Source organism: Pelodiscus sinensis, chromosome 18 (assembly GCF_052426305.1).
Source record: "Pelodiscus sinensis isolate ZL-2025 chromosome 18, ASM5242630v1, whole genome shotgun sequence".
Classification (NCBI taxonomy): Eukaryota; Metazoa; Chordata; order Testudines; family Trionychidae; genus Pelodiscus; species Pelodiscus sinensis.
Window position 1 is genome coordinate 17,262,138 of NC_143069.1, and position 286,163 is coordinate 17,548,300.

At 52.7% G+C, this 286,163-nt stretch overlaps 1 long non-coding RNA gene across 1 annotated transcript; it reads left to right on the forward strand.

Annotated features, from left to right (window-relative positions):
• Nucleotides 1-12,072: 12,072 nt before the first annotated feature.
• On the forward strand, nt 12,073-240,377 carry LOC149523263 (uncharacterized). Its single transcript, XR_016347257.1, has 3 exons — nt 12,073-12,136; nt 238,167-238,284; nt 239,650-240,377. It is a non-coding gene; the product is annotated as an uncharacterized LOC149523263 (long non-coding RNA).
• The last annotated feature ends 45,786 nt before the right edge of the window (nt 240,378-286,163 follow it).

Genomic DNA, 286,163 nt, shown 5'->3' on the forward strand with positions numbered 1-286,163 from the left:
AAGCGGACTTACGCTGGCCCTGCAACCCGAGCGACTCTGTCAGTGGGTGCTTATCACTCCATCACCTCGAGCTGTTTAACCAGCTTGTTTAACCAAGGAGGGAGGGAAAGGGAAACCTTTGGCCATTTGAGGGTTGCGTGCCAATGGAGGAAAAGGGGATGGATAAAAAGGGGCTGAGCACACGGTGCTGCCTCTTTTTAAACCCAGGCCCAAAGATGTCCTGGAATTCTGGGCCACTGGCCTGAAGGAGATGGTCAAACTGCCTGGCAGCTGGACTTTTGGAGTCTTGTTATTCCTGGGCTCCTGGTAGCGATGGCTCCCATTCCAGGGGATTCCTGCCAGGTAGTTTACCTCAGACAGCAGCTTTTATTCCCCCGTGTCACTTCTCCCAGTATCTGAGACTTTGGTCATGGGGATCAAGCATTTAACATGATTCCAAGAGGAACCGGATGGTTCATCTAGCGAGCCAGGCTCACCGATATTTGAGTAGTTAATAAAAATCCCTAGTTGCTGTGTGTAGGTCTAAAAAGGGAAGGTTAGTATCATTAGTCTTATTTTACAGACAGGGAATAACCTCTCCAACCTGTGGGAGAGGCAGGAATAGAACCCAGGTTTCCTGATACCACAGTCAGGGCTTTGTTACCAGGCTACATCCTGTACTAGAAAGGATGGGCCTGAAGCATGGGCCTGGTGTAAGGCCTGAGGCCTGAACCAAAGTAAGCAAGAGTTAGCTGAAGAGAAACAGGCAGGTCATGTCAAAAGCAGACGGTTGCCTGAAAGTCTTGGGACTTAACCCTAACTGTCTTGCCTGGAAAGGTTGAAACCATAGACAAAAGGTCCTAGAAAGTCTCCAGGAATGCTAGAGAAGCAGGAAGCGAGTTGACAGGAGGCCAGGAAAGAAAATGGAAACAGAATTTGGGGTTTTGAATTGGAAGCAGTGATGTGCCTGTTCTGTGATCATGCCTGGAAGATGTGAATTAAGCCAGGAACCTGGGCAAGCAGAATCCAGCGACTTTCTTGGCTAGGGAAAGACTAAATCTTGGAACCAGAGAGATGTGAGTAGAACAGGGAATTTTTAGTCAGACGCTACTAGGTTATTTTCTTTATTTTTTTAGTTTGTTGGACTTCTTTTTGCTAAGCACATGTAACTATCCCCCTTTACCCTGGAACTCTTCAAACTGAATCCCAGGGAAGCGATTTTCTGTGTTTTAATCTTTCTTTTTTCAGTTTCTTTGTAACACCTAGCAACCAAGTAGATACGCTGGAGGGCAGTAGATATGCTGGAGGGCAGGGATAGGGTCCAGAGTGACCTAGACAGATTAGAGGATTGGGCCAAAAGAAATCTGATGAGGTTCAACAAGGACAAGTGCAGAGTCCTGCACTTGGGATGGAAGAATCCCGAGCATTGTTACAGGCTGGGGACCGACTGGCTAAGTAGCAGTTCAGCAGAAAAGGACCTGGGGATTACAGTGGATGAGAAGCTGGATATGAGTCAACAGTGTGCCCTTGTAGCCAAGAAACCTAATGGCATATTAGGGTGCATTAGGAGGAGCATTGCCAGCAGATCCAGAGAAGTGATTATTCCCCTTCATTCGGCTCTGGTGAGGCCACATCTGGCGTATTGTGTCCAGTTCTGGGGCCCCCACTATAGAAAGGATGTGGACGCATTGGAGAGGGTCCAGCGGAGGGCGACCAAAATGATTAGGGGGCTGGAGCGCATGACCTATGAGGAGAGGCTGAGGGATTTGGGTTTGTTTAGTCTGCAGAAGAGAAGAGCGAGGGGGGTTTGATAGCAGCCTTCAACTTCCTGAAGGGAGGTTCCAAAGAGGATGGAGAGAGGCTGTTCACAGTAGTGACGGATGGCAGAACAAGGAGAAATGGTCTCAAGTTACAATGGGGAAGGTCTAGGTTGGATATTAGGAAAAACTATTTCACTAGGAGGGTAGGGAAACACTGAGATGGGTTCCCTAGGGAGGTGGTGGAATCTGCATCCCTAGAGGTTTTTAAGTCTTGGCTTGACAAAGCCCTGGATGGGTTGATTTAGTTGGGATAGGTCCTGCCTTGGGCAGGGCTGGACTTGATGACTCCTGAGGTCTCTTCCAGCTCTATGGTTCTATGATTCTAAGTAATGTTTCACCAAGTGTATTTGTTTTGTTAATAGACGTCACATTTTTAAAACCATGATCTGATTCCTGTATCCTAGAGGGCGGAAGGTTCTGTATGCACGTGCCTAAGACAGCAAGCCATACTTCTAGGAGAAATTACAGGTTTTCAAGCTCTCTCTGGAGGGAGTGTCAAGGACAAGGAAGGTACCCCACAGGAGGGAATTCTGAAATGCTCCTGTCTGGTTCTCAAAGGGGTTTGTGCATTTGGATGATGGCAGCAACACCAACACAAGCCTCCAGTGGCAGGGTATTTTAAAGTCTCTTGTGGGCCCCCACCTTCTGCACTTGGAGTGCCAGAGTGGGAAACAGCCTTGACATGACCCCTCTCCAATTTATCAACATCCATCTGGAATTCTGGTCACCAGAGCTGGGCACAGAACTCCAGCAGCAGAAGTTCAAGTGCCGAATAAAGAGGCTAAGTCGGTTCCCCACTCTGGCACTTGGAGTGCAGAAGGTGTGGGCCCAAAAGAGACCTTAAAATACCGTGTCTCTATGGGCTTCTGCTTCAAAACTCCCCAAGGTCACAGATTCCCTGAGCTTAGGAGGGTTGCTGCCTCTACCCAAGTGGAAAAAAACTTTTTCTTCTTGAACGCAGGAAGAAGTCACTTGGGAACGTATTCCAGAAGGGTACCCCAAACTCTTTTACACAAGAGCCAAAAGAAATCTGATGAGGTTCAACAAGGACAAGTGCGGAGTCCTGCACTTGGGACAGAAGAATCCCAAGCATTGTTACAGGCCTGGGACCAACCAGCTAAGTAGTAGTTCTGCAGAAAAGGACCTGGGGGTTACAGTGGATGAGAAGCTGGATATGAGTCAACAGTGTGACCTTGTAGCCAAGAAGGCCAATGGCATATTAGGTTGCATTAGGAGGAGCATTGCCAGCAGATCCAGAGATGTGATTATTCCCCTTTATTTAGCACTTGGAAAGAAAAAAAGAAAAATGAAAACAAACTGTAATTTCTGATAGCTGTCCTCTTAGTCTTAGGCAGGTATACACAGACCTCCTATTACTTTCCAGGATACAAAATCAGATCATAGCCTTAAAATAGGTGATTATATTAAGAAAACAAAAAGGTATTCATTTGTAAAGCTGACTTGGCTGCTAGGAGTTATAGCGCAACTGAGAAAAGAACAGATTAAAACACAGACAATTGCATCCCTGGGATTCAGTTTAAAGTTATAGTGGGGAGAGGAGGGGATATGGATTTAGCACAGAGGAGTTTAACCAAACAACAAAACAAAAAAATAACCTGATCGCATCTAAATAAACATTCTCTATCTACTCAAGTATCCACACTTCCAAGGTCCAGTCCAATTCTAGGCCCAGGTATTCTTTTTTTTAGGCATGATGTCCCTGCCCAGTTCAATTCATCCCCCCCCCCCCCCCTCATCCCCTTCCACAGCTCCAGGATTAAACTCACAAAGAAAAACAGCAGACAGATTCCCTTTTAATGCAGATCTGAACTCCCTGCCAACACTTTCTAGCTAGCTAGGTTTACCCCTTTAGTCACTGAATACTGGGATGTTCAGAAAAGAACAGTGGGCCTCCCATCCATCACAGAAGCGAGACAGCCTCTTTACTCCTGCTCAAGCGTTTCCTGTTTATACATCCCAGAATTACAATAGCTTTTTAAGCCCCAACACCACAATGGGAGCTCCTGTTCTGCTGATTACCCACCATGACCTCTACATCTCTTTTCCCCGCCCTGCAAGTCTGGCCCACAGAACCATGGGAAGTGGCATAGGCTAGCCTGGGCCAGGGCAAAGGAACACGTGGGCCTTTCTCTTCTCCATCTCTCCCTCTGCATCGCACAGCAGGGCGCAGGAGTGCCAGGGGGCTCTGTGGACGGTGTTTGGCTTAATGCCAGCGAAAGCAGGGTCTACAGGAGTACTTACGGGCTCCTAGTGTTAAGAGCTGTGATGTGGTTGCCTCAGCAGCGTGGCTCAGTGCTTCTGTTCTTGGAGCTCCGGTGTTATCAGTGGTCAGTGCAGGTAACGCAGCCTGCTCCTGCTGCAGATCTCGCTGTTATGCACAAAGACCGACCACAGGCACCGTCTGGTGACAGAGGCACTTGGCCAGGTTTATAGCCGTGTAGTCACAGATCTAGTGCCCTGGATTTGCGGTTACGCGTGCACCAACTCAAGTGCTCCAGGATGAGGAGCAAGTCAGTCAGTAAGTCTCTGTTGTCCCTTCGGCCATGCAAAGGGGGTAAGGCCAGGCACTCCAATATTTATAGCCTAAAATAAACTTGTCTGGTTTCGGACATTTGTTTGCTCCCTCCCCTTGTACCTAGTACCTTGAACCGAAAAATATTAGCAGAGACACTGTTGAGCATCCACTGCGGATGCGCTCGGTGAGGCTAATCTTCGTGTTTTACCTCATCCCCGTTGCAGGGTTCCAGACCAAGGAGGATATCTGCGTCGACGGAGGCATGTAGTCTAGACACACCCCTAATGAAGCACAAGAAGTTGCTAACGAGTGCTTCATTAGCATACTCTCTGCCTGCAAAAGCCCGCAGTGTAGATATAGCCTTAGGTCGAGAGGCCCAACTCCACCCCCGTCAGGCTGACTGCATGCTTCTCTCCAGCCTACAAGCAGGGTCAGGAAACCTTCCCTCTTCATTTCAACACACCCCTCCAGTGGTCCCTGCATTGCTAGCTTTTGCCTGCAGAGAGCATGCTATTTCCCCTGCCGTGCCAACTTGCTCAGCGGTGCCCCTAACAGAATCCAAGCACACGGCAGTGGGGTGTGCCGGGTACCATACCTGGCCCCGCAGCCGGCCGGCCCGCCTTGTTTGCTAGAATCTGAGCAAGCCCAGACAGGTTCCTCTCGGGAGCTCTAGCGGACCCTTCCTAGAAACGTGTTTGGCGACATGTTCAGTAGATGCACGGCACTAACGGGTGCTCCCACTTCTCTTCCAGATGGACACAATCGGCTTGAAGGAGGAAAACGTCCCGCTGTACAAACAGAGGCTCAGGGACCATAATCTCAACGGGCGCGCGCTGGTCTACAGTGACAACACTGAAATCAAAGAGGCCCTGCACATGAGTCTTGGCGAATGGACAATCTTTAGCATCCATTTCCTTGGAGTGTTTCCCCCGGTGAATTTGGCCTCTTCTGTGGTGTCCCCCGTCCCGTTCCACGTCAGGCCAGAGGCTCGGAAGAACATGGTTGCCTTAAGAGAGACTGTGGCGAGAGGGAGCAAGCTCTCTCTGAACAGCTCCAGGGAAGATCTTTGTGAAAAGAGATAACTCTGAATCCTGAACACAGAGGTGAAAGTGCCCTGGTGCGCAGCTCCAGCAAGAACTGCAGAGACCTGGGCTGCAATAGGACAGTACCTGTGAGAAACTGTAAAGTTACTTTCACGGCCGCCTGTACAAAACCAGAAGCAAGATCGGGGCTTTCGCCCACAATGTACCTCCCTGCGTCTCCAGTGACATCGCACGGATGAATCATAGAATCCTAGAGTTGGAAAAGACCTCAGGAGTCATCAAGTCCAGCCCCATGCCCAAGGCAGGACCAACCCCAACTCAATCATCCCAGCCAGGGCTTTGTCAAACCGAGACTTAAACACCTCTAGGGATGGAGACTCCACCACCTCCCTAGGGAACCCAGCCCAGTGCTTCCCCACCCTCCTAGGGAAATAGTTTTTCCTAATGTCCAACCTAGACCTCCCCCGCTGTAACCTGAGACCACTGTTCCGTGTTCTGCCATCCCTCACTACTGAGATCAGCCTCTCTCCATCCTCTTTGGAACCTCCCTTCAGGAAGTTGAAGGCTGCTATCAAATCCCCCCTCACTCTTTGCTTCTGCAGGCTAAACAAACCCAAATCCCCCAGTTTCTCCTCATAGGTCATGTGCTCCATACCCCGAATCATTTTGGTCAAGCTCCCCTGGACCCCCTCCAATGCGTCCCCATCCTTCCTGTAGTTGGGGGCCCAGAACTGGACGCAATACTCCAGATGTGGCCTCACCAGAGCCGAATAAAGGGGAATAATCACTTCTCTGGATCTGCAGGCAATGCTCCTCCTAATGCCCCCTAATATGCCATTAGCCTTCTTGGCTACAAGGGCACCCTGTTGACTCATCTCCGGCTTCTCATCCACTGTAACCCCCAGGTCCTTTTCTGCTGCTTAGCCAGTCGGTCCCCAGCCTGTAACAATGCTTGAAGCAATCAGATGACAAGAGAAGAATTAAGGATCCGGGGGGGGGGGGAGGAGGGGGGGACTGTACTGGGTCTGAGGGATTTGGGGCACATTCATGTCAACGGGGCTGGTGTCACGTTGTCGGGCCCTGGGTAATGTATGGGGGGGGGGGTCGGCTCTAGACCCCCTCAAAGGGGCAAAGCTAAAGGTAGGAGGGACAAGGCGAGGGCCAATCAGGCCTTAGCGCCACCCACCCTGCACCAGACAGAGCTCTAGGATTGATTTCATTTGCCCGGGTCTCTGGCAGTGGCAGCTGCCATAATAGTCGATACAGTGACCCAGAGGCCTGGACCCTTTTAAATCATCAGCTCCCGGGACAACTGCCCCCTTTGCCTCTCCCCCTCCCCGTCCGTGGCCCCTGTCTGTGGGGCTTCAGACCCTGGCGGTCAAAGTATTTTGGTCTGGTTAGTACAGCAGGGGACAGGGAGTTGGGACATACGGGTCCTATTCCTAGCGCTGCCACTGGCTTGCTGTGTTTTTGAACAAGCTGCTCCTCCTTTTTGGGACTCAGTTGCCTCTGTAGTAAGTTGCGGGTTGGTAACATAAAATCAGCAGGCCCGAATAAAGGCCGGTAACATAAAAACAGCAACAGGCCTGAAATCTAGGAAGCAAGACTTTGGCTCAGTGGAACCGCAGGCAGGAAAGAGAAATAGTATAAGCCAGATCAAGCATAAAGGTCCAGGCACAGGTACCAAGCACATTTATAGAATCCTAGGGCTGGAAGAGACCTCAGGAGTCAACAAAAAATCCTCATTAAAAAAAAAATTGTTTGGTGTTCCTCGGTCTTAAAAAGTTTAAGAAACACTCGTCTAGACAGTACTGGGTCCTGCCATGAGGGCAGGGGACTGGACTCGACCTCTCGAGGTCCCTTCCTGCCAGCTACATGTGGCAATGAAACGGTAACTCCAACTAAGTCCTTAGTTCGAATTAACTGTTACATCTCATTCTATAGCCGCGCGGCAGTTACTTCGGGCTAGTGGAATTTCAAAATGGCGACCGGACGGGAACATGCAAATAAAGCCTGGGCTATTTAAATCCCGGGCTTCATTTACAACTCCGGTTGCCTGCTTTGCCTACCTAGCTCAAATTAACGAGCTAATGTAGACATACCCTTATTGACTAATTGAGTAGTCGATGGAAATTCCACCAACTACTGGATTAGCTGATTAAGCGCAATTTAACATCCCTCGGTTGAGCTACCACATATGTTTTAGAAAGACATCCAATCTTTATGGCTTGTGTGTAGTTCAACGCATTAAATTCCAAGCAGGTTGCTGAAGTTTCTTTTTTTCATCATGATTGGCAATTTGACCAGCCTTATACAGTAATGGATCTTTACCATTCCTCTGATTTCTTTTTTTCCTGATATATTTAAACATTTCCTAATTAACCTTTATGTTACTGGTTATAGATTTTTTTTTTCAATTTTAGCTTCTCCTATCAACTGTTTGCTTTTTCATAACTCGCGTCCTCCCTTTTTTCCCATTTGCTTTATATTTTTTTCTTGTGGTGTTTATGACAAAAACTAAAACATAGGACATAAACTTTGAGTCCTATTTATAGTACTTCAGGTTGGTTTAATGGAAAAATGGGTTGATACAGAGTAAATTGGAGTTCAAAATAACCCTTTCTCGGGCAATTTTTCTCTCGAAAGCCTCACCTTTTTCAGCCTCCTTCCACTAACTTCTGATTTTAAATGTTTGGATTGTTAGACATGTGCTCAGGAAACCTTACCTGTCACTAAACGTAGATTTTGTTTGTGTTAATTATAGATATGAATGGAGCTAGTTAATCCCTGTTGTAAGATTCCAGTGGAGCCAAAGAAAGTAAACAAGTAACTAATTTGGGTCAATCTTTCTACTTGACAGTCCCTAGGAATCTACCGTTTCAACATTTCCCGGGAACAGAAACACAAGTTAGAACAGTGATAGAAATGTAGCCGTGTTAGTCTGGTGTAGCTGAAACGAAATACAGGACTATGTAGCACTTTAAAGACTAACAAGATGGTTTATTAGATGATGAGCTTTCGTGGGCCAGACCCACTTCCTCAGATCAAATAGTGGATCTGAGGAAGTGGGTCTGGCCCACGAAAGCTCATCATCTAATAAATCATCTTGTTAGTCTTTAAAGTGCTACACAGTCCTGTATTTTGTTACAAGTTAAAACACTCATTAATTTTGGCTTCATTCAGCTTTCCCTTGGAACAAATTAAAAACATAGTTGATAAGTGGCAAAGTTGGTGCATGGGAGTGAAGGACACGTTAGCTCATTATGCCTACACAGGGGGATGTCACACTGGTCTGACCAGTTCCAAGGACAGTTGGGCTGCCATAGAATGGGATGCAGAGCTGCTCTTCAGGAGCTCCATGGATTGGACCTATACTGCTGTTGAAGGAATTGGGGCTCTCAAATAAAAGAAGTCCCTTGCCTTAGAACCATAGAATCCCAGGGCTGGAAGAGACCTCAGGAGTCATCGAGTGCAGCCCCCTGCCCAAAAGCAGGACCAATCCCAACTCAATCATCCCAACCAGGTCTGTGTCAAACCAGGACTTAAAAACCTCTAGGGATGGAGATTCCACCATCTCCCTAGTTAGCCCATCCCAGTGCTTCACCATTCTCTTAGGGAAAGAGTTTTTCCTAATATCCAACCTACACCTCCCCCACTGCACCTTGAGACCATCACTCCTCGTTCTGCCATCGTCACCACTGTGAACAGCCTCTCTCCATCCTCTTTGGAACCTCCCTTCAGATAGTTAAAGGCTGCTATCAAATCCCCCGTCATTCTTCTGCAGACTAAACAAGCCCAACTCCCTCAGCCTCTCCTAAGTCATGTGCTCCAGCCTCCTAATAATTTTTGTTGCCCTCCACTGGACCCTCTCCAATGCGTCCACATCCTTCCTGTAGTGGGGGGCCCAGAACTGGACACAATACTCCAGACGTGGCCTCACCACATCCCAATAAAGGGGAATAATCACTTCCCTAGATCTGCTGGCAATGTTCCTCCTAATGCACCCTAATATGCCATTAGCCTTCTTGGCTACAAGGGCACACTGTTGACTCATATCCAGCTTCTCATCCACTGTAACCCCCAGGTCCTTTTCTGCAGAACTGCTACTTAGCCAGTCGGTCCCAGCCTATAACAATTCTTGGGATTCTTCCATTCAAGTGCAGGACTCTGCACTTGTCCTTGTTGAACCTCATCAGATTTCTTTTGGCCCAATCCTCCAATATGTCTTGGACACTCTGCACCATATACCCTACCGTCCAATGTATCTACCTTTCCCCCTAGCTTAGTGACATAGGCAAACTTGCTGAGGGTGCAATCCATCCCCTCATCCAGTCATTAATAAAGATGTTGAACAAAACCGACCGTAGAACCGGTCTTTGAGGTACTCTGCTTGAAACTGACCGCCAGTCCGACATCGAGCTGTTGATCACTACCCATTGAGCCCAACAGTCTAGCCCGATTTCTATCCATCTTACAGTCCATTAATCCAATCCATACTTCCTTAACTTGCTGGCAAGAATAAGTCCAGGTATATCACATCCACTGAATTCCCCATGTCCACAGAGCCAGTTACCTCGTCATAGAAAGCAATCAGGTTCATCAAGCATGACTTGCCCTTGGTGAATCCATGCTGACTGCTCCTGATCCCTTTCCTTATTCTAAGTGCTTCAAAATGGATTCCTTGAGGATCCCCTCCATGATTTTTCCGGGGAGTGAGGTGAGGCTGACCGGTCTGTAGTTCTGTGGATTGTCCTAAGGAACATCTTGGTACCATTTACCTCCCACAAATAAAGTACATACCGACCTATGTTCAGGACCAGGTCAAAGTTGACAGCATAACAGATAGTAAGTTGACAGTATGAAGACTAGGAAGTAAGCCCCCTTCTGCAAGGTAAGGGACGGTAACCAGGTAACAGGGGGTAGCAACCTGATACATCAGGAATGTATAAAAGTTCACCTCAAATGGTGTTCACCAGCTGACTGTGTGGGGGCACTGGATGGTGCTCAGTGGGTGTTAGGACATTGCCGCGGCTTCCATAAAGTGTAGCGGCGCAGCGCTGAGTCTGTTCGCTGGCAACTATTATTGCATGTTGTTACGCAAAAAATCTGCTTGGGCGATTTCGAATCTTATCTGGTTTGTGGTCTCTGGGGACTCTGGGCACGGAGACCACATCCAGCGATAGTGACTCGGCTCTGCAACTTTAGCGAAGAGCCAGGTGGCTTGTACCTCATGCAGTAGAGAAGGCTCCAGACTTACAAACCAGGTAACAGAACTTTTGCGTTCTCCTCCAGCAGCAGGCGCTCCGACACAGCTGGACTGAGTACAACACCTGCAAATAACCCAGTTAGTTAATGCAAGCATAAAGAGAGGCAGCCTGGCCAGATGCAACCATTCATTAACTTCCAGGCCAGAGAGGGCCATTGTGATCTTCAGTCTAGCCTGGCATCCTATGAGGTGCACACAGGCCCTTCTCTTCCACTTGTTTAAACAGAGGCACCCTGGGGCACCTTAAAGACTAACACGTGTATTTGGGCATCCGCTTCCAGGGGTAAAAAACACTTGGACCTGCTTTTCCTCCGCAACAGCTGATGCCCAAATAAATCTTCAAGGTGCCACAGGACTCCTTGTTAGTAATGACTGTTGGGGTTGCCCCTCTAAGGCTATGTCTACACTGCAGGCTTTTTGCACAAGAACAGCTGTTCTTGCGCAAAAACTTGCAGAGTGTCTACACTGCGTGCGTGTTTTTGCACAAGTATTACAGTACAGCATCAGAAAACAGGGCTTCTTCTGGAAGAGTTATTCCTCTCCCCACGAGGAATAAGCCCTCTTGCACAAGAGCTCTTCCAGAAGGCGGCAGTGTAGACAGGCAACATGAATTTCTTGCGCAAAAAACCCCTACGGCTAAAATGGCCATCAGAGCTTTCTTGTGCAAGAGAGTGTCGACACTGCCATGGATGCTCTTGTGCAAAAGCACATCTCTTCTGCAAAAGCACATGGCAGTGTGGACGCGCTCGTATGGAAGACCTTTTGCACAAGAACTCTTCTGCAAAACAGTTCTTGTGCAAGAAGCCTGCAGTGTAGACAGAGCTCACGAGTTTCAGAGGGGTAGCTGAGTGAGTCTGTAACAGGAAAAACTTAAAAAACAACATATAGTCACCTTAAAGATTAACAAACCGTGTCAATGGGATCATGAGCTTTCCTGGGCATAGCCCACTTCTTCAGACGACTGGAGTGTTGTATGTCCAGAACCAAAATGAACAGGGGAGGAAAAAATGGGAGGGGCGAAAAAAGGAGGCAGTGGGAATGTAAATATCACAGGGAAAACCCAGCTGGTATGTAACAGGCACCACTGATAAGAGTTGTTTGGAATTTCCCAGGAACCGATCGGGGTTTCTTAGGAACAAGTTTAAAAAGGGGTGAGAATCGGGGTGAACTGGGTGGATGCCTGGGTGAGGGTTGGGTCGAACAACGCAGGGAGGGAAAAGCAGGAGCGTGGGGCGTGAGGGCAGGTGAGCGCTGCGGTGAAAGCCACGTGCGCAGGCCGGGCCGGGCCCCTCTCTCCTCCAGCTGACTTGCAACTTCCACTGCCGGCCCACGTGGCCCTCGAAGGGCGGAGCTTCCCCTTCCCTGCGCCCGCCCCTGGGGCCCTCCAGCCAATGGGAAGCGAGGGCTAATGTTGCTGGTGTTTCAACATTCGGAGCCGGCTGGCACAGCTGCTGCCGCGGGCCCGGGGGCTGCGAGCAGGCAGGAGGCGGAGGTGAGGGGCGGGGGGCGGTGACTCCTGGCCCCCCAGCGCAGGGGGGTCCAGGTCCGGGTCCGTCCGGGGTTACCAGGCCGCGCACTCCCCTCGCTCTTGGAGGCGACGCTGGTGCCAGTGTCTGCTTCAATGCGACCCTACAATAACAAGCCCCAATCGGCCGAGTCGCTGCTTGTTTCACCTCGTGTCCCCCTGCGCTGCAGAAATCCTGCCTGTGCTGGGCCAGCCCCGAGACACGGGGTTGCCCCTGGATTGTAAGCAAGCTGCCCCCTTCTCCCCCATGCTCCCGTTCCCTGAGTATCAGTCCTGCCCCCGCAGCCTGCACAAATCTTCATCCTTTAGGACCAAATAGGAAGGGAGGGGGCGAGGGATTATTTTCTTTATTCCCACCCCCCCTAACGGAAGGAGCTGTTCTCTGTGTCTGTGTTTACAAACCAATGAACGTGTTTCTCCTTGCTTTGGGTTGGGGTTTTTTTTGCCTGTTTCTTGACAAGATTGATTGAAATGTTGGTCTGACTAGAGTAGTCCCCAAGTTTAGCGCCCTGCCCTGAAGCAGGACGAAGTCAACCAAGACCTACGGGTTTGTCTAACCCTGTCTAATTCTTTCTTCCCACCCATGCTTCCCCAGAAGGGATCAGACAGGCTGTACACAGCGGGTGTTTAAGTCTCAGCTTGACAAAGCCCTGGCCGGGTTGATTTAGTTGGGATTGGTCCTGCCTAGAGCAGGGGGCTGGATTTGATGACCTTCTGAGGTCTCTTCCAGCTCTATGATTCTATGATTCCCTCCCCTTTCCTTCACCATCATTAATATCCTTTTGCAGTGAGTTCCAGAGGTTGATTATACACTTCAAAATACGTCCGTTTTAACTAGAGCTGGAAGGAAGTTTTCTGAGGGGGTGTTTTTCCATTGGAAAACGCTGATTTTAGTGACCTTTTGTTTGGAAGGGGAAAACTCCACCATTTCAGAACATTAAAATGTAGTTTTCCATTCCTGAAATGACTCTTTGTTTGGTCTCTTTAAAGTTTATCTTCCGTAATCCACCGTACTGGTGCCAGGGATGTAAAATCTCATTTAATTAGCTAACCAGTTAAACAATATGTTGAACCAGTTAACCGATTAAATGGGACACGTAGGACGTGTTAAAGACGGGCTTGGAGCAGCCCACACACCTACCCCCGTGGCACACTGCTGTGACTGCTGAGCAACCCTACCCGTGGCGTGCCAGAGTGCCCTCTGCCTATGGCTGGTGGAGGGCTGCTCCAGCCCCCTCTGGTTAACCATAACCGGCTTACTGGTTAACCATTCACTTCCAAACTTGGTGTCCCCACTGCTAACATTAGGACAGTGGTCCCCAACACGGTGCCCGCATTTGTACGCGCCCGCCAAGTGCTCAGGGCTGGCCTGGCCCCGGGCACGTGGCGCATGTGCGGTGCCGGAGCTGGCCCCGGGCGCATGGTGCACGGTGAGCGCCGGCCCCGGGGGCGCCGCAGATTGGCTGCCCGCGCTATGGCCACGTGGCGCATGGGGGGAGCGCAGGCTCCGGGCGTGCGGCACTTGCAGGGTGCGCCAGCCCTGGGCGCACAGCGCTTGGAGAGCGCCGGCCCCGGGCACGCGGTGCTTGGGGGGAGAGCGCCGGTCCCGGGCGCGCGGCGCTTGGTGGGAGGCCCGGCCCTGGGCATGCGGTACTTGGGGGGGGGGGCGGCCCTGGGAATGTGTCTATGGGGGGGCCCCGCCCCTGGGTGCGCAATGGGGGGCTCCGCTCCAGGGCGCCCTGCGGGCAAACAGCCACACCCCTTGGCGCCCGGCATCCTCAAATGGTTGGGGACCACTGCATTAGGAGAAGCCATTGGCTGCCTCCCCTGCCCCGCCCCATTCCTTCTTTGACATTCCCCTGCTCCCATGGGGGTCACGCTGCCCCCCTTTGAGAGCTGATGCTGAAAAGTGCTGGGAAAGCTCGGGGCGATTATCTGCCTGACCCCGGTGAATAGGAGCTGCCAAAGGCCCTGAAGTGTGACAGACCCTGGAGCTGTGACCGGCCCTTTCACCCAGCAGGATGTGCCGAATGCCCCAGAGGACCAAGGGATGGTGGGCGTGGCACTTCAAGCACACCTTGATTTTCTTCTGTCAGGGCTGGGGCATCGGACCGTCCAGGCTGGGTTCCTGTGATTTCCCGCGCGTGCTGGGCGGATGGTTTCCTGTCCAGTGCAGATCGCTGCTGGTGCGGGACCTCTGCATATAAATGCTGGGTAAGTCCTGGTGGGTTTTTAATGGGCACTGCCATGTGGGTTGGTAACTCAGGGTGCCCCTGTATAAAACTATGGGACACCAACATCTTGAATACTGTGTACAGCTGTGGTCTCCTCACCTCAAAACAGATATTTTGGCCTTGGAAAGGGTTCAGAAAAGGGCAACTAACATGATTAGGGGTTTGAAACGGGTCCCATATGAAGAGAGGTTAAAGCGATGGGACTTTTCAGTTTAGAAAAGAGGAGATTGAGGGGGGATATGATAGAGGTCTATAAAAACATGAGTGGTGTGGAGAGGGTGAATCAAGAAAAGTGATTTATTAGTTCCCATAATAGAAGAACTAGAGGACACCAAATGAAGTTAATGGGTAGCAGGTTTAAAACTAATAAAAGAAAGTTCTTCTTCACACAGCGTGTAGTCAACCTGTGGAACTCCTTGCCAGAGGAGACTGTGAAGGCTAGGACTATAACAGGATTTAAAGAGAAGCTAGATAATTTCACGGAGGTTAGGTCCATAAAAGGCCATTAGCCAGGAGATAGAAATAGTGTCCCTGGCCTCTGTTTGTGGAAGGCTGGAGAAGGATGGCAGGAGACAAATCGCTTGATCATTGTCTTTGGTCAACCCTCTTTGGGGCACCTGGTGCTGTCCACTGTCAGCAGACAGGCTACCCAGTACTGCCGTTCTTATGTCAGGGTTCTTGGGTGGGGCACAGGGCAGAGCCCATCGGTTCAGAGCTGCTAAGAGCAGAGTTATTTGCACTTACATCCCAGCCAGACTCCCTCGTATCCCCTAACACAGGGCTGGGGGGATCCTTTTTTGGGTCGGGGGCCACAGAGAAATCCGTTGGGCCTTGTAGGAGTTGGGCGGCAGGAGTGGAGCTTAGTGCCTACGGGGCCAAGGGAAACAGAGAGGGCACCATGTCCACAGGGCCGGGGTGCCATTTTCCCTAGGGCCTCCGGGGGGGTGGGGGAGGGGGAGTGTGTCTATGGTCTAGGAGCCAGGGCCCACCAAAGATGAATCCGACCCAGGCTCTGGTACATCTCTGCAGCGCTGCCGGCCGGTTCCCCCACCTCTTGGTCCTCAACCCAACTAGACCCGCTTCCCGACGGCTGGTTGCCCCCGGCCAGCCCCGCTCCCTCCAGCCCCCTCCCAGCCAGCCCTGCTTCCCGGCGGCCGGTTCCCCCCACCCCCTCTCTTCCAGCCAGTCCCGCCCCCCCCCCCCCGGCCCCTGCTGTTCGGTATTTTTTTTAAACCATCTGGTAACCCTAGCAGGTGGGGGTGAAAAGTGCATGGAAATGCCTGCACAGGCGCGTCTGGGAATGAGATGCTGCTCTAACATCTCCACCTCTGTTCACTTCCAGCCCCTGCCTCGTGGCGCTGGCCCCCCCGTGGCCTGGGAGGGCTCCCCAGGCGCACCATGGCCCGGCATAGCAAGCTGCAGAAGCACGTCCTGAGCCTATACAGGCAGTTCCTACGCGCCGGCCGGGAGAAGCCGGGATTCCTGCCTCGCATCCAGGCTGAGTTCCGGAAGAACGCCAGCATCCCCCGGGCCGACGTGATGCACATCGAGTATCTGCTCCGCCGTGGCCAGAGGCAGCTGGCGCAGCTCCGAGACGCCAACACCAAACAGATGGGCACCTTTGTCCAAGCCAAACCGGAGGAGCAGTGACCCCTGCTGGTTGGCGCAGGCGTCTGTCTTGTACTGGGACGGTTGGGGGTGAATGCACAGATCAGCCTTCCTGGTTCTCACATCCCTGTGCACCCCTCGTGTCCGACCACAGGTGCCTGGCTTGGCATTTGCTGAGCTAAGGTGTCTTTATTGGCAGCCAAGCTTTTAAACAGTTCAGGTGTGGATGGGTGATCTGGAGGAGATGCTCTTGTTTCCAGGACCTGGTACACAATTCATTCTACCCCTGCTGGCTCCTCTCTTCGGGTATGTCTACACTACAGCGCTAGTTCGAACTAAGCTAATTCGAACTAACGCGTCTAGAACTAAAAACTAGTTTTGCTAATTCGAACTAGCAAGTCCACATTGAGTGGACTCTGAACAGGGCTTAAGGATGGCCGGAAGCAGTGCCGGCAGGGCATCAGAGGAGGACTTAGAGCGTGGAGATGCAGTCTCAGGCTAGCCGAGGGCTGCGCTTAAAGGGTCCCGACCCCCACCCCGGACAGACAGTTCTAAGGGGTGTCCCGCTTGAAAACCAGTCCTGGCTTGGATTGCCCGGAGTACCCACACTGGGCACATCACACCACTCGGCCATCAGCCCGGCTGCACTTGCCGCAGGCTGCCATCTGGGGAGAGGGGGCAATCGGGGAGCTGCAGGAGAGCTTCCACCCCCAGAAGCCTGCAGAGCCAGCCCAGTCCTCCCCATGGGGGGCTTGTACCCCATTCCTCCCTCACCTCCTTCCACTTACCCTTCCCTAGCCCCCCTTCTTATTGATGTACAAAATAAAGATAACGTTTCTTCCAACATTGACTCTGTCTTTATTGAACAAAACTGGGGGAGACTGGGAAAAGGAGGTGGGAGAGGGGAAGATTAAGGCTGGGAGAGGGGAGGGCAACTAACATGATCAGGGGTTGGGAACAGGTCCCAGATGAAGAGAGGCTACAGAGACTGGGACTGTTCAGCTTAGAAAAGAGGAGACGGAGGGGGGACAGGCTAGAGGTCTCTAAAAGCAGGGGTTGGGTGGAGAGGGTGCATTGAGAAAAGTTCTTCATGAGTTCCCATAAAGAAGGACTAGAGGACACCAAAGGAAAGGACTGGGTAGCAGGCTTGAAACTAGTAAGAGAAAGTTGTTGTTCTTGACAAAGCAAATAGTTAACCGGTGGAACTCCTTGCTGCAGGAGGCTGTGAAGGCTACAACTAGAACAGAGTTGAAAGGGAAGTGAGATCAAGTCATGGAGGTTGGGTCCATGGAGTAGTCTTAGCCAGGGGGTAGGAGTGGTGTCCCTGCCCAAAGTTTGTGCAAGGCTGGAGAGGGATGGCACGAGACAAATGGCTTGGTCACTGTCTTTGGTCCATCCCCTCCACGGTCCCTAGGGTTGGCCGCTGTCGGCAGACAGGCTACTGGGCTAGATGGACCTTTGGTCTGACCCAGGACGGCCATTGTAAGCTCAGGGCTCAGGGTCGGGGGTCTCAGTGGACCCCCTTGATTTTCATGCAAACCTGCTCCTGGGTGGCCAGGCTGGCAGCTCTCCTGCCCTAGACGGCCACTTTCCTGTGCCTAGTGCGGAGATCATGGACGAGGTCCACGATGTCCGCACTAGCCCAGGAATGTACCCGCCTCTTGCGGTCCCGGGCAAGCTTCCGGGAGCCGCCAGCCTGGTCCCGGGAAGAGGTGGTGGGCTGGGGGACATCGGGTGGGTGGCTCTGTGCCGTGCCAGGTGCAGGGTCTGCTGGCTGGGTGCTAGCAGGCTTGCACCTGGCACGGGCACCGTAGCCAGCCCGTGCCCCTTTAAGGGGTCCGGGGCCGGGAGGGGGGCATAGAGTTTCCCTGGTGTTGGCCAGAGTGGCCACCAGGGAAACTTGGGGAGGGCTAGCCTCCCACTAGTTCGAATTAAGGGGTACACAGCCCTTAATTCGAACTAGTAAGTTCGAACTAGGCTTAAGCCTCGTAAAATGAGGTTTTCCTAGTTCGAACTAAGCGCTCCGGTAGTTCGATTCAAATTCGAACTAGCGGAGCGCTAGTGTAGCGGCTATGAATGTTAGTTCGAACTAACGTCCGTTAGTTCGAACTAACATTGTAGTGTAGACATACCCTTCCATCCTTAGCCAAAGAGGAACAAGCCAGTTAGCCCAGGGAAATAAAAGAAAGGGAGAGCGGTGATGGAAAACCCTGTGTCTGTCATTTTTTCAAATGATCTATCTTGCCTAAAAGCCTGTCAGGGATTGGGCTCTGTTGCAGGAGGTGCTGGCGAAACACTCCGTGGATTTGGGTGCTACAATTCCTGAGTGTCATCCGCCTTCCTGCCCCCTCCCCCCACCGAAGCGCTTTAGAAGGCTCACAAAGGACAGAGACCTGCCTTTTGAAAATCTGCCTCCCCACCGGTGTCTCAAGACAGGCGGCTCTCTCTCGCCAAAAACGGAGGCAGCAGCGTGGGATGACAGGCAGCCAGGTCGCAAGGGGAGGTGCTTTTTAGACCAGTTCCCTCCTGGCACTCCGTACTGCTGCCTCTGTATCAGAGGCAGCAGCACAAGCTGGCAGCAGCCCTTGCCTGGGGGCTGGGTCTGAGCTTCTGGACCTGGTGCAAACTGGAACTGAGCGAGGCTGCCTGCCGGCCTGGCTCCTAACACACTGTAAATGCAGAGCCGCAGAGGGGGTAGGTCCCGGACCCAGCGCGAGCCAGGACTGAGACAGCTGGCCCCTGGGGACTATCGAAAAGTCAAGTAACCGATAAGAAATCATGAGGTTAATTGACTACTCAGTGAATATCTAACGTCCCTAATCCCTTTTCATAGTTCCCCTCTGGACTCTCTCTCCTAAAGCATGGCCCTGAGATCTGGACACAGTGCTCCAGCTGAGGCCTCCTCCGTGCCAAATAGCTAGGAGAGTGACTTCCCATGTCTGCCGTACGTCTCCTACCACGCCCCAGGGCTATGCCCTCTTACTGAAGGGCTTTGTGTCTGAAATCGCTTCTCTCCTAGGCTACGTCTACACAACGAGTTTTTTTGGCAACAAATATGCTAACGAGGGACTCTATGACACGCAATGTCATTTGCATATTTTCTGCCGATCCGTTTTTGTGCTCGGGGTTTGTGCGCAAAACCAAGCCATGTGGATGTTTACTTTTTGTGCAAAAAACCCCCTTTTCCCACAAGATCCCTATTTCTGCAAAAAGGCCGACCGATCTTGTGCAAAAAGGGGCTTTTGCCTAAAAAGAAAACATCCACATGGCTTGTTTTTGTGTGTTCTTGCGAAAAAACTTGTTGCGCGTCTACACTCTACGTGTGTTCTTGCAGAAGTAAATTTGCAGTAAAGCATCAGAGAACAGGGCTCCTTGCACAGGAGTTATTCCTCTCCCGACGATGACTAAGCCCCCTTTGTGCAAGAGCCGTTGTGCAAGAAGGCAGCGTGGACGGGCACCAGGGGCTTCTTGAGCAAGACACTTTTATGGCTAAAATGACCATCAGAGCTTTCTTGCACAAGAGAGCGTTCACACTGCCATGGACGCTCTTGTGCAAAAGCCCATGGCAGGGTGGAGGCACTCTTGCACGAGACCTTTTGCGCAAGAACTCCGGCGTGAAACAGCTCTCGTGCAAGAAGCCTGCAGTGTAGGGCAGGGAGCAGCCTATGAGGGAGGGGGAGGGACCCCTAGTAATGGCTCAAACTTCCCAGGGGGGTGGCCAGAGGCAGGACATTTGCCTGGCAGGGTGGGGGGGGGGGGCGGTGACCTCACAGGGGCTTTGGGCAGCCCTCAGCATATAAGGCAAAGGGCAGGTGGGGAGGTGGTGACCTCACAGAGGGACCCACATCTCAGGCTGATAAAAGCGGGGGGCGGGCCCAGGGGACTTTGGAGACCCCCGGTTGCTTTAGCTCTGGTGCGTCTCCTCCTCACGGTTCCTTCGCGTTCTGTGAGTTCCACATCCCGACACCTTTGTGACGAAGGTAAGAGCCCCCAGGGGTTGGATCCCGCCCGGGGCCGGCTGGGTTCCAGGCAGGCCCAGCCCTCGGTCAAGGGCCAGAAGGTGATTCCTCACCTGGGCTGCGTCCTTAGCGCCACTGGGGCTTTCTCCTGGTTGGTTTCCCTTTTCCTCCATCCCCCCACATTTCTGCTCTGTTCTTGCCTCCTCTGTGACCTTCCCTTGCTGCCTCCCCCAGCTTGGGACCCAACAGACTAGCTGAAGGACGGGGGGTGGTTTGCAGGAGCCGTGGGGTGGGGGATGCAGCCCCCATTGTGGGGACTGGGGAGGTGGGGCTGGAACAAGTCTATGCCGGTGTCTTTGGGGAGAACGCTCCACCCCCCACACCTTAGATTCTCCCCTGATTGGCCAAGAAGGGGCTGTTGATGGGCAGGAGACTCGTGGAATGAGGAGTAACGGTAGTTTGAACTAGGAAGCCTAGTTCGAACTACCTAGTTCGTGCCCCGTGTAGCCGCGCTGCACGGGGTTCGAACGAGCGGGGTTTTAAAAATGGCGGCTCCCCGCTTATGCAAATGAAGCCCGGGAAATTCAAATCCCGGGCTTCATTTGCAAGTGCGGTATGCCTACATTACCCTCCTAGTTCGAACTAGCGGGGTAGTGTAGACATACCCTCAGGTCCTTGCAGTGCCTGTGCAAGACCGAACCGATAAGCAAGGGGCCATTTGGGGGCTGGGGGCAGTCGCTCTGGGGAGCTGGAACCCCTGGATTTCGTTCATCAGGCTGCGCCCCAAGCTCCCCTTTGCTCCCCTCATTTCCAGCATGGCCAAACGTTTTCGGCTGTGGTTCAAGAAAGCCCTGAAGATGGCCCCAGGGCCGGTGGGGAGCAGCTTCTCCGTCCCCGCGGGCGGGGAAGCTGGATCCCACCAGCTCGGGGCGACTCGCCCACCGGCCAGGCCCCCCCGGACCTGGCTCCAGAGGCGGCTGGGCAGGCGGGACCCAGCCCAGCGGGGGAGCCGGGTAGGGTGGCTCCGGGGCCTCCTCTGTGGAGAGAAACACCTGCCCCGGGAGCCCAGCCCCCATTACCACCAGGGGGCATCGCCCTGCCCGGCCCCCGGGGACCTGCCAGTCTCCGGGAGCCCCCAGCCCGTCGCTCCCCGCACCAGCCCCTGCAGCTGTGGGTCCAGGTCCGTCAGCAGCAGCGCCTGGGCCTCCAGCTGCAGCCGGGCCACCTCCTGCAGCCGCTCAGACCCAGGTGAGGGGCCGTGAACACGCTGGGCCCAGGGGCTCACCCAGTACCCGGGGGGGGAGGGGCAGCACCAGTGTCTGCCCCGCACCCTGGGCAATGGATGGGGGCGGGGGCTGCTTGGCTCTCTTGTTCCTGGTGGGGGCTCTGCTGAGGGCGTTGGCAGATGTGAGGGTGGAAGGGGGATGGGTCCCTGCGAGGGGCGTGTGGGGCCCAACCTGCCCTGGGTCCCTGACATGGGGGCGCGTGACCCCTGCTGGCCGCTGGAGTCACCCTGGTCCCTTCCCTCCCGCACAGAGCCCCCCTGCGCCTCGGCGGAGCTCTGCCAGGAGCGGGTGGACTCCCGGGTGGAGGAAGGGGCCATCTACGACATCGAAGAGCAGCTCCACACCCGGGACACGGTAGGAACCTTCTCCACACGGGGGGGACCCGAGATTGTCCGGCCCCTTCCCAGCACGTCCCCCCCTCCGGGAGGGGCTTGTCCTTGGGGATCCCCCTGGGGCCCCTTCTCCTGCATGACCTGGACCCCCCAAGCTGGGGGCTCTTGTCATGCACCAGCTGGGCCCCCACAAGCCTGAGGCAGCAGTTGGAGGGGGAGTGTGGGTGCTTGGACAACCGGCAGCTCCCACCTCCACTCCTGGGAGACCTGAGCCCTGCAGCTGTCCGTGGGGGGCAGGCAGGCCCCAGGCTCACAGACTCTCTCTGGGGTGCAGAGCCCAGCCGCCCTGCAGCGGTTCCTCTTGGCCATCCCCCTCGCCTGCCTCGCCGCCCTCCAAAGGGGCGAGGACACCCTGGCGCCGCGCTGCTGCAAGGACACCATGATGGCCAGGATCGTTGTAAGCGAGTCGCGGCAGCCGGGAGGAGGGGAGGGGATACGTGGGGTGGACGCGGGTCTGCCTGGGCCATGGCGGCGGGTGGGGGTGCTGGAAACGGGATGGGTGGAGCCAGGAGGGCTGGAGGTGGACATGGGGAGGGTGGGTGGGGATGCTGGAGGAGGGAGGGACACAGAAATGGGGCAGGTCTGGGGTGCCGGACAGGAAGGGGGATTCGGGACAGGGAGGGGTCTCCCCGGGCCATGGGGGGCTGGAAGGCAGCCGAGCGGGCTGCTGGGGATGCGCCTGGGGAGCAGGGATGAGGAGGTTCAGAGGCTGGTCACCAGGGCAGGGAGGGGCAGGAGACGGCCTGGGGACAAGGACTGAGCTGGTCCCGATTTGGGAGGGGGGTGCTGGGAGGGGCCCTGTGTCGGGCAGGGGGGCTACAGGGCAGCGGGAGGCAGTGGGGTTGGATCCTGCTGGGTGGGGGCGCTGGCCACGTGAGCGTCTCTTGGGGGCCCCAGCCTCACATGCCCCTTTGTCCCCTTGGGTCTCCCAGGAGATCATGGAGGACTCGCCCCCCCCGCTGGTCTTGGCCGACTGCCTCAACGCCGCCTGCAGCCTCAGGTACCGACCCCCCCGCCGACTCCCCCCCAGAGCAGATCCCCTGGCCAGGGAGTGGGAAAGTCTCTGTCTCCTGCTGCTGAATTAACAGCCTCTGCCCCTCTCTCCTGCCAGCACCTTGCAGCCTCCCCTGCGGGCCCAGCTCCTGAGCCCCCTGCTGACGGCGGCCGTGGGACAGACTGTGTCTGGGGACTGGCAGCAGGAGCCCATCCACACTCAGGTACGTCCCTCCGGGCCCTGCTCCCGGGCTGGGCTGGAGCTCCAGAGAGGAGGGGGGTGGCAGAGGGAGGGAAGAAGCTGCAGGTTTGGATCCTTCCCTCCAGGTTTCCCGTTGCTCTCCCGGGGGGCCCGTCCCTTCCATGCCCAGCCTGGGCTCCTCCCTGCTCTGCGAGGCGGCTCAGACCCTGCTCAAGGCTGGACCCCGGAGCCAGCGGGTGGCCTGGATCCCCCAACCCCCCTCTGACCCAGGGCTCCTCCTTGTCTTGCAGCAGTTCATCCGGGCCCTTCCCTACGACCTCCAGGCCCTACTGGCGAGCCTCCTCGCCGAGTCCCCAGACACCGCCCGGCTGCAGCTCATAATGGAGGTGAGCCCCGTGGGGGGGACGGGGCCATTGGCCCTGCTTCCTCGGGGGGGGGGGGCCGAGAGAGGAGCAGTGTCAGTGGCTGGGGGGGGCACAGTCCGAGAGGAGCCCCAGGCTCTGCCCAGAACCGGCACCTCCCTACGGGTCCTGACCTGTCTCTTTCCCCCCCAGCACCTGAGCCCGTGGCTGGAGTCCCGCCTGCCCCAGGAGCGAGCCAGGGCCCTTGGCAGCACCACGGCCCTGCTGGGAGTCGCCACCACCCTCCCGGGGTTTGACGTAAGTGACCTCGGAGCCGGGGGGTCTGGGGCTGCAGGGCGCGGGGCTGGGAGCGTCCCCGGGAGGCAGAGGCAGGGCCGGGAATGGGCCGGGAATGGGCCGCGTTCTCCTTTCCCCGGGGAGGGGCGACCCTGGGCCCTTCAGGGGGGCTCTTGAGGGACTGGGCCTGGGGACTGGGGAGTGGCCGTCAGTGGATCCCCTTGTTCCACCCCCGGAGTGACCCTTCAGTCGGGGCCATTGCTCAGGGTTGTCTCCTCGCAAGGCCGGCCCCGCCCCGGGAGGTGTCTCTGTCCGTCCCCCGAGCTCAGACCCGCCTCGGCGGCCGTTTGCATGGGACGTGCAGCCCCAGGATGCTGAGGGACCCCCCCTCTTCTCTCCCCTCAGAACTCCGCCGACTGGCCGAGGATGGGTCACCACGTGGCCCAGCTGGGCCTTTTTATTTCGGACCCATCCGAAGACGTCAGCCGGCTGGCCCGGGAGGGGGTGCACAGCCTGTATCAACTCCTCCTGCACCACAGGGGTAAGGAACCCAGCCGGGACCTGGGCCCCAGGGACACCCTGAGGGTGCCGGCGGCGGGGGGAGGGGACCCAGCCCTTTTCCCCCAGACTGGCCCAAGGGGGGATGCGTCCCTCTGTGTTCCCCTCCTTCTGCCCCCTGTGCCCCTCCATTTGCCCAGGGATGCCTGCAGGGACCCGTGCGAGGGGAAGGGCTCAGACCTGCCAGCAGAATGACCCTGTTGTGTCTCTTGCAGGCCTCAACATCCACCAGGCAGAGGACCTGTGGTGCAGACACTACTACAAAGAAAGATGGGTCCTGGCTCACAGCAACAGCGTGAGGGTGGGAGAGGTAAGGACGCGCTGCCAGGGCAGGGCAGGGCTCGGGGGTGGGGCTGGCTGGGGCCCTCGTGGGGGTAGGAGGGTCTTGGGGGCAGGAGGAAGCTGTGACCTGGGGCAGGGGTTGGGGTGCCGGGTGAGGAGAGCGTCTGGGTGCAGGGTCTGGAAGGGAGTTTGGGGGAGGAGGAAGCTGTTTTAGCCCCAGGAGTTGGGGCCGGGCTCTGGGCCGTCAGCTGAAACCTCCTGTGCTCTTGATTTCAGGTCTTTGGGCAGCTCTTTACACCAGAGCAGGAGAACTGCTTTTTGGACAAGGCTCTGCTCGCTGCCCGCTCCCCCCTGCGGCGCCCCAGCCAGGCCGGGCTGGTCCTGGCCCACGCCCTGCATGGGCAGGCCCATCAGCTCCTGGAATACATGGTGAGCAGCCGGAGCAGATCAGGAGAGTGGGGCAGGGCCAGGGTCTCCTTCCCATCCCCTCAGGGAGTCCCCCGCCCCTTTCCTCAGGCTGCCCCCACCCCACGTCCCTGCTGGCAGAATCCCTCCTGCCCCTGCGAGCGTCCCTGGGGGTGGGGAGGCTCTGAACACAGAAACTGTCCTAGGAGGCGGGAGGGGGCCGAGGTGTCAGGAGCTCTGGGGGGGGGGTCAGGAGCTCACCCTGCGGGCCTGACGGGGGTGACCAGAGAGCAGGGGGAGGAGGGTGGAAATGCTGGGGGGGCCAGTTCCCCTGAGTCCCCAGGGATGAATGTGACGGATTCTGCTTCCCTTGCAGCAGGAAGACACCCAGTGAGAGCAGCAAGAGCTGAGGAGCCAGCAGCTGCGTCCCCCTCCCCGCAACCCTACCAATTGTATTGAATTGTATTTACATTCTCATTAAACAATGTTTCAAAAACCATTTGGATCAGGCTTGGTCAATAATTTGTAATGGGGGGGGGGCCATTTTGGCAACTGATCAAGGGCCACATTTCTACCGAGGGCTTTGGGGTCTGGGACGGGGCGGTTGGGTGCAGAAGGGAGCTTAGGGGTGGAGCCTGGGTGCAGGGGGGGGGTATGATCTGGGGCGGTGGATAGGGGTGCAGGGTCCAGGAGGGGGTATGGGCGCAGGAGAGGACTCTGGCCTGGGGGAGGGGCTCTAGAGGGCTGCAGGGTCAGGGAGGGAGCTGTGACCTGGGTGAAGGGGGAGCAGAAGGTTTGGGGGAGGGGGTGCGGGTGCCAGAGAGGAGTCTGGCCTGGGGGAGGGGTGTCGGGGGGTGCAGGGTCAGGGAGGGAGCTGTGACCTGGGTGAAGGGGGAGCAGAGGGTTTGGGGGAGGGGGTGCGGGTGCCAGAGAGGAGTCTGGCCTGGGGGAGGGGTGTCGGGGGGTGCAGGGTCAGGGAGGGAGCTGTGATCTGAGGGAATGGGGGACGCAGGTTCAGGTGGTCGCCTGGGACAGGCAGTCGGGGAGGGGACGTGGGCGCCAGGGGCAGGCTCTGGCTGCGGAGGTGCCTACCTAGGCAGCTGCGTATGGGGGAGCCCGACTGTCACCTGAGGGGATGGGGGAGCTCAATTTTCAACTGTGGGGAATGGAGGAAATACTGTGGAGTGGAGGGAGCGAGATGGGGGGGGCTGAATTGTTCCCGGAGGGGAGATCTCCCTGGCTTGGGGGGGGGGGGGCGTTTCCAGCAAAGCCCTCACATAAGAGGGGGACAGACGGGGGGAGGGAGAGGACGGGGATGGGCAGGGCAGGGCAGGTGGAAATGGGGAGGAGCAGGAGAAGGGAAGGGGGAGGAGATGGAGGAGAGCAGGGGATAGGAGTGGGGGCGGGGATGAGGAGCAGGACAGAGGCAGGGCAGTGGTGGTGATGGCTGGCGGCTTTGCCAGAATAGCTGTGCCGGGGGGGGGGGGGGGCTTTTGCCACACACCCAAGCCAAGCCAGCTGTGGCGGCAAAGCCTTGTGATGTAACCTAAGCCCTTGGCAAGGTCGGGATCAACCTGCTCTGACAATTTCTCGGACCGGCGGGTTGAGAAACAAGGATCGTGCAGGGAGATGGGGATGACTAGGAAGCGAATCCAGGTGTGGGGGGAATATCCTGCGTTGGAGGGTCAGTCGATACCCCCGCCTGCCACTGTCTGCCGGGGCTCTGCCCGCAAGATGGAACCAACAGCTGAGTTTGCTTTTCTGCCCCGTCGTGGGCACAAAAGGCCCAGAGCAGCCTCCTGCTATCTTGGAGGAAAGGGGCCAAAGTTCAGGAAGCAGGTGCCAGGCTGGGCTGGAATCCGCGAGCGCCGCTTTTGCTTTGCCCTTCCTGGAAGCTGGGCTGCAGGTGAGTGGCGGTGTGTGTAATCTGCAGGAAATAGTCGTCGATTAAAGATGGAAGATGAGACTGCGGCTTCCTAGATCTCGCTCAGATGCACATTAGCCCAGGACACAGAGTACTTTGATGGTGACCAGTTTCCCCCTCCCCAAAACAAACAGGCCAGCTGCGAGCTACGTGACACTTGGCTGCAGGGTTTCCTGATTTGTGCAGGGACCTTTGCTGCTAACTGTGACCGCACTAGATTTCACCTGAAGATCAGAGACAAGGTGTGACGGACGCAGGAAGTGACAAGACATCGACATCTTCCTGTAGCTGCAGCTAGCATCTGAGCTCCTTATATGGGACTGGGTAGAACTGGGCACCGGGGCGTTGGTGGTGGTGCTAAGGGGCCCCTCACAGCCCCATCATGGCATCTGCTATCACCGTCCTCTTCCTCGGTGAGTATCGGAGACAGCTGGTGCACGTGCCTATGGCAGGTGTGTGTGTGGGAGATCCGAGACCAGGGTGTGGGATCCAATCGCTCTGAGTTCTGGTCCCTAATGAGCTGTCTCCTCTCCAGGATGCTGGCTGGCGGAGCAATTCAGGGTGTTGGGACATGAGTATCTCTGTTTGGGACAGGTGGGGACAGAGAAGAGCTGTTGATACCTGAATGTTCACCCCAAAGCTGAGTTCCACCTCCTTGTTTTGACACTGGGGGGCTTAGATCAGAATCCGGACGGGTCCTCAGGGCAGTTGGGGGGTGACTGCGGATCGACACTGGGGGCCTTAGATCTGAACCAGACCCTACTCCCAGGGCAGTCGGGGGATGTCTGTGCAGGGGAACCAGTGAGGAGCTGAGACCAGAGGACCAAACAACCACAGAGCAACCTTCTCACCTTTCCCAGAGGGGGCATCATGTGGACAATAAACTTGGGCAGCCAGCGTGCTGTGTGTTCTCCAGCAGAGTCCTGCACGGATGGAAGCTGCAACTGTCTGGGGTGAAGGGCTTTTAAAAAAAGGAAATAACTGAACTCAAAAATCCTCTTGCAGTGCATGACAAGGCCGTTTTATTCATTCTAGTACACTCTTGAGCTATGCTACATATTCCTGAGAGCCATTGGTTGGTGTATTACCTATTTCCTAGAGCTGGCTGGAATTTTTCCAGCGCAATGCTTTTCCACTGGAAAATGCAGTTTCATCAAAATTGAAACACCTCAAAGAAACTTGTCAATTTTGACAAAAATCTGGGTAATGAAAAAAAAAAGGTAAATGAGTTGTTGCCATCAGATTGAAAGGGAACCTCTCGATTTTCCTTTTTAAAGTGACTTTCCGTCTAATGTTTTAATGTTGCATTCCAGAATATAAAACTGCTGTCCACTGTTGGCTGCGTATGGAGAGACTGAAGGATTAACAATGATTGACCAAGCCTGCTCCAAAAGTTCTTTCAAATGTTGTTTAATCATAATTAAAATACAATTATATACAATTTGCAGGGTTGGAAGTGGGGACGCAGCTGCTGCCTCCTCAGCTCCTGGTGCGCTCACTGGCTGTCTTCCTGCTGCAAGGGAAGCAGAATCTGTCAGACAAAGATCCATCCCCAGGAAGTCAGGGGTACTGGGCCCCCCCCAGCATTTCCACCCTCCTGCCCCCAGTGCTGAGACTTGTTCTGCTCCCTGCTCACCCCCCCGTCAGGCCAGCAGCCCGTAGGGTGAGCTCCTGACCCCCCTCCCAGGGCTCTTGACACCTCTCCCCCCTCCCATCTCCCAGGACACGGCTTGTGTGTGCAGAGCCTCCCCCAACCCCAAGGACGCTCTCAGGGGCAGGAGGGATTCTGTCAGCCTGAGGAAAGGGGCGGGGGACTCCCTGAGGGGATGGGAAGGAGACCCTGACCCTCCCCACTCTCCTGCATCCGCTCTGGCTGCTCACCATGTAGCCGAGGACGTGCTGGGCCTGCCCCTGCAGGGCGTGGGACAGGACCAGCCCGGCCTGGCTGGGGCGCTGCAGAGGGGAGCGGGCAGCGAGCAGAGCCGTCTCCAAAAAGGAGTTTTCCTGCTCCTGGGAGAAGAGCTGCCCAAAGACCTGAAATCAAGAGGACACGAGGCTTCAGTTAATGGCCCAGAGCCCGGCCCCAACTCCTGAGGCTAAAACAGCTTCCTCCTTCCCCAATCTCCCTTCCAGACCCTGCACCTGGATGCTCTCCTGACCCTGCACTCCAACCCCTGCCCCAGGTCACACCTTCCTCCTGCCCCCAAGATCCTCGCAGACCTCACCCCCCTCCGCAGAACAGAGCAGCCCTAGACCACTGGCCAACATCAGAAAGTGTTACCTCCCCCCCCCCCCACCCTGTCTCCCCTTCTACGGGAGATCCAGGGCTCCGTGCGTCACTGCCCCTAGGAAGAGCCGCCCCCTTGAAACGCCGGGACAGCGTCACAAAGGGGCAGCCCACCCCTGAGCCCTGCCCTGCCCTGGCAGCGCGTCCTTACCTCTCCCACCCTGACTGTGTTGCTGTGAGCCAGGACCCACCTCTCCTTATACCAGTGCCTGCACCACAGGTCCTCTGCCTGGTGGATGTTGAGGCCTGGAAGAGACACAACAGGGTCATTCTGCTGGCAGGTCTGAGCCCTTCCCCTCGCACGGGTCCCTGCAGGCATCCCTGGGCAAATGGAGGGGCACAGGGGGCAGAAGGACGGGAACACAGAGGGACGCATCCCCCCTTGGGCCAGTCTGGGGGAAAAGGCCTGGGACCCCTACCCCCGCCGCTGGCACCCTCAGGGTGTCCCTGGGGCCCAGGTCCCGGCTGGGTTCCTTACCCCTGTGATGCAGGAGGAGTTGGCAGAGGCAGTGCACCCCCTCCCGGGCCAGCCGGCTGACGTCCTCGGAAGGGTCCAAAATGAAAAGGCCCAGCTGGGCCACGTGGTGCCCCATCCTCGGCCAGTCGGCTGAGTTCTGAGGGGAGAGAAGAGGGAGGGGGTGGTCCCTGAGCATCCTGGGGCTGCACGTCCCATGCAAACGGCTGCCGAGGCGGTTTTAAGCTAAGTGGATGGACAGAGAGAGCTCCTGGGGCGGGGGGCGGGGGTGGGGGCGGGGGCGGGGCCGGTCTTGTGAGGAGACAACCCTGAGCAATGGCCCCGACTGAAGGGTCACTCCGGAGGATGGAACAAGGGGATCCATTAACGGCCACTCCCCAGTCTGGGGCCCAGGTGCAGTCACACAAGAGCCCCCCTGAAAGGCCCAGGGTCACCCCTCCCCGGGGAAAGGAGAATGCGGATCAGTCCCGGCCCATTCCCGGCCTGCCTCTGCCTCCTATCAAAGAAAGCTATCAGATTGATTTGACATGATTTGTTCTTTACAAATCCATGCTGGCTGTTCCCTATCACCTTGCCACCTTCCAAGTGTCTACAGATGATTTCCTTAATTACTTGCTCCACTATCTTCCATGGCACAGAAGTTAAGCTAACTGGTCTGTAGTTTCCTGGGTTGTTCTTATTTCCCTTTTTATAAATGGACACTATATTTGCCCGTTTCCAGTCTTCTGCCTATATTCATCGTTTGTAATTTGTCCTACTTTCCATTTTTATATGACTCCTTTTTTATTTTTAGATCATGCAAGATCTCGTGGTTAAGCCAAGGCGGTCTCATTCTACAGGGAATAACACCTTTTGTCAACAGAGTTCTGTCAATAGAAGGCATTATTGCAGCCTGCTTTGTCAACAGAACTGTAAGTAGTCTGGACGCTCTTTGTTGACAGAAGCTTTGTCCACAGTATCTGTTGGCAAAACTTCTGTCGACAAAAGCCTGTAGTCTAGACATACCCCCAGTGTCCTGTAGTTACTCTTGATCCACTCAGTGTCACACCTCTCAGTATCATTTGTGCCCACATGGATGAGTAGCATGGGGTAGTAGTCAGAGGGCCGGATAATCCTCGACAATGCCTCCGTAAAATCTTGGATACGGCCCCCGGCAGACAGCATACCTCCTGGGATGAAATGTCAGGGCGACAGATGGGCACCTCCGTCCCCCTTAGAAGAGAGTCTCCGACCACCGCTACCCTTCATTTACATGCAGCCCAGCTGAGGAGCACAGTGCCCATAGCCGGGAATAGGTGTTGCCACTAGTGATGCATATCCACACATACCTCAGTGCACATAACAACATTTATGGCGCACACAAATGAAAATAATTAGAGGGAACATTGCTTAGAGGTGTAAAAAATCACCCCGTGCGCTCAGTGTTTTAATGCTGAATGTATAGACAAAGACTTGACTTCTATTCTTGGCTCTGTCCTGCTGGGTGACTTCAGGACACTCCCATTCCCACCTTCCCGTGCCTCAGTTTCCCCACCTGTTTCCCTGATACAGCACTTTGAGCTCTATGTATGAGTTCAGTGTAGTTCATGTTAAACCTTCCAGCGAGGCCAGGACTACATCTAACATGGTAGCTTTCGCTGAGTCCTGTAACTACACGTGTTTGATTCTCAGGCTTCCGGCGCTAAATAAAGATGTGGGTGGTGGTGGGGTATGTAGAGGACAGGAAATGAAGAACAGTGACGATCAGACACGAGGAGAGGATGGGGCAGAGCAGAAGGGTCGCGGCATCTCTGCTCCCTCACCGTACGCCCTGACGAGGATCAGAGCAGCGACAGCATCTGGGTTCCCAGCCCAGCCCTGAGGGGCTGGCAGAGACTCTGCACGGGGAGGGGGGCTTTCTGCTGTGAGCCCAGAGGGGCAGCGGGGGGCAGGTCGGAGCAGACAGCGACTGCAGATTGTCCCTTCCTGGTCTCGTCAGAAGCCGACGTCGTTTGGCCATTTCCACCCTCTCGGTTCCTGCCGCAGCCCTGATGCTCCTGTCTCTGTTCCTCTTGCTGCTCGGTGAGTGTGTGAGAGCCTGGGGTGTGAGGGGGTGGGAGAAAATGGAGCCAAGGAAGCCCAGGAAGTCGGCAAATCCCCTCTAGCAGCAGAGGGCCCTGCCCTGCCCCCGCTGCACTTTGCCAGCAGCCTTTGAAATGGGGCCAGAGCCGGGCGCATGATCCAGGATCGGCCTCCCCAAGGCCTCAGGCTGGGGAAATCCCCCCCCCCCCCCGGTGCCTGCTCCCTGCCCCCTCGTTACACAGCCCAGGGGCCCATCGGCCCAGCTGCCCCGCGGTGCCCTGGGAGCTCATGGCCAGTTACTGTCCCCGGGGCCTAAATCCTTCCCCGGGTCCCTGCTTCCCCACCCAGACCCAGGCTGCAGGGCGGCGGCGTTCCCTGTGGGGAGCTGGGACCTGGCACTCAGCTGGATCCCACCCCTGGGGTGTCACTGGGCCCAGCTCCCCACGCCACGCCCATGGGGTCAGGCCGGGCGGGGCTCAGATGCTCCTGGGGTGTCAGCGCAGCCTGGAGGCAGAGAGCAGGGAGGCTGTTGCCACTGGAGGGGGAGGGTGGTCAACTCTGTTCCCCACTCTGGCATTCAGAGTGCAGAAGGTACAGACCTGCCAGAGACCTTAAAGACCTTGCCTTAACAGCATTCTGCTTAAAAATAAAAACCAGCTTCCTTGAGGTCACAGATCCCTTCACCTTGGGAGGTAGCTGCCTCTGCCAAGTGAATAAAAAACCCACCTTTCTTCTTAGGCTTTGAGTTCTTCCAAGGGGGTATCCCCAAACTCTTTTCCGCCAAGAGAGCTTGGAAAAGAAAAACAGAAAACAAATTGTAATCTCTGCTAGATGACCTCTCAGTCTAGGCTTGCGTACACAGACCTCCTGCTGCTTTCTAGGATACAAGAATCATAGCGTCGCCTCAAAAAAGTTGTTTTTATTAACAAAACTAAAAGAGGGTATGTCTACACTACAATGTTAGTTTGAACTAACGGACGTTAGTTCGAACTAACATTCATAGCCACTACACTAGCACTCCGCTAGTTCGAATTTGAATCGACCTAGCGGAGCGCTTAGTTCGAACTAGGAAAACCTCATTTTACAAGGATTAAGCCTAGTTCGAACTTACTAGTTCGAATTAAGGGCTGTGTAGCCCCTTAATTCGAACGAGTGGGAGGCTAGCCCTCCCCAAGTTTCCCTGGTGGCCACTCTGGCCAACACCAGGGAAACTCTATGCCCCCCTCCCGGCCCCGGACCCCTTAAAGGGGCACGGGCTGGCTACGGTGCCCGTGCCAGGTGCAAGCCTGCCAGCACCCAGCCAGCAGACCCTGCACCTGGCACGGCACAGAGCCACCCACCCGATGTCCCCCAGCCCACCCCCTCTTCCCGGGACCAGGCTGGCGGCTCCCGGAAGCTTGCCCGGGACCGCAAGAGGCGGGTACATTCCTGGGCTAGTGCGGACATCGTGGACCTCGTCCACGATCTCCGCACTAGGCACAGGAAAGTGGCCATCTAGGGCAGGAGAGCTGCCAGCCTGGCCACCCAGGAGCAGGTTTGCATGAAAATCAAGGGGGTCCACTGAGACCCACGACCCTGAGCCCTGAGCTTACAATGGCCGTCCTGGGTCAGACCAAAGGTCCATCTAGCCCAGTAGCCTGTCTGCCGACAGCGGCCAACCCTAGGGACCATGGAGGGGATGGACCAAAGACAGTGACCAAGCCATTTGTCTCATGCCATCCCTCTCCAGCCTTGCACAAACTTTGGGCAGGGACACCACTCCTACCCCCTGGCTAAGACTACTCCATGGACCCAACCTCCATGACTTGATCTCCCTTCCCTTTAAACTCTGTTCTAGTTGTAGCCTTCACAGCCTCCTGCAGCAAGGAGTTCCACCGGTTAACTATTTGCTTTGTCAAGAAGAACAACTTTCTCTTACTAGTTTCAAGCCTGTTACCCAGTCCTTTCCTTTGGTGTCCTCTAGTCCTTCTTTATGGGAACTCATGAAGAACTTTTCTGAATGCACCCTCTCCACCCAAACCCCTGCTTTTAGAGACCTCTATCCTGTCCCCCCTCCGTCTCCTCTTTTCTAAGCTGAACAGTCCCAGTCTCTGTAGCCTCTCTTCATCTGGGACCTGTTCCCAACCCCTTATCATGTTAGTTGCCCTCCCCTCTCCCAGCCTTAATCTTCCCCTCTCCCACCTCCTTTTCCCAGTCTCCCCCAGTTTTGTTCAATAAAGATAGAGTCAATGTTGGAAGAAACATTATCTTTATTTTGTACATCAATAAGAAGGGGGGCTAGGGAAGGGTAAGTGGAAGGAGGTGAGAGAGGAATGGGGTACAAGCCCCCGATGGGGAGGACTGGGCTGGCTCTGCAGGCTTCTGGGGGTGGAAGCTCTCCTGCAGCCCCCCGATTACCCCCTCTCCCCAGATGGCAGCCTGTGGCAAGTGCAGCCGGGCTGATGGCTGAGTAGTGTGATGTGCCCAGTGTGGGTACTCCGGGCACTCCAAGCCAGGACTGGTTTTCAAGCGGGGCACCCCTTAGAACTGTCTGTCCGGGGTGGGGGTCGGGACCCTTTAAGCGCAGCCCTCGGCTAGCCTGAGACTGCATCTCCACGCTCTAAGTCCTCCTCTGATGCCCTGCTGGCACTGCTTCCGGCCATCCTTAAGCCCTGTTCAGAGTCCACTCAATGTGGACTTGCTAGTTCGAATTAGCAAAACTAGTTTTTAGTTCTAGACGCGTTAGTTCGAATTAGCTTAGTTCGAACTAGCGCTGTAGTGTAGACATACCCGAAGAGAGGAGCCAGCAGGGGTAGAATGAATTGTGTACCAGGTCCTGGAAACAAGAGCATCTCCTCCAGATCACCCATCCACACCTGAACTGTTTAAAAGCTTGGCTGCCAATAAAGACACCTTAGCTCAGCAAATGCCAAGCCAGGCACCTGTGTTTGGACACGAGGGGGCCCTGTGAGGAAAGGCTGCAGGGCAGAGCTGTGCACAGAGTTGTTAGGGTCTGATGCAGGAAAGCCTTAGTGACCTGCGTGTTGATAGTCCATCCACCTGGCTGAGTCGTAGTTTGTGACCATCTATGGGGCAGAGACTCTCCCCTTCATTGCTGATCTGTGCAACTCTGGATACAGGGGGTCCTGATTCCAGACTGGGGCTCCCGGGCACGACAGTAACGTACCTAATAAATATTGTACAGCACCTAGCACAGTGGGTCTCTCACCCCTGATTGGGGCTCCAGGGTGCTACTGCAACACAAATTACTAATCACAAGGACAATCTCTTTCATCGTCTCTTTGATCTGTGCATCCACCCAGCCTCCCCAAACCAAAGATCATTTCACTGGGTCTATCTCATCTCTCTCCCCCCATCCCAGGCACACTGGGGACAGGGGATCTCAGGGGTGTCTCTGCCATGTCTGACTGTACATTTGCTAACACGGCTCGGCCTCACTCTCATACCCACCTTTCTTCCTCAGCAAACAAAGCGCCACAGCCAGCACCAGGACAGCAGGGACTGCAATTCCCAACAGGAGCTTTAGATCCAGCCCTAGGAAAGAACCTCGCTGTGAATGGCCCCTCCAAGCAGCCACCAGCCAGTTCCCACCGGCTGGACCTGGCTGAGTCCTGTGGTAAGTGACCCCTGACGTTTCCATGAGTATACCTGGAAGCTCACCTCACGGTTACCTGCAGGTCAACATTATCTGCTGTTCTTTGGGAGTAAAAGTTCACTGAAGATTTTCAACCAATTTTTCTTCCCAAAGTTTGTTTTTATCCAAACATCGATTACAGGAAAACAAAATTTTCCCCCAAGCAATTCATGTGCTAGGACCTTCTTAGTCTTTCCTACAATAATTTGGATATGGAAGACACCGTTTTGCTTGGTTTAGAACCAACAGGCTTGTTCCATTTTAGATTTCCAAATGCAGAAACAGAAGACAAACGTCGCTTGGAAAGGAAACAAAGCCAAACCCTCTGTGTATCCAGCTGACATTTTAGGTCATGTTCTGAACAAGGAAACTGCTAAGTCAAAGTAAGACCAAAGGAAAACGTTTGTTCAGTTTCATGATTTTTTTCCCCCATCAAAACAGTGACATTATCCATGGCACGTTTTGTTCATAATTTTTTCTAGAAATAAATCTGGTTCTACCATCCCGCCAGGGCAAGTTCCTCAAGCAGGAAACATTCCTGTGGGAACTGCCCTGCTTCCAGGAAGCATCACAATTCAGCGCAGCACAAATAACTTTCCACAGGTGCTTAAAATGAAGCACATACCTAGGGCTATGTCTAGACTGCAGGCTTCTTTCGAAAGAGGCTCTTTCGAAAGCATCTTTCGAAAGAGCCTCTTTCGAAAGATCGCGTCTAGACTGCAGGCGGATCTTTCGAAAGAGCAATCCGCTTTTTCGAAAGAGAGCACCCAGCGAGTCTGGATGCTCTCTTTCAAGGAAGCCCTATTTACATTGAAGAACGCCATCTTTCGAAAGAGGAACTTTTGAAAGAAGGCGTTCTTCCTCGTGAAATGAGGTTTACCGCCATCGAAAGAAAAGCCGCGTTCTTTCGAAATAATTTCGAAAGAACGCGGCTTGAGTCTGGACGCAGGGGAAGTTTTTTCGGGAAAAGGCTACTTTTCCCGAAAAAACCCTTAAGTCTGGACACAGCCTAAGTGCTGTCCTGGATAGGGCTGGACTTGAGCTCATACTTGAGAGCTTCCTGGGCATCCAGCAGACACATGTGTGGGGCTGATCTACCTGAAAGCCACCTACTGGGTGTGGGTCCCTATCCCATATAGTGGCACTTAGACACTTACAGAGATACCATGAGTCTGCTCCACAACTGACTTTTAGCTCAAGCTGTAGAGCTGGGGTGGGGAACCTCAGACCCGGGGGCCGCATCCAGCTACTGGTTTGATTGAATCTGGCCCCAAGGCTCAGGCTCCACACTGACCCACCCCACAGCCCCTACTAGGAGCACACAAAATCTACTAGGCTGCTCCTCCCCCCAGACTCTGGAGTATGAAGAGTAAATGGGCAGTGTCTGTCTCCTCATTTGGGGGCCAGGAACTTTTGTCTGGGTGTCTGGCTGGTGAGTCTTGCCCACATGCTCCGGGTTCAGCTGATCGCCATATTTGGGGTCAGGAAGGAATTTTCCTCCAGGGTAGATTGGCAGAGGCCCTGGAGGTTTTTTGCCCTCCTCTGTAGCATGGGGCATGGATCACTTGCTGGAGGATTCTCTTCATTTTGGGGTCTTTGAACCATCGTTTCAAGGACTTCAATATCTGAGATATAGGTGAGAGGATTATTCTAGCAGTGGGTGGGTGAGAGTCTGTGGCCTGCACTGTGCAGGGGTCAGACTAGATGATCAAAATGGTCCCTTCTGATCTTAAATTCTATGAATCTATGAGGAATGTTTTTTTTTTTTTGCTTGCCACTTGTGTGTGGCCCCCAACTGATTTTCCTGCGGGTCAGTGGCTGCAACCCAAAAAAGGTTCCCCCACCCTGCTGTAGAGTCTCATGCACTAAGCTCCAGCGCTCTCAGGTTTGGTTCCACCTGTCGGCGCTACATACCCAGCGGAGCAGTTTTCTGTGGAAAACGCTGTTTCTTCAAAATAAAAACTTTTCAACGAGGTCACTTCAGTGTTGCTAAATTTCTGTTCCATGGAAAAATCTGAATGTTTGACTATTTCCCCTGATTCAGGATGAAAATACAATCGAGGAAGGTCAGAATTTGTTTGCTGATGTGGACACTTTGCAGGGAGTTGGGGCAAACAGCCAGGTTTGGGCTCTGATCAGTTCAGTTCCTGGGGCTCGGTTGCTCCCTGGGAACCAGACACTGGTGCTGGGCTGAGGTTCCTGGCAGAGGGGTTTGCCCACACGCCGGGTGTGACACTCTGGGCCAGGCATGGAGCACAGAGCATAACTAGCTAATGACACAGAGACAGAACCTGGGAGCCCAGGTGGGATGATGCGTCTGGTGCCTCCTGCCAGAGCAACCCCCCACCCAGTGAATGCAGAGAGGGGCAATAACTCACTGGCTCCTGGGTTAGCAGAGGGGGCAGGGAACTCCAGAGGAAACTTGCCCATCCCATGAATTTAGATTCCCCCTCTAGAAGAGCCATTTTCCTTCCCTGTGAAGATGTTGCCTGGCTCAGCCATGCTGGATAAAGTCTAGGAAAGGGGCAGGGAGAATGTTCTGTGTTGGAAGATCCCGTCACCCTGTTACATGTGGCGTATTTCCTACATCCATCGTCATGGTGATCACACTAAGACTCGGGCTGCCCAGGCCAGGACCTACTTTGCCCTAAATAAAGACCCCACAACACAGAAACACTTCAGAAGCATTTACCTGGGGGGAATGAACCAACGTCACTGCCTCTGCTGGAGCCATCACCTGGGCAATAAACACACAAGAGCCATTGTCATGGCAATTACACTCAGACTGGGGGGTTATCAGCTGAGGACCCACCTTTCCCTACATAAGGACCCAGAAGGAAAAATGCTCCAGAAGCATTTACCAGAGGTGGGAGGGGGAGAGAAGATCTCCCAGCATCCCCACCGCTGGGTCCATCCCCTCTAGGCAATAAACACAGCCGAGATCAGAGCAGGCCCAGTCCAGGCCTCTACGCTGCTCTAGCACAGCTAGCCACTGGCAGCCACTGGCTGGGGGTAGGGCTGCTGGGCTCAGGGTGAGTCACAAATTGGATCTGAGTCAGCAATGGGAGTGTGTGTAAGACAGGGGAGGTGTCAGCTGACAGCCCAGTGCAGCATCAGAAGCAGCCCATGGTGTGGGGGCCGCTCCAAGCCAGCCATGGAGAGAAAGGGGAGGGAGGTGCTGCAGCCCGGCCTTCTTTAACTGGTTAAACTTAATGTTTCAGCAGTTAACTAATTAAACAGGATTTTACATCCTTAGCAGGTTTAGTCTTGAGAGAAGAAGCCGGGGAACATGGTAACAGTCTCTAAATCTGCTCAGGGCTGTTACACAGGGGCCGGGATCAGTGGTTCTAAGGGCCCACGGAGGGCAGGGCTAGAGGCGATGGGGCTAATCTGCAGCAAGGGAGGGTTCGGTTCAGTAGCAGGGAGGAGAAGCTCTGGAACCGGCCTCCAGGGCAGGGTCTGGAGTCCCTGTTGTCAGAGCTTAGTAACAGGCTGCACAAGCCCCGTGTCAGGGCTGGACTAGGTTCACTCTGTCCTGCAGGCCTTGGCGGCATCTCAAGGTCCCTTCCAGCCTGACATTTCTATGATGATCCCGTCACCCTGGTGCCAGGGCTGGGCCAGCCGAGCTGAGCTGTGTGAAACATGGGACGGGGTGAAACACACAGCAGGGGTGAGGGTGAAATACGGGACAGGGTGAAACACACAGGAAGGGGTGAGGGTGAAACACGGGATGGGGTGAAACACACAGGAAGGGGGGGGGGGTTGCCTGGGACACACTTTGCACAAAGACGTTTTATGAGATATTTTGTTTCAGATTTTGGAAATTGATGAATGTCAGTTTGGATGGGGAGGGGGGTGTCATTTAATTGCTGTTCTCACACTGTCATTAACCCCATTCCCAGGATGCTGAGTTTCTGCTGGGCAGGGCTACACTAGGATATGTCACCCACAGACACGCACGGACGCACAGCTCACACCTTACCAATTACACTGATGTGTTGTGTGTGGCTGAGCTGGGATCTCGTCACCTGATTGTCGCTGTCCTTGATCTCGTACCCGCAGGAGAAATTCCCAGAACTGCCCCCGGACACCACATGCTCATAGTCGTAGGTGGCCTTCTCCTTTGAGCCCGTCTGGACTGAAACCTCCTCCCCATCCTTGCAGAAGACGATGCGGGTGGCCAGGTGCCAGGAGGACATGAAGCACCTGACCTGCACGGAGTCCCCTGGCCGGGCCAATGTCTGGTTCAGGTAGAGGGTGGGGGCAGGGAGAGCACCTGGGGAGGGGAAGGGGGCAGAGCTGTCAGTGGGGTGTTGCTGGTGCCTGGTGCTGTTAGTGGGGCAGGAGGTAAGTAGAAGAGGGTCTGGGCCGTGTCTCAGATGGAGGCTCTGACCTGACCGGAGGCTTTATCCCAGGGGCTAATGGGCTGTGTACAGGCCTCAGGGCTCGGTCGGGCTGGGTGCCAATGCCTGGTGCTGTGCACTGTGCTAGAGCAGGCCCTGCTGAGGTCACTGACGGATGCAGCTGGGGCAGGACGGCCGGGAGTGAGGCCAAGGGCTGGGAGCTGGTGCTGAGGGAAGGTAAATCCTTGGGTCAGAGCTGGGAGGCAGCAGGGCAGGAAGAGGTCAGTTGGGAGGCATCTGCACCCTGCTCAGGCCCTCACCCAGGCCTGCCCCTCTTCCCAACCCATTGCTGTTGGCACCGCATTCAGCAGCGAGCAGCCAAAGGGGTGGTGGCTGGAGTGCCCGGTGGGGGAGAGGTAAAGGCCCTGGGTGCATTGAGGACAGACAGACTGGACTCACCGGGAGCTGAGCAGATCTCCTGGCTGCTGCGGCTCAGTGCTGGGAACAGAAAGGCGACGTGGGGTCAGTGCCAGTCTGGAATCTCCCCTGCGGTGAGATACCAGGGACAGCTTCTGGGGCCTCTGTTCCCCACACTGATTACAGGCTCCATTTTATGCCCTGCCTGTCCCACCAGGAGCACCCCTGCCTGTTCCATGAGGCTGTGCCAGGCACCGTGCAGAGCCCTGACCCCCAGGTTCCCTCCTGAAAAGAGCTGAAGTGACTTGGGCCCAGCCCTATAATGAGTCTGACCCCAAGACCCAGAACCCCTGAATTCTGGGTGAACTCATAACTGGAGCCCAGCCTCGAACCCATCTCAGTGTCTCTGGCCTGTCAGTAACAGGGAACTCTGGAGCCAGATGCTGATAACCCCCTGTGGTGAATAGGAGGAGTTCTGGCCAGCATTTGGTGACTAAAGGGTGAAAGTCAGATAGCTATGGGGGTGTTGGCAGGGAGCCAGAAGAGCCAACAACAGAGGGTGTTGAAATTTGAATTGAATAGATCTACCTGCCTGCTGATCTCTTTGTGTGAGTTTAAGGCTGCGTCCACACTACACCCTAAACTAGAAATAAGAAATGCATTTCTTATTTCAATGTTATTTTGAAATAGCTTATTTTGAAATTTGGCGCACCTACATGGTGCCAAATTTTTTTAAATGAAGTGCTATTTTGAGCCATCCCTGATCCCTCGTGCAATGAGGTTTACCAAGATGGCAAAATAGCGCTCCCGTTATTTAAAAAAATATTTTGAAATGACTGGCAGCTTGTGTAGACACAGGGTAGCTGTTTTGGGCTCTCTCCAGTATCCCAAAATAGCCTTGCAGTGTAGACATACCCTAAGGTAGGAGCTGGGGGAAGCAAGATGAATTGAACCTACAAAGAGTACTGGGCATGGAAATGGACTGGGCTTCAAAGTATGGATCACCACAGATCATGAGTAGATTGAAAAATGTATATTCAGTTGCGATTAGGTTATTTTTCTTTGTTTTGTTGTTTGGTTAAACTCTGTGCTAAGCCCATGTGCCTCCCTCCTCCCCCTCCCCCTGACACACACACACACACACACACACACACACACACACGCTATATCTAAGCTGCACCCAGAGATATTATTATTCTCTATGTTATATTTTGTTTTTCTCAGTTGCTCTGTAACATCTAGCAATCAAGTAGTCTTTATTAGTATATCTGGGTATGTCTACACTACAACGCTAGTTCGAACTAACTTAGTTCGAATTAGTTAATTCGAACTAAGCTAATTCGAACTAACGCGTCTAGAACTAAAAACTAGTTCGAATTAGCGTTTTGCTAATTCGAACTAGCAAGTCCACATTGAGTGGACTCTGAACAGGGCTTAAGGATGGCCGGAAGCAGTGCCGGCAGGGCATCAGAAGAGGACTTAGAGCGTAGAGATGCTGTCTCAGGCTAGCCGAGGGCTGCGCTTAAAGGGTCCCGACCCCCACCCCGGACAGACAGTTCTAAGGGGTGCCCTGCTTGAAAACCAGTCCTGGCTTGAATTGCCCGGAGTACCCACACTGGGCACATCACACCACTCGGCCATCAGCCCGGCTGCACTTGCCGCAGGCTGCCATCTGGAGAGAGGGGGCAATCGGGGGGCTGCAGGAGAGCTTCCGCCCCCAGAAGCCCGCAGAGCCAGCCCAGTCCTCCCCCTCGGGGGCTCGTACCCCATTCCTCCCTCACCTTCTTCCCTAGCCCCCCTTCTTATTGATGTACAAAATAAAGATAACGTTTCTTCCAACATTGACTCTGTCTTTATTGAACAAAAGTGGGGGAGACTGGGAAAAGGAGGTGGGAGAGGGGAAGAGAAAGGCTGGGAGAGGGGAGGGCAACTAACATGATCAGGGGTTGGGAACAGGTCCCAGATGAAGAGAGGCTACAGAGACTGGGACTGTTCAGCTTAGACAAGAGGAGACGTAGGGGGGACAGGGTAGAGGTCTCTAAAAGCAGGGGTTGGGTGGAGAGGGTGCATTCAGAAAAGTTCTTCATGAGTTCCCATAAAGAAGGACTAGAGGACACCAAAGGAAAGGAATGGGTAGCAGGCTTGAAACTAGTAAGAGAAAGTTGTTGTTGTTGTTGTTGTTGTTGCCAAAGCAAAGAGTTAACCTGTGGAACTCCTTGCTGCAGGAGGCTGTGAAGGCTACAACTAGAACAGAGTTTAAAGGGAAGGGAGATCAAGTCATGGAGGTTGGGTCCATGGAGTAGTCTTAGCCAGGGGGTAGGAGTGGTGTCCCTGCCCAAAGTTTGTGGAAGGCTGGAGAGGGATGGCACGAGACAAATGGCTTGGTCACTGGCTTCGGTCCATCCCCTCCAGGGTCCCTAGTGTTGGCCGCTGTCGGCAGACATGCTACTGGGCTAGATGGACCTTTGGTCTGACCCAGGACGGCCATTGTAAGCTCAGGGCTCAGGGTCGGGGGGTCTCAGTGGACCCCCTTGATTTTCATGCACACCTGCTCCTGGGTGGCCAGGCTGGCAGCTCTCCTGCCCTAGACGGCCACTTTCCGGTGCCTAGTGCGGAGATCGTGGACGAGGTCCACGATGTCCGCACTAGCCCAGGAAGGTGCCCGCCTCTTGCGGTCCTGGGCAAGCTCCCGGGAGCCGCCAGCCTGGTCCCGGGAAGAGGGGGTGGGCTGGGGGGCATCGGGTGGGTGGGGTCCGGGGCCGGGAGGGGGGCATAGAGTTTCCCTGGTGTTGGCTAGAGTGGCCACCAGGGAAACCTGGGGAGAGCTAGCCTCCCACTAGTTCGAATTAAGGGGCTACACACCCCTTAATTAGAACTAGTAAGTTCGAACTAGGCTTAATCCTCGTAAAATGAGGTTTTCCTAGTTCGAACTATTCGCTCCGCTAGTTCGATTCAAATTCGAACTAGCGGAGCGCTAGTGTAGTGGCTATGAATGTTAGTTCAAACTAACGTCCGTTAGTTCAAACTAACATTGTAGTGTAGACATACCCTCTTTTAGTTTTGTTAATAAAAACAACTTTTTTAAGGCGACGCTATGATTCTTGTATCCTAGAAAGCAGCAGGAGGTCTGTGTACGCAAGCCTAGACTGAGAGGTCATCTAGCAGAGATTACAATTTGTTTTCTGTTTTTCTTTTCCAAGCTCTCTTGGCGGAAAAGAGTTTGGGGATACCCCTTGGAAGAACTCAAAGCCTAAGAAGAAAGGTGGGTTTTTATTCACTTGGCAGAGGCAGCTACCTCCCAAGGTGAAGGGATCTGTGACCTCAAGGAAGCTGGTTTTTATTTTTAAGCAGAATGCTGTTAAGGCAAGGTCTTTAAGGTCTCTGGCAGGTCTGTACCTTCTGCACACAGAATGCCAGAGTGGGGAACAGAGTTGACCACCCTCCCCCTCCAGTGGCAACAGCCTCCCTGCTCTCTGCCTCCAGGCTGCGCTGACACCCCAGAAGCATCTGAGCCCCGCCCGGCCTGACCCCATGGGCCTGGCGTGGGGAGCTGGGCCCAGTGACACCCCAGGGGTGGGATCCAGCTGAGTGCCAGGTCCCAGCTCCCCAGGGAACGCCGCCGCCCTGCAGCCTGGGTCTGGGTGGGGAAGCAGGGACCCGGGGAAGGATTTAGGCCCCGGGGACAGTAACTGGCCATGAGCTCCCAGGGCACCGCGGGGCAGCTGGGCCGATGGACCCCTGGGCTGTGTAACGAGGGGCAGGGAGCAGGCACCGGGGGGGGGGGGGGATTTCCCCAGCCTGAGGCCTTGGGGAGGCCGATCCTGGATCATGCGCCCGGCTCTGGCCCCATTTCAAAGGCTGCTGGCAAAGTGCAGCGGGGGCAGGGCAGGACCCTCTGCTGCTAGAGGGGATTTGCCGACTCCTTGGCTTCCTTGGCTCCATTTTCTCCCACCCCCTGCGAGTTAGCCCAGGCTCTCACACACTCACCGAGCAGCAAGAGGAACAGAGACAGGAGCATCGGGGCTGCGGCAGGAACCGAGAGGGTGGAAATGGCCAAACGACGTCGGCTTCTGACGAGACCAGGAAGGGACAATCTGCAGTCGCTGTCTGCTCCGACCTGCCCCCCGCTGCCCCTCTGGGCTCACAGCAGAAAGCCCCCCTCCCCGTGCAGAGTCTCTGCCAGCCCCTCAGGGCTGGGCTGGGAACCCAGATGCTGTCGCTGCTCTGATCCTCGTCAGGGCGTACGGTGAGGGAGCAGAGATGCCGCGGCCCTTCTGCTCTGCCCCATCCTCTCCTCGTGTCTGATCGTCACTGTTCTTCATTTCCTGTCCTCTACATACCCCCCCACCACCAACATCTTTATTTAGCGCCGGAAGCCTGAGAATCAAACACGTGTAGTTACAGGACTCAGCGAAACCTACCATGTTAGATGTAGTCCTGGCCTCGCTGGAAGGTTTAACATGAACTACACTGAACTCATACATAGAGCTCAAAGTGCTGTATCAGGGAAACAGGTGGGGAAACTGAGGCACGGGAAGGTGGGAATGGGAGTGTCCTGAAGTCACCCAGCAGGACAGAGCCAAGAATAGAAGTCAAGTCTTTGTCTATACATTCAGCATTAAAACACTGAGCGCACCGGGTGATTTTTTACACCTCTAAGCAATGTTCCCTCTAATTATTTTCATTTGTGTGCGCCATAAATGTTGTTATGTGCACTGAGGTATGTGTGGATATGCATCACTAGTGGCAACACCTATTCCCGGCTATGGGCACTGTGCTCCTCAGCTGGGCTGCATGTAAATGAAGGGTAGCGGTGGTCGGAGACTCTCTTCTAAGGGGGACGGAGGTGCCCATCTGTCGCCCTGACATTTCATCCCAGGAGGTATGCTGTCTGCCGGGGGCCGTATCCAAGATGTTACGGAAGCATTGTCGAGGATTATCCGGCCCTCTGACTACTACCCCATGCTACTCATCCATGTGGGCACAAATGATACTGAGAGGTGTGACACTGAGCGGATCAAGAGTAACTACAGGACACTGGGGGTATGTCTAGACTACAGGCTTTTGTCGACAGAAGTTTTGCCAACAGATACTGTGGACAAAGCTTCTGTCAACAAAGAGCATCCAGACTACTTACAGTTCTGTTGTCAAAGCAGGCTGCAATAACGCCTTCTATTGACAGAACTCTGTTGACAAAAGGTGTTATTCCCTGTAGAATGAGACCACCTTGGCTTAACCATGAGATCTTGCATGATCTAAAAATAAAAAAGGAGTCATATAAAAATGGAAAGTAGGACAAATTACAAAGGATGAATATAGGCAAACAACACAGGAATGCAAGGGCAAGATTAGAAAGGCAAAGGCACAAAATGAGGTCAAACTAGCTACGGGAATAAAGGGAAACAAGATGACTTTTTATAAATACATTAGGATGAAGAGGAAGCCTAAGGACAGGGTAGGCCCACTGGTCAGTGAGGAGAAACATAACAGGAATGGCAGAGATGCTTAATGACTGCTTTGTTTCGGTCTTCACTGAGAAGTCTGAAGGAATGCCTAACATAGTGAATGCTAGTGGGAAGGTATTTAGAAGATAAAATAAAAAAAGAACAAGTTAAAAATCACCTAGAAAAGGTAGTTGACTGCAAGTCACCAGGGCCTGATGAAATGCATCCTAGAATACTCAAGGAGCTGATAGAGCTGAGCCTCTAGCTATCATCTTTGGAAAATCATGGGAGACAGGAGAGATTCCAGAAGACTGGAAACGGGCAAATATAGTGTCCATTTATAAAAAGGGAAATAAGAACAACCCAGGAAACTACAGACCAGTTAGCTTAACTTCTGTGCCATGGAAGATAGTGGAGCAAGTAATTAAGGAAATCATCTGTAGACACTTGGAAGGTGGCAAGGTGATAGGGAACAGCCAGCATGGATTTGTAAAGAACAAATCATGTCAAATCAATCTGATAGCTTTCTTTGATAGGAGGCAGAGGCAGGCCGGGAATGGGCCGGGACTGATCCGCGTTCTCCTTTCCCCGGGGAGGGGTGACCCTGGGCCTTTCAGGGGGGCTCTTGTGTGACTGCACCTGGGCCCCAGACTGGGGAGTGGCCGTTAGTGGATCCCCTTGTTCCATCCTCCGGAGTGACCCTTCAGTCGGGGCCATTGCTCAGGGTTGTCTCCTCACAAGACCGGCCCCGCCCCCGCCACCGCCCCCGCCCCCGCCCCAGGAGCTCTCTCTGTCCATCCACTTAGCTTAAAACCGCCTCGGCAGCCGTTTGCATGGGACGTGCAGCCCCAGGATGCTCAGGGACCACCCCCTCCCTCTTCTCTCCCCTCAGAACTCAGCCGACTGTCCGAGGATGGGTCACCACGTGGCCCAGCTGGGCCTTTTCATTTTGGACCCTTCCGAGGACGTCAGCCGGCTGGCCCGGGAGGGGGTGCACCGCCTCTGCCAACTCCTCCTGCATCACAGGGGTAAGGAACCCAGCCGGGACCTGGGCCCCAGGGACACCCTGAGGGTGCCAGCGGCGGGGGTAGGGGTCCCAGGCCTTTTCCCCCAGACTGGCCCAAGGGGGGATGCGTCCCTCTGTGTTCCCCTCCTTCTTCCCCCTGTGCCCCTCCATTTGCCCAGGGATGCCTGCAGGGACCCGTGCGAGGGGAAGGGCTCAGACCTGCCAGCAGAATGACCCTGTTTTGTCTCTTGCAGGCCTCAACATCCACCAGGCAGAGGACCTGTGGTGCAGGCACTGGTATAAGGAGAGGTGGGTCCTGGCTCACAGCAACACAGTCAGGGTGGGAGAGGTAAGGACGCACTGCCAGGGCAGGGCAGGGCTCAGGGGTGGGCTGCCCCTTTGTGATGCTGTCCCGGCGTTTCAAGGGGGCGGCTCTTCCTAGGGGCAGTGACGCACGGAGCCCTGGATCTCCCGTAGAAGGGGAGACAGGGTGGGGGGGAGGTAACGCTTTCTGATGTTGGCCAGTGGTCTAGGGCTGCTCTGTTCTGCGGAGGGGGGTGAGGTCTGGGAGGATCCTGGGGGCAGGAGGAAGGTGTGACCTGGGGCAGGGGTTGGGGTGCAGGGTCAGGAGAGCGTCCAGGTGCAGGGTCTGGAAGGGAGTTTGGGGAAGGAGGAAGCTGTTTTAGCCTCAGGAGTTGGGGCCGGGCTCTGGGCCATTAACTGAAGCCTCGTGTCCTCTTGATTTCAGGTCTTTGGGCAGCTCTTCTCCCAGGAGCAGGAAAACTCCTTTTTGGAGACGGCTCTGCTCGCTGCCCACTCCCCCCTGCGGCGCCCCAGCAAGGCCGGGCTGGTCCTGGCCCACGCCCTGCAGGGGCAGGCCCAGCACGTCCTCGGCTACATGGTGAGCAGCCAGAGCGGATGCAGGAGAGTGGGGAGGGGCAGGGTCTCCTTCCCATCCCCTCAGGGAGTCCACCCCGCCCCTTTCCTCAGGCTGACAGAATCCCTCCTGCCCCTGCGAGCGTCCTTGGGGTTGGGGGAGGCTCTGCACACACAAGCCGTGTCCTGGGAGATGGGAGGGGGGAGAGGTGTCAAGAGCCCTGGGAGGGGGGTCAGGAGCTCACCCTACGGGCTGCTGGCCTGACAGGGGGGTGAGCAGGGAGCAGAACAAGTCTCAGCACTGGGGGCAGGAGGGTGGAAATGCTGGGGGGGGGGCCAGTACCCCTGACTCCCTGGGGATGGATCTTTGTCTGACAGATTCTGCTTCCCTTGCAGCAGGAAGACAGCCAGTGAGCGCACCAGGAGCTGAGGAGGCAGCAGCTGCGTCCCCACTTCCAACCCTGCAAATTGTATATAATTGTATTTTAATTATGATTAAACAACATTTGAAAGAACTTTTGGAGCAGGCTTGGTCAATCATTGTTAATCCCTCAGTCTCTCCATACGCAGCCAACAGTGGACAGCAGTTTTATATTCTGGAATGCAACATTAAAACATTAGACGGAAAGTCACTTTAAAAAGGAAAATCGAGAGGTTCCCTTTCAATCTGATGGCAACAACTCATTTACCTTTTTTTTTTCATTACCCAGATTTTTGTGAAAATTGACAAGTTTCTTTGAGGTGTTTCAATTTTGATGAAACTGCATTTTCCAGTGGAAAAGCATTGCGCTGGAAAAATTCCAGCCAGCTCTAGGAAATAGGTAATACACCAACCAATGGCTCTCAGGAATATGTAGCATAGCTCAAGAGTGTACTAGAACGAATAAAACGGCCTTGTCATGCACTGCAAGAGGCTTTTTGTGTTCAGTTATTTCCTTTTTTTAAAAGCCCTTCACCCCAGACAGTTGAAGCTTCCATCCGTGCAGGACTCTGCTGGAGAACACACAGCACGCTGGCTGCCCAAGTTTATCGTCCACATGATGCCCCCTCTGGGAAAGGTGAGAAGGTTGCTCTGTGGTTGTTTGGTCCTCTGGTCTCAGCTCCTCACTGGTTCCCCTGCACAGACATCCCTCTCTGAAGAGCTACACAGCACTTGAGTTGCAACCTTTTCTGTCACTTCACATAGCACCATGATCTGATATATGTTGATTTTCGTCTGGCTTTTGGCATTGTCCCTCATGGCATTCACACCGGAAGACTGGGGAAATGTGGTCTAGATGAAATTAGTATAAAGTGAGTGAACAACGGCTTCTACATTTTGTAGATGACTCCAAACTGGGATGGGTTGCAAACACATTGTAGAATGGGATTACAATTCAAACAGATCTTGAGAAACTGGAGAATTGGGCTGGTATCCCGGATTCTGACTGCACCTTTATACAGCCACAGCCTCCTGCCCCGGCACCAACCTTGACAGCGGATGGTGATGGCTTCCCCCATGGCAACCACCCCGCCGGGGCTGATGGAGATGGAGGGTCCGGGCGCAGGGAGCTCTGCATTTACACACAGACAGGAGTGAGCTGGGGAGGCACAAACTCCTCCCCGTGTGTAAGCACCCACCCCCAGGGACAGCGCCGGGGCTCACAGACACCTCTCTGCACCCACAGGGGCCCTGCGGGCTGGGGACTGATTTCTGCCCCCCTTAGAACAATCTGGAGTCTCCCCCGACTGCCCTGGGAGTAGGGCCTGGTTCGGATCTAAGGCCCCCAGTGTCGATCTGCAGTCACCCCCCAACTGCCCTGAGGACCCGTCCGGATTCTGATCTAAGCCCCCCAGTGTCAAAACAAGGAGGTGGAACTCAGCTTTGGGGTGAACATTCAGGTATCAACAGCTCTTCTCTGTCCCCACCTGTCCCAAAGAGAGATACTCATGTCCCAACACCCTGAATTGCTCCGCCAGCCAGCATCCTGGAGAGGAGACAGCTCATTAGAGACCAGAACTCAGAGCGATTGGATCCCACACCCTGGTCTCGGATCTCCCACACACACACCTGCCATAGGCACGTGCACCAGCTGTCTCTGATACTCACCGAGGAAGAGGACGGTGATAGCAGATGCCATGATGGGGCTGTGAGGGGCCCCTTAGCACCACCACCAACGCCCCGGTGCCCAGTTCTACCCAGTCCCATATAAGGAGCTCAGATGCTAGCTGCAGCTACAGGAAGATGTCGATGTCTTGTCACTTCCTGCGTCCGTCACACCTTGTCTCTGATCTTCAGGTGAAATCTAGTGCGGTCACAGTTAGCAGCAAAGGTCCCTGCACAAATCAGGAAACCCTGCAGCCAAGTGTCACGTAGCTCGCAGCTGGCCTGTTTGTTTTGGGGAGGGGGAAACTGGTCACCATCAAAGTACTCTGTGTCCTGGGCTAATGTGCATCTGAGCGAGATCTAGGAAGCAGCAGTCTCATCTTCCATCTTTAATCGACGACTATTTCCTGCAGATTACACACACCCCTTTTTTTACAAATGATCCAAAGGATGGCATCACAAGCCACGTGACTGAGGGGGCAGAGTTAAGGGCATTTGGGGGACAGTCACTGTGTCATTTCCAGTTGCTGGAAAGTTTGATTCTGCAGCCTCCCCTCCTAGCCTGCAAACCTGCCGCCATGTGACATGGGCCCTGGTGCCATGCATGGAGAGGACGCAATGGGGGGCACCTGGGTTTGCTGCCTCTTATGCCATAGTTCAGCGGTGATGATGGCTTAATGCCTGGAGCTAAGCGTGTTTTCTCTGTGTGTGAATTAAATCAACCAAGTTCAAAAGGAAACGGAAACAAGTTAAATTCAATCCTGTGCCCCCAGTAGTTTACCAATGAGGAGAGACCCAGGGACTTACTCATGCCCCACAGATACCCTGCCCCCAAGTGGCCAGTGGGTGAGTGGCCAGGTCCCTAGCAAGGGATGGGACACGGGCTGTGTTTGTGCTGCCGCTGGCTAGAGAGCAGGAGAAAGCTGGGGGCCAGGAAGGTTTGATTCTGATCCTGGCTCTGGGAGGCGAGTGGGGACTAGTGGTTAGAGTCGAGGGCCTGGCAGGCAGGACTCCTGAGTGTTGCCAGCAGAGGTCGCCGTAGGGCAGAAGAGGGGGTTGAGAGAAATGGGACGGGAGCTGCAGGGCAATAAGGGTTGGGAGGGAGATGAGCCGAGGATAGTGCTGAGAGATGGGGGAAGGGGTTTGAGAGCAGACAGGATGGGGCAGAAAGGACGGAGATTTGAGGGGACATGGGAAGGGGCAGCAGGGCGGAGGTTTGGGGGGAGATGGAGGAAGGTCCAGCGGGGGCCCCAGACATTGTTGGAAGGGGGTGGCGAGAGGGGGGATGGGAACGGTTCCCCCCTCACCGAGTCAGGGTCAGCGGATGGGGTGTGGGGATTTGTTTTCCCTCCAAAACTCCGGCTGAGCTGGGGCAACTCTGTCCGGTGGGGAGGGGGGAACAAGGGGCAGGCGACACCCCCCATGGGCATGGGGCAGATACACACTGACACACTCATGAATGGGGAACGCTGGTGGCTCCGGTGCTTTTCACTCTCTGTGTGGACAGCAAGGGCTGTGGCTGACCCTGCTCCCAGTGTAAGCGGGGGAAAGGCCCTCGTAACCCCAGCAAGGCTGGGCCAGGATCCCTGGAGGCGCGACCCCCCAGTCTTGTCCTGGGCACTTAGCACAGGGGCAGGAAGTCCCCAGCTTGGGGTGGTCTCTGTGCTCCGGATGCTTCCCGACCACAGCTCGTTACATAGAGCTCAGGGCAAACACAATTTATTAAACAGCAATTAATTAAAAAATAGAGGAAAGGGGGGGGGTGAAAGGAAACAAGTGACCGCCCTGTGGGTACAGGGACACCACAAAGAGCCATCTCGGCAAGGGAAAGGAAGTTCACAATCTGTTTCTCACACGTGCCAGGCCCTGGCCGTGCTGCGCTGACACCCCACGGTGACCATCGTACCTCAGAGCAGCCCCCGGCAGCCCGTGTTCCCCACAGTGACAGAGCCGGGCTGGGTACAAAGTGTTGTGCTAGCAGGGCCAGCTCGACCATACAGGCGAATTAGACGTTGCCTTGGGAGCCAGGCTTCCTGGGGCACCAAATTAAACAGAAGAGATTTTGTCTGTGTTTAAAATATCTACACGTGTGTGATCTCCTCTGAACAAAGTGTCAAACATTGTACCTGTCAAACAGCGCCACGTGGCCATGTCAGAAGCTGAGTTGCTTGAAGCACCTAGAGGAGCACAGTGGGGTACGTCAATCCAGTTAAAACGTGGCCGGGCACAGTTTGAAAAGAGCCACGCCGAGGTCTGCTGACTGGCAGCTCAGTTGGTTTCAGTAGCCCAGTGCTGGCCAGTCACACAGCTCGGTCCGTGTTGCTCGCTCCTTAGCGAAGGCCGGTCAGCCACCCGCAGCAGCTGTTTGCCGTGTGACGAGCCGTGATGCCGAAGGCGCTGTGCCCATGAGAATCGTGTCTTGTGCTGGACTTGAAACGTCTGGGAAGAGGTTTTATCCAGATTGTAAAAGGAGCATCACACGTACTTGGAACATTTCTTGTCGACTACTGCAGTTAAAGTAGCAGTAAGGCCGGTTTCCTTTCTCTCTACGGCAATGGTCCATAACAGACAATCTGCCTTTTGTTTAATTGTTAAATAGTTTAAAAACAGTTCTCAATGAATGCTGCTATGATAAAAGAAATGAGAACTTACCAGCTGTATGGCACTGAGGTGGCATCGCATGCACGGTAACATGCCCAGAAAGATGTCAGTAAAATAGAGAGCTACACGCTCAATTGTAAAGTCGTCACTTTTCTCTTGCCTTGTGTTATTTATTTCCTCCATATTCCATCATTCTTACTAATCCTTTTGTTGATAGCCCTGCCCAGAAACACTGGGTGCAACTCAAAATGGTTAGAACGCAAAGGTTTATGTTGAGCCAGGTGGTTTGGGGCCAAAAAGCTTGAGAGCCGCTGCTCTGGGATGTGCCCTGCAGCCTCCTGGGGGAGGGGAGGTCACCTCCTCTGAAGCTGGGTTGGGGGGAGAGGGAAGAGGTTTCTGCTGTAGGGCTCCCTAAAGCTGGCCCTGGCCTCTGTCACGTGGTGGGGGAGGGTGTCTCTGTGTTTCTGATGTGACTTGAGTTATCGCCCCTTCCTGACAGCACGTCCCTGCCCCCAAAAGTGGGAGCTGGAAAAAAAAAACTGTAAAGAGTCTCTGAGGAGCAGGGTTATGTGCGTGTGGGGGAGACCCCCAGACACCTGGGCACAGAAAGGGCAGCTCCCCTGGGCCCTGACTGGGCTCTCATCGCCCAGCCATCCTCACCACTGCCCTACTTCTGTCCTGCTCCTCACCCCCATCCCCGCTGTTCCCATCCCCTGTTCTCCTCCATCTCCTCCCCCTTCCCTTCTCCTTCCCCTCCCCATTTCTACCTGCCCAGCTCTCTGCCCATCCCCATCCTCTCCCTCCTCCCCATCTGTCCCCCTCTTATGTGAGGGCTTTGCTGGAAATGTCCCTTCCCCCCCTAGCCAGGGAGATCTCCCCTCCGGGAACAATTCACCCCCCCATCTCGCTCCCTCCCCTCCACATTGTTTCCTCCATTCCCCACAGTTGAAAATTGAGTTCCCCCGTCCTCTCAGGTGACAGTCGGGCTCCTCCATCCCCTCAGGTGACAGTTGGGCTCCCCCATATGCAGCTGCCTAGGTAAGCGCCCCCCAGCCAGAGCCTGCCCCGGCACCCACATCCCTTCCCCCACTGCCTGTCCCAGGCGACCACCTGAACCTGCGTCCCCCTTTCCCCAGGTCACAGCTCCCTCCCTGACCCTGCACCCCCCCGACACCCCTCCCCCAGGCCAGACTCCTCTCTGGCACCCTGTGACGGCGCGTTGGGGTCCCCCGCCTCCTGCACCCCCGTAATGGCACGAACAGACTCCACCAGCCGGTAGAATAGAGGTGGTTTATTGCTTCTTCAGGATACAGCACAGCACAGATGTCATCAGGCTACAGGGCAGGTCTAGGATGCCTCAGCCCCCCTTGATATAGGGAAGGGGGTCTCGGCTTCTAAACCCCCCAGCCTGTAGCTGAGGCTGCTTCCTCCATGCTCCCAGACAGAAACTAACTAACTCTCCTCCAGCCCTGCCCCCCAGCCAGGGCAGACTTCCACCCCGTCCCTGCACCCAGGCTCCTACCCTAAACTCCCTTCTGCACCCAACCACCCCGTCCCAGACCCCAAACCCCTCGGTAGAAATGTGGCCCTTGATCAGTTACCAAAATGCCCCCCCCCCATTACAAATTATTGACCAAGCCTGATACAAATGTTTTTTCAAATGTTGTTTAATCAGAGTTTAAATCCAGTTCTATACAATTAGGAGGGTTGGGGAGAGGGGGACGCAGGTGCTGGCTCCTCAGCTCCCTCACTGGCTGTCTTCCTGCTGCAAGGGAAGCAGAATCCGTCAGCGGTTCATCCCCCAAGGACTCAGGGGTACTGGGCCCCCCGGGATTTCCACCCCCCTCCCCACTGCGCTGAGACTTGTTCTGCTCTCTGGTCACGCCTGTCAGGCCTGCAGCCCGTAGGGTGAGCTCCTGACCCCCCCAGGGCTCCTGACACCTCTGCCCCCTCCCGCCTCCTAGGACACGGTTTCTCCCCCAACCATGCGGGTAGGACATGGGGTGGGGGCAGCCTGAGGAAAGGGGTGGGGGGGACTCACTGAGGGGAAGAGAAGGAGACCCTGCCCCTGCCCCATTCTCCTGCATTTGCTCCTGCTGCTCACCATGTATTCCAGGAGCTGATGGGCCTTCCCCTGCAGGGCGTGGGCCAGGACCAGCCCGGCCTTGCTGTGGCGCCGCAGGGGGGAGCGGGCAGCGTGCAGAGCCGTCTCCAGAAAGGCATTCTCCTGCTCTGGTGTGAAGAGCTGCCCAAAGACCTGAAATCAAGAGCACAGGAGGTTTCAGCTGACGGCCCAGAGCCCGGCCCCAACTCCTGGGGCTAAAACAGCTTCCTCCTCCCCCAAACTCCCTTCCAGACCCTGCACCCAGACGCTCTCCTCACCCGGCACCCCAACCCCTGCCCCAGGTCACCCCTTCCTCCTGCCCCCAAGGCCCTCCCAGACCTCACCCCCCTCCGCAGAACAGAGCAGCCATAGGCCACTGGCCAACATCTTGGAGCGACCTCCATAGAAAAGTGTTGCCCCCCATCCCGCCCTGGTTCCCCTCCTACGGGAGATCCGGGCTACGTGCGTCACTGCCCCTAGGAAGCGCCGCCCCTTTGAAACGCCGGGACAGCGTCACAAAGGGGCAGCGCCGCCCTGTCCACGGCTCGAATAGTCGAGGGAAAATGCATCGACTATTCGATCAGCGACTCACTCCCCGCTTCCCCCCCGCGTCCTACCCGCACGAGGGCCCCAGCCAGTCCCACCCCCGAGCCCTGCCCTGCCCTGGCAGCGCGTCCTTACCTCTCCCACCCTGACGGTGTTGCTGTGAGCCAGGACCCACCTCTCCTTGTACCAGTGCCTGCACCACAGGTCCTCTGCCTGGTGGATGTTGAGGCCTGCAAGAGACACAACAGGGTCATTCTGCTGGCAGGTCTGAGCCCTTCCCCTCCCACGGGCCCCTGCAGGCATCCCTGGGCAAATGGAGGAGCACAGGGGGCAGAAGGACGGGAACACAGAGGGACGCATCCCCCCTTGTACCAGTCTGGGGAAAAGGGCTGGGTCCCCTCCCCCTGCCACCGGCACCCTCAAGGTGTCCCTGGGGCCCACTTCCCAGCTGGGTTCCTTACCCCTGTGGTGCAGGACTAGTTGGAAGAGGCGGTGCACCCCCTCCCGGGCCAGCCGGCTGACGTCCTCGGAAGGGTCCGAAATGAAAAGGCCCAGCTGGGCCACGTGGTGACCCATCCTCGGCCAGTCGGCGGAGTTCTGAGGGGAGAGAGAAGAGGGGGGGTCCCTCAGCATCCTGTCCCACGCAAACGGCCGCTCCCTGAAAGGCCCAGGGTCGCCCCTCCCCAGGGAAAGGGGAACGCGGATCACTCCCGGCCCATTCCCGGCCCTGCCTCTGCCTCCCGGGGATGCTCCCAGCCCCGCGCCCTGCAGCCCCAGACCCCCCGGCTCCGAGGTCACTTACGTCAAACCCCGGGAGGGTGGTGGCGACTCGCAGCAGGGCCGTGGTGCTGCCAAGGGCCCTGGCTCGCTCCTGGGGCAGGCGGGACTCCAGCCACGGGCTCAGGTGCTGGGGGGGAAAGAGGCAGGTCAGGACCCGTAGGGAGGCGCCGGTTCTGGGCAGAGCCTGGGGCTCCTCTCAGACTGTGCCCCCCCCCAGCCACTGACACAGCTCCTCTCTCGACCCCCCGGGGAAGCAGGGCCAATGGCCCCGTCCCCCCCACGGGGCTCACCTCCAGAATCAGCTGGAGCCGGGCGATGTCTGGGGACTCGGCGAGGAGATTGCCCAATAGGACATCGAGGATGTCAGCAAGGCCCCGGCTGAACTCCTGCAAGACAAGGGGGAGCCCTGGGTCAGAGGGGGGGCTGGGGTTGGGGGATCCAGGCCGCCGGAGGCTGCTCCTGCTCCTGGCTGGGGGGGGGGGGTGAGGGAGGGGACGTACCTGATTGTGGGTGGGCTCCTGCTGCCAGTCCCCAGACACTGTCTGTCCCACGGCCGCCCTCAGCAGGGGGCTCAGGAGCTGGGCCGGCAGGGGAGGCTTCAGGGTGCTGGCAGGAGAGAGGGGCAGAGACTGTTAAGTCAGCAGCAGGAGACTTTCCCACTCCCTGGTCAGGGGATCTGCTCTTGGGGGGGAGTCGGCGGGGGGGGGGGGTCGGTACCTGAGGCTGCAGGCGGCGCTGAGGCAATTGGCCAAGACCAGAGGTGGGGGGAGGCCTCCATGATCTCCTGGGAGACCCAAGGAGACAAAGGGGCGTGTGAGACTGGGGCCCCCAAGAGACGCTCACGCGGCCAGCGCCCCCCACCCAGCAGGATCCAACCCCACTGCCTCCCGCTGCCCTGTAGCCCCCCTGCCCGGCACAGGGCCCCTCCCAGCACCCCCCTCCCAAACCGGGACCAGCTCAGTCCTTGTCCCCAGGCCGTCTCCTGCCCCTCACTGCCCTGGTGACCAGCCTCTGAACCTCCTCATCCCTGCTCCCCAGGCGCATCCCCAGCAGCCCGCTCTGCTGCCTTCCAGCCCCCCGCCCCCATGGCCCGGGGAGACCCCTCCCTGTCCCGAATCCCCCTTCCTGTCCAGCGCCCCAGACCTGCCCCATTTCTCTGTCCCTCCCTCCTCCACCAACCCCACCCACCCACCCCCTCCAGCTCTCCTGGCCCCACCCATCCCATTTCCAGGTCCCCCACCCACACCCATTGCCCAGGCAGACCCCTGTCCACCCCTCGTATCCCATCCCCTCCTCCCGGCCACTGCGACTCGCTCACCACAATCCTGGCCACCACGGTGTCCCTGCTGCAGCGTGTCGCCAGGGTGCCCTCGCCCCTTTGGAGGGCGGCGAGGCAGGCGGTGGAGATGGCCAAGAGGAACCGCTGCAGGGCGGCTGGGCTCTGCACCCCAGAGAGAGTCTGTGAGCCTGGGGCCTGCCCCCCCCCCCCCCCCCCCGGGCAGCGGCAGGGCTCAGGTCTCCCAGGAGTGGAGGTGGGAGCTTCTGGTTGTCCAAGCACCCACACTCCCCCCCCAACTGCTGCCCCAGGCTTGTGGGGGCCCAGCTGGTGCATGACAAGAGCCCCCAGCTTGGGGGGCCCATGTCATGCAGGAGAAGGAGCCTCAGGGGGATCCCCAGGGACAAGCCCCTCCCGGAGGGGGGGGGGACGTGCTGGGAAGGGGCCGGACAATCTCGGGTCCCCCCCGTGTGGAGAAGGTTCCTACCGTGTCCCGGGTGTGGAGCTGCTCTTCGATGTCGTAAATGGACACGTCCTCCACCCAGGAGTCCACCCGCTCCCGGCAGCGCTCCGGTGAGGCGCAGGGGGACTCTGTGCGGGAGGGAAGGGAACAGGGTGACTCCAGTGGCCAGCAGGGGTCACGCGCCCCCATGTCAGGGACCCAGGGCAGGTTGGGCCCCACACGCCCCTCGCAGGGACCCATCCCCCTTCCACCCTCACATCTGCCAACGCCCTCAGCAGAGCCCCCACCAGGAACAAGAGAGCCAAGCAGCAGCCCCCGCCCCCATCCATTGCCCTGGCTGCAGGGCAGACACTGGGGCTGCCCCTCCCCACCCCCCCCCGGGTACTGGGTGAGCCCCTGGGCCCAGCGTGTTCACGGCCCCTCACCTGGGTCTGAGCGGCTGCGGGAGGTGGCCCGGCTGCAGCTGGAGGCCCAGGCGCTGCTGCTGATGGACCTGGACCCACAGCTACAGGGGCTGGTGCGGGGAGCGACGGGCTGGGGGCTCCCGGAGACTGGCAGGTCCCCGGGGGCTGGGCAGGGCGATGCCCCCTGGTGGTAATGGGGGCTGGGCTCCCGGGGCAGATGTTTCTCTCCACAGAGGAGGAGGCCCCAGAGCCACTCTACCCGGCTGCCCCGCTGGGCTGGGTCCCGCCTTCCCAGCCGCCCCTGGAGCCAGGTCCGGGTGGGCCTGGCCGGTGGGCGAGTCGCCCCGAGCTGGTGGGATTCAGCTTCCCCGCCCGCGGGGACGGAGGAGCTGCTCCCCACCGGCCCTGGGGCCATCTTCAGGGTGTTCTTAAAGAATTGTCTGAAGCGTTTGGCCATTCTGCAAATGAGAGGAGCAAAGGGGAGCTTGGGGCGCAGCCTGAAGAGCGAAATCCAGGGGTTCCAACTCCCCAGAGCTACTGCCCCCAACCCCCAAATGGCCCCTTGATTATCGCCTCGGTCTTGCACAGGCACTGCAAGGACCTGAGGGTATGTCTACACTACAATGTTAGTTCGAACTCACGGACGTTAGTTCGAACTAACATTCCTAGGCGCTACACTAGCACTCCGCTAGTTCGAATTTAAATCGAACTAGCGGAGCACTTAGTTCGAACTAGGAAAACCTCATTTTACGAGGATTAAGCCTAGTTCGAACTTACTAGTTCGAATTAAGGGCTGTGTAGCCCCTTAATTCGAACTAGTGGGAGGCTAGCCCTCCCCAGCTTTCCCTGGTGGCCACTCTGGCCAACACCAGAGAAACTCTATTGCCCCCCCTCCAGGCCCCAGATCCCTTAAAGGGGCACGGGCTGGCTACGGTGCCGGTGCCAGGTGCAAGCCTGCCAGCACCCAGCTAGCAGACCCTGCACCTGGCACGGCACAGAGCCACCCACCCGATGTCCCCCAGCCCACCCCCTCTTCCCGGGACCAGACTGGCAGCTCCCGGGAGCTTGCCCGGGACCGCAAGAGGCGGGCACCCAGCTGGGCTAGTGCAGATATCGTGGACCTCGTCCACGACCTCCGCACTAGGTCACAGGAAAGTGGACGGCTAGGGCAGGAGAGCTGCCAGCCTGGCCACCCAGGAGCAGGTGTGCATGAAAATCAAGGGGGTCCACTGAGACCCCCGACCCTGAGACCTGAGCTTACAATGGCCGTCCTGGGTCAGACCAAAGGTCCATCTAGCCCAGTAGCCTGTCTGCCGACAGCGGCCAACCCTAGGGACCCTGGAGGGGATGGACCGAAGACAGTGACCAAGCCATTTGTCTCGTGCCATCCCTCTCCAGCCTTCCACAAACCTTGGGCAGGGACACCACTCCTACCCCCTGGCTAATAGCACTCCATGGACAAAACCTCCATGACTTGATCTCATTTCCCTTTAAACTGTGTTCCAGTTGTACCCTTCACAGCCTCCTGCAGCAAGGAGTTCCACAGGTTAACTATTTGCCTTGGGAGATAGGCCGGCCCTTGCCCACACACAACCCGCCAACCTGAAGCAGATTCTCACCAGCAACTACACAACGCACCATAATCACTCCAACTCAGGAACCAATCCTTGCAACAAACCTCGCTGCCAACTCTGCCCACATATATACACCAGCAACACCATCACAGGACCTAACCAGATCAGCCATACTCTCACTGGTACATTCTCCTGCACATCCACCAACGTAATATAGGCCATCATGTGCCAACAATGACCCACTGCTATATACATCGGCCAAACAGGACAGTCCCTACGGAAAAGAATCAATGGACACAAATCTGATATTAGGAATGGCAACATACAAAAACCTGTAGGGGAACACTTCAATCTTCCTGGACACACAATTGCAGATCTAAAAGTAGCCATCCTGCAGCAAAAAAACTTCAGGACCAGACTTCAAAGAGAAACTGCGGAGCTACAGTTCATCTTTAAGTTTGACACAATCAACTCTGGATTAAACAAAGATTGTCAATGGCTTGCTAACTACAAAAACAGCTTCTGCTCTCTTGGAATTCACACCTCCAGATCAGCTGCTAGAAGTGGGCCTCATCCTCCTTGATTGGATCCACCTCCTCATCTCCAGCCTGATCCTGGCCTGCATATTTATTCCTGCCTCTGGAAATTTACACTACATGCATCTGACGAAGTGGGTCTTTGCCCACGAAAGCTTATGCTCCTACACTTCAGTTAATCTATAAGATGCCACAGGACTCCTCGTTGCTTTTGCAGATTCAGACTAACACGGCTACCCCTCTGATACTTAACTTTCTCTTACTAGTTTGAAGCCTGCTACCCATTCCTTTCCTCTGGTGTCCTCTAGTCCTTCTTTATGGGAACTCATGAAGAACTTTTCTGAATGCACCCTCTCCATCCAACCCCTGCTTTTAGAGACCTCTATCCTGTCCCTGCTCCATCTCCTCTTTTCTAAGCTGAACAGTCCCAGTCTCTGTAGCCTCTCTTCATCTGGGACCTGTTCCCAACCCCTGATCATGTTAGTTGCCCTCCCCTCTCCCAGCCTTTCTCTTCCCCTCTCCCACCTCCTTTTCCCAGTCTCCCCCAGTTTTGTTCAATAAAGACAGAGTCAATGTTGGAAGAAACGTTATCTTTATTTTGTACATCAGGAAGGGGGGCTAGGGAAGGGTAAGTGGAAGGAGGTGAGGGAGGAATGGGGTACGAGCCCCCGATGGGGAGGACTGGGCTGGCTCTGCGGGCTTCTGGGGGTGGAAGCTCTCCTGCAGCCCCCCAATTGCCCCCTCTCCCCAGATGGCAGCCTGCGGCAAGTGCAGCCGGGCTCATGGCCGAGTGCTGTGATGTGCCCAGTGTGGGCACTCCGGGCACTCCAAGCCAGGAGTGCTTTGCAAGCGGGGCACTCTTGAGAACTATCTGTCCGGGGTGGGGCTCGGGACCCTTTAAGCGCAGCCCTCGGCTAGCCTGAGACAGCATCTCCACGCTCTAAGTCCTCCTCTGATGCCCTGCCGGCACTGCTTCCGGCCATCCTTAAGCCCTGTTCAGGGTCCACTAAATGTGGACATGCTAGTTCGAATTAGCAAAACGCTCATTCGAACTAGTTTTTAGTTCTAGACGCGTTAGTTCGAATTCGCTTAGTTCGAATTAACTAATTCGAACTAAGTTAGTTCGAACTAACTCTGTAGTGTAGACATACCCTGAGTCTCCTACCCATCAACAGCCCCTGCTCAGCCAATCAGGGGCGAGTCTAAGCTGTGGGGGGTGGAGCTTTCTTCTGAAAGACACCAGCATAGACCTGTTCCAGCCCCACCTCCCCAGTCCCCACAACGGGGGCTGCATCCCCCGCTCCACGGGCTCCTGCAAATCTCACCCCATCCCTCAGCTTGTCTGTTGTGTCACAAGCTGGGGGGGTGGGCAGCAGGGGAAGGGCACAGAAGAGGTAAGAACAGAGCAGAAATGCGGGCGGGATGGAGGAACCCAGCCGGCCCCGGGCGGGATCCAAACCCCTGGGGGCTCTTACCTTTTGCACAAAGGTGTCGGGATGTGGAACTCACAGAGCACAAAGGAACCGTGAGGAGGAGACGCACCAGAGCTAAAGCAACCGGGGGTCTCCAAAGTCCCCTGGGCCCGCCCGCCCCTTTATCAGCCTGAGATGTGGGTCCCTCTGTGAGGTCACCACCTCCCCACCTGCCCTTTGCCTCATATGCTGAGGGCTGCCCAAAGCCACTGTGAGGTCACTGCCCCCCCCTCACCCTGCCAGGCAAATGTCCTGCCTCTAGCCACCCCTCTGGGAAGTTTGAGCCATTACTAGGGGTCCCTCCCCCTCCCTCATAGGCTGCTGCCTGCCCTACACTGCAGGCTTCTTGCACGAGAACTGTTTCACGCAGGAGTTCTTGCGCAAAAGGTCTCGTGCAAGAGCGCCTCCACCCTGCCATGTGCTTTTGTACAAGAGTGTCCATCGCAGTTGAATGCTCTCTTGTGCAAGAAAGCTCTGATGGCCATATTAGCCATAAAAGTGTCTTGCTCAAGAAGCCCCTGGAGCCTGTCCACGCTGCCTTCTTGCACAACAGCTCTTGCACAAAAGGGGCTGATTCCTCGTGGGGAGAGGAATAACTCTTGTGCAAGAAGCCCTCTTTTCTGATGCTTCACTGCAAATTTACTTGCGCAAAAATTCATGTGCAGTGTAGACGTGCCACAAGTTTTTGCACAAGAACAGTTGTTCTTGAGCAAAATGCCCGCACTGCAGCCGCAATGTGTACGTTAGGCATGTCCACTGGGAGCAGAGGAGAGGGTAGAGGAGCGGGGTCCTGGGATGGGCATGTTAATGTGGGGTGCACCCTTGGCTCACTCTGCACCTTTTGGGTGACCCTGCCTTCTTCTGTGCCTCAGTTTCCCCCCACTGCACCATGGGACCAGGGACTCTGCCCCACCTCGGTGTGCTTGGATGCAGTCAGGCCAGTCTGTGACAATTATAAAATTGTCAGACATATGGATGAACATAATTTGTTGGGGAAAGTCAACATGGTGTCTGTAAAGGGAAATCATGCCTTACTAATAGCCAGAGTTCTTTGAGGGAGTCAACTATCATGTGGTCAAGGGGGATCCAGTGGAGATAGTGCATTTAGATTTCCAGAAAGCCTCTGACAAGGTCCCTCACCCAAGGTTCTTAAGTAAAGCAAGTTGTCATGGGAGAATAGGCTCGGCTTATGGTCTCCCCATAACCCTCCTGCAGCTGGTTCTGCCGCATCCAGCCGCTCAGACCCATACCCTCCCCATTGGACACATGCCTCAGTTTCCCTCCAATGGGCACATGCCCTGGTCTCAGATCTCCCCACAGGCGCATGCCCCTGGCTCTCTGCAATACTCACCGAGGAAAAGGATGGTGAGAGCAGATCCCATAATAGGGCAGTGAAGGGTACCACCGATCCCCTAATGCGCAGCTCCACCCCTCCTCAAATAAGGTACTCAGCTGGTGGTTGCAGCTACAGGAAGTCAATAATATTTCATCTCTTCTGGTATCCCTTGCCTCTTATCGGCAGGCGACATCTCGTGCAATCACAGTTAATTAGAGGTCTTTGCAAAACCGAGGAAATGATCAGCCTGGCTCAGTGTCCTGCAGCTCCAGCTTGTCCGTATCTCTGTGGGGAGAAAGGGAAGTCTCCTCTGTCTGTGGGGAGCCAGGAGACCACAGGTTCTGAAATTCAATCATTGACTGACCATTATTTCCATGACGATTCCCCTCCCCCTTTCTTTGTTTCTAGATCCAAGTGGTTGGTGACTCATGTAAATAAAATCAGGAAGTGATCATGCAATTAAAGGAAGCTGTTGTGAGGCCTGTTAGTGAAGGGACAGAGTTAAGGGTGTTTAGGGAACAGTAAGTGGCATTTCCTGGCTTTGGAGGCTTTGATTCTTTAAAGCCTCCTGCTCAGCTTGCAAACCTGCCCACGTGCAACACAAGCCCTGGCACCATGCGAGGAATGGGCATGAAGGGGAACACCTGGGTTCACTGCCCCTTGCACCATAGCTGAGCGGTGTTGGTGGCTTTACGCTGTAACGCTTGGTTCTAAGGGTCTTTAGTCAGCCTGTGAATTAAATCAGCCAGGTTCAAAAGAAAATGGGAGCAAGAGAAATTCCATTCAACCCAATGGGTCACCAACCAGGAGAGACTCAGGGACTTTCCCATGTGCCACATAAACCTTGCCCACTGAGCTGCCAGTGGGTGTGTGGCTAGGCCCCTAGAGAGGGACATAAGCTGTGTTTGTGCAGCTGCTGGCTACCTGGCAGGAGTAAGCTAGTAGTCAGGCACATTTGGCCCTGGTCCCAGCTCTGGGAGGGGAGTGGGGACTAAGGGTTAGAGGAGGAGGTTGGGAACTAGGACTGCCATGTAACAGCTAAGAACCAAGCCCTTTCTGTTTGCAGATCCTGGTTGGGCCTGGGCAGCCCTTAGACCTGCTGTGGGAAGCCAGGCTCATAAGCCTCCCCCAGCAACACACAGACAGCCCCTTCCCTCCCCCTCTCCCCTCCCCCGCCCGCCAGCTGCAGAACGATACAGATGCTGAGAGCATCTCTGGGCAGGCTCAGCTGAAGGGACTTGCCCCAGGCCAGGTGTTCCCCTCCCTTGGAGACCAACATCATTCCCCTTCTCATGGGCCCACAGGTCACATCCACACTTGGCCCGTTGGCCCTGGGGGAACCCGCTTCAGGGCGACAGCCCCTTCTCGTATGGTCCTTGGGGCCACACACTCCTGGGGGGGCACTAGAGCCCTTTATTTCCAACCTTCTACTGTGCTGCTTTCCATGGGAACCTCCCAACCAGCACACACAGGGACAAGGGCTGGCAATTCCTCCTGTGGCCGCTAGGTGGCGCTGCAGCCTTGCACTGCCCCGTTCCCCAGAGAATCTGGATTTGTGCTGATCTGATCTGGCCCCTCTGCATTTGATGGGATAAATGAGGCCCTGTTGCACTCGCGGCTGGCTGAGTCAGGCTATGTCTGCACTCGCGGCTTCTGGCCTGAGAAATATGCAAATGAGGCTAAGCGTGGAATATCGCCTAATGAGCCACCATTTTTGCAGAAGAGGCTCTTGCGCCAGAAGGAGCTGTCTTCACTGCCCCTTTCTGTGCAAGAAAAACCCTCTTGCGCGATGCTGTTACGCCGATTATTTACAGGAATAACGGCATTGCGCAAGAGTGTAAAGCTGCAAAGTTGCCATCCCCACTCAGCTATGCAGTAAAGAGCAGCAAACCCATCACACCTGCTTTTCTCCCCATCACACCTGTTCTTCTCATGGTGCCAGGGCTCATGTTGCACATGGGCAGGATTGCAGGCTAAGCAGTAGGCTTTGAATAGTCAAACTCTCCGGAACCAAGAAATGCCACTTACTGTTTCCCAAACACCCTTAACTCTGCCCCCTCACGCACATGCCTTATGACACCTTCCTTTAAATGGTCAGTCAAAGACTGAATTTCAGATCCTGTACACATCTGTGTCAAGGCTGTCCCCAACTCTGGCATGATGAATGCAGAAGTGGGTCCCTCAAAAGCACTCCAAAATCTTGCCTCTGCAGGCTCTGGTACAACTCCTCCCCCTAAAAAAATCCTAATACCCAGATTTTGGGGAATCTGCTGCCACCACCTAAGTAAATCCAAGAAAACCAGGGAAGAGATCACTTGGGAAACCTCCTACCTAAGGTAATACTCTCCCCGTGCCCCAAGCTCTGTTTTACTTGGAGTTGGGAAAACAGGAGATTCACAGACAACAATGAACTCTGCCCTTGTAAGTAGGCACTGAGTCCTAAGGACACAACAATCAACCAATCCCGGTTAATTACAAGATACAACAATTCTTTATTATCAAAATAAAACTACAGTAGCAAGCACATTAAAGTGGTTAGATGGAAAGAGCCACCAAATTGATAAAGATACTCAGGGAAACCCCATGGGCTAAAACTTGGTTACAAAGAAAAAAGAAAAACACAATTAACAGCTTAGACATTATTTCCAAATCCCCAAACAAGGAAAACAACAAATCCTGACGGACTAGCTAAACTTTTCCCTACTTACACATTCTAAGAAATCCGTTCTTGGAGAGAGAATCATAGAATCATAGAATACTAGGACTGGAAGGGACCCTGAGAGGTCATCGAGTCCTGTCCCCTGCCCCCTTGGCAGGACCAAATACTGTCTAGACCATCCCTGATAGACATTTATCTAACCTACTCTTAAATATCTCCAGAGATGGGGATTCCACAACCTCCCTGGGCAATTTATTCCAGTGTTTGACAACCCTGACAGTTAGGAACTTTTTCCTAATGTCCAACCTAAACCTACCTTGCTGCAGTTTAAGCCCATTGCTTCTTGTAAAAGCGACGAGGAGTCCTGTGGCACCTTATAGACTAAATGAGGTGTAGGAGCATAAGCTTTCGTGGGCAAAGACCCACTTCGTCAGATGCATGAAGTGGGTCTTTGCCCACGAAAGCTTATGCTCCTACACCTCAGTTAGTCTATAAGGTGCCACAGGACTCCTCGTCGCTTTTGCAGATTCAGACTAACACGGCTACCCCTCTGATACTTGCTTCTTGTACTATCCCCAGAGGCCAAGATGAACAAGTTTTCTCCCTCCCCCTTATGACACACTTTTAGATACCTGAAAACGACTATCATGTCTCCTCTCAATCTTCTCTTTTCTAAACTAAACAAACCCAATTCTTTCAGCCTTCCTTCATAGGTCCTGTTCTCTAGACCTTGAATGAGTCTTGTTGCTCTTCTCTGGACCCTCTCCAATTTCTTCACATCTTTCTTGAAATGCGGTGTCCAGAACAGGACACAATACTCCAACTGAGGCCTAACCAGCGCAGAGTAGAGCAGAAGAATGATTTGTCATGTCTTGCTCACAACATACCTGTTAATGCATCTCAGAATCATGTTTGCTTTCTTTGCAACAGCATCACGCTGCTGACTCATATTCAGCTTGTGGTCCACTATAACCCCTAGATCCCTTTCTGCCGTACTCCTTCCTAGACAGTCGCTTCCCATTCTCCCATTTCCCTCAGTCTTGGAAGAGACTACTCTACCTCTCAAACACAGAAGAGAGAGAGAAAACCCCTGTTTTTCAGTTTGAATTTTCTACCTGCATTGTTATTGACTTACCACCTGATACTTGGCTAGCTACAGGGTTAACCCCTTAGTCACCAGACACTGGTCAGCACTCCTGATTATGACAACCCGGCTCCCAGCCTAGTGTACCCTCCCCAAAGAAGACGACCTCCCTCCCTCCCTCCCCACAGAGACATGGACAAGCTGGTGCTGCTGGACATTTGGCTAGGCTGATGATTTCAGGGTTTCCTCGGTTTTGCAGAGACCTCTGGTAACTGTGACCACATGAGATTTTGCCTGCAGATGAGAAACAAGGGGTGGTGGATGCAGTGGAACTCCTTATTTGAGGCTGGGTGGAGCTGGGAAAAGGGGTGTGGCTGGTGCCCCTCACTGGCCCATTATGGCATCTGCTCTCACCATCGTTTTCCTCAGTGAGTATTGCAGACAGACAGGAGTGGACAGGATGGATCTGAGACGAGGGGGTGGGCCCATTGGGGTGGGTCTGAGACCAGGGGGTGGGCCCATGGGGGTGGTCTGAGACCAGGGTGTGTGCCCACAGGGAGAGGGGAGGGAATCTGAGACCAGGGCATGTACCCATGGGACTGAGGGTGAGGCATGTGACTGGGTGGGGCAGTACCAGGTGCGGGCGGGGGAAGGGATTCAGGAGAGACCATAAGCTGAGCCTGTTCTCTGGGGGGGGGGGGTCACTGCATCACTCTCTGGGGACCATCCTCCCTGCCCCATTGATCTAGTGACTTCCTCTATGGGGGCAGAGGACAGGTGCTGACTGCGGCATACAGGATGGGTTTGGGGACAGGGCCCCCCGCTTAGTCTGCAGCGCTGGGGGGTCCAGTTCGGCATAGGTGAGTCCCTCAGTGCTGGGGTTGGGCTCCTGGGGTAGGGAGGGAAGAGAGTCACTATGTGTATGAGTCAAAACCAGCACACAAACACACACAGCCACACACCAGACAGTCCTGATCCCAGACAGCAGGGGGTATTCATATGCAGTGAGGGGGTGCATGGTGCATTGGTGTGGGGTGAGGCAAGGCACAGAGCTGGGGAGTTTTGGGGGGCACTTACAAAGACATCTTGCAGTTTCCCTTGGCCCACGAGGGCATCTGTGGAACAAAGACACTCAGGGGCAGGGAGGGTGTGAGAAAGCCGGAATCTGTGGCTAGTTATACAGGGAGTCTATACACCATGGGCTGAGCCAATTCCCTGGAGTGAGGATGGGACACAGGGACTGGGGCTGGATCAGTGTCCCTGGGATCGCAGGATGGGTCCCAGTGAGACCCTCAGCAAGATACGGCCCCTGCCTGGCTCCATGGAAACCACAATCCCTAATGACTCGTGCTAATCACCAGGAGCCCTGTCCTGGGTGTGAAAGTAGAAAGAATTATACTGTAAGAAAAAGATGAATTGTGCTGTAATAATTGAATAAGTTGAAGGAATTCTGTTTGTCTTTTTAAGAGGAAGAAGAAAAGTATGTTAATGTTGATTGTAGGTATGCAGATCAAGGTGCTAGCCAATTTGGGCCTGAGTTTAACAGGAAAAGAAACATTAGGTGTTAGACAGGAAACAATTCCAGATAATCAGGGAGATATAGCCAGGAGATTGCTGTGTGCTTAATATTGAAATGAAGAGTACTTGAGTAGCCTCACACTAATTATGTGAAGTTTTGCCCCCCTTTTAATCCTGTTAATTTTGGCTTTCTTTTGACTGTATAAATCAAGAGGTTTGAACCTTGTATGGTACTCACATTTTCTGAATGCATTTTAGCAAAGCTTTGCTGAAATAAACAGAGCAGTCTGCCAAATCTGTGAGTCCTGTCTGACTTTGACAATTTGGAGGTTCCACCGAGATGGCAACCGTCTTCGCTGAGGCTGTGTGATCCCTGACTGTCTGGCAGGATGACCGTGGTAGCCGGCACCTGGGCATTTGGCCTGAGCGGTCCTCCGCCAGAACGGAAAGGTGCACAACCACAGCGAAGTCTACGCCATCGAACCTGTTGGTTCCTGCTCTGTTCTGGTAGGGATCCCGGGATCTAACATCAGGACTCTGGTCAGGTAATTATTTTGTCCGGACTGAGGACTGTCTTGTCTCTGTGTCTATCCGTCTTCCCTGTGGTGTGAGTGAGTCTGGGAGCCATCCCTGTCCAGGGACTGGCCGACCAAGGGGCTCCTGTCCCCGCGGTCTGTGTGACTGGAATCTGCACAATCGCAGCCGCACCGCACCTTGGATAAAATCCTTGGAGTGAATGCAAGGGCGATTGAGGCAGTAGCCTGTGGGCTTCTTTTGTGTGTTGCACTGGGCACCGCTCTGACGAACCCGAATTTCCTCCTTGTGTAATTGGTGTATGAAGTCCTCCTGTATGGGTAACTAGACGTCTAAGCAGGGATAGTTCCCTAAAGGGACCCTGGCTCAGTTTATATATTTTAGAAAGGGTCCGGACTCCTGTAAATTTCTGGAAAAATGATCTAGATTAACTCTGGGGGGATCCCAAAACTCAGTGGCCACTGTTAGGATCTTGGAACAAAGACCAAGTGGACGTCTTAAAAGACAAACTTGGCCTTCCCAAAACTAAATTGGCTAGAGGAGAGGTAGATTGCTTCATGCAGTGGTGGGACGAGGCAAATCTTAAATGAACTGAATCGAAGCTCGCCTCCCTTAAAAATTCTAATTATAAGAAAAAGCTTTATTGGAAACCTCCTCTCCCACCACCAGACCGAGCGCTTCCCTTTACCCCGTCCTCCAAGAAGACTCAGACCGGTCCTACTTGAAGCTATAAACCCTGGACCCACACGGAGCTCCACTCGATTTTAAAAGGTTTTCCAAAGCCCCAGGAAAACCCTACCAAATTTGCAGAGGAATTTTGCTAGTGTGCAATGCCTATGAACCCTCTGAAGCAGACCTCCTGCAACTGTGTAAACTACTTATAACCCCGTAAACAGCAACAAAGAAAAAAACCCGGGCAACTATCACACAGACTGACTGATGGTTTTTTTGTTTGGTTGGTTGAGTTTTTTTGGGTTTTTTGGGATACAGCAACCAGGTAAAAATGGACAGGGCACCCTGGCGCATGCGTTTGTTAATAGCCTCTTATCTGCTATTAGCAGTATGTTAAAGCAAATAAGTGTTGGATGGGAGGCCAAGACCATGGACAAATTGCAAGCAGTGGCAGAGCATTGCCACTGCACTCTAAAAAGAAAGAGAAGCAGTCCTCACAAAAGTTGATAGCTCTGCAAACACAGCATTATTCAGGGCAGGGCAGACAGTACTGGGAATGGGGAGGGTACCAAGAATGGGGATAAGGTCAGAGAAGGGGTCGTGGCACCGGGTTTTTGGGATTTAAAGGTTTCAGCTCCGGTCATATCCACCCTGTGGGAACAAGGCATTATTGTCCCCTGTTCCAGCCCCTGTAACACCCCTATCCTCCTCCCAGTTCGAAAAGCTGATGGTAAATCATGGCGGTTTGTTCAGGATCTTCAAGCTATTAACTGCATTGTTGTACCCACCTTTCCTGTAATCCCTAACCCAGCAACTAATCTGGCTTCTATCCTGCCAGATGCAACTCATTTTACTGATGTTGATCTGTGTTCTGCTTTCTTTTCTGTCCCGGTTCACCCTAAGTCCCAGTATCTTTTTGCCTTTTCTTACAAGGAGCAGCAGTATGCTTCCCAAGGGGTACACAGAAAGCCCGTCTTACTTTTCCCAAGCATTAGCCAAAGACCTTGTTAACCTGGTCTTCCCCTCTGGGTCCACATTGGTCCAATGTGTAAATGATCTACTCCTCTGTTCCCCTTCATTATCTGCCTCAGAAACTGACTCTTTAGTGCTTCTCACTGCCCTCCCAGCCACCTTAGTGTTACCTGACTACTGTAAGCCTTTACCCTTTTCTGCCACGAGCAATCTGGTTGTGCACTTGGGGTTCTTACTCAGGAGCATGGTGGCAAAAATCATCCAGTAGCTTATTTCTCTGCCACCTTGGATCCTGTTGCCCAAGGTCTACCCCCCTGTCTGCGTGCTGTGGCTGCCGCGGCACGCCTAATTGAAATGTCTGAGTCCCTTGTCCTCCGCTCTCCTGTTTCTCTCATGGTCCCTCACTCTATAGATACTCTCCTGCTACAATGTAATACAGCTCACCTTTCCTCCGCCCGCCTCACTTTTACTGCTTTCGGCTTCGCATATCACCATAAAGTGCTGTTCTCAGTTGAACCCTGCCACTCTCCTTCCTCTGGCTAATGACGGTGAACCCCACGACTGCCTTGCAAGTGTCTCTGCTGTCACCGTCTCATGCCCCGACCTTTCTGATGTCCCTCTCTCTAACTCCGACCTTGTGTTATTCACTGACGGTTCCTGCTTTAGAGATAGCCAAGGTCGTCTCCTCGCAGGATACGCTGTGGTATCACTCTCTGAAACCCTAGAAGCTGCGCCTTTCCCTTCTGTGACCTCAGCACAAGTCGCTGAACTAGTTGCCCTAACCCGCGCTTGCTTTCTGGCTGAGGGACGCTCCGCCACCATTTACACTGATTCTCGATATGCTTTTGGGGTTGTACATGACTTTGGCACCCTCTGGCAAGCTCGGGGTTTCCTTACCTCTGCTGGTACCCCTATCAAGAATGGCCCCTACATTGCTGCTCTCCTGTATGCACTCCCATCTGCATTAGCTATTGTTAAGTGCCCTGGTCACTCCACAGCAGATACTGATGTTGCTAAGGGTAATGCTGCCATAGAACCTTCCCCAGGTGCGTTTCTCGGTTCCCTTTCTGTTTCTGTACCACCGCAGTCCCTTTCTAAAGTCACCCTGCTCCAAGACTCTGCCTCAGAAACAGAAAAAGACTCCTGGGTCGCCCGGGGTTGCTCTCTACACCCTGATTCCCTTTGGCGCCCCCTTATTGGTGCCTTTGTGGCCCCCTTTTCGCTCTACCCAGCTCTGGCCGCCCTGCTACACGGCGTTTCGCATGTCGGAAAGGAGGGGATGGTCTCTGCTGTAACTAAGGCAGAATGGTGGGCCCCCCATTTCAGCTCTTTTGCAGCTCACCACTGTGCCGCCTGTACCACTTGCCAAAGCTACAATGTTGGCAAACCTGTAAAGGTAGCTCAAGGGTTCTGGGGCCTGCCCCAAGCACTGTTCTTGCATTGGCAGCTTGATTTTGTACAAATGCCTGTGTGTCAACTATATGAATTTATTTGGGTTATGGTATGCTTATTTTCGGGTTGGATTGAAGTCTTTCCTTGTCGCAAAGCTGATTCGCTGTCTGTTGCCAAATGTTTGTTAAATCATATTATGCCTGCCAAAGAAACTCCTGCCACTCTGTCCAGTGACCGGGGTACACGTTTTACTGAACAACTTGTTCAGCACCTGGATCGTGTGTTACATGTCACACACCTGCTGCACTGTCCCTACCATCCCAAAGACATAAACTAAGTCCTTTTGAAATTGTTTATGTGAACAATGGCTACCATTACTCCAGTCTCAGACTTGAACTTGACTCACAGTACACTCCTTCAGTACTGCAAGGGACTAATGCAAGCTGTAAGTCACTTCCATTCACAGGTTCGAGCCGCCTGGCCGACGGAACCCACCTCGGATGCCTGCCACACTCTCGAGACAGGTGATTGGGTCTACGTACGACACCACCAACGAAAACACGCCATGGAACCCCGGTGGAAGGGCCTGCATCAGGTGCTGCTCACTGCCCAGACGGCTGTTAAGTTATCCGGCATCGCAGCATGGATACAGGCTTCGCAGTGTAAGAAGGCACCATCCCCAGCGGACCAATCATCACCTCAGGACCATGCAGAGTCAATTTTGACTCCAGAAGAAGACGTAGAGGAACAGCCTGCAATACCTTACAACCTACGTTCGCGTAAGGATTGCCTGAAGCAGATGAGGACCAAAAGCAAGGCCCAAGAAGAAGCAGTAGTGAGCCTAGCGCCTGCTGCCTGGTGGACATAAAACCGTAACTGCGGGTCCCTCAGTGGAGGTTGTCAGAACCAAAAGGGTCTTGCCTCCAACATGTGCCTCTGGTGGGGCCTGTTCCTCGGCCACTGGTGTCTTAAGATCTGGGGAATCCACAATGACAATGACAATTCTTTTATCCACCAGCAAGTATGGATCGCTCAGACCCTTAATATCTCTAATTGCTGGGTCTGCAGCCACATTCCATCCCACTCACAAGCTGGTTCCTGTCTTGGCAATCCCACTTAATTCCCCAGGCCTCACCCGTTTAACAAGACATGGAACAGTAATGACACTTGGGAAGCAGTGGGAATAATTGTGGGAATAAATGTATCTAAACGGATAAGTGTGGAGGAGAAAAAAGGTCACTGGTGTTTGGTGTGTAATGGGACGGGGCTGAATCTGGGGAGGAGCAGTTGTCTCCAGCATATTGTAACATCAGTACAATCTTTAATGCCATGCAAATAACACCACTCCCCGTAAGGAGAATCACCGTGTGCCCTTCGGGGGATATTACTCCTCCTTTGTAGACACCTATATGGCAAAGGGGTGCAACCGACCCTTCCCGGCTTTGATAGGGCATCATTGGGTCTGTGGAACAAAGGCCTATACCACATTACCAGTTAACTGGTCAGGTATCTGTTATCCCGCCCAACTCTTCCCACAATTCCGAGTGTTAGAGTCCTTCCCATGAGAACGCCTCCGTAATTTTAGGCGAAAAAGAAGGGACTTGTCGGATGCCCAATGGTATGTGAATCACATAAGCCCTTTAACTTGGGAAGAGGCTATTGGTGGTTCCTTTGACCCACTTGGGGGAGTAATACATCATGCAAAAAGGCTTCTGAGGTTACAAACAGTAGTTAAAATCATGGAAAATGAAACTGGAAAAAGTTTAAGGGCCCTGGCCAAAGAAACAGGAGCGATCAGACAAGTGGTCCTCCAAAACCGTCAGGCATTGGATATAGTGCTGGCAGCAAAAGGAGGGACCTGTGCTCTCATTGGCAAAGAATGTTGTGTATATATACCAGACAACACCAATGATAGAATAGATCGCGCTAGCTACTTAAAAAAGATTGCATACCTTTCCAACGAAGAGCCAAGTTCCCTGTGAAAATGGCTAAGTAACTTGTCCAATTTCTCTGGCATAGGAAACTGGTTGTTTCAGGAAGCCCTGACTATCCTATTTGGAATCTTAATAATTTTTGTATGTTTTCAGTTAATCTCCTGTTGTATCCAAAACTGTGCAAGACATGTCACAGACATGTCCCCTCACCAGAGTGCTAATCTGATGCTTTTAAATATCACTAATGAACAAAAAGACAAAGAACGGTTAATGCAAGGAACCCAGTAATTGTTGGTCATAGGCGAGGCTTGACCAAAAGGAGGGATTGTGAAAGTAGAAAGAATTATACTGTAGGAGAAAGATGAATTGTACTGTAATAATTGAATAAGTTGAAGGAATTCTGTTTGTCTTTTAAGAGGAAGAAGAAAAGTATGTTAATGTTGATTGTAGGTATGCAGATCAAGGTGCTAGCCAATTTGGGCCTGAGTTTAACAGGAAGAGAAACATTAGGTGTTAGACAGAAAGCAATTCTAGATAATCAGGGAGATATAGCCAGGAGATTGCTGTGTGCTTGATATTGAAATGAAGATACTTAACCACACTAATAATGTGAAGTTTTGCCACACCCTTTGATCTTGTTAACTTGGCCTTTTGACTGTATAAAATCAAGGGGTTTGAACCTTGTATGGTACTCACATTTTCTGAATGCATTTTAGCAAAGCTTTGCTGAAATAAACAGAGCAGTCTGCCAAATCTGTGAGTCCTGTCTGACTTTGACACTTCCCAGGGTGCCCTGGTGGCCACTCCAGCCTCAACCAAGATCACTCCTCTCCTTCCTCCCTCCCCGGAGCCTTTAGGGGTTGACTCTGGCCACAGTGTCTGTGCCAGTTCCAAGCCTGCCAGGCCAGAGCCAGCAGTCACTACCCCTGATCCAGTGGCCCCCAAACATGAGCCAGCAAAGACTGGCAGCCAGCCCTCCACCACTCGCCAGGAGCAGTCTGCCAGCTCCCAGGAGCCTGACAGGGGCTGGAGAAGGCGGGCACCTTCCTGGTCCAGGGTGGAGATCATGGACCTTATTCAGGTTTGGGGGGATTGCCCCCAATGTCCATGATCTCTGCACTAGAGAGAGGAATGCGGCCGTCAATGGCAGGATAGCTGCCAGCGTGGCACTAAAGGCCACATGTGAACCCAGGAGCAAGTTTGCATGAAAATCAAGTTGGTCTGGAGAGCCCCCCAACCCTGAGCCTTGACCTTCCCCTCCCCTTTCTTCCCCTTGCTTCCTCCCCCCAAGTTTTCCCCCTTCCCTCTCCCCCCCCTCTCTTCTCCTCTCTCCCGCCTCCTTTCCCCAGTCTCACCAGAGTTTCATTCTCCCCCCTCTCCCCCGGGGTTTTGTTAAATAAAGATAGTTTGTGTTCATGAAAATACGTGTATTTTATTTGACATCAGGAAGGGGGCTTAGGGAGAGGTAAGTGGAAGGACGTGAGGGAGGAATGAGGCACAAGCCCCCAGTGGGGCAGACCAGAGAGGCTCTGAGGGCTCCTCAGGATGGAAGCTCTCCCGCAGAGCCTCCTGGATACTGACAGCCCCCTGATGGACCTCTCAGATGGCAGCCTGCAGAAAGTTCAGACAGGTCCGCAGCAACGCGTCCACGAAAAGCACCAGAGTGCCCAGGGGCAGCTCTGGCTTCACGTTGCAGAGTGCTGTGATGTCCCGAGTGAAGGCAACCAGAGCACACAGAGACAAAATGGTTTCCTGTCCCTCATGGAGGTAGGCAAGCAAGCAGGGAAACCTGAGAACTGGCTGTCCAAGGGGGTGCCTTTAAGCACAGGCCTCAGACAGCCTCAGGCAGCAGCCACACAAAGTAACTCCTGACCTGATGCCCTGCCGGACCTGATTCTGTCCGGCCTTAAATGCGATTCACCGTCCACTCAGTGTGGACGCGCTATTTCGAAATAGCAAAACGCTATTTCAAAATGCATTTTGTGTGTAGACGCGCTATTTCGAAATAAGATATTTTGAAATAATGCTGTAGTGTAGACATACTCTGAAAGAAGAAATCAGGCCCCTGAGTAATTGAAACAGATACTTCAAAGAGTTTAATTGGAAACATGTGCACAGTAAATACAAACACTATATTATTTACAGGGGAGGGTTATTTACAGGTGACTGTTTGTGAGACACAGCATGGCCAGCACCTGAGAAATAAACTTAAAGAGTCATCAGCATTTGTACAATGCCCCTTAATAAATATAATAATATGGGTTGGGATTAAGCTGCTGGATATGGAATGGAAAACAATCTCCAAAACAGGAAACACCACAAGATTAGGGGAACTCCTATTACCTAATATAGTGAATGATCAGAAAGTGTCAATTCAACAGGGGGTCTCCACTGATCCCCTTCCCATATTCAGCCATCACAGGAAGATTCTCTCCCCATTGAGAACCACAGACAATGATATCCCAGACCCCCTCAGCCTTTTACCCTCCTTTGCTAACTGTTGTCTGGTGACTCCTCATAGGCCCAGAACCCAGGAGGGCAAGAGTAAAGTGCTGAGAGAGACTAGAAACCTAACTATTCAGGAAACTTTTTCTATGAGGTGGAGGATCATAGCCTCTAAATTTGGAGGACGAATGATATCTGCTGAGTACCTTCTTTGAAGGGCAGAGTGTTCTGAACTCCCAATATCATCAGAGGGAGTTTGAGGACACTCAGCAACTTATGAGACTGGACAATACAAGCACAGTTAAAGGCCCTGGATATCTAAAGGAAATCACCAAAATCCACAGTTAGATGCTTAAATGCCAATTAAAGCCACCCTTAGTGAATTCCCCCGGCATGTGGAATCCCCTAAGTAGTATAAGGGCCCTACCATCAATCAAACGTTAGCCCTGCCCCCTGATCCCGGAAGTCCCGCCCCCTGACCGCCAGAATTCCCTTCTCCCCTGTCACCAGAAGTCCGGCCACTGGATGGTAGTACATCCGGGTCAAGAGGGACAGCTGACCGGGTGTCATGTGACCCCCGTTAGGCCCGTCCCCTGTCACCGGAAGTCCTGCCTTTGGGGGTAATACATCCGGGGTCAAGAGGGGCAGGTGACCGGAAGTAAGGAGTGTCATGTGACCCCTCTAAGGACTCGCCCCGCCTCCCTCAACCAATCAGGAAGGGTTTTTCCCCTGTAGGACCGCCCCGCGAACCGCTTTAACCAAGCGGGGGGGCAGTTCTGGGACCGGATGACCCGCCCCGCAGTGGGTTGTGTGACCCCTCTAAGAACTTGCCCCGCCTCCCTCCACCAATCAGGAGGGGGTTTTTCCCTGTAGGACCGCCCCGCGAACCCCTTTGACCAATCGGGGGGTAGTTTTGGGACCGGATGACCCACCCAGCAGTGGGTTGTGTGACCCCTCTAAGAACTCGCCCTGCCTCCCTCTACCAATCAGGAGGGGTTTTTTCCCTGTAGGACCGCCCCACAAATCGCTTTGACCAATCCGGGGAGTGCAGTTCCGGGACCCGTTGACCAGACCGGAGACGGGTCGTGTGACCCCTCTAAGAGCTTCCCGTGACACCCTTTGCCAATCAGAGCATAGCACTTCCCCGTAAGTTCTAGCGCCACACAAAAGAGGCCATCTTGTTCCAAGAGCGCGTGTTTCAGAGAGCGTGCAAACGCTGAGCGGAAACATGGCTTCTTTCACCAACTTTGTTTTGGTGCCGAGAAGAAAGCGCTACATCAGCGACAGTTCCGAGGAGGAAGGAGAAGTTGAAGGGAGCCCTTTGACCCACCCGCTGATGGATACACCAATATCTGACACCGAAACCCAACCGCTCACGATGCAGCCAGACAAGCTAGATAGCCTGGAGGAAGAAGGTGCCCATGGCTCCCAGGAGTCGGACAAGACGCATGGAAAAGAAGCCAAATAGGTAAATGAAAGATCGAAGTTGGGGCATCATGGGGTTAGGAATCCGGGATTTTGTAAACTTTAAAAAAAAAATGACCAGAGCGTCTTACATTATTTCTTTCTGGCAATCTTTTGACAGCTTGACGATGCCTTTCTAGCTGACCGTCAGACCCAGGACAGCATTGCATCGGACGAGGAAGACGAACCGGGCCCACCTTGTTTTTGCTCAACACCGATACAAAGCATTGAAGAGAACGCCTAGGATGACGGCCATGAAGAATTCAGGAGGTGGCTGTGCATTGACCTAGTTGAGCCAGTGCCACATCATAAGCGTAAAAAAGTTATGCGCTCTATTGTACGCATTAGTGTTTATACCGTCCTTAGTCACTGTCTTAGGGAAAAGCTTTTTGAGGACTGTGAGGGTTGTGTCATAAATGCGCCAGCCCAGCGGTACCATGACTGTTTGACTTGGACTCCAGAGGGTATAAACTGCAAGCTCCAGGGCCTATGTGCTGAACTGTGTTTGGAAATCTTATTAAATACTGTTATTGCCGTAGGTCCGTGGTCCCCAACACGGTGCCCACGGGCGCTATGGCGCCCGCAGGGGCATTTGCATGCACCCGCCAGGTGCTCGGGGCTGACCTGGCCCTGGGCACATAGCGCGTGGCGCTTGCACGGGGGGGCGCGCCGGCCCCGGGCGCGCGGCGCTTGGCAGGGGGAGTGCCGGCCTCGGGCGCGCGGCGCTTGGCGGGGGGAGCGCCGGGCGCCCCGGGTGCGTGGCGCTTGCGGGGGGAGCGCCGGCCCCGGGCGCGCGGCGCTTGGCGGAGATGAGCATTACTATGGGGTTCTGGATGTGAAAAAGTTGTTCGGAGCGAAAAATTATTGTGAGTTTTGCCACACAGTATACAGTCATGACCACTCTTGCAGGTATTGTTGCCGCCTCTGCTTGAGCGGAACGTGCTCAGACAGCGTGGGTGTGCCGCTGCGGTGTCCTAGCTGTATCTTGGAACAAGATGGCCTCTTTTGTGTGGCGCTAGAACTTATGGGGAAGTGCTATGCTCTGATTGACAGAGGGTGTCACGGGAAGCTCTTAGAGGGGTCACACGACCAGCTTCCGGTCTGGTCAACGGGTCCCAGAACTGCACCCCCCGAATGGTCAAAGCGATTTGTGGGGCGGTCCTACAGGGAAAAAAACCCTCCTGATTGGTAGAGGGAGGCAGGGTGAGTTCTTAGAGGGGTCACACGACCCACTTCTGGGCGGGTCATCCGTTCCCGGAACTGCCCCCCGATTGGTCAAAGCAGTTCACGAGGCGGTCCTACAGGGAAAAAACTCCTCCTGATTGGTGGAGGGAGGCGGGGTGAGTTCTTAGAGGGGTCACACGACCCACTTCTGGGCGGGTCATCCGTTCCCGGAACTGCCCCCCGATTGGTCAAAGCGGTTCGCGGGGCGTTCCTACGGGGAAAGCCCTTCCTGATTGGTAGAGGGAGGAGGGGCAAGTCCTTAGAGGGGTCACATGACACCCCTTACTTCCGGTCACCTGCCCCTCTTGACCCCGGATGTATTACCCCCAAGGGCGGGACTTCCGGTGACAGGGGACGGGCCTAACCGGGGTCACATGACATCCTTTTTTACTTCCGGTCACCTGTCCCTCTCGACCCGGATGTACTACCCTCCAGGGGCGGGACTGCCAGTGACAAGGGAGAAGGGACTTCCGGGGAGTCGGGGGGGGGGACTTCCAGGGTCAGGGGGCGGGGCTAATGTTTGATTGATGGTAGGGCCCTTATACTACTCCCCTACCCCATAAACAGCTAGCAGATATAGCGTTCAGTCTAGCTTCCCACCCAAGTATATGATGTGCAAGCTGGAAACAGAAGCAGGAGCTCTTTCTTCTATTTGTCTGTGCTTCATTCCCCGAGCACTCATCCAGGTCAGATGTCTCTTAGGACCTGAGTTGCCACCAGCTGGACAATGGGACTTGGGTCATTCTGTAGGACCTGGAGAGCTGGAATTACAGAGAATATGACTCACTTTTCATATAGTCACCTATGCCTGCAGTAGCTGGAGATTTAGTACCAGTGAGTACCAAGCTACAGAAGCTCTCTGTACAAACAAAGCTTTAGGTTCCTCCATTGGGATCCTTCCAAGCTCCAAACTGAGATGGAGGAGGGGGGAGAGGGGAGACCCTGACCCTACCAGAAACTCATCCAATTGGAAGGTGCTCCATTGACTCAATAGCTTCTGCTTTTAAGTTATTTTACATCTCCTGACAGAAATAAATCTGATGGTGTGGAGTTTGGGGTAGCAAAAAGTGGCTCCCAGGGAGCCGATGGAGCCCAAAGAGTGGATCACACAGGTTGGGAAGAGGCATTGCCAGGGTAGCCAGGAGATGCACTGACTTATATCACACTGGCTGCAGTTTCCTCCAGGTACGTCTACACCGCAAAGTTAATTCAAAATAACAGCTGTTATTTTGAATTAACTTTAATAGCATCTATACATGCAAACCGCTATTTCGAAATTAATTCGAAGTAGCAGAGCGCTTAATTCAAATTTGGTAAACCTCATTCTACGAGGAGTAACACCAAATTTGAAATAGCTATTTCAAATTAAGTGCTGTGTAGACAATTAATTCAAAATAGGGGGCCTCCAGCCCTTCCCAGGGAGCCCTGGTGGCCACTCTGGGCACAACCAGGAAAACTTCCTCTCCTCTCCCCCTGGCCCCAGAGCCATTAAAGGGATAGACCCTGGCCCGTGCCAGATCCAAGCCTACCAGCCAAGAGCCAGCAGTGGCCACCGGGGCCCCTGAGCCAGTAGCCACAAAACGTGAGCCAGCAAGGCACTGGCAGCCAACCCTCCACTGCTCCTCAGGAGCAGTCTGCCAGCACCCAGGAGCCTGACAGGGGCTGGAGAAGGCGGGTGCCTTCCTGGTCCAGGGTGGAGATCATGGACCTTATTCAGGTTTGGGAGGGATGCCCCAGCATCCATGATCTCCGCACTAGACAGAGGAACACGGCCGTCAATGGCAGGATAGCTGCCAGCCTGGCCACCAAAGGCCACATGCGAACCCAGGAGCAGGTTTGCATGACAATCAAGTTGGTGCGGTGAGACCCCCAACCTTGGGCCCTGATCTTCCCTTCCCCCTTCTTCCCTTTGCTTCTCCCTTCCAACTTCCTCCTCCCAGGTTTCACCCTCCCCTCTCCCACCCACTCTATTCCTCTCTCCCACCTCCTTTTCCCAGTCTCCCCAGAGGTTCACCCTGTTGTTCAATAAACCCAGTTTCTATTTTTGAACATACATGTCTTTTATTTGACATCAGGAAGGGAGGCTAGGGAGGAGTAAGTAGATGGACATGAGGGAGGAATGGGGCACGAGCCCCCGGTGGGGAGGACCGGGGTGGCTCTGAGGGCTCCTCGGGGTGGACACTCTCCTGCAGGGCCTCCTGGATCCTGACAGCCCCCCGATGGACTCCCCGGACGGTAGCCTGCAGCAAGTGCAGCTGGGCTGATGGCAACAACCCTACGAGACGCACCGGTGTGCCCAGGGGCAGCTCTGGCTCCATGTGGCCGAGTGCTGTGGTGTCCCGAGTGCAGGCACTCAGGGCACTCCAAGACAGGACTACTTTGCTCTCCCTCATCGGGGTAGACAAGCGAGCGGGGAACCCTGAGAACTGTCTGTTCGGGGTGGGGGTAGGGTCCCGTGAAGCACGGAGCTCAGTTAGCCTGAGGCAGCAGCCCCACACACTATGTCCTAACCTGATGCCCTGCCAGCACTGGTTCCGGCCAGCCTGAACTTCGGTTCAGGGTCCACTCAGTGTGGACGCGCTATTTCAAAATAACAAAATGCTATTTTGAAATAGGTTTTGTGTATAGATACATAATTCGAATTAGCTTAATTCAAATTAACTATTTCGAATTAAGTTAACTTGAATTAACGCTGTAGTGTAGACGTACCTCTTTCAGAGCAGACTAAAGCTGAATCTGTCCTTTGATGTGTGGCTGATGCACTTCACACCTGTGGTATCAGTTACTGCTTGCTTGTCAGCTAAATTTCTTTATAACTCACTAATGAATAGGATTTCACCTGTATTTGTTACTTACAGGTCAACAGATGTTCCATGTCCAGCCATTTCATATTCTTGGTGTCCGTATGTTCCAGGATGATGCCTAAATAAGCAGTGTAAAATAAACATCAATAAAAAACCTTCTCTTGTTAAGTGCAAGGTGATAACATTGGCCCTTTGGCTTCTATTGTGGGTCTAAGGTGAGCTGTAGGCAAGAAAATACTAGAAAAGTTTAGCGTCCACACTGAAGAGAAGAAGAGAAAAAAATTAAGAATGTTTACATAAAACCTCATTTGCTTTAAACAATCTATGTTCCTCTTGCCACTGCTGTCAGTTAGTGGAGATATACTAGGATAGTGTATTAATCTAGTGGTGTGAACAAAGGGCTGGGGCCAGGAATAAGTGCGTACTAAGCAAGGATCTCACATGGATAAATTAATTAGGCCACAATGCTTGCCTGGCTTGCATGGGTGTGCTAAGGAAAGGATGGCACAGGGCCAAAGGGGAGGAATCTAGTGCTTCCTGGGCAAGGCAATCAGGAACCTGCAACAGCAGGCACTGTGTGGCGGTGGCCTGCCTACCTCCCAGTGATGAAGCACCAGTAAGGAACAGTCAACAACACTGAGCTTAGGTCTATAGTTTGAGTCCACACTAACTCTGACTACTAAAAATAGAGTGCAGGTCAGATGACAGAAGCAGTCGGAGGAGCTAGCCACCTTGAGAACAGACTTTTGGGTTTGGATGGGATCATCCTTGGAATAGTTAACCCCTCCTGCTACTCCTGCCACAGCTACTCTATTTTTAGCACACTAGTTTGATCGGAGAATAAACATACCCTACGTGACAGTGTGCCAGCCTCTGCTACTAAATGACTGCGCCATTTCAAAGCATTCTATTGCAAATTACAAATTTCTCCTAACACCACACTGGAGAAGTAGGAGAACATTAACATCTCCATTTATGCATGAGAAGTCACAGCACGGAGAGATTAATAGTAGCTCAGTGCTGCACACAGGGACTTTTTCTGTCTACCTCAAAGGGAATACCAAAAGGGACACGGCACACTTTCTCTCACCAGCTAACTTGGCTGCAACTGCCCGGATCTCTTCCCAGCTGCTGCAGAAGTATGTGATGGTGCTTTTGTAAAAGTTCTCCAGTAGCTCAGCCTTCTCTTTGGCCTAGAGAAAATCAGGGACACATGAGCTCTCTCTGGCTAGAAATGCCCTTTGACTGCCAACACATGCCTTTACAAACCACAAGTAAACAGTCTGTGTTCCTCTTGCCACTGCTGTCAGTTATTGGACTCACTCAGACTTTTTTTTTAATTTAAACAAGTAAATAAAAGAAAGGACAGGAGGCTGTGTAGAAGTGGGGAAAGTGGGAATCTATGGCAGATTTACATTCCTCTCACCCTCAGTCCTGTATCCCACTCTAATAGGGTACGTCTACACTACAACGTTAATTCGAACTAACTTAGTTCGAATTACTTAATTCGAACTAAGCTAATTAAAACTAACGGATCTAGACTAAAAAACTAGCTCGAATTAGCGTTTTACTAATTCGAACTAGCATGTCCACATTAAGTGGACCCTGAACTGGGCTTAAGGATAGCCGGAAGCAGTGCCGGCAGGACATCAGAGGAGGACTAAGAGCGTGGAGATGCTGTCTCAGGCTAGCCGAGGGCTGTGCTTAAAGGGTCCCAACCCCCACTCCGGACAGACAGTTCTCAGGGGTGCCCCGCTTGCAAAGCAGTCTTGGCTTGGAGTGCCCGGAGTGCCCACACTGGGCACATCACAGCACTTGGCCATCAGACCGGCTGCACTTGCCACAGCCTGCCATCTGGGGAGATGGGGCAATTGGGGGGCTGCAGGAGAGCTTCCACCACAAAAGCCCGCAGAGCCAGCCCAGTCCTCCCCATCGGGGGCGCGTACCCCATTCCGCCCTCAACTCCTTCCACTTACCCTTCCCTAGCCCCTCTTCTTGATGTACAAAATAAAGGACAATTGTGTTCAAAAATGGAATCTGTCTTTATTGAACAAAACTGGGGGAGACTGGGAAAAGGGGGTGGGAGAGGGGAAGAGAGAGGCTGGCAGAGGGGAGGGCAACTAAAATGATCAGGGGTTGGGAACAGGTCTCATATGAAGAGAGGCTAAAGAGACTGGGACTTTTCAGCTTAGAAAAGAGGAGACGGAGGGGGGACAGGATAGAGGTCTCTAAAACCAGGAGTTGGGTGGAGAGGGTGCATACAGAAAAGTTCTTCATTAGTTCCCATAAAGAAGGACTAGAGGACACCAAAGGAAAGGAATGGGTAACAGGCTTCAAACTAGTAACAGAAAGTTGTTCTTCACAAAGCACAGAGTCAACCTGTGGAACTCCTTGCTGCAGGAGGCTGTGAAGGCTACAACTAGAACAGAGTTTAAAGGGAAGTGAGATCAAGCCATGGAGGTTGGGTCCATGGAGTGGTATTAGCCAGGGGGTAGGAGTGGTGTCCCTGCCCAAAGTTTGTGGAAGGCTGGAGAGGGATGGCACGAGACAAATGGCTTGGTCACTGTCTTCGGTCCATCCCCTCCAGGGTCCCTAGGGTTGGCCGCTGTCGGCAGACAGGCTACTGGGATAGATGAACCTTTGTTCTGACCCAGGATGGCCATTGTAAGCTCAGGGCTCAGGGTTGGGGGTCTCAGTGGACCACCTTGATTTTCATGCACTCCTGCTCCTGGGTGGCCAGGCTGGCAGCTCTCCTGCCCTAGCCGGCCACCTTCCTGTGCCTAGTGCGGAGATCGTGGACGAGGTCCACGATGTCCGCACTAGCCCAGGAGGGAGCCCGCCTTTTGCGGTCCCGGGCAAGCTCCCAGGACCCGCCAGCCTGGTCCCGGGAAGAGGGGGAGGGCTGGGGGGCATCGGGTGGGTGGCTCGATCCGCACCAGGTGCAGGGTCTGCCTGCTGGGTGCTGGCAGGCTTGCACCTGGCATGGGCACCGTAGCCATCCCGTGCCCCTTTAAGGGGTCCGGGGCCGGGAGGGGGGCATACGAGTTTCCCTGGTGTTGGCCGGAGTGGCCACCAGGGAAACCTGGGGGGGGCTAGCCTCCCACTAGTTTGCATTAAGGGGCTACACAGCCCTTAATTCGAACTAGTAAGTTTGAACTAGGCTTAATCCTCGTGGAATGAGGATTACCTAGTTCGAACTAAGCGCTCCGTTAGTTCGAATTAAATTCAAACTAACGGAGCGCTAGTGTAGCGCCTATGAAAGTTAGTTCGAACTAACGTCCGTTAGTTCAAACTAACTTTGTAGCGTAGACATACCCATAGATACTTCCATTGCCCATCACACATTCCCCCTGCTTCTACACCACAAGCCTATGCTGTCAATAATCTCATATAATTCTATAGGTCACTCACAAGGTGTCTGCAGATATCCATCTGGAGCTCCTCAGGGTTCAGCTCGGTTCTCCAACTAAGATGCTCATTAAGTATAGTTTGGAGCCTCTTCAGTCCCAAAAATGGGGCACAGAGATGAAATGTAGCTCTGCACTCCTGAAAAAGAGGGTTGCACCATTGAATTGTTCCATAACACGTATTGTGCTCATTCAAATGGAACTCATGTCCTTGACTGCTCATCTACCCCAAGAATAAAAGGGATTCCCCTGAAGTAATAGACAGAAAATATGCCAGCATGACTTTAATAGGGGGAAAGGGATTCTACTTCTGGAGTATTGCATCCAATTCTGGGCACCCCATTACTTAAAAAATGTTGATACATTGGAGAAAGTCCAACGGAGGGCAACAAAAATGATTAGGAGGCTGGAACACATGATTTACAAGGAGAGGCTGAGGGATTTGGGATTATTTAGTCTTCAGAAGAGAAGAGTGAGGGGAGCTTTGATAGAAGGCTTTAACTACCTGAAGGGGGATTTCAAAGAGGATGGAGAGAGGCTGTTCTCAGTGGTACTAGATGACTGAATGAGGAGCAATGGTCTCAAGTTACAGTGGGGGAGGTCTAGGTTGGATAGTCGGAAAAACTATTTTACTAGGAAGGTGGTGAAGCACTGGAATGGGTTACCTAGGGAGGCAACGGAACCTCTAAATCTAGAGTTTTCAAGTCCTAGCTTGACAAAGCCCTGGCTGGGATTGTTTAGTTGAGGCTGGTCCTGTTTTGGGCAGGAGGTTGGACTCAGTGACCTCCTGAGGTCTCCTCCAAACCTATGGTTCTATGATTTTATAATACTGAAAACTGGAGATAGCAGCAATGTTTTTTCAGAACGGATGTAGCTATGAAAGCTGCTTCACTAGGCATAGCTGTGGTCTTTCCTCTGTTGTGGGGAGGCAGGAACGTGGGGTGCAGAGATAGGCAGGAATGAACTCTTGGGATCAGACCCATGACCTATCCTGAACTCCAGTGAGACAACCCTGGCTGCTAAGGACCAGCCTGTCTGGGATTAACTCAAAAGGAGGGCAATGAACTGAGGGAAGAATTTAGGTCTCCACTGCGGGAAGGAATAGCAGAGCTCCCCTGGCATCAGGAGGAAGATTCTTTTTGCTTAGTAATTAAGTCACTGTCATTCTTACCATTGAAACCTCAGGGCTTGGATCTTGCAGGTGCAGCAGAAGCGTGACCCAGCTCTGTCTAACCTGCTTGGCAAAATAGTCCTTCCATTTTCTCTTTGCAGAGCCGGCCAGGATACCAAACAGGACAAAGGCCAATGCACGAAGAGTGTTGTCCTCCTATAGCCAAGAAAGCCACACAGGTTGGTAACGAAGAAATAACCACATCATGTATCTAGCACAGCTGTCTCTTCTACATTAGGGTAGAGTGATTCCAACGACAGAAGTTTAAAAGAACTGGAATTAATCAAGTTTGGGCCAAATGTGTTGATTCATCAAAATACTTTGAAGACAGTTCAATTTTGACAAAATTCTTCCAGAAGCCAAGTAGGGGTACTTGGTCAGCTTCTTGGTGACCCATCTAGCAGGCTGACTGGGATCTTGGGCTTCCTGGCCCTCACCTTCAGAACAGCCTGTCTGGCAGGCTGACAAGGAGCCAGGAAATGTGCACCCTGGCACCTCTAATTCCCAGTGTTTCCAGGTTCCCTGTCTCCAGCATAGTCTGCCAGTAGACTGCCCTCAGGCAAGGCTCCCAGTAGAGCTGGGTTGAGAATAGTATTACTGTTTCACAAAGAGTTTTGAAATTTGGGCTGGGGGGTGTGTCCCCCAAATAGGAACAAAACCAAAATTTGAAATCTCAAACTTCTCTGCAAAATGGAATAATTTCAACCATCTGACATAAAAATCGTATGGAGCAGGCCCAAAACAGTCTATTACACCCTGTATGCCCATTTTCCTTGTTATGCAGCTACCTAATCTAGTATTCATACTTCCTTTGCCATTCTCATTGGAAATAAAGATGAACAGAAGGGTGAGACTGAAGGAGCAGGGATGGCATCCTCATTTTCTTAATTCTCTGCTCCTCCATAAAACACATCTCTTCCCTAAGGCCTAAAATCACTTCATTCTGACATGAACAATGCCCAGTGAGGACACATCATGCATTGTAAATGGAGCCTCATCAATGTCAGCTGAACTGGGGTTGAAGGCTTCTGTTCACGTACATTATCGAAGTACTTCCGGATCTGTGTGGTGAGGTCTCTGAAGGAAGAACCTATGTCCTTCCCTTTCAGCTCCTTAAGGACTTTGGCCAGTGCCTTCATGCTTTCGACGACTTCAGAACTGAAAGTGTCTTCTAAAGTCCTGATCAGTGCCTCTAGAAGAAACTTCTTGTACTTTTTCACCTGTTCAGACGTATGACATTAAAAAACACTTTCCACTAACCACATTTCTAATATGTTTTTTTTAGCAATTATGAAGCAGTGGGAATTTCATCTGCCCCCCTAGTGACCTATAGCTATATTTTACATCAGGTACTAGCTACAATAAGCCAAACTCTGTGCCATATTACGCCTATGTAATCCTATTAGATTTCTAATTACTTAGATTTGAAGGCCAAAAGGGACCATTGTGATCATTCAGTCTGACCTCCTTCACAACACAGAACCTCCCCAAAATAATGTCTGTTTGACTAGAGCACCTCTTTTAGAAAAACAGCCCATCTTGTTTTTAAAGTTGCTACTGATAGAGACCCCACCACAACCCTTGGTAAATGGTTCCAATGATTAAAATTACCATTAAAATGTATGCCTTACTAGCAGTCTGAATTAGTTTAGCTTCATTCCCCGCCCCTCCCCCCATTGAATCTAAAGGCACATTTTCTAGCCCTTTGAAAATTCTTGTGACTCTTCTCCAATTTATCAGCATCCTTCTTGAATTGCAGGCATGATCCTGACATAGTATTCTAGCAGTTCTCACACCAGTGCCATAAGCAGAGGTAAAATAACTTCTTTATTCTTATTCAGAATCCCTCTGTCTATGCCTCCGAGGATCACCTCAGCTCTTTTGGTCACAGCTTTGTACTGGGCGCTTACGTTCAGCTGATTATCTATCATGATTTGAGTTTTTTAGTGTCTCTGTTTCCTGGAATAGAATCTCTCATCTTGGAAATAAAGCCTACACTCTTCATTCCTGGGAGTATACATTTACATATGATCATATTAAGTCCATATTGTTTCCTTATGCCCAGCTTACCAAGGGAACAAACCTGCTGTGTATTGACTGCAAAGAGGTTACAGGGGTATGAGAGAGCAGAAGTTGGCCTAGTGCATTGTGCATGGTCTCTGTAAATCCTGAGCAATTGTTTCCTTTAGTTTCTCTAGTTATGCTGCATTGTATTCAGTATTCTATCTTACCTTCTCAGGTGCCCCATAGACTAAATTGCCTAGGCCTCTTACAGCCATTTGACGGACAATGCTGTTATTGTCCCGTGACCTTTCTTCTAATATATGTAAGGCAGACTTAAGGGTCTTCTTCTCCCTGAGTATGGGATCAGTCATTAGCTGAAATAAAATCAACATGTCCATTAGCTCTAATCTGTTCATTAAGATAGCGAATATAATTTGAGGAGACACGTAATACACTGTAATTTATTATTCTATATGAATGAGTACTGTGTTAAAAACATGGATTTTTTCCTTTTAGGCACTATAATGGGGGATTGCTCATCCCTTGAAAGCCTCTCAGTGACTGCATTTGATACCACAGTCCTTTTCTCGCCCAGGTGCATCCTGCCAGTCGATCTTAGTGAGTCTTCCATGGCTCAGCCCTCTGGCCAAGTCCCAAAGTCCAAACAAATGCCTTTTAGGTCCTGTTGCCCTCACTAGGGTCTTCAGCCCCAACTCTGGACCCTTTATATTCTGTTCTTTGTTCAACCTCTCCATAAGCCTTGTCCCCTTCATCGGGTTTATGCCACTGGGGAACCTGGGCCTGCCCACTACTCTTGGTTCCAACCTAGAAATAGCAGCGAGTCATTGCTTCATTTCAGTTTATTGCTACTTTTTCCTTGGGTTCTTCCTATGGGGCCACTTTCAGTTTCTCCCTCGAATTATATGTTGAAGGCTCGTAAGGACTCTCTCTCTGCAAATTCAGCTTCAGAAAATGCTGCCTGAAATAAACCCCTGTGAATTGGTTTGGCCAGAGAATAGCATCCTTTCTTGGCCCTCCACTTCCTGAAAGGAACTGACCTAATAAAGCCCTGTAGCTCCATAGATCTGAGCCAGCTGGGCTCTGATTGGCAGCTTTCATGAGGCCTCTCTAGGCAGACCTTGAAAACCCACGTTTGTGACTCCTTTCCTAGGTGGGGTGTAGAAAGATTTGGGGGCACAAACAGATTCCTAGAACCACCAGATGAGCCTCTAAAATAGCGACTTAGCGTAAATGTGAAATATGACACAGACGTTATAGCAAGGCTGTGGAGAGGGAGGATGCTCCAGTGGTCAGCAGCCTAGGACTTAGGAGGTTCCAGTTCAATTTCCTGCACCCTCAAAGACTTCCTAGATGATGTTGGGCAAGTCACTTAGGCCTTCTGTGCATCAGTTTCCTGTTTGCAAAATGGGACTAATAGTGTTTCCCTGCCTCACAGGGGTGTTGTAGGGATACATACTTTTAAAGAGTTTTGAGGCACTCAGATACTACATTCTCATTTTGAAGTACTCAGATAATACAAGTTTCTAAAAGGATGTTTTAAGGAAGATGGAGAAAAATTGTTCTCCTTGGCCTCTAAGGATAGGATAAGAAGCCATGAGCTTAAATTACATCAGGGGAAGTTTAGGTTGGACAGCAGGAAAAACGTCCTGCCTGTCAGGGTGGTTAAACCCTGCAATAAATTGCCTCAGGAGGTTGTGGAATTTGCATCACTAGAAATATTTAAGAGCAGGTTAGACAAACACCTGTCAGGGATGATCTAGACTGTGCTTGGTCCTGCCGTGATGGCTGGGGATTGGACTCGAAGACCTCTCAAGATCCCTTCCAGTTCTAATGATCTATGAATCTATTATTCTACATTCATGAGAATCTAAGATAGATGTTAATGTATTTGTATGTTGCTTATTTTATAGTATTAGGACACTAGATTCATTTAGAAGATTTGCTGAGCTAGACCAAAATCAGGAGCTGTTGGTCAGTATTAGCCCTAGGAATTGTCAGAAAAGGTCTAGTAATTCAAATTCTATGGCTACATCTACATTGGCATGATTTTGCGCAAAAGCAGCTGCCTGTCTACACTGGTGGGGAGTTCTTGCACAAGAACACTGACATTCTAATGTCTAAAATCAGTGCTTCTTGCGCAAAACCTATGATGCTCCCGCTCAGGAAAAAGCCCTCCTGTGCAACTGTTCTTGCGCAAGAGGCCAGTGTAGACAGGCCACATTCATTTCTTGTGCAAGAAAGCCCAATGGCTAAAATGGCCATAGGAGCTTTCTTTCGCAAGAGAGCGTCTATTCTGGCACGGATGAGTTTGCAGAAAAGCGCCTCTTAGCGCAACAGCACATGCCAGTGTAGACGCTCTCTTGCGCAAATATTCTAACGCAAAAACTCTTGCGTTAAAAGTATGGGTATGTCTACAGTACAAAGTTAATTCAAACTAACAGCCGTTAGTTCGAATGAACTTTAATAGCGGCTATACATACAAACTGCTAGTTCGAATTTAAATCGAACTAGCGGAGCGCTTAATTTGAACTAGGTAAACCTCATTCTACGAGGAGTAACGCCTCGTTCGAATTGTGTAGTTCAAATTAAGGGCTGTGTAGCCACTTAATTCGAACTAGTTGGAGGCTAACCCTAATCAGGTTGCCCTGATGGCCACTCTGGGCCAAACCAGGGAAACTTTTCTGCCCCTCTCCCAGCCCCAGAGCCCTTAAAGGGGCATGGTCTGGCTACAGTGCCTGTGCCAGTGGCAAGCCTGCCAGCACCCAGCCAGCAGACCCTGCACCTGGCATGGCATGAGCCAGCCACCTGCTGCCACCCAGCCCTCCGCCTCTTCCCAGGACCAGGCTGGCGGCTCCTAGGAGCCTGCCCAGGGCCACAAGAGGCAGGCGCCTGCCTGGTCTAGTGCAGAGATCGTGGACATTATCGAGGTTTGGGGGGAGGCCTCCAGCGTCCACGACCTCCACACTAGGCACAGGAATGCAGCCGTCTAGGGCAGGATAGCTGCCAGCCTGGCCACCAAAGGCCACATCCAAACCCAGGAGCAGGTTTGCATGAAAATCAAGTTGTTCCAGTGAGACCCCCGACCCTGAGCCCTGCGCTTAGTACATAAGAACATAAGAATGGCCGTACTGGGTCAGACCAAAGGTCCATCTAGTCCAGTAGCCTGTCTGCCGACAGCGGCCAACACCAGGTACCCCAGAGGGGATGGACCGAAGACAATGACCAAGCCATTTGTCTCGTGCCATCCATCTTCAGCCTTCCACAAACAGAGGCCAGGGACACCATTCCTACCCCCTGGCTAATAGCACTCCACGGACCCAACCTCCATGAATTTATCTAACTTCTCTTTAAACTCTGTTATAGTTCTAGGCTTCAAAGCCTCCTGTGGCAAGGAGTTCCACAGGTTGACTATAAGAAGAACTTTGTGTGAAGAAGAACTTTCTTTTATTAGTTTTAAACCTGATGTCCATTCATTTCATTTGGTGTCCTCTAGTCCTTCTATTACGGGAACTAATGAAGAACTTTTCTTTATGCACCCTCTCCACACCACTCATGATTTTATAGACCTCTATCATATCCCCCCTCAGTCTCCTCTTTTCTAAGCTGAAAAGTCGCAATCTCTTTAGCCTCTCTTCATATGGGACCTGTTCCAAACCCCTAATCATTGTACTTGCCCTTTTCTGAACCCTTTCCAAGGCCATATCGTTTTTGAGGTGAGAAGACCACATCTGTACACAGTTCTGAAGATATGGCGTACCATAGTTTTATACTTCCCCTCCTCCTTCTTCCCCTGGCTTCCCCCTTCCAGCTCCCTCCTCCCAGGTTTCCACCTCTCCTCTCCCACCCTCTTTCTTCCCCTCTCCCACCTCCTTTTCCCAGTCCCCCAGAGGTTAATCCCCTCCGCCCCCAGTTTTGTTAAATAAAGAGAGTTTCTATTTTTGAACACATGTCCTTTATTTTTTACATCAGGAAGAGGGGGCTCGGGAAGGGTAAGTGGAAGGAGGTGAGGGAGGAATGGGGCACGAGCCCCCGAGGGGGAGGACTGGGGTGGCTCTGCGGGCTCCTCGGGGTGGAAGCTTTCCTGTAGGGCCTCCTGGATCCTGATAGCCCCCTGATTGACCTCCCCCTGATGGCAGCCTGCGGCAAGTGCAGCCGGGCTGATGGTCGAGTGCTGAAATGTGCCGAGTGTGGGCATTCAGGGCACTCCAAGACAGGACTGCTTTGATGTCCCCATCGAGTTAGACATGCAAGCGGGGAATCCTGAGAACTGTCTGTCCGGGGTGGGGGTCAGGTCTTTTTAAGCACAGCCCTCGGCTAGCCTGAGGAAGCAGCTCCACACCTTAAGTCCTAACCTGATGCCCTGACAGCACTGGTTCTGGCCAGCCTTAACTTCGGTTCAGGGTCCACTCAATGTGGACATGCTATTTCGAATTAGCAAAATGCTCATTCGAATTAGTTTTTAGGTCTAAATGCACTCATTCGAATTAGCTTATTTCAAATTAACTAATTTGAATTAAGTTAATTCGAATTAGTGCTGTAGTGTAGACATACCCTATTTGCGCAAAATCTTGCCAATGTAGACGTAGCCTATCTATATCTTGCTCACTCTCTCTTAACCAGCAACTAGAATAGGCAGCTAGGCTAGGCTAGTATAGGCCCCAAAAATAACAAAGAGAAAATGATTAAGAAAGGTGTCATGAAGTTCCTTATGAGATTTCCTTATAAAGGACACATTCTACTATCTAAAATGAATTCCTATGAACTGAACTGTACAATTCCTCAGAGAAAGGTAAACAACAGATAACAGCCTAATGGTGGAACTGCTCATACCTGAGCAAAGAAAGCTGTGCTGGTGACTCGCTGGTTTTCTGATGGGGAATTTACCCAGGGAAGCAGGCTCTGTATGATCTCCACTGTTATTAGTCCAGATCTTTGCAGAACCCTGGAAGACAAAAGGAACCACTTATGGGGCAGACTGTGCACTTCAAAAGCTTAGCTGCTATGACCATACAACTCTAAAACCTACGCATGGAAGCTCTGTGTTTCTCACCCAGGGCACCCCGCACAAAGCTATACCTGAAAGTTCCCTGTCAGTCACTCTATTTGTTGCCGATCCCTGAGGATGAAGTGCTTGCTGTCTCCTAGATCTCTTACCTCACCAGCAAACACACCCCCTCGTGGTGAGTCTGCGGATTTTCAAGAAGCATCCAAGTTTTCTGCTTCCAGAGAGTTCGTATCAGCTTCTCATTCATAGCCTTGAGAAGCACAGCCTCTAATGCTTCAATAGAAAGCCTGGGGGAAAAGAGGCACAGAACTGTAGTAACCAATAGAAAGGCACAGCCTAAGCAGTCAGGAAACCCCAGTTACTTGTCAGGTCTGTTGTTCATTGACAGTTCATCCATTGACAGTATCCTGGGGACCACTGTTTTTGGAAGGACTTAATTCCCAGGAGGTATTTCAGTCTCATACATCTCATATTACTAGTGTTGCTATGGACAACATTTTGCAGTCACTTTCTCCTATCTGCCAGGTGTATGGGCACTAGCAGTACAGTAATATGGAAAAAATTCACAATCAGACCCCAAAAGCTGGGACACAGAGAGATTAGTGATCACTAATGGATATTTTGGGGCCCTATGTCCAGCGAGATGTGACAGGGTGCTGAGAGCTTGTACTTGGGGTCAGCACTCTGGTAACTACTAGTACTAATTAGCTTCCCCAGAGAAAGCCTAATTGGATAGAAATGTACCTGATTGCCTGGCTAGAGTGGGGCTATAGAATCAACAAACCTATTCTCCCATGAATAAGGAATCTGCCTAAAGGGACATCCACAGCAGTGTTTGAGGGAAACAGAGAGCAAAAGAGACAAAATGCTAGAGGCATCTAGATAGACTTATGTGTAGTGCTGGGGAGGAGCCGGTGGTCGTGGTACATGTAGGTCTCAATGACATAGGGAAGGGTAGGAGAGATGTCCTGGAGGCCAAATTTAGGTTGCTAGGAAAGAGCCTGAAATCCAGGACCTCTATGGTGGCATTCTTGGAAATGCTTCCAGTTCCATGCGCAGGACCAGGTAGGCAGGCAAAGCTTCAGAGTCTCAATGCGTGGATGAGACGATGGTGTAGGGAAGAGGGGTTTGGATTTATCAAGAACTGGGGACACTTTTGGGAGAGGGGGAGCCTATACAGGAAGGATGGGCTCCACCTAAACCAGGGTGGAACCAGACTACTGGCACTAAACATTTAAAAGGCTGTAGAGCAGTTTTTAAACTAAGAGATGGGGGAAAGCCGATTGGTGGGGAGATGCACGTAAATCGCAGGGAGACTTCTCTTAGAGGAGAATCTGTTGATAGAGATTCTCTAAGCTGTAGTCAGAAAGAGAGGACAAAGAGACTGAGGCCTGAGGAGGCCTAGATAGTAGTGTTTGTGTTGCCAGAGCTTGGTGGTTTCAGGGAACTGACCTATAGCAAGCACAAACAAGACTTTCTCATATTAAAAGCAGGTGATGGTAAGGTGCCTCATAACCCTGAGAACTCCTGGGGAGTGTCACACAAATGGACTGGGATTCTCTTTGTTTTGCTCCCTTTCTTCTAATTACCTGCAAGGGTTGCCCTCACATAGTTGTTGTCCTTTTCTAAATAACCTCCTTTGGCGTCTCATCCTGGGCAAAGGCATCTTTTGTCCTAGGGTTTGGCTGATCTGCTGCAGAAGAACAGTGAACAACTCCGGGAACAGCTCCTGCACAGTTTTGCTCAACTGCAATGCTGACACCACTTCAAAGATGGCACATGTTGCCTGAAAGGAGAGCATGGTAAAAGAAGAGGTCTCTTCCTAACACTATCACACGCTCTCCCCTTCTGATACCTGCTGGACTAAATTCTCACTCCTGTCACTAACTTGATGAATGACCGAGAGCAATTCACTCCATGTGTGCCTTAGCGTCCCATAGCTGTAAAAATGTGTAGGACCTATCAAGGCATGTTATGAGTTGCACAAAACATTTGCAAAGCACTGTAAGAAATCTGATTCAAAGACTTTCTAATTGCCAGATATTATTAAGTGAATCAGCCACATACTCTAAATCTGCCACAGAAAGCACAGCTGGAATCCAGGAAACAGTACTTCAGAAAAGAAGTGCCCAGATGACAATATTATACCACTCATCTAGCTTTCCATCAGCATGTTTGTCACAAAGCAGAGAAATACATGTCTGTCGTCTAACTTACTGTGAGAGGTGCAGCAGCTGCTAAATGCAGGTCAGTTTCTGTCTCTGAGGTCATGCTTCCTTCTTGGCTTGTTGGAGTCTTTATTCTTTCTATTAGGACCTTCAGGACTTGAGGGGCGAGCAAGGGATCTGTCCCCAGAGATCTCCACAGCTCAGTGGTGTTACTGCAATTTAACATAGGTTATATGTGACCCCTGGAGACTTTTGTGGCTCTGACTATATGCATCATATTCAAGTAAAGAACACATTTTCTCCTTGACTATGATCAGGGCTCACCAGCCGCGCTGTCCGGCGATCTGTGCATGCACAGATCGCCCGAACCCGGCTCTTCCAGGTTACAATCTACACGCCATGGATGCGTAGATTGTATTATTTGTCAAGCCCTGCCTATGATGAGCAAGTTCAGAGTGCTGTCCTCCTTATATGGTCCTCATGTTTTACATATTGAGTTTCTAGTTACAGAACTAAGTTAAGTTACATTTCAGGTTACATTTCTACAGTGCATGACTATTTTGGGATCCTGGAGGTATCCCGAAATACCTACCCCACATTTACAGAAGCAGCCCGTTATTTTGAAATATTTTTCAAAATAATGGGCACACTATTTTGCCATCCCAATAAACTTTGTTGCATGAGGGATAAGGGATGGCTTGAAATAGCACATTATTTCGACATTTGGTGCTGTGTAGAAGCGCCACATTTCAAAATAGGCTATGCAAAATATGATACGCAATTTGCGGAGTGCAAATTGTGCATCTTATTTCAAGTTTAGGGTGCTGTATAGACACAACCCTAGCCTTACTGCACCATAACCATTAATGCTAGACTTCAGAAGGAAAGGACACAGAGCTCTAATCACAGTTCCTGTTTTCCTACTTCTCAGTAGATATGGAATCATGAGCATATGATGCCCAAAGATCTAGGGCCTGGGAGACAAGTTGAAGAAAGAAAAATGATCTTCCTACTAACTGGATGTACAACTATGAGAACAAATATTTGTGGCTAGCCCATGACCTCTTTACAAATGGCATTCCCTGGCCTCTATTTGCCAGAATGGGCATGTTCTGTTCACTCCCTATGGGGCACCTGGCATTGGCCACTGTCTGAAGACAGGAACCTGGGCTAGATGGACATTTGGTCTGACCCACTACAGCCGTTCTTATGTTCTTAGATTCCAGCACAGATGACTGATAATTCAGCTAGGGATGTTTGAATGAAATGATAGATATGCTTACCGCCCTGTCTTTAAGTACCAAGAATGACAACTCCATTCCAGCAGCCATACCCTTCCTGATACCAAAAGCCTGGTGCCCTATCCTTGCTAATCAGCCAGGAATTTGGATTTGAAGCTTTCATGCTACCAGAAAACGAACAGTCACTGGCAATTTCCAGGGTGATGTTAGTTCAGGGGTCTGGAGAGGCAAAAGTCCACTCCAGTGATGCCAGTAAAGGGAAGTCTTTAGGATGCCAAAGCAACTATTAATTAATGGAAACAGAATGAAACTTAATTTCTCCCTGCACCCACCTTGACATGGTCTTGGACCTTTCTGCAGAAAGACCCAAGCTATTAACCTTTAGGAATTATCTCAACCTGTCTGTGGCTTAAATGAAGCCTTACATCTTCCAGTGAAGCTGTGGGATCCATGGTTACCAAAATGAACACTGTAAGGAGCACTATATACCTGTCCATCGGCAGACGTTTGGTGAGGAGGCTGAAGATCACTGCCTCTAGGTGATGGTGGGCTAGAATGGACACTGCCTCCACCAGGAACTGCCTCAAGCTACCCTGCTTGATGGTAGGCATATGAATGTATATTCTCCTCAGGATAGCTGGCACCTGGACAGAATAAAACCAGAAAAAATGTCCCTTTTCCATTCTCTGCATTCATTCTGCAGAGCCAAAACCTTTATTTAGTCGTTTAGCAATTTGCTGTTCTTGTAGAAATTCCTCCCTTCAAAAAACAAGTATTTAGACATGGCTGCATAGATTTAATCCACAAAAATTATGCATATCTCTGCCCATACCTGGCTGCAACACCGGGTTAAGACATGCTGAGGCCCTAAGCTATGTCAAGTTAAAGAGGCCTCATTGCATTTCCAAAAAAACATGTATTATTCTAACAGAAAGGACAATGAAAAGAGAAATAATAAAGTTATCTATCTATCTATCTATCTATCTATCTATCTATCTATCTATCTATCTATCTATACATAGGCAAAGAGGCAAGTAAAAACTAGTAATTTGGGGGTATTTTTAGAGACCCCTCATTATCTGAGGCCCGAAGATGTAGTTCACTTAGCTTGTCTCTTGGGGCCGGATATTCTCTTTTTGCATTTTACTCGGAGTCTAATTTTTCCAAGCCTTTCATGGCTGGAAACTGTGACAACAAGATAGACAACTAATCAAGCATCTTCCTTTTCCCTTGGGGTACGGCTACACTAGCTCGTTAGTTCGAGCTAGGTAGGGTAATGAGGGCAAGCAGAGTTGCAAATGAAGCCCAGGATTTAAATATCCCAGGCTTCATTTGCATGTTCCCGGGTGCTGCCATTTTAAAATCCTCCTTAATCTGAACTCCGTGCCCGCGGCTACACGCGGCACGGAGTAGGTAGTTCTAATTAAAGATCCTAATTCCATGAGGAGTAACGGTAGTTCGAATTAGGATCTTTAATTTGAACTACCTAGTCCATGCCGCATGTAGCCGCGGGCACGGAGTTTGGAGTAAGGGGGATTTAAAAATGGTGGCGCCAGGGAACATGCAAATGAAGCCCGGGATATTTAAATCTCGGGCTTCATTTGCAACTCCGCTTGCCCTCATTACCCTACCGAGCTCGAACTAACGAGCTAGTGCAGATGTACCGTTAGATTATCTCTGTCTTCTGCTGTTGATTCCCCCATTGCCTGACTCAGGATAGGAACACAGATGGAATTAACTTCCAATCCCAGGGGGAGAAACAGCAAGACTTGTGTTCACTGCAAATGATGGCAAAGACCTGAAAGCCTGCAGGTTAGCCAGAAAAACCTCTCCAGCTTCTATTTTACCTCATCCAGCATGGCACCTCCACACTCCTTCAGGATGATCTTCATCCACAGACCGGCTGCTGTGGCACAGGAGGGGCTAGCAGACCGCATACCATCCAGTATGGCCTCAATAAAATCTGTGGCTTGTTCAGAGGGAAAGTACTTACTAACCACCTGTGGACAGATCAAAAACAGGAAAGATTGCAATGATAGTCGGCTCCAGTACTTTTAAGAAAGGAGGCCTAAGAGCTGTATTGGAAAATAATGTATTCATCAGCAAATTGCTAATTGGGCTCCTATCTGGCAAGGCAGTTGCAATTAAAATTTTCTCTGTAATCTTTCTAGCTACCACATCTCTATTCTACACTAATAATATCAGGTTAGATCTTAGGTTGTACAGTTAGCACAACATTGTATGGGACAAACAGGATGTAAATTTCCAGTTTATATTCTATTATGTACATGACATCTTTTCACAAAATATAAAAATATGCAAAGAGATGCATGCACACAAATATAGGTTCAGGTAAACACACAAGGTGCCAAGACTGGTTTCTCAGCTTGATGTCCCGCTCACATATTTTACCCTGGATGGATGGATAGATGGATGGATGGATGTGCGCGCGCACATGCATGGGCATGTTCATGCAACTGTCTGGAATCTGTTTGTTTTTTACATGGCATTCATAGCATATACCTATGAAAAGCATGTTACTGATTACCCATGAATGCCTCACTCCCATAGCTCGCTCCAAGTGTGGAAAGACATCACAAAAGCATAAAACAATCATAGAATCATAGAATACTAGGACTGGAAGGGACCTTGAGAGTTCATCGAGTCCAATCCCCTGCCCTCATGGCAGGATCAAATACTGTCTAGACCATCCCTGATAGACATTTATCTAACCTACTCTTAAATATCTCCAGAAATGGAGATTCCACAACCTCCCTGGGCAATTTATTCCAGTGTTTGACTACCCTGACAATTAGGAACTTTTTCCTAATGTCCAACCTAAATCTCCCTTGCTGCAGTTTAAGCCCATTGCTTCTTGTTCTATCCCCATAGGCCAAGATGAACAAGTTTTCTCCCTCCTCCTTATGGCACCCTTTTAGATATCTGAAAACTGCTCTCATGTTCCCCCTCGATCTTCTCTTTTCTAAACTAAACAAACCTAATTCCTTCAGCCTTCCCTCATAGGTCATGTTCTCTAGACCTTTCATCATTCTCGTTGCTCTTCTCTGGACCCTCTCCAATTTCTCCACATCTTTCTTGAAATGCGGTGCTCAGAACTGAACACAATACTCCAATTGAGGCCTAACCAGCGCAGAGTAGAGCGGAAGAATGACTTCTCGTGTCTTGCTCACAACACCCGTTAATGCATCTCAGAATTATGTTTGCTTTCTTTGCAACGGCATCACACTGCTGACTCATATTCAACTTGTGGTCCACTATAACCCCTAAATCCCTTTCTGCCGTACTCCTTCCCAGACAGTCGCTTCCCACTCTGTATGTATGAAACTGATTGTTCCTTCCTAAGTGGAGAACTTGGCATTTGTCTTAAACTTCATCCTATTTACCTCAGACCATTTCTCCAATTTGTCCAAGTCATTTTGAATTAGTGACCCTATCCTGCAGATTAGTCGCAACCCCTCCCAGCTTGGTATCATCTGCAAACTTAATAAGCGTACTTTCTATATCAATATCTAAATCGTTGATGAAGATATTGAACAAAGCCGGTTCCAAAACAGACCCCTGTGGAACCCCACTTGTTATGCCTTTCCAGCAGGATTGTGAACCATTAATAACTACTCTCTGAGTATGGTTATCCAGCCAGTTATGCACCCACCTTATAGTAGCCCCATCTAAGTTGTATTTACCTGGTTTATTGATAAGAATATCATGCGAGACTGTATCAAATGCCTTACTAAAGTCTAGGTATACCACATCCACCCCTTCTCCCTTATCCACAAGACTCGTTAGCCTATCAAAGAAAACTATCAGATTGGTTTGACATGATTTGTTCTTTACAAATCCAGGCTGGCTGTTCCCTATCACCTTGCCACTTTCCAAGTGTTTACAGACGATTTCCTTAATTACTTGCTCCATTATCTTCCCAGGCACAGAAGTTAAACTAACTGGTCTGTAGTTTCCTGGGTTGTTCTTATTTCCCTTTTTATAGATGGGCACTAGATTTGCCCTTTTCCAGTCCTCTGGACAAGGGAAAATGAATGGTGCACAGCCACTAGGACAGTCACCTAGTGTTTGTTACCTTAGCCATTTTGGAAGATGCTTGAAACAGAGCCTCAGGGTCTGGAGTTGTTAGTGCCTCACGGAGACAACTCAGCTCCTCCTCTGCTGACCCCAGGTTAGTGCACTGACCTAGGATAGAGAAAAGGAGAAAAAGTATGGCAACATTTAATAAAACTGAACCTCTGATCCAGAGATAATCATACAGGAGGATCTATGGGGTATGTTATTACCAGCTGTGTGTGAAATTTTGGCCCCACTAAAGCCAATGACGAAATTCTTGTTGACTTTAACGGAGTCAGAATTTTACCGTCAGGCTATGTCTAGACTACATCCCTTTTTCGGAAAAGGAATGTAAATTAGACGTATCGCAATTGCTAATGAAGCGGGGATTTAAATCTCCCCTGCTTCATTAGCATAAAAATGGCTGCAGCTTTTTTCGGCACGGAGCTTTGCCGGAGAAAAGCGCCAGTCTAGATGCTGATCTTGCGGAAAATTAAGCCTTTTCCGAAAGATCCCTTATCCCTCCGAAAAAGGGATGTAGTCTAGACGTAGCCCCTATGTCTGAAAGTTAACGGTAATGGCATGTGATTCATTGTGATTCATACAGGATTAAACAGGCACTGTATTCTGTGTGGAGCATCTTTCTCTGTATATCTGGTTTCAGTAGCCACTCTGCTCTCAGTATTTAAATCTAATCTCATAGTCAAGCACAACTCATGTAGATTGATCTGAGGTTCTGCTTTGGAGGAGAATCCCTCCACTGAACTCTCATTGTAAAAGAGATGGGGCTGAGCAAAAGCTTAGGTAGGAAACCCAGGCTCTTCGCTCACTTCTAAATCATGAACTGTCTCTTTAAGGGAAAGCTGTCCTGCTCTGTCATCTCCCTCTCCCCACCCCACTCTGCAGAGCGGGGGCATATGGGCATATGGCGGGGGAGAGAGTGTGTGTGAGACAATGTGTGTGTGTGTGTGTGTGAGAGAGAGAGAGAGAGAGAGAGAGAGAGAGAGAGAGGGACATGCTGGCTGCCAGAGAAATCTTAGAAACAGTGCCTCTTTAGATAGGCACTCCGTTACTCACCATACTTCAGACTGGAGCAGCACTATTGTATGTGTCCCTCTCCCCAAACTCTGCTCTGCAGAGATGATGACAGGGGCAAAAGGGTCACCCTGATTTCTGCATGTCTCCCTGCTCACCTCCCCTCCACACACCACTAGCAGCAGATAGGATGGAGCAAGGTCGGAGAGGGGCAGCTGAACACATGCTGCTGGCATGCTTGCTAATCAGCTGAGCGCTCCAGACAGAAATTCTGGGGAGAAGGGCAGATCTGGCCTGTGTGCTATATTTTGTCCACCCTCTAATATTTGCAGATTATTTATTATTTGTGCAGTTCTCTTCCAGCAATGTACTTACAAGGCCCCAATCGTTCTGTTATATAAGTGTCGCTAACAAGACAGAAAGAATTACAGATGGAAAAAATGGTCATTACAACAATGAAAGAAAGTGAAGAGTTACTTACACCTGCTCATGGTCTCCTCACCTTGTATATTGAGAAGACAGTTGATACAGTCAACCACCCACTGACGCGATGTCGTAAGTGAAGCACAGGTATATGGTGCTAACAGCCCAATCAGCGATCCAAACTGATCAAAAGTTTCCTGAGGCTAATTTTAAAAGAATGAAGAATGAAAGTTCTCCGGCTATACTGGACATTATTTGCCTTCCTTATTGTGAACTCCATTACTGTACCTGGGTACGGCACATTGGAAAACATAATCCTTGTTGTACATGCAAATTGATGGGGTCTAACTTAGCTGTAGCACTCAAGAAAAATCTCAGAGTCATTGTGGATAGTCCTCTAAAAACATCTGTTCAACATGCAGCTGCAGTTAAAAATGCTAATGGTATGTTAGGAACCACTAGGAAAAGGGATGAATAATAATATGATAAATATCATCATGCCACTGTTTCAAATCCATGGTACACCCACACCTTGAATATTGCAAGCAATTGTAGTCCTCCAACTTAAATAAAGTTAGGTTATAATTGGAAAAAGTTCAGAGAAAAGCAACAAAAATGATATGGGATATGGGACAAGTCATACAAGGAGAAGTTAAAAGGACTGGGACCATTCATCTTAGAAAAGAGATGCTTACAGGGGGGTTTGATAGAGCCATATAAGATGATCAGAGATGCATGATATGGGTGTCCCTATATCTCTGACTGCCTGGGGCTGGGACTGGACAACAGGGGAGAGATCACTCAACAATTGCCTTGTTCTGTTTGTTCCCTCTGATGCATATAACACCCACCACTGTCAGAAGACAGGCTACATGAACCATTTGTCTGGGGGATCCAGAATGGCCATTCATGTTTTATGTTCTTATCCGATTAAATAGAAATAGAAATTCAACTTTAACAGCGATAGAAATGTAGCTGTGTTAGTCTGGAGTAGCTGAAGCAAATGCAGGACAATGTAGCACTTTAAAGACTAACAAGATTTATTTATTGATTGATTTATTTTTTAAGATGGTTTAGTAGATGATGAGCTTTCGTGGGCCAGACCCACGTCCTCAGATCAGGAAGTGGGTCTGGCCCACGAAAGCTCATCATCTAATAAACCATCTTGTTAGTCTTTAAAGTGCTACATTGTCCTGCATTTTGCTTCAACTTTAACAGCCTGAGAGTATAGGAATGCATCTATGACACTGACACAGCCAACCTATGTGTGACCACAATAACTTAACAAGCGGCACTGCAATTGTATCAAGACAAGTCACTTCTATGTTATTTCAAAGGGTGTGTCTAGACTACTGAGTTTTGTCGACAAAAGTGGACTTTTGTCAACAAAACTATACCTGCGTCTACACTACCGCTGAGTTCTGTCAACATAACGTCGACAGAACTCAGCAGTTTTGTCGATGCTGGTAAACCTCATTTTACGAGGCATAACACCTTCTGTCGACAGAGTTCTGTCGACAGAAGGTGTTATTGCATGTAGGGTTGTGTCTAGACTACAGGGTTTTGTCGACAAAGCAGCTTGTTTAGTCGACAGAACTGAATGTGTCTAGACGCTCTTTGTCGACAGAAGTTTTGTCGACAGATACTGTCGACAAAACTTCTGTCGACAAAACCCTGTAGTCTAGACGTACCCAAAGAAAAGTCCTAGACTAGCGATCACCAACATTATGCATTTTGGTAATAGATATGAAAGGTAGATGTTATGTATTATTGTCTGTATTTATATCTTGCTAGAAGTTTAACATAACCAAATTAGCTTGTAGATTCCAATTCCTTTTCATGTCTTAATTGCCTTAATTATATGCAACTGTCTTCAGTTAACCTTAAGATCAAAGATATAAGATAGTACAAGAAAATAGTTTGTACATTGCCTTCAGCTTAACTATCTGTGTTGTAATGGAAGACTACGATCGGCTAATTACTTTATGTGAATGACTATCACCCATTTACCAGTGTATGCGTAGGAAATAGAAAATTAACTTCAAAACAAAGTACGACAGGAGATCTGCATGACCTATTCTTTCTCAGGGAGAGATCCTGCTTCGACAATTTCTGTGAGGAGGCTTGCCAACCGGCTAGAATAGCTATAAAAGACAAGTTATGGGACTGATCTTCTCTCTCCAGTCTGCTTAAACTTTGAACAGGGGACGTGTAAGCCATAGGACATAGATCTTCCAAATAATTATTTGGAATAGTCTGGGAAATGCATGGAAAAACTAACAGCCTTTGCATCTAAACTGGCTTTGGATGTTGACCGGTTAGCATGATTCCAGAGAGACTTTTACAAGCCAGCTGTTTATTCCACCATGGTTGTGATCCTGAACTATGAAAAGTGAAAGTCATTTGAACAACTATCTATCACTTAACCATTTGTAACTCTCTTCTTTTTCCTTTTAACAACAAATCTGATATTCCGTTATTAAGGATTGGCTGATATTTAGGGAAGACCTGTGATTCATATTAACCTAAGGATAAGTGTCTAGTCCTTTGTGATTGGTGATTATATTAGACTTAGTTGTCTAGATGGGAACCAAGGTCTGGAATGCCTAAAGGGTACTATTGTTTGGTATTTTGTTAACCAGAGTAGAAGCTCTTTTCTTACTGGTTTGGTGAATCTAATTATAAAATCACTAGTCTGGGGAACTGCCTGCCCTGTTTCTTACAGTCTGGCCTGAGTGCTGTCACAGCACTATTATGGAAACCTTTCTCTTATGGAAGCAGAGGGATCTTACTCACTTTGAGGCCCCAGCTGCAGGCCTAGTAGAATTTCTCATGCATTCACGTTGAATGTCAGATTTGATAGAAGTTGGGAAGTCAGCTCAAGGAAGAGTAGAACTATACTCACTGTGCTATTAACTATCTCCTGATAGGCAGTTAGCAGCCAGACACTGGCCTGCAAGGCCCTTTCTCTCTCCCACTCCTGCCCTGAACTGAGCCAGGTCTCTAGTAGCTGTTGGCAAAGCAGGAGAATGGACAAAGTTAGTACCAGAAAATCCCTCCCAAACGTTTCTTTTAAATAGGTTTGATTGTCACTAAAATCCCTCTCCAAAGCATTTAACTTCCATATAGCAAAAGATTTATATGTCTCCAAAAAGAGACCCTTGTCTATACAAGTCCCAGGGACCAGATTCACCTCTGGTGTACGTAACTCCATCAAAGCCAAAGGAGTTACATGAGAGATGAGTCTGGCTCTGTGTATGTGAGGGCTTCTGTAGACTGTCTGATGGCAGCTGTCTAGCACATTGCATGCAGTTTGGGGTCCGGTGCTGTGTTCTCTTTCCTGGACAGCTTCTCCCATGCTGAGTGGCAAATGACAGAGAGGAGCATTTCTTTTTATTTAGAGCAGAGAAGTCTCCCCAGCCCAGCTCCTTTTATAACTTTATTTTCATACCAACGTTGCACCTAACTCCCCTCCCCTCAGCTCTTCAAACTATTCTGTTTATGTCTGAAGAGCAGGAAGTCTTTGGTGAATGAGTTTCCATACACAGAGCTTAACTCAATACTAATTCATTCCTTTTACGAGAGGTGATCAGTTCTCACTGGTCCTCTTGAATTTGGTTACTGCGCTGATGATTTTCTTTCCTGTCCATGTAGTGTTAACTTTACTGGAAAAACTAGATCTCAGTCCACCACTGGCATAAAATGTCCCCTGCTATGAGATAGATACATAGAATTTACTAGCTAGTGGGAAAACACTGGCTGTAGAATCGGTGTCTATTTCTTACAAAGCCTTTCTGAATATTGACCTAGGAGAGCTTTTCCATTGCATTAGGAGTGCACAAATCATAAAATCATGGATTAAGGATGGAAGGGACCTCAGGAGGTCATATAGTCCAACCCCCTGCTCAAAGCAGGGCCAGCCCCAACTAAATTATTCCAGCCATGGCTTTGCCAAGCCTGGCATTAAAAACCTCGAATGATGGAGATTCTTAAGGGAAGAGAATAACAGAAACACCTAACTGGTGGGTCAGAACCCAGGCTTAGGAAAACCCCAGCACAAGGGGACACAAAGAAGATGGAGAGAGGCTGTTCTCAGTAGTGACAGATGACAGAACAAGAAGCAGTGGTCTCAAGTTGTGTGTGGGGGGGTGGATCTTAGGAAAAACGATTTCACGAGGAGGGTGGTGAAGCACTGGAATGGGTTACTGAGGGAGGTGGTGAGATCTCCATCCCTAGAGGTTTTTCAGTCCCAGCTTGACAAAGCCCTGGCTGAGATGATTTAGTTGGAATTGGTTCTGCTTTTAGCAGGGGGTTGGACTCGATGACTTCCTGAATTCTCTTCAAGCCCTATCGTTCTATGATTCTAGAAAAGAGTTCCCTGAACTCTTTTCAAAAAAAATTCAAAAAAGAACATTTCTTCTTTTTATCTCTGAGGAGAGCCACTCAGACTCTGCCCAGTGGAAATAAATATGCAGAACCTAGAGGGAGCCATTCTGTTTGTTCTGATGCCCCAAGCAGCTTGATCATTCTGTGCATAGTGAATGTGAGTCTATCTATAGGCTAAATTCTGTTCTTCCTTACACCAAACTAAATATTGATCAGCTCTACTGATTTCAGTTTAAATAAGAGCAAATGTGGCCTGATGAGAAAGAGTTGCCTCCTACTTTCTTTGAGATGGGTAGGATGAAAAAGAGGCAGTTGGTGAGTACTGCCATAAGCTCCCACTTCGTAGCTAAAGGGCCAGGCAGAGCTAAGATCCTCAACAACTTACTGTAAAGTTAATGTATATCATGGATCCCATCATGGAACTCTGTGTCTGGAGTCCATGACTCTGCCCATAGCTGGAAATACCCATTGAAAAGATTTTGAACTAGTACACATAGAACAGAGAATGAAGTGTGCAGCAAACTTTTCCAGGTTCTAGACATCTTGATGTAGGCTGCATAACTTCAGTGTTTTGCTAATAGTTTCTGTATGCTTCAGCAGCCACAGGATTGGGCACCATTGTGTTCTTTGGAGAGTCTATTTATAAAAAAGATGTGCTTCCTTATACAAGAGCATTTCACTGAAAGATTGTGTTGTCAGAATTTTCACTGACTTGCCCGAGGTCTAAGTAATGTAGGTCGCACTGTCAGATATAAATATCCAGAATCAGATTCTGGTCTCTGTTACACTTGTGTAAATCCAAAATAATGCCACTGAAGTCAGGGGCATTACCCTGGTTTTACACGAATATCACTGATCAGATTCTAGCTCTAATCCTTCAGTCCAGCTGCATCCTTGAGCATCCAAAGCTCCCACTGAAGTCAAGGGGAACAATCAGCATGCCAGAATGGCAGAACGGAGTCCTAAGTGTTAAGAACTCTCCTTACCAGATTTCTGGTGGACACATCGAACTCTCCGAATACATAGGCGACCATATCCCCTGCTGCACAATTGTCCACACTTCCTGAACTGAGCAGCTTCAGGACAAAATGGAGAGCTGCCATCCTCACCTGCAAGGGTAGAGATTATGCACGAGTTATTATTATCTCTTCTGCATGCAATATGAGACAGGATATGAGAGTCCTTTTGCTTTTTCTTTTATCTCTTTGGAATAGTGGCTGAAGTACAAATGATTAACACATCTGTTATGTAAATTCCTTGCAACACTAGCTACAGAAGTACCATGCAAATGCCAGTTTTCACTTTCAGGTGACACTGTAATTAGGAAAAAGGCAGCATTTTCTCCTATAAATGGAAACAAACTTGTTTGTCTTAGTGTCTGGCTGAACAAGAAGTAGGTCTGAATGGACTTGTAGACTCTAAAGTTTTACATTGTTTCGTTACAGTTAACAAAAAATATCTACATTTGTAAGTTGCATTTTCACGCTAAAGAGATTGCTCTACATCACTTCTATGAGATGAATTGAAAAATATTATTTCTTTTGTCATTTTTACAATGCAAATGTTTGTTATAAAAATAATATAAAGTGCATAGTACACACTTGTCATTGTGTTGTAATTGAAATCAATATATTTGAAAATGTAAAAAACCACAAAAATATGTAATAAATTTCAATTTTTAATCGCATTAATTTTTAGTTAACTGTGATTAATTGAAACCCTATTAATAATCTCAGCCTAAAAATGTGTCTCGTTGCCAGACTCTCCACTGAGTGAAATACTTCCCAGATATTAACAGCAATACCACTATTCCACACACAATCTTACCTTAGCACTCTGATCACTGAGAGCAGATTTCACTGCCTTCACAATCAGAAACTTTCTAACTCTTGTCTCAGGCACTGAAAGATAAGGAGAAGTGTGCAATATAGTATATCTTTGTTCCAAACACTCATGCTCCACATTAGAATGTGTCCTGTGCCCTATTTAAGAGTACTACCAAGCTTCACTCATATACAGAATCAGCGGGGAAAATATAGGACCAGACTCTGATCTCAGTTACACCAGTCTAAGTCTGAAGTATTTCCACTTCTGTAAATAGCACCATCATACTATCCTGATGGAAATATTGTAAGAGAGTTAGACAAATGGAGGTCAGTGAAGTTAGTCTGTGTTTACCACCAGTATAGCAGAATTCGGGATCTATTCTAGAGTGTCTAATACTTATTCAGTCAGGAGTACTATTTTGTTTTTATCTCATTATTATTAACATGCATCCGCCACAAGATTACATTTGTATTTGTACCTTGAAAATATTTTAGGCTACATTCAGCACTTAATTAACCCTGTTGATTTCTGTGTGACCACATGGGAGTAACTTAGAGCAGCACTGGGTCCCTTTAGTGAATTTCCAACCCTCTGGTGAGCATGCATCTAAAAGGGTGTCGCAAGGAGAAGGGAGAAAAATTGTTCTCTTTGGCCTCTGATGATAGGACAAGAAACAATGGGCTTAAATTGCAGCAAGGGAGGTTTAGGTTACACATTAGGAAAAACGTCCCAACTGTTAGGTTGGTTAAACACTGTGAAAAATTGCCCAGGGAAGTTGTGGAATCTCCACCACTGGAGATATTTAAGAGCAGATTGGATAGACACCTATCAGGGGTGATCTAGACAGTGCTTGGTCCTGCCATGAGGGCAGGGGACTGGACTTGATGACCTCTCAAGGTCCCTTCCAGTTCTAATAATCTATGACTATATGACTCGATGTGTTGCAGCAGGGGCAGATGACCGTTTTGCGGGGCCCCGGGCAGCATAATTCCGCGGGGCCCCCCTTTGCCACGGCGCATGCACAGTGACTCCATGCTCATGCGCGGTGGCACCACGGCGCGTGCGCGGGGCTTTTTGAAGCGCGGGACCCGGGGCGGCCACCCCGCTCGCCCTGCCCTATATCCGCCCCTGTGTTACAGATCCTCTGTGCCCCATTTGCAGAGATGATGACTATGTTATAGCCCTACCATGCCTGCAAAGCCTTGGTTCTTTAGATCAACCTATAGCAGCTCATGCTTTTAGCTCTGGATGTCCCCAACTCAACCCCCAGCACGATGGCGATGATCGCAGCAGTCACAGTTACTCCTGTGTTACTTACAGTCAGCACCAATAATAGCTGTGAGCAGATTCAGGGTTGCCACACGAACAGTCTCATTCTCAATCTTCAGCTGCGAGTGCAGAAATGCTATGAGGTCATCAGGAGAAGAACGGGCTGCAAAGGAAGAAATCACATCCTCACTAACAACTGAAAGCTCATTCTTACCACACCTACAAAAGAAGGAAGTTACAAGGAAACTACTGTGTAATTTGGAGTCTCTTCCCCTACCTAGCAGTAGGATACAATAGCACAGCTCCATTTGATTTTCCATGATGAGCTGCTGAGTTGGAGAACAGATCTGTGGGAAGAAGAGAAGTGATCAAAGGAAAACTAATCAGAACAAGCAACTGAAAAGAAGAGGCTCAATTAATTTCTAAGCACTCACTTCCTACCTTTCCAAATAGAGCTCTGAAGCCAAAAGAAATGGTACTGACTGCACAACAAGAATCAGAAACAATGACCGATACACTGGATAACAGAAGTTCCTGCTTTCAAAGTGTTTTTAGCAGCAGAGCTAATTGAATCAAGACTTGACCCTTGGTAACTGGTTCAAATGGTTAATTATTCCACCATAAAAATGTCGGCCTTATTTGCAGTCTGAATTTGTCCAGCTTCATTTTCTAGTTATTGGCTCACGTTATGCCTTTCTCTGCTAGATTATTACATATGTTTCCCCACATAGATATTATAGACTGCAATTAAGTCACCCTGTCACAGGATAGGTCCTCCCCATTTGGATGGGATCAGTTTTTACTATATAACTCTAACTCCCTCTAATAACTGGCTTATGCTAAAATTGCTTTACAAACTGAGCTGGATTTTAGCTAATAAAATGAGACCACTATCTGCTTATTCTTAAGCCAGCAGAAACCAATAAGGCATGAGAAGGTCTCCGGGCTCTTCACTAGCATTCAAAAGATGTTTATTCTTAATATGCTTCAGATCTGCTGTGCTTAAGCTCAAGTGATACAAGAACAAGTTCCCCTCACCCGGTCGTGCAGAGCACTGCAGATGGCTTGAAATTTCCCTTCAGGTAGAAGGATCTTATATTCACCAGCGACTTCCAAGAGCTGCCTCAGACTCTACAACAGAGGGTGAAAGTTAGAAGGTGGGCATACAAAGGAGCAATATGCAATGACTGAAGCAGGTTCATGGAATTCATAGATTCCAAGGCCAAAAGGGATGATTGTCATCAACTAGTCAGGCCTTCTGTATGACACAGGCCTTAGAAATTGCCAAAATAATTCCTAAAGCAGAACTTTCAGAAAAAAATCCAATCTTGATTTTAAAATGATCCCCTTGACTCTTGGTAAATGGTTTGAATGGCTAATATCCCACCACTGAAAAGGTAGACCTTATTTCCCATCTGAATGTCTCCTGTTTCAGTTTGGAGCCACTGGATCATGTCATGCCTTTCTCTGCTAGGTCATTACATATATTTCCCCATGCAGATATTATAGACTGTAAGTAAGTCACCTGTCACAGGGTAGGTCCACCCTGTTTGGATGGTATCAGGTTGTGGAGGAGTTAAAGAACTAAGGCAGCCCAAGTGACCTAGTCTCCCCAACCACCATAGCAGGCCTGGTTCTTAGAGCAGCATTGCCTAATAGTCAGGGTCAGTGCAGCAGCCCTTTAATGAGGCTCTTCAGCTCAACGACCCAAGCCCTTCTAGGTACGACCGTGCAACCTAGTGCTCAACCACCCTTTGGGGCAAACCAGTGTTGCCTAGTGGCCAGCCCTTCTCCACCAGGCTCTACCTACTCCACAGGGTCCCAGCCCAGGGCCTTGTCTTGCAGCTCAATGGGGTTTCTTCCAAAACATGCAGAGTCAAAGACTAATACCTCAACTCAATAATGCTTAGTTCACATAGATTACTTCCCACCATTCTTCTGCAGCAGGTCATCTCAGTAACTCCGTGGTCTCTCCTCCATCTGTGGCATTGGATGGTTGTGTGTGGGGGGGGTCAACTGGAACCACAGGCTGGCTGGTTTCTGCATCCTAGGGCACTGGCAGTCCCTCCACAAAAGCCTGCAAAGCACCTCTGCTCCCTTCAGCTGTCAGCCTAGACAGAACTGAGCTGCTCCCTTTTATATCCTGGTTCCAGTTGGAGCATTCCCAGCAAGTATGAAGGGGCATAGCCCACAGATCATGATTAGCCCCCGCTGAACCATGCATGGGGGGTATCCTCTGTCACAAACACTCCCCCTTAAGAGGGTGTCCATTGGTGGACCTTCCTCTTCATCGTCTCCTTCCACTTGGGAGAAGTCTGTGTTTGCATGAGCCTTCCCTGGCCCAGCGTAACGTACAGAAGTCATAGGGTTGGAGCGGGAAGTACTACCTCATGATTCAGGCACTGGTGTCCTTCATGTTATTAATCCATCTGAGGGGTGCATGGTTGGTGACCAGTTGAAAGGGCTTCCCCAGTACAGGATATCCCAGGGTATGTCTACACTACAGCGCTAATTCGAACTAACTTAGTTCGAATTAGTTAATTCGAACTAAGCTAATTCGAACTAATGCATCCAGACTAAAAAAACTAGTTCGAATTAGCGTTTTGCTAATTCGAACTAGCATGTCCACATTAAGTGGACCCTGAACCGGGGTTAAGGATAGCCGGAAGCAGTGCCGGCAGGGCATCACATGAGGACTTAGAGCGTGGAGCTGCTGCCTCAGGCTAGCCGAGGGCTGTGCTTAAAGGGACCCGACCCCCACCCCGGACAGACAGTTCTCAGGGGTGCCCCTCTTGCAAAGCAGTCCTGGCTTGGAGTGCTCTGAGTGCCCACACTGGGCACATCACAGCACTCGGCCATCAGCCTGGCTGTACTTGCCGCAGGCTGCCATCTGGGGAGAAGGAGCAATTGGGGGGCTGCAGGAGAGCTTCCACCCCCAGAAGCACGCAGAGCCAGCCCAGTCCTCCCCATCGGGGGCTCGTACCCCATTCCTCCGTCACCTCCTTCCACTTACCCTTCCCTAGCCCCCCTTCCTGATGTACAAAATAAAGAAAACGTGTGGTCAAAAATAGAATCTCTCTTTATTGAACAAAACTCGGGGAGACTGGGAAAAGGAGGTGGGAGAGGGGAAGAGAGAGGGTGGGAGAGGGGAGGGCAACTACAATGATCAGAGGTTTGGAACAGGTCCCATATAAAGAGAGGCTAAAGAGACTGGGACTTCTCAGCTTAGAAAAGAGGACACTAAGGGGGGATAGGATAGAAGTCCATAAAAGCATGAGTGGGGTGGAGAGGATGCATTAAGAAAAGTTCTCCATTAGTCCCCATAATAGAAGGACTAGAGGACACCAAAGGAAAAGAATGGGTAGCAGGCTTCAAACTACTAACAGAAAGGTGCTCTTCACAAAGCAAAGATTCAACCTGTGGAACTCCTTGCTGCAGGAGGTTGTGACGGCTAGAACTTAGAACAGAGTTTAAAGAGAAGTGAGATAAAGTGATGGAGGTTGGGTCCATGGAGTGCTATTAGCCAGGGGGTAGGAGTGGTGTCCCTGCCCAAAGTTTGTGGAAGGCTGGAGAGGGATGGCACGAGACAAATGGCTTGATCACTGTCTTCGGTCCACCCCCTCCAGGGTCTCTAGGGTTGGCCACTGTCGGCAGACAGGCTACTGGGCTAGATGGACCTTTGGTATGACCCAATACGCCCATTGTAAGCTCAGGGCTCAGGGTTGGGGGTCTCAGTGGACCACCTTCATTTTCATGCACACCTGCTCCTAGGTGGCCAGGCTGGCAGCTCTCCTGCCCTAGACGGCCACTTTCCTGTGCCTAGTGCGGAGGTCGTGGACGAGGTCCATGATGTCCGCACTAAACCAGGCGGGTGCGGTCCTGGGCAGGCTCCCGAGAGCCGCCAGCCTGGTCCCGGGAAGAGGGGGATGGCTGGGTGGCAGCGGGTGGCTGGCTCGAGCCGTGCCAGGTGCAGGGTCTGCTAGGTGGGTGCTGGCCAGCCTGTGCCCCTTTAAGAGGTCCGGGGCCGGAAGGGGGGCAGACTAGTTTCCCTGGTGTTGGCCAGAGTGGCCACCAGGGAAAGCTGGGGAGGGCTAGCCTCCCACTAGTTTGAATTAAGGGGCTACACACCCCTTAATTCGAACTAGTAAGTTCGAACTAGGCTTAGTCCTCGTTCAATGAGGTTTACCTAGTTCGAACTAAGCACACCGCTAGTTCGAATTAAGTTCGAACTAGCGGAGCGCTAGTGTAGCGCCTATCAAAGTTAATTCGAACTAACATCCGTTAGTTCGAATTAACTTTGTAGTGTAGACATACCCCCAGGGTGTAGATCACCCACTTCATGGCCAGGGCCTCCCTTGCTATAGTAGGGCGGCAGGTCTCTCAGGAGAACAGCTTGCAGCTGAGATAAAGGATCTGGTGCTCCTTCCCACCTATTTCTTGAGATAGTACCACTCCTGGTCCTACCTCCGAGACCTCCATTTGAAGGATAGAAGGCTTTGTGAAGTTGGATGGGATAGGACCAGCTCTTGGTTCAGCTGTTTTCACAGGGCCTGGAAGGCTTCCTCACAGTCTTCTGATTACTGGACTTTCTGTGATTGGGTGTTCTTCATCAGGTCCAATAATAGGGTGCCCAGTGTGATGAAGTTGAGTACTAAGCAGCCACTGTGTCTGAAGTATTGTGGCACCTGTTTCTTTGTCATGGAGGTGGGGCAGTCACACAAGCCTTAGACCTTATTTATCAAGGAGCTATAGTTTTCCCCTTCCTACTGTGTTCACTAAGATGGCACTTGCCTGGATTCACAGTGAGTCCTGCATCTATTGGGGCTTACAATACCTTGCTAAGATGTCAGAGGTGTTTCCCCCAGCTGGTGCTGTGGATGACAATATTCTTAATGCACACGGCTGTATATTGCATATATGTTTGCAATATTTGGTTCGTGAGCTGCTGAAAAGTGGCTGAGGCTCTGTGCAGCCCAAATGGCATCCTGCTGAATTGCTATAAGCCAAGCAGGGTGTGGAAGGCACTCTTCTCACAGGAAGCCGGTATCAGGGGTATCTACCAATATCTGTTGGTCAGTTCTAGTGTGGAAATGAACTTTGCATTTCCCACTATATTCCTCCTTGAGATTTCCCCATGTATGCATCCCAGTATCACTTCAGCTTTTTTGGCCACAGCATCGCATTTGTAGCTCATGTTCAGCTGAGTATTCACCAAGTTTCCCAAAATATTTTTCAGAGTTACTGTTTCTCAGGAAGCATCCCTCAACATGTATGTATCACCTACATTGTTTTGTTCCTAGATGCATCTATTTACATTCAGCCATATTTAAATGCACATTTATTGTTAGCACCCAGTTTACCAAATGATCTATATCACTCTGAATCAGTGAGTTGTCCTTTCCATTATTTACCACTCCCCAATGTTTATTTCATCTGCCAATTTTATCAATGATGATTTTATGTTCTCTTCCAGGCTATTGATAATGAGATGACAGTCTAACTCCTTCCTGTACCTACACACTTTTCTTCTTTGCTGCTTGAAGCTTCCAGGATAGCTCTGATGAAATCTACATATTTTACTACATTTAGGCTCTTGTGTAGTCCTCTGATACTTTTAGTCAAGTCCATGAGACATTGATTCCCTCAAAGTCATGGGCATTCCAATCCCAAAAGCAACCACATATTCTGGACCAGAAAGCCAACATAGATTGGGAGTAAACCATGGAGGAAGTGGGGAGGGGGGAAGGGCAGCAGGGTTGTGGCCCTGGATTTGCTGCTTGGCTTGTACTGAGCCAGCTCACAGAGACTGAGCATGCTCAATCATACTACTGAAGCCAACTGCCCTCACTCCATCCTCTCACTATCAGCAGACAAGAGTTACCTTGGTCATGTGATACTGAGGGTAGATGAAATAAGAGAGACAAGGTGGGTGAAATAATATCTTTAATTATATTATCTCACCCACCTTGTCTCTCTAATATCCTTGAACCAACACAGCTACAACAGCCCTGTACACAACAGTAGATGAAATAGACAGTGATTTTATATCTATCTAGTTATAGAATCTAAAGCAATGCACTTCAGGCCTTCTTAGTATTAATTTTCAGCTACTGGCAGTTTACTTAATACTGCCCAGAGACAACACACTGCAGCCCCTGCTCTGAGGAGTTTATTTATAATCTAAAAGAGAGACACAGAGTTGATAGGATGTACCAGTAAATCACAAGGAGGGAGTATCTTATGGGGCGGGGGGGGGGGGGAGGGAAAAGGTGTTTTGTTTCTTACCTCCTTATCATCTCCAGAAACAGAAGATACTTTTCATGAGAGGCTTTTACCTACAAAACTTGTCACCTGGGTCACCATGTCTATAAAATCAAGACTTGTGTGTTTATCTATTATCTAACAAGTCACTATGTAGACCAGGAAACGCCACTGGTAGCAGCTAGTGCAGTTCACCTATGCGCACACATTGATAGTTATTTTAATAAGTATCTCACCTTGGTGACATGAAAAACATTAACATCCTCTTTATATTGCTCAAGAAGCCATGGGATCTGTTCGAACACCTTATCTTGATGCTCTTCTTTATGCAGGAGGAGGCTCATCATAGTACCAAGGGCTTTGATAATGGCCTGCTTGAGCTACATAGAGACACAGAATTTATGTTCCTACAAATTCATTCAATATCATGCAATGGGCCCATCTTTTCTACTTCTGACGAGTGCAATTTCCCTTTTCCACTGTTGAAACAGCCCTATCTCAATATTTCCTGGTAAAGAGTTAAGACTCATGCATGGCTTCGTCTACACTGGCATGATTTTCCGAAAATGCTTTTAACGGAAAAGTTTTCCGTTAAAAGCATTTTCGGAAAAGCACGTCTAGATTGGCAGGATGCTTTTCCGCAAAAGCACTTTTTGCGGAAAAGCGTCCGTGGCCAATCTAGACACGCTTTTCCGCAAAAAAGCCCCAATTGCCATTTTCGCGATCGGGGCTTTTTTGCAGAAAACACTACTGTGCTGTCTACACTGGCCCTTTTGCGCAAAAGTCTTTCGGAAAAGGACTTTTGCCTGAACGGGAGCAGCATAGTATTTCCGGAAAAGCAGTGACGATCTTACATGAGATCGTCAGTGCTTTTCCGGAAATTCAAGCAGCCAGTGTAGACAGCTGGCAAGTTTTTCCAGTCTAGACACAGCTATGGTGTTGGTTTCAGAATTATATTCTACTGCACCTCACAACTTTCCCAAGTGGGATATTTCCCCAGATTAGTATGCACACTAAACCAACTCATTCCTGCTGTAACTCTACTGGAACTGAATAGACATCTGCCAGGAATGAATTTAGCCCATTCTCCTATATTCATCTGCATGTCAGGTGACAAAACTGGAATCTATGTACACTATGTACAGACAGAATTTCCATGAGATTGTGACATTATAATCTTTTTTAAATGTTTTACATCATACTCCGTTCTATCCCAAAGAACCTGCCATTGAACTCCATCATCACAAAGAGTGCCATACACAGAGAATTTAACAATACAATTTCACATAAAGGTTTAGAAAGCCTACAATTCTCACCTCCAAATCTTCACATGTGGTCCATTTGCTTGTCACATGACGATAGAGGGGAAGAATTTCATCACAGAACTGAGATTTACCCATTTTGGGAAATGGCCACCTTTCCCAGTTACTAAAATATACATTTACTGCCCTTGACCATTTTTCCAGAACTGCATGGAAGGAAAAAAGACAGGCAATATGAAAAGGATGCACTAGTAATAAGGATACGTTGTTTTATCAGTGGACACACCCAGGCTTGTAGTTTATTACAATTCCATGCCCAATTCAGGAACAGCTGATGAAATCCAATAACAGTTTTGAATGATTTCTCTTCCCTCCTTTCCGTTTCTTGTTTCTCAAAAGGCTTTCTTCTCTTTTGTCTCTCTCCATCTCTTTTTAATTCCCATCATTTGAAAACATATTTTTTTCTCCCTTGTTACCTCTTAATTAGAGCTGATTGTAAAGGTAGTTGAAATTAAATTAAAAGTGTTTACTCTTGTTTTTTTCAAAATTTCAAATTACAAAGATCATTCACATGTTTCAAAAATCAACAAATTTCAGCCACCTTTTTAGCTGCACAAAAACACTGAACACATCCTGATTAAAACTGTCATTGACATTTTTTCAGTTTAATATTCCATCAACTTGGAAAAAAATATGAAAAATGTAATACAAAACCAAAATATTTTGACCAGCTGTTTTCTGAATGATTCATGTCCTCTGCAGTTATTGCTTATTTAGCCCTAAAACTGTATGATTTCCTGTTGGGTTACAGTTTGTCTGAAAGATGTTCAGTGCCCCTAACTCCTATTAGCTATACTGAGATTTGACAGCATTTTGCCCTAAAATTAGATGCACCCGCTGCCCTTGAAAGGAAAATTAAGGCTCAATCCTATGTTCTATGAAGCTAATGGCAAAATTCCCATTTATCTCAAAGGTGTAGGATTAATCCCTTAGGCCTGATCTACACTAAAGGGGAAAGTTGACTTAAGGTACGCAACTCCAGCTATGTTAATTATGTAGCTGGAGTTGATGTATCTTAAATCGTGTTTTCAGACTGTCCACACAGTGGAAGGTTGACAGGAGTGTTATTCCTCATGAGAAGCAGGACTACCGGTGCCAACGGGAGCACCCACTCAGTTCGAATTAGTGGGTCTTCACTAGACCTGCTAATTTGGACCCTGGTGATCAACTGCAGCAGCATTGATCTTCTGCATAGTGTAGACGTGGCCTTACTTGAGCATCAACTAAAAAGCAAAGGAAGAGAGAAGTGGAGAAGACCAGAGGACAGAGAAAGAGGGTGAAAGGAGATGATAATTAAGCAACTAAAGAGGAGGAATGGGTGGAGGGGTGGAAAACGGGAAATTTTTAAATGTAATTCAGTCTGTTGCCTGCACATTCTCCCCCAGGAGTTTCCTGGCACATGGGCAGCATCAGCTTTTGTTTATTTTTAAAATAGCCACAAGTCATAAAGGGCCTGAACTTACAAATGCTCAGCACCTCCAGCAAAGTAAGGAGTACTCTCAACTCCACTGAGTGCCACAGGAGCATGAGGACTCAGCCCCTGGTACAATCCAGTTCAGAGCCTGTTTGTAAACGATCAGTCACTTAACTCTGTACCAAGGCCCCTAAATATCCATTTTGGACATCTACAATAAGTGCTGGCACTTACCACCACAAAATTGTTGCATCAGCCTGCTCTCGTCGTCTAACATCCGCATGGAGCTCATGCCGTACAGTGTCATTCCCACAAAAGGAATGCACTTGAGTGCTGAAAAGAAGGACCAGAAGAAAAGGAAGACAGACAATTGACTGTTATCTGCCTTCTTACTATCGCATTTAGAAACACCGCTGGGTCGGATGCTATGGGCTCCTAGGTCATTTTGTGCTGCGTACACAAATTATAAGGCAGAAGTAAAAAATCAGTGGGGGATTTACCCTGAGGAGGAGCATTCTCCACCAATGTGCAGCTGTGCCAGATGCCCAATCCTCTCCCAGAGTAGGAGAGAGAGCACTGGGGAGGGATGAGAAGTGGAATGGAGAAGAGCTCCACTAGACCTGATTTTCCTCAATCCTGTCCTTTAAGAACTTCAAATGGGGCATAAGAGCTTGCACCTTGGTGTGGATAGCTCATGGTCTAGCAACTGGAACCAGCCACAGCAGTTCATCTCATGCCCCCCAAATAGCACTCTGTGTAGCTGTACAGAGCGTGAACCTCTGTCCTTAAATGGAAGACAATAACTTTGAAACAAAAGATGGAAGTTGACCTACGATAGGCTGATGATAGGTTGCCCAGCGTAATCAAAGTGAACACGTCAGACAGCTTCAGTGGATTCAGATGACATTGAAGCTCATACATCACCTCACCGAAATAGCAGCGTGCCAGAGCCACTAATGTGTTGCTCGCTGCCACTTTTAGTTCATTTGTTGCTTCCTTAAAAAATACAAAAAGAGAGAGACTGAAGTGATTAAAGCCAACTACACCAGCCAATGCTGCTCAAATGAATCAAGTTCTTATTTCTGTTTTCCACCCAACTTTCTGAGAACAGAATCATGAGTCATAAATAATCATTGAATCGTTTGCCTAAACACTTGTCAGCCTTTCAGTTGTTTGCAAGCTGCTTAGACTATTCGCTATTAGCTATTTGTGGTGGATGATTGGCTATCATAGTGACATGATATTTTTCCCTCAGAGGAGGTGGGCAGCTTCAAGATATTCAGAGAATTTTCCTGAATAAACTATACCCTAAATCCAAATACTGCTTCTTTTGGAAACAGCTCCGATTCTGTTTAAAGGTTTCATCCTGCTGCTTAACACCATAGTATCAGAGCACCTTCCACACAAAATCAGTATCAATAATGAAATCCCTAGGAGACTTCACAAAATACTTGCTTGTTAAGAAACGGTAGGCCTCTCTGCATCTGATATATGTCACAATATCCTGACCTTACAAAGCACTTAAGCACACGTGTAACTTGAACAAGATGAAACTAGTCACATGCTGCATAGGACCTGGGATTTCTGGAGGACGGTGTGGGGATCTGTGGGCCCCTAGCAGTCATTAATCCTGGAGTTTCAGTATATAGTTTACAAAAAATGTTTTAATTAGTTTAAGCTTTCATTCCTGTCATTAGCATATAGGGAAAACTAACTTACCTGAGTATCAGAGGGGTAGCCGTGTTAATCTGAATCTGCAAAAGCAGCGAAGTGGGTCTTTGACCACAAAAGCTTATGCTCCAACACTTCCCTTAATCTAACTTACCTGAGTCTCTCTCATGTGCTTTGAGGCAAGTGTTATTATTTTGCTCAGTAGCCTTCTCTTTAGGACCTGGGCATCCTGCTGTAATACTTTCTCCAGGATACAGTAAATGTCTACTCTGTTTTTCTGGGGACAAAACATAAAAGAACAATTGGGGAAAATGTTTCCTTGATGACAATATAGTAATGCTATAAGCTAATATAGTAACGCAATATACTAACACTTACGCTAATAAGCTTCTGCCCAAAAGAGTTTACAATCTAAACATGAAACAACTAGCCCAGGCTAAAAGAGCAGATCAATAGCCAGGAAAATAATTCAGGTCTTCTGATTCACTATCTGGAGTCCTCTCCACTAGACCACACTGATTCCACAGCCTGCATACTCACTCAAGTAACCCCTAGTCTTCATTTGTATAAAACTTGCTATGCCCTCCACAATCACCCCAGCTAGCAGCATTTCAGAAGAAGCTGAGCAATTTACACATTTTTTAATCAGAATAAGGGCCCTGCACTGCCCCCTTATCCAATTTCGTTTATTATTATTATTGTTGTTATTATTATTATTATTGTTATTGTTGTTATTGTTATTATTAGCATCATGCCTTTTTTTATCCACTCCAGACAGAATTTGTAAATACAATGATAAAATACCCAACTCCTGCAGTAAATCTTCTGCAGCTTTTAGGGAAAATTAGCTCAGGAGTTACCTCTACATTGACAGTAGCACACTTGAAGGTCTCTTTTATGGGGTCCATCAAAGTTCAAATTCACAGATGATACTAAATATGGAGGAGTTGAAGGTATGAGTTGTGACAGAGAAATAATAAAGAGGGGCACAGAGAAATTAGAAACCTGAGCAGAACAAGACTGATTTCAGAGAACTGCAAACTAGCGCACCTAGAGAGGGGGTCAATATAACTGACATAATGAGAGGGAGAAAAGTGGGAAACAACAAGTGACCTGGAGTGACAGTGAAAAAAAAAGTCAGCCATCTGGGTTGGGTTTGTTACATACAGGAATCTTGTCATAAAGCAGGAAGACAACAGTTTCTCATTGTTCATCTGAGGTGTGACTGCTTCTGGCTTATTTCACTTTTTTGGCACCACATTCCCCAGAAAAGATCAACAGCTTGGAAGTAATTCAGGAGAAAATTTTAAAAAGTGCAGGGAGGCCAGCAGAACTGACTTTTAAATAGAGACCTGCAACCTCTATGGGATCTGACCTCATGCATCAGGGTGAGGTTGGGTGGGTGTAGGGGAGCCTGCCTTGACAATAAATGGCCACGTCTCCCTTTAACACGTGCGGATCTCTAACAAGCAAAACCCAGGCCTGTCTCAAGTCTGGTGCACATAAGCATGCAGGCAAGGTCATGGGAGAAGCTGTGAGAGGAAGGAATGTTTTGCATAACAATGCAGATGAAGCATGGTACGTGAGACTATGTCAAGAACACATGGCAAGCAATCTTGTACAGGTACTTCTGTTTCTGATAACCACAAATTACAGATGCAGCCATACAACTGTCAACTATGCACATAGCAGCAACATCCTGAGTGACAGGATGTACTCCAGATAGGGTATTGGGCATGTTCCATATCCTACACAATACGTAATCAATTGGTAAATATTATTAGAACAACCAAGTCTCGCTTTGCTATAAAATGGGCTTAGTAAGAACAATCAGTGGGAGGGAATGAGCAGGATTGACCCACAGGTACTGCTCGATGTAACTAGAAGTAAATAGGCCCTTCACACCGGTGATCCAGTGCATGGTGTTCCAATGCATGGGAAGAAAAGGAACCCTGACCTCCTGCCTGCTACTGTAGGTAGCATACGGGTGAAGTGTAAGTGAACTAGTCTTTATTATTGTATTATAGTAGCTCTTTTATTAATTGCTTTTGCATTGCTTTGCACTATATTCTTGCTTTAGAATGTATGGCATTTAAGGTTTAAATTGTGTAGTAATTGTTTTTAAGGCTTGTAAAACTTAAACAACTGTCATAACTGCTTAAAGCTTGCAATAAATAAGAAAGTGGTTAAGTATCCCTGGAGTGTCCTGGTTTCTCTTGGATCTAAAATGAATCGTATCACATCACAGTGGGAAAACAACTGGACTCCCCTGGGCTCAGATCAGGTCAGCTCTCCTCCACAGAGTCAGCACAACCGTGACTGCCTACTCCAGCCAACCACCACCTCCTTGCTGCATAGCATGCACTGTGGAGTGAGGATGCTTAGGAGTCAGTGTTTCTTACCCTGCAGCACGTACATTGCACAGCAGGGGGCAGTATCAGAGACCTAAAATTTAGACTTTAACATCAGGAAAAATGCCCCAGCTATAAGACATCTATCAGGTTATTACATCGTCTTCATTGGAAAGTGGTGGAAACCCAGTCACTAGGAGCTTTTAAAATTGGTTTGGCCCAAAAAAATGAAAAAGGCACTGCTGGGAAATTGGATGATCCAACAAGCCTTTCACATCTGTCTCCTGTGAGTCTATAACTCTGAATTCAGGCAGCTGAAGGTGTGAACTGCCTGCTAAGGTCATAAAGCACTTTGGAATGTTCAAAGCCAATGGTTGGCTACACATTCCAGTGGTTGTGCTTTTAAAGGATGCTGCTGCAAACTGCTATTATTACTGCTCTAGTGGGGAGAGGCTCTGCCTCTTTCCATTCATTTTTAAATGTAAGGAGGATTTTTAATTGAAAATCATAATTGATAACTTATGAATACAAGCGCCCCACACTATTCAAGCGAGCCAGAAATGAACTGCTTGTCTTGGCTTCCTGGTACTTGAAACTAAAATGCCTTCTGTGTTGACCCTTAATAGAGAAATGGACTTTGCTGGATGCGAGTATTAATAAAAGAAAAAGGGGTTTGGATTATTTAAGAACCCTTCAGAGCTATATCCCAATCATATGTCATTATAATTAAGAAGTGTTGTCTTGGGTTTAGAGCAGAGAGTCAGTTCACATGGGTTTTATTCCCCATTCTTCTACTAACTCACTATGTGGTGTTGAGCAAGTTATTTAATTCCCCATGACACAGCCCATCAGTAAATGGGGATGTTTATCACTCTCCCAAAGGTGCTGTAAAACCTAATTCATGAGTAAGTAGGTAAGTGCTTTGAGGTTTTTGGATGAAGATGCTAAAGGAGGACAAACTACTGCTATAAGAGATTATAGATACCCCTACAGTGCACTTTTATAATATACAGCCCATGTACTCCAGTGTGTACAAAAGGACAGTGCTCCTCTGAGTGTCTCTTTATTATATCATCCTGATCTGTAACAGAATTTTGCATGATGAGTTTTGCATGAAGACAGAAGGGTAAATACTGCTTACACTGAAGGTGGGCTGAGCCAAGTTCTGTATTGAATTACTTCCATGAAGTCAAACAGAATTTGGAGTGGAAACATGGAAAACAGATGTGATTTGATGAAACTGCCCTACCTCATCCTGCTGAAGTTTTTCTAGCAGAACAGTCACAACGACAGCCAGTTTGGTCTCAGCTATCTTGACAATCTGAAGGGCAATAGAGGCCTTATCTTGATCGTCCATATGGTCCAGGAGGAAAACAACCTCGCTGTAAACAGCTGAAATTAAAGGAAAGGATTCTGCTGGTTATCATTGATGTTGGGATTCAGTGCTTGTGTCTTTAATTCACTATCTAGTAAAGACTCTGTAGGAGACCAGACATGGTAATAAGTGGACCTGGGAATCATGCAAATCCTTTTCTTCCCTCATGGTGACCATGTCTGTTTGCAGAGCTATTGTGGGGGGACGGATTATAATAAGGAAAAGCTGCTCCTTTTAAATAAGATCCCCACATAAAATAATCTTTTCCACCTTTACTATTAATTTAGGCATTTTGATAGCACACAGAATAATTTAGAGCCAAGATTTTTAAAACTGGGTGCCTAAACTAAAACTCCTCAATCCATATTAACACGCCTACATCCTGATTCAACAAATTAATCACATGCCTAACTCAATGCCAACAAATAAATCTAAAGTTAAACACATGCTGAAGTGTTTTGCTTAGTCAGGGTGTCATTTCCAAAAGTGCTGAGCACCCAGAATTACCTATGGATGGTGCAAAGAACTTCTAGGGGTTCAGTATCTCTTGAAAATCAAGCCACTTTTTAAAGACCCCACTGTATGAATTTAGAAGTCAAACTTTATGCACTCTGTTTTGAAAAAAGGCTTCAGTTTTATTTTATGGTAATTTAAATACTTGCAGAGAAGACACATGGAATAGGTATTTGTCCAGTTGCCTCTAGAGACCCTAAAAGATTTTCCCCCAATGCACAACATAAGAACATAAGAACGGCCGTACTGGGTCAGACCAAAGGTCCATCTAGGCCAGTATCCTGTCTGCTGACAGTGGCCAGCACCAGGTGCCCCAGAGAGGGTGGACAGAAGACAATTATCAAGCGATTTATCTCCTGCCATCCCTCTCCAGCCTCTGACAAACACAGGCCAAGGACACCATTTTATCCCCTGGCTAATAGCCTTTTATGGACCTAACCTCCATGAAATTATCTAGCTAGGTGTTTTCCATGGGTAGGGTGATTGCCCCATACCTTTATGTGAAGCCTCAGAGATTAAGTCTTGGTAAGTCTTGCTCACATAGTCAGGATCAGTGTTACCCGTAAACTGAGCACTTGGGTGGCAGACATGTGTTTCTAATGGTTGTACACATCCGTACATGCCTCAATGCACATAAAATGTATTCTACACGTAGAATTGGAGAGAACATTGGTCAGGATGCAATTGATCTCCAGATTTGAGGGTGGGGAGGAATTTTCCCTGGGTCAGACTAGCAGGGATTATTGTTTGGGAGGTTGGGAATTTGTCTTCTTCGGGAGTATGGGGCACTGATCAACCACCAGGATCATCAGGGCATTTCTGACCTAATCATTTCTCTACCATTGCAAAGGCCTCAGGCATTGGCAGCATTTCAGTTTCTCCTATCCTCTGTCTGCAGCACACAGCATCTTAGTCTCCTAGGCCTTGGGCACATCTACACAGCAGGGCTAAAGCAGAAATAAGCTACACAACTTGAGCTCTCAATTGTGCAGCTTAAGTTGAAATAGTTTATTTCGGCTTTTGGCGCTGTCTACACATAAAATGCGGGTTATAGGAGTCGGAGAAAGAAGTCCTCCAGCTTGACATTATTTGACATTATGTTGAAATAATGGCTTGCTGTGTAGATGCGGACTATGTTATTTTGCAATAACATCAGTTATTCCAAATTAACACTGCTGTGTTGACATACCCTTCAAGAGTGACAATTTTTAGTCCAAGACAAGTTTTGGTTTCAGCATAGGGTTGCTAGGTGAAACGTAATGGTTTTGTGACATACAGAAGATTAAAGTACATGATCTAATGACCTACCAGCCTTAAACTCGATGAAACTGTGAAATAGTTGATGTATTAATAAAATCAGGATTTTATCTCCCATGTGTCTCTCAGCAGAAATTCTCCTGGAGACTTAATATTTAACAAGAAATCTGAAATGCCATATTTATCTGTCTCCATTGTAACAGCATTCCAAGGCATGGAGGAGGAATTGATCAGAATTTACCCTTCCCATGAAAGATTGCTCAAGATTAGGCGATTACCCATCCTTACCCTTCGATTCCAACACCCAGATGCAGATGGAATCAGAACTGTAACTTACATTGCCCATACAGTTGCAATAGTAATGGTGAAGGATTAAGAGCACTAGTGTTGCTAAGAAACGCTTTGTTATCCTCCATTTAATATGCTAGCTATCCACTTAATATCTTAAGTAGACAGCAGGTACATCTAGACTGCAGAGTTTTTCCAGGATACCAGAGATATCCCAGAAAAGCTCTGCCACGTCCAAGGAATGCGTCTGCTTTTCCAAAAAAATATTGGAAAAGCAGACATGTTTTTTCAGCATCTCAGTAAACCTCGTTCTACGAGGAAGAAGGGATGTTCTGAAAGAGGCTTTTTTTTCTGACATTTGGCCCAGTGTAGACGGGCCAACTGTCAGAAAAGCCTCTTTCAAAAGAAAAGTGATAGAACTTTGTAGTCTAGACACAGTCAGCTAGAAGAGAAGTCCTTCTGTGTTTTCTCTTCTAATTTCTCCCATCTCTGATGCTTTGCACCACTGGATTTTGGCTCCAAGGATGCAGAAGTCATAAAATAAGGACCCATATTAACAACATAAAACAACTGGAGAAAGGAAAGAAGACCTTCCCCATAACATCCAATAGTGACACAGGTTGTCAGGAAAGTTTCCAGGTTCAGAGGCTGTAGGCCAGTCCTTCAACTCAAGTCAATTAAAAGGGAAGTCAGTAGAGGCTCACTGGATTTACAGCAGCTAATGATCTGGTCATAGAAATGGAGAATATTACACGTTTCTATGCACCCATGCTCTTGAATGTGTATGTGTGGCTACAGGTTGGATATAAAAAATACAATAGTGACCCTTACCTCTATCAATTACCTCCTGTTCACTCACAAATGTATTCATGGTTTAGTCTTTCCTCAACACCTTCTCTCAATCCTTTCTCCAACTAGCTCCAGTACTGAGAGATAGATGGCCTCTCAGTCTGTCAACCAGAACTTCCAGTTAAACTTACACAAGCACTATTGTGACATCCTTGTGACCAAAGCAAATTCCATAAACTGTTGATGACCAGGTAGGCACACAGGGACTCTGTCACTTTGCTGGAGAGAACTATGGTTAAGATGACCTGTCACCTGTCTATGACTTTTACTAAAAATTGCCCTAAATAAATTTTAGGTGCTGGGGAAAGGCAGCACTCCAGCAGACTCCACCGCTCTGAGAGCAGGCTAGGGTGCCACTACTACTTCCACTCCAGGTGGGTGAACTGCCCAGGGTACCCTGACTGCTCTCCAACCAATGCTCCAGCACAGCATCTGGCCCCAGGGATGCCCTGAGATGTACCACGCCAACTACTGTGGAAGTCACAAAGGTCCCAGAAAGTCACAGAATCCATGATTTCTGTGATAGAAATGTAGCCGTGTTAGTCTCGTGTAGCTGAAACAAAAAACAGGACTATGTAGAACTTTAAAGACTAACAAGATGGTTTATTAGGTGATGAGCTTTCGTGGGCCAGACCCACTTCCTCAGATCAAATAGTGGAAGAAAATTGGCACAACCGTATATACCAAAGGATACAATCAAAAAAATGAACACATGAAATTTGATTTGTCCTTTTCATATGTGTTCATTTTTTTGATGGTATCCTTTGGTATATATGGTTGTGTCAATTTTCTTCCACTATTTGATCTGAGGAAGTGGGTCTGGCCCACGGAAGCTCATCACCTAATAAACCATCTTGTTAGTCTTTAAAGTGCTACATAGTCCTGTTTTTTGTTTCATGATTTCTGTGACCTCCATGAATGATTCACAGCCTTATTCATAATCACTTTCTCCCAAATAGGCCTCTACCTACAGGTTCACAACCATCTCCTCCCTGTTGGTCAGAATCAATTCTTAAATGCCTATGCCCTGGGTTACTTCCTTCAGTTTCTGAAACAAAGCATTGTCCCCATGACATTCCAAGAACTTAGTGGATATTTTGTGTTTTATCATATTACTTTTCCCACTGATGTCTAGGTAGGTAAAGTCCCTCATTACTATAAGGGTCTGGATATTTGTTTTATTTGTTCTAGAAATGCCTCATCTCCCTCCTCCTCCTGGTTTGGATGTGTTTTCCCCACTTCGTCTTTACCCAGAGACTTTCAGTTGGTCTGCCTCGTGCCTCTTTCTGGAACTCAGAACAAGTGTACAATACAACACCACCTCCCTTTTATTCCTACATGCTCTTCCTGAACAAGATGTACCCCTCTATGCCAATACTGCAGTTATGAGATTTATCCCATCAAGTATCTGAGATGCCACTTAAGCTCAGTTATGACTTGTCTATTAGTACTCCCAATTCTAACTGCTTATTCCTGTTATTCCTTGAATTTGTGAGTAGACGTCTAAAGCAGTGACACTCAAAATGGTCCATGAAACCACGTTGAGAAAACTGCTAACTGGCTACACTGGTGTGTTTATTTACTGGTGCCGCAGCCACAAAGCCTCGTGGCTCCCATTGGATCCGATTTGCTGTTTGCAGCCAAAGGGAGCCATGGGAAGCAGCAGCCACAGCTCCTTTTGCTATGACTGGCTAACCAGAGCCAAAGGGACCTGCAAGGCTCCGTGGCCTCAGTGCTGGTAAATTGTAGGGTAAACTGATGCAGCCCTAACATCACTTATTCCAAATTAACACTGCTGTGTTGACATACCCTTCAAGAGTGACAATTTTTAGTCCAAGACAAGTTTTGGTTTCAGCATAGGGTTGCTAGGTGAAACGTAATGGTTTTGTGACATACAGAAGATTAAAGTACATGATCTAATGACCTACCAGCCTTAAACTCGATGAAACTGTGAAATAGTTGATGTATTAATAAAATCAGGATTTTATCTCCCATGTGTGTCTCAGCAGAAATTCTCCTGGAGACTTAATATTTAACAAGAAATCTGAAATGCCATATTTATCTGTCTCCATTGTAACAGCATTCCAAGGCATGGAGGAGGAATTGATCAGAATTTACCCTTCCCATGAAAGATTGCTCAAGATTAGGCGATTACCCATCCTTACCCTTCGATTCCAACACCCAGATGCAGGTGGAATCAGAACTGTAACTTACATTGCCCATACAGTTGCAATAGTAATGGTGAAGGATTAAGAGCACTAGTGTTGCTAAGAAACGCTTTGTTATCCTCCATTTAATATGCGAGCTATCCACTTAATATCTTAAGTAGACAGCAGGTACATCTAGACTGCAGAGTTTTTCCAGGATACCAGAGATATCCCAGAAAAGCTCTGCCACGTCCAAGGAATGCGTCTGCTTTTCCAAAAAAATATTGGAAAAGCAGACATGTTTTTTCAGCATCTCAGTAAACCTCGTTCTACGAGGAAGAAGGGATGTTCTGAAAGAGGCTTTTTTTTCTGACATTTGGCCCAGTGTAGACGGGCCAACTGTCAGAAAAGCCTCTTTCAAAAGAAAAGTGATAGAACTTTGTAGTCTAGACACAGTCAGCTAGAAGAGAAGTCCTTCTGTGTTTTCTCTTCTAATTTCTCCCATCTCTGATGCTTTGCACCACTGGATTTTGGCTCCAAGGATGCAGAAGTCATAAAATAAGGACCCATATTAACAACATAAAACAACTGGAGAAAGGAAAGAAGACCTTCCCCATAACATCCAATAGTGACACAGGTTGTCAGGAAAGTTTCCAGGTTCAGAGGCTGTAGGCCAGTCCTTCAACTCAAGTCAATTAAAAGGGAAGTCAGTAGAGGCTCACTGGATTTACAGCAGCTAATGATCTGGTCATAGAAATGGAGAATATTACACGTTTCTATGCACCCATGCTCTTGAATGTGTATGTGTGGCTACAGGTTGGATATAAAAAATACAATAGTGACCCTTACCTCTATCAATTACCTCCTGTTCACTCACAAATGTATTCATGGTTTAGTCTTTCCTCAACACCTTCTCTCAATCCTTTCTCCAACTAGCTCCAGTACTGAGAGATAGATGGCCTCTCAGTCTGTCAACCAGAACTTCCAGTTAAACTTACACAAGCACTATTGTGACATCCTTGTGACCAAAGCAAATTCCATAAACTGTTGATGACCAGGTAGGCACACAGGGACTCTGTCACTTTGCTGGAGAGAACTATGGTTAAGATGACCTGTCACCTGTCTATGACTTTTACTAAAAATTGCCCTAAATAAATTTTAGGTGCTGGGGAAAGGCAGCACTCCAGCAGACTCCACCGCTCTGAGAGCAGGCTAGGGTGCCACTACTACTTCCACTCCAGGTGGGTGAACTGCCCAGGGTACCCTGACTGCTCTCCAACCAATGCTCCAGCACAGCATCTGGCCCCAGGGATGCCCTGAGATGTACCACGCCAACTACTGTGGAAGTCACAAAGGTCCCAGAAAGTCACAGAATCCATGATTTCTGTGATAGAAATGTAGCCGTGTTAGTCTCGTGTAGCTGAAACAAAAAACAGGACTATGTAGAACTTTAAAGACTAACAAGATGGTTTATTAGGTGATGAGCTTTCGTGGGCCAGACCCACTTCCTCAGATCAAATAGTGGAAGAAAATTGGCACAACCGTATATACCAAAGGATACAATCAAAAAAATGAACACATGAAATTTGATTTGTCCTTTTCATATGTGTTCATTTTTTTGATGGTATCCTTTGGTATATATGGTTGTGTCAATTTTCTTCCACTATTTGATCTGAGGAAGTGGGTCTGGCCCACGGAAGCTCATCACCTAATAAACCATCTTGTTAGTCTTTAAAGTGCTACATAGTCCTGTTTTTTGTTTCATGATTTCTGTGACCTCCATGAATGATTCACAGCCTTATTCATAATCACTTTCTCCCAAATAGGCCTCTACCTACAGGTTCACAACCATCTCCTCCCTGTTGGTCAGAATCAATTCTTAAATGCCTATGCCCTGGGTTACTTCCTTCAGTTTCTGAAACAAAGCATTGTCCCCATGACATTCCAAGAACTTAGTGGATATTTTGTGTTTTATCATATTACTTTTCCCACTGATGTCTAGGTAGGTAAAGTCCCTCATTACTATAAGGGTCTGGATATTTGTTTTATTTGTTCTAGAAATGCCTCATCTCCCTCCTCCTCCTGGTTTGGATGTGTTTTCCCCACTTCGTCTTTACCCAGAGACTTTCAGTTGGTCTGCCTCGTGCCTCTTTCTGGAACTCAGAACAAGTGTACAATACAACACCACCTCCCTTTTATTCCTACATGCTCTTCCTGAACAAGATGTACCCCTCTATGCCAATACTGCAGTTATGAGATTTATCCCATCAAGTATCTGAGATGCCACTTAAGCTCAGTTATGACTTGTCTATTAGTACTCCCAATTCTAACTGCTTATTCCTGTTATTCCTTGAATTTGTGAGTAGACGTCTAAAGCAGTGACACTCAAAATGGTCCATGAAACCACGTTGAGAAAACTGCTAACTGGCTACACTGGTGTGTTTATTTACTGGTGCCGCAGCCACAAAGCCTCGTGGCTCCCATTGGATCCGATTTGCTGTTTGCAGCCAAAGGGAGCCATGGGAAGCAGCAGCCACAGCTCCTTTTGCTATGACTGGCTAACCAGAGCCAAAGGGACCTGCAAGGCTCCGTGGCCTCAGTGCTGGTAAATTGTAGGGTAAACTGATGCAGCCCTAACATCACTTATTCCAAATTAACACTGCTGTGTTGACATACCCTTCAAGAGTGACAATTTTTAGTCCAAGACAAGTTTTGGTTTCAGCATAGGGTTGCTAGGTGAAACGTAATGGTTTTGTGACATACAGAAGATTAAAGTACATGATCTAATGACCTACCAGCCTTAAACTCGATGAAACTGTGAAATAGTTGATGTATTAATAAAATCAGGATTTTATCTCCCATGTGTGTCTCAGCAGAAATTCTCCTGGAGACTTAATATTTAACAAGAAATCTGAAATGCCATATTTATCTGTCTCCATTGTAACAGCATTCCAAGGCATGGAGGAGGAATTGATCAGAATTTACCCTTCCCATGAAAGATTGCTCAAGATTAGGCGATTACCCATCCTTACCCTTCGATTCCAACACCCAGATGCAGGTGGAATCAGAACTGTAACTTACATTGCCCATACAGTTGCAATAGTAATGGTGAAGGATTAAGAGCACTAGTGTTGCTAAGAAACGCTTTGTTATCCTCCATTTAATATGCGAGCTATCCACTTAATATCTTAAGTAGACAGCAGGTACATCTAGACTGCAGAGTTTTTCCAGGATACCAGAGATATCCCAGAAAAGCTCTGCCACGTCCAAGGAATGCGTCTGCTTTTCCAAAAAAATATTGGAAAAGCAGACATGTTTTTTCAGCATCTCAGTAAACCTCGTTCTACGAGGAAGAAGGGATGTTCTGAAAGAGGCTTTTTTTTCTGACATTTGGCCCAGTGTAGACGGGCCAACTGTCAGAAAAGCCTCTTTCAAAAGAAAAGTGATAGAACTTTGTAGTCTAGACACAGTCAGCTAGAAGAGAAGTCCTTCTGTGTTTTCTCTTCTAATTTCTCCCATCTCTGATGCTTTGCACCACTGGATTTTGGCTCCAAGGATGCAGAAGTCATAAAATAAGGACCCATATTAACAACATAAAACAACTGGAGAAAGGAAAGAAGACCTTCCCCATAACATCCAATAGTGACACAGGTTGTCAGGAAAGTTTCCAGGTTCAGAGGCTGTAGGCCAGTCCTTCAACTCAAGTCAATTAAAAGGGAAGTCAGTAGAGGCTCACTGGATTTACAGCAGCTAATGATCTGGTCATAGAAATGGAGAATATTACACGTTTCTATGCACCCATGCTCTTGAATGTGTATGTGTGGCTACAGGTTGGATATAAAAAATACAATAGTGACCCTTACCTCTATCAATTACCTCCTGTTCACTCACAAATGTATTCATGGTTTAGTCTTTCCTCAACACCTTCTCTCAATCCTTTCTCCAACTATCTCCAGTACTGAGAGATAGATGGCCTCTCAGTCTGTCAACCAGAACTTCCAGTTAAACTTACACAAGCACTATTGTGACATCCTTGTGACCTAAGCAAATTCCATAAACTGTTGATGACCAGGTAGGCACACAGGGACTCTGTCACTTTGCTGGAGAGAACTATGGTTAAGATGACCTGTCACCTGTCTATGACTTTTACTAAAAATTGCCCTAAATAAATTTTAGGTGCTGGGGAAAGGCAGCACTCCAGCAGACTCCACTGCTCTGAGAGCAGGCTAGGGTGCCACTACTACTTCCACTCCAGGTGGGTGAACTGCCCAGGGTACCCTGACTGCTCTCCAACCAATGCTCCAGCACAGCATCTGGCCCCAGGGATGCCCTGAGATGTACCACGCCAACTACTGTGGAAGTCACAAAGGTCCCAGAAAGTCACAGAATCCATGATTTCTGTGATAGAAATGTAGCCGTGTTAGTCTCGTGTAGCTGAAAAAAAAACAGGACTATGTAGAACTTTAAAGACTAACAAGATGGTTTATTAGGTGATGAGCTTTCGTGGGCCAGACCCACTTCCTCAGATCAAATAGTGGAAGAAAATTGGCACAACCGTATATACCAAAGGATACAATCAAAAAAATGAACACATGAAATTTGATTTGTCCTTTTCATATGTGTTCATTTTTTTGATGGTATCCTTTGGTATATATGGTTGTGTCAATTTTCTTCCACTATTTGATCTGAGGAAGTGGGTCTGGCCCACGGAAGCTCATCACCTAATAAACCATCTTGTTAGTCTTTAAAGTGCTACATAGTCCTGTTTTTTGTTTCATGATTTCTGTGACCTCCATGAATGATTCACAGCCTTATTCATAATCACTTTCTCCCAAATAGGCCTCTACCTACAGGTTCACAACCATCTCCTCCCTGTTGGTCAGAATCAATTCTTAAATGCCTATGCTCTGGGTTACTTCCTTCAGTTTCTGAAACAAAGCATTGTCCCCATGACATTCCAAGAACTTATTGGATATTTTGTGTTTTATCATATTACTTTTCCCACTGATGTCTAGGTAGGTAAAGTCCCTCATTACTATAAGGGTCTGGATATTTGTTTTATTTGTTCTAGAAATGCCTCATCTCCCTCCTCCTCCTGGTTTGGATGTGTTTTCCCCACTTCGTCTTTACCCAGAGACTTTCAGCTGGTCTGCCTCGTGCCTCTTTCTGGAACTCAGAACAAGTGTACAATACAACACCACCTCCCTTTTATTCCTACATGCTCTTCCTGAACAAGATGTACCCCTCTATGCCAATACTGCAGTTATGAGATTTATCCCATCAAGTATCTGAGATGCCACTTAAGCTCAGTTATGACTTGTCTATTAGTACTCCCAATTCTGACTGCTTATTCCTGTTATTCCTTGAATTTGTGAGTAGACGTCTAAAGCAGTGACACTCAAAATGGTCCATGAAACCACGTTGAGAAAACTGCTAACTGGCTACACTGGTGTGTTTATTTACTGGTGCCGCAGCCACAAAGCCTCGTGGCTCCCATTGGATCCGATTTGCTGTTTGCAGCCAAAGGGAGCCATGGGAAGCAGCAGCCACAGCTCCTTTTGCTGTGACTGGCTAACCAGAGCCAAAGGGACCTGCAAGGCTCCGTGACCTCAGTGCTGGTAAATTGTAGGGTAAACTGAGGCAGCCCTAAATGTGCTAGTAGGCCTCTAAACAGCATAACTCCATTCTAGGATTAAGGCCTGGGAACACCACAGTCAGGATAAGAACTGCAGACAGTAAAAGACCCTGGGCACCATAGCAACCACGTTCTAAAACACTCGAACTGGGTCTCAGTTGGTAACGTAACACATTTTGCTTGAGATAACATTCATAAAATTTGCTTAAACTGTCTTGCTTCACTCCTAGATAATAAGCCTGAGAACCAAGTGCTGCACCAACTCAAGGCCATACCCGCCTCCTATAGCAACATCATCATCTATGGAGACTAAAATGTTATTACTGTTTTGCTGACATGTTTTGGCATTTGAACAATAACCACCTGTATATTAATTAACGAGCTGTTACTTTGCAATGGGTGGAGATATTATGTAATCTTGAGTAGTTCTATTGGCTTATGTGCTCATTTCGTCTTGCTGCTAGACCTATCAAATCATTTTTCCTCCGTCCTCCTGCTGACTATATAATCTATTGTATTGTGTTAATTAACCAGTGTTCACCAGGGTAACCCCTGCGTGTCACTCCATCAGCTGATGTATAATAAATCCTCTGCTTGTTTTCACCTGCATCCAGAGTGTCCTGGCTTATTTCCAACATAAATAAACACACCGGCGCGGCCAGTTAGCAACTTTCTCAAAGTGGTTTCACGGATCACTTTGAGAAACACTGATCTAAGGGATTGATCAAATTCCCCCCAGGAATTTCCCTCTTGTTGCTCCTGTAATTCTACTCTAATTTTCCATATCTGATTCTCCCCAAAGAACTAGTCCTCTATTAAAGATACCTTTTGAACCTAGTTGCCTTTTGTCACCTGCCCCTACTCAACTTAGTTTAAAGCCCTTCTAATAAGATTGGTGAGTCACTGCATTAAGATGTCCTTCCCTTTTGTGGTCAGATCGACCCCATCTCTTCCCAGCAAACCTCCTTCCTGCAACAGTACGCCATGACTAAGGAAGTCAAAACCTCCCATCCATCCATCTTCATCACACTATTATGTGGACATGCTTACCATTTAGTGTAAAAAGCAGAAAAAACACTCAGTGCAGGAAACAAGGGGACTGAAACTGAAGCTGTCAAGTTCACATGCTTCCATTTTCACTAACTGATACATCTGGATCTCTCAAGCTAGTGGGGATGTCCAAGGCAGAAAAATATTTCTGTAGATCAGCATGTGATTATTTGTATTGCGGTACTGCCTCATAGTCCCAGTCATAGGCCAGAATCTCATTGCCTTACGACCTGTACAAACTCAGAATAAGATGGTCCTTAACTGTCATTAAGTAATATTTATTCACAGCACAACAGAGAAGATAATTAAGCAAGAAGATAAGCCTACTTTGACCAGGTACCAACATGAAACTAGTGTAATAATACTACATATTTAGGAAACTTTCTCCCTGATTCAGGGTCTGTTGTGGCTAAGCCCCAGTTCCATACCATTGTGCAAACTGGGGTCTTATACAACTGCGCTAGATAGAAAGTGTACAGCAGTACAGTTCAAGAGTACTCCATATTTAATACATGCACAGGAGGTCACTTCCACAAGAAGCTAAGGGCATGGTCATCACAGAGAGACTTCCTGTCTCTGCTAGTTTTATGCATCCCTCACTGTCTACGCCTGCTCCATAAGTTCAGGCCTTTCAAAAACACAGCATCATGTACAGGTAACTGTAACAATGCTTGTTCGTTGTATCTGTTCACATGAGAGCAAGGCATCCAATATCAGTCCACTATGGGTGGATCAGCAATAGGAATAATGTTTGTGCATGTGACAAATAACCCCAGGACCACAGAACAGATTAAGGACACCAATGTGTGTAGCAAAGTCATCACAAACACCGTGCAGACGTCAGGGAACTCATAAGTTAGCATATAACCTTCATTCCGATCTTGGTGCAATAGTATATCCTCAAAAGGAAACTTTACTTATTACTTGGTTGTATTTTACTTATCAGTTGGTTGTATTTTACAAGATAAAAAGCTGAATCGTTGGTTGAATGTTAGTTTATTTGCCCCAGGGCCAGATTTTTACAAAAACAAGTCATGTGCACATACACAACTAAGAGTTCTGCAGCAACGCACACTGTCCTGCAGCAAGTAGTAGTGGGATCCTGCCCTTAGCAAGTCCTGGGCTTACAATTCACATGCTTATCTCACTAATAGGTATCAATTGATCAGCCTGTACTGAATATGGCTTGACAATTTGCCATCACTCAAAACACATTACAGTCAGAGAGGATGATAAATATACCATTTATTCACCATTATGTACAAAGTCCAACATGTCCAAGGAGGCAAGAAAACAAAACTGGTGAATACAGAAAAAACATTACAGCCTCTCTCCGACTTACAGACCAAACACTTGGCTGTAACTCGATCAGTTTGTAACTTGGACCCCATTGAGTTACACGTGACCACGCTGTTTGTAAGCGCGGGTCACATTCGTAACACGGGGACCGCCTTTACGACTGCTCCATGGGAGCTTTGGTCGTAAGTGCGAACGGTCGTAACTCGACCATTTGCAACTCGGGGAGCAGCTGTACTGCAAAAAATAGACTGATAGCAAGAAGCTTTTGTACAATGTGCAGTAAGATGCACACCTTAATCCCGCTCAGCGTTTGACTGACTCTAATTCAACCTCAGTTTTGTCAGAGTAGGGTATGAGGCCCAGATCTTCAAAGGTATTTAGACTAATTTCCATTGAAACCAATGGGAGCCAGGAATCTCAATACCTGGGAGGATCTGAGCAAGGACGGCAGAATTTGATGCAACAACAATATGCATTTCTAGAGAGATTTTCCTTTTTAAATAATTTTACTAACTCTCTGATTCAAATATAAGCCATTATTAGCCAATAATTATATTTTTTCTATCCCTATTAGAGCACAGACAAATAGGAGAGTGGAAATAACATGATTTATTTAAAAGATTTTAACCAGGTTCTTTCATGGAAAAAAATTAAAGATCCAGCATTGTACAGATCACTCTGCTGAGATGTGAGCCAAATGACTTAAAGCAGAATTCCAATATTACTTCTCTTTTTTGAAAGTTTTCTCACAAACTCCTCAAAATATCTGCCTCCACCTAGTGGTGTGGGTTTGTTATTTATATTCCCTGTTGTAGAAATACATCAAATTATACTCCGCATGATTCTATGATTCTATCTGTAGGGACAGGGACAGGGATAATCCTGGGAAGAGGCTCTTTTTTCCTTCACTACTCTATAGAGGTTCTTATACTGCTTGTTGTCAGCAAGACATGAGAAGTCATTCTTCCACTCTACTCTGCGCTGGTTAGGCCTCAGTTGGAGTATTGTGTCCAGTTCTGGGCACCACATTTCAAGAAAGATGTGGAGAAACTGGAGAGGGTCCAGAGAAGAGCAACAAGAATGATTAAAGGTCTAGAGAACATGACCTATGAAGGAAAGCTGAAAGAATTGGGTTTGTTTAGTTTAGAAAAGAGAAGACTGAGGGGGAACATGATAGCTGTTTTCAGGTATCTAAAAGGGTGTCATAAGGAGGAGGGAGAAAACTTGTTCATCTTGGCCTCTGAGGATAGAACAAGAAGCAATGGGCTTAAACTGCAGCAAGGGAGATTTAGGTTGGACATTAGGAAAAAGTTCCTAACTATCAGGGTAGTCAAACACTAGGGCTGTGTCTAGAATGCATCCTTTTTCCGTAAAAGGGATGCAAATTAGACACATCGCAATTGCAAATGAGGTGGGGATTTAAATCCCCCCTGCTTCATTTGCATAAACATGGCTGCTGCTTTTTTCCGGCTCGGAGCTTTGCCGGAAAAAAGCGCCAGTCTAGACGCGGATCTTTCGGAAAATAAAGCCTTTTCCATAAGATCCCTTATACCTCTTAAAAAAAGGAATAAGGGATCTTTCGGAAAAGGCTTTATTTTCCGAAAGATCCCTGTCTAGACTGGCGCTTTTTCCGGCAAAGCTCCGAGCCAGAAAAAAGCGGCAGCCATGTTTATGCAAATGAAGCGGGGGTATTTAAATCCTCACTTCATTTGCAATTGCGATGTGTCTAATTTGCATCCCTTTTACAGAAAAAGGATGCAGTCTAGACACAGCCTGGAAGAAATTGCCCAGGGAGGTTGTGGAATCCCCATCTCTGGAGATATTTAAGAGTAGGTTAAATTAATGTCTATCAGGGATGGTCTAGACAGTATTTGGACTTTCCATGAGGGTAGGGGCCTGGATTCGATGACCTCTCGCGGTCCCTTCCAGTCCTAGTATTCTACGATTCTATGATTCTTTTCATCCATAAACATTTTTACAGACAAAGGGAACGTGATGCAATTGACCTGGCCTTGGGATCCCCTCCTGGAGGCCCTATGGTCTGACCATACCCTAGAGACACAATAGAAAAGTCCTCCAGACAGACTGGAGTGGCTGTGGGAGAAGCAACCAATCAGGGCCAGGAAAGTCCTATAAAAGCAGCGGAAAGACCAGTATCAGTCAGTGTCTCTGGAGGCCACAAGGTATGCAGAACCAGGAGACAGGCTGCCTGAGAGAGTGGCAGCACTGCAGACAGCTCCTTGGCTATGTCTAGACTGCAGGCTTCTTTCGAAAGAGCCTCTTTCGAAAGCATCTTTCGAAAGAGCCTCTTTCGAAAGAGCGCGTCTAGACTACAATACGCGGATCGAAAAATCGATCCGCTTTTTCGAAAAAGAGCATCCAGACTGCTGGACGCTCTTTCAAAATTGAAAGCCACCCGGAACTGCTTCTGCCAGGGCATGGGGGCAGCATTTCCTTCCGGGTGCTGCCTGCCTGCCCTTTGCAGAGACGCGTGGTGAGAGGGACACTCCTGAACACCCGTTGCTCTGCTCCTGCAGCTGCCTTTGCTGTCCCTCGAGGAAGTAAGCAAGGCATTGCAGTGCTGCTTTGGAGTGCTCAGCTTCCTGGGACACCCCAGCAGCTTTTTTCTTTTGAGGTTTTTCGCTTTGAGACCCTTTTTTTTGGCATGGAGCCAGAGCTGCCCCTGGGCAGGCGATGGCCCCACACCACCATACTGCAGCTGTTGCTGCATCTGCATGACACTGTCATGAGGCTACTTCCCGAGCTGGACCCAGACCAGAGGTACGAGGGGCTCCTCCGTCAAGCAGCCGCACTGCCCTTGCCTCCAAACTTTTTCGTGGACAGGCGTGTTTGGAGGTTTGACACCAGCTCTGACTGGTGGGACCGGCTCGTGATGGAGATCTGGGATGACCGAGACTGGCTACGCAACTTCCGGATGCGAAAGACCACTTTCCAGGAGCTGTGTACCTGGCTCGCCCCTGCTCTGCAACGGCAAGACACCCACCTGCGGCCCGCCATCCCCCTGGAAAAGAGGATCGCCATTGCCCTCTGGAAGCTGGCAACCCCCGACAGCTACCGCTCCGTGGGACACCAATTTGGCGTGGGCAGGTCTACCGTAGGATCCATCCTGATGGAGGTAAGTCATTGTCTGGGGACAGTCATAGTTTGGGGTGGGGGGAAGGGAGACTGTCAGGAAGGGCCAAGTGGAGTGGGAGTGGGAGGGAGCTCCTCCACTCACCCTGAATTGTTGGGGGGGGGGGTTCTGAGGAGGGGATTCCCGGGGTGTTTGAGAGGGAAGGTGGGCGGTGGGTTCTCCTCCTAAGAGATAAGGCACCCCTTCTAACATTTTGTTGCCTGTCTCGTTCTGCAGGTGGTGAGGGCCATCAATTCAGAGCTGCCCGAATTGCGGAGGAGCGCTCGATGGGACACACATTGCAATCCGTGCACCGCCCCATCGAGCAGCCCAATTCATCAACAGAAAGGGCTACTTTTCTATGGTCCTCCAGGCCCTGGTCGACCATCGTGGCCAGTTTTCGGACATTTGTGTTGGGTGGTCAGGGCGGGCACACGATGCCCGCATCTCCAGGAACTCCGACCTCTACCGGAGGCTTCAGGAAGGAACATTTTTCCCGCATCGTGAGTTTGCGGTTGGGGATGTGCACATGCCGGTGTGCATAGTGGCTGATGCCGCCTATCCCCTGATGCCGTGGCTGATGAAGCCCTACACCGGCCACCTGGATGCGAGCAAGGAGCAGTTTAATGCTCACCTTAACCGGGTTCGCAACCAGGTGGAATGTGCGTTCGGACGTTTAAAAGGCAGATTCCGGTGCTTGCTCACACGCCCCGACATGGGGGAGAGCAACATCCCTGAGGTGGTGGCCGCGTGTTGCGTTCTCCATAACCTGGTGGAGAGGAAAGGGGATGCCTTCCTACCAGGGGTGGGGTAGAGGTGCTGATGGCCAGGAGAGGCACTTTGCCGAGCCCCGGACAGCTGCCATCCGCCAGGCTCACCGGTCTGCTGTTGGCATCCGGGAGGCCCTCCGGGAGCAATTCTCCAGTGGAGGCCACTGACTCTACTTAGGGGCTTCTGCCTGGGGACTGGGCCCTGGCCCAATAGAAGCTTCCCTCCACAACCCATCTCCTGACCCTGTTTGGACACATCAGTAACACCAGGGTGTGTTGCAAAATAAAATGTTATGTTTAATGTTTGTACATATTCTCAAACAATAGTATAAATGTAGCAAACATAACACATTTTTTTTTCATTTTTGTTGTTGAAAACACTATTTACAATAAAGAAACATTTTGTTGAACCCTTTGTTTGTGCTTTAACTGGGGTGATGGGGGTGCTTGAAACCTGGAGGGGGGAAGGGGACTGGAAACCTGGAGGGGGGAAGGGGACTGGAAACCTGGAGGGGGGAAGGGGATCAGGTTGCACGGTGCTTGCCAGATTTCCCTCTCCTGCCTGGGCCTCGTGTTTGGGGTGCTCCACGGCTACGGGATCGGGTGGTGCACCTGTCGGTTGGCTGGCTGGGGTGCTCTTAGGACGTGGAAGCCTGGGGGAGAGGAGGGCCAGGGGGAGAGAGGGGCTGGGGAACTGGGGGGGCTGGGGGAGAGGGAGGTCCAAGGAGGGAAAGGGATGCTGTTGTGGAAGGGGGGTTTGGTGGGGTGGGGTCATGGGGTGCTGGAGGAGCAGGACCAGGCACAGGAGCAGGCAAGCCGCAGACCTCCCTGAGGTTGGCACACAGGGACGTGCGCTGCAGGACCAGCTCGTCCATGAGCCGGTCACGCCAGCGATCCTCTGCCTCCGCCCTCTCTCTGAGGATGGAGTTCAGCTCCTGCACGGCCTCCACGTGCTGCCTGAGGATGTTCGCATAGACACGCCTGTGTCTACGGCTCCCATGTCCCCGAGATGGGGATGGAGGTGGGGCTGGGGTGCTGCGGCCCTCTTCCACGGCTGGTCTGGCTGTGGAGGAAAAGAAGAACACACAATCAGTCCTAAAAACTGGACTCTGTAGCAAGTAAAATACTAACAGGATGGTTTATTAGGGGATGAGCTTTCCTGGGCCAGACCCACTTCCTCAGATCAGAGTAACACGGCTACATTTCTAACACAATCAGTCATGTGTGCAACAGCTGTCCAAAAGGGCATGCCCTCTCCCTTGAGACAGGGGAATCAGACATTCTGAAGGTTACACTGTGTGTGTGTGTGTGACCTGGGCATCAGCCTGAGCATGACAGGTTTCCCTTGTGCATCACCCACTGTGCACCCACCTACCTCCCCCCCCCCCGGGTGTTACACAACCTCACTGCACTCACTTGCTGCTTCCTCTCCTGCGCCAGATGTTGCCTGGGAGGCCTCTGGGGTCTGGGTGACTGGCTCCAGGGTGAGGGTCGCCGTCTCCTCACTGTCCTCCTCCTCTGGGACCATGTCCCCGTCTCCAGACTGCTCTGGGTCCTGCTCGGGAGCGTCCACCATGGGGTCTGCCAATCCAGACTGTACGAACCGCCGTGGTGTGCGTGCTTCTCCGCTGCCACCCAGGATCTGGTTCAGCTCGGGGTAGTAGGGGCAGTAGTGGGGGGCTGCCCCAGAACGGGAGCTCTCCTCCCTGGCTTTGACGTACCCCTGGTGCAGCTCTTTTACTTTGGACCGCACCTGGTCCTGGGTGCGGGGGTAGTGGCCCTTCTGGGCCAGGGCTTCAGCCATGCGGCCATAAATATCTGCGTTTCGCCGCCGGCTTTTGAGGGCCTGTAAGGCCTCCTCCTCTCCCCAGAGCTCCAGCAGGCTCTTGATCTCTGCGCCAGACCAGGATGGTGCCCGGCGCTTGGAGCCCTTGGCTGGGTCCTCAGAAGCCTCGGTGGAAGGGCCAGGACGGTCTTGGGGCTGGAACATGCTGCAGCAAAGTAGCCGTGTGCTCTGGCTCCTTCTCTGCAACAAGTGGCTGTGAGGTGCCTGTCCCTTTAAGGAATGGCTGCAGCAAGGAACCACAGACGTGCAACCCATGGCCCAGATTGTCCTCCAGGGCTTCTTCCTGGAGGCCAATACTTTCGAAAAAAAGGGCTCCCCCCGTCCACGCTCACTTACTTTCGACGGATCTCCCTCGAAAAAGGCGTTCTTCCTCGTAGAATTAGGTGTACCGCCGTCGAAAGAAAAGCCGCGTTCTTTCGATTTACTTTCGAAAGAACGCGGCTTGAGTCTGGACGCAGGGGAAGTTCTTTCGAAAAAAGGCTACTTTTTTCGAAAAAACCCCTGAGTCTGGACACAGCTCTTGTGAAGAGCTATTGGCGAGTGCTGGACTGTGATGGGTCTTTGAAATAAAGCCCTGAGGTAAGGGCAAAAATGCTGTATTTTGGTGGGGTAGCTCTGGGGACACCACTCTCTTTGAGTGGGGAACAAACTTGCAAGGACATAAGAGAGCTAACCAAGATAGGCTCCGATTAGATGTGTACCCTGGAAGGGGTTTTGATGAGCACACATAATGAGTGAGACTCGGCCAGAGACTGTGTCACCGAAGTCAGACAAGAGAGTGCAGGCACATGTGCTTAGCCAGAAGGGGTACTCAAGAGAGGTGAATGCTGCTCTGTTACAGAGAGCAGTCCAATATTGTCATTAATTCCTGTTCATGGCTTATTCCTTCATTAAAACCAGTTGTGTCTCTGCATATGATGTCCTTTGTGGACCCCGGGTGAGGTGAAGGGACATGGCTTTGCGCATAAGGGGTGTGGCACTTCCTCCCTCCGAGCTACCCAAAGTGTGTGGTGCTCCAGCAGCAATTGATAGGGTCTTGGGCTCTGGCTGCTGCTGCATTAGCAGCAGCCCTTATTGGAAAACTTGAGAGCCCCAAGCCCTCTCTATCTCTTCCCCCAAATCCCACTCCTGCTTCACCCCACTGGGTACTGAGACTAGGGCCAGGACACTCTGCTTCCCGGCCACCACCATAGTGAAGTAGAGCAACCCATCTGGGAGATGGTGGAGCACAGTAGGCTGTTGGTTGTTCCAGGTCCCACCACTGTGGTGTGTGCTTGGGGGCATGACCTCCTCTGACTGCCCTGTGCTAGATTTTCCCAGATAATTACCTGGGCACCATGGGTCCCATCCATCTGATGGTTGAGGCATCCACTGTGGGGCCTGGACAGCTCGGAGAGGCCTATATAACCGTGTCTCTCATGGGCCAATACAAACTGCCTCCTGTGTTGCATCATTTAATGAAGCATCTCTTGTACACAGGCAAGACTAGGAAGAGCTGACAATTAAGCTTACCATTTTTCCCAACTGGATGGACTGGACGCCATTTACAGCAATGGTGTCCCATCCCTCTGGTCAGGAAAGATGATAACCCTAAGCTGACTCAATGCAATGGTAGCCACGTCAGGTGACAGAACAGTAGCACAAAAGAGTGGCAGGGGAAACTCAAAACAATATTTTTTTTTAAAAAAAGAGAAAATTGAAAGTTTCAGCAACAAGACAAAAAACAGGAGAAAATGACACAAGTGGAGAATTAGGCGGGAGTGAGGGAGTGTCATGTCTTTCTTAGTATACCTGCGGGGCAGGAAACCCTATTCAGACCTAAAGGGCAGACACCAAGTCTAAGGGCCTTATGCCCAGAACCTCAGAGGTATTTCGGCTCTTAGGGTATGTCTACACTGCAGTGTTTTTCCAGAATAACTGCCGTTAGTCCAGAAAAAAATACTTGCGTCCATACTGCTATTGCATTCTTTTGACAAAAAGTTGAAAGAACCAAGGGGTTCTTTCACGAGGAAGACGTCTTTGTCTGAAAGAGCAGAAGAGGGAGTTCTTTTGAAAGAAGAGGCCTCCAGGAAATAGCACAGGTGCCCTGGTGGCCACTCCGTCCAAACTAATCAGATCTCTATAGTCCCTGTCTCCGGCCAGCTCTTAAAGCTGCAGGCACCTGGGACAACACTTGTGGCAGGGGGCTGGCCCAGAGAGCTGCACCTCACTGCGTGGCTGTGACTGCCACACTAATTGGGACCCATGGCCCAGCCACAAGCCTCCTGAGACCTCTCTGGCCCTCACAGGGAGCATGACCAGGGCTCCCAGGACTCAGCCAGAGGCCCGAAGAGGTTTGTGCCATCGTGGTCCGGGGCAGAGATCCTGGCCTTCCTGTAGGTGTGGGGTGAGCAGGAGACCCTGCAGGATCTCGGCTCCCAGTGGCACAACGCCGACATATACGGTCGGATGGCCGAGGCTCGGGCCACAAGAGGCCACCACTTCCAGAACCTCATACAAGTATGGAGCAAAGTGAAGGAGCTCTGCCAGGGCTATGCGAGGGCAAGGGAGCACAGCTCTCTCTCTGGGGCAGGACCCCACTCCTAGCCCTACTACGCTGAGCTCCACCACATCCTGGGGGGTGGTTCAGCCCCTTCCTCACCCCTGGTGGTGGACTTGGGGCTGGAGATGCTCATCTTTGCCAACCCAGGGCTCCCAGGCCAGGAGGAGGAAGAATCCGACGACGAGCTGGAGGAGGAGGAGGAGACAGCCAGCACAGTCACCCTCACCCTCAAGCCCGTACCCCAGGGCCTGGATGTCTTACCCGCATTCTCTGAGGACGGGGAGGAATCATCAGGTGAGTGCTCTGTTTTTCACACACACAGGGCAGGGAAGGCGGGCGCAGAGGGGATGGGATGCAATCGTCGCTTGGTCATCTTGGCCTGGATATTGTGCTACACTCCGTGCACGTGGAACTACATGCAGTGCCAGTCTGCAACATGCAGCCCCAGGAGGCAGCCCCAAAGCACCTCCAGGCAGGGCCAGCCCGAGCCCTTTGGCACCCTGGGCCCAGGCATGCGGCGCCACCCCCAGGCCCTGCAGGGTGCATGCGTGGGCCTGCCCCCCAGGGCGCTCGGCGCATGCGCGAGCTGGTCACGGCCACTGGCGCGCAGCCCGGGGCCGCCCCCAGGGTGCACAGCACATGCGCTGCCCAGCCTGGTCCCGCCAGCGCTGCTGGCACGCACGCTGGGCCGTGCAGGGCCCCGCAGCCATGGGTGGAAGGGTGCTGTTGGCCAGCGCCGCGGGGCCGGCGCTGCGGGATCCGGGCACGTGGCTCCTGATGGCAGCTGTAAGGGACGCCATGCACCCCTTACAGCTGCCATTAGGCGCCCCTCATCGGCTGGCACCTTGGGCAGCTGCCCGGCTCACCCATGCCTCCATCCGGCCCTGTCCCCAGGGTCCTGTTCACGGACTCTGGGGAGGCCACACACACATCTGACCCCTGTGGGAGATGCCCTCCCACCACTAACCACTGCTGGAAGCAGGCTGGGGACAAGGGCACACACATGGCTGCACACAGACTTAGGAGTGCCGCACACGACACACGGGAATGCCTGCATACTTGAGGCACCACCCACTTCCACGGACAGCGCAGGCAGGTGTGCGTGCCGCCCCCATGGAAGAGCAGACTGCTCCAGGCCCCTCTCCTGCCCATGGCATCCCACTGTGGCCGACCACTTCCCTTGCCCTGCCTGTCTGTGGGATGAGGATGGGGGGGGAGCAAGAAGCATGGTCCCCTGGGCACCTCAGGGCCTCTGTGAGGCAGGGCCGATGTCCAGGCCACACATAGCCTTGCTCCTGGAACATCCCTGCCCTCTAGCCTGAGGACTCTTGCTCTCAGCTCACAGAGGAGGGCACGGACTCAGGGACAGTGTCTGCATGGATGACTGACCGCCTCTTCCTCTTTATTCTCCACAGCCGGACTAGCATCACTAATGGGCGATCACCGCCAGCTGAGGCAGCCGCCTGACCCTGGGGGAGCAACAAGTGCAGGAGGGTCCAGGGGGACCTGATGAGACAGCACGTGGTCATCCTCCCAGCCATGCAACGGATCCTGGCCCAGAAGGACCAGGAGGACGCTCAGGGGCCGTGTCTACATTTGCGAGATTTTGCGCAAAAACTTGCCGCCTGTCTACCTGGCCGCGAGTTCTTGCGCAAGAACTGTGATGCGCCCGCTCAGGAATAAGCCCTCTTGAAGAAGTGTTCTTGTGCAAGAGGCCAGTGTAGACAGGCAACAGGAATTTCCTGTGCAAGAAATCTCGATGGCTAAAATGGCCATGGGAGCTTTCTTGCGCAAGAGAGCGTCTACACCGGCACGGATGCTTTTGCGCAAAAGCACATCTCTTGCACAAAAGTACATGCCAGTGTAGACGCTCTCTTGCACAAATACTTTAATGCAAAAACTCTTGCGTTAAAAGTATTTGTGCAAAATCTTGCCAATGTAGATGTAGCCAGGGTGTGTCTAGACTACAGGGTTTTTTCCAAAAAAGTGGCCTTTTTTTGAAAAAACTTCCCCTGCATCTAAACTGCTGCCATGTTCTTTTGAAAGTAAATCGAAAGACCATGGCTGGTTTTTTAACTATGGAAAACCTCGTTTTACGAGGAATAACGCCTTTTTTCAAAAGTGCTCTTTCAAAAAAAGGCACTATGTATTGCAAACTGTGCTTTTTCGAAAGCAAGCATCCAGACTGTCTCGGTGCTCTCTTTTGAAAAAGTGGCTTGCTTTTTCAAAAGTACCGGTTGTAGTCTAGATGCTCTTTCGAAAGAGGCTTGCAGTCTAGATGGGACCCAAATATGGGCTCAGATGGTGCAGCAGAGCCAAAACATGTGTGCTACCATATATGAAATGATGGCACACCCAGCTCCTGTCCCTGTCCCTGTCCCCGCTGCTCCCACTGCCCTCCCTGCTCCTGCTTCTCCTGTTGTCCCAGGCCCCACCCACTTCCCGAGGTTGCCGAGGTCCTGAGACCTGAGGTGGCACTTCCAGCTGCACCACGCACCATTCCCAGCCCTGAGTCCCCCTCCTCCTTGGCCCTATCCAGGGAAGAAAAGGAGGAGGAGTTGCACTATATGTAAGAGAGCACTATGACTGCTCTGAACTCCAGTATAAAGAGGGAGAAAAACCTGTTGAGAGTCTATGGGTTAAGTTTAGAGGAGCAAACAACAGCAGTGATGTTGTGGTTGGTGTCTGCTACAAGCCACCGAATCAGGTGGATGAGGTAGATGAGGCTTTCTTCGGACACCTGAGAGAAGCTTCCAGATCTCAGGCCCTGGTTCTTGTGGGGGACTTTAATCACCCTGACATCTGTTGGGAAACCAATATGGCAGTACACAGGCAATTCAGGAAGTTTTTGGACAATATTGGGGATAACTTCTTGACACAAGTGCTAAAGGATCCAACCAGGGGCCATGCGCAGCTTGACCGTCTGCTCACAAACAGGGAGGAACTAATAGGGGAAGTAGAGGTGGGTGACAACCTTGGAGGCAGTGATAATGAGATGGTAGATTTCAGGATCCTGACCAAAGGAAGAAAAGAGAGTAGTCAAATACACACCTTGGACTTCAAAAAAGCAGATTTTGACTCCCTCAGAGACCGGATGGGCAGAATCCCCTGGGATGCTAACATGAAGGGGAAAGGAGTCCAGGACAGCTGGCAGTATTTTAAAGAAGCCTTATTGAAGGCACAGAAAGTAACCATCCCGACACGTAGCAAGAGAGGCAAACATGGTAGGAGACCGGATTGGCTTACAGGGGAAATCCTTGCTAAACTTAAGCACAAAAAGGAAGCTTACAAAAAGTGGACACTTGGACAAATGACCAGGGAGAACTATAAATGTATAGCTCAAGAATGCCGGGGGGTTATCAGGAAGGCGAAAGCGGAAATGGAATTGCGATTGGCTACGGATGTGAAGGATAACAAGAAAGGTTTCTACAGGCATGTTAATAATAAGAAAGTGATCAGACAGGGTGTGCGGCCCCTACTGGATGAAGGAGGTAACCTAGTGACAGATGATGTGGGGAAAGCTGAAGTACTCAATGCTTTCTTTGCCTCTGTATTCACGGACAAGGTGGGCTCCCGGACTAATGCGCTAAATGACACAAGATGGGATGAAGATGGACAGCCCTTGGTGGGTAAAGAACAGGTTAGGAACTATTTAGAAAAGCTAAACGTACACAAATCCATGGGTCCAGACTTAATGCATCCGAGGGTACCGAAGGAGTTGGCAAATGTCATTGAGGAGTCTTTGGCCATTATCTTTGAAAAGTCGTGGAGGTCGGGAGAAATCCCGGATGATTGGAAAAAGGCAAATGTAGTGCCCATCTTCAAAAAAGGGAAGAAGGACGATCCAGGGAACTATAGGCTGGTCAGTCTTACCTCGGTTCCTGGAAAAATCATGGAAGCGATCCTTAAGGAATCCATTTCGAGGTACTTGGAAGAGAGGAAACTGATTAGGAATAGTCAGCATGGATTCACAAAGGGCAAGTCATGCCTGACCAATCTGATTAGCTTCTGTGATGAGGTAACTGGCTCTGTGGACGTGGGAAAGTCAGTGGATGTGATATACTTGACTTTAGCAAGGCTTTTGATACCGTCTGCCACAATATTCTTGCCAGCAAGTTAAGGGAATGTGGATTGGATAAATGGACGGTAAGATGGATAGAAAGATGGCTAGAAGGCCGGGCCCAGCGGGTAGTGATCAATGGCTCGATGTCAGGATGGTGGTTGGTTTCTAGCGGAGTGCCCCAAGGTTTGGTTCTAGGACCGGTTTTGTTCAATATCTTTATTAATGACCTGGATGAGGGGATGGATTGCACCCTCAGCAAGTTTGCAGATGATACTAAGCTAGGGGGAGAAGTAGATACGCTTGAGGGCAGAGATAGCGTCCAGAGTGACTTAGACAAATTGGAGGATTGGGCCACAAGAAATCTGATGAGGTTCAACAAGACGGAAGAATCCAAAGCATAGTTACAAGCTGGGGACCAACCAGCTAAGTAGTAGTTCTGCAGAAAAGGACCTGGGGGTTACAGTGGATAAGAAGCTGGATATGAGTCAACAGTGTTCCCTTGTAGCCAAAAAGGCTAATGGCATATTAGGTTGCATTAAGAGGAGCATTGCCAGCAGATCCAGAGATGTCATTATTCCCCTTTATTCGGCTTTGGTGAGGCCACATCTGGAGTATTGTGTCCAATTCTGGGGCCCCCACTACAAAAAGGATGTGGACGCATTGGAGAGAGTCCAGCAGAGGACAACCAAAATGATTAGGGGGCTGGAGCATATGACTTATGAGGAGAGGCTGAGGGAGTTGGGTCTGTTTAGTCTGCAGAAGATAGGAGTGAGGGGGGATTTGATAGCAGCCTTCAATTTCCTGAAGGGAGGTTCCAAAGAGGCTGGAGAGAGGCTGTTCTCAGTAGTGACAGATGGCAGAACAAGGAGCAATGGTCTCAAGTTGTGGTGGGAGAGGTACAAGTTGGATATCAGGAAAAACTATTTCACTAGGAGGGCAGTGAAGCACTGGAATGGGTTCTCTAGGGAAGTAGTGGAGTCTCCATCCCTAGAGGTGTTTAAGTCTTGGCTTGACAAAGCCCTGGCCGGGTTGATTTAGTTGGGATTGGTCCTGCCTAGAGCAGAGGGCTGGACTTGATGACCTCCTGAGGTCTTTTCCAGCTCTATGGTTCTATGATTCTATGATTCTAGGTTCTGAATCCTGCTCCTCCCTAGTTACTTTTATTATGGACAAAATACAAAGTTCTTGGTTTTCAACACAAAACTGGTATCTGTACTGATACCAAGGAAGGGGGGAAGGGAAAGATTGTTGTGGGAAAGGCAGAGAGGGGCAACGCACAGGCCTCTAGGGGGAGGGGAGTCATGGGGAGAGTTGGTGGGGTCTTTCAAAGAAACTCTCCCTCAGAGCTTCCCAGATGTGCACCCTCATTTGATGGGCCTGATGGATGGCAGCTGTGCACGGCGCATTCCACATGGATACAGGCCCTGTTTAGGTGGGTATTAAATTGGTCCCTGCTGAGGTCCAGGTGGCAGGTGTATAGCTTCATCAGCCATGGCATGAGGAGTAGGCCACATCCCCCATGATGCACAGTGGCATCTATGTTATACCAAATAAAAGCAAGCAGGATCTTATGAGGGGGGTAAGGTAAAAAGCCACGTTTATTGTAAAGATAATAATAAAAAATAAAGAAAAGATAGAAGCAAACAACGTTGTTTAACTACTTAACCCTTATACATATAAACATTCATTCATCCATTTATTCAGGTTCTGTGTATTTGTTATAGTTACCAGCCTGGAAGTTGCTTGTGACAGAAAAATGGCCAGGTATTCTGTACACAAGTGATGGTAGTGGGGAGCGAAGTCCTGATCAGATGTGCATCTGAAGCTCCTGGTAGGCTGGCAGCAGAACCTTGGACTCTGATTCCATAGTTTTTTAGTCCAGTTCTTATAGGAATTTTTTCCTATGCCAGTCTATGGAAATTGCTGCATCATGCTGATGTCTCCAGGGTGGCTGCCAGGTGCTTGACAGTGATCTCATCGGGTGGACCTTCAGTATTTGACACCTTTTGGTTGCACTGGCACCTGACGCCTTTTTCAGCCCTTTGTTGCTGTATTCTCAGGCTGGCACCTCTCAGAACCATTCACTCATCATCCAAGCACTCTCTCTCTTACATACATTCCTTAATTAATGTTTCCCATACAATATTTTTGTATAATAATAACTTTACATATCTCAGAGTTGTAGTTACAAAAAGTTTCTGGATGGTATTGCTTAAAACATTCTCTGAGTGCTGAATAAAGTTACAATGTTTTAAAGAGAACAGGCGTTAAGTAAGTAATAATGCCCTTAGTCAATTACAGGGCTTGGCTCCCATAGCAGAGTTAGTGGATTGACAGTGCATTGTTACAATGTATCTCTGCAATGTCAATTTCAAGCAGCCCCTTGCACAAGCTTGAGCATGCCCTGGAGCACAGAGGGGGGGCTGTTTCTGGCTACATAGGATTATATTCTTAACAGTTCTAAATTACATAACCTAATACATTATATTCTAAAGGGGCAATAATAATGATAAATCTAAACATTTAACAATCTTAACAAATAATAATAATAATAATAATAAGAAGAAGAATTAATAATAAATCTAAACACTTTAAGTTGTGGGGAACAAATTATGGGGAGTCACTTTCATTTGGGGGAATCATTTTCAATATATTAATATGTTATCCCTACATCTGCACATCCCCAACCTGACAGTCACGCTGGGGGAAGAATGTGCCAACCTCCAGCTAGTGGTAGAGGCTGGAATTCCTGAAAATGTGTGCATCGTGAGCTCTGCCCAACCACCCAACAAAAATGTCCATGAACTGTCCATGGTGGTAGACCAGGGCCTGCAGCACCATGCAGAAATAGCTCTTGCAGTTGATGTATTGGGCGGCTCGATGCTGTGGTGCATGCATGGGAATATGGGTTCCATCTATGGCCCCACCGCAGGTGGGGAAGCCCAGGGTGGCAAATCTGGCCATGATGGGGTCCAGGTCTCCCAAGCAGATGACCCTGTATAGCAGGATGGAGTTAGGCCTTCACCACCTGCAGAAGGAGACAAAGAAATACAGAAAACAGAGAATGAGAGGGGGGGCCTGAGCCCTTGGGAGGTTCCGGAGTCCCTCTTCCTCCTTTCCCCCTCAAACACCGCAGGAGCCACCCCCTATGAGTCGTCCCCCACCCCCTGCAGGGCTGTGTGAGGGCGGGATGGCACATCCCCCCCAGGGATGGGACTTTCCCTCCACTCCCAGCCCACCCCCCACAGCCTCGCACCCCTTTCCCTAGGGTCCCCTTTTCCAAGACTTCCCCCCCCCCCAGAGATTCTGAGAACACCTTACTTCCATGAGGAGGGCCCGGACAGTGGACTTTCCCATGCCAAACTACTTGCCCATAGACCACTAACTGTCTGGGGTGGCGAGCTTCCAGACAGCGATGGTGACCCACTTGTCCAGGGGGATGGCGGGTCGTATCTGGGTATCGCGTCAATGGAGGGCAGGGGCAAGCCAGGCACACAGCTCCATGAAGGTGGCCTTCCTCATATGAAAGTTATGGAGCCATTGCTGGTTGTCCCACCACTCCATGACCAGCTGGTTGCACCAGTCGGAACTGGTGTCCAGCCTCCAAAACCGTCTCTTCACTGTGGGATGCAGTTGCCAGGGCCTTGTTCCGCACACAGGGAGAGGGTCTCAATGATGAGCTCGGTGTCGAGCTCGTGCAGGGCCAGGAAGCAGCCTGCACAAACAGAAGCTGCAGCAGTGTGGGGCCATCGCATGCCCACAGGCAGCTTCGGCTCCATGGCAAAGAGTATGCTGTGGTGTCCAAAAGCCGGGCAACCAGAGCACACACTGCAAAAGCTTTGCTGTCCCTCGGAGAGGTAAGCAAGCAAGCAGCAGGGTCCCTTTAAGCACATGTCTCAGCTAGCCTTAGGCAACAGCACCCAGAAGCAACTACTGGTAAACCTCATTGCAGGAGGAATAACAGCTAATTCAATGTAGGGCTTTAATTTGGAATCCCGTTTCACTGCCGCGTGTAGACGCGGGCAGTTACTTCGGCCTAGTCAATTTCTAAAATGGCGACTGGATGGGAACATGCTAATGAAACACGGGATATTTAAATCCTGCGCTTCATTTGCAATTTCGGTCACCCTCATTAGCCTCCCTAGATCGAACTAGGGGGCTAGTGTAGACATACCCTTCCAGAAAAGCTTATTCCAAAAGAAGCTTGCAGTCTAGACGTAGCCCTAAAGTCCATTGCTGTCAATGGATGTTAGAAGGCTAAATACCTTTATGGATCTGGGCCCTACTCCTACAAAATGATCCACACAGATAGATCTGTGTGTCTGCATTCATGTCAATGGTACTCTACACAGACACAATGAAAGATTAAGGAGTAAAGGATATTTATTTGGGATATATCTCTTCAGACACGCACATACATGCCTGCATACACAGTAGCCCAACAGTTAGTTTGTTCTTTTAAAGAAATGATGTGACACACATAAGGCTGACTCAAAGGCAGGGACTCATAAAAACGTGTAGTGATATATGCCTGTCAACTTGTACAACTATAATCATTAGGAAATACAACTTAAACCCGTTTTATTTCCTAACATGCAGAGCACATGTAGGCAGGGAATAGCAAGCACTTTGAAATGTATCTACACACTTGCTGAGCTGTCTATGGAGAGCGACAGTCTACATCCATAAACTCCAAGGCTGGCATGTCAGATCCAAAGCAATGAGTAAAAGTCTTAGTGTCATCAACTTCCACAGATGTCAGTGGGAGCTACAGATACTGAGAGCTTCTCAGCACAGTATGATTATCTATGTGTGTGGCCAACTTTAGCAGGATTTTGTTTTGTTTAGTTTTGTTTTTCCTCCAAGCCCTAGCTCTTGGATTCATGATTATGTACAACTCAGTTTTTGCCTTCAAAAAGTAAGTTTCTATCCGTCATGATTACAGAGAAGTTTAAAATATGACATGAGTTCACCCAAATGACTCAGAATCCAGAAAACAGTCCAAAAATAATATTTTTTTTAAAAAACCTCATGATTTTTAAGCCAAATGAATGACTTTTTTCAGGCCTGACCTGAGATATTTGTTATGCTTGGGTTTAGAAATATTAATAACATGTTAGAAGTAATTTATATGCTGGGCTCTTGCAGTGCATTAGAAAGCCTGATGAGTGCTAGCCCACGAGAAGTACTGTTTTCCAACTGAACAGGGGAGAGGATCTGTGGGATCACGTGAGGATTACTTGTATTCCCTCCCTCTGGGGTATCTGGTGTTGGCCACTGTTGGCAGACAAGATACTGGGTTAGATGCACCTTTGGTCTGACCCAGTCTGGCCATTCCTTTGTTCGTATCAAGCACCCATGCTGAGTGAGAATGTGAATGGAGCAGACAGGGTATGTCTACTAGGGATGTTAAAAGTTGATTAAATAGGTAACTATGTGACCACTGAAAATCTCATGGGCAACATGCTGCATGCTCTTAAATAAGCATTATATTGCTGAGCCCACAGCGATGCCTCCCTGAGAGCAGGCCTGTCAGCCCCTGCTGGCCTGGCTCCCAGGGAAGTGGTTTCCCTGCCACAGTGAAGCTACATCCCTGGGAACTGCCTACATCCCTAATGTCTTCACCAGTGGCCTCCAACCTTTTTATGCACAAGAACATTTTTTAAGTATTAGGGCAACTCCCACCCTACCCCTGAGGCTCCACAGACTTCATTCCCCGCTCTCTCCATCACTTGCTCTCCCCACACACACACTTTCATTAGGCTGGGACTGGGGGTGCAGGCTCCAGGCTGGAACCAAGAGTTCTGGGAGCAGGAGGGGGTAAGAGATGCAAGCTCTGGGAGGGAAACTGGGTGCAGGAAAGGGGCTCTAGGCTGGAGCACAGTGTTAGGGTGCAGGTGAGGTATAGAGTACTGAGCAAACACCCAGGCCAAGGAGAAAGTCTCTGAATGCTTATGGGAAGCAAGGCTTTGCATTTCCCCCCTCAGTGACCCCTAGCATGCAGGACAGCTGCCTCCCAGGCTGGAGGTCCAAGGAAAAAGCCTGTGTGGGTGGGCGCACAACAGGGCTTGGTGCAGTAATTTGCTTGACCACAAGCCCTCTCATGGGGTGGTCTCGGCTACTGCCTAACTCCATCTGCACTGCTAGCCAAGGCAGCACCTTCTCCTCAGTGCGCACAGGCTCCAGCCTCAACTCCCCTGGGCAGCTGGATAGCCAATCTGTTATCATCTCCACTCCCTCCCCATCCTATCATTCCAGACTCCCTGCTGAATGCGCAGGGGCAATCCCATCCCCTGAGTCTGTGGGGGCCGTTCTCAGACAAGCACCTTCCTGCTGGCCATGATCCACCATATGCCACAGCAGCTGGATCAGCTCTTATCAGATCCCAATCTAGACCCCCCAGCATCAGCAGTCTTCCTGGACAAGATCACAGAGTAGTTAGGAAGGGAGGAGGGAGAAGCCTGTGGTAATAGCAGCAGCAGAAGGCAGCAAATTGAAGGTGGAGACAGCTAAAAGTGGGAAAAAGCACCAGCAAATGGGTGAAAGGGCAGGAGCAGAGGTGGCAGCAGCAGGAAGGATGAACATTAGATGGGTCCCAAGAGAAGGGGGAGGAAAGAAATAGCAAAAGAGAGGGATAAATGGATGAGAGGCAGCAGGAGACAGAGGAGCCAATAGCATGGGCAAGGGCCAGCAGTACTTGGTAGGAGAAGGCACTTCTAGCAAATGGCAAAGTTGTTTATGAGATCAACGTGTCTTCTAGTGCCCAAAGGAGCTCAGCTGAGACCTGGCCATCCAGGCTCTCGCTCTGCATGGTCATTGCAAATGGCCCTTCTCCCTGCTAGAGAAATGTGAACAGCTCTGACACCGCTGTGTGATCATTAAATACTGCCAATGCTGTTCTCTCCTGGGACTCTAGGGGTATGTCTACACTACCCTCCTAGTTGGAACTAGGAGGGTAACGTAGGCATACCGCACTTGCAAATGAAGCCCGGGCTTTGAATTTCCCGGGCTTCATTTGCATAAGCCGGGCGCCGCCATTTTAAAATCCCGGCTCGTTCGAACCCCGTGCCGCGCGGCACGGACTAGGTAGTTCGGACTAGGCTTCCTAGTCCGAAATACCGTTACTCCTCGTGGCCACAACTTCCCCCACAGAGTGAGGGAAAGTGAAGGGGGAAACTGAGGTTCCAGGCTTCCCATAGACCAGACTTATTTTTCTGGAGTTCTGGAGTTAGTGGATTAGACTCTGGCGTAGGGATAAAAATGAGGCTTCAGAGGTAGGTACCTTATCCACTGTGACACTGAAGGAGCCCTCCAACCTCCCTACCTTCAGGGCCCCCTTTATCCTTCCTGTGTTCAAGGGTGCCAGGTTCGTTCTCTGTGACACTGGTGGTGGCTGTCCCCAAGGGGACAGTGTGTGAGACAAGACTCCCAGCAAGTAGGATAGGGACAGGGTGCAGGATCTGGGAGGTAGCTGGGGTGCAGAAGCAGGCTGGGAGTAGGGTTTCTGGCCAGTTGGAGGGAGCAAGAACGAGGGAGGGTGCAGTGTGTGGCCAGGAGAGAGGGTTAAAGAACAAAGGAGGGTGTCGGAATAAGCTGGGGATGCTGGGTGTTGGTGGGGAGGTAAATGACAGGATTAGGGTGTAAGTGAGGGGGTCTGGACATGCGGGGGAACCTTACCTGGCTTCGTGCTCCCTTGCAGCAATGGCTGCAGCCACGCTGTCCTTGCTGCCCCAGAGGGAGGCCCTGCTTCTGCGGGCCACGTGGTTCCGAAGGCCGGAGACACTGCGGCTGTGGCCATGCGATCCAGGGCTGACCCCGAGGCACTGCAGCCACAGGCCACCCCAGAGGCTGGAGGTGCCACTGCCGCAGCCACGCGGCCGGACCCCAGGTACCACCTGCCACAGAGGCACCATGGCCTGGGGCTGGCCCAGGAGGTGCCACTGTCATGGCTACACAGCAGGCCCTACAGGCTGCCCCAGAGGCACTGCAGTCACATGGCCCGGGGCCAGCCCCAGAGGTGCCACTACTGCGGATACATGGCCTGGGGCTCGCCCTGGAGTCACTGCTACCACAATTATGTGACCCAGGGCTGGCCCTGAAGGTGCTGCTACTGTGTCTTAGGGCTGGCCTGGAGGCACCACTACTGCAGCCAGGCCGTCCGGGTCCAGCCCTGGAGGTGCCGTGGTATCAGCGTCTCCATCCTCCGGAGCCAACCCCAGACTGTGTGGCCGCAGAAGCAGTGTCTCCTGGGCTGGCCCCTGGCTGCCTGGCTGCGGTAGCAATGCTTCCAGGCTGGCCCTAGAGAGGTGCTTGAGTCCTGGCGCTGCCTCCTCTCCAGTGGCAGTGTGGGGCATGTAGGGGCTCAGCTGAGCTCCTCCCCATCATGAGTCCTGTAATTAGGAGGAGGGGTCTGTAATTGCCTCGCGGGCCGGATCAAAGCCCAAAGCGAGCTGGATCCAGCCCGCTGAGAGACTTTTGTCCACCCCGATCTAAAGAATAGCCACATCTCCTGAATAGGAGTGAAACCCTTATGAATTTGTAGACAAAAGACATTTTCTGTGAAAAATCACTTTTTGTGAAAAATGTGATGTAATTGAGAGTCCAGCTTTCCATTAATGATTAGATTAGAGAGAAGTTTTTGACCTGCCCTAGTGAAAATGAAAAGCCATTCAACATTTGAGGGAACATGTAGGCTGTGTCTGCATTGGCACGATCTTGCGCCAAAGTGGCCGCTTTTGTGGAAAAACGTGCTGCCTGTCTACACTGGAGGGGAGTTCTTGCGCAAGAACACGGACGTTCTAATGTGTGAAATCAGTGCTTCTTGTGCAAGAACTGTGATGCTCCTGCTCAGGAATAAGCCCTCCTGTGCAACTGTTCTTGCGCAAGAGGCCTGTGTAGACAGGCAACATGAATTTATTGCGCAAGAGAGCGTCTACACTGGCACGGATGCTCTTGTGCAAAGGCACATGCCAGTGTAGACGCTCTCTTGTGTAAATACTTTAAGATTGAAAAATGTATATTTAGTTGTGATTAGGTTATTTTTCTTTGTTTTGTTGTTTGGTTAAACTCTGTGCTAAGCCCATGTGCCTCCCTCCTCCCCCTCCACCCGACACACACACACACACACACACACACACACACACACGCTATATCTAATTTGCACCCAGAGATATTATTTTTCTCTATGTTATATTTTGTTTTTCTCAGTTGCTCTGTAACATCTAGCAACCAAGTAGTCTTTATTAGTATATCTGGGTATGTCTACACTACAACAATTATTTAATTCAAACTAAGCTAATTCGAACTAAAGCGTCTAGAACTAAAAACTAGTTCGAATTAGCGTTTTGCTAATTCGAACTAGCAAGTCCACATTGAGTGGACTCTGAACAGGGCTTAAGGATGGCTGGAAGCAGTGCCGGCAGGGCATCAGAAGAGGACGTAGAGCGTGGAGTTGCTGTCTCAGGCTAGCCGAGGGCTGCGCTTAAAGGGTCCCGACCCCCACCCCGGACAGACAGTTCTAAGGTGTGCCCTGCTTGAAAACCAGTCCTGGCTTGGATTGCCCGGAGTACCCACACTGGGCACATCACACCACTCGGCCATCAGCCCGGCTGCACTTGCCGCAGGCTGCCATCTGGGGAGAGGGGGCAATCGGGGGGCTGCAGGAGAGCTTCCACCCCCAGAAGCCCGCAGAGCCAGCCCAGTCCTCCCCATCGGGGGCTTGTACCCCATTCCTCCCTCACCTCCTTCCCTAGCCCCCCTTCTTATTGATGTACAAAATAAAGATAACGTTTCTTCCAACATTGACTCTGTCTTTATTGAACAAAAGTGGGGGAGACTGGGAAAAGGAGGTGGGAGAGGGGAGGGCAACTAACATGATCAGGGGTTGGGAACAGGTCCCAGATGAAGAGAGGCTACAGAGACTGGGACTGTTCAGCTTAGACAAGAGGAGACGGAGGGGGGACAGGCTAGAGGTCTCTAAAAGCAGGGGTTGGGTGGAGAGGGTGCATTCAGAAAAGTTCTTCCTGAGTTCCCATAAAGAAGGACTAGAGGACACCAAAGGAAAGGAATGGGTAGCAGGCTTGAAACTAGTAAGAGAAAGTTGTTGTTGTTGTTGTTGCCAAAGCAAAGAGTTAACCTGTGGAACTCCTTGCTGCAGGAGGCTGTGAAGGCTACAACTAGAACAGAGTTTAAAGGGAAGGGAGATCAAGTCATGGAGGTTGGGTCCATGGAGTAGTCTTAGCCAGGGGGTAGGAGTGGTGTCCCTGCCCAAAGTTTGTGGAAGGCTGGACGGCACGAGACAAATGGCTTGGTCACTGGCTTCGGTCCATCCCCTCCAGGGTCCCTAGTGTTGGCCGCTGTCGGCAGACAGGCTACTGGGTTAGATAGACCTTTGGTCTGACCCAGGACGGCCATTGTAAGCTCAGGGCTCAGGGTCGGGGGGTCTCAGTGGACCCCCTTGATTTTCATGCACACCTGCTCCTGGGTGGCCAGGCTGGCAGCTCTCCTGCCCTAGCCGGCCACTTTCCTGTGACCTAGTGCGGAGGTCGTGGACGAGGTCCACGATGTCCGCACTAGCCCAGGTGGGTGCCCGGCTCTTGCGGTCCTGGGCAAGCTCCCGGGAGCCGCCAGCCTGGTCCCGGGAAGAGGGGGTGGGCTGGGGGGCATCGGGTGGGTGGCTCTGTGCCATGCCAGGTGCAGGGTCTGCCGGCTGGGTACTGGCAGGCTTGCACCTGGCACGGGCACCGTAGCCAGCCCGTGCCCCTTTAAGGGGTCCGGGGCAGGGAGGGGGGCATAGAGTTTCCCTGGTGTTGGCCAGAGTGGCCACCAGGGAAACCTGGGGAGGGCTAGCCTCCCACTAGTTCGAATTAAGGGGCTACACACCCCTTAATTCGAACTAGTAAGTTCGAACTAGGCTTAATCCTCGTAAAATGAGGTTTTCCTAGTTCGAACTATTCGCTCCGCTCCGTCGATTCAAATTCGAACTAGCGGAGCGCTAGTGTAGTGGTTATGAATGTTAGTTCGAACTAACGTCCGTTAGTTCAAACTAACATTGTAGTGTAGACATACCCTCTTTTAGTTTTGTTAATAAAAACAACTTTTTTAAGGCGACGCTATGATTCTTGTATCCTAGAAAGCAGCAGGAGGTCTGTGTACGCAAGCCTAGACTGAGAGGTCATCTAGCAGAGATTACAATTTGTTTTCTGTTTTTCTTTTCCAAGCTCTCTTGACGGAAAAGAGTTTGGGGATACCCCCTTGGAAGAACTCAAAGCCTAAGAAGAAAGGTGGGTTTTTTATTCACTTGGCAGAGGCAGCTACCTCCCAAGGTGAAGGGATCTGTGACCTCAAGGAAGTTGGTTTTTATTTTTAAGCAGAATGCTGTTAAGGCAAGGTCTTTAAGGTCTCTGGCAGGTCTGTACCTTCTGCACACAGAATGCCAGAGTGGGGAACAGAGTTGACCACCCTCCCCCTCCAATGGCAACAGCCTCCCTGCTCTCTGCCTCCAGGCTGCGCTGACACCCCAGGAGCATCTGAGCCCCGCCCGGCCTGACCCCATGGGCCTGGCGTGGGGAGCTGGGCCCAGTGACACCCCAGGGGTGGGATCCAGCTGAGTGTGATGTGTAAAAGGGAAGTCAAATCCCCCGGAGCCATTGATTCCCCTATGAGGGGCACGTACAATATACATACATTGCTAATGCTTATTTGCTATTTGTATAGGAGTAAGACATGACAAAGATCAAGGCCTGTCACAGGTAATAACTTATAATAAGGAGACGAGGGGAAGTGAAACCAGTCTTCTGTTAAGTAGAGATATGGATAGATTCCACATCCTTTAAACTTGTGACCGGCTCAAGCAGGAAAGGGAAAAGGGAAGTATGGCTTGCCCATTGTTCAGCAAGTAGGCACTGTATTTAACCTCATTTGGAAAATTAACCTGACCTATAGGAATGCTAAATGTCAAAGATGAAGTAACCTATCATGTTAAGGCACCTAAACCAGGAAAGATGTGAACCCTATAAAAACCCCTGCCTATGAGATGTTGGGGGTCGGCTCTGATTTGAACATTGAGTTCCTTAGCCGTACCTTGGTTGCAACCAATAAACTTGAGTTGGACCCAGCCTGAAAGTGTGACTCTCTTCTTGGGGTAAATCAGACTAGCCTCCAAGGGGACGAAACCTTGCAATTTATGCAACAAATTGGCACCCCAGATGGGACCTCCCTTGGACTACTCCGGAGTCGGACGACAAGATTCGCCGTAGGTGACCGTGAAGTGCGCACCGGACTGTTTGAGTCCGTCACGGCACCGAAAGCGTGAGTCGGGACATCCGGAAAGTTAAAGGAGTCTCTATTGAATGAGTCAACTAGGCTGTGAGGTCCGAAGAGAAGGCGCCGGGGCAGAGACAGAGTGAGTATACCGATAATTCCCTGTGTTTTGGATAGTGTTGGTAATTCGAGAACTGTCCTTCGAGGACAGTAGGAACTTCGAATAAACACGGTGTATCCGGTAGGAAAACACGTATAGGGTAGGCGGGTCGCACCCGAATGGTAAAAGCCTCTGTAAGCCCCAGAAGGAACACCATGAACCCGTGGGTTGCGTGGGGAAGTTATGAGGAGTTAGGAAAACTCCAGTGGATTGCTTTTGTTTTTAGTAGGAGTACTCTTGTTCTTTGTTTTAATGATTTGTTGGAAACCTAAATTGTGAAACCACAGGTTTGTGTGTAAGCATGACTGTCGCTGACCAGGTCTGAGACTTAAGCTGACTCCAGCCGCCCCAAGAATCCTGCAAGGGGAAACCCGATGACCAGGATTTCTTGATTGCAAGGGGGGTCAGCCGAACCTCGTGACCCAGCGAGTCTCCAAGCCCCTGTTTGTCTATATTTGTTGCTGTCTAATAGACCTGTCTTAAGTGTCACGGTTCCACAAGGGCACACCGGTGTCTCTAGTGAGACAGCCAAGCGCTGGACCCTCTGGGTTCGGACGCTAAAAGCTGGTGTGGTGTCATTCCATCGACACACGGAGCCGTGGTGAAAGCTTGTTGCCTGCATGTGTGTGTATAATAAATATATAGATATGGGTTCGGGAAGCTCCTGGATAGAAAACTCCGCAACCCCATTGGGGATGCATGTTACAGAATTTTAGTAATTTTAAAAGTGACTATAGAGTAAAAATGGCAAAAGATGAGTTAATTAAATTTTGTCAACTTGAGTGGCCTACTTTTGGTGTCGGATGGCCAGATACGGGCTCCTTTGATGTAAACCTGGTATCCCTAACACATAGAGTTGTGACGCGGGATGGACAGTGGGATCACTTCCCATATATTGATTGTTGGTTATTCCATGTCCAGGATCGACCAAAATGGATATTAAAATGTAGTATGGGTGTGTGTAAGGTCATGGCTGCAAAGGCAAAGACCTTGGGAGGTAAAAGCCCTGAAATACTGGCTCCCTCTAGTGATGAGGAATTTGAGTCCTATGGAAAGAAGAGGAAACCCCCTTCTTCTTCAGGAGGGTCTAGCCCTATTAGAGAGAATAAGAATTGTTCCTCTCCTGCCACTTCAGGAGGAAACAGTAACTCTGAAATCATAAGTGAACTTACATCTGAAAAGTTACCCCCCCCCCCCTTATCAGACTCCTGCTGGTCCTGGATTCACTTCAGCCCCCCCTGCAGAGGCTGAACTGAGGGGGGCTGAGCCAACAGGGTGGACTACTCCATTCGGGCAAAAAAGTACTTCTTGCGAAAAGGCCCATCAGATCCGGGATCATCATACCATCAGTACCCCCTTAGAGAAGTAATAGAGGAGGGAAGATAAGAGAGCGCAGAGGCAGATGGCAGTGCTGGCTGCAGCACTCTCCAGCAATCAGAGGCCGGACCATAAGGGGCCCCCTCAGAAAGGAAAGGGACGGGTAGCAGTTGATGAATGTGTGCACTGATGGGGAAAAAGGACATTGGAAGAGAGACTGCCCAAAATTGAAGGCAAAGGGGAAGAAAAGACAACCGGAGAACCGCCAGATGCGGGCAGAATCCTCCGGAGAAGAATCTAGTTGAAGGGGACCGGGATCTAAGGCCACCACCCTACGAGCTAAAGCTCGAAAGGATCCCATGGTAAAAATAAGGGTGGGTGGCAGGGACTATGAGGCTCTGGTGGATATTGGAGCCACGTTCTCTATGATCCCCATAAAACCCCCTTCAGCTAAAGAAAGTGGAAAGCATGTGATGATAGAAGGAATTGAGGGAAAGAGAAGCAGGCTACCCGTATGTAGACCCCTCCTCACGAAGATTAGAAAAAATTATGCTAGAGCATGCCTTTGTTGTTTCATCTGCATGCCCAGTTGCCCTGCTAGGGCGAGATATGCTAATTAAGCTGCAAGCTAAAATTTTCTTCCGTAGTGATCAGAATGTAGTGCAGCTGCCGGTGAAACAGGGCTCAAATTACCAGATGGCCCTCTGTGCAGCTGAGATGCTGTTAGAGACAAAAGGGACTGAGGTCTTAGAAGGAGTCAATCCATGTGTATGGGCAGATGAGACCCCTGCCCGAGCAAAGTTTGTGACTCCAGTAAGAATTCCTCTCATTGAAGGAGAAGGCTCTGTGGGTGTAAAGCCATATCCCCTGAGAGAGAAAAAAAAGCCACCTGGATAGGCTTAAAGCCATTAATCGAACAATTCAAAAGATATGGCTAGGTAGTAGAAAGTTCCTCTCCCTTCAACACCCCTATTTTAGGGATGCCAAAACCGGATAGCGTCTCTTATAGACTCGTGCAAGACTTACGGGCAATAAATAAGAAAGTTCTTGTAGACCATCCTATGGTCCCCAACCCACACACTATCTTAACACAAATTCCAGCAGACACAACAGTGTTTACGGTATTAGACTTGAAAGATGCTTTCTTTTCTATACCTTTACACAAAGATAGTTGAAATTATTTGCTTTTGAATGGGAAGACCCGGACACCCATCACAAAACCCAGCTGTTGTGGACTGTGTTGCCCCAGGGTTTTGTGTCATCCCCCCATATTTTTGGGACGACATTGCAAAAAGACTTAGAAGACTGGAGGGGGCAGCACCCTGAGGTAGCTCTCCTCCAGTATATTGATGATTTGTTGATTACCAGTCCTGATATGCAAAAGGGAAAAAGGGCAACGGAGCCCCTGTTGAATGCCCTAGGGAAGAAGGGATATAAAGTTTCACAAGAGAAGGCCCAAATATGCACCTTCCTAAGCTATGAGATTGAAAAGGGAATGCGGGCTTTGAGCAAGGATCGAATCCAAGCAACTTCAGGAAATTCTCAAGCCCTTCTTAGCAAATAGAAAATGACAGCCTCTACGGCTAGAAACGCAGGCAACCCAAAGATGTTTCACAACATATGAGTGGGGGCCACATCCAGAGGAAAAAACATAACAAACAGTTAAAACCTTTCCCTCACATGCAGTTATAATTGGCTTGAGGGCATGGGGGAAGGTAACTTAAAAGCCACCCAAATGTCAACCAGTAGAAATTGAATGTGAAGATGTAATCACTAAAAACTAAATCTGCCCTAACAAGGAGACACATTCTGCAACATAAATCTCCTTACAGAACATGAGCAAGTGATTCACCCCAGAGCCAGCAGCATAACTCAACTGCTGCAGCCTGGATGTTATGAAAATCATATACTGAAAAGAATTAGGAAGTGTGGGGGCTAATTAGAAAGCCCACTCTCCTTACCAAATTAATGCTAGACAAATCTGTGTAATTAAGAAAAGTAATTTAGCAGGATCAAGACAGATCATAAGAGGAAAAAAAAGAGCCCGGTCTGCAATACGAGAGGGAAACTGAACCATGCCTCTGTTGGGGAGGGCTAGCAACTCTAAGGTAATTCAAGGGAGTGGAAGGTCACGAGTACCGATGAAGCGCTCTTGTTCTCAGAAAATTGCAGCTCACTTGCACATGAAAATGGTAAGGAACTAGCTGTAACCCGGTCCCCTAACAGATCTTAGGCAGTATTTTAAGTTATAATAGGCCACCCCGATGGGGGGGGAGAAATGTTTTCTTGTCTTTCAGATCATCAGAAAGCGCTGGCGCCAGTTGAAGAAAAACAACAACAAAATGCCATGGTTCTGTGTCATGACATGTGTTTGTGTTCTGTCCAAGTTTGTCTTGTGTGTCTTAATTGTAATACGTATTGCAAATGTTGTGAATAGAAAATTGTTTAGGCTAGGAGAATGTTAACAATGTCTCCACAGGTGAACAAAAAGAACTGGAAGGAAGCAAGGAGTACATCACGTCAACAGAAGGATGGGAGACAGTACTAGCTCCTTCCCACCAGACTAGTTTTGTTTTAATGACCATTGCTAACTTGCCCTCATTTGGATATCATCAACCAGGACTTTAAGGACAAAATGGAGCCTCCCAGTTGTGCACCATGCCCTGAACAGGCCCCTGTTCCAGAACAAGGACAACTGTCACTGGTCCTTACCTTGATGATATTCCACACTGGTACAGACCAGTTGTGTGCTAGACTGGTTAATCAAATTGGCAAATGCCTGATTAGGCAATGACAAGGCTTAGCAGATACCATCGCAGATTGGTTTGAGCCTGGTAACCCTATCAGCAACACTTATGTCATAGCCCAGAAATTGTATGAGAATCCAGACTTGTAAATGCAGTAATATCCAGTGCCCGTAAAGGCCTACACACCAGCCAAGCTAATCAATTGATCCTAAATAGTTTGAAGGATCTGTCCAGCTCTGTAGACCTAACCTGATGTTTGGACCAGAAGCTAATTGGATTGGAAGTAAAATAAAGAAATTAGAAGGCCAGTATTGAAGAATAAGGTAAGCTTTAGCCACTACCACTTAGTTCTTATGGTGGTGAGTCCCCAATCTCCCCTGTGCCTACCCATGGGAGTAGGGAAAGAGAGAATCCATGAGGACCCAAAGGCCCACCTGGACAGGGCATAGTACAACCATTTGTTTTTGGTCCCTCTGAGGATTCCTCACTCAGATCAGATCAGAATGGTAACCTCCCTGTTTGTACCAAAGCAAGGGCATATAGATAGAATAGAAGGCATTGCTTATTCTGAAGGTGTGGGAGCCTCCCTATACCCAGGGATTGTTGCACCCACTTTGATAAGGAAATTTTATGTACCTGCCCATTTAACATCATGACGAATCTGCCTAGGCTTGATGTGGTTGTCATAGAAAAACAAATGAACATCGAGCTGGTCCAAATGAACGGTACCTACTGGTGTTTGACTACCCAGACAGATCACTCCATCCTGCCCCTCTGTATATCCGTCTGTGTGCATAACAGTCCCTCATCAAGCGGCCTAACCGTCAATAGAATGTGGATATATCGCACTTTGGTAGTGGAGGTAACCACACATGAGATGCTGAGTGGCACGGCGGAAGTAAGTACCAAGAGGAGGGTTTACTGGCCCTGCAGGCAAAGATCAAGAAGTTGGTGGCCAATGCCCAAAGATATATCGGGGCTGGCCGTCTGAGGTACACACAGATAGGGAAACACCGTGGACCATGCCAAACACCTATCTCTGCAGCACTCAACCAGGCAGTAGAGGTCAAACCTATAATCATGGGCAGTGCCAGTAAGGCGACGAAATATCTTGGGGATGGATTTGAATAGTGTTTGCCAAATTATGTAGAGAGTTTAGATTTTAACATTTATAATAATGATAGTGCTGTACCAGCATTTCCAGAGTAAATTAAAATCCCTTAAATTGTTGTATTTAACCTAGTAGATTAAGAAGAACCCCAAAGTCAAGAGAAAAGAACTATAGGAGTAAACTGAGGCAGTCCATGGTATCTTGCTAAGGACTAACAAACTCAAATCATTAAGTCAGCCTGAGAAGCGTATGCTACAGCAGTAACTGCGACCCTGGTTCCCCTGGCAACCACATGCCAAAAAGGCCTCACTTTGATAAGGCCGGTATCAAGCAACCACGTGGGATTGTTTTTATGGTTTGCTTTATTCCTAGGAAATAACCTTGGTTCCAAAAGAGCTAGCTGGCTTTTGGCTCAGAGAATAAAGACTCTTATGTCCATCAGCGCTGTGAAGTGCCAAGAACTGACTGTTGGCCAATGCTTCCCATTGCAAAATGATCCTACCCCGACTGCTGATAAGCCTCTCTCTTCTGGTCCTGCTTTCCCACCTGTTGGACACCAGAAGAATCGAAATATTACAGGGTGATGTGCTAGTAACCTCTCCCCTGCATGATGCTGAACCACGACTGTTTCAAAGAAAAAGAGGAAAACTCTTGTTGTGCTATGTTGGTACACATTCCTGTTTAGTTTTGTTTTGTTGTGATTAGATTATGCTTAATGCCCTGTTTTATACCTTGTATAATTGCCTCTATATGTCGCACTGTATTGACTACTGTCAACCGTGAAATGCTTGTACATTACCAAAGATTAGCCAAAGAAGAAACTGATGAGGTATAAGAAAGAGAAAGCCTCTTGAGGGGGGAATTGATGTGTAAAAGGGAAGTCAAATCCCCCGGAGCCATTGATTCCCCTATGAGGGGCACGTACAATATATATACATTGCTAATGCTTAGATATATTTGCTATTTGTATAGGAGTAAGACATGACAAAGGTTAGGGCCTGTCACAGATAATAACTTATAATAAGGAGACGAGGGGAAGTGAAACCAGTCTTCTGTTAAGTAGAGATATGGATAGATTCCACATCCTTTAAACTTGTGACCGGCTCAAGCAGGAAAGGAAAAAGGGAAGTATGGCTCGCCCATTGTTCAGCAAAAGTGAATGACTGTAAGACAGCTGTAACTGCAAAGTCAGCAAGTAGGCATTGTATTTAACCTCATTGGGAAAATTAACCTGACCTATAGGAATGCTAAACGTCAAAAATGAAGTAACCTATCATGTTAAGGCACCTAAACCAGGAAGGATGTGAACCCTATAAAAACCCCTGCATATGAGATGTTGGGGGTCGGCTCTGATCTGAACATTGAGTTCCTTAGCCGTACCTTGGTTGCAACCAATAAACTTGAGTTGGACCCAGCCTGAAAGTGTGACTCTCTTCTTGGGGTAAATCAGACTAGCCTCCAAGGGGACGAAACCTTGCAATTTATGCAACACCCCCACCGAAGCGCTTTGGAAGGCTCACAAAGGACAGAGACCTGCCTTTTGAAAATCCGACTTCCCACCGGTGTCTCAAGACAGGCGGCTCTCTCTCGCCAAAAACGGAGGCAGCAGCGTGGGATGACAGGCAGCCAGGTCGCAAGGGGAGGTGCTTTTTAGACCAGTTCCCTCCTGGCACTCCATACTGCTGTCTCTGTATCAGAGGCAGCAGCACAAGCTGGCAGCAGCCCTTGCCTGGGGGCTGGGTCTGAGCTTCTGGACCTGGTGCAAACTGGAACTGAGCGAGGCTGCCTGCCTGCCTGGCTCCTAACACACTGTAAATGCAGAGCCGCAGAGGGGGTAGGTCCCGCACCCAGCGTGAGCCAGGACTGAGACAGCTGGCCCCTGGGGACTATCGAAAAGTCAAGTAACCGATAAGAAATCATGAGGTTAATTGACTACTCAGTGAATATCTAACGTCCCTAATCCCTTTTCATAGTTCCCCTCTGGACTCTCTCTCCTAAAGCATGGCCCTGAGATCTGGACACAGTGCTCCAGCTGAGGCCTCCTCCGTGCCAAATAGCTAGGAGAGTGACCTCCCATGTCTGCCGTACGTCTCCTACCACGCCCCAGGGCTATGCCCTCTTACTGAAGGGCTTTGTGTCTGAGATCGCTTCTCTCCTAGGCTACGTCTACGCAACGAGTTTTTTTGGCAACAAATATGCTAACGAGGGACTCTATGACACGCAATGTCATTTGCATATTTTCTGCCGATCCGTTTTTGTGCTCGGGGTTAGTGCGCAAAACCAAGCCATGTGGATGTTTACTTTTTGTGCAAAAAAACCCCTTTTCCCACAAGATCCCTATTTCTGCAAAAAGGCCGACCGATCTTGTGCAAAAAGGGGCTTTTGCCTAAAAAGAAAACATCCACATGGCTTGTTTTTGTGTGTTCTTGCGAAAAAACTTGTGGCGCGTCTACACTCTACGTGTGTTCTTGCAGAAGTAAATTTGCAGTAAAGCATCAGAGAACAGGGCTCCTTGCACAGGAGTTATTCCTCTCCCCACGATGACTAAGCCCCCTTTGTGCAAGAGCTGTTGTGCAAGAAGGCAGCGTGGACGGGCACCAGGGGCTTCTTGAGCAAGACACTTTTATGGCTAAAATGACCATCAGAGCTTTCTTGCACAAGAGAGCGTTCACACTGCCATGGACGCTCTTGTGCAAAAGCCTATGGCAGGGTGGAGGCACTCTTGCACGAGACCTTTTGCGCAAGAACTCCGGCGTGAAACAGCTCTCGTGCAAGAAGCCTGCAGTGTAGGGCAGGGAGCAGCCTATGAGGGAGGGGGAGGGACCCCTAGTAATGGCTCAAACTTCCCAGGGGGGTGGCCAGAGGCAGGACATTTGCCTGGCAGGGTGAGGGGGGGCGGTGACCTCACAGGGGCTTTGGGCAGCCCTCAGCATATAAGGCAAAGGGCAGGTGGGGAGGTGATGACCTCACAGAGGGACCCACATCTCAGGCTGATAAAAGCGGGGGGCGGGCCCAGGGGACTTTGGAGACCCCCGGTTGCTTTAGCTCTGGTGCGTCTCCTCCTCACGGTTCCTTCGCGTTCTGTGAGTTCCACATCCCGACACCTTTGTGACGAAGGTAAGAGCCCCCAGGGGTTGGATCCCGCCCGGGGCCGGCTGGGTTCCAGGCAGGCCCAGCCCTCGGTCAAGGGCCGGAAGGTGATTCCTCACCTGGGCTGCATCCTTAGCGCCACTGGGGCTTTCTCCTGGTTGGTTTCCCTTTTCCTCCATCCCCCCACATTTCTGCTCTGTTCTTGCCTCCTCTGTGACCTTCCCTTGCTGCCTCCCCCAGCTTGGGACCCAACAGACTAGCTGAAGGACGGGGGGTGGTTTGCAGGAGCCGTGGGGTGGGGGATGCAGCCCCCATTGTGGGGACTGGGGAGGTGGGGCTGGAACAAGTCTATGCCGGTGTCTTTGGGGAGAACGCTCCACCCCCCACACCTTAGATTCTCCCCTGATTGGCCAAGAAGGGGCTGTTGATGGGCAGGAGACTCGTGGAATGAGGAGTAACGGTAGTTTGAACTAGGAAGCCTAGTTCGAACTACCTAGTTCGTGCCCCGTGTAGCCGCGCTGCACGGGGTTCGAACGAGCGGGGTTTTAAAAATGGCGGCTCCCCGCTTATGCAAATGAAGCCCCGGAAATTCAAATCCCGGGCTTCATTTGCAAGTGCGGTATGCCTACATTACCCTCCTAGTTCGAACTAGCGGGGTAGTGTAGACATACCCTCAGGTCCTTGCAGTGCCTGTGCAAGACCGAACCGATAAGCAAGGGGCCATTTGGGGGCTGGGGGCAGTCGCTCTGGGGAGCTGGAACCCCTGGATTTCGCTCTGCAGGCTGCGCCCCAAGCTCCCCTTTGCTCCCCTCATTTGCAGCATGGCCAAACGTTTTCGGCTGTGGTTCAAGAAAGCCCTGAAGATGGCCCCAGGGCCGGTGGGGAGCAGCTTCTCCGTCCCCGCGGGCGGGGAAGCTGGATCCCACCAGCTCGGGGCGACTCGCCCACCGGCCAGGCCCCCCCGGACCTGGCTCCAGAGGCGGCTGGGCAGGCGGGACCCAGCCCAGCGGGGGAGCCGGGTAGGGTGGCTCCGGGGCCTCCTCTGTGGAGAGAAACACCTGCCCCGGGAGCCCAGCCCCCATTACCCCCAGGGGGCATCGCCCTGCCCGGCCCCCGGGGACCTGCCAGTCTCCGGGAGCCCCCAGCCCGTCGCTCCCCGCACCAGCCCCTGCAGCTGTGGGTCCAGGTCCGTCAGCAGCAGCGCCTGGGCCTCCAGCTGCAGCCGGGCCACCTCGCGCAGCCGCTCAGACCCAGGTGAGGGGCCGTGAACACGCTGGGCCCAGGGGCTCACCCACTACCCGGGGGGGGCAGCCCCAGTGTCTGCCCCGCAGCCAGGGCAATGGATGGGGGCGGGGGCTGCTGCTTGGCTCTCTTGTTCCTGGTGGGGGCTCTGCTGAGGGCGTTGGCAGATGTGAGGGTGGCAGGGGGATGGGTCCCTGCGAGGGGCGTGTGGGGCCCAACCTGCCCTGGGTCCCTGACATGGGGGCGCGTGACCCCTGCTGGCCGCTGGAGTCACCCTGGTCCCTTCCCTCCCGCACAGAGCCCCCCTGCGCCTCGGCGGAGCTCTGCCAGGAGCGGGTGGACTCCCGGGTGGAGGAAGGGGCCATCTATGACATCGAAGAGCAGCTCCACACCCGGGACACGGTAGGAACCTTCTCCACATGGGGGGGAGCCGAGATTGTCCGGCCCCTTCCCAGCACGTCCCCCCCTCCGGGAGGGGCTTGTCCCTGGGGATCCCCCTGGGGCCCCTTCTCCTGCATGACCTGGGCCCCCCAAGCTGGGGGCTCTTGTCATGCACCAGCTGGGCCCCCACAAGCCTGAGGCAGCAGTTGGGGGGGAGTGCGGGTGCTTGGACAACCGGCAGCTCCCACCTCCACTCCTGGGAGGCCTGAGCCCTGCAGCTGTCCCTGGGGGGCAGGCAGGCCCCAGGCTCAAAGACTCTCTCTGGGGTGCAGAGCCCAGCCGCCCTGCAGCGGTTCCTTCTGGCCGTCACCCCCGCCTGCCTCGCCGCCCTCCAAAGGGGCGAGGACACCCTGGCGCCGCGCTGCTGCAAGGACACCATGATGGCCAGGATCGTTGTAAGCGAGTCGCGGCGGCCGGGAGGAGGGGAGGGGATACGTGGGGTGGACAGGGGTCTGCCTGGGCCATGGCGGCGGGTGGGGGTGCTGGAAACGGGATGGGTGGAGCCAGGAGGGCTGGAGGTGGACATGGGGAGGGTGGGTGGGGATGCTGGAGGAGGGAGGGACACAGAAATGGGGCAGGTCTGGGGTGCCGGACAGGAAGGGGGATTCGGGACAGGGAGGGGTCTCCCCGGGCCATGGGGGGCTGGAAGGGAGCCGAGCGGGCTGCTGGGGATGCGCCTGGGGAGCAGGGATGAGGAGGTTCAGAGGCTGGTCACCAGGGCAGGGAGGGGCAGGAGACGGCCTGGGGACAACGATTGAGCTGGTCCCGGTTTGGGAGGGAGGTGCTGGGAGGGGCCCTGTGTCGGGCAGGGGGGCTACAGGGCAGCGGGAGGCAGTGGGGTTGGATCCTGCTGGGTGGGGGCGCTGGCCGCGTGAGCGTCTCTTGGGGGCCCAGCCTCACACGCCCCTTTGTCTCCTTGGGTCTCCCAGGAGATCATGGAGGACTCGCCCCCCCCGCTGGTCTTGGCCGACTGCCTCAACGCCGCCTACAGCCTCAGGTACCGACCCCCCCGCCCGCCGACTCCCCCCAGAGCAGATCCCCTGGCCAGGGAGTGGGAAAGTCTCTGTCTCCTGCTGCTGAATTAACAGCCTCTGCCCCTCTCTCCTGCCAGCACCTTGCAGCCTCCCCTGCGGGCCCAGCTCCTGAGCCCCCTGCTGACAGCGGCCGTGGGACAGACAGTGTCTGGGGATTGGCAGCAGGAGCCCATCCACACGCAGGTACGTCCCTCCGGGCCCTGCTCCCGGGCTGGGCTGGAGCTCCAGAGAGGAGGGGGGGGGGCAGAGGGAGGGAAGAAGCTGCAGGTTTGGATCCTTCCCTCCAGGGTTCCCGTTGCTCTCCCGGGGGGCCCGTCCCTTCCATGCCCAGCCTGGGCTCCTCCCTGCTCTGCGAGGCGGCTCAGACCCTGCTCTAGGCTGGACCCCGGAGCCAGCGGGTGGCCTGGATCCCCCAACCCCCCTCTGACCCAGGGCTCCCCCTTGTCTTGCAGCAGTTCATCCGGGCCCTTCCCTACGACCTCCAGGCCCTACTGGCGAGCCTCCTCGCCGAGTCCCCAGACACCGCCCGGCTGCAGCTCATAATGGAGGTGAGCCCCGTGGGGGGGACGGGGCCATTGTCCCTGCTTCCTCGGGGGGGGGCCGAGAGAGGAGCAGTGTCAGTGGCTGGGGGGGGGGCACAGTCCGAGAGGAGCCCCAGGCTCTGCCCAGAACCGGCACCTCCCTACGGGTCCTGACCTGCCTCTTTCCCCCCCAGCACCTGAGCCCGTGGCTGGAGTCCCGCCTGCCCCAGGAGCGAGCCAGGGCCCTTGGCAGCACCACGGCCCTGCTGGGAGTCGCCACCACCCTCCCGGGGTTTGACGTAAGTGACCTCGGAGCCGGGGGGTCTGGGGCTGCAGGGCGCGGGGCTGGGAGCGTCCCCGGGAGGCAGAGGCAGGGCTGGGAATGGGCCGGGAATGGGCCGGGAATGGGCCGCGTTCTCCTTTCCCCGGGGAGGGGCGACCCTGGGCCCTTCAGGGGGGCTCTTGAGGGACTGGGCCCCAGACTGGGGAGTGGCCGTCAGTGGATCCCCTTGTTCCACCCCCGGAGTGACCCTTCAATCGGGGCCATTGCTCTGGGTTGTCTCCTCGCAAGGCCGGCCCCGCCCCGCCCCGGGAGGTGTCTCTGTCCGTCCCCCGAGCTCAGACCCGCCTCGGCGGCCGTTTGCATGGGACGTGCAGCCCCAGGATGCTGAGGGACCCCCCCTCTTCTCTCCCCTCAGAACTCCGCCGACTGGCCGAGGATGGGTCACCACGTGGCCCAGCTGGGCCTTTTTATTTCGGACCCATCCGAAGACGTCAGCCGGCTGGCCCGGGAGGGGGTGCACAGCCTGTATCAACTCCTCCTGCACCACAGGGGTAAGGAACCCAGCCGGGACCTGGGCCCCAGGGACACCCTGAGGGTGCCGGCGGCGGGGGGAGGGGACCCAGCCCTTTTCCCCAGACTGGCCCAAGGGGGGATGCGTCCCTCTGTGTTCCCCTTCTGCCCCCTGTGCCCCTCCATTTGCCCAGGGATGCCTGCAGGGACCCGTGGGAGGGGAAGGGCTCAGACCTGCCAGCAGAATGACCCTGTTGTGTCTCTTGCAGGCCTCAACATCCACCAGGCAGAGGACCTGTGGTGCAGACACTACTACAAAGAAAGATGGGTCCTGGCTCACAGCAACAGCGTGAGGGTGGGAGAGGTAAGGACGCGCTGCCAGGGCAGGGCAGGGCTCGGGGGTGGGGCTGGCTGGGGCCCTCGTGGGGGTAGGAGGGTCTTGGGGGCAGGAGGAAGCTGTGACCTGGGGCAGGGGTTGGGGTGCCGGGTGAGGAGAGCGTCTGGGTGCAGGGTCTGGAAGGGAGTTTGGGGGAGGAGGAAGCTGTTTTAGCCCCAGGAGTTGGGGCCGGGCTCTGGGCCGTCAGCTGAAACCTCCTGTGCTCTTGATTCCAGGTCTTTGGGCAGCTCTTTACACCAGAGCAGGAGAATTGCTTTTTGGACAAGGCTCTGCTCGCTGCCCGCTCCCCCCTGCGGCGCCCCAGCCAGGCCGGGCTGGTCCTGGCCCACGCCCTGCATGGGCAGGCCCATCAGCTCCTGGAATACATGGTGAGCAGCCGGAGCAGATCAGGAGAGTGGGGCAGGGCCAGGGTCTCCTTCCCATCCCCTCAGGGAGTCCCCCGCCCCTTTCCTCAGGCTGCCCCCACCCCACGTCCCTGCTGGCAGAATCCCTCCTGCCCCTGCGAGCGTCCCTGGGGGTGGGGAGGCTCTGAACACAGAAACTGTCCTAGGAGGCGGGAGGGGGCCGAGGTGTCAGGAGCTCTGGGGGGGGGGGGGGTCAGGAGCTCACCCTGCGGGCCTGACGGGGGGTGACCAGAGAGCAGGGGGAGGAGGGTGGAAATGCTGGGGGGCCAGTTCCCCTGAGTCCCCAGGGATGAATGTGACGGATTCTGCTTCCCTTGCAGCAGGAAGACACCCAGTGAGAGCAGCAAGAGCTGAGGAGCCAGCAGCTGCGTCCCCCTCCCCCCAACCCTCCCAATTGTATTGAATTGTATTTACATTCTCATTAAACAATGTTTCAAAAAACATTTGGATCAGGCTTGGTCAATAATTTGTAATGGGGGGGCCATTTTGGCAACTGATCAAGGGCCACATTTCTACCGAGGGGTTTGGGGTCTGGGACGGGGCGGTTGGGTGCAGAAGGGAGCTTAGGGGTGGAGCCTGGGTGCAGGGGGGGGGTATGATCTGGGGCGGTGGATAGGGGTGCAGGGTCCAGGAGGGGGTATGGGCGCAGGAGAGGACTCTGGCCTGGGGGAGGGGCTCTAGAGGGGTGCAGGGTCAGGGAGGGAGCTGTGACCTGGGTGAAGGGGGAGCAGAAGGTTTGGGGGAGGGGGTGCGGGTGCCAGAGAGGAGTCTGGCCTGGGGGAGGGGTGTCGGGGGAGTGCAGGGTCAGGGAGGGAGCTGTGACCTGGGTGAAGGGGGAGCAGAGGGTTTGGGGGAGGGAGTGCGGGTGCCAGAGAGGAGTCTGGCCTGGGGGAGGGGTGTCGGGGGGTGCAGGGTCAGGGAGGGAGCTGTGACCTGGGTGAAGGGGGAGCAGAGGGTTTGGGGGAGGGAGTGCGGGTGCCAGAGAGGAGTCTGGCCTGGGGGAGGGGTGTCGGGGGGTGCAGGGTCAGGGAGGGAGCTGTGATCTGAGGGAATGGGGGACGCAGGTTCAGGTGGTCGCCTGGGACAGGCAGTCGGGGAGGGGACGTGGGCGCCAGGGGCAGGATCTGGCTGCGGAGGTGCCTACCTAGGCAGCTGCGTATGGGGGAGCCCGACTGTCACCTGAGGGGATGGGGGAGCTCAATTTTCAACTGCGGGGAATGGAGGAAATACTGTGGAGTGGAGGGAGCGAGATGGGGGGGGCTGAATTGTTCCCGGAGGGGAGATCTCCCTGGCTTGGGGGGGGGGGGCGTTTCCAGCAAAGCCCTCACATAAGAGGGGGACAGACGGGGGGAGGGAGAGGACGGGGATGGGCATGGCAGGGCAGGTGGAAATGGGGAGGGGCAGGAGAAGGGAAGGGGGAGGAGATGGAGGAGAGCAGGGGATAGGAGTGGGGGCGGGGATGAGGAGCAGGACAGAGGCAGGGCAGTGGTGGTGATGGCTGGCGGCTTTGCCAGAATAGCTGTGCCGGGGGGGGGGGGGGGGGGGGGGGGGGGGGGGGGGGGGGGGGGGGGGGGCTTTTGCCACACACCCAAGCCAAGCCAGCTGTGGCGACAAAGCCTTGTGATGTAACCTAAGCCCTTGGCAAGGTCGGGATCAACCTGCTCTGACAATTTCTCGGACCGGCGGGTTGAGAAACAAGGATCGTGCAGGGAGATGGGGATGACTAGGAAGCGAATCCAGGTGTGGGGGGAATATCCTGGGTTGGAGGGTCAGTCGATACCCCCGCCTGCCACTGTCTGCCGGGGCTCTGCCCGCAAGATGGAACCAACAGCTGAGTTTGCTTTTCTGCCCCGTCGTGGGCACAAAAGGCCCAGAGCAGCCTCCTGCTATCTTGGAGGAAAGGGGCCAAAGTTCAGGAAGCAGGTGCCAGGCTGGGCTGGAATCCGCGAGCTCCGCTTTTGCTTTGCCCTTCCTGGAAGCTGGGCTGCAGGTGAGTGGTGGTTTCATCTCTGCTCTTGGGGTGTTTCTTGTGGGTTCCGAGTGTGGATCTGAGAGGGGCTGCGCAGGGGCAGTGTCATGAACGTGCTGTAAGTGTTACAGCCCCTTCTGCGCAGGCTGGCTCCAGCCTCCCGTCTGTCTCCAAGCCCTGGGGGAGAGGCGGGAGGCCAGCAGCATGGCCTAGTGGAGGGGGCAGGGGGTTGGGCGTAAGAACTCCCGGGTTCTAATCTAATGCCACCTAGTGACTAAGGCACAGAGTTGTGTGCTAGACCCCTTGCTCCTCAATTCTGCGCTCACTCTCGCGCTGGTGACCTTGGAGAGGCCTTTCAGGTCTCCCTTTCCCTGTCCATCAAAGGCAGGCAAGTGCGATGTAATGCCCTGGAGCAAGTGCTTTGGGACGTGTCGCACAAGTGTGCCTGGCTCACAAGCGTGTCAGCGCAGCTGTGTAAAAGCGTGACGAAGGCTTTGAGATCGATGCCGAAGGCGTGTGAGGCTGTAGCTGGCCAAGTGACAGGGAAATGAAAGGTCAGAGTTTGGTCAGTTAGATTTTATGGTAATACACTGAGACGAAGCACTTTGGGCGTATATACGATAACGTCTTTCCAAGTGCGTTAGTTCAAGCCGTGTCCTAGGAGCCAAGAGGTGAGACAAACATGCTTGGTCCTGTCTCGGTGCAGGGGTGGACTAGATCAGTGCTTCTCGACCAGTGGTACGAGTCCCCTTAAAGGTACTCAAGAGATGTCTGGGGGACACGTCAACACAACTGAAATTTGGAGAAAACTGAATTTTAGTTTTCAGTTTGACAGCGCTTTATTCTTTTTGTACCTTTTACACCCAAAAATGCCATCGCCCGCCCGGCTACGATGCAGTTGTTTAAACAAATGTGTTGCAACGGTAGAAAAAAATTGTGTGTGTCTGAAAACTGTAGGTACTGGGGGTACTTACACATTTTTTTTTAAAGGGGGTACATTATAAAAAAAGTTTGCGAAACACTGGACCTATCATGGTCCCTTCCACTCAGACTTTTCTATGATTCTGTGACAGGGGTGGGTGATAATTTTCAGAAGGGGGCCACTTAATGGATTTTGGTATGGGGTCATAGGCCGGCTCCACCCACAGAAGGGGCGGAGCCTGAGGCAGAAGGGGCGGTGTTGTGGACTAGCCCACCCTCAGAGTTCTCCGTGGCTGAGGCTTTCAATTAAAAGCACAGAAAAGAGCTCACAGCTTTGCCACTACTGGCAGCTGTCCAGCGTTGCTACAGCTTTTTAAAGGGCTCGTGGCTCCCGCCCCTGCCGTAACCATGAGCCGTGAATCATTTAAAATCGGATCCTGCTGCCTGAGTCACCACTTAGAATTCGGCGGCATGGGCAGCAGGATCTAAACACAAAGTGGCCAGATCACAGTGTTAGGTGGGTTGCATCTTACCCAGCCCTGTTCTCTGAGCTGGTTTCGAAACCTCCGTGTCCTCCTTGTGGTCTGACAGCTGCAGATTTACTGCCTGTCTCTCCTCTCATGGCCCAGCCTAGCCGCAGCTAATGGACTAACTCAGGTTAGCATCACCTGCCCTGTCTTGGTGACTCTTCACAGCTGAATGGCCTGTAAGGTATCGTGCTGGTCTTCTGATCTCTTGGTGACTCCTCTGCGTTCTGTTTATTTCTTTCTCCCTAGCTGGCCGATCGAGTCAAACCCTGTCAGTGCGTGAAGGCCCCAGGAATTACGAGTGCGATGGTCTCCCATGCCCAAGGTAATCGGCTGGCTAGTAATGGATGGGCTGCTTGGTTATCAGGTTAGGCTGCACAAGCCAGGTCTATGGGACCCCATGGCCAGCTGGCACCTGGTTCACAGGGAGGCAGCTGTACTAATCTGAAAATGGCTGGAGGACACCACCATCATTAGGCTCCAGAGTTACAGCACTCACTCTTCTTGGAGCTACTTGTCCGAGGCAGGCAGCACAGCTTAGCAGCTCATTGGGACGTCTTCTTTTTAGTTGTGAGATCTGGGCACTTTAGAATGGCTGTAGCAATTGAAAGCAAAGGGGCACAGCTATAGGCATGGGGGTTTCCAGATTTATTCACCTAGGTGGCTGATTCCAGGAAGCAAGGGTGTGTGTGTATGGGGGGGGGGAGTCCTGTACAGAGGGTTCCCTGGCCCCTCTGCTTCCATGGCTGTGCAACTGCCACCAGGTGGATTAGAACCTGGGACTGTTGGAGCTTAGGGCAGGAGCTGCTACAGCTTGAGTTATAAGTCAGTTGCCTCTCAGCATAGGCTGAAGAGCTCCCTTGTAATAATTGCTTGCTGGAAGTGGTCTCAGTGCCACTCCTTGGGATAGTGACCCACATCAGGTGTGTGCGTTACAGCTGCAGGCCTGCTCCCAGCATGCGGATCTGCTCTCTGGGCGGCGTCTATAACTCTGTGGCTGCAGCCCTGCTCCCAGGACTGGATCTGCTCTCTGCCCATAGGCGTGCGCAGCACATTTCATTAGGGTGTGCACCCAAAGAATGTTTTTAAATGTACTCTTTGACCCCCTTGACCCCCGTTAGCCACGCCCCTGACCCCCGTTAGCCACGCCCCCTGACCCCCATTAGCCACGCCCCCTGACCCCCATTACCAAGCCTCTGGAGGTAACACTTTCAGGGCAATATGGACACATGACCAGAAATAAAAGGTGTCATGTGACCTCCCCCCCCCCAAGGACTTTTCCTACCATCCACTTACCAATAGGGATTAGTTTGGCCCTCACCAAACCCCCCTCATGCAACGATCCTGCAATTGCATTAACCCATGTGTGAGACATTAACTCGGGGGGTGGAGAGGCTGGGGGAAGTGTTCCCTCTAAGAGTTTCCTCCCATGAGCACAATACATTTTGTGTTGTGCACCAGTACTGAGTTTGTGGCTTGTTTGGATGTGTCAGTGTGGCACCTAGTTATTAATAAATATCTTAGTAACCACTTACCTGTCCCCTCTGCTGCCCTGTCTCCTTCCCTTCCTCCATCAGCTCCCCTGGTGCCTGCTGCCCCCCAATCCCTCACCCACCTCTGCTGTCCTGACTCCTGCCCTTCTCACTGCCCTCGGCCTTCCCGAGACCTGCCCCCTCCAGCAGCCTTTCTCTCTCCCCCTGTGCCCACTCCTCCAATAGCCCCACTCTGACCATGTGAGCTACCCCTCCTCATCCCCTCTTCTAACACCCCCCTCTACACACCTGTCCTGCCTCTCTCCTCTGGTGCTGGTCCCTCCCCTGCAGGTGTCTGCCCTTCTGCTTCACCCCCCGGACTCCTCTGGCACCTGCACCTTCCCTTACCCCTGCACCCTCTTGGTGCCTCCCCCTTCCCTCACTGCCCCTACCCACTTTGCCCACTCCCTCACCACCCTCTGCCCCCGTTCCCCTCATGCCCCTGTGCCTTTACACGTGCCTTGCTCCATCTCCGCCTTCCTCATGCCCACCCCTTCTTTCAAGCCTTCTCCCAGCACCTCCCCTTCTCCCCTCTAGCCCCCAAAGCCCTTCCCCTCTCCTCTCCTAGCATCATCCTGTCCCCCCCCCTCTCACTGACACCTCCCCTCCTGCCCTTTTCCTTATTGTCTCCACTTGGCCCCCGGGCATTTGTCTCTCTCCTACACCGTGACCCTTGGTGCCTTCCCCTTTCATCTCCTGACCTGCCCCCCTCCCCTCAGCACACGCCCTTTCCTCTCTGACCCTTACCCCCTATTTTTCCCTCCTCTTCCAGCAGCCGCCAGCTGGTCTGTAACAGAGTTCTAGGGTCGCCCTGACTGTCACCCTTCTGGTGCTCCCCCAATCTGTCTGTCTTAGGTTTCTCAGCCCCCTTTTGGGCCACAAACCCCCACCCCGCAGTCTCAGGTTCCCAAAGTTCCGGCAGTCCCCATCACTTGGTGCCTGCGCCGGGTCTGACTCGTAGGGTTGCGAGGTAGACCCTCCCCCCAAAAAACGGACACACTTGATCCTGGGCAGGGGGGAGGGAGGAAGAGGGACTGGCTGGGGGGGGCAGGAACTGGCTGGAAGGAAGAGGGGATGGAAAGCAGCTCTGGGGGGGAAGGGCCAGATCCTGACCCTGGCCCCCCCTTCTCCCTCCCCGAGGCCAGTCATGCTGCCCCTGACCCCCCCTTCCTCCCTGAGGCCAGTCGCACTGCCCCCGATCCTGACCCCGGCCTCCCCTTCTCCCTCCCCGAGGCCAGCCCTGCTCCCTAGCTCAGTGCGGGCCCCTGCTCTCTCCTTAGCTCAGTCCCACTCTGCCGACCCTGGCTCCCTCCTGGCTCCCTGCTCTGCCAGTCAGGCTGAACTGGGACTTTAGCCTCTCCCCGTTGTTCCTGGGGACTGTCAGTCTCAGGATCTTGATCTCTCATTTCCCCTGCCTTTCACTGAGTTTCAGTAAGGAGCTAGCGGCAATAATGCCTCTACTTTTTCCCCCACTCCTGTGCGGAATACATTTTGTTATGTGCACCAAGGCATGCACGGATATGCAATGTTACGTCACGTGGAGTTTCACAGCATGGGAAGAAATCAGTGGAAATACAGAGAGCTTGAGTAGTTGCAAGTGTCCATTTTATTGCATAGCACGGAGCAAGCTAGAAAAAACCCAAACCAGCTGGGCTGACCCCCAGTGACCTAACGCAGTTACTATAACAACAAGATCTATGTCTACACCCAGTACACCACATGCACCACCACTAGAAACACATGCTACCGGCTAGCAAACTGGGCAGCATTTGAATGTCTCCTGGCTGGCCGCCCAAGAGCTCAGCTTGCAGGGAACACTGGCTAACCGTCCCCTTCCACCTGGAGAAGGGAGAGACAGGAAAGCAGCAACAGAGCATCTGCCTGGGGGAAGCCCGAATCCCATGCAGGAGTGGAGCCCTGTTCCTTGTTCCAGGCCCTTGCTAGAGTCCCCTCCCGTAGCTGCAGCTATGGCCGGCAGTTTTAAAAGCGGACTTACGCTGGCCCTGCAACCCGAGCGACTCTGTCAGTGGGTGCTTATCACTCCATCACCTCGAGCTGTTTAACCAGCTTGTTTAACCAAAAAAGTGAAGGTTAGTATCATTAGTCTTATTTTACAGACAGGGAATAACCTCTCCAACCTGTGGGAGAGGCAGGAATAGAACCCAGGTTTCCTGATACCACAATCAGGGCTTTGTTACCAGGCTACATCCTGTACTAGAAAGGATGGGCCTGAAGCATGGGCCTGGTGTAAGGCCTGAGGCCTGAACCAAAGTAAGCAAGAGTTAGCTGAAGAGAAACAGGCAGGTCGTGTCAAAAGCAGACGGTTGCCTGAAAGTCTTGGGACTTAACCCTAACTGTCTTGCCTGGAAAGGTTGAAACCATAGACAAAAGATCCTAGAAAGTCTCCAGGAATGCTAGAGAAGCAGGAAGCGAGTTGACAGGAGGCCAGGAAAGAAAATGGAAACAGAATTTGGGGTTTTGAATTGGAAGCAGTGATGTGCCTGTTGTGTGATCATGCCTGGAAGATGTGAATTAAGCCAGGAACCTGGGCAAGCAGAATCCAGCGACTTTCTTGGCTAGGGAAAGACTAAATCTTGGAACAAGAGAGATGTGAGTAGAACAGGGAATTTTTAGTCAGACGCTACTAGGTTATTTTCTTTATTTTTTTAGTTTGTTGGACTTCTTTTTGCTAAGCACATGTAACTATCCCCCTTTACCCTAGAACTCTTCAAACTGAATCCCAGGGAAGCGATTTTCTGTGTTTTAATCTTTCTTTTTTCAGTTTCTTTGTAACACCTAGCAACCAAGTAGATACGCTGGAGGGCAGTAGATATGCTGGAGGGCAGGGATAGGGTCCAGAGTGACCTAGACAGATTAGAGGATTGGGCCAAAAGAAATCTGATGAGGTTCAACAAGGACAAGTGCAGAGTCCTGCACTTGGGATGGAAGAATCCCGAGCATAGTTCAGGCTGCGGACCGACTGGGTAAGTAGCAGTTCAGCAGAAAAGGACCTGGGGGTTACAGTGGATGAGAAGCTGGATATGAGTCAACAGTGTGACCTTGTAGCCAAGAAACCTAATGGCATATTAGGGTGCATTAGGAGGAGCATTGCCAGCAGATCCAGAGAAGTGATTATTCCCCTTCCTTCGGCTCTGGTGAGGCCACATCTGGCGTATTGTGTCCAGTTCTGGGGCCCCCACTATAGAAAGGATGTGGACGCATTGGAGAGGGTCCAGCGGAGGGCGACCAAAATGATTAGGGGGCTGGAGCGCATGACCTATGAGGAGAGACTGAGGGATTTGGGTTTGTTTAGTCTGCAGAAGAGAAGAGCGAGGGGGGTTTGATAGCAGCCTTCAACTTCCTGAAGGGAGGTTCCAAAGAGGATGGAGAGAGGCTGTTCACAGTAGTGACGGATGGCAGAACAAGGAGAAATGGTCTCAAGTTACAATGGGGAAGGTCTAGGTTGGATATTAGGAAAAACTATTTCACTAGGAGGGTAGGGAAACACTGAGATGGGTTCCCTAGGGAGGTGGTGGAATCTGCATCCCTAGAGGTTTTTAAGTCTTGGCTTGACAAAGCCCTGGATGGGTTGATTTAGTTGGGATAGGTCCTGCCTTGGGCAGGGGCTGGACTTGATGACTCCTGAGGTCTCTTCCAGCTCTATGGTTCTATGATTCTAAGTAATGTTTCACCAAGTGTTTTTGTTTTGTTAATAGACGTCACATTTTTAAAACCATGATCTGATTCCTGCATCCTAGAGGGCGGAAGGTTCTGTATGCACGTGCCTAAGACAGCAAGCCATACTTCTAGGAGAAATTACAGGTTTTCAAGCTCTCTCTGGAGGGAGTGTCAAGGACAAGGAAGGTACCCCACAGGAGGGAATTCTGAAATGCGCCTGTCTGGTTCTCAAAGGGGTTTGTGCATTTGGATGGTGGCAGCAACACCAACACAAGCCTCCAGTGGCAGGGTATTTTAAAGTCTCTTGTGGGCCCCCACCTTCTGCACTTGGAGTGCCAGAGTGGGAAACAGCCTTCACATGACCCCTCTCCAATTTATCAACATCCATCTGGAATTCTGGTCACCAGAGCTGGGCACAGAACTCCAGCAGCAGAAGTTCAAGTGCCGAATAAAGAGGCTAAGTCGGTTCCCCACTCTGGCACTTGGAATGCAGAAGGTGTGGGCCCAAAAGAGACCTTAAAATACCGTGTCTCTATGGGCTTCTGCTTCAAAACTCTCCAAGGTCACAGATTCCCTGAGCTTAGGAGGGTTGCTGCCTCTACCCAAGTGGAAAAAAACTTTTTCTTCTTGAACCCAGGAAGAAGTCACTTGGGAACGTATTCCAGAAGGGTACCCCAAACTCTTTTACACAAGAGCCAAAAGAAATCTGATGAGGTTCAACAAGGACAAGTGCGGAGTCCTGCACTTGGGACAGAAGAATCCCAAGCATTGTTACAGGCCTGGGACCAACCAGCTAAGTAGTAGTTCTGCAGAAAAGGACCTGGGGGTTACAGTGGATGAGAAGCTGGAGATGAGTCAACAGTGTGCCCTTGTAGCCAAGAAGGCTAATGGCATATTAGGTTGCATTAGGAGGAGCATTGCCAGCAGATCCAGAGATGTCATTATTCCCTTTTATTTAGCACTTGGAAAGAAAAAAAGAAAAATGAAAACAAACTGTAATTTCTGATAGCTGTCCTCTTAGTCTTAGGCAGGTATACACAGACCTCCTATTACTTTCCAGGATACAAAATCAGATCATAGCCTTAAAATAGGTGATTATATTAAGAAAACAAAAAGGTATTCATTTGTAAAGCTGACTTGGCTGCTAGGAGTTATAGCGCAACTGAGAAAAGAACAGATTAAAACACAGACAATTGCATCCCTGGGATTCAGTTTAAAGTTATAGTGGGGAGAGGAGGGGATATGGATTTAGCACAGAGGAGTTTAACCAAACAACAAAACAAAAAAATAACCTGATCGCATCTAAATAAACATTCTCTATCTACTCAAGTATCCACACTTCCAAGGTCCAGTCCAATTCTAGGCCCAGGTATTCTTTTTTTTAGGCATGATGTCCCTGCCCAGTTCAATTCATCCCCCCCTCATCCCCTTCTGCAGCTCCAGGATTAAACTCACAAAGAAAAACAGCAGACAGATTCCCTTTTAATGCAGATCTTAACTCCCTTCCAACACTTTCTAGCTAGCTAGGTTTAACCCTTTAGTCACTGAATACTGGGATGTTCAGAAAAGAACAGTGGGCCTCCCATCCATCACAGAAGCGAGACAGCCTCTTTACTCCTGCTCAAGCGTTTCCTGTTTATACATCCCAGAATTACAATAGCTTTTTAAGCCCCAACGCCACAATGGGAGCTCATGTTCTGCTGATTACCCACCATGACCTCTACATCTCTTTTCCCCGCCCTGCAAGTCTGGCCCACAGAACCATGGGAAGTGGCATAGGCTAGCCTGGGCCAGGGCAAAGGAACACGTGGGCCTTTCTCTTCTCCATCTCTCCCTCTGCATTGCACAGCAGGGCGCAGGAGTGCCAGGGGGCTCTGTGGACGCTGTTTGGCTTAATGCCAGCGAAAGCAGGGTCTACAGGAGTACTTACGGGCTCCTAGTGTTAAGAGCTGTGATGTGGTTGCCTCAGCAGCGTGGCTCAGTGCTTCTGTTCTTGGAGCTCTGGTGTTATCAGTGGTCAGTGCAGGTAACGCAGCCTGCTCCTGCTGCAGATCTCGCTGTTATGCACAAAGACCGACCACAGGCACCGTCTGGTGACAGAGGCACTTGGCCAGGTTTATAGCCGTGTAGTCACAGATCTAGTGCCCTGGATTTGCGGTTACGCGTGCACCAACTCAAGTGCTCCAGGATGAGGAGCAATTCAGTCAGTAAGTCTCTGTTGTCCCTTCGGCCATGCAAAGGGGGTAAGGCCAGGCACCCCAATATTTATAACCTAAAATAAACTTGTCTGGTTTCGGACATTTGTTTGCTCCCTCCCCTTGTACCTAGTACCTTGAACCGAAAAATATTAGCAGAGACACTGTTGAGCATCCACTGAGGATGCGCTCGGTGAGGCTAATCTTCGTGTTTTACCTCATCCCCGTTGCAGGGTTCCAGACCAAGGAGGATATCTACTGCCTCGCTTTAGCGAAGGCCCTGTACACTGTGCCCACGCCAGTGACTGCTGGGTTTTATGCACCATGGGGACATTGCAAAAACCTGCTCTTACACAAAATCAAGGGTGAGTACTGCCCCGGGGAACGTAAGACGGGGAAGGAACCTTGTGGGGATGGGGATTAGTGGATGACAACTATCTCCAAAGAGCCAGAGCCACCCGTACTCATTTGCCGATTATGCAATCGCATAGGGGACCTGAAAATTTGGAGCAGCACTGGGTTTTCATGTCCACTCCACCCACCTGCCTCTTCCTATCCATGGTCTGTGGCTCTGCTTCCTCCAGCAGCAGAAGTTCTAGAAGATCTAGTTAATTTACAAGTGACAAAGTCTGCTCGAGCTACTGGCAGAACATCGACGACATAGTAATGAAGCCATTTAACAGGCATTTGCCAACCTCTGCTAAATGTTTGCTGAATTTACTGTGAGAGTCGACAGGACCTTAGTTTAAAATGTGTTTGTTTATTAGTGTGTGGATGAGGATTATAAAATCACATCGCTAAAAATTCAACATCCATCTGGGCTGCTGTTGGGCAGATGGGCACCAGTTTAATAGTACGGCGTAGGATCCCATCAATCCTAAGGATGGCTTTGCCAAGAGCTACCCATTCTTGATTGCTTCCCAGAAGGGAGGGATTGTGAAGCTGGAAGACCCTTCAGGAGGAGAGATTTAAGGCACTGCCAGGTACCTAACATATCTTCCTCTTTTATCTCAGAGAACATGGAAAACGAATCGAAGAAGAAAGACCAGGAGGAATTTCAGCGGACGCAGAAGATGCAGCGTGACAACACTGGCCGGGATCTACTCAAGCTCCTGTTACTCATGATCTTCTACCGGCCGGTCCTGACGGAGCAGCAGAAGTGGAGAAGGAACGTGAAACACGTCTTCATCCATTTCAGCGCCTGGGAGTACGCGGGCTGCGACCAGCTCTGGGCAGGCCTCATTACCACACTGTGCGACGGCATCGAAAGCCACTTTGGTCTCCTACCCATGAGCATTTACAGGACCATAGACAGGAAATGTAGCATCATCGAAAGACCAGGGGATCAGGAATGGGTTAGCAAGAAGTTCCTCTTCCTCCCGCTGTGGGCGGCTGTGATCCTTTTGATCATGGTAGCTATTGGGGTGGGTGGTCTCCTCCTAGTGTTTGGGATCCCCATCGGGGATGCCTCAGGAGACGCCATAGCTGTCGTGGAAGGCATTGGGGTGATGGCTGTCAGCGTCTCTGCAGCAGCTGCCATACGGCTCACTATCACAGTGGTACGAAACATTATCGTCACCCAGAAGAGCCAGCTGGAGAGACAGATGAACCAGACGGCTCTCAGCGCACAGCTGGGCTTCATGAGCTGCGTGAAAAGCGAAGTCAGGACAATCACTGGGTTCCTGCAGTACATGGAGATCTTCCAGCGGTGGAAGCTGCGGGTGGTGCTGGAGATCACCCACTTGGATACATGCAGCCCTGACAAGGTGGTGGGCGTCCTTGATGCCATGAACATCCTCCTCTCAGACGATGACGCCCCTTTCATCTCCATCCTGGCTGTTGACTCCAGCATCATTGTCGACTGCGTGGAAAGCTCCAAGTATATGAGAGGTATGGCCAACAACGGCTACGAGTTCTTAAACCGCATCGTCACCCTGCCCTTCTCTGTCCCTCGGATGGACTGCGACACCAAGCGGAGGCTGATCAGGAATATCATCGCGCGCAAGGAGCAGCTAGAGGCAGAGGTCGGCTTCCGGCAGGATGGCAAGATGGAAGCCAGCTCTGACTTCCTCAACATCTCTCGCTACCATTCGGCCAACCACGATGCCCAGAATCCACTTGCAGAGGACAGCCAGATACCTCTCATGGTTGGAACCCCAGCGCTGGGAACCGGCAGCTGCGGGAAAGGTATCCGAGCCAAAGACCTCATTCAAGATGCTTTCGACTACCTCCTGGATGACGCCTTGAAGGAATTCATGACAGACAACGTGGTGCAGATGCGGCGCATCGTGAACACCGTCACCATCACCATCAGGCTGCTGGCGAGTAACATCCCCAAGGATGAAGTGTGTCCGAAGAAGGTGGTGGAATGGGTGCTCCTTGCCAACCAGTGGCCATGCCGTCTGAGCTGGCTCTTGCAGTGCATCGAGGATGAGGAGCAGAGGAGTCGAATGGGCAGCTGCCATGGAAGCCCGCTCCGCCCCGACATGTCTCTGTGGGAGGTCTACGAGAAGTACATGGAAGAGCTGGACATGCTGAAAGGCCAGATGGAAAAGCTGCTGGAACTGGAGCAGGATCCCGAGCTGTTCCACACTTTCCTGTGCGGCAGGTTTCGGGTGGAGGAGGCCCTCTTCTACCTCCCCTTCACGGTCAATTTGGACCCATCCCTGAAAAGACAGATGGAGCTGCAACGTGGCAGCCACAGACTGAAACGGACAAAGAAATTCGACAAGCTCAGCGCCTGCACTCTGCTGGGTATGACGGTGGAGGATGTCTGCCGAGAGGTGGGTCACCCTTGGGTTTCCTTCCTTCGAGCAGGGCCAGCTGTCGATAGAATGTCCATGCCTCTTCATCGCAAGAAGCATGTCATTCATGTGACAGCAGCTGCCCACAGATGATGGCTACAGGCAGAGCCATCTTTGCAAATCGTGGGGCCCTGAATAATTGAGGGCCCTTCTGCAGGATTGCCTGGGCCTTTTCCCCTCATGCAGCTTCTGCTGGAGGTCTGGTCGTTCCTACTACCTCCCTACCCCAAGCAGGGCTCAGGAACTAGAGCAGAGTTGCAGATCCTCTCTGCTTGCTAGCTTGCTGCTGCTGCTGATTTGAACCCCGTAGCAGATTTGAACCTAGGCCCTCTAGGAGTGTGTCTAAACTACATGGCTCCGTCGACGGAGCCATGTAGATGAGGCTGATTGGCAGAGGGAAATGAAGCTGCGATTTAAATAATCGTGGCTTCATTTAAATTTAAATGGCTGCCGCGCTCTGCCGACCAGCTGATGATCAGCTGTTTGTCGGCAGATCGGGGCAGTCTGGACGCTTCCCCGTCGACGTGAAAGCCCTTTGTCGACCTCCCCGGTAAACCTCATCCCACGAGGCATCAGGGGGAGGTCGACAAAGGGCTTTCATGTCGACGGGAGCGTCCACACTGCCCGGATCTGCCGACAAACAGCTGATCATCAGCTGGTTGGCAGAGCGCGGCAGCCATTTAAATTTAAATGAAGCCGCGATTATTTAAATCGCGGCTTCATTTCCCTCTGCCGATCAGCCTCATATACATGGCTCCATCGATGGAGCCATGTAGTTTAGACACACCCCTAGAGGCCTCGACAGCTGGAGCCATGAAGGCAGCTGGCTCCCAGCTTAGGATGTAGAGCTCCCTTGTTCTTATCTCTGGCTGTAAGAGGTCCAATTGCCACACGAAGGGACAGTGAACCACACACACTAGGTGTCTGGATTACACTGCCAGCTGAGAGGAGCACGTGGGGGAGGGCGAAGGGAAAAGCCCTGCAGCAGACAGGACACAGCGTCCCCAGAGACGAACCGGCAGAGGCATATCCTCAGACATACAAGAACACATGGCTGCTGCATTGGGGAACTCAAAAATTTGGTGCCCAAATTTTCCGGTGCCCTATGCAGCTACATATTTCCCATGGGCCTAGGGACAGCCCTGACTATGGGCCCCAGAGCTGGGAGAAAACTGTCCCACATAACTGGTGCATAACTGGAGGGAGAGGAGCGAGAACTAGTGGGGGTAGGATGTTGAGGGGAACAGGCGGTGTGGGATGGGGGCTTTCGGGGAAGGCACAGTGTGGGTTTGAGGCCTCAGGAGTAGGGGGGCACATGAGGGGGAATGGGCAGAGTGAGGATGAGGGGGAAAGGGTGATGTAGGGGGCCGGGCCACAGTCCGGGCTCTGCTAGTTCCCCCACTTTCTGCTGCTCCTGACTCTTGGTTTGCACAAAACATTTCTTCTTGGAACAACTCGGTTCCTTGCAGCTCTTTCCTCCAACCCCGAAGCCATTGGCTGGCTCTCCCCGGGTTCATCCTTTACGCTCTGAAGTGACTTGGGTCGGTTTTAAGACTGGGAGACCCGTAGCTGTCTGTTATGCACTCCAGAGAGAAGAGAGGCAAAAACATAAATACTCTTGCTGGAGGCCTGCAGCGTAATACCCCTTATCCAGAATAACACACAAGAACCCTGAGGCTATGTCTACACTGCTAGCTTTTGCCTGCAGAGAGCATGCTAATGAGTGCCAAGAAGTTTCTAATGAGTGCTTCATTAGCATACTCTCTGCCTGCAAAGGCCCGCAGTGTAGATATAGCCTTAGGTCGAGAGGCCCAACTCCACCCCCGTCAGGCTGACTGCATGCTTCCCTCCAGCCTACAAGCAGGGTCAGGAAACCTTCCCTCTTCATTTCAACACACCCCTCCAGTGGTCCCTGCATTGCTAGCTTTTGCCTGCAGAGAGCATGCTATTTCCCCTGCCGTGCCAACTTGCTCAGCGGTGCCCCTAGCAGAATCCAAGCACACGGCAGTGGGGTGTGCAGGGTACCATACCTGGCCCCACAGCCGGCCGGCCCGCCTTGTTTGCTAGAATCTGAGCAAGCCCAGACAGGTTCCTCTCAGGAGCTATAGCGGACCCTTCCTAAAAACGTGTTTGGCGACATGTTCAGTAGATGCACGGCACTAACGGGTGCTCCCACTTCTCTTCCAGATGGACACAATCGGCTTGAAGGAGGAAAACGTCCCGCTGTACAAACAGAGGCTCAGGGACCATAATCTCAACGGGCGCGCGCTGGTCTACAGTGACAACACTGAAATCAAAGAGGCCCTGCACATGAGTCTTGGCGAATGGACCCTCTTTAGCATCCATTTCCTTGGAGTGTTTTCCCCGGCGAATTTGGCCTCTTCTGTGGTGTCCCCCGTCCCGTTCCACGTCAGGCCAGAGGCTCTGAAGAACATGGTTGCCTTAAGAGAGACTGTGGCGAGAGGGAGCAAGCTCTCTCTGAACAGCTCCAGGGAAGATCTTTGGGAAAAGAGATAACTCTGAATCCTGAACACAGAGGTGAAAGTGCCCTGGTGCGCAGCTCCAGCAAGAACTGCAGAGACCTGGGCTGCAATAGGACAGTACCTGTGAGAAACTGTAAAGTTACTTTCACGGCCGCCTGTACAAAACCAGAAGCAAGATCGGGGCTTTCGCCCACAATGTACCTCCCTGCGTCTCCAGTGACATCGCACGGATGAATCATAGAATCCTAGAGTTGGAAAAGACCTCAGGAGTCATCAAGTCCAGCCCCCTGCCCAAGGCAGGACCAATCCCAACTCAATCATCCCAGCCAGGGCTTTGTCAAACCGAGACTTAAACACCTCTAGGGCTGGAGATTCCACCACCTCCCTAGGGAACCCAGCCCAGTGCTTCCCCACCCTCCTAGGGAAATAGTTTTTCCTAATGTCCAACCTAGACCTCCCCCGCTGTAACCTGAGACCACTGTTCCGTGTTCTGCCATCCCTCACTACTGAGAACAGCCTCTCTCCATCCTCTTTGGAACCTCCCTTCAGGAAGTTGAAGGCTGCTATCAAATCCCCCCTCACTCTTTGCTTCTGCAGGCTAAACAAACCCAAATCCCCCAGTTTCTCCTCATAGGTCATGTGCTCCATACCCCGAATCATTTTGGTCAAGCTCCCCTGGACCCCCTCCAATGCGTCCCCATCCTTCCTGTAGTTGGGGGTCCAGAACTGGACACAATACTCCAAAAGTGGCCTCACCAGAGCCGAATAAAGGGGAATAATCACTTCTCTGGATCTGCAGGCAATGCTCCTCCTAATGCCCCCTAATATGCCATTAGCCTTCTTGGCTACAAGGCCACCCTGTTGACTCATCTCCGGCTTCTCATCCACTGTAATCCCCAGGTCCTTTTCTGCTGAACTGCTGCTTAGCCAGTCGGTCCCCAGCCTGTAACAATGCTTGAAGCAATCAGATGACAAGAGAAGAATTAAGGATCCGGGGGGGGGGGAGGAGGAGGGGGGACTGTACTGGGTCTGAGGGATTTGGGGCACATTCATGTCAACGGGGCTGGTGACAGACGTTGTCGGGCCCTGGGTAATGTATGGGAGGGGGTCGGCTCTAGACCCCCTCAAAGGGGCAAAGCTAAAGGTAGGAGGGGCAAGGCGAGGGCCAATCAGGCCTTAGCGCCACCCACCCTACACCAGACAGAGCTCTAGGATTGATTTCATTTGCCCGGGTCTCTGGCAGTGGCGGCTGCCATAATAGTCGATACAGTGTCCCAGAGGCCTGGACCCTTTTAAATCATCAGCTCCCGAGACAACTGCCCCCTTTGCCTCTCCCCCTCCCCATCCGTGGCTCCTGTCTGTGGGGCTTCAGACCCTGGTGGTCAAAGTATTTTGGTCTGGTTAGTACAGCAGGGGACAGGGAGTTGGGACATACGGGTCCTATTCCTAGCGCTGCCACTGGCTTGCTGTGTTTTTGAACAAGCTGCTCCTCCTTTTTGGGACTCAGTTGCCTCTGTAGTAAGTTGCGGGTTGGTAACATAAAATCAGCAGGCCCGAATAAAGGCCGGTAACATCAAAACAGCAACAGGCCTGAAATCTAGGAAGCAAGACTTTGGCTCAGTGGAACCGCAGGCAGGAAAGAGAAATAGTATAAGCCAGATCAAGCATAAAGGTCCAGGCACAGGTACCAAGCACATTTATAGAATCCTAGGGCTGGAAGAGACCTCAGGAGTCAACAAAAAATCCTCATTAAAAAAAAATTGTTTGGTGTTCCTCGGTCTTAAAAAGTTTAAGAAACACTCGTCTAGACAGTACCTAGCTCAAATTAACGAGCTAATGTAGACATACCCTTATTGACTAATTGAGTAGTCGATGGAAATTCCACCAACTACTGGATTAGCTGATTAAGCGCAATTTAACATCCCTGGGTTGAGCTACCACATATGTTTTAGAAAGACATCCAATCTTTATGGCTTGTGTGTAGTTCAACGCATTAAATTCCAAGCAGGTTGCTGAAGTTTCTTTTTTTCATCATGATTAGCAATTTGACCAGCCTTATACAGTAATGGATCTTTACCATTCCTCTGATTTCTTTTGTTCCCGATATATTTAAACATTTCCTAATTATCCTTTATGTTACTGGTTATAGATTTTTTCCCCCAATTTTAGCTTCTCCTATCAACTGTTTGCTTTTTCATAACTCGCATCCTCCCTTTTTTCCCATTTGCTTTATATTTTTTTCTTGTGGTGTTTATGACAAAAACTAAAACATAGGACATAAACTTTGAGTTCTATTTATAGTACTTTAGGTTGGTTTAATGGAAAAATGGGTTGATACAGAGTAAATTGGAGTTCAAAATAACCCTTTCTCGGGCAATTTTTCTCTCGAAAGCCTCACCTTTTTCAGCCTCCTTCCACTAACTTCTGATTTTAAATGTCTGGATTGTTAGACATGTGCTCAGGAAACCTTACCTGTCATTAAACATAGATTTTGTTTGTGTTAATTATAGATATGAATGGAGCTAGTTAATCCCTGTTGTAAGATTCCAGTGGAGCCAAAGAAAGTAAACAAGTAACTAATTTGGGTCAATCTTTCTACTTGACAGTCCCTAGGAATCTACCGTTTCAACATTTCCTGGGAACAGAAACACAAGTTAGAACAGTGATAGAAATGTAGCCGTGTTAGTCTGGTGTAGCTGAAACGAAATACAGGACTATGTAGCACTTTAAAGACTAACAAGATGGTTTATTAGATGATGAGCTTTCGTGGGCCAGACCCACTTCCTCAGATCAAATAGTGGATCTGAGGAAGTGGGTCTGGCCCACGAAAGCTCATCATCTAATAAATCATCTTGTTAGTCTTTAAAGTGCTACACAGTCCTGTATTTTGTTACAAGTTAAAACACTCATTAATTTTGGCTTCATTCAGCTTTCCGTTGGAACAAATTAAAAACATAGTTGATAAGTGGCAAAGTTGGTGCATGGGAGTGAAGGACACGTTAGCTCATTATGCCTACACAGGGGGATGTCACACTGGTCTGACCAGTTCCAAGGACAGTTGGGCTGCCATAGAAAGGGATGCAGAGCTGCTCTTCAGGAGCTCCATGGATTAGACCTATACTGCTGTTGAAGGAATTGGGGCTCTCAAATAAAAGAAGTCCCTTGCCTTAGAATCATAGAATCCCAGGGCTGGAAGAGACCTCAGGAGTCATCGAGTGCAGCCCCCTGCCCAAAAGCAGGACCAATCCCAACTCAATCATCCCAACCAGGTCTGTGTCAAACCAGGACTTAAAAACCTCTAGGGATGGAGATTCCACCATCTCCCTAGTTAGCCCATTCCAGTGCTTCCCCATTCTCTTAGGGAAAGAGTTTTTCCTAATATCCAACCTACACCTCCCCCACTGCACCTTGAGACCATCACTCCTCGTTCTGCCATCGTCACCACTGTGAACAGCCTCTCTCCATCCTCTTTGGAACCTCCCTTCAGATAGTTAAAGGCTGCTATCAAACCCCCCGTCATTCTTCTGCAGACTAAACAAGCCCAACTCCCTCAGCCTCTCCTAAGTCATGTGCTCCAGCCTCCTAATAATTTTTGTTGCCCTCCACTGGACCCTCTCCAATGCGTCCACATCCTTCCTGTAGTGGGGGGCCCAGAACTGGACACAATACTCCAGACGTGGCCTCACCACATCCCAATAAAGGGGAATAATCACTTCCCTAGATCTGCTGGCAATGTTCCTCCTAATGCACCCTAATATGCCATTAGCCTTCTTGGCTACAAGGGCACACTGTTGACTCATCTCCAGCTTCTCATCCACTGTAACCCCCAGGTCCTTTTCTGCAGAACTGCTACTTAGCCAGTCGGTCCCAGCCTATAACAATTCTTGGGATTCTTCCATTCAAGTGCAGGACTCTGCACTTGTCCTTGTTGAACCTCATCAGATTTCTTTTGGCCCAATCCTCCAATATGTCTTGGACACTCTGCACCATATACCCTACCGTCCAATGTATCTACCTTTCCCCCTAGCTTAGTGACATAGGCAAACTTGCTGAGGGTGCAATCCATCCCCTCATCCAGTCATTAATAAAGATGTTGAACAAAACCGACCGTAGAACCGGTCTTTGAGGTACTCTGCTTGAAACTGACCGCCAGTCCGACATCGAGCTGTTGATCACTACCCATTGAGCCCAACAGTCTAGCCCGATTTCTATCCATCTTACAGTCCATTAATCCAATCCATACTTCCTTAACTTGCTGGCAAGAATAAGTCCAGGTATATCACATCCACTGAATTCCCCATGTCCACAGAGCCAGTTACCTCGTCATAGAAAGCAACCAGGTTCGTCAAGCATGACTTGCCCTTGGTGAATCCATGCTGACTGCTCCTGATCCCTTTCCTTATTCTAAGTGCTTCAAAATGGATTCCTTGAGGATCCCCTCCCTGATTTTTCCGGGGAGTGAGGTGAGGCTGACCGGTCTGTAGTTCTGTGGATTGTCCTAAGGAACATCTTGGTACCATTTACCTCCCACAAATAAAGTACATACCGACCTATGTTCAGGACCAGGTCAAAGTTGACAGCATAACAGATAGTAAGTTGACAGTATGAAGACTAGGAAGTAAGCCCCCTTCTGCAAGGTAAGGGACGGTAACCAGGTAACAGGGGGTAGCAACCTGATACATCAGGAATGTATAAAAGTTCACCTCAAATGGTGTTCACCAGCTGACTGTGTGGGGGCACTGGATGGTGCTCAGTGGGTGTTAGGACATTGCCACGGCTTCCATAAAGTGTAGCGGCGCAGCGCTGAGTCTGTTCGCTGGCAACTATTATTGCATGTTGTTACGCAAAAAATCTGCTTGGGCGATTTCGAATCTTATCTGGTTTGTGGTCTCTGGGGACTCTGGGCACGGAGACCATGTCCAGAGACAGTGACTCGGCTCTGCAACTTTAGCGAAGAGCCAGGTGGCTTGTACCTCATGCAGTAGAGAAGGCTCCAGACTTACAAACCAGGTAACAGAACTTTTGCGTTCTCCTCCAGCAGCAGGCGCTCCGACACAGCTGGACTGAGTACAACACCTGCAAATAACCCAGTTAGTTAATGCAAGCATAAAGAGAGGCAGCCTGGCCAGATGTAACCATTCATTAACTTCCAGGCCAGAGAGGGCCATTGTGATCTTCAGTCTAGCCTGGCATCCTATGAGGTGCACACAGGCCCTTCTCTTCCACTTGTTTAAACAGAGGCACCCTGGGGCACCTTAAAGACTAACACGTGTATTTGGGCATCCGCTTCCAGGGGTAAAAAACACTTGGACCTGCTTTTCCTCCGCAACAGCTGATGCCCAAATAAATCTTCAAGGTGCCACAGGACTCCTTGTTAGTAATGACTGTTGGGGTTGCCCCTCTAAGGCTATGTCTACACTGCAGGCTTTTTGCACAAGAACAGCTGTTCTTGCGCAAAAACTTGCAGAGTGTCTACACTGCGTGCGTGTTTTTGCACAAGTATTACAGTACAGCATCAGCAAACAGGGCTTCTTCCGGAAGAGTTATTCCTCTCCCCACGAGGAATAAGCCCTCTTGCACAAGAGCTCTTCCAGAAGGCGGCAGTGTAGACAGGCAACATGAATTTCTTGCGCAAAAAACCCCTACGGCTAAAATGGCCATCAGAGCTTTCTTGTGCAAGAGAGTGTCGACACTGCCATGGATGCTCTTGTGCAAAAGCACATCTCTTCTGCAAAAGCACATGGCAGTGTGGACGCGCTCGTCTGGAAGACCTTTTGCACAAGAACTCTTCTGCAAAACAGTTCTTGTGCAAGAAGCCTGCAGTGTAGACAGAGCCCACGAGTTTCAGAGGGGTAGCTGAGTGAGTCTGTAACAGGAAAAACTTAAAACACAACATATAGTCACCTTAAAGATTAACAAACCGTGTCAATGGGATCATGAGCTTTCCTGGGCATAGCCCACTTCTTCAGACGACTGGAGTGTTGTATGTCCAGAACCAAAATGAACAGGGGAGGAAAAAATGGGAGGGGCGAAAAAAGGAGGCAGGGGGTATGTAAATATCACAGGGAAAACCCAGCTGGTATGTAACAGGCACCACTGATAAGAGTTGTTTGGAATTTCCCAGGAACCGATCGGGGTTTCTTAGGAACAAGTTTAAAAAGGGGTGAGAATCGGGGTGAACTGGGTGGATGCCTGGGTGAGGGTTGGGTCGAACAACGCAGGGAGGGAAAAGCAGGAGCGTGGGGCGTGAGGGCAGGTGAGCGCTGCGGTGAAAGCCACGTGCGCAGGCCGGGCCGGGCCCCTCTCTCCTCCAGCTGACTTGCAACTTCCACTGCCGGCCCACGTGGCCCTCGAAGGGCGGAGCTTCCCCTTTCCTGCGCCCGCCCCTGGGGCCCTCCAGCCAATGGGAAGCGAGGGCTAATGTTGCTGGTGTTTCAACATTCGGAGCCGGCTGGCACAGCTGCTGCCGCGGGCCCGGGAGCTGCGAGCAGGCGGGAGGCGGAGGTGAGGGGCGGGGGGCGGTGACTCCTGGCCCCCCAGCGCAGGGGGGTCCAGGTCCGGGTCCGTCCGGGGTTACCAGGCCGCGCACTCCCCTCGCTCTTGGAGGCGACGCTGGTTCCAGTGTCTGCTTCAATGCGACCCTACAATAACAAGTCCCAATCGGCCGAGTCGCTGCTTGTTTCACCTCGTGTCCCCCTGCGCTGCAGAAATCCCGCCTCTGCTGGGCCAGCCCCGAGACACGGGGTTGCCCCTGGATTGTAAGCAAGCTGCCCCCTTCTCCCCCATGCTCCCCATTCCCTGAATATCAGTCCTGCCTCCGCAGCCTGCACAAATCTTCATCCTTTAGGACCAAATATGAAGGGGAGGGGGCGAGGGATTATTTTCTTTATTCCCACCCCCCCTAACGGAAGGAGCTGTTCTCTGTGTCTGTGTTTACAAACCAAGGAACGTGTTTCTTCCTGCTTTGGGTTGGGGTTTTTTTTTTTTGCCTGTTTCTTGACAAGATTGATTGAAATGTTGGTCTGACTAGAGTAGTCCCCAAGTTTAGCGCCCTGCCCTGAAGCAGGACGAAGTCAACCAAGACCTACGGGTTTGTCTAACCCTGTCTAATTCTTTCTTCCCACCCATGCTTCCCCAGAAGGGATCAGACAGGCTGTACACAGCGGGTGTTTAAGTCTCAGCTTGACAAAGCCCTGGCCGTGTTGATTTAGTTGGGATTGGTCCTGCCTAGAGCAGGGGGCTGGATTTGATGACCTTCTGAGGTCTCTTCCAGCTCTATGATTCTATGATTCCCTCCCCTTTCCTTCACCATCATTAATATCCTTTTGCAGTGAGTTCCAGAGGTTGATTATACACTTCAAAATACGGCCGTTTTAACTAGAGCTGGAAGGAAGTTTTCTGAGGGGGTGTTTTTCCATTGGAAAATGCTGATTTTAGTGACCTTTTGTTTGGAAGGGGAAAACTCCACCATTTTAGAACATTAAAATGTAGTTTTCCATTCCTGAAATGACTCTTTGTTTGGTCTCTTTAAGGTTTATCTTCCGTAATCCACCGTACTACATTTAAAAAAAGTCAAAATCTAAACAAAACGTGAATTTATTTGCAGAACTGTGTGTGATCAGGAAAAAAAAGTCAAAATCCTGGAATTTCTAGTCCCAATTCAACCCTACTTTTAGCCACCTTGGTGCCAGGGATGTAAAATCTCATTTAATTAGCTAACCAGTTAAACAATATGTTGAACCAGTTAACAGATTAAATGGGACACGTAGGACGTGTTAAAGATGGGCTTGGAACAGCCCACACACCTACCCCCTTGGCACACTGCTGTGACTGCTGAGCAACCCTACCCGTGGCGTGCCAGAGTGCCCTGTGCCTATGGCTGGTGGAGGGCTGCTCCAGCCCCCTCTGGTTAACCATAACCGGCTTACTGGTTAACCATTCACTTCCAAACTTGGTGACCCCACTGCTAACATTAGGACAGTGGTCCCCAACACGGTGCCCGCATTTGTATGCGCCCGCCAAGTGCTCAGGGCTGGCCTGGCCCCGGGCACGTGGCGCATGTGCGGTGCCGGAGCTGGCCCCGGGCGCATGGTGCACGGTGAGCGCCGGCCCCGGGGCGCCGCAGATTGGCTGCCCGCGCTATGGCCACGTGGCGCATGGGGGGAGCGCAGGCTCCGGGCGTGCGGCACTTGCAGGGTGCGCCAGCCCTGGGCGCACAGCGCTTGGAGAGCGCCGGCCCCGGGCGCGCGGTGCTTGGGGGGGGGAGAGTGCCAGCGCTAGTGCCGGCCCCGGGCGCGTGGCGCTTGCAGGGTGCGCCGGCCCCGGGCACGCGGTGCTTGGGGGGAGAGCGCCGGTCCCGGGCGCGCGGCGCTTGGTGGGAGGCCCGGCCCTGGGCATGCGGTACTTGTGGGGGGGAGGGCGGCCCTGGGAATGTGTCTATGGGGGGGCCCCGCCCCCGGGTGCGCAATGGGGGGCTCCGCTCCAGGGCACCCTGTGGCAAACAGCCACACCCCTTGGCGCCCGGCAACCTCAAATGGTTGGGGACCACTGATTTAGGAGAAGCCATTGGCTGCCTCCCCTGCCCCGCCCCATTCCTTCTTTGACATTCCCCTGCTCCCATGGGGGTCACGCTGCCCCCCTTTGAGAGCTGATGCTGAAAAGTGCTGGGAAAGCTCGGGGCGATTATCTGCCTGACCCCGGTGAATAGGAGCTGCCAAAGGCCCTGAAGTGTGACAGACCCTGGAGCTGTGACCGGCCCTTTCACCCAGCAGGATGTGCCGAATGCCCCAGAGGACCAAGGGATGGTGGGCGTGGCACTTCAAGCACACCTTGATTTTCTTCTGTCAGGGCTGGGGCATCGGACCGTCCAGGCTGGGTTCCTGTGATTTCCCGCGCGTGCTGGGCGGATGGTTTCCTGTCCAGTGCAGATTGCTGCTGGTGCGGGACCTCTGCATATAAATGCTGGGTAAGTCCTGGTGGGTTTTTAATGGGCAGTGTCATGTGGTTTGGTAACTCAGGGTGCCCCTGTATAAAACTATGGTACGCCCACATCTTGAATACTGTGTACAGCTGTGGTCTCCTCACCTCAAAAAAGATATTTTGGCCTTGGAAAGGGTTCAGAAAAGGGCAACTAACATGATTAGGGGTTTGGAACGAGTCCCATATGAGGAGAGGTTAAAGCGATGGGACTTTTCAGTTTAGAAAAGAGGAGACTGAGGGGGGATATGATAGAGGTCTATAAAAACATGAGTGGTGTGGAGAGGGTGAATAAAGAAAAGTGATTTATTAGTTCCCATAATAGAAGAACTAGAGGACACCAAATGAAGTTAATGGGTAGCAGGTTTAAAACTAATAAGAGAAAGTTCTTCTTCACACAGCGTGTAGTCAACCTGTGGAACTCCTTGCCAGAGGAGACTGTGAAGGCTAGGACTATAACAGGATTTAAAGAGAAGCTAGATAATCTCACGGAGGTTAGGTCCATAAAAGGCCATTAGCCAGGAGATAGAAATAGTGTCCCTGGCCTCTGTTTGTGGAAGGCTGGAGAAGGATGGCAGGAGACAAATCGCTTGATCATTGTCTTTGGTCAACCCTCTTTGGGGCACCTGGTGCTGGCCACTGTCAGCAGACAGGCTACCCAGTACTGCCGTTCTTATGTTAGGGTTCTTGGTTGGGGCACAGGGCAGAGCCCATCAGTTCAGAGCTGCTAAGAGCAGAGTTATTTGCACTTACATCCCAGCCAGACTCCCTCGTATCCCCTAACACAGGGCTGGGGGGATCCTTTTTTGGGTCGGGGGCCACAGAGAAATCCGTCGGGCCTTGTAGGAGTTGGGCGGCAGGAGTGGAGCTTAGTGCCTACGGGGCAAGGGAAACAGAGAGGGCACCATGTCCACAGGGCCGGGGTGCCATTTTCCCTAGGGCCTCCGGGAGGGCGGGGGGGACGAGTGTGTCTATGGTCTAGGAGCCAGGGCCCACCAAAGATGAATCCGACCCAGGCTCTGGTTCATCTCTGCAGCGCTGCCGGCCGGTTCCCCCACCTCTTGGTCCCCACCCCAACTAGACCCGCTTCCCGACGGCTGGTTGCCCCCTGGCCAGCCCCGCTCCCTCCAGCCCCCTCCCAGCCAGCCCCGCTTCCCGACGGCCGGTTCCCCCCCCACCCCATCTCTTCCAGCCAGTCCCGCCCCTCCCCGGCCCCTGCTGTTCGGTATTTTTTTTAAACCATCTGGTAACCCTAGCAGGTGGGGGTGAAAAGGGCACAGAACTGCCCGCACAGGCGCGTCTGGGAATGAGATGCTGCTCTAACATCTCCGCCTCTGTTCACTTCCAGCCCCTGCCTCGTGGCGCTGGCCCCCCCGTGGCCTGGGAGGGCTCCCCAGGCGCACCATGGCCCAGAATAGCAAGCTGCAGAAGCACGTCCTGAGCCTGTACAGGCAGTTCCTGCGCGCCGGCCGGGAGAAGCCGGGATTCCTGCCTCGCATCCAGGCCGAGTTCCGGAAGAACGCCAGCATCCCCCGGGCCGACGTGATGCACATCGAGTATCTGCTCCGCCGTGGCCAGAGGCAGCTGGCGCAGCTCCGAGACGCCAACACCAAACAGATGGGCACCTTTGTCCAAGCCAAACCGGAGGAGCAGTGACCCCTGCTGGTTGGCGCAGGCGTCTGTCTTGTACTGGGACGGTTGGGGGTGAATTCACAGATCAGCCTTCCTGGTTCTCACATCCTTGTGCACCCCTCGTGTCCGACCACAGGGAAGGAAACGTCCCGTCGGTGCCTGGCTTGGCATTCGCTGGGCTAAACGAAGCCGGGTTTAGGTGTCTTTATAGGCAGCCACTATAGGGTGAATTTAAGAAGCTGGTCTCGCTCATCCAGGCTTTTGAACAGTTCAGGTGTGGATGGGCGATCTGGAGGAGATGCTCTTGTTTCCAGGACCTGGTACACAATTCATTCTACCCCTGCTCGCTCCTCTCTTCCATCCTTAGCCAAAGAGGAACAAGCCAGTTAGCCCAGGGAAATAAAAGAAAGGGAGAGCGGTGGCGGAAAACCCCGTGTCTGTCATTTTCTCAAATGATCCCTCAGTTGTCCGAAGGATGGGTAGGGGGCCCGGGCCCTCCCTCTCCACCGGCCCCCAACCCCGGGCCCTATCAGTGGTGGGCGGTTCCTACCACTGGCTCAGTGGGGAGTTCTCCCCGAAACGTGCCAAGCCCGCCAGGGCTTTTCCTGCCCCAGGTTGCTTCCTACCCCAGCCCTTTGGCCGACGGAGATCCCGCCCGGCGCTGGGCTGGCGGTGGCACTGACGTTGGCAGGCCCGAGGTCTGGGGCAGCAGCGACAGGGGATCAACAGCGGGCGCTGCGGTCGAGCTCGGCCCGGGGACTGTAGCGGCAGAGGCAGTTGGCCCCTCCGCCCCGAGGCCAGCCACAACTGAGCTGTCTCCCTGGCTTTTGTACCTGGCCCGCAGTTGGAGCATGCCCAGCACTGCTGTGGGGGCGGGGCCTGCTCAGCCCAGCACTCCAGTTTGCTCCTCCCCTGGCCAGTGCGGGGCTGGACCAAGGCATGTGCGGATGTGCACCACCAGTAACACAGGCTGCCTCCTCTGGGGGCTCTGCTGATCAGCTGAGTGGCACCTGAATTTCACCCGAGCGGCTGCCCATGCACACAGCTTGCAGAGCACACTGGCCCCTGACTGGCCACTGGCCGAGTGTGTGTTTGTGTATGTTGGTGTGTCCCTGTATGTATGTGTACACTGTGTTTGTATTTTTGTGTGTCCTTGCATGTGTGTGTGCGTGCCTGTGTGTGCACTGTGTGTGTGTGCACTGTGCACTGTGTGTGTGTGCATGTCTGTGTGTGCACTGTGTGTGTGTGCACTGTGTGTGCACTGTGTGTGTGTGCATGTCTGTATGTGCACTGTGTGTGTGCGTGCGTGTCTGTGTGTGCACTGTGTGTGTGTGCATGTCTGTGTGTGCACTGTGTGTGTGCGCATGTCTGTGTGTGCATGTCTGTGTGTGCATGTCCAGGTGACCGTGTGAGTGAACAGCTCTGAATCTTTCCGTGTCTCTGCAGGGGTGTTTATGTTTGTGTCCCTGCGTGTGTGCTCCACCTGTGGGAGTAGTTGGGGGGGGGTGTTTGGAGACAGGGTGGGGGGCAGGTGGTGGAACCTCCATCCCTAGAGGTTTTTAAGTCTCTGCTTGACAAAGCCCTGGCTGGGTTCATTTAGTTGGGGTTGGTCCTGCGTTGGGCAGGGGCTGGACTCGATGACTCCTGAGGTCTCTTCCAGCCCTAGGGTTCTAGGATTCTGTGATAGGAGGTGTAATGGGGATGGGTAGATAGATGAGGTGCATGGGGACAGACAGACAGACAGGCAGAGGGTGCACAGGGACAGACAGATCACTAGATAGATATCGGCAGTGTGTGGGCGCCCAGTCGGCCCCAGGGGATCAGCGAGACGAGGTGGCTGGGTCGTGACTCTCACTGGACAGCACCGGCGGGCGGGCGGGCGAGGCAGACGAGGTTTCGCGCTGACACAGAGCTCTCCGGCAGGCTGGGAAATGGACTCCCAGCCCCACAGGTAAACCCAGGGCGATGCAGACGGGTTACCCCAGCGTTAGCCCAGATTGCCAGGAACCAGCCGAGGGGACGTGGCCTGTTAACAGTCACAGGGCCAAAGCCATGACGCCAGCATCGCCAGATGCCAGAACTCCTGCGGCCTTCCTACGCCCCTGGGTTTATGGCTTATTCCTGCAACCGGCAGCCTAGGGGCCCTGCCTTTGTCCTGCCGGCCTTCTGGGCCACTTCTCCCACAGAGCCCTTGCAAGCTGGGTTAGCTCCGGCCACACAGCCTGCTGCCCCTGCGGTTAGCCGTGCGGCTGGGCCCTTTCCCAGCCTGGCTCTCTCCCTGCACAAGCTGGTCCAATACGAGATCCCCGGCCCTGTCCCTGAGAGGTGCAATGGCTGGGCTGGCTCTGCGGCGCGGGTAGGGCTGCCAGTGTCTGGCACTGAACCGGACAGTCCGGTAGCTGGACTTTGTGTCTGGGAAACAAATAGAGAAAATACTGGCTGCATAAACTGAGAGGGGAGGAAGAGATGTTTTCTGGGTTCCCACTGTGTGTGTGTGGGGGGGGGGGGGCAGGGCTGAGGTTTCCATGCCCATAAGCAGGACAACAGAGATTTCTCCCTGCCTGCTCCTCTTGGGAATGTCGGGGGAGATTTCTCTGGGGGCCGAGGTACCGGGAATTCCCCAGCTCCCCTGAGTGCGGCAGCTCCCCACAACCGTGGCCCCGACCCCACTTACCGTCCACGTTCTTCTGGGTGCTGGGTGCTGCAGGGAGCGTCTGACCCCCCGGCTCAGCTCCGGCTCAGGGCGGGAGGACTCCAGCCGGGTGCGGCTCCCCCCCGGCCTGCGGCTGGACAGGACACAGCAGGGAGCGGTGACCCCGTCTCCCATCGCAGCCTGGCCCTGGGAGCTGGGCCCGATGTGGGAGGGGGCAGGAGCACCCCTCACCAGCCATGGAGAGAAGCCGGGGGGAGGGAAAATTGACCATGAGCCCCGAACACCCTGTTCCACCCGGGTCTGGCAGAGGGAGGGTCCGTCCGTGGGGCACAGACTGACAGTTAGTCAGGGATGTGGGTTAGGAGGTGGAAAGGGGGCTCTACGTGTGGGGCACAGACTGGAAGTCACGGACATGGGACAGGTGCTGGAACGATGGGCTCTCTAGGGCACAGACTGGCAGTCAGGGATGTGGGGCAGAGGCTGGCAGAGAGGGGCTGTTTGTGGGGACAGACTGGCAGGTAGTTAAGGAAATGGGGGAGGGGATGATGGGGGGGCTCTGTGGGGCACAGACTGGCAGTTAGTCTGGTCCATGGGGAGGTTGATGACTGATGACAGGAGACTAGCTGGTCTGTGGAGGTGTCTGGGGGGGGGGGAAGTTTCTAGGATGCGGGAGATGGGGGTGGGGTTTGGACAGGGGGGCACAGGCAGTGGTGGGCTGTGTGTGCACTGATGATACAGGATGCAGTTAACAGGTAGAAAATCTTCACACCTGGCAGCTGGACCAGCCGATGAGGTCTGTGGTGCTGCCTTTGAGCATCCCCTCCGGGAGCAGGTGGGGCTGTTGGATTCACTAGTCCGATGAGGCACTCGAGGGACAGGGCCAGCTGGGCCCCAAGCTCCCTAGGGGGGGCTGTGCTGAACTGGGATGGAAGGGAGGAGACAGGGCCCCATCAGTGTCCTGCTCCCAGCTCCCAACCCCCCTGGGCCAGGCGCCTCCCTCCCCACGTCCCTCTGCTGGAGCCACCGGGGAGCGGAGTTAATGAGACCCCCAGCTCCTGGGGCGAAGGGCGGGGGCAGGGCCCCCCATGGGGACTTGCACCCCCAGCTGGTTTTGCAGGGTTTGGACTGGACAGAACCAGCCCCTTCTCTGAGGCCTCACCATGCTCCCTGCAGCCCTCTTCTTCCCCCAGCCTCAGTCACTTGCCCCAGGCTGGGGTAGGGGTTTGGGGAGAAGGCCCTGTGCTTGGAGTGTAGGAGGGGCTCTGGTCCTAGCCCAGGGTGGGACAATGGGGTCCAGGAAGCTCTTCAAGTTGCAGGCTCTGGCACTGAGTTTGGGTGCAGGGAGACTCGTATCTGCAGCAAGAGGCTGGGACGGGGGTTCAGAAAGCAGGCTCCGGCTGGGCTGTTGAACTGCGATGGCTTCTGGTGCTTCAGCAGTGAGGTTAGGGCGGCTTCCTTCGGCCCGGGCCCTGCACCGCTCCGGACAGCCACTAGCATGATGCCATTCGGTGCCCCTCCTCTACACGCACTGAGCCCACAGCCGCTACTGGCCACCGTTCCCCGTTACTGGTCAGTGGGGGCTGCCGGAGCGGTGTCTGCAGCAAGGACAGTGTCTGGAGACCCCCCCAGCAGTGACTTTCTCTGGGGTGGCAGGGACATGCCAGCCCTTCCAGGAGCAGCAGTTACCGTGGGGTGTGTCTACACTTGCTTCCTCTTTCAGGAGAGAAATGCAAATGTAGACATGCAGAATTGGAAATGAAGCCAGTATTTAAATATCCCGTGCTTCATTTGCATATGTGCACAAGCTCTGATGGCCATTTTAACTATAGGGCTTTCTTGCACAAGAAATGCATGTTGCCTGTTTACACTGGCCTCTTGAGCAAGAACAGTTGTGCAAAAACATGCTGCCTGTCTACACTGGCCGGGTGTTCTTGCACAAGTACCCTGATGTTCTACTGTATGAAATCAGGGCTTCTTGTGCAAGAACTATGATGGTCCCGCTCAGGAATAAGCCCTTTTGCACAACTGTTCTTGTGCAAGAGGCCAGTGTAGACAGGCAACATGAATTTCTTGCGCAAGAAAGCCCGATGGTTAAAAGAGCCGTCAGAGCTTTCTTGCGCAAGAGAGCGTCTACACCGGCATGGATGCTTTTGGGCAAAAGCACATCTCTTCCACAAATGCACAGGCCAGTGTAGACACTCTCAGGTACAACTACTTTAACGCAAGAACTCTTGCGCTAAAGAGTTTTTCTGCAAGATTATGCCAGTGTAGATGTAGCCCCGCAGTAGTTTAAGACTTGGGGCATTTGGAAAAGGAGGGGGAGCTACATGTGTGCGGGGTGTATTGTTGCCCTCTGCTGGATGGACTGTAAATGATCAATGTATGTATCATATGCCCTATAGTGCTAACAGTTAATGGGGATTCTCCTCTAGCTCACGCCTGGCATTTTCTAAAGTAATATATACCTGTGTGTGTTTGTGAGAGAGAGAGAGAGCAAGTGCTTGGGGGCTCCCTCATGTCTCCTCCCTATCCTGATCTGCTTGGCTTCAGCACAGGAAAGAAGAAGTAGTGCAAGCTGAGTGTGTTTGACATCAGGTAGAAGCAGGGCAATGGAGGGATAGTGGGGCCAAGTAGCAAGAGCACTTGGCTTCTTTTCCTGCAGACTGAGGGGGTGGGGAATGGGTTGGGCTGTATAAATCAGATGCCGCTCCATGCCTCAGTTTCCCCCTTCATACAATGCTGATGACACCGAGAATGTTTGTAAAGTGCCTTGTTGTTAGCCTATGGGGCAGAGGGGGAAACTCGGTCTCAGAAGCAGACGGGGGGGAGGTAGAACCCCACCTAGGCAGCGCTGGTTCCACTACATCACACTGCCAGACCGGTCTGAGTGGGTCCCTCTCTTGGCTGCTCCTCCCCCCAGGAGGAGTGTGTTACTCTCCATCGGCTGCAGGAACCAGTGCGACGCCTGTCCTCGGATGGTGTATTGGGATAATGTACTGACAGCTCTTCTCTGCCACCCGCCCCCCTTCTCCTGCCGCTGCAACATCAAATTAACCCTCCTGGTCTGCCCCCGTCCTCCCTCCGGTACCAGGAGACCCCACACATGATGGGAGAGGCTGCAAACTGGGGAGCAGGGCTGAGGGCAGCAAACCAGCCCCCAGAGCCCTGCAGGGCCTGGCCATGGGTGCGGGGAAGCGGGAACTGACGTGAGGAGCATTTAGAGGTTGGGGGGGGGGCAGTTGTGGGGAAGGGGGACAACGGAGCCACGAGCAGGACAGGGGGTGAAGTCCTGGGAGAAATCAGGCTCCATGCTCAGCTGTGAGTTCGAGTCCCCATAGACAGAAGCGCCCCAGGGCAGTGGTGGATTCTCCGCGTGTCGATGGGTCTAGTGCAGGCCAGAGGCCTTGCTGGGATGCACTAGGGCAAAATCCAGGGCCGGGACCGGACAGGAACCCATGAGAGGCAGCGGGGCGGGTGGGAGGCTCTAACTCTTGCTCCTGGGCCAGGAAGTCCAGTGCTGGGTGACACCAAGGCCACGTCTGCACGGCAGGCATTTTGCACAAGTACAAGTGTTCCTGAGCAGCAGCTTGTGGCGCGTCTACACTGTACGTGTGTTCTTGCACAAGTAAATTTGCAGTAAAGCATCAGAGAACAGGGCTTCTTGCACAGGAGTTATTCCTCTCCCCACGATGACTAAGCCCCCTTTGTGCAAGAGCTGTTGTGCAAGAAGGCAGCGTGGACGGGCACCAGGGGCTTCTTCAGCAAGACACTTTTCTGGCTAAAATGGCCAGCAGAGCTTTCTTGTGCAAGAGAGCGTTCACACTGCCATGGACGCTCTTGTGCAAAAGCCCATGGCAGGGTGGAGGCACTCTTGCACGAGACCTTTGGCGCAAGAACTCCGGCGTGAAACAGTTCTCGTGCAAGAAGCCTGCAGTGTAGGGCAGGGAGCAGCCTATGGGGCTACTGGAGCTGCTGGCTGCAGGGTGCCCAGTGAGGGAGGGGAGAGAACCCTAGGAATGGCTCAAACTTCCCAGGGGGGTGGCCAGAGGCAGGACATTTGCCTGGCAGGGTGAGGTGGGGGGGCAGTGACCTCACAGGGGCTTTGGGCAGCCCCCAGCATATAAGGCAAAGGGCAGGTGGGGAGGTGATGACCTCACAGAGGGACCCACGTCTCAGGCTGATAAAAGCGGGGGGCGGGCCCAGGGGACTTTGGAGACCCCCGGTTGCTTTAGCTCTGGTGCGTCTCCTCCTCACGGTTCCTTCGCGTTCTGTGAGTTCCACATCCCGACACCTTTGTGACGAAGGTAAGAGCCCCCAGGGGTTGGATCCCGCCCGGGGCCGGCTGGGTTCCAGGCAGGCCCAGCCCTTAGTCAAGGGCCAGAAGGTGATTCCTCACCTGGGCTGCGTCCTTAGCGCCACTGGGGCTTTCTCCTGGTTGGTTTCCCTTTTCCTCCATCCCCCCACATTTCTGCTCTGTTCTTGCCTCTCCTGTGACCTTCCCCTGCTGCCCCCCCCCAGCTTGTGACCCAACAGACTAGCTGAAGGACGGGGGGTGGTTTTCAGGAGCCGTGGGGTGGGGGATGCAGCCCCCATTGTGGGGACCTGGGCTGGAACAGGTCTATGCCGGTGTCTTTGGGGAGAACGCTCCACCCCCCACACCTTAGACTCTCCCCTGATTGGCTGAGCAGGGGCTGTTGATGGGCAGGAGACTCAGGGTACGTCTACACTACCCCACTAGTTCGAACTAGGAGGGTAATGTAGGCATACCGCACTTGCAAATGAAGCCCGGGATTTGAATTTCCCGGGCTTCATTTGCATAAGCGGGGAGCCGCCATTTTTAAAACCCCGCTGGTTGGAACCCCGTGCAGCGCGGCCACACGGGGCTTGAACTAGGTAGGCTTCCTAGTTCAAACTACCGTTACTCCTCATTCCACGGTATCTTTGGGGAGAACGCTCCACCCCCCCACACCTTAGATTCTCCCCTGATTGGCCAAGAAGGGGCTGTTGATGGGCAGGAGACTCGTGGAATGAGGAGTAACGGTAGTTTGAACTAGGAAGCCTAGTTCGAACTACCTAGTTCGTGCCCCGTGTAGCCGCGCTGCACGGGGTTCGAACGAGCGGGGTTTTAAAAATGGCGGCTCCCCGCTTATGCAAATGAAGCCCGGGAAATTCAAATCCCGGGCTTCATTTGCAAGTGCGGTATGCCTACATTACCCTCCTAGTTCGAACTAGCGGGGTAGTGTAGACATACCCTCAGGTCCTTGCAGTGCCTGTGCAAGACCGAACCGATAAGCAAGGGACCATTTGGGGGCTGGGGGCAGTCGCTCTGGGGAGCTGGAACCCCTGGATTTCGCTCTGCAGGCTGCGCCCCAAGCTCCCCTTTGCTCCCCTCATTTGCAGCATGGCCAAACGTTTTCGGCTGTGGTTCAAGAAAGCCCTGAAGATGGCCCCAGGGCCAGTGGGGAGCAGCTTCTCCGTCCCCGCGGGCGGGGAAGCTGGATCCCACCAGCTCGGGGCGACTCGCCCACCGGCCAGGCCCCCCCGGACCTGGCTCCAGAGGCGGCTGGGCAGGCGGGACCCAGCCCAGCGGGGGAGCCGGGTAGGGTGGCTCCGGGGCCTCCTCTGTGGAGAGAAACACCTGCCCCGGGAGCCCAGCCCCCATTACCACCAGGGGGCATCGCCCTGCCCGGCCCCCGGGGACCTGCCAGTCTCCGGGAGCCCCCAGCCCGTAGCTCCCCGCACCAGCCCCTGCAGCTGTGGGTCCAGGTCCGTCAGCAGCAGCGCCTGGGCCTCCAGCTGCAGCCGGGCCACCTCCTGCAGCCGCTCAGACCCAGGTGAGGGGCCGTGAACACGCTGGGCCCAGGGGCTCACCCAGTACCCGGGGGGGGGCAGCCCCAGTGTCTGCCCTGCAGCCAGGGCAATGGATGGGGGGGGGCTGCTTGGCTCTCTTGTTCCTGGTGGGGGCTCTGCTGAGAGCGTTGGCAGATGTGAGGGTGGAAGGGGGATGGGTCCCTGCGAGGGGCGTGTGGGGCCCAACCTGCCCTGGGTCCCTGACATGGGGGCGCGTGACCCCTGCTGGCCACTGGAGTCACCCTGGTCCCTTCCCTCCCGCACAGAGCCCCCCTGCGCCTCGGAGGAGCTCTGCCAGGAGCGGGTGGACTCCCGGGTGGAGGAAGGGGCCTTCTACGACATCGAAGAGCAGCTCCACACCCGGGACACGGTAGGAACCTTCTCCACACGGGGGGGACCCGAGATTGTCCGGCCCCTTCCCAGCACGTCCCCCCCCCCTCCGGGAGGGGCTTGTCCCTGGGGATCCCCCTGGGGCCCCTTCTCCTGCATGACCTGGACCCCCCAAGCTGGGGGCTCTTGTCATGCACCAGCTGGGCCCCCACAAGCCTGAGGCAGCAGTTGGGGGGGGAGTGTGGGTGCTTGGACAACCAGCAGCTCCCACCTCCACTCCTGGGAGACCTGAGCCCTGCAGCTGTCCGTGGGGGGCAGGCAGGCCCCAGGCTCACAGACTCTCTCTGGGGTGCAGAGCCCAGCCGCCCTGCAGCGGTTCCTCTTGGCCATCCCCCTCGCCTGCCTCGCCGCCCTCCAAAGGGGCGAGGATACCCTGGCGCCGCGCTGCTGCAAGGACACCATGATGGCCAGGATCGTTGTAAGCGAGTCGCGGCAGCCGGGAGGAGGGAAGGGGATACGTGGGGTGGACAGGGGTCTGCCTGGGCCATGGCGGCGGGTGGGGGTGCTGGAAACGGGATGGGTGGAGCCAGGAGGGCTGGAGGTGGACATGGGGAGGGTGGGTGGGGATGCTGGAGGAGGGAGGGACACAGAAATGGGGCAGGTCTGGGGTGCCGGACAGGAAGGGGGATTCGGGACAGGGAGGGGTCTCCCCGGGCCATGGGGGGCTGGAAGGGAGCCGAGCGGGCTGCTGGGGATGCGCCTGGGGAGCAGGGATGAGGAGGTTCAGAGGCTGGTCACCAGGGCAGTGAGGGGCAGGAGACGGCCTGGGGACAAGGATTGAGCTGGTCCCGGTTTGGGAGGGGGGTGCTGGGAGGGGCCCTGTGCCGGGCAGGGGGGCTACAGGGCAGCGGGAGGCAGTGGGGTTGGATCCTGCTGGGTGGGGGCGCTGGCCATGTGAGCGTCTCTTGGGGGCCCAGCCTCACACGCCCCTTTGTCTCCTTGGGTCTCCCAGGAGATCATGGAGGACTCGCCCCCCCGCTGGTCTTGGCCGACTGCCTCAACGCCGCCTGCAGCCTCAGGTACCGACCCCCCCCCCCGCCGACTCCCCCAGAGCAGATCCCCTGGCCAGGGAGTGGGAAAGTCTCTGTCTCCTGCTGCTGAATTAACAGCCTCTGCCCCTCTCTCCTGCCAGCACCTTGCAGCCTCCCCTGCGGGCCCAGCTCCTGAGCCCCCTGCTGACGGCGGCCGTGGGACAGACTGTGTCTGGGGACTGGCAGCAGGAGCCCATCCACACTCAGGTACGTCCCTCTGGGCCCTGCTCCCGGGCTGGGCTGGAGCTCCAGAGAGGAGGGGGGGGCAGAGGGAGGGAAGAAGCTGCAGGTTTGGATCCTTCCCTCCAGGGTTCCCGTTGCTCTCCCGGGGGGCCCGTCCCTTCCATGCCCAGCCTGGGCTCCTCCCTGCTCTGCGAGGTGGCTCAGACCCTGCTCAAGGCTGCACCCCGGAGCCAGCGGGTGGCCTGGATTCCCCAACCCCAACCCCTCTCTGACCCAGGGCTCCCCCTTGTCTTGCAGCAGTTCATCCGGGCCCTTCCCTACGACCTCCAGGCCCTACTGGCGAGCCTCCTCGCCGAGTCCCCAGACACCGCCCGGCTGCAGCTCATAATGGAGGTGAGCCCCGTGGGGGGGACGGGGCCATTGTCCCTGCTTCCTCGGGGGGCCGAGAGAGGAGCAGTGTCAGTGGCTGGGGGGGGCACAGTCCGAGAGGAGCCCCAGGCTCTGCCCAGAACCGGCACCTCCCTACGGGTCCTGACCTGCCTCTTTCCCCCCCAGCACCTGAGCCCGTGGCTGGAGTCCCGCCTGCCCCAGGAGCGAGCCAGGGCCCTTGGCAGCACCACGGCCCTGCTGGGAGTCGCCACCACCCTCCCGGGGTTTGACGTAAGTGACCTCGGAGCCGGGGGGTCTGGGGCTGCAGGGCGCGGGGCTGGGAGCGTCCCCGGGAGGCAGAGGCAGGGCCGGGAATGGGCCGGGAATGGGCCGCGTTCTCCTTTCCCCGGGGAGGGGCGACCCTGGGCCCTTCAGGGGGGCTCTTGAGGGACTGGGCCTGGGGACTGGGGAGTGGCCGTCAGTGGATCCCCTTGTTCCACCCCCGGAGTGACCCTTCAGTCAGGGCCATTGCTCAGGGTTGTCTCCTCGCAAGGCCGGCCCCGCCCCGCCCCGGGAGGTGTCTCTGTCCGTCCCCAGAGCTCAGACCCGCCTCGGCGGCCGTTTGCATGGGACGTGCAGCCCCAGGATGCTGAGGGACCCCCCCTCTTCTCTCCCCTCAGAACTCCGCCGACTGGCCGAGGATGGGTCACCACGTGGCCCAGCTGGGCCTTTTTATTTCGGACCCATCCGAAGACGTCAGCCGGCTGGCCCGGGAGGGGGTGCACAGCCTGTATCAACTCCTCCTGCACCACAGGGGTAAGGAACCCAGCCGGGACCTGGGCCCCAGGGACACCCTGAGGGTGCCGGCGGCGGGGGGAGGGGACCCAGCCCTTTTCCCCCAGACTGGCCCAAGGGGGGATGCGTCCCTCTGTGTTCCCCTCCTTCTGCCCCCTGTGCCCCTCCATTTGCCCAGGGATGCCTGCAGGGACCCGTGGGAGGGGAAGGGCTCAGACCTGCCAGCAGAATGACCCTGTTGTGTCTCTTGCAGGCCTCAACATCCACCAGGCAGAGGACCTGTGGTGCAGACACTACTACAAAGAAAGATGGGTCCTGGCTCACAGCAACAGCGTGAGGGTGGGAGAGGTAAGGACGCGCTGCCAGGGCAGGGCAGGGCTCGGGGGTGGGGCTGGCTGGGGCCCTCGTGGGGGTAGAAGGGTCTTGGGGGCAGGAGGAAGCTGTGACCTGGGGCAGGGGTTGGGGTGCCGGGTGAGGAGAGCGTCTGGGTGCAGGGTCTGGAAGGGAGTTTGGGGGAGGAGGAAGCTGTTTTAGCCCCAGGAGTTGGGGCCGGGCTCTGGGCCGTCAGCTGAAACCTCCTGTGCTCTTGATTCCAGGTCTTTGGGCAGCTCTTTACACCAGAGCAGGAGAACTGCTTTTTGGACAAGGCTCTGCTCGCTGCCCGCTCCCCCCTGCGGCGCCCCAGCCAGGCCGGGCTGGTCCTGGCCCACGCCCTGCATGGGCAGGCCCATCAGCTCCTGGAATACATGGTGAGCAGCCGGAGCAGATCAGGAGAGTGGGGCAGGGCCAGGGTCTCCTTCCCATCCCCTCAGGGAGTCCCCCGCCCCTTTCCTCAGGCTGCCCCCACCCCACGTCCCTGCTGGCAGAATCCCTCCTGCCCCTGCGAGCGTCCCTGGGGGTGGGGGAGGCTCTGAACACAGAAACTGTCCTAGGAGGCGGGAGGGGGCCGAGGTGTCAGGAGCTCTGGGGGGGGGGGGGGTCAGGAGCTCACCCTGCGGGCCTGACGGGGGGTGACCAGAGAGCAGGGGGGAGGAGGGTGGAAATGCTGGGGGCCAGTTCCCCTGAGTCCCCAGGGATGAATGTGACGGATTCTGCTTCCCTTGCAGCAGGAAGACACCCAGTGAGAGCAGCAAGAGCTGAGGAGCCAGCAGCTGCGTCCCCCTCCCCCCAACCCTCCCAATTGTATTGAATTGTATTTACATTCTCATTAAACAATGTTTCAAAAAACATTTGGATCAGGCTTGGTCAATAATTTGTAATGGGGGGGCCATTTTGGCAACTGATCAAGGGCCACATTTCTACCGAGGGCTTTGGGGTCTGGGACGGGGCGGTTGGGTGCAGAAGGGAGCTTAGGGGTGGAGCCTGGGTGCAGGGGGGGGGGGGTATGATCTGGGGCGGTGGATAGGGGTGCAGGGTCCAGGAGGGGGTATGGGCGCAGGAGAGGACTCTGGCCTGGGGGAGGGGCTCTAGAGGGGTGCAGGGTCAGGGAGGGAGCTGTGACCTGGGTGAAGGGGGAGCAGAAGGTTTGGGGGAGGGGGTGCGGGTGCCAGAGAGGAGTCTGGCCTGGGGGAGGGGTGTCGGGGGGGTGCAGGGTCAGGGAGGGAGCTGTGACCTGGGTGAAGGGGGAGCAGAGGGTTTGGGGGAGGGAGTGCGGGTGCCAGAGAGGAGTCTGGCCTGGGGGAGGGGTGTCGGGGGGTGCAGGGTCAGGGAGGGAGCTGTGATCTGAGGGAATGGGGGACGCAGGTTCAGGTGGTCGCCTGGGACAGGCAGTCGGGGAGGGGACGTGGGCGCCAGGGGCAGGCTCTGGCTGCGGAGGTGCCTACCTAGGCAGCTGCGTATGGGGGAGCCCGACTGTCACCTGAGGGGATGGGGGAGCTCAATTTTCAACTGTGGGGAATGGAGGAAATACTGTGGAGTGGAGGGAGCGAGATGGGGGGCTGAATTGTTCCCGGAGGGGAGATCTCCCTGGCTTGGGGGGGGGGGGCGTTTCCAGCAAAGCCCTCACATAAGAGGGGGACAGACGGGGGGAGGGAGAGGACGGGGATGGGCAGGGCAGGTGGAAATGGGGAGGGGCAGGAGAAGGGAAGGGGGAGGAGATGGAGGAGAGCCGGGGATAGGAGTGGGGGCGGGGATGAGGAGCAGGACAGAGGCAGGGCAGTGGTGGTGATGGCTGAGCGATGAGAACAGCTCGCAGGGAGCTTAAAGCCAGCAGATGCTTTTCGGCAGAGTTGCCATTTGCCCTGGCGGCTTTGCCAGAATAGCTGTGCCAGCGGGGGTGGGGGAGGGGGGGCTTTTGCCACACACCCAAGCCAAGCCAGCTGTGGCGGCAAAGCCTTGTGATGTAACCTAAGCCCTTGGCAAGGTCGGGATCAACCTGCTCTAACAATTTCTCGTACCGGCGGGATGAGAAACAAGGATCGTGCAGGGAGATGGGGATGACTAGGAAGCGAATCCAGGTGTGGGGGGAATATCCTGGGTTGGAGGGTCAGTCGATACCCCCGCCTGCCACTGTCTGCCGGGGCTCTGCCCGCAAGATGGAACCAACAGCTGAGTTTGCTTTTCTGCCCCGTCGTGGGCACAAAAGGCCCAGAGCAGCCTCCTGCTATCTTGGAGGAAAGGGGCCAAAGTTCAGGAAGCAGGTGCCAGGCTGGGCTGGAATCCGCGAGCGCCGCTTTTGCTTTGCCCTTCCTGGAAGCTGGGCTGCAGGTGAGTGGCGGTTTCATCTCTGCTCTTGGGGTGTTTCTTGTGGGTTCCGAGTGTAGATCTGAGAGGGGCTGCGCAGGGGCAGTGTCATGAACGAGCTGTAAGCGTTACAGCCCCTTCTGCGCAGGCTGGCTCCAGCCTCCCGTCTGTCTCCAAGCCCTGGGGGAGAGGCGGGAGGCCAGCAGCATGGCCTAGTGGAGGGGGCAGGGGGTTGGGTGTAAGAACTCCCGGGTTCTAATCTAATGCCACCTAGTGACTAAGGCACAGAGTTGTGTGTTAGACCCTTGCTCCGCAATTCTGTGCTCACTCTCGCACTGGTGACCTTGGAGAGGCCTTTCAGGTCTCCCTTTCCCTGTCCATCAAAGGCAGGCAAGTGCGATGTAATGCCCTGGAGCAAGTGCTTTGGGACGTGTCGCACAAGTGTGCCTGGCTCACAAGCGTGTCAGCACAGGTGTGTAAAAGCGTGACGAAGGCTTTGAGATCGATGCCGAAGGCTTGTGAGGCTGTGGCTGGCCAAGTGACAGGGAAATGAAAGGTCAGAGTTTGGTCAGGTAGATTTTATGGTAATACACTGAGACGAAGCACTTTGGGCGTATATACGATAATGTCTTTCCAAGTGCGTTAGTTCAAGCCGTGTCCTAGGAGCCAAGAGGTGAGACAAACATGCTGGGTCCTGTCTCGGTGCAGGGGTGGACTAGATCAGTGCTTCTCAACCAGTGGTACGAGTCCCCTTAAAGGTACTCAAGAGATGTCTGGGGGACACGTCAACACAACTGAAATTTGGAGAAAACTGAATTTTAGTTTTCAGTTTGACAGCGCTTTATTCTTTTTGTACCTTTTACACCCAAAAATGCCATCGCCCGCCCGGCTACGATGCAGTTGTTTAAACAAATGTGTTGCAACGGTAGAAAAAAATTGTGTGTGTCTGAAAACTGTAGGTACTGGGGGTACTTACACATTTTTTTTTAAAGGGGGTACATTATAAAAAAAGTTTGCGAAACACTGGACCTATCATGGTCCCTTCCACTCAGACTTTTCTATGATTCTGTGACAGGGCTGGGCGATAATTTTCAGAAGGGGGCCACTTAATTGATTTTGGTATGGGGTCATAGGCCGGCTCCACCCACAGAAGGGGCGGTGTTGTGGACTAGCCCACCCTCAGAGTTCTCCGCGGCTGAGGCTTTCAATTAAAAGCACAGAAAAGAGCTCACAGCTTTGCCACTACTGGCAGCTGTCCAGCGTTGCTACAGCTTTTTAAAGGGCTCGTGGCTCCTGCCCCTGCGGTAACCATGAGCCGTGAATCATTTAAAATCGGATCCTGCTGCCTGAGTCACCACTTAGAATTCGGCGGCATGGGCAGCAGGATCTAAACACAAAGTGGCCAGATCACAGTGTTAGGTGGGTTGCATCTTACCCAGCCCTGTTCTCTGAGCTGGTTTCGAAACCTCCGTGTCCTCCTTATGGTCTGACAGCTGCAGTTTTACTGCCTGTCTCTCCTCTCATGGCCCAGCCTAGCCGCAGCTAATGGACTAACTCAGGTTAGCATCACCTGCCCTGTCTTGGTGACTCTTCACAGCTGAATGGCCTATAAGGCATCGTGCTGGTCTTCTGATCTCTTGGTGACTCCTCTGCGTTCTGTTTATTTCTTTCTCCCTAGCTGGCCGATCAAGTCAAACCCTGTCAGTGCGTGAAGGCCCCAGGAATTACGAGTGCGATGGTCTCCCATGCCCAAGGTAATCGGCTGGATAGTAATGGATGGGCTGCTTGGTTATCAGGTTAGGCTGCACAAGCCAGGTCTATGGGACCCCATGGCCAGCTGGCACCTGGTTCACAGGGAGGCAGCTGTACTAATCTGAAAATGGCTGGAGGACACCACCATCATTAGGCTCCAGAGTTACAGCACTCGCTCCTCGTCCGAGGCAGGCAGCACAGTTTAGCAGCTCATTGGGATGTCTCCTTTTTAGTTGTGAGATCTGGGCACTTTAGAATGGCTGTAGCTATTTAGCAAAGGTGCACAGCTATAGGCATGGGGGTTTCCAGCTTTATTCACCTAGGTGGCTGATTCCAGGAAGCAAGGGTGTGTGTGTGGGGGGGAGGGGGGAGTCCTGTACAGAGGGTTCCCTGGCCCCTCTGCTTCCATGGCTGTGCAACTGCCACCAGCTGGATTAGAACCTGGGACTTTTGGAGCTTAGGGCAGGAGCTGCTATAGCTTGAGTTATAAGTGAGTTGCCTCTCAGCATAGGCTGAAGAGCTCCCTTGTAATAATTGCTTGCTGGACGTGGTCTCAGTGCCACTCCATAGGATAGTGACCCACATCAGGTGTATGGGTTACAGCTGCAGGCCTGCTCCCAGCATGCGGATCTGCTCTCTGGGCGGCGTCTATAACTCTGTGGCTGCAGCCCTGCTCCCAGGACTGGATCTGCTCTCTGCCCATAGGCGTGCGCAGCACATTTCATTAGGGTGTGCAGCCAAAGAATGTTTTTAAATGTACTCTTTGACCCCCATTAGCCACACCCCCTGACTCCCATTAGCCACGCCCCCTGACCCCCATTAGCCACGCCCCCTGACCCCCATTAGCCACGCCTCTGGAGGTAACACTTTCAGGGCAATATGGACACATGACCAGAAATAAAAGGTGTCATGTGACCTCCCCCCCCCCCCCAAGGACTTTTCCCACCATCCACTTAACAATAGGGATTATTTTGGCCCTCACCAAACCCCCCCTCGTGCAACGATCCTGCAATTGCATTAACCCATGTGTGAGACATTAACTCGGGGGGTGGGGAGGCTGGGGGAAGTGTTCCCTCTAAGAGTTTCCTCCCATGAGCACAATACATTTTGTGTTGTGCACCAGTACTGAGTTTGTGGCTTGTTTGGATGTGCCATGGTGGCACCCAAGTTATTCATAAATATCTTATGAACCACTTACCTGTCCCCTCTGCTGCCCTGTCTCCTTCCCTTCCTCCATCAGCTCCCCTGGTGCCTACTGCCCCCCCAACCCCTCACCCACCTCTGCTGTCCTGACTCCTGCCCTTCTCACTGCCCTCGGCCTTCCCGAGACCTGCCCCCTCCAGCAGCCTTTCTCTCTCCCCCTGTGCCCACTCCTCCAGTAGCCCCACTCTGACCATGTGAGCTACCCCTCCTCATCCCCTTTCCTAACACCTCCCTCTACACACCTGTCCTGCCTCTCTCCTCTGCTGCTGGTCCCTCCCCTGCAGGTGTCTGCCCTTCTGCTTCACCCCCGGACTCCCTGGCACCTGCACCTTCCCTTACCCTTGCACCCTCTTGGTGCCTTCCCCTTCCCTCACTGCCCCTACCCACTTTGCCCACTCCCTCACCACCCTCTGCCCCCGTTCCCCTCATGCCCCTGTGCCTTTACACGTGCCTTGCTCCATCTCCGCCTTCCTCATGCCCACCCCTTCTTTCAAGCCTTCTCCCAGCACCTCCCCTACTCCCCTCTAGCCCCCAAAGCCCTTCCCCTCTCCTCTCCTAGCATCATCCTGTCCCCCCCCCCTCACTGACACCTCCCCTCCTGCACTTTTCCTCATTGTCTCCACTTGGCCCACTGGCATTTGTCTCTCACCTACACCCTGACCCTTGGTGCCTTCCCCTTTCATCTCCTGACCTGCCACAAACCCCCACCCCGCAGACTCAGGTTCCCAAAGTTCTGGCAGTCCCCATCACTTGGTGCCTGCGCCGGGTCTGACTCGTAGGGTTGCCAGGTAGACCCTCCCCCCAAAAAACGGACACACTTGATCCTGGGCAGGGGGGAGGGAGGAAGAGGGACTGGCTGGGGGGGGGGGGGCAGGAACTGGCTGGAAGGAAGAGGGGATGGGAAGCAGCTCTGGTGGGGAGGGGCCAGATCCTGACCCTGGCCCCCCCTTCTCCCTCCCCGAGGCCAGTCATGCTGCCCCTGACCCCCCCTTCCTCCCTGAGGCCAGTCGCACTGCCCCGATCCTGACCCCGGCCTCCCCTTCTCCCTCCCCGAGGCCAGTCATGCTGCCTCTGACCCCCTTCCTCCCTGAGGCCAGTCGCACTGCCCCCGATCCTGACCCCGGCCTCCCCTTCTCCCTCCCCGAGGCCAGTCATGCTGCCTCTGACCCCCTTCCTCCCTGAGGCCAGTCGCACTGCCCCCGATCCTGACCCCGGCCTCCCCTTCTCCCTCCCCGAGGCCAGCCCTGCTCCCCAGCTCAGTGCGGGCCCCTGCTCTCTCCTTAGCTCAGTCCCACTCTGCCGACCCTGGCTCCCTCCTGGCTCCCTGCTCTGCCAGTCAGGCTGAACTGGGACTTTAGCCTCTCCCCGTTGTTCCTGGGGACTGTCAGTCTCAGGATCTTGATCTCTCATTTCCCCTGCCTTTCACTGAGTTTCAGTAAGGAGCTAGCAGCAATAATGCCTCTACTTTTTCCCCCACTCCTGTGCGGAATACATTTTGTTATGTGCACCAAGGCATGCACGGATGTGCACTGTTACGTCACGTGGAGTTTCACAGCATGGGAAGAAATCAGTGGAAATACAGAGAGCTTGAGTAGTTGCAAGTGTCCATTTTATTGCATAGCACGGAGCTAGCTAGAAAAAACCCAAACCAGCTGGGCTGACCCCCAGTGACCTAACGCAGTTACTATAACAACAAGATCTATGTCTACACCCAGTACACCACATGCACCACCACTAGAAACACATGCTACCGGCTAGCAAACTGGGCAGCATTTGAATGTCTCCTGGCTGGCCGCCCAAGAGCTCAGCTTGCAGGGAACACTGGCTAACCGTCCCCTTCCACCTGGAGAAGGGAGAGACAGGAAAGCAGCAACAGAGCATCTGCCTGGGGGAAGCCCGAATCCCATGCAGGAGTGGAGCCCTGTTCCTTGTTCCAGGCCCTTGCTAGAGTCCCCTCCCGTAGCTGCAGCTATGGCCGGCAGTTTTAAAAGCGGACTTACGCTGGCCCTGCAACCCGAGCGACTCTGTCAGTGGGTGCTTATCACTCCATCACCTCGAGCTGTTTAACCAGCTTGTTTAACCAAGGAGGGAGGGAAAGGGAAACCTTTGGCCATTTGAGGGTTGCGTGCCAATGGAGGGAAAGGGGATGGATAAAAAGGGGCTGAGCACACGGTGCTGCCTCTTTTTAAACCCAGGCCCAAAGATGTCCTGGAATTCTGGGCCACTGGCCTGAAGGAGATGGTCAAACTGCCTGGCAGCTGGACTTTTGGAGTCTTTTTATTCCTGGGCTCCTGGTAGCGATGGCTCCCATTCCAGGGGATTCCTGCCAGGTAGTTTACCTCAGACAGCAGCTTTTATTCCCCCGTGTCACTTCTCCCAGTATCTGAGACTTTGGTCATGGGGATCAAGCATTTAACATGATTCCAAGAGGAACCGGATGGTTCATCTAGCGAGCCAGGCTCACCGATATTTGAGTAGTTAATAAAAATCCCTAGTTGCTGTGTGTAGGTCTAAAAAGGGAAGGTTAGTATCATTAGTCTTATTTTACAGACAGGGAATAACCTCTCCAAAGAGCACCCTGTGGGAGAGGCAGGAATAGAACCCAGGTTTCCTGATACCACATTCAGGGCTTTGTTACCAGGCTATATCCTCTACTAGAAAGGATGGGCCTGAAGCATGGGCCTGGTGTAAGGCCTGAGGCCTGAACCAAAGTAAGCAAGAGTTAGCTGAAGAGAAACAGACAAGTCGTGTCAAAAGCAGACGATTGCCTGAAAGTCTTGGGACTTAACCCTAACTGTCTTGCCTGGAAAGGTTGAAACCATAGACAAAAGGTCCTAGAAAGTCTCCAGGAATGCTAGAGAAGCAGGAAGCGAGTTGACAGGAGGCCAGGAAAGAAAATGGAAACAGAATTTGGGGTTTTGAATTGGAAGCAGTGATGTGCCCGTTGTTGTGTGATCATGCCTGGAAGATGTGAATTAAGCCAGGAACCTGGGCAAGCAGAATCCAGCGACTTTCTTGGCTAGGGAAAGACTAAATCTTGGAACAAGAGAGATGTGAGTAGAACAGGGAATTTTTAGTCAGACGCTACTAGGTTATTTTCTTTATTTTTTTAGTTTGTTGGACTTCTTTTTGCTAAGCACATGTAACTATCCCCCTTTACCCTAGAACTCTTCAAACTGAATCCCAGGGAAGCGATTTTCTGTGTTTTAATCTTTCTTTTTTCAGTTTCTTTGTAACACCTAGCAACCAAGTAGATACGCTGGAGGGCAGTAGATATGCTGGAGGGCAGGGATAGGGTCCAGAGTGACCTAGACAGATTAGAGGATTGGGCCAAAAGAAATCTGATGAGGTTCAACAAGGACAAGTGCAGAGTCCTGCACTTGGGATGGAAGAATCCCGAGCATAGTTCAGGCTGGGGACCGACTGGCTAAGTAGCAGTTCAGCAGAAAAGGACCTGGGGGTTACAGTGGATGAGAAGCTGGATATGAGTCAACAGTGTGACCTTGTAGCCAAGAAACCTAATGGCATATTAGGGTGCATTAGGAGGAGCATTGCCAGCAGATCCAGACAAGTGATTATTCCCCTTCATTCGGCTCTGGTGAGGCCACATCTGGCGTATTGTGTCCAGTTCTGGGGCCCCCACTATAGAAAGGATGTGGACGCATTGGAGAGGGTCCAGCGGAGGGCGACCAAAATGATTAGGGGGCTGGAGCGCATGACCTATGAGGAGAGACTGAGGGATTTGGGTTTGTTTAGTCTGCAGAAGAGAAGAGCGAGGGGGGTTTGATAGCAGCCTTCAACTTCCTGAAGGGAGGTTCCAAAGAGGATGGAGAGAGGCTGTTCACAGTAGTGACGGATGGCAGAACAAGGAGAAATGGTCTCAAGTTACAATGGGGAAGGTCTAGGTTGGATATTAGGAAAAACTATTTCACTAGGAGGGTAGGGAAACACTGAGATGGGTTCCCTAGGGAGGTGGTGGAATCTGCATCCCTAGAGGTTTTTAAGTCTTGGCTTGACAAAGCCCTGGATGGGTTGATTTAGTTGGGATAGGTCCTGCCTTGGGCAGGGGCTGGACTTGATGACTCCTGAGGTCTCTTCCAGCTCTATGGTTCTATGATTCTAAGTAATGTTTCACCAAGTGTATTTGTTTTGTTAATAGACGTCACATTTTTAAAACCATGATCTGATTCCTGCATCCTAGAGGGCGGAAGGTTCTGTATGCACGTGCCTAAGACAGCAAGCCATACATCTAGGAGAAATTACAGGTTTTCAAGCTCTCTCTGGAGGGAGTGTCAAGGACAAGGAAGGTACCCCACAGGAGGGAATTCTGAAATGCGCCTGTCTGGTTCTCAAAGGGGTTTGTGCATTTGGATGATGGCAGCAACACCAACGCAAGCCTCCAGTGGCAGGGTATTTTAAAGTCTCTTGTGGGCCCCCACCTTCTGCACTTGGAGTGCCAGAGTGGGAAACAGCCTTGACATGACCCCTCTCCAATTTATCAACATCCATCTGGAATTCTGGTCACCAGGGCTGGGCACAGAACTCCAGCAGCAGAAGTTCAAGTGCCGAATAAAGAGGCTAAGTCGGTTCCCCACTCTGGCACTTGGAGTGCAGAAGGTGTGGGCCCAAAAGAGACCTTAAAATACCGTGTCTCTATGGGCTTCTGCTTCAAAACTTCCCAAGGTCACAGATTCCCTGAGCTTAGGAGGGTTGCTGCCTTCACCCAAGTGGAAAAAAACTTTTTCTTCTTGAACGCAGGAAGAAGTCACTTGGGAACGTATTCCAGAAGGGTACCCCAAACTCTTTTACACAAGAGCCAAAAGAAATCTGATGAGGTTCAACAAGGACAAGTGCGGAGTCCTGCACTTGGGACAGAAGAATCCCAAGCATTGTTACAGGCCTGGGACCAACCAGCTAAGTAGTAGTTCTGCAGAAAAGGACCTGGGGGTTACAGTGGATGAGAAGCTGGATATGAGTCAACAGTGTGCCCTTGTAGCCAAGAAGGCTAATGGCATATTAGGTTGCATTAGGAGGAGCATTGCCAGCAGATCCAGAGATGTCATTATTCCCTTTTATTTAGCACTTGGAAAGAAAAAAAGAAAAATGAAAACAAACTGTAATTTCTGATAGCTGTCCTCTTAGTCTTAGGCAGGTATACACAGACCTCCTATTACTTTCCAGGATACAAAATCAGATCATAGCCTTAAAATAGGTGATTATATTAAGAAAACAAAAAGGTATTCATTTGTAAAGCTGACTTGGCTGCTAGGAGTTATAGCGCAACTGAGAAAAGAACAGATTAAAACATAGACAATTGCATCCCTGGGATTCAGTTTAAAGTTATAGTGGGGAGAGGAGGGGATATGGATTTAGCACAGAGGAGTTTAACCAAACAACAAAACAAAAAAATAACCTGATCGCATCTAAATAAACATTCTCTATCTACTCAAGTATCCACACTTCCAAGGTCCAGTCCAATTCTAGGCCCAGGTATTCTTTTTTTTAGGCATGATGTCCCTGCCCAGTTCAATTCATCCCCCCCCCATCCCCTTCCACAGCTCCAGGATTAAACTCACAAAGAAAAACAGCAGACAGATTCCCTTTTAATGCAGATCTGAACTCTTTCTTCTCACTGGTGCTCCTGGCTCCCTGCCAACACTTTCTAGCTAGCTAGGTTTAACGCTTTAGTCACTGAATACTGGGATGTTCAGAAAAGAACAGTGGGCCTCCCATCCATCACAGAAGCGAGACAGCCTCTTTACTCCTGCTCAAGCGTTTCCTGTTTATACATCCCAGAATTACAATAGCTTTTTAAGCCCCAACGCCACAATGGGAGCTCATGTTCTGCTGATTACCCACCATGATCTCTACATCTCTTTTCCCCGCCCTGCAAGTCTGGCCCACAGAACCATGGGAAGTGGCATAGGCTAGCCTGGGCCAGGGCAAAGGAACACGTGGGCCTTTCTCTTCTCCATCTCTCCCTCTGCATTACACAGCAGGGCGCAGGAGTGCCAGGGGGCTTTGTGGACGCTGTTTGGCTTAATGCCAGCGAAAGCAGGGTCTACAGGAGTACTTACGGGCTCCTAGTGTTAAGAGCAGTGATGTGGTTGCCTCAGCAGCGTGGCTCAGTGCTTCTGTTCTTGGAGCTCTGGTGTTATCAGTGGTCAGTGCAGGTAACGCAGCCTGCTCCTGCTGCAGATCTCGCTGTTATGCACAAAGACCGACCACAGGCACCGTCTGGTGACAGAGGCACTTGGCCAGGTTTATAGCTGTGTAGTCACAGATCTAGTGCCCTGGATTTGCGGTTACACGTGCACCAACTCATGAGTGCCCCAGGACGAGGAGCAAGTCAGTCAGTAAGTCTCTGTTGTCCCTTCGGCCATGCAAAGGGGGTAAGGTCAGGCACCCCAATATTTATAGCCTAAAATAAACTTGTCTGGTTTCGGACATTTGTTTGCTCCCTCCCCTTGTACCTAGTACCTTGAACCGAAAAATATTAGCGGAGACACTGTTGAGCATCCACTGAGGATGCGCTCGGTGAGGCTAATCTTCGTGTTTTACCTCATCCCCGTTGCAGGGTTCCAGACCAAGGAGGATATCTACTGCCTCGCTTTAGCGAAGGCCCTGTACACTGTGCCCACGCCAGTGACTGCTGGGTTTTATGCACCATGGGGACATTGCAAAAGCCTGCTCTTACACAAAATCAAGGGTGAGTACTGCCCCGGGGAACGTAAGACGGGGAAGGAACCTTGTGGGGATGGGGATTAGTGGATGACAACTATCTCCAAAGAGCCAGAGCCACCCGTACTCATTTGCCGATTATGCAATCGCATAGGGGACCTGAAAATTTGGAGCAGCACTGGGTTTTCATGTCCACTCCACCCACCTGCCTCTTCCTATCCATGGTCTGCGGCTCTGCTTCCTCCAGCAGCAGAAGTTCTAGAAGATCTAGTTAATTTACAAGTGACAAAGTCTGCTCGAGCTACTGGCAGAACATCGACGACATGGTAATGAAGCCATTTAACAGGCATTTGCCAACCTCTGCTAAATGTTTGCTGAATTTACTGTGAGAGTCGACAGGACCTTAGTTTAAAATGTGTTTGTTTATTAGTGTGGTGATGAGGATTATAAAATCACATCGCTAAAAATTCAACATCCATCTGGGCTGCTGTTGGGCAGATGGGCACCAGTTTAATAGTACGGCGTAGGATCCCATCAATCCTAAGGATGGCTTTGCCAAGAGCTACCCATTCTTGATTGCTTCCCAGAAGGGTGGGATTGTGAAGCTGGAAGACCCTTCAGGAGGAGAGATTTAAGGCACTGCCAGGTACCTAACATATCTTCCTCTTTTATCTCAGAGAACATGGAAAACGAATCGAAGAAGAAAGACCAGGAGGAATTTCAGCGGACGCAGAAGATGCAGCGTGACAACACTGGCCGGGATCTACTCAAGCTCCTGTTACTCATGATCTTCTACCGGCCGGTCCTGACGGAGCAGCAGAAGTGGAGAAGGAACGTGAAACACGTATTCATCCATTTCAGCGCCTGGGAGTACGCGGGCTGCGACCAGCTCTGGGCAGGCCTCATTACCACACTGTGCGACGGCATCGAAAGCCACTTTGGTCTCCTACCCATGAGCATTTACAGGACCATAGACAGGAAATGTAGCATCATCGAAAGACCAGGGGATCAGGAATGGGTTAGCAAGAAGTTCCTCTTCCTCCCGCTGTGGGTGGCTGTGATCCTTTTGATCATGGTAGCTATTGGGGTGGGTGGTTTCCTCCTAGTGTTTGGGATCCCCATCGGGGATGCCTCGGGAGACGCCATAGCTGTCGTGGAAGGCATTGGGGTGACGGCTGTCAGCGTCTCTGCAGCAGCTGCCATACGGCTCACTATCACAGTGGTACGAAACATTATCGTCACCCAGAAGAGCCAGCTGGAGAGACAGATGAACCAGACGGCTCTCAGCGCACAGCTGGGCTTCATGAGCTGCGTGAAAAGCGAAGTCAGGACAATCACTGGGTTCCTGCAGTACATGGAGATCTTCCAGCGGCGGAAGCTGCGGGTGGTGTTGGAGATCACCCACTTGGATACATGCAGCCCTGACAAGGTGGTGGGCGTCCTTGATGCCATGAACATTCTCCTCTCAGACGATGACGCCCCTTTCATCTCCATCCTGGCTGTTGACTCCAGCATCATTGTCGACTGCGTGGAAAGCTCCAAGTATATGAGAGGTATGGCCAACAACGGCTACGAGTTCTTAAACCGCATCGTCACCCTGCCCTTCTCTGTCCCTCGGATGGACTGCGACACCAAGCGGAGGCTGATCAGGAATATCATCGCGCGCAAGGAGCAGCTAGAGGCAGAGGTCGGCTTCCGGCAGGATGGCAAGATGGAAGCCAGCTCTGACTTCCTCAACATCTCTCGCTACCATTCGGCCAACCACGATGCCCAGAATCCAGTTGCAGAGGACAGCCAGATACCTCTCATGGTTGGAACCCCAGCGCTGGGAACCGGCAGCTGCGGGAAAGGTATCCGAGCCAAAGACCTCATTCAAGATGCTTTCGACTACCTCCTGGATGACGCCTTGAAGGAATTCATGACAGACAACGTGGTGCAGATGCGGCGCATCGTGAACACCGTCACCATCACCATCAGGCTGCTGGCGAGTAACATCCCCAAGGATGAAGTGTGTCCGAAGAAGGTGGCGGAATGGGTGCTCCTTGCCAACCAGTGGCCGTGCTGTCTGAGCTGGCTCTTGCAGTGCATCGAGGATGAGGAGCAGAGGAGCCGAATGGGCAGTTGCCATGGAAGCCCGCTCCGCCCCGACATGTCTCTGTGGGAGGTCTACGAGAAGTACATGGAAGAGCTGGACATGCTGAAAGGCCAGATGGAAAAGCTGCTGGAACTGGACCAGGATCCCGAGCTGTTCCACACTTTCCTGTGCGGCAGGTTTCGGGTGGAGGAGGCCCTCTTCTACCTCCCCTTCACGGTCAATTTGGACCCATCCCTGAAAAGACAGATGGAGCTGCAACATGGCAGCCACAGACTGAAACGGACAAAGAAATTCGACAAGCTCAGCACCTGCACTCTGCTGGGTATGACGGTGGAGGATGTCTGCCGAGAGGTGGGTCACCCTTGGGTTTCCTTCCTTCGAGCAGGGCCAGCTGTCGATAGAATGTCCATGCCTCTTCATCGCAAGAAGCATGTCATTCATGTGACAGCAGCTGCCCACAGATGACGGCTACAGGCAGAGCCATCTTTGCAAATCGTGGGGCCCTGAATAATTGAGGGCCCTTCTGCAGGATTGCCTGGGCCTTTTCCCCTCATGCAGCTTCTGCTGGAGGTCTGGTCGTTCCTACTACCTCCCTACCCCAAGCAGGGCTCAGGAACTAGAGCAGAGTTGCAGATCCTCTCTGCTTGCTAGCTTGCTGCTGCTGCTGATTTGAACCCCGTAGCAGATTTGAACCTAGGCCCTCTAGGAGTGTGTCTAAACTACATGGCTCCGTCGACGGAGCCATGTAGATGAGGCTGATCGGCAGAGGGAAATGAAGCCGCGATTTAAATAATCGTGGCTTCATTTAAATTTAAATGGCTGCCGCGCTCTGCCGACCAGCTGATGATCAGCTGTTTGTCGGCAGATCGGGGCAGTCTGGACGCTTCCCCGTCGACGTGAAAGCCCTTTGTCGACCTCTCCAGTAAACCTCATCCCACGAGGCATCAGGGGGAGGTCGACAAAGGGCTTTCATGTCGACGGGAGCGTCCACACTGCCCCGATCTGCCAACAAACAGCTGATCATCAGCTGGTCGGCAGAGCGCGGCAGCCATTTAAATTTAAATGAAGCCGCGATTATTTAAATCGCGGCTTCATTTCCCTCTGCCGATCAGCCTCATCTACATGGCTCCATCGATGGAGCCATGTAGTTTAGACACACCCCTAGAGGCCTCGACAGCTGGAGCCATGAAGGCAGCTGGCTCCCAGCTTAGGATGTAGAGCTCCCTTGTTCTTATCTCTGGCTGTAAGAGGTCCAATTGCCACACGAATGGACAGTGAACCACACACACTAGGTGTGTGGATTACACTGCCAGCTGAGAGGAGCACGTGGGGGAGGGCGAAGGGAAAAGCCCTGCAGCAGACAGGACAGAGCGTCCCCAGAGACGAACCGGCAGAGGCATATCCTCAGACATACAAGAACACATGGCTGCTGCATTGGGGAACTCAAAAATTTGGTGCCCAAATTTTCCGGTGCCCTATGCAGCTACATATTTCCCATGGGCCTAGGGACAGCCCTGACTATGGGCCCCAGAGCTGGGAGAAAACTGTCCCACATAACTGGTGCATAACTGGAGGGAGAGGAGCGAGAACTAGTGGGGGTAGGATGTTGAGGGGAACAGGCGATGTGGGATGGGGGCTTTCGGGGAAGGCACAGTGTGGGTTTGAGGCCTCAGGAGTAGGGGGGCACATGAGGGGGAATGGGCAGAGTGAGGATGAGGGGGAAAGGGTGATGTAGGGGGCAAGGCCACAGTCCGGGCTCTGCTAGTTCCCCCACTTTCTGCTGCTCCTGACTCTTGGTTTGCACAAGACATTTCTTCTTGGAACAACTCGGTTCCTTGGAGCTCTTTCCTCCAACCCCGAAGCCATTGGCTGGCTCTCCCCGGGTTCATCCTTTACGCTCTGAAGTGACTTTGGTCGGTTTTAAGACTGGGAGACCCGTAGCTGTCTGTTATGCACTCCAGAGAGAAGAGAGGCAAAAACATAAATACTCTTGCTGGAGGCCTGCAGCGTAATACCCCTTATCCAGAATAACACACAAGAACCCTGAGGCTATGTCTACACTGCTAGCTTTTGCCTGCAGAGAGCATGCTAATGAGTGCCAAGAAGTTTCTAATGAGTGCTTCATTAGCATACTCTCTGCCTGCAAAGGCCCGCAGTGTAGATATAGCCTTAGGTCGAGAGGCCCAACTCCACCCCCGTCAGGCTGACTGCATGCTTCCCTCCAGCCTACAAGCAGGGTCAGGAAACCTTCCCTCTTCATTTCAACACACCCCTCCAGTGGTCCCTGCATTGCTAGCTTTTGCCTGCAGAGAGCATGCTATTTCCCCTGCCGTGCCAACTTGCTCAGCGGTGCCCCTAACAGAATCCAAGCACACGGCAGTGGGGTGTGCCGGGTACCCTACCTGGCCCCACAGCCGGCCGGCCCGCCTTGTTTGCTAGAATCTGAGCAAGCCCAGACAGGTTCCTCTCGGGAGCTATAGCGGACCCTTCCTAAAAACGTGTTTGGCGACATGTTCAGTAGATGCACGGCACTAACGGGTGCTCCCACTTCTCTTCCAGATGGACACAATCGGCTTGAAGGAGGAAAACGTCCCGCTGTACAAACAGAGGCCTCAGGGACCATAATCTCAACGGGCACGCGCTGGTCTACAGTAACAACACTGAAATCAAAGAGGCCCTGCACATGAGTCTTGGCGAATGGACCCTCTTTAGCATCCATTTCCTTGGAGTGTTTCCCCCGGCGAATTTGGCCTCTTCTGTGGTGTCCCCCGTCCCGTTCCACGTCAGGCCAGAGGCTCTGAAGAACATGGTTGCCTTAAGAGAGACTGTGGCGAGAGGGAGCAAGCTCTCTCTGAACAGCTCCAGGGAAGATCTATGGGAAAAGAGATAACTCTGAATCCTGAACACAGAGGTGAAAGTGCCCTGGTGTGCAGCTCCAGCAAGAACTGCAAAGACCTGGGCTGCAATAGGACAGTACCTGTGAGAAACTGTAAAGTTACTTTCACGGCCGCCTGTACAAAACCAGAAGCAAGATCGGGGCTTTCGCCCACAATGTACCTCCCTGCGTCTCCAGTGACATCGCACGGATGAATCATAGAATCCTAGAGTTGGAAAAGACCTCAGGAGTCATCAAGTCCCGCCCTCTGCCCAAGGCAGGACCAATCCCAACTCAATCATCCCAGCCAGGGCTTTGTCAAACGGAGACTTAAAAACCTCTAGGGATGGAGATTCCACCACCTCCCTAGGGAACCCAGCCCAGTGCTTCCCCACCCACCTAGGGAAATAGTTTTTCCTAATGTCCAACCTAGACCTCCCCCACTGTAACCTGAGACCACTGTTCCGTGTTCTGCCATCCCTCGCTACTGAGAACAGCCTCTCTCCATCCTCTTTGGAACCTCCCTTCAGGAAGTTGAAGGCTGCTATCAAATCCCCCCTCACTCTTTGCTTCTGCAGGCTAAACAAACCCAAATCCCCCAGTTTCTCCTCATAGGTCATGTGCTCCATACCCCGAATCATTTTGGTCAAGCTCCCCTGGACCCCCTCCAATGCGTCCCCATCCTTCCTGTAGTTGGGGGCCCAGAACTGGACACAATACTCCAGATGTGGCCTCACCAGAGCCGAATAAAGGGGAATAATCACTTCTCTGGATCTGCAGGCAATGCTCCTCCTAATGCCCCCTAATATGCCATTAGCCTTCTTGGCTACAAGGCCACCCTGTTGACCCATCTCCGGCTTCTCCTCCACTGTAATCCCCAGGTCCTTTTCTGCTGAACTGCTGCTTAGCCAGTCGGTCCCCAGCCTGTAACAATGCTTGAAGCAATCAGATGACAAGAGAAGAATTAAGGATCCGGGGGGGGGAGGAGGGGGGGACTGTACTGGGTCTGAGGGATTTGGGGCACATTCATGTCAACGGGGCTGGTGACAGACGTTGTCGGGCCCTGGGTAATGTATGGGAGGGGGTCGGCTCAAGACCCCCTCAAAGGGGCAAGGCTCTAGACCCCCTCAAAGGGGCAAAGCTAAAGGTAGGAGGGGCAAGGCGAGGGCCAATCAGGCCTTAGTGCCACCCACCTTGCACCAGACAGAGCTCTAGGATTGATTTCATTTGCCCGGGTCTCTGGCAGTGGCGGCTGCCATAATAGTCGATACAGTGACCCAGAGGCCTGGACCCTTTTAAATCATCAGCTCCCGAGACAACTGCCCCCTTTGCCTCTCCCCCTCCCCATCCGTGGCCCCTGTCTGTGGGGCTTCAGACCCTGGTGGTCAAAGTATTTTGGTCTGGTTAGTACAGCAGGGGACAGGGAGTTGGGACATACGGGTCCTATTCCTAGCGCTGCCACTGGCTTGCTGTGTTTTTGAACAAGCTGCTCCTCCTTTTTGGGACTCAGTTGCCTCTGTAGTAAGTTGCGGGTTGGTAACATAAAATCAGCAGGCCCGAATAAAGGCCGGTAACATAAAAACAGCAACAGGCCTGAAATCTAGGAAGCAAGACTTTGGCTCAGTGGAACCGCAGGCAGGAAAGAGAAATAGTATAAGCCAGATCAAGCATAAAGGTCCAGGCACAGGTACCAAGCACATTTATAGAATCCTAGGGCTGGAACAGACCTCAGGAGTCAACAAAAAATCCTCATTAAAAAAAAATTGTTTGGTGTTCCTCGGTCTTAAAAAGTTTAAGAAACACTCGTCTAGACAGTACTGGGTCCTGCCATGAGGGCAGGGGACTGGACTCGACCTCTCGAGGTCCCTTCCTGCCAGCTACATGTGGCAATGAAACGGTAACTCGAACTAAGTCCTTCGTTCGAATTAACTGTTACATCTCATTCTATAGCTGCGCGGCTAGTGGAATTTCAAAATGGCGACCGGACGGGAACATGCAAATAAAGCCTGGGCTATTTAAATCCCGGGCTTCATTTACAACTCCGGTTGCCTGCTTTGCCTACCTAGCTCAAATTAACGAGCTAATGTAGACATACCCTTATTGACTAATTGAGTAGTCGATGGAAATTCCACCAACTACTGGATTAGCTGATTAAGCGCAATTTAACATCCCTCGGTTGAGCTACCACATATGTTTTAGAAAGACATCCAATCTTTATGGCTTGTGTGTAGTTCAACGCATTAAATTCCAAGCAGGTTGCTGAAGTTTCTTTTTTTCATCATGATTGGCAATTTGACCAGCCTTATACAGTAATGGATCTTTACCATTCCTCTGATTTCTTTTGTTCCCGATATATTTAAACATTTCCTAATTATCCTTTATGTTACTGGTTATAGATTTTTTCCCCCAATTTTAGCTTCTCCTATCAACTGTTTGCTTTTTCATAACTCGCATCCTCCCTTTTTTCCCATTTGCTTTATATTTTTTTCTTGTGGTGTTTATGACAAAAACTAAAACATAGGACATAAACTTTGAGTCCTATTTATAGTACTTTAGGTTGGTTTAATGGAAAAATGGGTTGATACAGAGTAAATTGGAGTTCAAAATAACCCTTTCTCGGGCAATTTTTCTCTCGAAAGCCTCACCTTTTTCAGCCTCCTTCCACTAACTTCTGATTTTAAATGTCTGGATTGTTAGACATGTGCTCAGGAAACCTTACCTGTCACTAAACATAGATTTTGTTTGTGTTAATTATAGATATGAATGGAGCTAGTTAATCCCTGTTGTAAGATTCCAGTGGAGCCAAAGAAAGTAAACAAGTAACTAATTTGGGTCAATCTTTCTACTTGACAGTCCCTAGGAATCTACCGTTTCAACATTTCCTGGGAACAGAAACACAAGTTAGAACAGTGATAGAAATGTAGCCGTGTTAGTCTGGTGTAGCTGAAACGAAATACAGGACTATGTAGCACTTTAAAGACTAACAAGATGGTTTATTAGATGATGAGCTTTCGTGGGCCAGACCCACTTCCTCAGATCAAATAGTGGATCTGAGGAAGTGGGTCTGGCCCACGAAAGCTCATCATCTAATAAATCATCTTGTTAGTCTTTAAAGTGCTACACAGTCCTGTATTTTGTTACAAGTTAAAACACTCATTAATTTTGGCTTCATTCAGCTTTCCCTTCGAACAAATTAAAAACATAGTTGATAAGTGGCAAAGTTGGTGCATGGGAGTGAAGGACACGTTAGCTCATTATGCCTACACAGGGGGATGTCACACTGGTCTGACCAGTTCCAAGGACAGTTGGGCTGCCATAGAATGGGATGCAGAGCTGCTCTTCAGGAGCTCCATGGATTGGACCTATACTGCTGTTGAAGGAATTGGGGCTCTCAAATAAAAGAAGTCCCTTGCCTTAGAACCATAGAATCCCAGGGCTGGAAGAGACCTCAGGAGTCATCGAGTGCAGCCCCCTGCCCAAAAGCAGGACCAATCCCAACTCAATCATCCCAACCAGGTCTGTGTCAAACCAGGACTTAAAAACCTCTAGGGATGGAGATTCCACCATCTCCCTAGTTAGCCCATCCCAGTGCTTCCCCATTCTCTTAGGGAAAGAGTTTTTCCTAATATCCAACATACACCTCCCCCACTGCACCTTGAGACCATCACTCCTCGTTCTGCCATCGTCACCACTGTGAACAGCCTCTCTCCATCCTCTTTGGAACCTCCCTTCAGATAGTTAAAGGCTGCTATCAAATCCCCCGTCATTCTTCTGCAGACTAAACAAGCCCAACTCCCTCAGCCTCTCCTAAGTCATGTGCTCCAGCCTCCTAATAATTTTTGTTGCCCTCCACTGGACCCTCTCCAATGCGTCCACATCCTTCCTGTAGTGGGGGGCCCAGAACTGGACACAATACTCCAGACGTGGCCTCACCACATCCCAATAAAGGGGAATAATCACTTCCCTAGATCTGCTGGCAATGTTCCTCCTAATGCACCCTAATATGCCATTAGCCTTCTTGGCTACAAGGGCACACTGTTGACTCATATCCAGCTTCTCATCCACTGTAACCCCCAGGTCCTTTTCTGCAGAACTGCTGCTTAGCCAGTCGGTCCCAGCCTATAACAATTCTTGGGATTCTTCCATTCAAGTCCAGGACTCTGCACTTGTCCTTGTTGAACCTCATCAGATTTCTTTTGGCCCAATCCTCCAATATGTCTTGGACACTCTGCACCATATACCCTACCGTCCAATGTATCTACCTTTCCCCCTAGCTTAGCGACATAGGCAAACTTGCTGAGGGTGCAATCCATCCCCTCATCCAGTCATTAATAAAGATGTTGAACAAAACCGACCGTAGAACCGGTCTTTGAGGTACTCTGCTTGAAACTGACCGCCAGGCCGACATCGAGCTGTTGATCACTACCCATTGAGCCCAACAGTCTAGCCCGATTTCTATCCATCTTACAGTCCATTCATCCAATCCATACTTCCTTAACTTGCTGGCAAGAATAAGTCCAGGTATATCACATCCACTGAATTCCCCATGTCCACAGAGCCAGTTACCTCGTCATAGAAAGCAATCAGGTTGGTCAAGCATGACTTGCCCTTGGTGAATCCATGCTGACTGCTCCTGATCCCTTTCCTTATTCTAAGTGCTTCAAAATGGATTCCTTGAGGATCCCCTCCCTGATTTTTCCGGGGAGTGAGGTGAGGCTGACCGGTCTGTAGTTCTGTGGATTGTCCTAAGGAACATCTTGGTACCATTTACCTCCCACAAATAAAGTACATACCGACCTATGTTCAGGACCAGGTCAAAGTTGACAGCATAACAGATAGTAAGTTGACAGTATGAAGACTAGGAAGTAAGCCCCCTTCTGCAAGGTAAGGGACGGTAACCAGGTAACAGGGGGTAGCAACCTGATACGTCAGGAATGTATAAAAGTTCACCTCAAATGGTGTTCACCAGCTGACTGTGTGGGGGCACTGGATGGTGCTCAGTGGGTGTTAGGACATTGCCACGGCTTCCATAAAGTGTAGCGGCGCAGCGCTGAGTCTGTTCGCTGGCAACTATTATTGCATGTTGTTACGCAAAAAATCTGCTTGGGCGATTTCGAATCTTATCTGGTTTGTGGTCTCTGGGGACTCTGGGCACGGAGACCACATCCAGCGATAGTGACTCGGCTCTGCAACTTTAGTGAAGAGCCAGGTGGCTTGTACCTCATGCAGTAGAGAAGGCTCCAGACTTACAAACCAGGTAACAGAACTTTTGCGTTCTCCTCCAGCAGCAGGCGCTCCGACACAGCTGGACTGAGTACAACACCTGCAAATAACCCAGTTAGTTAATGCAAGCATAAAGAGAGGCAGCCTGGCCAGATGCAACCATTCATTAACTTCCAGGCCAGAGAGGGCCATTGTGATCTTCAGTCTAGCCTGGCATCCTATGAGGTGCACACAGGCCCTTCTCTTCCACTTGTTTAAACAGAGGCACCCTGGGGCACCTTAAAGACTAACACGTGTATTTGGGCATCCGCTTCCAGGGGTAAAAAACACTTGGACCTGCTTTTCCTCCGCAACAGCTGATGCCCAAATAAATCTTCAAGGTGCCACAGGACTCCTTGTTAGTAATGACTGTTGGGGTTGCCCCTCTAAGGCTATGTCTACACTGCAGGCTTTTTGCACAAGAACAGCTGTTCTTGCGCAAAAACTTGCAGAGTGTCTACACTGCGTGCATGTTTTTGCACAAGTATTACAGTACAGCATCAGCAAACAGGGCTTCTTCCGGAAGAGTTATTCCTCTCCCCACGAGGAATAAGCCCTCTTGCACAAGAGCTCTTCCAGAAGGCGGCAGTGTAGACAGGCAACATGAATTTCTTGCGCAAAAAACCCCTACGGCTAAAATGGCCATCAGAGCTTTCTTGTGCAAGAGAGCGTCGACACTGCCATGGATGCTCTTGTGCAAAAGCACATCTCTTCTGCTAAAGCACATGGCAGTGTGGACGCGCTCGTATGGAAGACCTTTTGCACAAGAACTCTTCTGCAAAACAGTTCTTGTGCAAGAAGCCTGCAGTGTAGACAGAGCCCACGAGTTTCAGAGGGGTAGCTGAGTGAGTCTGTAACAGGAAAAACTTAAAACACAACATATAGTCACCTTAAAGATTAACAAACCATGTCAATGGGATCATGAGCTTTCCTGGGCATAGCCCACTTCTTCAGACGACTGGAGTGTTGTATGTCCAGAACCAAAATGAACAGGGGAGGAAAAAATGGGAGGGGCGAAAAAAGGAGGCAGGGGGTATGTAAATATCAAAGGGAAAACCCAGCTGGTATGTAACAGGCACCACTGATAAGAGTTGTTGGGAATTTCCCAGGAACCGATCGGGGTTTCTTAGGAACAAGTTTAAAAAGGGGTGAGAATCGGGGTGAACTGGGTGGATGCCTGGGTGAGGGTTGGGTCGAACAACGCAGGGAGGGAAAAGCAGGAGCGTGGGGCGTGAGGGCAGGTGAGCGCTGCGGTGAAAGCCACGTGCGCAGGCCGGGCCGGGCCCCTCTCTCCTCCAGCTGACTTGCAACTTCCACTGCCGGCCCACGTGGCCCTCGAAGGGCGGAGCTTCCCCTTTCCTGCGCCCGCCCCTGGGGCCCTCCAGCCAATGGGAAGCGAGGGCTAATGTTGCTGGTGTTTCAACATTCGGAGCCGGCTGGCACAGCTGCTGCCGCGGGCCCGGGAGCTGCGAGCAGGCAGGAGGCGGAGGTGAGGGGCGGGGGGCGGTGACTCCTGGCCCCCCAGCGCAGGGGGGTCCAGGTCCGGGTCCGTCCGGGGTTACCAGGCCGCGCACTCCCCTCGCTCTTGGAGGCGACGCTGGTGCCAGTGTCTGCTTCAATGCGACCCTACAATAACAAGCCCCAATCGGCCGAGTCGCTGCTTGTTTCACCTCGTGTCCCCCTGCGCTGCAGAAATCCCGCCTCTGCTGGGCCAGCCCCGAGACACGGGGTTGCCCCTGGATTGTAAGCAAGCTGCCCCCTTCTCCCCCATGCTCCCCATTCCCTGAATATCAGTCCTGCCCCCGCAGCCTGCACAAATCTTCATCCTTTAGGACCAAATAGGAAGGGGAGGGGGCGAGGGATTATTTTCTTTATTCCCACCCCCCCTAACGGAAGGAGCTGTTCTCTGTGTCTGTGTTTACAAACCAAGGAACGTGTTTCTCCCTGGTTTGGGTTGGGGTTTTTTTTTTGCCTGTTTCTTGCCAAGATTGATTGAAATGTTGGTCTGACTAGAGTAGTCCCCAAGTTTAGCGCCCTGCCCTGAAGCAGGACGAAGTCAACCAAGACCTACGGGTTTGTCTAACCCTGTCTAATTCTTTCTTCCCACCCATGCTTCCCCAGAAGGGATCAGACAGGCTGTACACAGCGGGTGTTTAAGTCTCAGCTTGACAAAGCCCTGGCCGGGTTGATTTAGTTGGGATTGGTCCTGCCTAGAGCAGGGGGCTGGATTTGATGACCTTCTGAGGTCTCTTCCAGCTCTATGATTCTATGATTCCCTCCCCTTTCCTTCACCATCATTAATATCCTTTTGCAGTGAGTTCCAGAGGTTGATTATACACTTCAAAATACGTCCGTTTTAACTAGAGCTGGAAGGAAGTTTTCTGAGGGGATGTTTTTCCATTGGAAAATGCTGATTTTAGTGACCTTTTGTTTGGAAGGGGAAAACTCCACCATTTCAGAACATTAAAATGTAGTTTTCCATTCCTGAAATGACTCTTTGTTTGGTCTCTTTAAAGTTTATCTTCCGTAATCCACCGTACTACATTTAAAAAAAGTCAAAATCTAAACAAAACGTGAATTTATTTGCAGAACTGTGTGTGATCAGGAAAAAAAAGTCAAAATCCTGGAATTTCTAGTCCCAATTCAACCCTACTTTTAGCCACCTTGGTGCCAGGGATGTAAAATCTCATTTAATTAGCTAACCAGTTAAACAATATGTTGAACCAGTTAACCGATTAAATGGGACACGTAGGACGTGTTAAAGATGGGCTTGGAGCAGCCCACACACCTACCCCCTTGGCACACTGCTGTGACTGCTGAGCAACCCTACCCGTGGCGTGCCAGAGTGCCCTCTGCCTATGGCTGGTGGAGGGCTGCTCCAGCCCCCTCTGGTTAACCATAACCGGCTTACTGGTTAACCATTCACTTCCAAACTTGGTGTCCCCACTGCTAACATTAGGACAGTGGTCCCCAACACGGTGCCCGCATTTGTATGCGCCCGCCAAGTGCTCAGGGCTGGCCTGGCCCAGGACACGTGGCGCATGTGCGGTGCCGGAGCTGGCCCCGGGCGCATGGTGCACGGTGAGCGCCGGCCCCGGGGGCGCCGCAGATTGGCTGCCCGCGCTATGGCCACGTGGCGCATGGGGGGAGCGCAGGCTCCGGGACCAAGGGATGGTGGGCGTGGCACTTCAAGCACACCTTGATTTTCTTCTGTCAGGGCTGGGGCATCGGACCGTCCAGGCTGGGTTCCTGTGATTTCCCGCGCGTGCTGGGCGGATGGTTTCCTGTCCAGTGCAGATCGCCGCTGGTGCGGGACCTCTGCATATAAACGCTGGGTAAGTCCTGGTGGGTTTTTAATGGGCACTGCCATGTGGGTTGGTAACTCAGGGTGCCCCTGTATAAAACTATGGGACACCCACATCTGGAATACTGTGTACAGATGTGGTCTCCTCACCTCAAAACAGATATTTTGGCCTTGGAAAGGGTTCAGAAAAGGGCAACTAACATGATTAGGGGTTTGAAACGGGTCCCATATGAAGAGAGGTTAAAGCGATGGGACTTTTCAGTTTAGAAAAGAGGAGATTGAGGGGGGATATGATAGAGGTCTATAAAAACATGAGTGGTGTGGAGAGGGTGAATCAAGAAAAGTGATTTATTAGTTCCCATAATAGAAGAACTAGAGGACACCAAATGAAGTTAATGGGTAGCAGGTTTAAAACTAATAAAAGAAAGTTCTTCTTCACACAGCGTGTAGTCAACCTGTGGAACTCCTTGCCAGAGGAGACTGTGAAGGCTAGAACTATAACAGGATTTAAAGAGAAGCTAGATAATTTCACGGAGGTTAGGTCCATAAAAGGCCATTAGCCAGGAGATAGAAATAGTGTCCCTGGCCTCTGTTTGTGGAAGGCTGGAGAAGGATGGCAGGAGACAAATCGCTTGATCATTGTCTTTGGTCAACCCTCTTTGGGGCACCTGGTGCTGGCCACTGTCAGCAGACAGGCTACCCAGTACTGCCGTTCTTATGTTAGGGTTCTTGGGTGGGGCACAGGGCAGAGCCCATCGGTTCAGAGCTGCTAAGAGCAGAGTTATTTGCACTTACGTCCCAGCCAGACTCCCTCGTATCCCCTAACACAGGGCTGGGGGGATCCTTTTTTGGGTCGGGGGCCACAGAGAAATCCGTCGGGCCTTGTAGGAGTTGGGCGGCAGGAGTGGAGCTTAGTGCCTACGGGGCCAAGGGAAACAGAGAGGGCACCATGTCCACAGGGCCGGGGTGCCATTTTCCCTAGGGCCTCCGGGGGGGTGGGGGGGGAGTGTGTCTATGGTCTAGGAGCCAGGGCCCACCAAAGATGAATCCGACCCAGGCTCTGGTACATCTCTGCAGCGCTGCCGGCCGGTTCCCCCACCTCTTGGTCCTCAACCCAACTAGACCCGCTTCCTGACGGCTGGTTGCCCCCCGGCCAGCCCCGCTCCCTCCAGCCCCCTCCCAGCCAGCCCTGCTTCCCGGCGGCCGGTTCCCCCCCACCCCCTCTCTTCCAGCCAGTCCCGCCCCCCCCCCCCCCCCCGGCCCCTGCTGTTCGGTATTTTTTTTAAACCATCTGGTAACCCAAGCAGGTGGGGGTGAAATGGGCACGGAACTGCCCGCACAGGCGCGTCTGGGAATGAGATGCTGCTCTGACATCTCCGCCTCTGTTCACTTCCAGCCCCTGCCTCGTGGCGCTGGCCCCCCGTGGCCTGGGCAGGCCCCCCAGGTGCACCATGGCCCGGCATAGCAAGCTGCAGAAGCACGTCCTGAGCCTATACAGGCAGTTCCTGCGCGCCGGCCGGGAGAAGCCGGGATTCCTGCCTCGCATCCAGGCTGAGTTCCGGAAGAACGCCAGCATCCCCCGGGCCGACGTGATGCACATCGAGTATCTGCTCCGCCGTGGCCAGAGGCAGCTGGCGCAGCTCCGAGACGCGAACACCAAACAGATGGGCACCTTTGTCCAAGCCAAACCGGAGGAGCAGTGACCCCTGCTGGTTGGCGCAAGCGTCTGTCTTGTACTGGGACGGTTGGGGGTGAATTCACAGATCAGCCTTCCTGGTTCTCACATCCCTGTGCACCCCTCGTGTCCAAACACAGGTGCCTGGCTTGGCATTTGCTGAGCTAAGGTGTCTTTATTGGCAGCCAAGCTTTTAAACAGTTCAGGTGTGGATGGGTGATCTGGAGGAGATGCTCTTGTTTCCAGGACCTGGTACACAATTCATTCTACCCCTGCTGGCTCCTCTCTTCGGGTATGTCTACACTACAGCGCTAGTTCGAACTAAGCTAATTCGAACTAACGCGTCTAGAACTAAAAACTAGTTTTGCTAATTCGAACTAGCAAGTCCACATTGAGTGGACTCTGAACAGGGCTTAAGGATGGCCGGAAGCAGTGCCAGCAGGGCATCAGAGGAGGACTTAGAGCGTGGAGATGCAGTCTCAGGCTAGCCGAGGGCTGCGCTTAAAGGGTCCCGACCCCCACCCCGGACAGACAGTTCTAAGGGATGCCCCGCTTGAAAACCAGTCCTGGCTTGGAGTGCCCGGAGTACCCACACTGGGCACATTACACCACTCGGCCATCAGCCCGGCTGCACTTGCCGCAGGCTGCCATCTGGGGAGAGGGGGCAATCGGGGGGCTGCAGGAGAGCTTCCACCCCCAGAAGCCTGCAGAGCCAGCCCAGTCCTCCCCATCGGGGGCTCGTACCCCATTCCTCCCTCACCTCCTTCCACTTACCCTTCCCTAGCCCCCCTTCTTATTGATGTACAAACTAAAGATAACGTTTCTTCCAACATTGACTCTGTCTTTATTGAACAAAACTGGGGGAGACTGGGAAAAGGAGGTGGGAGAGGGGAAGATTAAGGCTGGGAGAGGGGAGGGCAACTAACATGATAAGGGGTTGGGAACAGGTCCCAGATGAAGAGAGGCTACAGAGACTGGGACCGTTCAGCTTAGAAAAGAGGAGACGGAGGGGGGACAGGATAGAGGTCTCTAAAAGCAGGGGTTGAGTGGAGAGGGTGCATTCAGAAAAGTTCTTCATGAGTTCCCATAAAGAAGGACTAGAGGACACCAAAGGAAAGGACTGGGTAGCAGGCTTGAAACTAGTAAGAGAAAGTTGTTCTTTTTGACAAAGCAAATAGTTAACCCATGGAACTCCTTGCTGCAGGAGGCTGTGAAGGCTACAACTAGAACAGAGTTTAAAGGGAAGTGAGATCAAGTCATGGAGGTTGGGTCCATGGAGTAGTCTTTGCCAGGGGGTAGGAGTGGTGTCCCTGCCCAAAGTTTGTGCAAGGCTGGAGAGGGATGGCACGAGACAAATGGCTTGGTCACTGTCTTTGGTCCATCCCCTCCAGGGTCCCTAGGGTTGGCCGCTGTCGGCAGACAGGCTACTGGGCTAGATGGACCTTTGGTCTGACCCAGGACGGCCATTGTAAGCTCAGGGCTCAGGGTCGGGGGTCTCAGTGGACCCCCTTGATTTTCATGCAAACCTGCTCCTGGGTGGCCAGGCTGGCAGCTCTCCTGCCCTAGATGGCCACTTTCCTGTGCCTAGTGCGGAGATCGTGGACGAGGTCCACGATGTCCGCACTAGCCCAGGAATGTACCCGCCTCTTGCGGTCCCGGGCAAGCTTCCGGGAGCCGCCAGCCTGGTCCCGGGAAGAGGGGGTGGGCTGGGGGACATCGGGTGGGTGGCTCTGTGCCGTGCCAGGTGCAGGGTCTGCTGGCTGGGTGCTAGCAGGCTTGCACCTGGCACGGGCACCGTAGCCAGCCCGTGCCCCTTTAAGGGGTCCGGGGCCGGGAGGGGGGCATAGAGTTTCCCTGGTGTTGGCCAGAGTGGCCACCAGGGAAACTTGGGGAGGGCTAGCCTCCCACTCGTTCGAATTAAGGGGCTACACAGCCCTTAATTCGAACTAGTAAGTTCGAACTAGGCTTAAGCCTCGTAAAATGAGGTTTTCCTAGTTCGAACTAAGCGCTCCGCTAGTTCGATTCAAATTCGAACTAGCGGAGCGCTAGTGTAGCGGCTATGAATGTTAGTTCGAACTAACGTCCGTTAGTTCGAACTAACATTGTAGTGTAGACATACCCTTCCATCCTTAGCCAAAGAGGAACAAGCCAGTTAGCCCAGGGAAATAAAAGAAAGGGAGAGCGGTGACGGAAAACCCTGTGTCTGTCATTTTTTCAAATGATCTATCTTGCCTAAAAGCCTGTCAGGGATTGGGCTCTGTTGCAGGAGGTGCTGGCGAAACACTCCGTGGATTTGGGTGCTACAATTCCTGAGTGTCGTCCGCCTTCCTGCCCCCTCCCCCCACCGAAGCGCTTTGGAAGGCTCAACAAAGGACAGAGACCTGCCTTTTGAAAATCCGACTCCCCACCGGTGTCTCAAGACAGGCGGCTCTCTCTCGCCAAAAACGGAGGCAGCAGCGTGGGATGACAGGCAGCCAGGTCGCAAGGGGAGGTGCTTTTTAGACCAGTTCCCTCCTGGCACTCCGTACTGCTGCCTCTGTATCAGAGGCAGCAGCACAAGCTGGCAGCAGCCCTTGCCTGGGGGCTGGGTCTGAGCTTCTGGACCTGGTGCAAACTGGAACTGAGCGAGGCTGCCTGCCCGCCTGGCTCCTAACACACTGTAAATGCAGAGCCGCAGAGGGGGTAGGTCCCGCACCCAGCGCGAGCCAGGACTGAGACAGCTGGCCCCTGGGGACTATCGAAAAGTCAAGTAACCGATAAGAAATCATGAGGTTAATTGACTCCTCAGTGAATATCTAACGTCCCTAATCCCTTTTCATAGTTCCCCTCTGGACTCTCTCTCCTAAAGCATGGCCCTGAGATCTGGACACAGTGCTCCAGCTGAGGCCTCCTCCGTGCCAAATAGCTAGGAGAGTGACCTCCCATGTCTGCCGTACGTCTCCTACCACGCCCCAGGGCTATGCCCTCTTACTGAAGGGCTTTGTGTCTGAGATCGCTTCTCTCCTAGGCTACGTCTACACAACGAGTTTTTTTGGCAACAAATATGCTAACGAGGGACTCTATGACACGCAATGTCATTTGCATATTTTCTGCCGATCCGTTTTTGTGCTCGGGGTTTGTGCGCAAAACCAAGCCGTGTGGATGTTTACTTTTTGTGCAAAAAACCCCCTTTTCCCACAAGATCCCTATGCCTGCAAAAAGGCCGACCGATCTTGTGCAAAAAGGGGCTTTTGCCTAAAAAGAAAACATCCACATGGCTTGTTTTTGCGTGTTCTTGCGAAAAAACTTGTGGCGCGTCTACACTCTACGTGTGTTCTTGCAGAAGTAAATTTGCAGTAAAGCATCAGAGAACAGGGCTCCTTGCACAGGAGTTATTCCTCTCCCGACGATGACTAAGCCCCCTTTGTGCAAGAGCTGTTGTGCAAGAAGGCAGCGTGGACGGGCACCAGGGGCTTCTTGAGCAAGACACTTTTATGGCTAAAATGACCATCAGAGCTTTCTTGCACAAGAGAGCGTTCACTGCCATGGACGCTCTTGTGCAAAAGCCCTTGGCAGGGTGGAGGCACTCTTGCACGAGACCTTTTGCGCAAGAACTCCGGCGTGAAACAGTTCTCGTGCAAGAAGCCTGCAGTGTAGGGCAGGGAGCAGCCTATGAGGGAGGGGGAGGGACCCCTAGTAATGGCTCAAACTTCCCAGGGGGGTGGCCAGAGGCAGGACATTTGCCTGGCAGGGTGAGGGGGGGGCGGTGACCTCACAGGGGCTTTGGGCAGCCCTCAGCATATAAGGCAAAGGGCAGGTGGGGAGGTGATGACCTCACAGAGGGACCCACATCTCAGGCTGATAAAAGCGGGGGGCGGGCCCAGGGGACTTTGGAGACCCCCGGTTGCTTTAGCTCTGGTGCGTCTCCTCCTCACGGTTCGTTCGCGTTCTGTGAGTTCCACATCCCGACACCTTTGTGACGAAGGTAAGAGCCCCCAGGGGTTGGATCCCGCCCGGGGCCGGCTGGGTTCCAGGCAGGCCCAGCCCTCGGTCAAGGGCCAGAAGGTGATTCCTCACCTGGGCTGCGTCCTTAGCGCCACTGGGGCTTTCTCCTGGTTGGTTTCCCTTTTCCTCCATCCCCCCACATTTCTGCTCTGTTCTTGCCTCCTCTGTGACCTTCCCTTGCTGCCTCCCCCAGCTTGGGACCCAACAGACTAGCTGAAGGACGGGGGGTGGTTTGCAGGAGCCGTGGGGTGGGGGATGCAGCCCCCATTGTGGGGACTGGGGAGGTGGGGCTGGAACAAGTCTATGCCGGTGTCTTTGGGGAGAACGCTCCACCCCCCACACCTTAGATTCTCCCCTGATTGGCCAAGAAGGGGCTGTTGATGGGCAGGAGACTCGTGGAATGAGGAGTAACGGTAGTTTGAACTAGGAAGCCAAACGTTTTCGGCTGTGGTTCAAGAAAGCCCTGAAGATGGCCCCAGGGCCGGTGGGGAGCAGCTTCTCCGTCCCCGCGGGCGGGGAAGCTGGATCCCACCAGCTCGGGGCGACTCGCCCACCGGCCAGGCCCCCCCGGACCTGGCTCCAGAGGCGGCTGGGCAGGCGGGACCCAGCCCAGCGGGGGAGCCGGGTAGGGTGGATCCGGGGCCTCCTCTGTGGAGAGAAACACCTGCCCCGGGAGCCCAGCTCCCATTACCACCAGGGGGCATCGCCCTGCCCGGCCCCCGGGGACCTGCCAGTCTCCGGGAGCCCCCAGCCCGTCGCTCCCCGCACCAGCCCCTGCAGCTGTGGGTCCAGGTCCGTCAGCAGCAGCGCCTGGGCCTCCAGCTGCAGCCGGGCCACCTCCCGTAGCCGCTCAGACCCAGGTGAGGGGCCGTGAACACGCTGGGCCCAGGGGCTCACCCAGTACCCGGGGGGGGGGCAGCCCCAGTGTCTGCCCCGCACCCTGGGCAATGGATGGGGGGGGGCTGCTTGGCTCTCTTATTCCTGGTGGGGGCTCTGCTGAGGGCGTTGGCAGATGTGAGGGTGGAAGGGGGATGGGTCCCTGCGAGGGGCGTGTGGGGCCCAACCTGCCCTGGGTCCCTGACATGGGGGCGCGTGACCCCTGCTGGCCGCTGGAGTCACCCTGGTCCCTTCCCTCCCGCACAGAGCCCCCCTGCGCCTCGGCGGAGCTCTGCCAGGAGCGGGTGGACTCCCGGGTGGAGGAAGGGGCCATCTATGACATCGAAGAGCAGCTCCACACCCGGGACACGGTAGGAACCTTCTCCACACGGGGGGGACCCGAGATTGTCCGGCCCCTTCCCAGCACGTCCCCCCCCCCTCCGGGAGGGGCTTGTCCCTGGGGATCCCCCTGGGGCCCCTTCTCCTGCATGACCTGGGCCCCCCAAGCTGGGGGCTCTTGTCATGCACCAGCTGGGCCCCCACAAGCGTGAGGCAGCAGTTGGGGGGGGAGTGTGGGTGCTTGGACAACCGGCAGCTCCCACCTCCACTCCTGGGAGACCTGAGCCCTGCAGCTGTCCGTGGGGGGCAGGCAGGCCCCAGGCTCACAGACTCTCTCTGGGGTGCAGAGCCCAGCCGCCCTGCAGCGGTTCCTTCTGGCCGTCACCCCCGCCTGCCTCGCCGCCCTCCAAAGGGGCGAGGACACCCCGGCGCCGCGCTGCTGCAAGGACACCATGATGGCCAGGATCGTTGTAAGCGAGTCGCGGCGGCCGGGAGGAGGGGAGGGGATACGTGGGGTGGACGCGGGTCTGCCTGGGCCATGGCGGCGGGTGGGGGTGCTGGAAACGGGATGGGTGGAGCCAGGAGGGCTGGAGGTGGACATGGGGAGGGTGGGTGGGGATGCTGGAGGAGGGAGGGACACAGAAATGGGGCAGGTGTGGGGTGCCGGACAGGAAGGGGGATTCGGGACAGGGAGGGGTCTCCCCGGGCCATGGGGGGCTGGAAGGGAGCCGAGCGGGCTGCTGGGGATGCGCCTGGGGAGCAGGGATGAGGACGTTCAGAGGCTGGTGTGACGGCGCGTTGGGGGTTCCCCGTCTCCTGCACCCCGAAATGGCACAAACAGACTGCACCAGCCAGTGGAATTGAGGGTGGTTTATTGCTCCTCCAGCACAGCGCAGCACAGATGTAATCTGGTTACAGGAACTGGGCTAGGATGCCTCAGGCCCCCTTGAGATGGAGGAGACTGGGCCCCTAAACTCCAGCCCCTTCCCCTAGGCTCTCCTCCATGCCCTCCGACAGCCAGCAACCAACTCACTAACTTCCAGCCCTGCCCCCCAGCCAAGGCAGCATCCACCTTCCTTTGTTCCTCTCCATGGGGGGTGTCTGGCCACTGGTTTGCATAGTGACTCATCCTGTTTTGCTGGGTCGTGGTCCCCACGACAGCCAGTGGGGGTTACCCCAGAGCCAGCAGCATAGAAACCAGCCAGGTACCCCCACTACGTCACAGTTCTCCCCCCTCCGAGAGCGAACTGAGCAGGGTCACTCCGCTCGTGACCTAGGGAAGTTCGGGTCCTCTGCGTGGGAACCCGCCCTGGGGACATGGGTGCTCCCCTTGACTCGGGCCGGCCGTGGCGAGGCCCCACATGAATTGGCTTCCCTCTGTCCACTTGCCGCCCCGCTCCAGGGCGACTGGCACAGACCTGTCCTCGGGGGTCACACCCACCCTTCCACTGGCCTTGATCTCTGGCCAGGGTCTCTCGGGCCGGGGCCATGAGCCCAGCGAGCCTTCTCTGGACAGCCAGGGCGGCTTCCACCCCCGATGCTCCATCCAGGGAGGACTTCCCCTCCCATAACTCTCTCAGCAAGCCCAGAGGGTCCTCTATCTGGGGTAGAGACCCCCAAGCCGCTTTCCTCCTGTCTTGGGCCTTCCCGCCCCTCTGGCAGGAGTCACAGGACCGGCAGTACCGCTGCACGGCTGTAAAGATTCCCGGCCAATAGAAGTGCTGGAGCAGCCTCAGCTGGGTGCTCCGGATCCCCCGGTGGCCCCCAACGGGGGAATCGTGGGCCAAATACAGCAGCTTGAGGCGATACTTTCGGGGGACGACCAGCTGCCGCTCTACCCTCCATGCCCTCGCCTTCCTGGGGGGGAGCCACTCACGGAACAGGAGCCCACGCTCCCGCAGGAATCTCTCCTGGCCACCTCTCCCCCGGGGCTGAGCTGCACGGAGGCCAGCCTGGTCCCTCAGCCTCTGCAAGGAGGGGTCTGCCTGCACCTCAGCCTGGAATTCAGCTGCTGAGGCAGGGATCGGGACCTGTCCCCCACCTCTGCCTAGGTCCGGAGTCCCAGCCTGGCTGGACCCCGTGTCCACTGGGATGGGACCCTGAGGACGCTGCCAGGAGTCCTTCCCTGGACCCACGTTGTCAGCCCCCCGCTGGCTCTGGCTCCGGGTAGTGACTAGAGCCCGCTGGGATTCATGGGGCCACTCCTCTAGGTCATTCCCCATCAGCACCTCGGTGGGCAAGTGCGGGTGCACCCCCACTTCCTTGAGGCCTTCCTTCGCCCCCCATTTCAGATGCACCCGGGCTACAGGCACCTTAAACGGGGACCCATCTATGCCCTTCAGGGTCAGCTGTGCGTGGGGTAGTATCCGCTCCGGGGCCACTATGTCGGATCGGGCCAGAGTCACCTCCGCCCCCGTGTCCCAGAAGCCCGTCACCTTCCTACCATCCACCTCCAGGGGTATGAGGCACTCGCTCCGCAGGGGCCGTCCTGCCCCCACCCGGTACACGGAGAAATCCGCCTCCTGAGAATCAGACCTCCCAGGGGAGGTGCACTGAGCATCCTTCCCCTCTCTCTGAGCTGAGGTTTGCCTGCCAGCCCCTGCCTCTGGGGCAGCCTGCCCTTCCTCCCGCCCCAGCCAGTTAACCCTGGAAAGTCCCCGGTCCTGGGACCTGGTGCACTGAGCCCTCTTGTGGCCTTTTTGCCCACAGCGATGGCAAGTTAGGCTTTGGGCTGTCTCTGTCCCGGCCCTGGCTGGTTCTCTGGGGCACAGATGACCTGTTCCTTGGTCTCGCCCCGTAGTTGACTCCCTCCGTCGCTCAGCCAAGATCCGGTCTCTGCGCGGTTCCCTCTCTCTCCGGGACTCCCGTTCACACCCGGACCGGCTCTCCGTGAACTCATCCGCCAGTCTCCCGGCCTCCTGGGGGTTCTCTGGTCTCCGGTCCTTGAGCCACAGCCTCAGTTTGGGTGGGCACGCTTCATAGAACTGCTCCATCATGACCAGCTTGAGCAGCTCCTCTGCGGTCTGGGCTCCGACTCCAGACACCCACTTGCGGCAGTATTGCGCCAGGCGGGAGGCCAGGTCCACATAGGTCTCCCGTGGCCCTTTCTGTACCCCCCGGAACTTCTTCCTGTACATCTCGGGGGTCAGCCCGAACTTGTGCAGCAGGGCCTCCTTGACTCGGTTGTAATCCCCTGGCTGTAGGTCCTCCAGCTGACTGAGCACTCCGGCCGCCTCCTGGTTCAGTGCGGGGATGAGCTCCTGCAGCCAGTCAGCTGGGGGGACCCGTTGCAGTCCACAGGCCCTCTCAAAGGCACTGAGGAACCCGTCTATGTCACCCATGTCCTTCAATTGGGCCACCACGGGCCTCTCCAAGCATCTGGCAGTCCTGGGACCCTGGGGCCCCTCCGCACTTGGCGCAGCCGGTGCCCCGCCGGTTCTCCGCTCTGCCATGGCCAGCTCATGCTGCCGCTGCCTCTCTCGATCTTGGCGCTCCTTCTCTCGATCTTGGCGCTCCCTCTCTCGGTCCTGGCGGTCCCTCTCTCGGTCCTCTACTTCCAATTCCCTGATCCGCAGCTGGATCTCCAGGCGCCGCAGCTCCGCTGGGCTGGCCCCTGCCCTAGATGGGCTACGGCTTGCAGGCCTCCTGGGAGACGCTGTCTCATCTCTCCGGTGGGTTCCAGCGCTCCTCCCCCTCTCTGAGCCTGACACACTCTCAGGGGGGGTCTGGCTGCTTCCCATGGGGACAAGATCCTGGCCCTGTGGCTGGTCATTCTCTTCCAGCTGGGCAATCAGCTGGGCCTTGGTTGCTTTCTGCACAGGCAAGCCCCTCTCTCTGCACAGCCCCACCAGCTCTGCCTTCAAGAGTCGGGCGTAGGCCATCTGCCCGCTGGGCCCCTCGGTGCAGACTCACCAGTCTAGTGCTGCAGCGCCCCACGATTCCCAGGAACCGCTTCGCTCTGTCTCCAGCACGCCTGGCTCCAGGGCTCTTGCTTCTACAGCGCCTTGTTGCTCACCGCTGGAAGCTCCATCCACGGGGTGCAGTGCATCCCACTTCTGACACCAGTGTGACGGCGCGTTGGGGGTTCCCCGTCTCCTGCACCCCGAAATGGCACAAACAGACTGCACCAGCCAGTGGAATTGAGGGTGGTTTATTGCTCCTCCAGCACAGCGCAGCACAGATGTAATCTGGTTACAGGAACTGGGCTAGGATGCCTCAGGCCCCCTTGAGATGGAGGAGACTGGGCCCCTAAACTCCAGCCCCTTCCCCTAGGCTCTCCTCCATGCCCTCCGACAGCCAGCAACCAACTCACTAACTTCCAGCCCTGCCCCCCAGCCAAGGCAGCATCCACCTTCCTTTGTTCCTCTCCATGGGGGGTGTCTGGCCACTGGTTTGCATAGTGACTCATCCTGTTTTGCTGGGTCGTGGTCCCCACGACAGCCAGTGGGGGTTACCCCAGAGCCAGCAGCATAGAAACCAGCCAGGTACCCCCACTACGTCACAGCTGGTCACCAGGGCAGGGAGGGGCAGGAGACGGCCTGGGGACAAGGATTGAGCTGGTCCCGGTTTGGGAGGGGGGTGCTGGGAGGGGCCCTGTGTCGGGCAGGGGGGCTACAGGGCAGCGGGAGGCAGTGGGGTTGGATCCTGCTGGGTGGGGGCGCTGGCCGCGTGAGCGTCTCTTGGGGGCCCAGCCTCACACGCCCCTTTGTCTCCTTGGGTCTCCCAGGAGATCATGGAGGATTCGCCCCCCCCGCTGGTCTTGGCCGACTGCCTCAACGCCGCCTGCAGCCTCAGGTACCGACCCCCACCCCCCCGCCGACTCCCCCCAGAGCAGATCCCCTGGCCAGGGAGCGGGAAAGTCTCTGTCTCCTGCTGCTGAATTAACAGCCTCTGCCCCTCTCTCCTGCCAGCACCTTGCAGCCTCCCCTGCGGGCCCAGCTCCTGAGCCCCCTGCTGACGGCGGCCGTGGGACAGACAGTGTCTGGGGACTGGCAGCAGGAGCCCATCCACACTCAGGTACGTCCCTCCGGGCCCTGCTCCCGGGCTGGGCTGGAGCTCCAGAGAGGAGGGGGGGGGGGCAGAGGGAGGGAAGAAGCTGCAGGTTTGGATCCTTCCCTCCAGGGTTCCCGTTGCTCTCCCGGGGGGCCCGTCCCTTCCATGCCCAGCCTGGGCTCCTCCCTGCTCTGCGAGGCGGCTCAAACCCTGCTCAAGGCTGCACCCCGGAGCCAGCGAGTGGCCTGGATCCCCCAACCCCCCTCTGACCCAGGGCTCCCCCTTGTCTTGCAGCAGTTCATCCGGGCCCTTCCCTACGACCTCCAGGCCCTACTGGCGAGCCTCCTCGCCGAGTCCCCAGACACCGCCCGGCTGCAGCTCATAATGGAGGTGAGCCCCGTGGGGGGGACGGGGCCATTGTCCCTGCTTCCTCGGGGGGCCGAGAGAGGAGCAGTGTCAGTGGCTGGGGGGGGCACAGTCCGAGAGGAGCCCCAGGCTCTGCCCAGAACCGGCACCTCCCTACGGGTCCTGACCTGCCTCTTTCCCCCCCAGCACCTGAGCCCGTGGCTGGAGTCCCGCCTGCCCCAGGAGCGAGCCAGGGCCCTTGGCAGCACCACGGCCCTGCTGGGAGTCGCCACCACCCTCCCGGGGTTTGACGTAAGTGACCTCGGAGCCGGGGGGTCTGGGGCTGCAGGGCGCGGGGCTGGGAGCGTCCCCGGGAGGCAGAGGCAGGGCCGGGAATGGGCTGGGAATGGGCCACGTTCTCCTTTCCCCGGGGAGGGGCGACCCTGGGCCCTTCAGGGGGGCTCTTGAGGGACTGGGCCCCAGACTGGGGAGTGGCCGTCAGTGGATCCCCTTGTTCCACCCCCGGAGTGACCCTTCAGTCGGGGCCATTGCTCAGGGTTGTCTCCTCGCAAGGCCGGCCCCGCCCCGCCCCGGGAGGTGTCTCTGTCCGTCCCCCGAGCTCAGACCCGCCTCGGCGGCCGTTTGCATGGGACGTGCAGCCCCAGGATGCTGAGGGACCCCCCCTCTTCTCTCCCCTCAGAACTCCGCCGACTGGCCGAGGATGGGTCACCACGTGGCCCAGCTGGGCCTTTTTATTTCGGACCCATCCGAAGACGTCAGCCGGCTGGCCCGGGAGGGGGTGCACAGCCTGTATCAACTCCTCCTGCACCACAGGGGTAAGGAACCCAGCCGGGACCTGGGCCCCAGGGACACCCTGAGGGTGCCGGCGGCGGGGGGAGGGGACCCAGCCCTTTTCCCCCAGACTGGCCCAAGGGGGGATGCGTCCCTCTGTGTTCCCCTTCTGCCCCCTGTGCCCCTCCATTTGCCCAGGGATGCCTGCAGGGACCCGTGGGAGGGGAAGGGCTCAGACCTGCCAGCAGAATGACCCTGTTGTGTCTCTTGCAGGCCTCAACATCCACCAGGCAGAGGACCTGTGGTGCAGACACTACTACAAAGAAAGATGGGTCCTGGCTCACAGCAACAGCATGAGGGTGGGAGAGGTAAGGACGCGCTGCCAGGGCAGGGCAGGGCTCGGGGGTGGGGCTGGCTGGGGCCCTCGTGGGGGTAGCAGGGTCTTGGGGGCAGGAGGAAGCTGTGACCTGGGGTAGGGGTTGGGGTGCCGGGTGAGGAGAGCGTCTGGGTGCAGGGTCTGGAAGGGAGTTTGGGGGAGGAGGAAGCTGTTTTAGCCCCAGGAGTTGGGGCCGGGCTCTGGGCCGTCAGCTGAAACCTCCTGTGCTCTTGATTCCAGGTCTTTGGGCAGCTCTTTACACCAGAGCAGGAGAACTGCTTTTTGGACAAGGCTCTGCTCGCTGCCCGCTCCCCCCTGCGGCGCCCCAGCCAGGCCGGGCTGGTCCTGGCCCACGCCCTGCATGGGCAGGCCCATCAGCTCCTGGAATACATGGTGAGCAGCCGGAGCAGATCAGGAGAGTGGGGCAGGGCCAGGGTCTCCTTCCCATCCCCTCAGGGAGTCCCCCGCCCCTTTCCTCAGGCTGCCCCCACCCCACGTCCCTGCTGGCAGAATCCCTCCTGCCCCTGCGAGCGTCCCTGGGGGTGGGGGAGGCTCTGAACTCAGAAACTGTCCTAGGAGGCGGGAGGGGGCCGAGGTGTCAGGAGCTCTGGGGGGGGGGGGGGGGGTCAGGAGCTCACCCTGCGGGCCTGACGGGGGGTGACCAGAGAGCAGGGGGAGGAGGGTGGAAATGCTGGGGGGCCAGTTCCCCTGAGTCCCCAGGGATGAATGTGACGGATTCTGCTTCCCTTGCAGCAGGAAGACACCCAGTGAGAGCAGCAAGAGCTGAGGAGCCAGCAGCTGCGTCCCCCTCCCCCCAACCCTCCCAATTGTATTGAATTGTATTTACATTCTCATTAAACAATGTTTCAAAAAACATTTGGATCAGGCTTGGTCAATAATTTGTAATGGGGGGGCCATTTTGGCAACTGATCAAGGGCCACATTTCTACCGAGGGCTTTGGGGTCTGGGACGGGGTGGTTGGGTGCAGAAGGGAGCTTAGGGGTGGAGCCTGGGTGCAGGGGGGGGGTATGATCTGGGGCGGTGGATAGGGGTGCAGGGTCCAGGAGGGGGTATGGGCGCAGGAGAGGACTCTGGCCTGGGGGAGGGGCTCTAGAGGGGTGCAGGGTCAGGGAGGGAGCTGTGACCTGGGTGAAGGGGGAGCAGAAGGTTTGGGGGAGGGGGTGCGGGTGCCAGAGAGGAGTCTGGCCTGGGGGAGGGGTGTCGGGGGGGTGCAGGGTCAGGGAGGGAGCTGTGACCTGGGTGAAGGGGGAGCAGAAGGTTTGGGGGAGGGGGTGCGGGTGCCAGAGAGGAGTCTGGCCTGGGGGACGGGTGTCGGGGGGGTGCAGGGTCAGGGAGGGAGCTGTGACCTGGGTGAAGGGGGAGCAGAGGGTTTGGGGGAGGGGGTGCGGGTGCCAGAGAGGAGTCTGGCCTGGGGGAGGGGTGTCGGGGGGTGCAGGGTCAGGGAGGGAGCTGTGATCTGAGGGAATGGGGGACGCAGGTTCAGGTGGTCGCCTGGGACAGGCAGTCGGGGAGGGGACGTGGGCGCCAGGGGCAGGCTCTGGCTGCGGAGGTGCCTACCTAGGCAGCTGCGTATGGGGGAGCCCGACTGTCACCTGAGGGGATGGGGGAGCTCAATTTTCAACTGTGGGGAATGGAGGAAATACTGTGGAGTGGAGGGAGCGAGATGGGGGGGGCTGAATTGTTCCAGGAGGGGAGATCTCCCTGGCTTGGGGGGGGGGGGGCGTTTCCAGCAAAGCCCTCACATAAGAGGGGGACAGACGGGGGGAGGGAGAGGATGGGGATGGGCAGGGCAGGTGGAAATGGGGAGGGGCAGGAGAAGGGAAGGGGGAGGAGATGGAGGAGAGCAGGGGATAGGAGTGGGGGCGGGGATGAGGAGCAGGACAGAGGCAGGGCAGTGGTGGTGATGGCTGAGCGATGAGAACAGTTCGCAGGGAGCTTAAAGCCAGCAGATGCTTTTCGGCAGAGTTGCCATTTGCCCTGGCGGCTTTGCCAGAATAGCTGTGCCAGCGGGGGGGGGGGAGGGGGGGCTTTTGCCACACACCCAAGCCAAGCCAGCTGTGGCGGCAAAGCCTTGTGATGTAACCTAAGCCCTTGGCAAGGTCGGGATCAACCTGCTCTGACAATTTCTCGGACCGGCGGGTTGAGAAACAAGGATCGTGCAGGGAGATGGGGATGACTAGGAAGCGAATCCAGGTGTGGGGGGAATATCCTGGGTTGGAGGGTCAGTCGATACCCCCGCCTGCCACTGTCTGCCGGGGCTCTGCCCGCAAGATGGAACCAACAGCTGAGTTTGCTTTTCTGCCCCGTCGTGGGCACAAAAGGCCCAGAGCAGCCTCCTGCTATCTTGGAGGAAAGGGGCCAAAGTTCAGGAAGCAGGTGCCAGGCTGGGCTGGAATCCGCGAGCTCCGCTTTTGCTTTGCCCTTCCTGGAAGCTGGGCTGCAGGTGAGTGGCGGTTTCATCTCTGCTCTTGGGGTGTTTCTTGTGGGTTCCGAGTGTGGATCTGAGAGGGGCTGCGCAGGGGCAGTGTCATGAACGTGCTGTAAGCGTTACAGCCCCTTCTGCGCAGGCTGGCTCCAGCCTCCCGTCTGTCTCCAAGCCCTGGGGGAGAGGCGGGAGGCCAGCAGCATGGCCTAGTGGAGGGGGCAGGGGGTTGGGTGTAAGAACTCCCGGGTTCTAATCTAATGCCACCTAGTGACTAAGGCACAGAGTTGTGTGTTAGACCCTTGCTCCTCAATTCTGCGCTCACTCTCGCGCTGGTGACCTTGGAGAGGCCTTTCAGGTCTCCCTTTCCCTGTCCATCAAAGGCAGGCAAGTGCGATGTAATGCCCTGGAGCAAGTGCTTTGGGACGTGTCGCACAAGTGTGCCTGGCTCACAAGCGTGTCAGCACAGGTGTGTAAAAGCGTGACGAAGGCTTTGAGATCGATGCCGAAGGCTTGTGAGGCTGTGGCTGGCCAAGTGACAGGGAAATGAAAGGTCAGAGTTTGGTCAGTTAGATTTTATGGTAATACACTGAGACGAAGCACTTTGGGCGTATATACGATAATGTCTTTCCAAGTGCGTTAGTTCAAGCCGTGTCCTAGGAGCCAAGAGGTGAGACAAACATGCTTGGTCCTGTCTCGGTGCACGGGTGGACTAGATCAGTGCTTCTCGACCAGTGGTACGAGTCCCCTTAAAGGTACTCAAGAGATGTCTGGGGGACACGTCAACACAACTGAAATTTGGAGAAAACTGAATTTTAGTTTTCAGTTTGACAGCGCTTTATTCTTTTTGTACCTTTTACACCCAAAAATGCCATCGCCCGCCCGGCTACGATGCAGTTGTTTAAACAAATGTGTTGCAACGGTAGAAAAAAATTGTGTGTGTCTGAAAACTGTAGGTACTGGGGGTACTTACAAAATTTTTTTTAAAGGGGGTACATTATAAAAAAAGTTTGCGAAACACTGGACCTATCATGGTCCCTTCCACTCAGACTTTTCTATGATTCTGTGACAGGGCTGGGCGATAATTTTCAGAAGGGGGCCACTTAATGGATTTTGGTATGGGGTCATAGGCCGGCTCCACCCACAGAAGGGGCGGAGCCTGAGGCAGAAGGGGCGGTGTTGTGGACTAGCCCACCCTCAGAGTTCTCCGTGGCTGAGGCTTTCAATTAAAAGCACAGAAAAGAGCTCACAGCTTTGCCACTACTGGCAGCTGTCCAGCGTGGCTACAGCTTTTTAAAGGGCTCGTGGCTCCTGCCCCTGCTGTAACCATGAGCCGTGAATCATTTAAAATTGGATCCTGCTGCCTGAGTCCCCACTTAGAATTCGGCGGCATGGGCAGCAGGATCTAAACAGAAAGCGGCCAGATCACAGTGTTTGGTAGATTGCATCTTACCCAGCCCTGTTCTCTGAGCTGGTTTCGAAACCTCCGTGTCCTCCTTATGGTCTGACAGCTGCAGATTTACTGCCTGTCTCTCCTCTCGTGGCCCAGCCTAGCCGCAGCTAATGGACTAACTCAGGTTAGCATCACCTGCCCTGTCTTGGTGACTCCTCACAGCTGAACGGCCTATAAGGCATCGTGCTGGTCTTCTGATCTCTTGGTGACTCCTCTGCCTTCTGTTTATTTCTTTCTCCCTAGCTGGCCGATCAAGTCAAGCCCTGTCAGTGCGTGAAGGCCCCAGGCATTACGAGTGCGATGGTCTCCCATGCCCAAGGTAATCGGCTGGCTAGTAATGGATGGGCTGCTTGGTTATCAGGTTAGGCTGCACAAGCCAGGTCTATGGGACCCTATGGCCAGCTGGCACCTGGTTCACAGCTGCACTAATCTGAAAATGGCTGGAAGACACCACCATCATTAGGCTCCAGAGTCAACAGCACTTGCTCCTCTTGGAGCTACTTGTCCGTGGCAGGCAGCACAGCTTAGCAGCTCATTGGGACGTCTCCTTTCTGTTGTGAGATCTGGGCACTTTAGAATGGCTGTAGCTTTTGAAAGCAAAGGTGCACAGCTATAGGCATGGGGGTTTCCAGCTTTATTCACCTAGGTGGCTGATTCCAGGAAGCAAGGGTGTGTGTGTATGGGGGGGGAGGGGGGAGTCCTGTACAGAGGGTTCCCTGGCCCCTCTGCTTCCATGGCTGTGCAACTGCCACCAGGTGGATTAGAACCTGGGACTTTTGGAGCTTAGGGCAGGAGCTGCTACAGCTTGAGTTATAAGTCAGTTGCCTCTCAGCATAGGCTGAAGAGCTCCCTTGTAATAATTGCTTGCTGGAAGTGGTCTCAGTGCCACTCCATAGGATAGTGACCCACATCAGGTGGGTGGGTTACAGCTGCAGGCCTGCTCCCAGCATGCGGATCTGCTCTCTGGGCGGCGTCTATAACTCTGTGGCTGCAGCCCTGCTCCCAGCATGCGGATCTGCTTTCTGGGTGGCATCTACAACTCTGTGGCTGCAGCCCTGCTCCCAGGACTGGATCTGCTCTCTGCCCATTGGCGTGCGCAGCACATTTCATTAGGGTGTGCACCCAAAGAATGTTTTTAAATGTACTCTTTGACCCCCATTAGCCACGCCTCTGGAGGTAACACTTTCAGGGCAATATGGACACATGACCAGAAATAAATGGTGTCATGTGACCTCCCCCCCCCCAAGGACTTTTCCCACCATCCACTTACCAATAGGGATTAGTTTGGCCCTCACCAAACCCCCCTCATGCAACGATCCTGCAATTGCATTAACCCAATGTGTGAGACATTAACTCGGGGGGTGGAGAGGCTGGGGGAAGTGTTCCCTCTAAGAGTTTCCTCCCATGAGCACAATACATTTTGTGTTGTGCACCAGTCCTGAGTTTGTGGCTTGTTTGGATGTGTCAGTGTGGCACCCAAGTTATTCATAAATATCTTATGAACCACTTACCTTTCCCCTCTGCTGCCCTGTCTCCTTCCCTTCCTCCATCAGCTCCCCTGGTGCCTACTGCCCCCCCAACCCCTCACCCACCTCTGCTGTCCTGACTCCTGCCCTTCTCACTGCCCTCGGCCTTCCCGAGACCTGCCCCCTCCAGCAGCCTTTCTCTCTCCCCCTGTGCCCACTCCTCCAGTAGCCCCACTCTGACCATGTGAGCTACCCCTCCTCATCCCCTCTTCTAACACCTCCCTCTACACACCTGCCCTGCCTCTCTCCTCTGCTGCTGGTCCCTCCCCTGCAGGTGTCTGCCCTTCTGCTTCACCCCCCGGACTCCCTGGCACCTGCACCTTCCCTTACCCTTGCACCCTCTTGGTGCCTCCCCCTTCCCTCACTGCCCCTGCCCCCTTTGCCCACTCCCTCCCCACCCTCTGCCCCCGTTCCCCTCATGCCCCTGTGCCTTTACACGTGCCTTGCTCCATCTCCGCCTTCCTCATGCCCACCCCTTCTTTCAAGCCTTTTCCCAGCACCTCCTCTTCTCCCCTCTAGCCCCCAAAGCCCTTCCCCTCTCCTCTCCTAGCATCATCCTGTCCCCGCCCCCACTGACACCTCCCCTCCTGCCCTTTTCCTCATTGTCTCCACTTGGCCCCCGGGCATTTGTCTCTCTCCTACACCCTGACCCTTGGTGCCTTCCCCTTTCATCTCCTGACCTGCCCCCCTCCCCTCAGCACAAGCCCTTTCCTCTCTGACCCTTACCCCCTATTTTTCCCTCCTCTGTTTTTGCACAAGTATTACAGTACAGCATCAGCAAACAGGGCTTCTTCTGGAAGAGTTATTCCTCTCCCCACGAGGAATAAGCCCTCTTGCACAAGAGCTCTTCCAGAAGGCGGCAGTGTAGACAGGCAACATGAATTTCTTGCGCAAAAAACCCCTACGGCTAAAATGGCCATCAGAGCTTTCTTGTGCAAGAGAGTGTCGACACTGCCATGGATGCTCTTGTGCAAAAGCACATCTCTTCTGCAAAAGCACATGGCAGTGTGGACGCGCTCTTCTGGAAGACCTTTTGCACAAGAACTCTTCTGCAAAACAGTTCTTGTGCAAGAAGCCTGCAGTGTAGACAGAGCCCACGAGTTTCAGAGGGGTAGCTGAGTGAGTCTGTAACAGGAAAAACTTAAAACACAACATATAGTCACCTTAAAGATTAACAAACCGTGTCGATGGGATCATGAGCTTTCCTGGGCATAGCCCACTTCTTCAGACGACTGGAGTGTTCTATGTCCAGAACCAAAATGAATAGGGGAGGAAAAAATGGGAGGGGGGAAAAGGAGGCAGGGGGTATGTAAATATCACAGGGAAAACCCAGCTGGTATGTAACGGGCACCACTGATAAGAGTTGTTTGGAATTTCCCAGGAACCGATCGGGGTTTCTTAGGAACAAGTTTAAAAAGGGGTGAGAATCGGGGTGAACTGGGTGGATGCCTGGGTGAGGGTTGGGTCGAACAACGCAGGGAGGGAAAAGCAGGAGCGTGGGACGTGAGGGCAGGTGAGCGCTGCGGTGAAAGCCACGTGCGCAGGCCGGGCCGGGCCCCTCTCTCCTCCAGCTGACTTGCAACTTCCACTGCCGGCCCACGTGGCCCTCGAAGGGCGGAGCTTCCCCTTCCCTGCGCCCGCCCCTGGGGCCCTCCAGCCAATGGGAAGCGAGGGCTAATGTTGCTGGTGTTTCAACATTCGGAGCCGGCTGGCACAGCTGCTGCCGCGGGCCCGGGGGCTGCGAGCAGGCGGGAGGCGGAGGTGAGGGGCGGGGGGCGGTGACTCCTGGCCCCGCAGCGCAGGGGGGTCCAGGTCCGGGTCCGTCCGGGGTTACCAGGCCGCGCACTCCCCTCGCTCTTGGAGGCGACGCTGGTGCCAGTGTCTGCTTCAATGCGACCCTACAATAACAAGCCCCAATCGGCCGAGTCGCTGCTTGTTTCACCTCGTGTCCCCCTGCGCTGCAGAAATCCTGCCTCTGCTGGGCCAGCCCCGAGACACGGGGTTCCCCCTGCATTGTAAGCAAGCTGCCCCCTTCTCCCCCATGCTCCCCATTCCCTGAATATCAGTCCTGCCCCCGCAGCCTGCACAAATCTTCATCCTTTAGGACCAAATAGGAAGGGGAGGGGGCGAGGGATTATTTTCTTTATTCCCACCCCCCCTAACGGAAGGAGCTGTTCTCTGTGTCTGTGTTTACAAACCAAGGAACGTGTTTCTCCCTGGTTTGGGTTGGGGTTTTTTTTTTGCCTGTTTCTTGACAAGATTGATTGAAATGTTGGTCTGACTAGAGCAGTCCCCAAGTTTAGCGCCCTGCCCTGAAGCAGGACAAAGTCAACCAAGACCTACGGGTTTGTCTAACCCTGTCTAATTCTTTCTTCCCACCCATGCTTCCCCAGAAGGGATCAGACAGGCTGTACACAGCGAGTGTTTAAGTCTCAGCTTGACAAAGCCCTGGCCGGGTTGATTTAGTTGGGATTGGTCCTGCCTAGAGCAGGGGGCTGGATTTGATGACCTTCTGAGGTCTCTTCCAGCTCTATGATTCTATGATTCCCTCCCCTTTCCTTCACCATCATTAATATCCTTTTTCAGTGAGTTCCAGAGGTTGATTATACACTTCAAAATACGTCCGTTTTAACTAGAGCTGGAAGGAAGTTTTCTGAGGGGATGTTTTTCCATTGGAAAACGCTGATTTTAGTGACCTTTTGTTTGGAAGGGGAAAACTCCACCATTTCAGAACATTAAAATGTAGTTTTCCATTCCTGAAATGACTCTTTGTTTGGTCTCTTTAAAGTTTATCTTCCGTAATCCACCGAACTACATTTAAAAAAAGTCAAAATCTAAACAAAACGTGAATTTATTTGCAGAACTGTGTGTGATCAGGAAAAAAAAGTCAAAATCCTGGAATTTCTAGTCCCAATTCAACCCTACTTTTAGCCACCTTGGTGCCAGGGATGTAAAATCTCATTTAATTAGCTAACCAGTTAAACAATATGTTGAACCAGTTAACCGATTAAATGGGACACGTAGGACGTGTTAAAGATGGGCTTGGAGCAGCCCACACACCTACCCCCTTGGCACACTGCTGTGACTGCTGAGCAACCCTACCCGTGGCGTGCCAGAGTGCCCTCTGCCTATGGCTGGTGGAGGGCTGCTCCAGCCCCCTCTGGTTAACCATAACCGGCTTACTGGTTAACCATTCACTTCCAAACTTGGTGTCCCCACTGCTAACATTAGGACAGTGGTCCCCAACACGGTGCCCGCATTTGTATGCGCCCGCCAAGTGCTCAGGGCTGGCCTGGCCCCGGGCACGTGGAGCATGTGCGGTGCCGGAGCTGGCCCCGGGCGCATGGTGCACGGTGAGCGCCGGCCCCGGGGGCGCCGCAGATTGGCTGCCCGCGCTATGGCCACGTGGCGCATGGGGGAGCGCAGGCTCCGGGTGTGCGGCACTTGCAGGGTGCGCCAGCCCTGGGCGCACAGCGCTTGGAGAGCGCCGGCCCCGGGCGCGCGGTGCTTGGGGGGGGGGAGAGTGCCAGCGCTAGAGCCAGCCCCGGGCGCGTGGCGCTTGCAGGGGGCGCCAGCCCCGGGCACGCGGTGCTTGGGGGGAGAGCTCCGGTCCCGGGCGCGCGGCGCTTGGTGGGAGGCCCGGCCCTGGGCATGCGGTACTTGTGGGGGGGGGGGGGCCCTGGGAATGTGTCTATGGGGGGGCCCCGCCCCCGGGTGCGCAATGGGGGGCTCCGCTCCAGGGCGCCCTGCGGGCAAACAGCCACACCCCTTGGCGCCCGGCAACCTCAAATGGTTGGGGACCACTGCATTAGGAGAAGCCATTGGCTGCCTCCCCTGCCCCGCCCCATTCCTTCTTTGACATTCCCCTGCTCCCATGGGGGTCACGCTGCCCCCCTTTGAGAGCTGATGCTGAAAAGTGCTGGGAAAGCTCGGGGCGATTATCTGCCTGACCCCGGTGAATAGGAGCTGGCAAAGGCCCTGAAGTGTGACAGACCCTGGAGCTGTGACCGGCCCTTTCACCCAGCAGGATGTGCCGAATGCCCCAGAGGACCAAGGGATGGTGGGCGTGGCACTTCAAGCACACCTTGATTTTCTTCTGTCAGGGCTGGGGCATCGGACTGTCCAGGCTGGGTTCCTGTGATTTCCTGCGCGTGCTGGGCGGATGGTTTCCTGTCCAGTGCAGACTGCCGCTGGTGCGGGACCTCTGCATATAAACGCTGGGTAAATCCTGGTGGGTTTTTAATGGGCACTGCCATGTGGTTTGGTAACTCAGGGTGCCCCTGTATAAAACTATGGGACACCAACATCTTGAATACTGTGTACAGATGTGGTCTCCTCACCTCAAAACAGATATTTTGGCCTTGGAAAGGGTTCAGAAAAGGGCAACTAACATGATTAGGGGTTTGAAACGGGTCCCATATGAAGAGAGGTTAAAGCGATGGGACTTTTCAGTTTAGAAAAGAGGAGATTGAGGGGGGATATGATAGAGGTCTATAAAAACATGAGTGGTGTGGAGAGGGTGAATCAAAAAAAGTGATTTATTAGTTCCCATAATAGAAGAACTAGAGGACACCAAATGAAGTTAATGGGTAGCAGGTTTAAAACTAATAAAAGAAAGTTCTTCTTCACACAGGGTGTAGACAACCTGTGGAACTCCTTGCCAGAGGAGACTGTGAAGGCTAGAACTATAACAGGATTTAAAGAGAAGCTAGATAATTTCATGGAGGTTAGGTCCATAAAAGGCCATTAGCCAGGAGATAGAAATAGTATCCCTGGCCTCTGTTTGTGGAAGGCTGGAGAAGGATGGCAGGAGACAAATCGCTTGATCATTGTCTTTGGTCAACCCTCTTTGGGGCACCTGGTGCTGGCCACTGTCAGCAGACAGGCTACCCAGTACTGCCGTTCTTATGTTAGGGTTCTTGGTTGGGGCACAGGGCAGAGCCCATCGGTTCAGAGCTGCTAAGAGCAGATTTATTTGCACTTACGTCCCAGCCAGACTCCCTCTATCCCCTAACACAGGGCTGGGGGGATCCTTTTTTGGGTCGGGGGCCACAGAGAAATCCGTCGGGCCTTGTAGGAGTTGGGCGGCAGGAGTGGAGCTTAGTGCCTACGGGGCCAAGGGAAACAGAGAGGGCACCATGTCCACAGGGCCGGGGTGCCATTTTCCCTAGGGCCTCCGGGGGGGTGGGGGGGGGGAGTGTGTCTATGGTCTAGGAGCCAGGGCCCACCAAAGATGAATCCGACCCAGGCTCTGGTACATCTCTGCAGCGCTGCCGGCCGGTTCCCCCACCTCTTGGTCCTCAACCCAACTAGACCCGCTTCCCGACGGCTGGTTGCCCCCGGCCAGCCCCGCTCCCTCCAGCCCCCTCCCAGCCAGCCCTGCTTCCCGGCGGCCGGTTCCCCCCCACCCCCTCTCTTCCAGCCAGTCCCGCCCCCCCGCCCCCCCCCGGCCCCTGCTGTTCGGTATTTTTTTTAAACCATCTGGTAACCCTAGCAGGTGGGGGTGAAAAGTGCATGGAAATGCCTGCACAGGCGCGTCTGGGAATGAGATGCTGCTCTAACATCTCCGCCTCTGTTCACTTCCAGCCCCTGCCTCGTGGCGCTGGCCCCCCGTGGCCTGGGAGGGCTCCCCAGGCGCACCATGGCCCGGCATAGCAAGCTGCAGAAGCACGTCCTGAGCCTGTACAGGAAGTTCCTGCGCACCGGCCGGGAGAAGCCGGGATTCCTGCCTCGCATCCAGGCTGAGTTCCGGAAGAACGCCAGCATCCCCCGGGCCGACGTGATGCACATCGAGTATCTGCTCCGCCGTGGCCAGAGGCAGCTGGCGCAGCTCCGAGACGCGAACACCAAACAGATGGGCACCTTTGTCCAAGCCAAACCGGAGGAGCAGTGACCCCTGCTGGTTGGCGCAAGCGTCTGTCTTGTACTGGGACGGTTGGGGGTGAATTCACAGATCAGCCTTCCTGGTTCTCACATCCCTGTGCACCCCTCGTGTCCAAACACAGGTGCCTGGCTTGGCATTTGCTGAGCTAAGGTGTCTTTATTGGCAGCCAAGCTTTTAAACAGTTCAGGTGTGGATGGGTGATCTGGAGGAGATGCTCTTGTTTCCAGGACCTGGTACACAATTCATTCTACCCCTGCTGGCTCCTCTCTTCGGGTATGTCTACACTACAGCGCTAGTTCGAACTAAGCTAATTCGAACTAACGCGTCTAGAACTAAAAACTAGTTTTGCTAATTCGAACTAGCAAGTCCACATTGAGTGGACTCTGAACAGGGCTTAAGGATGGCCGGAAGCAGTGCCAGCAGGGCATCAGAGGAGGACTTAGAGCGTGGAGATGCAGTCTCAGGCTAGCCGAGGGCTGCGCTTAAAGGGTCCCGACCCCCACCCCGGACAGACAGTTCTAAGGGGTGCCCCGCTTGAAAACCAGTCCTGGCTTGGAGTGCCCGGAGTACCCACACTGGGCACATCACACCACTCAGCCATCAGCCCGGCTGCACTTGCCGCAGGCTGCCATCTGGGGAGAGGGGGTAATCGGGGGGCTGCAGGAGAGCTTCCACCCCCAGAAGCCTGCAGAGCCAGCCCAGTCCTCCCCATCGGGGGCTCGTACCCCATTCCTCCCTCACCTCCTTCCACTTACCCTTCCCTAGCCCCCCTTCTTATTGATGTACAAAATAAAGATAACGTTTCTTCCAACATTGACTCTGTCTTTATTGAACAAAACTGGGGGAGACTGGGAAAAGGAGGTGGGAGAGGGGAAGATTAAGGCTGGGAGAGGGGAGGGCAACTAACATGATCAGGGGTTGGGAACAGGTCCCAGATGAAGAGAGGCTACAGAGACTGGGACTGTTCAGCTTAGAAAAGAGGAGACGGAGGGGGGACAGGATAGAGGTCTCTAAAAGCAGGGGTTGGGTGGAGAGGGTGCATTCAGAAAAGTTCTTCCTGAGTTCCCATAAAGAAGGACTAGAGGACACCAAAGGAAAGGACTGGGTAGCAGGCTTGAAACTAGTAAGAGAAAGTTGTTCTTCTTGACAAAGCAAATAGTTAACCGGTGGAACTCCTTGCTGCAGGAGGCTGTGAAGGCTACAACTAGAACAGAGTTTAAAGGGAAGTGAGATCAAGTCATGGAGGTTGGGTCCATGGAGTAGTCTTAGCCAGGGGGTAGGAGTGGTGTCCCTGCCCAAAGTTTCTGCAAGGCTGGAGAGGGATGGCACGAGACAAATGGCTTGGTCACTGTCTTTGGTCCATCCCCTCCACGGTCCCTAGGGTTGGCCGCTGTCGGCAGACAGGCTACTGGGCTAGATGGACCTTTGGTCTGACCCAGGACGGCCATTGTAAGCTCAGGGCTCAGGGTCGGGGGTCTCAGTGGACCCCCTTGATTTTCATGCAAACCTGCTCCTGGGTGGCCAGGCTGGCAGCTCTCCTGCCCTAGATGGCCACTTTCCTGTGCCTAGTGCGGAGATCGTGGACGAGGTCCACGATGTCCGCACTAGCCCAGGAATGTACCCGCCTCTTGCGGTCCCGGGCAAGCTTCCGGGAGCCGCCAGCCTGGTCCCGGGAAGAGGGGGTGGGCTGGGGGACATCGGGTGGGTGGCTCTGTGCCGTGCCAGGTGCAGGGTCTGCTGGCTGGGTGCTAGCAGGCTTGCACCTGGCACGGGCACCGTAGCCAGCCCGTGCCCCTTTAAGGGGTCCGGGGCCGGGAGGGGGGCATAGAGTTTCCCTGGTGTTGGCCAGAGTGGCCACCAGGGAAACTTGGGGAGGGCTAGCCTCCCACTCGTTCGAATTAAGGGGCTACACAGCCCTTAATTCGAACTAGTAAGTTCGAACTAGGCTTAAGCCTCGTAAAATGAGGTTTTCCTAGTTCGAACTAAGCGCTCCGCTAGTTCGATTCAAATTCGAACTAGCGGAGCGCTAGTGTAGCGGCTATGAATGTTAGTTCGAACTAACGTCCGTTAGTTCGAACTAACATTGTAGTGTAGACATACCCTTCCATCCTTAGCCAAAGAGGAACAAGCCAGTTAGCCCAGGGAAATAAAAGAAAGGGAGAGCGGTGACGGAAAACCCTGTGTCTGTCATTTTTTCAAATGATCTATCTTGCCTAAAAGCCTGTCAGGGATTGGGCTCTGTTGCAGGAGGTGCTGGCGAAACACTCCGTGGATTTGGGTGCTACAATTCCTGAGTGTCGTCCGCCTTCCTGCCCCCTCCCCCCACCGAAGCGCTTTGGAAGGCTCACAAAGGACAGAGACCTGCCTTTTGAAAATCCGACTCCCCACCGGTGTCTCAAGACAGGCGGCTCTCTCTCGCCAAAAACGGAGGCAGCAGCGTGGGATGACAGGCAGCCAGGTCACAAGGGGAGGTGCTTTTTAGACCAGTTCCCTCCTGGCACTCCGTACTGCTGCCTCTGTATCAGAGGCAGCAGCACAAGCTGGCAGCAGCCCTTGCCTGGGGGCTGGGTCTGAGCTTCTGGACCTGGTGCAAACTGGAACTGAGCCGGGCTGCCTGCCTGCCTGGCTCCTAACACACTGTAAATGCAGAGCCGCAGAGGGGGTAGGTCCCGCACCCAGCGCGAGCCAGGACTGAGACAGCTGGCCCCTGGGGACTATCGAAAAGTCAAGTAACCGATAAGAAATCATGAGGTTAATTGACTACTCAGTGAATATCTAACGTCCCTAATCCCTTTTCATAGTTCCCCTCTGGACTCTCTCTCCTAAAGCATGGCCCTGAGATCTGGACACAGTGCTCCAGCTGAGGCCTCCTCCGTGCCAAATAGCTAGGAGAGTGACCTCCCATGTCTGCCGTACGTCTCCTACCACGCCCCAGGGCTATGCCCTCTTACTGAAGGGCTTTGTGTCTGAGATCGCTTCTCTCCTAGGCTACGTCTACACAACGAGTTTTTTTGGCAACAAATATGCTAACGAGGGACTCTATGACACGCAATGTCATTTGCATATTTTCTGCCGATCCGTTTTTGTGCTCGGGGTTTGTGCGCAAAACCAAGCCATGTGGATGTTTACTTTTTGTGCAAAAAACCCCCTTTTCCCACAAGATCCCTATTTCTGCAAAAAGGCCGACCGATCTTGTGCAAAAAGGGGCTTTTGCCTAAAAAGAAAACATCCACATGGCTTGTTTTTGTGTGTTCTTGCGAAAAAACTTGTGGCGCGTCTACACTCTACGTGTGTTCTTGCAGAAGTAAATTTGCAGTAAAGCATCAGAGAACAGGGCTCCTTGCACAGGAGTTATTCCTCTCCCGACGATGACTAAGCCCCCTTTGTGCAAGAGCTGTTGTGCAAGAAGGCAGCGTGGACGGGCACCAGGGGCTTCTTGAGCAAGACACTTTTATGGCTAAAATGACCATCAGAGCTTTCTTGCACAAGAGAGCGTTCACACTGCCATGGACGCTCTTGTGCAAAAGCCTATGGCAGGGTGGAGGCACTCTTGCACGAGACCTTTTGCGCAAGAACTCCGGCGTGAAACAGCTCTCGTGCAAGAAGCCTGCAGTGTAGGGCAGGGAGCAGCCTATGAGGGAGGGGGAGGGACCCCTAGTAATGGCTCAAACTTCCCAGGGGGGTGGCCAGAGGCAGGATATTTGCCTGCCAGGGTGGGTGGGTGGGGGGGTCGGTGACCTCACAGGGGCTTTGGGCAGCCCTCAGCATATAAGGCAAAGGGCAGGTGGGGAGGTGGTGACCTCACAGAGGGACCCACATCTCAGGCTGATAAAAGCGGGGGGCGGGCCCAGGGGACTTTGGAGACCCCCGGTTGCTTTAGCTCTGGTGCGTCTCCTCCTCACGGTTCGTTCGCGTTCTGTGAGTTCCACATCCCGACACCTTTGTGACGAAGGTAAGAGCCCCCAGGGGTTGGATCCCGCCCGGGGCCGGCTGGGTTCCAGGCAGGCCCAGCCCTCGGTCAAGGGCCAGAAGGTGATTCCTCACCTGGGCTGCGTCCTTAGTGCCACTGGGGCTTTCTCCTGGTTGGTTTCCCTTTTCCTCCATCCCCCCACATTTCTGCTCTGTTCTTGCCTCCTCTGTGACCTTCCCTTGCTGCCTCCCCCAGCTTGGGACCCAACAGACTAGCTGAAGGACGGGGGGTGGTTTGCAGGAGCCGTGGGGTGGGGGATGCAGCCCCCATTGTGGGGACTGGGGAGGTGGGGCTGGAACAAGTCTATGCCGGTGTCTTTGGGGAGAACGCTCCACCCCCCACACCTTAGATTCTCCCCTGATTGGCCAAGAAGGGGCTGTTGATGGGCAGGAGACTCGTGGGATGAGGAGTAACGGTAGTTTGAACTAGGAAGCCTAGTTCGAACTACCTAGTTCGTGCCCCGTGTAGCCGCGCTGCACGGGGTTCGAACGAGCGGGGTTTTAAAAATGGCGGCTCCCCGCTTATGCAAATGAAGCCCGGGAAATTCAAATCCCGGGCTTCATTTGCAAGTGCGGTATGCCTACATTACCCTCCTAGTTCGAACTAGCGGGGTAGTGTAGACATACCCTCAGGTCCTTGCAGTGCCTGTGCAAGACCGAACCGATAAGCAAGGGGCCATTTGGGGGCTGGGGGCAGTCGCTCTGGGGAGCTGGAACCCCTGGATTTCGCTCTGCAGGCTGCGCCCCAAGCTCCCCTTTGCTCCCCTCATTTGCAGCATGGCCAAACGTTTTCGGCTGTGGTTCAAGAAAGCCCTGAAGATGGCCCCAGGGCCGGTGGGGAGCAGCTTCTCCGTCCCCGCGGGCGGGGAAGCTGGATCCCACCAGCTCGGGGCGACTCGCCCACCGGCCAGGCCCCCCCGGACCTGGCTCCAGAGGCGGCTGGGCAGGCGGGACCCAGCCCAGCGGGGGAGCCGGGTAGGGTGGCTCCGGGGCCTCCTCTGTGGAGAGAAACACCTGCCCCGGGAGCCCAGCCCCCATTACCACCAGGGGGCATCGCCCTGCCCGGCCCCCGGGGACCTGCCAGTCTCCGGGAGCCCCCAGCCCGTCGCTCCCCGCACCAGCCCCTGCAGCTGTGGGTCCAGGTCTGTCAGCAGCAGCGCCTGGGCCTCCAGCTGCAGCCGGGCCACCTCCTGCAGCCGCTCAGACCCAGGTGAGGGGCCGTGAACACGCTGGGCCCAGGGGCTCACCCAGTACCTGGGGGGGGGGGGGCGGGGAGGGGCAGCCCCAGTGTCTGCCCCGCAGCCAGGGCAATGGATGGGGGGGCTGCTTGGCTCTCTTCTTCCTGGTGGGGGCTCTGCTGAGGGCGTTGGCAGATGTGAGGGTGGAAGGGGGATGGGTCCCTGCGAGGGGCGTGTGGGGCCCAACCTGCCCTGGGTCCCTGACATGGGGGCGCGTGACCCCTGCTGGCCGCTGGAGTCACCCTGGTCCCTTCCCTCCCGCACAGAGCCCCCCTGCGCCTCGGCGGAGCTCTGCCAGGAGCGGATGGACTCCCGGGTGGAGGAAGGGGCCATCTACGACATCGAAGAGCAGCTCCACACCCGGGACACGGTAGGAACCTTCTCCACACGGGGGGGACCCGAGATTGTCCGGCCCCTTCCCAGCATGTCCCCCCCCCCTCCGGGAGGGGCTTGTCCCTGGGGATCCCCCTGGGGCCCCTTCTCCTGCATGACCTGGACCCCCCAAGCTGGGGGCTCTTGTCATGCACCAGCTGGGCCCCCACAAGCCTGAGGCAGCAGTTGGGGGGGAGTGTGGGTGCTTGGACAACCAGCAGCTCCCACCTCCACTCCTGGGAGACCTGAGCCCTGCAGCTGTCCGTGGGGGGCAGGCAGGCCCCAGGCTCAAAGACTCTCTCTGGGGTGCAGAGCCCAGCCGCCCTGCAGCGGTTCCTCTTGGCCATCCCCCTCGCCTGCCTCGCCGCCCTCCAAAGGGGCGAGGACACCCTGGCGCCGCGCTGCTGCAAGGACACCATGATGGCCAGGATCGTTGTAAGCGAGTCGCGGCAGCCGGGAGGAGGGGAGGGGATACGTGGGGTGAACGGGGGTCTGCCTGGGCCATGGCGGCCGGTGGGGGTGCTGGAAACGGGATGGGTGGAGCCAGGAGGGCTGGAGGTGGACATGGGGAGGGTGGGTGGGGATGCTGGAGGAGGGAGGGACACAGAAATGGGGCAGGTGTGGGGTGCCGGACAGGAAGGGGGATTCGGGACAGGGAGGGGTCTCCCTGGGCCATGGGGGGCTGGAAGGGAGCCGAGCGGGCTGCTGGGGATGCGCCTGGGGAGCAGGGATGAGGAGGTTCAGAGGCTGGTCACCAGGGCAGTGAGGGGCAGGAGACGGCCTGGGGACAAGGATTGAGCTGGTCCCGGTTTGGGAGGGGGGTGCTGGGAGGGGCCCTGTGCCGGGCAGGGGGGCTACAGGGCAGCGGGAGGCAGTGGGGTTGGATCCTGCTGGGTGGGGGCGCTGGCCGTGTGAGCGTCTCTTGGGGGCCCCAGCCTCACACGCCCCTTTTTCCCCTTGGGTCTCCCAGGAGATCATGGAGGACTCGCCCCCCCCGCTGGTCTTGGCCGACTGCCTCAACGCCGCCTGCAGCCTCAGGTACCGACCCCCCCCCCCGCCGACTCCCCCCAGAGCAGATCCCCTGGCCAGGGAGTGGGAAAGTCTCTGTCTCCTGCTGCTGAATTAACAGTCTCTGCCCCTCTCTCCTGCCAGCACCTTGCAGCCTCCCCTGCGGGCCCAGCTCCTGAGCCCCCTGCTGACGGCGGCCGTGGGACAGACTGTGTCTGGGGACTGGCAGCAGGAGCCCATCCACACTCAGGTACGTCCCTCCGGGCCCTGCTCCCGGGCTGGGCTGGAGCTCCAGAGAGGAGGGGGGGGGGCAGAGGGAGGGAAGAAGCTGCAGGTTTGGATCCTTCCCTCCAGGGTTCCCGTTGCTCTCCCGGGGGGCCCGTCCCTTCCAAGCCCAGCCTGGGCTCCTCCCTGCTCTGCGAGGCGGCTCAGACCCTGCTCAAGGCTGCACCCCGGAGCCAGCGGGTGGCCTGGATCCCCCAACCCCCCTCTGACCCAGGGCTCCCCCTTGTCTTGCAGCAGTTCATCCGGGCCCTTCCCTACGACCTCCAGGCCCTACTGGCGAGCCTCCTCGCCGAGTCCCCAGACACCGCCCGGCTGCAGCTCATAATGGAGGTGAGCCCCGTGGGGGGGACGGGGCCATTGTCCCTGCTTCCTCGGGGGGGGGCCGAGAGAGGAGCAGTGTCAGTGGCTGGGGGGGGCACAGTCCGAGAGGAGCCCCAGGCTCTGCCCAGAACCGGCACCTCCCTACGGGTCCTGACCTGCCTCTTTCCCCCCCAGCACCTGAGCCCGTGGCTGGAGTCCCGCCTGCCCCAGGAGCGAGCCAGGGCCCTTGGCAGCACCACGGCCCTGCTGGGAGTCGCCACCACCCTCCCGGGGTTTGACGTAAGTGACCTCGGAGCCGGGGGGTCTGGGACTGCAGGGCGCGGGGCTGGGAGCGTCTCCGGGAGGCAGAGGCAGGGCCGGGAATGGGCCGGGAATGGGCCGCGTTCTCCTTTCCCCGGGGAGGGGCGACCCTGGGCCCTTCAGGGGGGCTCTTGAGGGACTGGGCCTGGGGACTGGGGAGTGGCCGTCAGTGGATCCCCTTGTTCCACCCCCGGAGTGACCCTTCAGTCGGGGCCATTGCTCAGGGTTGTCTCCTCGCAAGGCCGGCCCCGCCCCGCCCCGGGAGGTGTCTCTGTCCGTCCCCCGAGCTCAGACCCGCCTCGGCGGCCGTTTGCATGGGACGTGCAGCCCCAGGATGCTGAGGGACCCCCCCTCTTCTCTCCCCTCAGAACTCCGCCGACTGGCCGAGGATGGGTCACCACGTGGCCCAGCTGGGCCTTTTTATTTCGGACCCATCCGAAGACGTCAGCCGGCTGGCCCGGGAGGGGGTGCACAGCCTGTATCAACTCCTCCTGCACCACAGGGGTAAGGAACCCAGCAGGGACCTGGGCCCCAGGGACACCCTGAGGGTGCCGGCGGCGGGGGGAGGGGACCCAGCCCTTTTCCCCCAGACTGGCCCAAGGGGGGATGCGTCCCTCTGTGTTCCCCTTCTGCCCCCTGTGCCCCTCCATTTGCCCAGGGATGCCTGCAGGGACCCGTGGGAGGGGAAGGGCTCAGACCTGCCAGCAGAATGACCCTGTTGTGTCTCTTGCAGGCCTCAACATCCACCAGGCAGAGGACCTGTGGTGCAGACACTACTACAAAGAAAGATGGGTCCTGGCTCACAGCAACAGCGTGAGGGTGGGAGAGGTAAGGACGCGCTGCCAGGGCAGGGCAGGGCTCGGGGGTGGGGCTGGCTGGGGCCCTCGTGGGGGTAGGAGGGTCTTGGGGGCAGGAGGAAGCTGTGACCTGGGGCAGGGGTTGGGGTGCCGGGTGAGGAGAGCGTCTGGGTGCAGGGTCTGGAAGGGAGTTTGGGGGAGGAGGAAGCTGTTTTAGCCCCAGGAGTTGGGGCCGGGCTCTGGGCCGTCAGCTGAAACCTCCTGTGCTCTTGATTCCAGGTCTTTGGGCAGCTCTTTACACCAGAGCAGGAGAACTGCTTTTTGAACAAGGCTCTGCTCGCTGCCCGCTCCCCCCTGCGGCGCCACAGCCAGGCCGGGCTGGTCCTGGCCCACGCCCTGCATGGGCAGGCCCATCAGCTCCTGGAATACATGGTGAGCAGCCGGAGCAGATCAGGAGAGTGGGGCAGGGCCAGGGTCTCCTTCCCATCCCCTCAGGGAGTCCCCCGCCCCTTTCCTCAGGCTGCCCCCACCCCACGTCCCTGCTGGCAGAATCCCTCCTGCCCCTGCGAGCGTCCCTGGGGGTGGGGGAGGCTCTGAACACAGAAACTGTCCTAGGAGGCGGGAGGGGGCCGAGGTGTCAGGAGCTCTGGGGGGGGGGGGGTCAGGAGCTCACCCTGCGGGTCTGACGGGGGGTGACCAGAGAGCAGGGGGAGGAGGGTGGAAATGCTGGGGGGCCAGTTCCCCTGAGTCCCCAGGGATGAATGTGACGGATTCTGCTTCCCTTGCAGCAGGAAGACACCCAGTGAGAGCAGCAAGAGCTGAGGAGCCAGCAGCTGCGTCCCCCTCCCCCCAACCCTCCCAATTGTATTGAATTGTATTTACATTCTCATTAAACAATGTTTCAAAAAACATTTGGATCAGGCTTGGTCAATAATTTGTAATGGGGGGGCCATTTTGGCAACTGATCAAGGGCCACATTTCTACCGAGGGCTTTGGGGTCTGGGACGGGGTGGTTGGGTGCAGAAGGGAGCTTAGGGGTGGAGCCTGGGTGCAGGGGGGGGGGTATGATCTGGGGCGGTGGATAGGGGTGCAGGGTCCAGGAGGGGGTATGGGCGCAGGAGAGGACTCTGGCCTGGGGGAGGGGCTCTAGAGGGGTGCAGGGTCAGGGAGGGAGCTGTGACCTGGGTGAAGGGGGAGCAGAAGGTTTGGGGGAGGGGGTGCGGGTGCCAGAGAGGAGTCTGGCCTGGGGGAGGGGTGTCGGGGGGGTGCAGGGTCAGGGAGGGAGCTGTGACCTGGGTGAAGGGGGAGCAGAGGGTTTGGGGGAGGGGGTGCGGGTGCCAGAGAGGAGTCTGGCCTGGGGGAGGGGTGTCGGGGGGTGCAGGGTCAGGGAGGGAGCTGTGATCTGAGGGAATGGGGGACGCAGGTTCAGGTGGTCGCCTGGGACAGGCAGTCGGGGAGGGGACGTGGGCGCCAGGGGCAGGCTCTGGCTGCGGAGGTGCCTACCTAGGCAGCTGCGTATGGGGGAGCCCGACTGTCACCTGAGGGGATGGGGGAGCTCAATTTTCAACTGTGGGGAATGGAGGAAATACTGTGGAGTGGAGGGAGCGAGATGGGGGGGGCTGAATTGTTCCCGGAGGGGAGATCTCCCTGGCTTGGGGGGGGGGCGTTTCCAGCAAAGCCCTCACATAAGAGGGGGACAGACGGGGGGAGGGAGAGGACGGGGATGGGCAGGGCAGGTGGAAATGGGGAGGGGCAGGAGAAGGGAAGGGGGAGGAGATGGAGGAGAGCAGGGGATAGGAGTGGGGGCGGGGATGAGGAGCAGGACAGAGGCAGGGCAGTGGTGGTGATGGCTGAGCGATGAGAACAGCTCGCAGGGAGCTTAAAGCCAGCAGATGCTTTTCGGCAGAGTTGCCATTTGCCCTGGCGGCTTTGCCAGAATAGCTGTGCCAGCGGGGGGCGCTTTTGCCACACACCCAAGCCAAGCCAGCTGTGGCGGCAAAGCCTTGTGATGTAACCTAAGCCCTTGGCAAGGTCGGGATCAACCTGCTCTGACAATTTCTCGGACCGGCGGGATGAGAAACAAGGATCGTGCAGGGAGATGGGGATGACTAGGAAGCGAATCCAGGTGTGGGGGGAATATCCTGGGTTGGAGGGTCAGTCGATACCCCCGCCTGCCACTGTCTGCCGGGGCTCTGCCCGCAAGATGGAACCAACAGCTGAGTTTGCTTTTCTGCCCCGTCGTGGGCACAAAAGGCCCAGAGCAGCCTCCTGCTATCTTGGAGGAAAGGGGCCAAAGTTCAGGAAGCAGGTGCCAGGCTGGGCTGGAATCCGCGAGCGCCGCTTTTGCTTTGCCCTTCCTGGAAGCTGGGCTGCAGGTGAGTGGCGGTTTCATCTCTGCTCTTGGGGTGTTTCTTGTGGGTTCCGAGTGTGGATCTGAGAGGGGCTGCGCAGGGGCAGTGTCATGAACGAGCTGTAAGCGTTACAGCCCCTTCTGCGCAGGCTGGCTCCAGCCTCCCGTCTGTCTCCAAGCCCTGGGGGAGAGGCGGGAGGCCAGCAGCATGGCCTAGTGGAGGGGGCAGGGGGTTGGGTGTAAGAACTCCCGGGTTCTAATCTAATGCCACCTAGTGACTAAGGCACAGAGTTGTGTGTTAGACCCTTGCTCCTCAATTCTGCGCTCACTCTCGCGCTGGTGACCTTGGAGAGGCCTTTCAGGTCTCCCTTTCCCTGTCCATCAAAGGCAGGCAAGTGCGATGTAATGCCCTGGAGCAAGTGCTTTGGGACGTGTCACACAAGTGTGCCTGGCTCACAAGCGTGTCAGCACAGCTGTGTAAAAGCGTGACGAAGGCTTTGAGATCGATGCCGAAGGCTTGTGAGGCTGTGGCTGGCCAAGTGACAGGGAAATGAAAGGTCAGAGTTTGGTCAGTTAGATTTTATGGTAATACACTGAGACGAAGCACTTTGGGCGTATATACGATAATGTCTTTCCAAGTGCGTTAGTTCAAGCCGTGTCCTAGGAGCCAAGAGGTGAGACAAACATGCTTGGTCCTGTCTCGGTGCAGGGGTGGACTAGATCAGTGCTTCTCGACCAGTGGTACGAGTCCCCTTAAAGGTACTCAAGAGATGTCTGGGGAACACGTCAACACAACTGAAATTTGGAGAAAACTGAATTTTAGTTTGACAGCGCTTTATTCTTTTTGTACCTTTTACACCCAAAAATGCCATCGCCCGCCCGGCTACGATGCAGTTGTTTAAACAAATGTGTTGCAACGGTAGAAAAAAATTGTGTGTGTCTGAAAACTGTAGGTACTGGGGGTACTTACACATTTTTTTTTAAAGGGGGTACATTATAAAAAAAGTTTGCGAAACACTGGACCTATCATGGTCCCTTCCACTTGAACTTTTCTATGATTCTGTGACAGGGGTGGGTGATAATTTTCAGAAGGGGGCCACTTTATGGATTTTCGTATGGGGTCATAGGCCGGCTCCACCCACAGAAGGGGCGGAGCCTGAGGCAGAAGGGGCGGTGTTGTGGACTAGCCCACCCTCAGAGTTCTCCGCGGCTAAGGCTTTCAATTAAAAGCACAGAAAAGAGCTCACAGCTTTGCCACTACTGGCAGCTGTCCAGCGTGGCTACAGCTTTTTAAAGGGCTCGTGGCTCCTGCCCCTGCTGTAACCATGAGCCGTGAATCATTTAAAATTGGATCCTGCTGCCTGAGTCCCCACTTAGAATTCGGCGGCATGGGCAGCAGGATCTAAACAGAAAGCGGCCAGATCACAGTGTTTGGTAGGTTGCATCTTACCCAGCCCTGTTCTCTGAGCTGGTTTTGAAACCTCCGTGTCCTCCTTATGGTCTGACAGCTGCAGATTTACTGCCTGTCTCTCCTCTTGTGGCCCAGCCTAGCCGCAGCTAATGGACTAACTCAGGTTAGCATCACCTGCCCTGTCTTGGTGACTCTTCACAGCTGAACAGCCTATAAGGCATCGTGCTGGTCTTCTGATCTCTTGGTGACTCCTCTGCCTTCTGTTTATTTCTTTCTCCCTAGCTGGCCGATCGAGTCAAGCCCTGTCAGTGCGTGAAGGCCCCAGGAATTACGAGTGTGATGGTCTCCCATGCCCAAGGTAATCGGCTGGCTAGTAATGGATGGACTGCTTGGTTATCAGGTTAGGCTGCACAAGCCAGGTCTATGGGACCCTATGGCCAGCTGGCACCTGGTTCACAGCTGTACTAATCTGAAAATGGCTGGAAGACACCACCATCATTAGGCTCCAGAGTCAACAGCACTTGCTCCTCTTGGAGCTACTTGTCCGTGGCAGGCAGCACAGCTTAGCAGCTCATTGGGACGTCTCCTTTCTGTTGTGAGATCTGGGCACTTTAGAATGGCTGTAGCTATTGAAAGCAAAGGCGCACAGCTATAGGCATGGGGGTTTCCAGCTTTATTCACCTAGGTGGCTGATTCCAGGAAGCAAGGTTGTGTGTGTGGGGGGGAGTCCTGTACAGAGGGTTCCCTGGCCCCTCTGCTTCCATGGCTGTGCAACTGCCACCAGGTGGATTAGAACCTGGGACTTTTGGAGCTTAGGGCAGGAGCTGCTACAGCTTGAGTTATAAGTCAGTTGCCTCTCAGCATAGGCTGAAGAGCTCCCTTGTAATAATTGCTTGCTGGAAGTGGTCTCAGTGCCACTCCATAGGATAGTGACCCACATCAGGTGTGTGGGTTACAGCTGCAGGCCTGCTCCCAGCATGCGGATCTGCTCTCTGGGCGGCGTCTATAACTCTGTGGCTGCAGCCCTGCTCCCAGGACTGGATCTGCTCTCTGCCCATAGGCGTGCGCAGCACATTTCATTAGGGTGTGCACACAAAGAATGTTTTTAAATGTACTCTTTGACCCCCATTAGCCACGCCCCCTGACTCCCATTAGCCACACCCCCTGACGCCCATTAGCCACGCCCCCTGACGCCCATTAGCCACGCCTCTGGAGGTAACACTTTCAGGGCAATATGGACACATGACCAGAAATAAAAGGTGTCATGTGACCTCCCCCCCCCAAGGACTTTTCCCACCATCCTCTTACCAATAGGGATTAGTTTGGCCCTCACCAACCCCCCCCCCCCCCGTGCAACGATCCTGCAATTGCATTAACCCAACGTGTGAGACATTAACTCGGGGGGTGGAGAGGCTGGGGGAAGTGTTCCCTCTAAGAGTTTCCTCCCATGAGCACAATACATTTTGTGTTGTGCACCAGTACTGAGTTTGTGGCTTGTTTGGATGTGTCAGTGTGGCACCTAGTTATTAATATCTTATGAACCACTTACCTGTCCCCTCTGCTGCCCTGACACACTTGATCCTGGGCAGGGGGGAGGGAGGAAGAGGGACTGGCTGGGGGGGGGGGGGGGCAGGAACTGGCTGGAAGGAAGAGGGGATGGGAAGCAGCTCTGGGGGGGAAGGGCCAGATCCTGACCCTGGCCCCCCCTTCTCCCTCCCCGAGGCCAGTCATGCTGCCCCTGACCCCCCCTTCCTCCCCGAGGCCAGTCATGCTGCCTCTGACCCCCTTCCTCCCTGAGGCCAGTCGCACTGCCCCCGATCCTGACCCCGGCCTCCCCTTCTCCCTCCCCGAGGCCAGCCCTGCTCCCCAGCTCAGTGCGGGCCCCTGCTCTCTCCTTAGCTCAGTCCCACTCTGCCGACCCTGGCTCCCTCCTGGCTCCCTGCTCTGCCAGTCAGGCTGAACTGGGACTTTAGCCTCTCCCCATTGTTCCTGGGGACTGTCAGTCTCAGGATTTTGATCTCTCATTTCCCCTGCCTTTCACTGAGTTTCAGTAAGGAGCTAGCGGCAATAATGCCTCTACTTTTTCCCCCACTCCTGTGCGGAATACATTTTGTTATGTGCACCAAGGCATGCACGGATGTGCACTGTTACGTCACGTGGAGTTTCACAGCATGGGAAGAAATCAGTGGAAATACAGAGAGCTTGAGTAGTTGCAAGTGTCCATTTTATTGCATAGCACGGAGCTAGCTAGAAAAAACCCAAACCAGCTGGGCTGACCCCCAGTGATCTAACGCAGTTACTATAACAACAAGATCTATGTCTACACCCAGTACACCACATGCACCACCACTAGAAACACATGCTACCGGCTAGCAAACTGGGCAGCATTTGAATGTCTCCTGGCTGGCCGCCCAAGAGCTCAGCTTGCAGGGAACACTGGCTAACCGTCCCCTTCCACCTGGAGAAGGGAGAGACAGGAAAGCAGCAACAGAGCATCTGCCTGGGGGAAGCCCGAATCCCATGCAGGAGTGGAGCCCTGTTCCTTGTTCCAGGCCCTTGCTAGAGTCCCCTCCCGTAGCTGCAGCTATGGCCGGCAGTTTTAAAAGCGGACTTACGCTGGCCCTGCAACCCGAGCGACTCTGTCAGTGGGTGCTTATCACTCCATCACCTCGAGCTGTTTAACCAGCTTGTTTAACCAAGGAGGGAGGGAAAGGGAAACCTTTGGCCATTTGAGGGTTGCGTGCCAATGGAGGGAAAGGGGATGGATAAAAAGGGGCTGAGCACACGGTACTGCCTCTTTTTAAACCCAGGCCCAAAGATGTCCTGGAATTCTGGGCCACTGGCCTGAAGGAGATGGTCAAACTGCCTGGCAGCTGGACTTTTGGAGTCTTGTTATTCCTGGGCTCCTGGTAGCGATGGCTCCCATTCCAGGGGATTCCTGCCAGGTAGTTTACCTCAGACAGCAGCTTTTATTCCCCCGTGTCACTTCTCCCGGTATCTGAGACTTTGGTCATGGGGATCAAGCATTTAACATGATTCCAAGAGGAACCGGATGGTTCATCTAGCGAGCCAGGCTCACCGATATTTGAGTAGTTAATAAAAATCCCTAGTTGCTGTGTGTAGGTCTAAAAAGGGAAGGTTAGTATCATTAGTCTTATTTTACAGACAGGGAATAACCTCTCCAACCTGTGGGAGAGGCAGGAATAGAACCCAGGTTTCCTGATACCACAGTCAGGGCTTTGTTACCAGGCTACATCCTGTACTAGAAAGGATGGGCCTGAAGCATGGGCCTGGTGTAAGGCCTGAGGCCTGAACCAAAGTAAGCAAGAGTTAGCTGAAGAGAAACAGGCAGGTCGTGTCAAAAGCAGACGGTTGCCTGAAAGTCTTGGGACTTAACCCTAACTGTCTTGCCTGGAAAGGTTGAAACCATAGACAAAAGGTCCTAGAAAGTCTCCAGGAATGCTAGAGAAGCAGGAAGCGAGTTGACAGGAGGCCAGGAAAGAAAATGGAAACAGAATTTGGGGTTTTGAATTGGAAGCAGTGATGTGCCTGTTGTTGTGTGATCATGCCTGGAAGATGTGAATTAAGCCAGGAACCTGGGCAAGCAGAATCCAGCGACTTTCTTGGCTAGGGAAAGACTAAATCTTGGAACAAGAGAGATGTGAGTAGAACAGGGAATTTTTAGTCAGACGCTACTAGGTTATTTTCTTTATTTTTTTAGTTTGTTGGACTTCTTTTTGCTAAGCACATGTAACTATCCCCCTTTACCCTAGAACTCTTCAAACTGAATCCCAGGGAAGCGATTTTCTGTGTTTTAATCTTTCTTTTTTCAGTTTCTTTGTAACACCTAGCAACCAAGTAGATACGCTGGAGGACAGTAGATATGCTGGAGGGCAGGGATAGGGTCCAGAGTGACCTAGACAGATTAGAGGATTGGGCCAAAAGAAATCTGATGAGGTTCAACAAGGACAAGTGCAGAGTCCTGCACTTGGGATGGAAGAATCCCGAGCATAGTTACAGGCTGGGGACCGACTGGCTAAGTAGCAGTTCAGCAGAAAAGGACCTGGGGGTTACAGTGGATGAGAAGCTGGATATGAGTCAACAGTGTGACCTTGTAGCCAAGAAACCTAATGGCATATTAGGGTGCATTAGGAGGAGCATTGCCAGCAGATCCAGAGAAGTGATTATTCCCCTTCATTCGGCTCTGGTGAGGCCACATCTGGCGTATTGTGTCCAGTTCTGGGGCCCCCACTATAGAAAGGATGTGGACGCATTGGAGAGGGTCCAGCGGAGGGCGACCAAAATGATTAGGGGGCTGGAGCGCATGACCTATGAGGAGAGACTGAGGGATTTGGGTTTGTTTAGTCTGCAGAAGAGAAGAGCGAGGGGGGTTTGATAGCAGCCTTCAACTTCCTGAAGGGAGGTTCCAAAGAGGATGGAGAGAGGCTGTTCACAGTAGTGACGGATGGCAGAACAAGGAGAAATGGTCTCAAGTTACAATGGGGAAGGTCTAGGTTGGATATTAGGAAAAACTATTTCACTAGGAGGGTAGGGAAACACTGAGATGGGTTCCCTAGGGAGGTGGTGGAATCTGCATCCCTAGAGGTTTTTAAGTCTTGGCTTGACAAAGCCCTGGATGGGTTGATTTAGTTGGGATAGGTCCTGCCTTGGGCAGGGGCTGGACTTGATGACTCCTGAGGTCTCTTCCAGCTCTATGGTTCTATGATTCTAAGTAATGTTTCACCAAGTGTATTTGTTTTGTTAATAGACGTCACATTTTTAAAACCATGATCTGATTCCTGCATCCTAGAGGGCGGAAGGTTCTGTATGCACGTGCCTAAGACAGCAAGCCATACTTCTAGGAGAAATTACAGGTTTTCAATCTCTCTCTGGAGGGAGTGTCAAGGACAAAGAAGGTACCCCACAGGAGGGAATTCTGAAATGCGCCTGTCTGGTTCTCAAAGGGGTTTGTGCATTTGGATGATGGCAGCAACACCAACGCAAGCCTCCAGTGGCAGGGTATTTTAAAGTCTCTTGTGGGCCCCCACCTTCTGCACTTGGAGTGCCAGAGTGGGAAACAGCCTTGACATGACCCCTCTCCAATTTATCAACATCCATCTGGAATTCTGGTCACCAGAGCTGGGCACAGAACTCCAGCAGCAGAAGTTCAAGTGCCGAATAAAGAGGCTAAGTCGGTTCCCCACTCTGGCACTTGGAGTGCAGAAGGTGTGGGCCCAAAAGAGACCTTAAAATACCGTGTCTCTATGGGCTTCTGCTTCAAAACTCCCCAAGGTCACAGATTCCCTGAGCTTAGGAGGGTTGCTGCCTCTACCCAAGTGGAAAAAAACTTTTTCTTCTTGAACGCAGGAAGAAGTCACTTGGGAACGTATTCCAGAAGGGTACCCCAAACTCTTTTACACAAGAGCCAAAAGAAATCTGATGAGGTTCAACAAGGACAAGTGCGGAGTCCTGCACTTGGGACAGAAGAATCCCAAGCATTGTTACAGGCCTGGGACCAACCAGCTAAGTAGTAGTTCTGCAGAAAAGGAGCTGGGGGTTACAGTGGATGAGAAGCTGGAGATGAGTCAACAGTGTGCCCTTGTAGCCAAGAAGGCTAATGGCATATTAGGTTGCATTAGGAGGAGCATTGCCAGCAGATCCAGAGATGTCATTATTCCCTTTTATTTAGCACTTGGAAAGAAAAAAAGAAAAATGAAAACAAACTGTAATTTCTGATAGCTGTCCTCTTAGTCTTAGGCAGGTATACACAGACCTCCTATTACTTTCCAGGATACAAAATCAGATCATAGCCTTAAAATAGGTGATTATATTAAGAAAACAAAAAGGTATTCATTTGTAAAGCTGACTTGGCTGCTAGGAGTTATAGCGCAACTGAGAAAAGAACAGATTAAAACACAGACAATTGCATCCCTGGGATTCAGTTTAAAGTTATAGTGGGGAGAGGAGGGGATATGGATTTAGCACAGAGGAGTTTAACCAAACAACAAAACAAAAAAATAACCTGATCGCATCTAAATAAACATTCTCTATCTACTCAAGTATCCACACTTCCAAGGTCCAGTCCAATTCTAGGCCCAGGTATTCTTTTTTTTAGGCATGATGTCCCTGCCCAGTTCAATTCATCCCCCCCTCATCCCCTTCTGCAGCTCCAGGATTAAACTCACAAAGAAAAACAGCAGACAGATTCCCTTTTAATGCAGATCTTAACTCCCTGCCAACACTTTCTAGCTAGCTAGGTTTAACCCTTTAGTCACTGAATACTGGGATGTTCAGAAAAGAACAGTGGGCCTCCCATCCATCACAGAAGCGAGACAGCCTCTTTACTCCTGCTCAAGCGTTTCCTGTTTATACATCCCAGAATTACAATAGCTTTTTAAGCCCCAACGCCACAATGGGAGCTCATGTTCTGCTGATTACCCACCATGACCTCTACATCTCTTTTCCCCGCCCTGCAAGTCTGGCCCACAGAACCATGGGAAGTGGCATAGGCTAGCCTGGGCCAGGGCAAAGGAACACGTGGGCCTTTCTCTTCTCCATCTCTCCCTCTGCATTGCACAGCAGGGCGCAGGAGTGCCAGGGGGCTCTGTGGACGCTGTTTGGCTTAATGCCAGCGAAAGCAGGGTCTACAGGGGTACTTACGGGCTCCTAGTGTTAAGAGCTGTGATGTGGTTGCCTCAGCAGCGTGGCTCAGTGCTTCTGTTCTTGGAGCTCTGGTGTTATCAGTGGTCAGTGCAGGTAACGCAGCCTGCTCCTGCTGCAGATCTCGCTGTTATGCACAAAGACCGACCACAGGCACCGTCTGGTGACAGAGGCACTTGGCCAGGTTTATAGCCGTGTAGTCACAGATCTAGTGCCCTGGATTTGCGGTTACACGTGCACCAACTCATGAGTGCCCCAGGACGAGGAGCAATTCAGTCAGTAAGTCTCTGTTGTCCCTTCGGCCATGCAAAGGGGGTAAGGCCAGGCACCCCAATATTTATAGCCTAAAATAAACTTGTCTGGTTTCGGACATTTGTTTGCTCCCTCCCCTTGTACCTAGTACCTTGAACCGAAAAATATTAGCGGAGACACTGTTGAGCATCCACTGAGGATGCGCTCGGTGAGGCTAATCTTCGTGTTTTACCTCATCCCCGTTGCAGGGTTCCAGACCAAGGAGGATATCTACTGCCTCGCTTTAGCGAAGGCCCTGTACACTGTGCCCACGCCAGTGACTGCTGGGTTTTATGCACCATGGGGACATTGCAAAAACCTGCTCTTACACAAAATCAAGGGTGAGTACTGCCCCGGGGAACGTAAGACGGGGAAGGAACCTTGTGGGGATGGGGATTAGTGGATGACAACTATCTCCAAAGAGCCAGAGCCACCCGTACTCATTTGCCGATTATGCAATCGCATAGGGGACCTGAAAATTTGGAGCAGCACTGGGTTTTCATGTCCACTCCACCCACCTGCCTCTTCCTATCCATGGTCTGTGGCTCTGCTTCCTCCAGCAGCAGAAGTTCTAGAAGATCTAGTTAATTTACAAGTGACAAAGTCTGCTCGAGCTACTGGCAGAACATCGACGACATGGTAATGAAGCCATTTAACAGGCATTTGCCAACCTCTGCTAAATGATTGCTGAATTTACTGTGAGAGTCGACAGGACCTTAGTTTAAAATGTGTTTGTTTATTAGTGTGTGGATGAGGATTATAAAATCACATCGCTAAAAATTCAACATCCATCTGGGCTGCTGTTGGGCAGATGGGCACCAGTTTAATAGTACGGCGTAGGATCCCATCAATCCTAAGGATGGCTTTGCCAAGAGCTACCCATTCTTGATTGCTTCCCAGAAGGGAGGGATTGTGAAGCTGGAAGACCCTTCAGGAGGAGAGATTTAAGGCACTGCCAGGTACCTAACATATCTTCCTCTTTTATCTCAGAGAACATGGAAAACGAATCGAAGAAGAAAGACCAGGAGGAATTTCAGCGGACGCAGAAGATGCAGCGTGACAACACTGGCCAGGATCTACTCAAGCTCCTGTTACTCATGATCTTCTACCGGCCGGTCCTGACGGAGCAGCAGAAGTGGAGAAGGAACGTGAAACACGTCTTCATCCATTTCAGCGCCTGGGAGTACGCGGGCTGCGACCAGCCCTGGGCAGGCCTCATTACCACACTGTGCAACGGCATCGAAAGCCACTTTGGTCTCCTACCCATGAGCATTTACAGGACCATAGACAGGAAATGTAGCATCATCGAAAGACCAGGGGATCAGGAATGGGTTAGCAAGAAGTTCCTCTTCCTCCCGCTGTGGGTGGCTGTGATCCTTTTGATCATGGTAGCTATTGGGGTGGGTGGTTGTGACAGACCAGGCCGTGTCTGGGCACAGCTTAGGGCGTCCGCTCAGGGCGAGTTGCTCAAATCCGGGGCTCTTTACAGTCCCCCTGACTGGCGACCTCTCCACACAGGCCACAAACCAGTCTCACAGAGCGCTTCAGCTGCCTGCCTGAAGCCTCCTGAGCAAAACCCCTCCGACACCCCAGCAATATCCGTGCCCCAGATGGCCCCGGGCCTATACACAGGTGGGGGGTCCTAGCACCCAATCCCACCTACCCCGAACAAGTTCTGTCCGGTTCCAAGAAACCAGCCACAGATCCCTGGTCAATTTACCCTCTGGACCTTACCCACAAATCACGCTGGGCCAATCCTTTAGAATCTATATCTAAAGGTTTATTATCACAAGAAAGAAAAGCACGAGAGTAAGGTTATTAAAGTACAGTACGTTACATGCACCGAATCTCCCAGTCCTCGATGCAGGCTCTAGCAGAGATGTTGCAGCTGCTGGTTTAAAAGTTCTTATTGCACATCCTGCAATCAGGATGGGTTCACAGGTCTTCCGGGCTCTTCAATCCCTGCAATGCTGCCTCTGGGATGAAGTGCTGAGCTGAGAACAAAATGGCATCGACCACATGGCCTCTTTATACTCCTTCCTGGCCTCTTCTAGTCTGCAGCAAGTCACCTGGTCAGAGGCCAATCTCTATGTTTCCTGCTGGCTGCCCTCAGGTGACAAATCCCATTCTTTGGGTGTGTCCATAGCCCATTGAGAACCATTGTTCCACAGGGCTTTGCTACTCAGCCTGTCCATAGCCATGCTTAACCACATTCACATAAATATTCAGCTTCCACACAGATTCCTACCTACACACACAGACATTATACACTCACATAAATAGTGTACATAAGATCAACAAACAATAATCTCCTATTCAATACCCCACATGGCTCCCCCCACACCAATTTCTGGGGCCAACACCCCCACCTAGGGGTGCAGCAGCGATCTGGCTGCTTCCCTCCAATTCAGCAACGTGAAAGTGGTCTCCTCCTAGTGTTTGGGATCCCCATCGGGGATGCCTCGGGAGACGCCATAGATGTCGTGGAAGGCATTGGGGTGACGGCTGTCAGCGTCTCTGCAGCAGCTGCCATACGGCTCACTATCACAGTGGTACGAAACATTATCGTCACCCAGAAGAGCCAGCTGGAGAGACAGATGAACCAGACGGCTCTCAGCGCACAGCTGGGCTTCATGAGCTGCGTGAAAAGCGAAGTCAGGACAATCACTGGGTTCCTGCAGTACATGGAGATCTTCCAGCGGCGGAAGCTGCGGGTGGTGCTGGAGATCACCCACTTGGATACATGCAGCCCTGACAAGGTGGTGGGCGTCCTTGATGCCATGAACATTCTCCTCTCAGACGATGACGCCCCTTTCATCTCCATCCTGGCTGTTGACTCCAGCATCATTGTCGACTGCGTGGAAAGCTCCAAGTATATGAGAGGTATGGCCAACAACGGCTACGAGTTCTTAAACCGCATCGTCACCCTGCCCTTCTCTGTCCCTCGGATGGACTGCGACACCAAGCGGAGGCTGATCAGGAATATCATCGCGCGCAAGGAGCAGCTAGAGGCAGAGGTCGGCTTCCGGCAGGATGGCAAGATGGAAGCCAGCTCTGACTTCCTCAACATCTCTCGCTACCATTCGGCCAACCACGATGCCCAGAATCCAGTTGCAGAGGACAGCCAGATACCTCTCATGGTTGGAACCCCAGCGCTGGGAACCGGCAGCTGCGGGAAAGGTATCCGAGCCAAAGACCTCATTCAAGATGCTTTCGACTACCTCCTGGATGACGCCTTGAAGGAATTCATGACAGACAACGTGGTGCAGATGCGGCGCATCGTGAACACCGTCACCATCACCATCAGGCTGCTGGCGAGTAACATCCCCAAGGATGAAGTGTGTCCGAAGAAGGTGGTGGAATGGGTGCTCCTTGCCAACCAGTGGCCGTGCCGTCTGAGCTGGCTCTTGCAGTGCATCGAGGAGGAGGAGCAGAGGAGTCGAATGGGCAGCTGCCATGGAAGCCCGCTCCGCCCCGACATGTCTCTGTGGGAGGTCTACGAGAAGTACATGGAAGAGCTGGACATGCTGAAAGGCCAGATGGAAAAGCTGCTGGAACTGGACCAGGATCCCGAGCTGTTCCACACTTTCCTGTGCGGCAGGTTTCGGGTGGAGGAGGCCCTCTTCTACCTCCCCTTCACGGTCAATTTGGACCCATCCCTGAAAAGACAGATGGAGCTGCAACGTGGCAGCCACAGACTGAAACGGACAAAGAAATTCGACAAGCTCAGCGCCTGCACTCTGCTGGGTATGACGGTGGAGGATGTCTGCCGAGAGGTGGGTCACCCTTGGGTTTCCTTCCTTCGAGCAGGGCCAGCTGTCGATAGAATGTCCATGCCTCTTCATCGCAAGAAGAATGTCATTCATGTGACAGCAGCTGCCCACAGATGACGGCTACAGGCAGAGCCATCTTTGCAAATCGTGGGGCCCTGAATAATTGAGGGCCCTTCTGCAGGATTGCCTGGGCCTTTTCCCCTCATGCAGCTTCTGCTGGAGGTCTGGTCGTTCCTACTACCTCCCTACCCCAAGCAGGGCTCAGGAACTAGAGCAGAGTTGCAGATCCTCTCTGCTTGCTAGCTTGCTGCTGCTGCTGATTTGAACCCCATAGCAGATTTGAACCTAGGCCCTCTAGGAGTGTGTCTAAACTACATGGCTCTGTCGATGGAGCCATGTAGATGAGGCAGAGGGAAATGAAGCCGCGATTTAAATAATCGTGGCTTCATT